General features: G+C 34.9%; 3 protein-coding genes across 4 annotated transcripts; 2 read left to right on the top strand and 1 right to left on the bottom strand.

Annotated features, from left to right (window-relative positions):
* Positions 1-19,232: 19,232 nt before the first annotated feature.
* Positions 19,233-33,889, top strand: LOC132553655 (cysteine-rich motor neuron 1 protein-like). The gene is made up of 4 exons (XM_060217915.1): positions 19,233-19,533; positions 31,693-31,884; positions 32,725-32,886; positions 33,269-33,889. The coding sequence occupies exons 1-4, from the start codon at positions 19,233-19,235 to the stop codon at positions 33,460-33,462; spliced, it is 849 nt and encodes a 282-aa protein (XP_060073898.1). The 3' UTR covers positions 33,463-33,889.
* Positions 33,890-38,959: 5,070 nt separating this feature from the next.
* LOC132553715 (toll-like receptor 7) lies at positions 38,960-46,976 on the top strand. 2 transcript variants are annotated; one of them, XM_060217988.1, is made up of 3 exons: positions 38,960-38,970; positions 41,113-41,197; positions 42,684-46,976. In XM_060217988.1, exon 3 carries the CDS (start codon positions 42,717-42,719, stop codon positions 46,353-46,355), a length of 3,639 nt encoding a protein of 1,212 aa, XP_060073971.1. In that variant the 5' UTR covers positions 38,960-38,970; positions 41,113-41,197; positions 42,684-42,716; the 3' UTR covers positions 46,356-46,976. The 2 variants fall into 2 exon arrangements, with proteins under 2 accessions (XP_060073971.1, XP_060073972.1); XM_060217989.1 differs by lacking the exon at positions 38,960-38,970 and having other exon boundaries at positions 41,095-41,197.
* Positions 46,977-51,318: 4,342 nt separating this feature from the next.
* On the bottom strand, positions 51,319-240,125 carry LOC132553716 (neogenin-like). Its single transcript, XM_060217990.1, has 27 exons — positions 239,974-240,125; positions 93,090-93,255; positions 82,342-82,496; positions 81,846-82,136; positions 81,234-81,399; positions 79,666-79,808; positions 78,860-79,144; positions 74,092-74,314; positions 73,151-73,296; positions 72,369-72,709; positions 71,979-72,149; positions 71,427-71,511; positions 70,476-70,673; positions 70,279-70,374; positions 69,754-70,071; positions 68,901-69,008; positions 67,320-67,514; positions 65,224-65,304; positions 63,465-63,636; positions 62,719-62,942; positions 61,890-62,051; positions 61,267-61,422; positions 60,054-60,080; positions 58,730-58,813; positions 56,632-56,943; positions 55,199-55,350; positions 51,319-54,838 (listed from the first exon to the last, which is right to left on the bottom strand). The coding sequence occupies exons 1-27, from the start codon at positions 240,059-240,061 to the stop codon at positions 54,740-54,742; spliced, it is 4,644 nt and encodes a 1,547-aa protein (XP_060073973.1). The 5' UTR covers positions 240,062-240,125; the 3' UTR covers positions 51,319-54,739.
* Positions 240,126-271,183: the final 31,058 nt, after the last annotated feature.

Below are 271,183 nucleotides of genomic sequence, written 5' to 3'. Positions count from 1 at the left end.
TTTTTTACAACTATTTAATCGATACACAAAGCATCTTTAAGTTACATACATATATATATATAATCATGAAAGGCCAACAAGGCATTTATATTAGACATATATATTAATTATTACATTACCTATACTGTGAAACTAATTATATATTAACATACTTTCATTTTGCTACTTTTCAATCATATGAACAAACATTATGAACAAAATTATATATTCATTTGATGACTGAGACGTCTGTTTGTTATCTGGTATACCAGATTTATAACCTTAGATATGTTTGTTTCTTCCACGCAATGGATGATCCTGACAACAGAACGTATGCATTTTGTTAGCATTGTCTTAATGGTGTGAATCATCTGATTGTCTAATTCATGATACTGCTCTTGTCTCTCGAATCAAGTAAAATATTGTTGTAACACAATTCCTTTTCCTCGATGAGATGAGGTTGTCTCACTTTTACACATGGGCCACATCTAAATCACACACGGGTATATTATACGAAGTTAAGTCATGCATGTCTGACATATTAAATTGTACCATGATTTTTACGTGTAATGCAGGAATGAAAATCTTATACGGTAACAGTGCTGCTCATATTCCATACAAGACCATATGTTTTCATGCAATTCGTATAACTGTGTATATTTCCTTTTGCGAGTTTCCTTTTCTAAATTGCTAATATATGAGCCAAAAAGCAAAACAAAACAATCAAATGCCGATATGCCAATTAAATGCGGATCAGAATCTGGATACACAACAATACCAAGAAGGATGAGGCTACCACAAAAGCCGTTCCTATTCCTGCTGTATTTCCATTGATGTGTGCAGCCGTGTCCGGGTCATCTAAAACCGAAAATAATGACATATCTTATAAACAAATTTTATAAAAGGGCGTTATGTTATAAATTACTACATTTTTTACACATCTAATACTGAATATTTTAAACACGACCATCAGTTTGAATGTAAATTCAATCTTCTTATTATCTATATCCGGCTACATCACTGTAATGGATGTATTACATTATATAATATATTATATTATCGATGTATTACAAAATATTGTCAGTTCTTACCATCTTGCTGAAGTCTGATATAGATGTACTTGGACACCTTTTTTTGACACAGAGGATTACTCCAACCACTAAAGGTCTGTACTCGAGTAACGATGAAGATAGCAGGGGCAGGATACAAACATTCAGCTTCCGTAGGAAATTCAGAATGTGTGTCAATATTTCGTGGTGCCCACGCTGTACCTTGGCTATTATCAATTATAAACAATACATCGGAAGCGAATTCACATGCTTCGCTTACCAAGCGGCTTGAAGATGTGAAAGCAGTCCAAGTAAATATTGTATCAACTGTGTATTTATCTGTATCAAATTCACGGTAACCGCGATAGGTTGTGGTTTTGCACGCGCTCAAAGATGTCCACTGCGTCAATACGACGTTCAACATCAACGCGTAAGAACCGTATGAGGAATATGACTGCTCTTTGTAATTTCTTAGTACATTATTAAGAGTACGATAAAACCCCATTTCGTATGTGTAAACTTCTATAATTCTGTGATAAAATTCTTCAAATGTGTCAGCGCCCTTAATCGTCTTGGTAATACCCGTCTCTTCGGCATTGCGTAAATCATTGTATATGGCGTCTTTCTGCTGTGTCCATGCCTCTACACTGTGACTGTTAATGGCTTCCAATGTTTTCAAGAAATTCTTTCCATCTTGCGTTTGGTCAAGGAATACGCCTTCGTGTCGTTTCATAGCGTTTATCATAACGGTATTTCCATTTTCTTGTTGGTCAACACCAAAAGCTTCCAGTTCGAAGGTAGGTTTACTCTCTGTAGATCTCTTCATAATGTTCCTGGCTATAGGGATATCCCGAACATCTCGTACTTACTTCTGTCTATCATGTTGTTTGTAAATACTGGCTCCAAATGTCACAAAGACGTTACACAGAAGAAATACTGCTAGGGAGATTGATGCCATTTCTGTGATCTACCTAGACGAGGTTTAAATGTCCGTTAATAAAATGATCATCGAGAGCCGATGCCTTTATGTACAAGGATAGAACGCATGCGCATTAAAACAGATTATATACAACAAATATCCGCGAAATGTAATTTCGGTTCCAGGTGTATGGTTTTGGTCAACACTTACGTACAACAATATCGTAAAAATAAATCAAGTGAAGTGCTTTATTCAAGCTAATGAATATTCAATGACACTAGTATTTTCACATAGATCGCTTGCAAAACAACGAAAGGCACCAAAATAGTAGGACAGGTAGGGCAACGTGTTCAATATAGACAATCAATCTACACTTATTTTAACATAAAGAACTATGTACAGTCACCCAAGCGTGTAATTCACGTACTCGCCTAGCCACCCAGCCAACCTTACCTGTTGAACTGTTACAATCAAGCAGTGGTATGCGTGTGTGTCGCTATAAATAGTAACGTGCTCGTGGTTTGTTTACATCTTGAGTAATCAAAAATATATTCATGACAGCGGCCAACTACAGTGCATTTGAAACCGGTCTCAAACGATCTCGTTGCGATCTTTCCTCGTCGTCGTTATCGTCTGCTTCTCCGTCCTTTTCGAGGGACATTAAAAAGAATAAATTGTGCACAAACTTATATAGTCCTTACACATCTACACCAAAGTCGTTGAGTAATTACATCCGACCTCCCTATGCCTCAGCAGTCACCCAGCCTGGTGCCCCACCTAGCCATGTTCAGCATCCACACGATCAGCATCCCCAACCCCAGCCAGCATCCCAACTGCCCTCGTACAGTCCTACTCATTATGATCAGCCTGGAAATATCAGTGATGCTGATATCCAACGTATCGCCAACGCAGTGAAGGTCAGTTTGCTGACGGACTTAAGTGCTGCTGTCCATGATGCTGTGGCTCCTCTCATGGAACGCGTTTCTGTTCTGGAAGCCGAGAACCGGGACCTCCGTCGTCAATTGGACGACTTGGAACAGTATGGTAGGAGGTCTCTGGTTCGTTTTTCGGGATTTCCTGAAGTTCCAGGACAGAACACCACCGCCATAGTTCTCAAAGCTGTTCAGTCTTGTGGTGTGGACCTATCAGCTGAAGACATTGAATGTTCCCATCGGGTTGGGAAACCAGTAAAGGACAAGCGTCGCCAGATAATCATGAGGCTCAAGTCTACTGAGGCCAAATTTAAGCTTTTGAAATCTGGCAAAGGCTTTCGGAACAATCCGGAGTATTCGACTATCTCTGTTAATGAGGACCTGACCAGGTTCAGAGACAACTTGTGTTGTCATGCGCGCCAGTTGGTCAGGAATAAACACATTCTCCAGACATGGACAACCAACGGCAAAATCATGGTAAAGGACCTGAAGTCCCACGTGTCATCGATCCGTGACGAAAGTGACCTCATACCATTTAGCCACGTAATCAACCAACGTCGGCCATAATTACAAGTACATTTAGACATCCCTGACATGCAGTGTAACTCAATGGAATTGCAATACTTGATACTAAGTACTTGCATGGCAACTAAAATTATATTATATACTTATATACTGCATTGTCCATGTGTTTGTGTACTTGACAATCATATGTACTCTACCTTACATTTAACCGTATACGGTTAACTTCTCGCATAGAGAAATTATGCATTACACAGTAACGTCACTGATCATGTAATACTCAGTGTATTTCACTGTTTACTTAAAATGTATTACCATAATGTGTGCTTCATTGCCTATGATTTCAGTATCCTCTACTTTTTTTTAAATGTATTAAGTGAACATATACATGTATATTTATCCACATGTTCTTAGAGATTCACTGAAATTGAAAATTTACTCATCGAGGAGTGAAGAGACACCATTTATATATATATATATCGCACATTGCACTTCACTGTTATTGAAAATTTGTTATTCCTAGAGTAAAATTCATGTTTTATGTGAATATCTATTAACCACAGTGTACTTCACTTCTATTGAAAATGTGTTTCTCCAAGAGTAAACTTCACGTTTTATGTAAATATCTATTTAACACACAGTGTACTTCATTGCTATTGAAAATTTATTTGTCCTGGAGTAAACTTCACACTCTATGCGAATATTTCTATTTACCACAGTGTATTACACTGTTAATGTGATTTATCATTTTTTTTGGAGTTCACCTTTTATGTAAATATCTATTTACAAATAGTTATATCCATGGAAATGGAAATTTACTTATCGTAAACGTCGGCGTTTCTGGAACAAATATGTATCACAATGCATGATTCACTGCTATGAAATTTTATTTATTGAAGAATGAACTTCACCCTTGACGTAAATATCTATTTAACACAGCTTTTTCACTGGAATTGAAAATTTATTTGTCTAAGAGTAAACTTTGCCCTTTATGGAATATATATCCACCAAACAGTGTATCTAATCACTATTGCTAGAAATTACGTATTGTAGAGTGAACTTCAATCTGATGGAATATCATTTTACCAAATACATTTGCAGTTCTACATTCATTCTTATGTGTCTATATCTATATTTATTCATTCATTATGTGTATCCCTGCAACGTCCCACCCAGATTCCTTTTTCCCTCGGAATCCAATGATTCTCCTGCCTAATTTAGAAACCCCAACCCTATTCCCTTTTCTTCTCTTTCCTTGCTTACTAACCATTCCTAGATTTCTTCAAAGATTCTCACCCCTGTCTACTAATCCAGTCTCTTCCAATACTTTTTACCTATTTGATCCTGTAGTAGTTCGTATGTCCGCTATTCCTACCGATCGTGCACCAATACATGCTTCATTACGAATCACATAAGATGCCAGTTAATATCGAATTATACCGTGCACGCATCGGATCCTACTACGTACGCGCCGTTCTTTCTATACGAAAATGTCTATCTCTGCTAGATATTGTATGTATCAACTTGTTTTTATTTTCAACTATGATTATGTATATATTACTGCATATTGCTGGTGATGTAGCTGAAAATCCAGGTCCCTTTTCCACTACTACATCAAATGGATCTACAATATCTGAAAATATATCACTAGATGATTCTAAATACTCCTTTGTACACCTGAATATCCAAAGTCTTAAGCCTAAGTTAGATGTACTGTATACCGAACTCTTCAACTGTAGCATTTTATCCTTTACCGAGACTTGGCTAAGGCCAGATGAAATATGCGATGATATTTGTTTCACCGGATTCACACCCCCGTTTTGCTTCTGTAGGAATAATAAAATCGGCGGAGGTATAGCAGTCTATGTTAAAGACAACATCTTCTCGAAACGTAGACCAGATATTGAACTACCTACCATTGAGTGTGTTTGGCTTGAATTATCTTTAAATAATAAATCGATACTATATGGTACATTCTATAGGCCACCCAACTCTCCAGTTAGTACTTGGCAACACATTGCCCATTCTATCGAAAAGGCTTTTAATACAGGTATTGGAAATATTATTATTACCGGTGATTTTAATTCTAATGCACTTGAGAATTCCTTCTTGACTTCTCATTTAAATGCCCTATTGCTGGACTTTAATCTACAACAAAAAATAAATGAACCGACTTTCTACACCGAAAGTAGCTCGTCTTTACTAGATTTAATTTGTATAAGTAACCCAGATATTCTATCCAACTGTTTCGTTGGCGAGAGTTTCCTGGATCAACCGTTCCGCTATCATTGTCCAATTTTCGGCATATTTAACATAACTAAACCTACTAGGTCAACGTTCAAGAGACATATATGGCTTTTCAATCACGGGAATTATGCAAAATATCGTGAATTACTTTCTAATGTTGATTGGGAAACAGTCGTTCATCCTGAGGACCTAAACACTAGTATTGAAAATTTCAATGCTACTTTGTTAGAAGCAGCACGTGAATGTATCCCCAACAAAACTGTTCATATCCGAAAAAATGATCCGCCCTGGATGTCCCATGCTATTCGTAAACTGATACGTGATCGCAAAAAGCTTCATCGTAAAGCAAAATCAACTAATTTACAAAACAACTGGTTGAAATTCAAACAAGCCCGAAATAAGTGCGTTAACTTTATAAGGAAGGCAAAAATAGAATATTTTAACAAACTTTGTCAAAATCTGCATAGTCAGAGTCCTCTTAAACCTAAGGCTTGGTGGAAAACTGTAAACTTCTTAATGTCCAATTCAGGTAAAACCTCACGTGTCCCCCCTTACTAGTCAATAATACATTATATAATGATGATATAGATAAAGCTACTATACTCAACGATTACTTTTGTTCACAGTCAAACTTGGACGATTCTAATGTCGAAACTCCAACTCTAGCTAACACTCACAGGTGTAGCTTATCTGAAATAATAATTACATCTGAAGATATCAAAGGGATTATCCTTACATTAGACTGTTCTAAGGCAATAGGTCCTGACCTGATAAACCCTCGCTTGTTAAAAGAAGCAGTTGATATACTTTGTATTCCTCTTTGTATGATTTTCAATATCTCTCTTTCTAAATCAATTTTCCCCTGTGAATGGAAAAAAGCTTGTGTTTCCCCTATCTATAAAAAAGGTGACCCCTCTTTGCCTTGCAACTACCGTCCAATATCTCTTTTATCCGTCGTCTCTAAACTTTTCGAAAGATGTGTCTATAAGTATATTCATAACTATTTCCTAGACCATTCACTTCTGTCCTCTCATCAATCAGGCTTTCGGTCTGGCGACTCCACTGTGAATCAGCTCCTTAAAATAACTCATGATGTTGACCAAGCTCTTGATTCCGGTAAAGAAATTAGAATGGTCTTTTGCGACATAAGCAAGGCCTTTGACAGAGTATGGCACCGCGGCCTACTATTCAAACTATCCAGTTTCGGTATAAGCGGGAAACTCTTATCCTGGTTCAAAAGTTATCTTGAAAATCGTAAACAGCGAGTCTCCTTAAACGGCAAATCATCTGACTGGGCGTACGTTAAAGCAGGTGTACCACAAGGATCTATACTAGGGCCTCTCCTTTTTCTTGTTTTTATTAATGATATAGTCGTAAATATTAATGCAACAATAAAACTATTCGCCGACGATACTTCTTTATACGTTAAAGTCGACCTTCCTGCTCATGCTGCTAACATACTGAATAACGATCTTGAACAGATTCATATGTGGTCAAAAAACTGGCTGGTAAAATTTAATCCCATTAAAACCGAAACAATTACAATTAGTCGAAAAATCCGTAAACCACAACACCCTTCTTTAACAACGGATAACACAACTTTAAACGAAGTAACCACTCATAAACATTTGGGTGTATTTTTTTCCAGTAATGGTGACTGGACTGCCCATATAGAGAATATAATAAGTAAATCCACTAGAAAACTTAATCTATTGCGTGCCTTTAAATTTAAAATTGATCGTTCATCCCTCCAACAAGTGTATTTTTCTTTCATCCGTCCAATTTTGGAATATGGAGACGTTATTTGGGACAATATGTCTATTGCCCAAGAACAAGTCATTGAAAACATCCAATTAGAAGCAGCACGCATTGTGACGGGTGCAACCAAACTTACCAGCATTTTAAAACTTTACAAAGAGACAGGATGGGATCCACTTAAAACTAGAAGAAACTATCATAAAATTATCCAGCTCCATAAAATGGTCCATAGCAAAACACCGCCATATTTACAAGATATACTTCCTCAGAGACACTCCAATATACACGGTCACAATACTAGAGAAGCCAATAACTTTCTTCCAATTCGCTGCAGAACAAATACATATAAAAAGTCCTTCTTACCTTCAACAATCCACCTTTGGAATGATCTCCCTGCTGCTATTAAAAATAATCCCTCTCTTTCAAAATTAAAATTGTATTTAAGTGCCAATGCTACTTCACTGCCAACATATTATTTTGCTGGAACTAGACTTGGTCAAATCTACCATGCTAGATTGCGTATGGAATGTAGTTCCCTAAATGACCATTTATTTAAGAAAAAAATTGTTGAATCTCCGTTGTGTAGTTGTAGGTTATCAAATGAAACTGTCGAATATTATCTTTTATATTGTACCAAATATAGTAACATTAGACAAGACTGTTTTGCTACTTTACCTTTACAAATAACCTTGGATACTTTAGTTTATGGAAACACTAACTTACCGAGAAATACCAACGAAATAGTATTTCAAAGTGTTCAAAATTACATTTTACGCACTAAAAGATTTGAATGATTGTTACATTATTTTTGTATGATAATTAAATATTTATATACATATAGTATCAGTATCGGCGCGTCACCAGCTGGTTGAATATCAATCCGACATACGTCTACTTACTAACTCCTTTCCTTGATCCCCTACTCTCTCTACCCCTCTACTCTGAACTGATAACATGATTTCTCTTGTTTTTCGATATCCATATGACGTTATTTCTTTAAACATTAATAAATGCTTACAGCGCTGTTAAGTAGAATCACATCAAGGAGACAGATTTATATAAGTGTTCATCACTTGTTTCTGAATCCTTTTCTTTTGTATACCTTGGTACTCTGTAATATGTTATGTAATAAGAAAGAAATAAAGTTTAAACTAAATATAGACACACACACATGTATAATGCGGAAGTACATGTTCATGTGTGAATTAAGTTTTATCATTGTATTTTTGTGCAGCACAATCTTACACGCAGAGGTAAAGTATACTTTCAGACAGTTGGGTATATCGGGTCTAATACGGGTGACTAAGTACTGAAGTCGGTAGAGTAAAATACACAAGGTGCATATCGTATTGTGCACGAAGGGTGTGTAAGATTAGCTGAATAGATTGTGTAAAGGACTTCAAATTCCCGTACAGTGACTGGCCCCTTACGACATCGCCTGAGATATGCGTATATCGTGTGGAACGTTCTCGTAGTCATGGTCAAATCTGGAAGAATAGTTGATTTATCTTAATCGTGAATCTTGATTTGTCTTAATCGTGAATCTTGATTTGTCTTAATTGTGAACATCTAAGATTGTAAATATCACATGTCAATTGCTGTTTGTTATTTGTTATTTAATCTGTAAAAATAATCAAGTGAAACAGACACAAATTAGATGTACAAATATCCATCGCATTGAAGGATTTTTTCGGTATTAGTGTCAGGAAAGCGTATCAAATATTTACATTGCGTGTTATAATGTAATAAAAACTGTAACACATTGAATATCAAATTACCACATAGAAGGAGCACCAGATTTCAAGTTAGATAGTCCACATGCATGCTAATTTCTCATGATCTAATGTTATGTCTCTAATTAGAGGTTAATATAATTGTTATTCATCATATGATATATATACTAAGACATAATAATAAATGTATGAAGATGGCCGTTAGGCCTGAAAACGTTAGCGGAACACATTTGTCGTGTTGATTTGATTTTTTACAACTATTTAATCGATACACAAAGCATCTTTAAGTTACATACATATATATATATAATCATGAATGGCCAACAAGGCATTTATATTAGACATATATATTAATTATTACATTACCTATACTGTGAAACTAATTATATATTAACATACTTTCATTTTGCTACTTTTCAATCATATGAACAAACATTATGAACAAAATTATATATTCATTTGATGACTGAGACGTCTGTTTGTTATCTGGTATACCAGATTTATAACCTTAGATATGTTTGTTTCTTCCACGCAATTGATGATCCTGACAACAGAACGTATGCATTTTGTTAGCATTGTCTTAATGGTGTGAATCATCTGATTGTCTTATTCATGGTACTGCTCTTGTCTCTCGAATCAAGTAAAATATTGTTGTAACACAATTCCTTTTCCTCGATGAGATGAAGTTGTCTCACGTTTACACATGGGCCACATCTAAATCACACACGGGTATATTATACGAAGTTACGTCATGCATGTCTGACATATTAAATTGTACCATGATTTTTACGTGTAATGCAGGAATGACAATCTTATACGGTAACAGTGCTGCTCATATTCCATACAAGACCATATGTTTTCATGTAATTCGTATAACTGTGTATATTTCCTTTTGCGAGTTTCCTTTTCTAAATTGCTAATATATGAGCCAAAAAGCAAAACAAAACAATCAAATGCCGATATGCCAATTAAATGCGGATCAGAATCTGGATACACAACAATACCAAGAAGGATGAGGCTACCACAAAAGCCGTTCCTCTTCCTGCAGTATTTCCATTGATGTGTGCAGCCGTGCGAAGGTCATCTAAAACCGAAAATAATGACATATTTTATAAACAAATTTTATAAAAGGGCGTTATGTTATAAATTACTACATTGTTTACACATCTAATACTGAATATTTTAAACACGACCATCAGTTTGAATGTAAATTCAATCTTCTTATTATCTATATCCGGCTACATCACTGTAATGTATGTATTACATTATATAATATATTATATTATCGATGTATTACATTATATAATATATTATATTATCGATGTATTACAAAATATTGTCAGTTCTTACCATCTTTCTGTGAACCTTGCTGAAGTCTGATATAGATGTACTTGGACACCTTTTTTTGACACAGAGGATCAATCCGACCACTAAAGGTCTGTACTCGAGTAACGATGAAGATAGCAGGGGCAGGATACAAACATTCAGCTTCCGTAGAAAATTCAGAATGTGCGTCAATATTTCGTGGTGCCCACGCTGTACCTTGGCTATTATCAATTATAAACAATACATCGGAAGCGAATTCACATGCTTCGCTTTCCAAGCGGCTTGAAGATGTGAAAGCAGTCCAAGTAAATATTGTATCAACCGTGTATTTATCTGTATCAAATTCACGGTGACCGCGATAGGTTGTGGTTTTGCACGCGCTCAAAGATGTCCACTGCGTCAATACGACGTTCAACATCAACGCGTAAGAACCGTATGGGGAATATGACTGATCTTTGTAATTTCTTAGTACATTATTAAGAGTACGATAAAACCCCATTTCGTATGTGTAAACTTCTATAATTCTGTGATAAAATTCTTCAAATGTGTCAGCGTCCTTAATCGTCTTGGTAATACGCGTCTCTTCGACATTGCGTAAATCATTGTATATGGCGTCTTTCTGCTGTGTCCATGCCTCTACACTGTGACTGTTAATGGCTTCCAATGTTTTCAAGAAATTCTTTCCATCTTGCGTTTGGTCAAGGAATACGCCTTCGTGTCGTTTCATAGCGTTTATCATAACGGTATTCCCATTTTCTTGTTGGTCAACACCAAAAGCTTCCGGTTCGAAGGTAGGTTTACTCTCTGTAGATCTCTTCATAATGTTCCTGGCTATAGGGATATCCCGAACATCTCGTACTTTCTTCTGTCTATCATGCTGTTTGTTAATACTGGCTCCAAATGTCACAAAGACGTTACACAGAAGAAATACTGCTAGGGAGATTGATGCCATTTCTGTGATCTACCTAGACGAGGTTTAAATGTCCGTTAATAAAATGATCATCGAGAGCCGATGCCTTTATGTACAAGGATAGAACGCATGCGCATTAAAACATAGATTATATACAACAAATATCCGCGAAATGTAATTTTGGTTCCAGGAAAATGAGTCAAACAAAATCCCAGAATTACACACCAAGTACATGGAAATGGGTTTAATCCGGTGTATGGTTTTGGTCAACACTTACGTACAACAATATCGTAAAAATTAATCAAGTGAAGTGCTTTATTCAAGCTAATGAATATTCAATGACACTAGTATTTTCCCATAGATCGCTTGCAAAACAACGAAAGGCACCAAAATAGTAGGACAGGTAGGGCAACGTGTTAAATATAGACACACACACATGTATAATGCGGAAATACATGTTCATGTGTGAATTAAGTTTTATCATTGTATTTTTGTGCAGCACAATCTTACACGCAGAGGTGAAGTATACTTTCAGACAGTTTGGTATATCGGGTCTAATACGGGTGACTAAGTACTGAAGTCGGTAGAGTAAAATACACAAGGTGCATATCGTATTGTGCACGAAGGGTGTGTAAGATTAGCTGAATAGATTGACTTTAAATTCCCGTACAGTGACTGGCCCCTTACGACATCGCCTGAGATATGCGTATATCGTGTGGAACGTTCTCGTAGTCATGGTCAAATCTGGAAGAATAGTTGATTTATCTTAATCGTGAATCTTGATTTGTCTTAATCGTGAATCTTGATTTGTCTTAATTGTGAACATCTAAGATTGTAAATATCACATGTCAATTGCTGTTTGTTATTTGTTATTTAATCTGTAAAAATAATCAAGTGAAATGCTTTATTCCTGCTAAGAACATTCAATGACATTTTTATATATTTTCTTTTATTGCAAACGCTGTCAATCTAGTATTGATTTGGCAAGCAGAGTGTGCTGCTATCTAGAAACAACAAAAACATGCACATAATATTGTAAGAAATAAAATATTTCTGGGTGTATTTGTATATATACTGAAAGGATAAAGAAACGCCGGGTAATATTTATTCCGATATTTTGAAAACGCGTTCTTCAAATAAAGTGAAACTTTGGATTGAGTAATTAGGTCATATTACACCTTGTCATGTATCGAAAATTTAAGAATGGCACGACTCACAGAAGTTCAGAGGGGTCAGGCCATTCAGATGCTGATGCAAGGACAGCTGCAAAATCAGGTTGCTAGGCACTTTAGTGTTAATGTTTCCACCATAGAACGTCTTCTGGAAACTGGGCGATTGGCCGATCGACCTAGGTCAGGACGTCCGCGCGTAACGTCACGACGTCAGGATCGCTATACCGTCGTCTCTCATGTGCGTAATCGGCGCCTTACTGCCGTTGAGAGTGAACTTAATGTTCGTGGAAATCATGGGCGTCCTATAAGTTCAAAAACTGTAAGGAATCGATTACGAGAAGTTGGTGTAAGAGCACGTCGCCCCTACGTAGGTCCACACCTTACCCCTGCTCGACGTCAGCGTCGTATGGCCTGGGTCGCTGCACATGCTCCACGACGGTTTCCACTGAGGCAGTGGAGACAAGTTTCCTTCACGGACGAGTCTCGATTCTGTCTTTATCGATCTGACGGCCGTCAGCGTGTCTACCGACGTCGTGGCGAACGTTTAACGGACGCTTGCGTTGTAGAGAGGGATAGGTTTGGGGGCGGTTCAGTAATGGTGTGGGGAGGAATCTCACACGGGTTAAAATCACAAATGGTTGTTATTGATGGCAATTTAACAGCAGCTAAGTATAGAGATGATATCCTCCGACCCCATGTTATCCCTTTCTTACAGCAGCATAATCTAACCCTCCAGCAGGATAATGCTAGGCCCCACGTAGCAAGGATTTACCCAGTCTTTCTGGTCAACAACAACATTCAACCACTAGATTGGCCGCCATATAGCCCTGTTTTGTCCCCGATCGAGCATCTTTGGGACCAGTTGGATAGACAGGTTCGAAAGCGCCAGCCACCCCCTGCTACTCGAGAGCAGTTGATCAGAGCTCTGATTGAAGATTGGGACAACATCCCCTTAAGACGGATTAACGTTCTCATGAACTCTATGACCAGAAAAATAAGGGCCGTGACCGTGTTCTAAAACCATTTTATTTTGTTGCGTGTTGTGTGTTTAAGTTCAAAATCAATGTCTGCATTTTTTTTTTAAAAAATAAACAATGGTTTTGGCTACCTGTGACTGGTAGGTAAAATAGATCATGACGTAGTGTACAAGTAAACATCGGTATACAACCGGCTATATATAGAACAGATAATGAGATATAAATAGGTGTTCCTGTGTATTAAATAACAATGTACCTGTAGTACAGATCTGTCTCTTACAAAACAGGAACTGTGTGAGGGACTTCCACAATAGTGTATAACATGTTCACGTTAATTCTGTACGTGTCCAGAAAACGAAGCAGAATAAACAAGAAACATGCTTATTCTTCAGCATTTTCTCATTTTAGTCCTCGAGGTTCGTAACCTGCATGTCATTTTTTATTCATTGCAACCGTGGCACGCTTCAAGATATATAATGTTTCCAGAGATATATCGCATCCATTCATCGAGATTTTGAAACTCCTTTCCGTCACCTTTAATTTTTCCTGACACAAGTGAATATCACCTTTCAATACAAATTGACAATGTTAAACATAAAAGCTAAATAATAAAGAAAACTGCCTGATGCTGCTAATGAGTTCCTCTTGGACTCTTTAGCTCGATCGTTTGAGCATCAGATCAGGTCCCGGGTTCGATTCCTAGCGGAGGCATTGGAATTTATAATGACCTCTGTTACATTGGCGCCCATGTAGGGACATGGGAATAATATATACTTTCACAAGCATCGTTGTAACCCCTTGGTTTCATCAGTGAAGTATATATTGTACAAATGTCTGAATATAATACTATATACAAGTCAAACAAAGCCATGCACATAAGAAATAGTTTTAGCTGCTGAAAAGATGCACGGAAGCAACAATAGGGTGATCACACATAATTAAAATATGGGTATTGCAAGGAGAAATTAAACTGAAGTCTCCGCCGTCACCAAGCCAAGTTGAATTGTTCCCACCTTTGATAAGCCACAATCACATAAAGACAAACATGAATAGAGGGATGGAATGTTCTATATTACTGGCGGTGAGTTATCCTGATCTAGAGAAAATACTTTTTGCCTTACAAGTGATCAGCCTTTTACTGAACCATAGATTACGATCGACTTCGTAGCGACTCGACAGCTTCTATGAAAATGTATCTATCAATCGATTACTATGTTGATTATATTCGATATTTTACTTGCTTTAGATTTTCACAGATTTGTTTGGCCTTACGAAAGAGGGGAATACCTAATGTTAACATTATCACATTATGATATTTCCTGTATGCTAAAACCAGCCGGGCGTTCTTCATAACGAAGGAAAACCTTACCTATACATTATGCAATATTTCAAAAGACGAAATACTGGCTAAACAAGCTTCGTTATTAGTTTCACTTAGTTTGCCTATCAATGATAAAGATGCAGACCTTCTCTGTTTAGATTGGATAAATTAACTTCACAAGAATCAATATAAACAAACGATTCTTGCTGGCTTGTCTAGCTTTTCAAACAAACCTTTTCAAATTTACTAACTGTCATTCTACCTTGTTTAGAATCTGATTACCGTCGTAATGTGATACTGTTTACTCAAGAGGTGGAATTCAGAGTATGTTTATTTCGACGAAATTCAAAGAGCTTTTGACCAATTTTCAGCTACGCTCTCTTTTAAAAAAATATTCTATAGGAACATTTGATGGTTCCACCATGAGGCCCATTCTAAACGGAGAGAATGCATTCGTTCTCTTTTTATGAGAGCTAAGAGGGTTAAACAGATGTATAAATATGTGAATTCATACTACACTGTAGCGTATTTCGTAAACCCCCCCAAAAAATAATAATACAAGTCTAATCAAAGAGGAAATATACGGAGGACGAAATCATAAAAATCATACAGTTATTAGTTGACAACATCTTCATCCGGTTTGGTGGTAGATCTTCCTACAAACTATTGGCAAATATATGGGAACTAACTGCATCCCTTTGTTGGCTGGCCTTTGTTTTCATACGAAACTAAATTCATGGAAGGGCTTATCAAAACAGGTCACACAGACCTTGCATTTCATTTCACTTTCAGATATATCGATGACGACTTGCCTTTATTTACCAAAACAAAAATTATTGACCACGTGTTTACATGTTGAAGTATATTCGATATCCAAGGGACTGTACGCATTATCATGATTTTCGTGCATGAAGTCATCAACTGACGGACAAACTCGTAACACAAGGTTTCAAACGATGCAGGTTGGTTTAAAGTATGGGAACTTCTACAGTCGTAATAGTGCTATCGTTGAGAAATATTCTATTTCTTTGTGTGATATAAAGCTGGACGTGTTTGATGCCCGTTAATATGCCTAATGGTTCCGTTGTTGTATACTTTGTTATTACTTGCGAACGTGACATTACCTACTTGAATTGATCAATGTTTACATGGTAGGTGTCGCCGATGAAGCAGAAGACGCTTACTCTTCCGGGTATCGAAAACTTCAACCTAATATGGTTTGATTTGATTTAAACACATGTATTGCCCCAAAATTGAGCAGAGGATTAGGCAGAAGTTATTTCAACTTATGACCGCCTTTTCCTCTAATACAATACATGATAATATTTACATGATAACATTAACAAGGCATACATAATATATTCAACAGTTAGTACATTTTACTTAAAATCTGTTGCTGGATTTGATAAAAATTTGCACGTGTCTGAATACTTCTGTATTGGTTGTTAGGGACAGATTTTCATTTCCAGGTAAAAATAGATGTGAATTCACTTGATCTATATTCAACATGTTTATACTTTGAAAAAAAAAACGTTATTCTTACTCTGTTATAAAGCTTACATTCTAGGAAAAAATGACCAACATCCTCACAGTAATGTCCACAAGCACACGATGGGTTATCAACAATCGTATGGGTAAATATGCTACCAATACAACGAATCGCAGAGATAAAGATGTCCGCTTGGTTACTCAACCACAAACGGTTGTCTTTTGTCATGCATGCGATTAATCATTCACATGGAGATAATCTATAATTGGTCATATCTGTGATTCCTTTTACAACGTACAAGCTATAAAATGTCTAATTTCTGCAGTTTCCCTGTTGCTCATTTTCGATTTTATTACTTGCCAAAGACCATTACCAAAAGTTATCGGTATTTTCATGTAGTTCTTTAGAGATGTATTTCGTTCCTGAGAAAATGAGAAATTTACTTCTTGAAATTAAATTTTGATAAAACCTACAACCTCCTACCGAAAAATCTACGGACGAGAGACTTGATGAAATTTCTATGATTCTCAGGACACTTATTACTGAGGATATTCTAGACGCAAAACTCGAGAAACTAAAGATTGAGATACAGAGAGAGCACGCGGAGAGAATCGAGCTACTGGAGAACAGAGTCTCAGATCTTGAGGATGAGAATACGGATCTCAGACTCACAGTGTCGAAATTGGAGGAACAGTGTGAAAAAGTCAAGGAAAAGCATAGTGAAATGATTGGCAAATACAATGGCCTTGAGCAACAGGGACGAAAGAATTCTTTGAGGATTGTTGGGATCCAAGATGAAAACACGAAAGAAACTGTAGAGGACTGTGTTCGCTCGGTTGTTACATTTGTCCGTGATACTTTGAAGGTTCCTGTGCAGGAGAGAGATATTGACATCGCCCATAGGCTGGGTAAATTTAGTGCCTCCAAATCACGGAACATTATTGTAAAGTTTACACATAGATGGAAAAAACAGGAAATTCTTCGTGCCCGCAAGAAGCTGAAAGGAACTAACTTTGTGGTGTTTGAGGATCTTACGCGACTAAATCAGCAGATACTCAAGGACGCATACAGAATGAACTGTGTAAAGAACTCCTACAGTTCTGACGGAAAACTGTTCGTGGTTCTTACTAATGGGAAAAGACGAAGACTCATGTTTGACACGCCACTGGAGGAATCATTCCTATTAAACGATGACAACTTCAGGATCTAACTGTGCCATAATAGAGATCGGTAAGGACTTTACACACCAGTCATGTGAACTGGTGCCGATCTCTCAGACAAGCTAGTGTCTCAAAGACCGACGTTGTCTGGGTTTTTTTTTCTCGTATATATAATATAATGGTTGTGGCATACATGTATGTGCGATGTGAGTGTATAGAATTCATGGGATGTAATGGATTAAGGACTTCCTATTGCTTATAGGGTGAGTTGCTTTCGTTTGCTTATGGTGATCTAAATTTTCTTCTTTTTCCTCATGTACTTATATTATGATCTATTTATTTATCTATTACCTTATATATATCCCATTCATTATTATTTGATTTAGTATTTTTACAGATATATATATATATATATATATTCTCTATTTGAATGATGCCATAATAGCCGTATTCATTTTCCTTGTAATACCATATATTTCCGGAAAATTTGATCCGGTCCGGTTTTTACCCTTATGTTTAGTCTGTACATTTGACTTCCGGCTATCCGTGATAACAACAAGCAGACCTGCTCTCAGCTGGATTTTGTAAGTGCTCGGTGGTGGTCCAGTGTGTCTTGGCCACTCAAAAATGCTTTTACTTACACCTCTTTCATTTCTTCTCTGCAGAACTTTAATGCTCCTTTTTCTTCTACCTCATCTGGATCTAGAGATGGTTCTCTCGACTACTAGCTTTCTCTCTGCCGCTTTCCTGTTTCTCGCAAGTTTTTTTATGGTGAAGCTTTTTCCTACTGGTGATCACATATATCACTTCGATTATGGATGAATTAAATATTCTATCGGCTAACTGTCAGGGACTGGGGGATCATATCAAACGAAAAGATGTGTTTTCTTATTTAAGACAGAAACATTATAATATCTATTGTATACAAGATACCCATTTCATCAGGGAAAAGGAAGGCATGATTCGTAGTGAGTGGGGATATGAATGCTATTTTAATTCTTTTAAATCGAATTCTAGGGGTGTTGCTATTCTATTTAATAATAATTTTGAATTTAAAGTAACTAAGGAAAAGAAGGATATGACTGGGAATTTTCTGGCAGTTGAAGTTCAACTGAAAGATATGTGTATTACGCTTATTAACTTGTATGGGCCCAACTTAGATGATCCATTTTTTTACAATACATTGTCTGACACAATTGATAGTTTTGGAAATGATAAGGTAATGATATGTGGAGATTTTAATCTTGTTCTAGATCCAAATAAAGATTACGATAATAGTTACACCACTGTGAATAACCCAAAAGCTAGAGATAAAGTTTTAGATATTATTAAAAATTATAATCTAGTTGATATTTTTAGAGAGTATTACCCTGATTACCAAAGGTATACTTGGAGGAAAAAAAATCCATTGAAACAGTCAAGATTAGATTTCTTTTTAATTTCAGAAAATTTATTAGGTAGTGTGAAAGGGCCATCTATAGAGGCAGGTTATCGTTCTGATCACTCTTTTCCGAAACTTACAGTTAAACTTCAGGAATTTAAAAAAGGTAAAGGATTATGGAAATTTAATAACTCTCTTTTATATGATACAGAATATATAGACGTTGTTAAAAATGTAATTAATGAAACAAAAGTGCAATACTGTCTTCCTGTTTACAATTTGGAAAATCTTGATCTTATTGCGGATGATGAATTACAATTGAAAATCAATGATCAGTTATTTCTTGAAACTTTGTTGATGAATATTAGAGGTAAAACTATATCGTATGCTGCTTACAAAAAGAAATTACAAAATATACAGGAAAATGAGCTTAATAAGTCTATTGAGGCATTGGAAAAAGAAGAGATTATTGATGTAGCAGAAATAGATAGAAAGAAGAGGGAACTGGAGGAAATTAGAGTTAAAAAAATTAAGGGAAGTATAGTGAGATCAAGAGCTAAATGGGAAGAGGAAGGAGAAAAGCCAACTAGTTACTTTTTTAATCTAGAAAATAGAAATTTCACTTCTAAAATTATCCCTAAAGTACAGCTTAGTAATGGTAGTTTTGTAACAAAACAAGAAGATATTTTGAATGAAATAAGGTATTTTTATGAAAAACTTTATGACTCAAATAATAATTTAGATGATATAACTCTCGAAACTTTTCTTGATTTTGAAAACATTCCAAAACTTAATGAAGCTGAGTCTAGAAATTTAGAAGGATTAGTAACTATTAAAGAAGCATATAATATTCTAAAAAATATGAAAAATAACAAAAGTCCTGGTTCAGATGGTTATACGGCTGAATTTTTCAAGTTTTTCTGGAAACAACTTGGTCTTTTTATTGTTAGGTCTTTAAACTATGGATACATTACAGGGGAATTATCAATCACACAACGTTATGGGATTATTACTTGCATTCCAAAGAAAGGTAAGCCACGCCATTTTATTAAAAACTGGAGACCAATAACTCTATTGAACATTGTATATAAAATAGCTTCAGGGGTAATTGCAAAAAGGATAAAATCCGTACTTGATAAACTCATAAATAAGGATCAGACGGGGTTTTTAGCGGGTCGATACATTGGTGAAAACACTAGGCTACTATATGATGTTATGAAATTCACAGAAGATAATGACATTCCTGGTATGATTCTTATGGTAGATTTTGAAAAGGCATTTGACTCAGTGTCCTGGAAATTCATAGAAAAGGTATTGATTTATTTTGGCTTTGGAAATAGTATACGTAACTGGATAAAACTTTTTCATAGAAATGTAGGGGCTTCAGTAAATCAAGGGGGTAATCTGTCATCATTCTTTTCTATTAAAAGAGGCTGTCGTCAGGGCGATCCGGTAGCACCATACATCTTTATTCTCTGTGCAGAAATTCTTGCAATTAGATTCAGAAACAATAAAAATATACATGGCATCCAAGTTGATGATACAGACATTCTAGTTTCTCAGTATGCAGATGATACTTATTTGACTTTAGATGGTACGGAACACTCCCTAAGAGAATCAATAAGTGAATTACAAACATTTGCAGATATCTCAGGCTTAAAAATGAATACCGATAAAACAGAAGTCATTTGGATCGGTAGCAAGAAACACAGTCAAGATAAATTTTTACCAGAATTAGACTTACAATGGGGAAAAGAAACATTTTGTTTATTGGGTATTGATTTCAGTGTTAATCTCCATGAAATGGTCAGAATGAACTTTGATAAGAAAATAGTAAAACTAAAAAGCCTTATAAATACTTGGAGTAGACGCAATTTAACTCCCATAGGAAAAATCCACTTAATTAAATCTTTGATGATTTCACAGTTTAATCATTTATTTATTTCCCTGCCCAATCCAGATGGTAAAACAATCCAGACAATTAACTCTATATTATTTGAATTTCTATGGCACAGTAAAGTTGATAAAGTTAAAAGAGAAACTATAGTTCAGGATTATACAGTTGGTGGGTTAAAAATGCTGCATGTTGCTAATTTTATCGATTCATTGAAATTGAGTTGGATCAAACGGTTATATCAGTCTTCTGGAAAATGGAAATGTATTCTGATAAAATCCGTAAACATTAATAGGCTTTTAGATATTGGAGGCACTTTTATTCAGGTAAGTACAGATATATGTGATAATTTGTTTTGGAAAGATGTATTAAAAGCTTGGGGGAGATTAGAAAATTCAGAAAATATGAAAACAATCAAAGGGAAATCACTCTTGCTAACACCTGTATGGTATAATTGTAATATTACCATTGGAGGTAAAACAATCTTCTACCCACACTGGTATGAAAAAGGTGTTTATCTAATTGGTGATTTTGTTAAGGATTTTAGTAATAACACTTTGTTTTCATATGAGGAATTTATTCAGAAATTTAACATAAACACTGATTTTTTGAAATATTATGCAATAATTTCAGCAATAAGGAAAAGCTTGCAGAATTATAATATTGTTGAGTATAAATTTATACGTCCTACTCTACCAGTCCACATATCTATTTTTTTTAGATATCAATAAAGGTTCAAAGAGATTTTATGGAATACTTAACAATATTAAATCACTTGTGTCCAAGGGAAGGGAAAAGTGGGGGGAACATTTTGATTTCACAAATGATGACTGGCTAGCTATATATACATTACCTTTTCAAGTCACTAAAAGTTCCAAATTTCAATGGCTACAGTTTAGAATTTCCCACAACATCTTAACTACAAACTCATTTCTTTTTAAAGTAAGGATATTAGATAGTCCTTTATGTACTCTCTGTAATGCTGAGACAGAAACAATTGTACACCTGTTTTGGGAATGTGATGAAGTCCAGAATCTTTTGCAAAGTCTAGATAGATTACTAGATGCTTTATATATTCCTTTTACTGTTAACAAACAAACAATACTTTTTGGCAAGATAGATAATGGGACCAACCTAATATATAGTGTTGATAACCAAATTATTTTACTCATAAAACAATATATTTACAGAACTAGATGTTTACATAAGTCCCTCAGCATTAATGCTCTAACCTGTGCCATCCATGATTATTATAAGGTTCAAAAATATATCACGTATACTAAAGGGGAAAGGGTTAAAGACAAATTTGCACTAGGGTGGAAAAAATGGGAGAAATTTATAAAAATCATGAACGACTAATATTACTACCACTCTGGTACTATATCGATATATGATTTTTTTACTCAAACATAATTAAGATACTCAATACTTAATTTTGAATATGAATCAATAAACCTGATATGGTTACCAGTCCCTGACAATGGCCATCATCTGTACCAACAAATTTTCAGTTTGGTAAATTATTTAAAATCACCATCTGCTTTATATAGTTTTATTTAAGTCTTGAATTCCTTCCTGTTTCCTTCCCTATCTGCTTTCTTTCTCTCTTCCTCTCTCTAGCCATCTGCCTTCTTTCTCTCCTCTATCTAACCATTTTCTATCATAATCTGTCTCTTCTCTCCTTTTTTCTTATATGTATGTATGTATGTAGGTATGTAAGGGCGTGTGTGTGTGAACTTCTTTGTGTACATAAAATGAAAAAATGCAAAAAATAAAATAAATATAAAAAAAGTTGATTATTTATGCTGTACATTAGATATATGATGAACACTCACAATTTGACAAATCCGTAGATGATGATGATGATGATGATGCATGTTAGTGATGATGTGTATGATGATGCATGCTAATGATGATATATATGTGTATTAGGATGATGTGTATGATAATACATGTAAGTGATGATGTGTATGATAATACATGTTTAATGATGATGTGTATGATATGTGTGTATGATATGTGTATACTTATGATGTGTATAATAATACTGTTAATGATATGTATGATGATACATGTTAATGGTGATGTGTATGGTGATGATGTGTATAATAATACATGCATGTTTAATGATGATGTGTATGATAATACATGTTTAATGATGATGTGTATGAGGATGATGTGTATGATGATACATGTTAATGGTGATGTGTTGTATGATGATGATATGTATGATGATACACGTTAATTGTGATGTGTATGGTGATGATGTGTATGATAATACATGTTTAATGATGATGTGTATGACGATACATGTTAATGATGATGTGTATGATGATGATGTGTATGAGAATATATGTTTAATGATGATGTGTGTGATGGTACATGTTTAATTATGATGTGTATGATGATGATGTGTATGAGAATATATGTTTAATGATGATGTGTGTGATGGTACATGTTTAATTATGATGTGTATGATGATACATGTTTAATGATGTGTATGTGTGTGATGATAATGTGTATGTGTGTGACGTTTATACATGTTAATGATGATGATGTATGATGATGATGTGTATGTGTATGATACATGTTAATGATGATGTGTGTGATGATGTTTATGATGTGTATGATGATACATGTTTAATGATGATGTGTGTGATGATAATGTGTATGATGATACATGTTGGATGATATGTGTGTGATGTAATGTATGTATACATGTTGCGTGTGTGTGTGTGTGTGTGAACTTCTTTGTGTACATACAATGAAAAAATGAAAAAATAAAATAAATATAAAAAAAAAAAAAACCTACAACCAAACAGAATCATATTTCGAAAGTTTTACTGTTATTTTCTATAAAGGACCCTGCAACCATTCAGATATAATTTTTGCATGAAAATTCACACTTAAGTAACAGAAAATGTGTTATCTTATTTATATATTTATTTGTTTATATTTTGTGAATGTACTCTTATTTATGTAAAATTTAGGTCGTTTAATGGTTTATTTGCAGTTATCACTACTTATCTTGTTACATATTCTATATTATCAATTCAATACACTTGGCTATCATATTTTAACCAAAGAGAAACTGAAAACATTGATTTTCATTTTTATTGAAGGGAGATAACTCAAACCAAAATTTTAAATAAGTAGTTCTCTAATCAATTTGATATCAGTAATGTACAATATATATTGTGTGTATAGAAAGAATGTCAAATGAAAATTTTAAATAAGTAGTTCTCTAATCAATTTGTTTTTATATCATGACAATTAGTAATGTACAATATATATTGGCGTCAAGTATAGAAAGAATACGTCAGGGTAGAAGGAAGAATACGTCAGGGTAGAAGGAAGAATAGAAGGAAGAATACGTCAGGGTAGAAGGAAGAATACGTCAGGGTAGAAGGAAGAATAGAAGGAAGAATACGTCAGGGTAGAAGGAAGAATACGTCAGGGTAGGAGGAAGAATACGTCAGGGTAGGAGGAAGAATACGTCAGGGTAGGAGGAAGAATACGTCAGGGTAGAAGGAAGAATACGTCAGGGTAGAAGGAAGAATACGTCAGGTTAGAAGGAAGAATACGTCAGGGTAGAAGGAAGAATACGTCAGGTTAGAAGGAAGAACCCGTCAGGTTAGAAGGAAGAATACGTCAGGGTAGAAGGAAGAATACGTCAGGGTAGAAGGAAGAATACGTCAGGGTAGAAGGAAGAATAGAAGGAAGAATACGTCAGGGTAGAAGGAAGAATACGTCAGAATACCAACAGCTTTCGGTTCGAAGGAAGATGTCTTCTCTGCAGATCTCTTCAACATACTGCTGGTTTCATAGATATTCCTAACACCTCTGAGTTGCTTCTGTCTATCATGCTGCTGATAACTACTGGCTCCAAATGTCACAAAGACGCTACACAGAAGAAATACTGCTAGGAATATTGATGTCATTTCTATAATTTAACAACTGCAGTGACGCTGATGTAACAAAAAATATTCTGAAACTCATATAATTTGAAATACGAAAGTGACGCTAGCAATATATACTAACGCTAAAACACTAACGATACACACCCTTGACTCCTATTATATGACTGCTGAATGATAACGACTAGACGGTGTAGACCAGTTGGTTGATTATATGTTAATAATTTTGAAGGTATGCAACATCGTGCAAATGCTATCATAGGTTATCTGCAACTGCACAAGCTTGCATGCGTTATCAGTATAGAAATCATTATCAACAGCCGCTGCTTATATATACCCAGAAAAACGCATGCGCACACATATAAAAAGATAGTGGAGTTCAAAAAGCAAACACGAAGTTCAGTCACAGAAAAAATAGCCAAATTTGAAAGCGATCTACCCATATATGGAGACCGCTTATACTGTGTAGTACATGATTAGGAGTTCAACAGGTTATATCTAGTAAACATTTTACGTAATCTGCTAAAAAACAGGGCAGCATAGATTAAATTGTACCTGTATATGTACTGTGGAAGAATATGTTGATAGTAGAATGTTGTTGTATCAGGATGATGTATTTGTTTTAATGTGTAACTGAAGTGAAGTAGAAGCTTAACGCATTTTTCCTTGAACAACACCCATTTGGGTTACTTCCCCATGCATTACATATTATTTAGTACCAGTCGTTTACAAGAGGCCCGTTGGGCCTGTAACATTCCCTCACTTGACTTTGTTTTATCCAAACAAATGGAAAAGGAATTCCTAACGTTTATGTCTATTTCTCAATTGGCCCTCACCTTTCTGTCAGTCCTACAGATGAATGATTTAAAAGAATTGACTATATTTATTATATTCTGCCCCCATCTCCCCGGCCCCATGAGACCCCGAGACCCACTGTTTACCCTTCACGAAGGAAGTGATTCCCCTCGTGCAAGGATGAATTACACATATTGTAACTAAATAAATGCATTTCTACAAATGAAGTATTTTAAGCATTTGCTCTATTTTTCTTATATGTTAAAACAATATTGATTTCTCTTCGCCAAAAGATGCTTCAAACCAAATTGGAACAGACTACCGACATTCCACAAGAAAAATGGTCTTATATATCTAAGAAGATTTATTCTCCTTCATGATGAATGCTTTTGACCAAATTTGGTCAAAATGTAAACAGTCGTTCATGACAAGTAGTGATTTCAAAGAAATAGTTGGCGGTCGAAGGACGATCGCCATGGAATGGCATAAGCTAGACCAAGTGAGCTAAAAATAGAATTACTATTGCTTGCTTAACTTTCAATATTATGGTAGAACAACGCCTTGTTTGCAACACTATCACAAGGAGGCTTACATGAACATCCAACGTTCAGTTTTTGGAGGTGTATTGTTCGGCTAAACTAATTCACACTGTATGTTAATGTAGTTTTGATAAAGGATTTATTTAACATAAACTTCTGTCCATTTCTTTTCATCTGATCCGAAAATTTTCATTTATGAAACCAAACTGCATGAGAATTCGGTTGATTCGAAATAGAAATTTGCAATTCTAATCTCATGCGTGTCTAATATTTCAGTATCTTTCACGAGTGCGCTGCACTCGTAAATGATACAAAAATATTAGACACACTAGTGTGTCACCAGTGAAAAGTTTAAAAAAAAGTGTTGTTTTTCATCTATGAAAAGTAGCGCTTTTATCAATGAGATATTTCTTAAAGAATTAATTGAAGAAATAAAGAAATGTGTTTGAAACATTCTGCATCCAGCTTTCTAAAATATTTTAATCTGTCTTCTATATGTTAGGATCAGTTGTAATATGTTGTTTGTCTGTGTGGCAACATTGTGGATTCCTCGTTGTTTACAGGACACGTGATCATTATCTAAACCTGATGTGTTCGAGGGGCTAGACAGTCTCCATCAGCGACCAATCATAACAGAACTCTCTTGTGTCATTGCTTAAAGATTAATCGTATTTAAACTCCCACTAGAGTCAGGCAAGGTTCTCCAATAATGGTAGAACTCTCTTGTGTCATTGCTTAAAGATTAATCTATTTAAACTCCCACTAGAGTCAGGCAAGGTTCTCCAATAATGGTAGAACTCTCTTGTGTCATTGCTTAAAGATTAATCTATTTAAACACCCACTCCAATAATGATAATGGTAGAACTCTCTTGTGTCATTGCTTAAAGATTAATCTATTTAAACTCCCACTAGACTCAGGCAAGGTTCTCCAATAATGGTAGAACTCTCTTGTGTCATTGCTTAAAGATTAATCTATTTAAACTCCCACTAGAGTCAGGCAAGGTTCTCCAATAATGGTAGAACTCTCTTGTGTCATTGCTTAAAGATTAATCTATTTAAACTCCCACTAGACTCAGGCAAGGTTCTCCAATAATGGTAGAACTCTCTTGTGTCATTGCTTTAGGATTAATCTATTTAAACTCCCACTAGACTCAGGCAAGGTTCTCCAATAATGGTAGAACTCTCTTGTGTCATTGCTTAAAGATTAATCTATTTAAACTCCCACTAGACTCAGGCAAGGTTCTCCAATAATGGTAGAACTCTCTTGTGTCATTGCTTAAAGATTAATCTATTTAAACTCCCACTAGACTCAGGCAAGGTTCTCCAATAATGGTAGAACTCTCTTGTGTCATTGCTTAAAGATTAATCTATTTAAACACCCACTAGACTCAGGCAAGGTTCTCCAATAATGGTAGAACTCTCTTGTGTCATTGCTTAAAGATTAATCTATTTAAACACCCACTAGACTCAGGCAAGGTTCTCCAATAATGGTAGAACTCTCTCTTGCTTAAAGATCTATTGCTTCTCTTGTGTCATTGCTTAAAGATTAATCTATTTAAACTCCTTGTGTCACTTAAAGATTAATCTATTTAAACACTAGGCAAGGTTCTCTTGTGTCATTGCTTAAAGATTAATCTATTTAAACTAATGGCAAGGTTCTCCAGAACTCTCTTGTGTCATTGCTTAAAGATTAATCTATTTAAACCTCAGGCAAGGTTCTCCAATAATGGTAGAACTCATTGCTTAAAGATTAATCTATTTAAACACCCACTAGACTCAGGCAAGGTTCTCCAATAATGGTAGAACTCTCTTGTGTCATTGCTTAAAGATTAATCTATTTAAACTTCTCCAATAATGGTAGAACTCTCTTGTGTCATTGCTTAAAGATTAATCTATTTAAACACTAGACTCAGGCAAGGTTCTCCAATAATGGTAGAACTCTCTTGTGTCATTGCTTAAAGATTAATCTATTTAAACTCCCACTAGACTCAGGCAAGGTTCTCCAATAATGGTAGAACTCTCTTGTGTCATTGCTTAAAGATTAATCTATTTAAACTCCCACTAGACTCAGGCAAGGTTCTCCAATAATGGTAGAACTCTCTTGTGTCATTGCTTAAAGATTAATCTATTTAAACTCCCACTAGACTCAGGCAAGGTTCTCCAATAATGGTAGAACTCTCTTGTGTCATTGCTTAAAGATTAATCTATTTAAACACCCACTAGACTCAGGCAAGGTTCTCCAATAATGGTAGAACTCTCTTGTGTCATTGCTTAAAGATTAATCTATTTAAACTCCCACTAGACTCAGGCAAGGTTCTCCAATAATGGTAGAACTCTCTTGTGTCATTGCTTAAAGATTAATCTATTTAAACTCCCACTAGACTCAGGCAAGGTTCTCCAATAATGGTAGAACATATTTTGTGAAGGGTTTTATGCATGTTCTGTCAGTTAATAGCCGTAACACTAAAAACTTGGATTCATCATCACCATATCAGGCCTGAATTGTAGAGTTACATACCAAAACAGTGTTCTGTGGACACGAAATTATTACAAAATGACGAGTAACACTCGAAGCTCTCGACCATGAAATGGCAGGGCGTGAAAAATGGGTAAAACGAATACATGTAGATGTGACTGTAATGTTGTCAGCCTCCAATTCAATGCAGAGTTTGAGTTCTGGTAGGGTCACCGGAAAATCCAGGCATATCATATCAAATACACTCGAAACACTGTAGGACTCCGGACATGGTCATCTCATGTCCAGGTGCAGATAACATATGATAGCATCTGCACGATGTTGCACACCTGTCATAATTATCAATATATAATCAACCAACTGGTCTACACAGTCTAGTCGTTATCATTCAGCAATCATATAACAGAAGTCAAGGGTGTGTATCATTAGTGTTTTAGAACCAGTATATATTGCTAGCGTCACTTTCGTATTTCAAATTATATGAGTTTCAGAATATTTTTTGTTACATCAGCGTCACTGCGTCTTATTTCGACATGAAGCAGACGATAGTTTTTGTGTTGGTTTTTCTCCAAGGTAAAGTTGGGTTAACTAATCTAGTGTCGGATGAAAAATTAAACGTTTCATCTGCTGTCTCTTAGCGCTTACTTTCACGGAAGTCCGAATTTTGTAAAAGGCGTAAATCATATGGAGTAATTCTTAAATTTGTTGAGTTCATTCTATAAAATGTGTATTGAATGTAGTAACCATGAAAAAGAGGTTTCAAAACTCATACAGAAGTGTAGAGAATATCTACAAACATTTAAAACATTTAACAGAGAAAATGATATATCATACTGATTCTAACTTGAGTAATAAACTAGATGAAATAGAGACATGAATGTCCCCGTCAGTAAACCAGGATACGTTTGGAACGTTTTAGTGATGTTGTCTTTGTTAAGAGGTGAACTCGAGACTCTACTCCAGCAATGTCATTTCTTTGTGCGATATGAAGCTGGACGTGTTTGTTGCTCGTTAGTTTGCCTGTTGGTTCCGTTTTTGTATACTTTGTTTTCATCTACGAACGCGACATTACTTATTTGGATTAATCAAGGTTAACAGGTCGTCGATGAAGCAGAGGCCGCTCAGTCTTCCGGAACATCTGGTTTTCTTATCATTTTCTTGCCTTATCTAACACTGGAAAGGAAACTTGTGCAAAACGTCTCGTAACATTAACTTTCCATATGCATTTACCCTATGATGGCTGTAATTGTTTTCAAATGTCGAATTTGGAAAATATTTGGCAAGTTTACTGCTATTAAATATTTAGCAGTGTCGTCTTAAAAACTCTTTTGGAAACTCCATCTTAAAATTTTCTATAATATGCGGCAGCATTATGAAACGATCTACGTCACCAGGCATAAGCTAATAAAACATTAGATCAGAAAGTGACTGCCCGGTTAATACAAAAATGGAAAAAAGGCGGAAAGCTACTTTCTGTGTCAAACAGAGTTTGATTTTAACAGCGGCATGTAGATTTGACCACTAAACAAAAGAAAACGGCACATTTTAATAAAAATTTGTGTGATGGAGTAAACATATCTTAATGTTTGAAAAAGGATTCTAATTTCAACCCTCGTGATTACAAGAAATTATTCATTTAGATAAATTTACAAGAATAAAAATCAAGATGCAATGCATAGCTATATGGAGAATACTTTGAACTTACGTGTATGAGGGAAATACTAATGTTTATATTTGTCTTGTATACAGTGTGATTAGATAACATTATTTGGAATACTTCATTAACATAATTTATCAAAAAATGGAAAAGAAACGAAAACCAAATATTCGTGTTTTTGTATAAATGGAATTACGTAATTGTGTGAGAAGTGTCAGTCATGTTAATATGAATGTTATTTTTTTTTCTTACACGAAATATATTAACCTACATATTTAACATTAGTATATGTGAGGAGACTGAAAGGTGTTAACACCTGTAGCAGGTATTGTTTTGTTTTTCTTTCACTATTATGGTGTTAGTGCACCTCGCCATTCAGATTTTTACTTTTCCTTCGATGGCTTTGGATTTTTTAATTCAGTCGCCTTCTAGGCTGCACAATGGGAGCCTTTAACATCACTGACGAGTCCTGGAAGGACGAAAAGCTGTATGGTGTAGCATCAGTGACGAGTCCTAGAAGGACGAAAAGCTGTATGGTGTAGCATCAGTGACGAGTCCTAGAAGGACGACAAAGCTGTATGATGTAACATCACTGACGAGTCCTGGAAGGACGAAACAGCTGTATGATGTACAATCACTGACGAGTCCTGGAAGGACGAAAAAGCTGTATGATGTAACATCACTGACGAGTCCTGGAAGGACGAAACAGCTGTATGATGTACAATCATTGACGAGTCTGTATGATGTATATCACTGACGAAAAAGCTGTATGATGTAACATCACTGACGAGTCCTGGAAGGACGAAACAGCTGTATATTGTATCATTACTGACAAGTCCTAGAAGGACGAAACAGCTGTATGATGTAACATCACTGACGGGTCCTGGAAGGGCGCAAAATCTGTATGATGTATATCACTGACGAGTCCTGGAAGGACGAAAAAGCTGTATGGTGTAGCATCACTGGCGAGTCCTGGAAGGACGCAAAAGCTGTATGATGTAGCATCACTGACGAGTCCTAGAAGGACGAAACAGCTGTATATTGTATCATTACTGACAAGTCCTAGAAGGACGAAACATGTGTATAATGCAGTTTAATTCATTGTTCGGCTGTAATGTACCCAACTTTAAATATATATCAAAGGTGCTATTCGCCTGTGTGTCGTTTGTGCAATCAACGAGGTCTACTGTTCTGTATAGATGTTTGTGTTAGAAACGTGTACAGTAGCCCAATAAGGTGATGACGTCATACACTTTTTCATTTTGCGCTTCATGAAATGCTGTGCCCAGAAAGACTCCTGACAATCTCTTTATTTCCATTGCAACCAGAATCAAACCCGAATCTCTGTCGTGATAACCAACGGCTCCACCAACTCCGTCCTAGAAGCACCTTGTCACTCCGTGACAGAAGCCATATTTAACATTATACATGAGACACGTTGTCCTGCTCCATTTAAAGAGTCTTAAATCCGTAGGTGTCAATTTATTTTCTGATGTTTTCGTAAATTGAACTTTTATCTAATGCTTCTGTTTAATACAGTTGCGGAGGGTTTCTTCATGGACGGGTTTCAAGGAGGCCAATTTGGACCAGGAGGTTTCCATTCGGATTCCTCGGGATGTGTCAGTCTTCATCACTACTGTCCTATCTCCCCTATTTTATGTCCAAATGGATTCGCCAAGGACACTCATGGATGTCTACTATGTCATTGTGCTGAATCGTCAACGGCTACAGGTAAGTTCATTATAACACGGGGAAAACACACATTTTTCATCATTTTCCTCGCATTTTAATCTTTCTCATTTTGTCGAAACAGGGCATACGAAATAACAGTTTGGCAGAACTGAATAAATTGATGAAAGAGGCGAGAAATATGCAAATTTGTAGCAAATTTCGCTATCAATGGCACAAGATGATAGGAGGAACCTTAAAAAGGAACAATATAATATAAAAACTGATAAGAGACGACATGGTTCTAGGGAAACAGAATAGCTCCGAAACATGTACAGAAGTAATAGATATTTCACAACTAGTTTTATCTATTATGTATGGTGCTTATTGAGATCTTTTTTCAGACGTTACAAAACCGCGAGCATTGGTCGATCATTTTTTATGTAGTATTGGAAAATTACAAACGAGAATGAAAGAAATACCACGAGTTCGTGTGACCTGTTATATAAAAATTTAGAAAAAAGTCTATTGCGAAGATAAATTGACTTGTGACGTCATTTGGTGCGTAATGATATTACCTGTAGTGAAATATCGCTAATTAATATGCAAAACTGACAATTTCAGGAATATGTAAAAATCATAGCATTCATTACGTATCACAACAGGTACTAAATTTTGTCTTCATAGCACTTTGTGGAAATCTGTAGGAAAATAAAATGATTTCGAAAGCAATGTTGTGAACTACTTATCGCGCGTTTTAATTGCTGCGAGTGACTTCCCAGTCAAAGTTCAACTTCCTGACCAAAAGACCGGTATTGCTGATCTATATGTATCCGAACGATTAACTTTTAGAGAAAAATCAAGTATTATTTTATGATGGCATTCAAGGTGTGATATTTTTAGATCCTGCCCAACAGACAATACACCATTATATACACAATCCGTGTATACCAACCCAGGCACATTGCACACTGCCATGTGACGTATACTTGAAAGGCGGAACCGGATGCGAGTTCTGTATGTGTGACCACGCCCATCAAACGAAAAGTCCTACAACCATCGAAGGTATTTAAACCAAATTGAAATCTACAAACAACGGATGTAACATTGACAACATCAATCTCTTAATCACATTTATTAAATGTTTCCTATTTTTTCAAACTATTTTTATATCAAATAAACGAAGAGATTTGTGACAGGGTATGGTATTGTGCGGTTTGTTCCTTTTTTTCTTGGACATATGTTTTAGGCCATTGCACAACCTCATGTGACATGGAACTTATGTCAGTGATAGTTGTGTATGTCAAGGAGGGGGCGGGGCGAAGGGTTCTAGACCGTGTCAACGTGTTTAATGGTCAATTCTAAGTTTAGTGCATTATAACAAAATATCTGTGAATTGTAATATACAAGTTCGCCATTTTCTTATCATATCTTGTAATGATTTCAGCCAATTCAACGACTTCTCAAGTACCGACTACAACACTTTCAACAACACAGCCGCCAACTTCCGCCGAAAACACCACAACTGCGTCTCGCGACTGCGCATTAGCTACCCACATATGTAATGCCCAGTGCGATGGGAAATATCTAGTGGATCCCAACGACTGTACATTCTGTGTGTGTAAGGGTGACCTTGGCTAAGGTGAGATACAGGTGCACTGACCACATGTCAAGGTCATCGATTATCCTATTTCTGTCTTACATTAAGGCTGTCGCGTGCCAAGGTCATTTGTCTTACATGAAAGTCATGTCAAATCTCTCGCAGCGCTAACTTTGAGAACCTCGCATTGCTAATGTCAAAATCATAGATATATTATTATTTTTTATTAAATATTTTAACGTCAATGTTTGGTTTAAAGTATTATCGGTTGTTTTCAATGCTGCTCTCAAATTTATCCAATAATTGTGTTATTATTCTGGTACTGACAAGTTATATACTCAATGTGAATCAATCATAATTCGTTTTATTTTAGGTCAACGTCTTTCAGAGATGTAGCGTATAATGATATCGCCAGAATTCAGGTATTATTTGTGTATTTTGTAAATATCAATAAATTCTTCATCATTTTATCTTTTTTTAATTATTTAAAAAAAATCATATTGTAAGAGTTTTATTTTTTACATTATTAGTTTAACGTGGAAATAATTGAACTGAATACAACATAAAAGGGTACATATTTCCACTCCAATGCTAGCGTGAGCTGTATTACCTCTCTCGGATTTTGTTCGAATTGTTCTGTATGGGAAGACCAAAACCCATCCTACTAAGCCGCTGAGGAAGGCGTGAAGTTCGGCAGTTTTTATAGCTGCTGTAAAAGACGTGACCGGCCATCGTCGGTGAAGTTCGGCAGTTTTTATAGCTGCTGAAAAAGGCGTGACCATCCATCGTCGGTGAAGTTCGGCAGTTTTGATAGCTGCAGAAAAAGGCGTGACCGGCCATCGTCGGTGAGGTTCTGCAGTTTCACAGCCGATGAGAAGGGCGTGACCTGACTGGCCAATGCCGGCGAAATTCGTCATTTCTAGAGCTGATGAGAAGGCGCGACCGTCCATTGCAGATGACATTTGGCAGTTCTAGAGCTGTTGGGAGGGACGTAGCCGGAAATGCCGGTGTCAGTGTATGGATAATATAATGTTTCATCAAGTATGGGGTAAGGGGGACCGAGGTGGAAGATTATTAAGTTCTCAAACAAGACGCTTGGTAGCTTAATAAACTTCCCCCGAGATGTAGCCTTGAAATATTTTTTAAGAAAAGGGCTTCCTAATACTGTTACCTAAATCATTCCAAAGTCCCACTGTAGAAGGAGAGCATGAAGTTTGCGAAAGTTGGATAGAGAAGCGAGATTACACGGGATGTCCTTAATATACATTAGGAAAAAACGCCCGAGAACAGAGCCTTGAGGAACACCTGCGTTTAAAGCTATAAATCAAGATACGGCGTACCTAATAAAACTGCATGTTTTCCGTAAGACAAATAACTAGTTATTCACTGAAGACCTTTATGCCAAGCCTTAGAAAAAACAACAAAATATCAAAAGAGAATACTCAAAATCTTCTTCTTCTGAAGAAGTAAGTATTGAGTGATGTAATTCAATAAGCTGATGCGTTGTTTAGTGGTTTGGTAAAAATCCTTATTGATATTTGTAAGTGAAATCGTTTCCAATGAAGAAGTTGTAAATGTTTTTTTATATATCACACGCTCAAACAGTTTGTCTACACAGTCTAACAGCGATATTGGTCTATAGCGGGGTGTAAAATTGGATCATTATTAGGCATCACCTGAGCGTTTTTCCATGTTACGGGTACACACAGGAAGATAGGGAATAACTGAGATAGTGGAACAAAAACTTCGAGTGGAGGCTAGTGTGAATATTGTGTGGTTAATATCGTCAGGGTCTGATTTCAATATATACAAAGTACACGTACATATATATAATATCTACTATACTACAATGATATATTTCTCTTCCTGATTAAAAAAAACCTAATTGGTAGGACTGTCAACAAATTGGTAAATCCTTATCCAAGTCATTTTCTGATTGGTGAGATACAAAGCTAATAGGGAGTTCAATAATTCTCGTTTTCTATCATTATCATGTACTATTTCCTATGAAGTATGGTCTAATAAAGTGGATATATTTGTACTTTCGGTAGACAAAGATATTGTCAAAACAATGTTTTATATGTGTCAAAGAAGTCAGCAATCAAACGTCCTCTAGATCAATTTTCATAAGAAAATGTTACATGTGATCGTGTCCATTACGCCAAATATGGCTGGGTGTTGTTGATTTTAAAACTGTTTGTGTATAAATTTTGTGTATCAGTATACGTGACACACTAACCCAGTAATCCTAGATAAACGATTCTCCTACACTAAAATATCTGCACGCCTGAAAGATTGTTCTTATGTATGTGAATACGGTAACATGAATAAGTATTGCGAACAATAAAAATCACGTGAATTATTAAATGTTTATTTCGGACTATGTAAAGGTTACAAGTACATACGATAACGTATTTGCAGTGTCCCTGGTATTTGTCAGCAGCGATACTCCTATCAAACAAGAAATATGCTGTAACATTGCTTTGGGTTTGCAAAATTCGATTTTCATATTTGTATTTCATCAATGAAGGATCCATATATCATTCGCCTACTTTAACTCCAAGTTGCTTTCCGTAAGAAGACTTCCAGTGTGATGAAACAGCTTCCGATCTTTAACTTCACAATAATTTCGGGAAAATTTGACTTTTCTATGTAACCCCCCCAAAATAATCATTTGGTATTACACAGCATCACTTCTGTATTGAAAAATGTGCTAATCACAAGGACACAGGGACACGGGGACACAGGGACACTGGAACATGGGGACATAGGGACATGGGGACACAGGGACACGGAATACTGGGACATAGGGACATGGAATACAGGGACACTGGGACATAGGGACATGGAGACACAGGGACACGGAATACTGGGACACAGGGACACGGAACACAGGGACATGGGGACACAGGGACACGGAGACACAGGGACACGGAATACAGGGAAACAGGGACACCGAGACACAGGGACATGGGGACACGGAACACAGGACAAGGGACACAAGGACACTGGACACAGGGACATAGGACACAGAGACACAGGGACACAGGGCACGGGACACAGGACACGGGACACGGGGCACGGGGACGCAGTACACTGGACACGGGGCACAGGGACACAGGGACACGGGACATAGGGGCACGGAACACAGGGACACAGGGACACGAGGCACGGGACACAGGGACAAAGTACACATGACATGGGGCACAGGGACATAGGACACAGGGACACGGGGCACAAGGCACGGGACATAGGGACACGGAACACAGGGACATAGGGACACAGGACACAGGGATATAGGACACAGGAACGTGGGACACGGGACACAGGGAGTTTAATACGCTTTGACTATTTCCCCAACAAAATATATGTTTATTGAGATACAATATTTAATAGCACAATCATTCTGATATCACAACAGATAATAATTCATTTGTATATATTTAGTACAATCCTTTTTATAAATTCAGTCGAGTCTTACGTGCAGTCTACATTCTTTAAAGCTCTCTCTTTAACCTACCTGTCCGTAATTTACCTGCCGTTTCCTTACCTGTCTGAGTATGTGTGACAGGTAAGGCATTGTTAACTCACCTGTGTAAAAATCAGGTGAATTTTGAAGGAGACACCGAAACATCTCAAAGTCAAACGCTTCGCCGACCACGGTGTGGACACGGTTCGTTGATTTTGCTATTTCATTTACTGTTAAAGATACTTAAGGCGATGGTCAGACCAAATGCCCTTTGGCCAGTCTAGCCGCCTCGTGGCAAGTATTTACACCTGGTCAAGGTCAAATGCAGGAAGGCGATATTACAACGTGGAACTAACTTTACAGGTAAGTGGTCAAATTTGCACCTTATCAGCTTTAATTAACAGGGACGAAACTTATATATAAACATACTGTAGTCTGGTATGGTCATCTCTTACCTGTTATCGACATACAGGTGAGTTTATGTGTGATATTTATAGTATGTGCGTACCTTGTGTGACGTGACCAGTACGTTTATGTATCTACTGTATATGTGTGATACCTAGACTAGACATAAAGGTGTAGAGGTAAGTCTCCGTCTTTGATTTGACACTGTAGAAACTTTAATTATATTCGGGATGAATATGTAAACGATGTATAGTCTTCTTCACAATGTTTCAAATTAAACAGTTGTACACTGTAAATTTACGTCACAGAGATATAAACACGTGCATCGTTTATATACATGGACATCAAGTATGTATATAACAGACATTTATTTACATATACACATCTGATGAATTCGAGAGATAAACATGTCTTTATTGATAAGATATAACACGAGTTCGTAAGTTGTGAAATATTAGAAGACTACAACCCCGATATCAATTATAACAGAGATCACAGACATACACACTAATATACTCCGTCTACACCTGTATACAACAGAAAAAATATCTCCTTATTTGTCACCGATACAAATAATTTCTCCGGAAATATTGTTTAATGTTTTGTTTGTTGATACGACTGAATCCTTTGTGACAGAGACGTACAAACCATTGTGTTACATACGTCTGTGGTTGTGATGAATTCATACTTCGTACGCTGGACGTAAAAACTTTTTGTTGTTGACTTCGATAAATTGTTTCAAAGCCAATTTGATTGACAAGCATAACGCTGAAATCAACATAATAGATATGCATATATATGATAAATAGCTGTTTATCTATGTACAGCTACTCATCAGCTAGTTGTTTGATGATGATATTGCTGGTACGAGTACAGATAGGTTGTCATCGTAAGTTGAAATATATTTCATATCAATCTTATCAAAAACATGATACAGTCAACAGTTTAGCTGAAACAATATCTTATTCATTATCAAACATTGACATATTACTAAAACAATTAAGAGTATTCAGAGCATTTCATAACAATATTTTAACTGATGTAAAACCATCTCTAATTAGTTATCATCATAGGTGTATTAGCAGAGTGGTGTTGTTTGACGCGGGACACGGAATTCTGGTGTCAACAATGATCTAACTGTGCGAGTACTGACCCGTGTTAAACAACTGGTATACATTTACCAGTAGAAACAGGAAGATGGTTAGGTGTTCCTCTTCAACAGCAAACCTATACATTATGTAGCTCCGACATTGCCGACTATTTAATTACCAATATAAGTCAGAAAAATGAAAGAGACAGAAATTATAACAAAATATTATTTCACTTATCGAAATAAATATATAATGCAAAGTATTGGTATATATTCTAAAACGTATATATCTTTGTATATAAGTAACAGAGACCACTGTTAATATAGCCTACACGTACAAGAGGTAGGATGTAACTATGTGAGTCAGGAGGACGCGTATAAACATCGGCAGCGCCCCGTGCCACAGGCCTGATGTATACGCTAGCACATCTGTAAGCTGAAGACATAACTTACACGAGTCTGAGACCCACACATGGTTTATTGTAAGTTCTCTAGCCACGGAACATATGTAATGACGTGGGCGATGACATCACGTGTATGTTTTCTTTTTCCAACTTACCAGACCTTGTACTGGTGGATCTGCTGGTAGGCATTATACACATAGGTTTCACGTAATCTACATGACTTGTCTAATGGTTGCACTTTTGAAAGTCTACACATGAATTTGACGTTCTTTAGCAAAATCATTTGAAATTATGTGATTGGGACTATTTAATTAGCAAACTTTTGGGATAGGGAAGATTGTGCAACACACATTCGGTACATTTCGGGAATTTACTGCGAAATATATTTTAATATTGTAAAAGTCCGAGGTGTCCCGGTCGCTACTCAACGTAGAGCTTGCCTGGCCCACCAACCTAACACTTCTACAACTTGAAAATTCCATGCATAAAACCATTGAAAATAATGCATTCGCCAATCAATATCCCAGGACATGCGTTGAGCTCGTCACTCAATATGCCACTAAAACTGCATTGTGTAGCCTTCAAGAGGAAGTGATTAAAGATAAGCATAATTACATGTAGATAAAAGACAACGATCAAGGATTAATCCACGTAACAGACAAACTAATTTAACTAAAGCGTATTCGTGACCCAGACAAGTGCAGATATTACATAACATTACAGAGTTGTTAGATATAACAGCATGAACTTCATCTGATTAGTTTTTTTGCCTTTATAAATCAACACACAAAATCTATTTTATCAAAACCCTATCAATATAGATGACAATCTCATATTTTTTTTATCTGTTTTAAGTTTTTTTTCATACTAGTAGGATGTGATTGCTTAGTGATGATTGACTTGTTCAATTATCAAATGACAACATTGTAAGGGAATTAAATAAAATGGATAAATTTGTACGTTTGGCTTAAAAAATGATAAAATAAATTTAAAAAAAATGAAAAAAGAACTTATAATTTATTGTAAGCTTGCACCCTCTAATCACATTCTATCCGTAGAAATCATAAATGAATATAATTAACTTGTGGTGATCACTCTCCATGTCTGTATGTTCATGTTTGTGTGTGTATAGATATGTGTCCTGTGGTATGGGCCGTAAGCCCTGTGTAATAATAGGAACCTGAACGTGATCGGTAGTTGTGTTACCGGTAAAACCTGATGTGACATCACGACACTCCTGACACAATGATGATTGATACTCAGTAAAGCTTAAGGATATTTAAATCCCACTAACAAACTCTTTTCTATGAGAAAACCACTTCAGGTAGTTGGTAATATTTTTTTATTTGAAAGAGCCATTATTGCGAGCTTGAAGGCGGATCGCGATAGGAAATATCGCTACACCTCAAACCTAACAAGCAAGATGTGGTTATTAATTCAATACTATCCCTGTGAAAAGTTCTTCAAAACATGGACGACCCACCTGGAAATTAAGAAAATATTGTTTCACATGCTTGAGGTTGCAAAATATTTTCACGACAAACGATATGGTATGTATTACCTATCTATATTGATATGATTACTGAGCAAAACAAATGTTAAACTTTTGAACATGAATCTCAATACATATGGTAATGTATTCATATCCTTAACCACAAAATTCTCACCTGTTAAGTTATCGTAACGTTTTATTTGGTTTTAATTATTCGTCCTTATCAATATTTTACTATTTCTATAACCAAGACTGACTTGGTGATTGAAACATAAATATGTCTTTCAATGAAGGCGATACATAGATCGCAAAGATATTTGTTTTGTTGAGGTTATCGCCTCATGAACAACCAGCGTCATATCAGGCGGACTGTCATTGTACTAGCAAGTAACTTCCTCATTGAACAACATACTGGAGGTCCGTCGCATGTCACCAAAAGCAATTATGGTAAAGTGTCTTGGTCAATAGCATAGCCACGTTGGCACAGACCGATCTGTTCCTCAGTTTCCCGAGAAACACGAACCACCAGGGAAAGGAGCGTGGAACCACGTACCTTGGATTTTCACCTGAGGTTACGTAGTCCGGGGCTTTTCCTCTCCCCCCCCTTTCCTTGTCCGACTCATAAGGCCCGGGGGGTTGGGTAGCATAGTCCAAGGCTCTAGCCGATTGTGTTATCGGGTCCCATGAGAAAAGTGGTATAGAATTAATACTATGAATATTTTAAATCTCGATAAATATGAATTAGAGTAACAGATATATCTGAGATTGATAAAAAGATTTCGACATTCCAACATCTACAAGGCAATAAGTTTTTGTTTTGTTTATTTACAGGAATAAATCAAACAAGACTTTTTTGTGACAGGGGTTCAAGGCGACGAGTCCTGAAACCATCATAGGGACTCTTTATTGTCAAAAGGTAAGAAAATTCTCCAATATATTCTGTTAGATATCTTGTCAAATAATAAGTGATGTTGTATGTGTTCTCCATAAAATGACACTAGTGTAACATCACAAAATATCATTCCAAATGTCTTAAATCATATATATACACAAGTCAATTTATTTTAGTAAACAATTCCTGATTTAGAGTGGCAACGAGCTATACAGATAAGCCCCCTTTCTCGGAGTGTAACAAACATTTTCTGTGCGATCACACACAGCGTACAGACATATATACATTTGTCTTTGTGATTTTTTATACTTGAATCACCATTGAAACAACAGCTTAAGACCGTTTTTGGCTGCCTATAACAGCCCTTAGGCGTCCATTGCCGACGGGATTATCAAGACACGTAATCTGACAAGACCGTTCTCAATCATAGATTGTATTTGTTTTATGTTCTATGTATGTGATGTAAATCATGTAATATTTTGTGTCTTGATAAAGGGCAGGTTGCCTAAAAAATTCACAATATACCTGTCCGTACTGTCATTATAACTTCATTGATCAAATACAAATCAATTACATATATATATATATATACACAAAATTATTGAAATAGGATATAGTTGAAATTAAACAGAACTTTATTTTTATTTATTTATCTATTTTTTTCTATCGGTTTTTTTTAAATAGACACAGCAGTCTGTAAAACTCTTAATCCGGACAATACTTTTTGGCCGAGAACAAATCATTGCAGGTCCATTGAATACTACTTTCTTCTTTACAAAACAACATTAGACATTTAAATGTTCTATTTTCATTTGAAGTCGTATCCAGTTTAATGAGACAGAAAGTTTATTTTCTGAAGTTTAATTTAAATTATGAGTATGATACGATGTTTTGTACACTGACAACTGAATCTGTTATTATTAGGGCTATTTATCAACACACAACAAATGATCGTGATTTCAGGGAAAACTAAAACGCATTATTTTAACAATTCGATCACGTGAAACAAAAAATGTAAAAAAAAAAAAAAAAAAAATGATATCTTTTCTGAAATGTATTTCTCAGATACTAATACGTCTAGATATCGTCATTTTAACACCAACGACTATATGAATTATATAAGATGGTAATCATGTACTTCATACTGTGTATATTACTGATTACGAGTGCCTGGATTCGAACTGTAAGGTTCAAGGAATGTTCCCTTCATCCCTACACGTCACACTTTCCTGACTTCCTGTATAAAGAATCTACATACTTACTTTTATATTGTATGGTGTCATTTCGATGTTTTCCTTGCTCTTTTCGACCGAAATCACGAACGATACACCGTAGAATTACTCCAAAATACATCCTAGTTTCAAACTTCTGGAAAAGGCGTCAATCGTCAAAATTGAAAAAAAAATGGTAACTGTGATTTCCATAAAATATCGTTGACATATTAAAATTGAATAGATAAATAACTGGTAAACAGATCAACGAGAATTAACTTTTTTCTCTATATTTTCAGGCCTCCATAACATGACGTCATAACACCATCGCCATGGAAACATTCCATACTCTTGCGGTGCTAACCATAGCGTTCTGTGGTGTTGTAATTCTTGGAGCTACGAAAGAGTTTGAGGTCACGTGGTATGACGGCAGAGAACATGTTTATCGTTACAATTGGACAAATTATGGAGACTGTTTGTTCACGTCCAGCCCGGATATACTTAAGTGTATGGGGAGTTACACATACAAATCAATCAGCGCCATCTGGAAATATGACCCGGATGTAATTCACTATGTCTCCGTTAGGTGTCAGCAGCAGGAATATTTTGCAGATCATCGCCACGTGTGTATCTGTAAGAACGGCACAAGCGCCGCCAATCCAACGTCATCAAGACAACATGATAAGTTTTACTTTTGCCAAGTGACAAAACTTTCCGCCAACACGTTTAGAGATCTGACTTACTTGGAGACACTTGATTTGTCCGATAATTCAATAACAAAGATCGAAGGTGAATCCCTTAAGGGAGTTACCGGCCTCAGATATCTGGACATGGGACGGAACCCTGTGGAGTCACTTCCGGACGGATTGTTATGTGACGTCCCAGCTCTGGAAGTGCTGTCTTTGGAGAACACCCGTTTGACGTCATTTCCGGCGTACATATTTGATTGTGGGCAGACTTTCCCAAATCTCACGTATATTGATTTGAGTGAAGGTGTGATTGTATCTATTGCAACTGACTCTTTAAAAAATCTACAAAATCTGAAATCACTGAATCTAAGTTGCAATTTATTGTCTCATATTCCACCTCGAACATTTGTGACATCTAAAAGTCTAGAATACCTCGATCTGTCGCGCAACGAATTTGTTTCCTTCCCAAAAGGAATTTGTGAATTTGCCAACTCTTTGAAACATTTAAGACTTTACGAGAATCATTTCAAAATTCTAAACATGACAAATTTTCAGGAATGTACGAATGTTACATATCTGGACTTCTCATCCAATCAGATCCGGAAAATCATTGGAGCTGTCAACAAAGTGATGTCGACAGAACATCTAAACTTATCTCTAAATTTTATTCAATCTATCGATGACGACGTTTTCGGAAATTTTTTTAAACTTTCAGATTTGAATTTGGCTAAAAATGAAATCGCCATGATTTCCCAGCATGCATTTCAGGGACCGTCTTCTTTACAAATATTGAATCTATCCGGAAATAAGCTTTTCAACACCTCCGCTCTGACATTAGTTTTCCGTCATTTGGAAAATCTCACCGAGCTGTCGTTACTGGGGAACTCTTTGCAAAGTCTACCAAATGGAATGTTTGAAACCATGGCAAAACTTAAAACACTTGATCTATCCCAGAATTCCATGAAATCTCTTACGAGCCAGGCGTTTAGAGGGCTTGTGTCTTTGACATGTCTTCGGCTTAATTCTAACCTCATAATGGACCTTCCAGCAGACGTTTTCCAGAATCTTCGATTGTTGAAATATCTAGATTTATCCGATAACCACCTCATGCACTTTGACGACATGTTGCTTCCCGAGATGACATTGACCTTTAACCTCAGTGACAACAAGCTTTTGAACTTTCCAAATTCGTTCGGCCATATAAACGTTTCGATGCTTGATCTTCGAGCCAATAACATAGTAACTTTGACCAGCATGTCTACGATGTTTTTAGAATCTTTGACCTACCTCGACCTGAGCCTAAACCAAATCTCGGTGATCGATGATGGGACCTTTGAAGGACTTAGCAATTTGGAAGTGTTGAATTTAAAGCGCAACCAACTCCTTTTGAATTTGAGTTTGGATGTTTTTCGAGGAGCACAGAATCTGATTGACCTTGACCTTTCTTATAATAACTTGACCAGTGTTGACTTCATGTTTTCATTCAATACTTTGGATACGGTCAAAACACTGCGACTGGACCATAACCCTATCGATACAGTGACTGACATGACAAATAAGGCTTCCAATAGGTCGAGTCCGACGCTTCAAACACTCGTACTGTCGTCTTGTAATATCAGAAACATTTCTAAATATGCTTTTAAAGGTCTCAGGAACCTCGGAAGCATCGACCTGTCCAACAATCTTGTTCAAGAGATCGAGCCGTTGGAAACGAAAGTCGGAACTCAATTCAACCTTCTTGGAAACCCACTAATCTGCACGTGCGTTATGAATTGGTTGGCTAACCCGTACGTCACGGTTGAAGGAAACACGCTTCACACACATGACTACAATGTTGACACTTGTGAAGTGTTTCCAAAAGGCTACAATGTCTCCCTCCGGAAAGTTTCAAAGGAAGACTACCTGTGTAGGGTGGAAACCGGATGTGATACAAACTGTGAGTGTTTTTCTCGCGAGAGATACGGGCCGATAGTGACTATGCAATGTTCGGGTTTAGATCAACCCCCGGCAACCATACCGCTGTCGACTGTCGATCTTTTCATGGACGGAAATAAATTTAATATCCTCAGCGCCACGTTTGGTGGAACGAATTCATTGCTGGTGGAGACCTTCTATCTAAATATCAGCGGAGTGAGCGAGATAACCACAGATGTATTTGTAAATTTGAAATTGTTGAAAATTTTAGACTTGTCTAACAATAGAATTGCCGATCTTTTGCCATTAACATTTCAATATCAGAGTGAGTTACGATATTTAAACTTATCAAATAATTTTCTTACAACTTTAGTTCACGACACTTTTAAAGGTTTGAGCGAATTGCGTAGTCTTGATTTGACAAACAACGAGTTCCAAACGATGGACGCTCTGTCTACTACAGAACTATCAAGATTTCAAAACGCTTTCTATGTTTTACTCGGTAAAAACCCGTATTCCTGCGATTGTTCAAATACAAACTTCCGGCAATGGCTGACTGCGTATTCCAACCGTGTCCATGACAAGAAAGATATTCGATGTGACGGCGATGGACGCGAGATGAAGTTAGTTTCTCAAGAACAGTTTAAATGTTTGGGTTTGGAGAGCACTTCCGGTGGGGGAAGATCATCTGTAATTATTGCTGCCATAGTAACAGTAGTTATATTAGTGGTGTTGGGAGCCGCCATGTTTTATTACAAACGAGATTTGTTAGCAGTGTTATATACGAAGCTGCACTTCGGGTGCTTGAGACCGGAAGCTGACGACTCCAAACAAAGCGATGCCTTCATCGTCTACAATACAAACGATTCTAAATGTAATGAGTGGGTGAGACTCATGTTCATGCAAAAGCTTGGAAGGAAGCGGAACTACAAGTTTGTTTTCCCTGACCGCGTGCAGCTACTTCAAAGCGTGCACGTGGCGGACAATGATAGCCAACAACCATATGATTGCAAGTGTGCGGTGTTTGTGGTCAGTTACAGCTTCATGAACAGTAACTGGGCAGCAGATTGCTTCCGAAAGGCATGGAGTTATTCTAAGGAGAATAAAAAGTTCCGAGTGATCCTTGTAATATTTGGAGACATCGATAACGGTTCACTTCTACCGGAAATGAACCAGATGCTCCGGAAAGGAGAATACATCACAGCTAGGTCAAGAGCTGTTTGGGATAGACTTATTTACGAACTTCCGGATCCGCAAGGCGGAAGTAGAGTCAACCACGAGGACGACGTTTCTGAGTCTGACGTCATATTATACAACGCACAAAAGTATCAGACACTTGACGACACAGACATAGTAATCGGGACTTGATATATTTTTAGAATTTATCAAGAATTTTACACGTTTACGCACATGGAACATCCAAAATCAACTTGATACTGTGTTTTGCTCGCTTTTAGTCAGTTTCGACTTAAAATCGTTAGTTGGCATTCGGCTACCCTGTGCTGAATTCGATACACTTGATTGGTGTCGCAACAACTCGAGGAATATCCAACAATCCTCAATCATGGATTCAGTAGATTATTAAAATGTTTCAATGAGATGTTTTGAATTTTTTCACCGACAGTTACCGAATCAGCTAAGATGTGCCGGATACAACAAATTTAGCCATTGTAAAATACAACCCAGTCGTGACAACGGAGAATCAAGGCAACTCTGTCATAAAATCTATGTACTAATAAGCATTGTGAATATGTGAATAGATTGAATGTATAAATTTACATGTGAACCTTATGGAAATATCCATCATTTATGAGAAATTCAGAGACAACATTTACTGAAGAAATATGTTTACTCCTTGTGAAGCTGAGAACGGTAAATATTGCTTGTCTGACGTCATACCACGTGAGCTTTCTTGTTACTAACATTCATTCCTAATTAAGCTTTTTCCCTTCAATTGAATCGAATGACGATAAAGATATTAGATATCGATTTCTGCGTTACTGGTTCATTATGATGTCATGATGACGTCATTGTATGATTGTGTCAATATTGTTTTAAAGTTTTGTCGCATGATTCAAAATAGATCACAGTAGGTTTATGACAATCACCCTGGCTACAAACTGTATTCCTTTTTTTCAAACATCTTTTTAGTTCAATCTAAGATGCTTCTGTTTAAGAAGTTATTTTGGGGGGATTGCGGGTTAGGGTAATCACTTTCGCTCAAAATATAAAAAAAAATACGGAAACAGTTGGGTATACATTTTTTATATGACGAACTGTTTGAAGGACTGCCGTATTGATGTGATAAGCCCAGGCTTAATAATACGCCCACCCACGTATTTTAGTGTTTAAGAAACTTACAAGCAATTGTTATTCAGATATCCTGTAATAAGCCCATCCCATGATATAGAGAAAGAGTGAACAACATTGTATTGGTAAGTCTGCTTGCGGAAGCGTTAGTTTGTGGAGGGAAATATGTTATTTTTAGAAATGATTTTTCGGAACACATTCCCTTCATTGTGTCTTTCCGTAATAAAGAATAATCTGCTCTTGTGAGCAGGAACTAAATTTTACGTAATTTGTTTGTGTGAGAGTAACGTCATGAGAAAACGACGTAATTTTTTCACGCAAACTAATGACGTAACAATCAATACTTGCTCCCATGAGTAGATAACTCTGCATTACGAAAAGACGGAATCCTACACATTTCAGTTAGATAACCTCACACCAGTACTTCTGAAATATCTCGTCATTTCTATAGTCGAGATTTGTCAGAAAATATTTAAATACCCAAAACGACGATTGAAGTACGAGATAGATTAAAGGTAAAAAGTCAAGAAAAGTACGTGCATGATTTACCTGTATCTCTTATGTGATCTGATTGGGCTCGTGCACTCACCTTTTCAACTTCTGTCTTTTCATTTCCTTCAATCATTGAAGAGTTCCAAATTAACGTATCATAATCAGAAGAGGTCAATATACATACATACGCACGCACCCGCACATGCACGCACGCACGATTGGGAACACATAAGAAAATAATACATTGAACACAGAAATGTTCAGGTAAACGACAAAAAAGAAACCTTTTTATATTGTTGCGTAATTTCACGTTGAGTACATTTAGCACTACCTGAGAAAGGGTACAGTTACACGCAAACAGGTCCTGTTTACGTCAATATAAAGCTCGTGTTATTGCTATAGAATTAAAAGTAAGGAGGTAATTAAAACCCACAACACAGGTACTGTGTACAACCTATGTCTTTGATTTGGAAATTTCCGACGAGGCCCATGGATCATTAAAAAATATTGAAACAGTGTTAAGTTGTAAGTTTAAAAAATTTGCGGTAGCATCAAAACTTTTAATATTTTTTTTCTTTATTCAACCAAGTGTTTTTATTTTTCAAAATTTTGTTATTGTTTCATAATAGTGAAATAACAAAAGCGTTTTACGCCACTTTTGGTTGACTATGTAAACTGAACAGAGGTGATACAGTTAAATAGAATTCATTACGTTGACGAATAAACCACCAATGGAAATCACTGTAACAAAGAAAGATGTTTGCTTGTTACTGTTTGATTGGCTGATGAAAGGAAGTTATCTTCGTGTAAATGAAGAGAAGTGAGAAAGCAAAATGTACACATGGACTAGCAATTGACATCCTCGTTCCCGATCGGCTGTCCAGCGGTACTGAAAGAGTGAAATAAAGGGAAGTAACTCTGGGATATCAGAATGTTAAATTATTGCATTTACAAAGTTACACACTAATTAGCATTCCAGCCAGTGAAATACTTATGGAAAAAGTAAGATCTGTTGAGCAAACTGATATATTTCTAGCGTTTCTGTAGTTCCGCAAATTTGTTTCAATTTCAGTTTGTGAATTGGAGTTAAAATTATCAGTCAGTACAATCAGCAAAGACCGGTCCGTTTTTCAGCAACTTGAGAAAAGCAAACTGCCATGCGTAGGAAACTTCGAACCATACATCTCAAAACTTCATCTGAAAGCTTTACCGAATTAACGATCACGGTTCCATTCCACAAACCAATCCGTATGTCACACTAAATCTAGAGTGAGAAAGAGTATTTTCATACACATTATTTGTACAAGCAACTTAAAAAAAGGAATTCCTTTTACGAACAAACATTTGTTATACACATTTGTACAAATGACCTTTGCCCACACGTGTATACCAGTGAACTTTATAGTCAGGTATTTGTTATATACCGAGGACCTTTTATAAAAAGCGTTTGCTATGCAGAGGTGACAACTATGGTCTGATAATCGTTGTTGGTCTTTATATACAGGTATTGTTTTATAACATTGTTTTCACAAACATATTATTGTATATACAGGTGACCATTATAGACAGATAATTGTATATACAAGTGACCTTTATAGACATATAATTGTATATACAGGTGACCTTTATAGACATATAATTGTATATACAGGTGACCTTTATAGACAGATAATTGTATATACAGGTGACCTTTATAGACAGATAATTGTATATACAAGTGACCTTTATAGACAGATAATTGTATATACAGGTGACCTTTATAGACATATAATTGTATATACAGGTGACCTTTATAGACATATAATTGTATATACAGGTGACCTTTATAGACAGATAATTGTATATACAGGTGACCTTTATAGACAGATAATTGTATATACAGGTGACCTTTATAGACATATAATTGTATATACAGGTGACCTTTATAGACAGATAATTGTATATACAGGTGATTGTATATACAGGTGACCATTATAGACAGATAATTGTATATACAGGTGACCTTTATAGACAGATAATTGTATATACAAGTGACCTTTATAGACATAGTATAACTGTGTATTACAATAATAATTGTATATACAGGTGAAACAATATACTACTTATAGACATATAATTGTATATACAGGTGACCTTTATAACAGATAATTGTATCATAGTAAGTCAGTAATACTACACAGGGTCAGCCAGGCTACTCAAATCTCCTTAATGACTGCAAAATAATCCCTATCTTCTTAGTCAAACTAAAGCTGATATATCAAATTCTAAACAAAGGAAATTCTAGAAATATTATATTTAACATCTGAAACAAGTAATTGTTGTTTGTTTTTAGTTTCAAATTTGAAGTTTGAATGTTGATCATTAATGGTAATGTTTCATTCTGTTATCATGGTGTTGTAGAATTTTGTAATAAAAAAACTTAATAACTGAGCACGAAATACCCTAACAATTAGTCTACAATTACACTCTGACCTCCTGACCTCTTTATTTAGGCTGATTTTTAATACTCAGACTGTAACCCTGTATAGCATTAAAAACAAACTATAAAAAAACAAAGGAAAAATGCTTGAAATACAAGTTATTAAATATAAAGATGGACATATCTCATGTTGAGAGAGATTAAAAAACCTTCATAATTCAATACTGAAGCAGAATTTAAGGAAATTAAAAAAAAAAGCAATGTTTTAACAGCGAAACATATCATAATTGTAATCTCAGCAAGTTTTTTTAATTTCTGATAAAGTTTTGATCTGAGATATATTTGATATGAAATGTTTATGTAAAGATACACTGCACACAGAGAGGTAAAAGGTGTGATTCACATCACAACAAATCCATACAGCATTTTGATCTTGCAAATTTTCTAAATTTCAACTTTTTGTAATGGTCAAAATAGAAATGCTCTCACTTTTGCATTTTATCTTAATAAAATGATCATCAAAAATGGAATGCAAATTTATTTTTGAAAATTTATGCTATGATTTCTAAAATGAAGGATGATTGTTAACAAAATGTATTTTGATGTTTCATCACCTCCACTGAGAACATGAGATATGTCAATCTTTATCAATGAATATGGCAGACATCTTATAACAAAAACCAAGCAGAATTTACATTCAATATTGTGTAAATTGTCAGGTAAAATGTTCACCTGAACATGCATAATTAAGGAAGCATTACCATGGCTATGGTTGAGTGGTCACCTTAGCTACATGTTTGAAACACAACATATGACCTGATATGACCAGATGACAAAAAATGCCATGAAAATTCAATATTTTTCTTCAAATTTAAAAACTGGCCCATTCCACCCCATTTAAAATAAAACAATTACGGTTTTTTTGGTACATATAATATAAGACCTTAACATCCACACAGCTTTTTCATCGGTAAATCAGCCTTTCTCTAATGTTTGTGTGCATCAGTTAGCTGAGTGAATATCACTTAATATTTAATTCACATTAAGAAACAGGGATTAAAATTTTTTCCTTTCCTTTCTTTTCCAAAATTCTTCATTTAATTTTTTCAGCAACTTAATGCCAATATGAAATCTGTTTTCCAGGGAATTATACGAAATGTTTTTTTCTTCTCATTATTAATGGGTTTTGTGATTGCTTTTGTACTATGAAATTTGAGCACCAAACAAAAAAAATTTACAGTAAAATCCAGACGAATAAGATTGTTTTTGAATCTTTAGAACATCATGATGTTGTAGAAAACTCCCTGTCCCCCTCAGCCAGAGTCCATAACTGTTTACAAGTGAAAACTTCAGAATGAAATAATTCACCTTAGTTTCTCACAAGTTTATTTCAACCTTGCATTTATTTACAAATAAATATTCACCTCCACTTCACCACAGTCCTGGGTTGGTAAAAATCTATTTACAAAAAAAAAAAAAAAAAAAAACAAAAAAAAAAAGAAAAGAAAAAAATAAAATTTACAATATTGACACAAAAACTATGCTAAAGATATTTATTTTGTTTTATATTTTTTTCAACCATCAAAAATTAAAACATAATACAAGCTTTCAACCTAAACATTCATCTGACTATGAATGCGATGTGACATCACATTAAGTTGCCAGCAGGTTGAACTGGTTCGGTTTAGGTACATCATCAACTCTACAATACTAGTACATCCTTCTTTCTCTTGCGAATATCATTTTATTTATTTCTAATTTAATTTACATCAAAACTGAATATTTTATTTAATCATTAAAATGTTACTACCTTATTCCGATTTAAAAAAAAAAAAAAAAAAAAACAGAAATCCAAAAATTCTCAATGATTTTGTGATCCTGTTATTTTTTCTTCTCATCATTCATCTTTTAATTTCTATTTTTCATGGTCTTGATAATTTTTTTGTCTCAACATTTATTAATTTCATTCAAATATTTTACAAGAAGGATGTAGAAGTAAAATTCATATAAGGACCTGTTTAGCAAATCACCATAAAGCAGTATTTTTTAAAAATTATTTTAGAATATTTACCTCGATGTCAATCTCAATTCCGAGCAGAATTTTGTTTTCTCATGTTTTCCTCTCCTGTTCCTTAAATTCAAAATTTGATGAAATGACATTTATTAACTGTATGATCCCAAATCTGATTCAATAAGAAATTAAATAAAATGATGCTAAAAAATATTATCTGCTCTATGGTGAATTCAAAAAGCACCAAGCAATACTTGTACCTAAGATCAGTGTCACATAAAAACATGGTATTTTTGTCACATATTTACGATAAAATGATACATTATAAAAATATTCAATTTGATACAAGTTTATCTATAATAGGCAGACATACATCACACGTGTAAACTTGTCAACTCCAGCAACCTGCACAGCTCTCTCGTAAACTTTCACAACCATCCATACAAGTAACGCATGTATTTCAACATCATAGATATGCCAGCATACATGAATGAAACAAAATTCATGTGTTTTGTTATAAATGATATGGCCTTATTTCACCGTCGACTTACAACCTATTTTTCTTTAAAATGAGTGTAATATTGATATACATGACATGAAGTCAGGGCAAAACTCATTGACAGCAGGAATACTTCTATGTAAGCAGAACACAAGTTATATATAAATTCACTTTTCTCTTAATATGAACAAAATAACACTTCACATTTAGCAGGTGATGGGAAGTAACAATCAGGTTTTCAATTCAGTTATCATGGAAGTTACCTCCCTTTGTTACAAATCTTTTATGTGTACACATTTTATACTCAAATTTTATTAAATTCGTTCGATAAAGAAACATTCAGCTGGTTATCAATTCAGTTATCATGGAAGTTACCTCCCTTTGTTATAAATCTTTTCTGTGTACACATTTTATACTCAAATTTTATTAAATTCTTTTGATGAAGAAACATTCAGATGGTTATATTTATACCTTTGAAAAATTCTTAGCCTAAAAAATGGTCATCAGCAGATGAAACTTTTGTCTAAAGTATAATATGTTTAAAAAGACCACAGTGAATGTATGGGGGAAACAAAGTCACATAAAAGTCTTTAAATCAAATCATCAAACGATAAAATCAATCAAGATTTAATTATAAATACTCTTTCTGAGTTGACATTTGGAAAATCATAACAAACAAAAACATTTGACATCTTGGAAGGTGTTCAAGCTAATACATTCAATACAACCTATTGAACTGCTAAACTACAACAACGTGTTCATTTTGGCTCACTATAAAACAAAAAATAAAAATAACTTTTTTCTATCACAACACTTTTGACATCAAGAATATTAACTAAACACAATAAGACAGATCCATCAAATACTTTTTATTTACTTTTCTCAACCAAAAACAAACGCATATCTATAGAAAAAACAGTTTATTCATAGTTGTCAAGACTCAGGGTAAAAAATCTAAAAAATTTCTGTAAATATGTTAAAATATTGTATAAATTGAATAAGATTAAAATCACTTAAAAGAAAAAATCGAGGATCAGTAACAGACAAGAAAGTCTCAATTAGATTCAATAATCAACTTTAATTACAATTAAGAACCTCTATGGATTGATGTTCAATAAATTGAAAATTAATATTTAAATTACTTGGTAAAATGGCATACTATGTCAGCATTAGGATGGTCTAGTGAAATGTGAGATCCCTGCACTCAGAGTGAATTTTATAAATGGTCATTGGTCTTATATCTAAAACAGGTCATATTGTTTTATCTATGAAATTCATGCAGCAAGTTAATACCTTGTCGTATTTCACAGACAAGTTCGCTTACATAACACACATATATGCATATTCTCGCACCCATGCAAATATTCTTTTGAGGAAGTAGTCACAGCAGGAAGTGACATCATATTGACAGGAAGTGGTAAAAAAATCACTTCTTCAGAAAGTGACATCACTTTCATTTAGACAGGAAGTAACATCACCATCACTTTGATGTGAAGTGATATCACTATCATTTAAACAGGAAGTGACATCACTGTCACTTTCACATGAAGTTTCTTCATCATCATCATGAAAACAGCGTGTGACACCATCACAACAGCGACAGGAAGTGACATCATAAACAATGCACAGTTGTCTGATCATATAATTTTTTAGTCAATCTTAGAATCAGCATACTTTAAAAAACCTGGAAATGTTGGTTTTGTACATGTTTGTTTCAATGATGCCATTTTCTTTAATGATTCGTTAGGGTTAAGCAGTGGTGACAACTCAGGACTGTATCCCTGCTGTTGATTGTAGAATGAAACATGAGGTGAAAATACCTACATTAAAATGAAACAATGACTTGACGAGTTACACTCCTTAACAAATAAAATGTCTTTTATGTAATGATATAATTATGTAGATAAGTTATCTGCCCTTGAATAGGAACTCTTTCAGGTAAATTATCCACACTTCTATGAACTCCTATGGAGAGAAGTCTGTGAGTTGTCTGCCCTTGTGATGATGTGGAATATGATGGGTTAGCACTCAAAGTCCTGCTGCGTGATGGCATTAAGATCCTTCATTAGACAATCAAGATTAGCCATCTCTGCTGTCAGTTCCTCGGTACTGACCGACTTCTGGAACAAAACCAACAATTCAATGCTTAATCACTATGCTATTGATGTTTAACCAAATCCCATCCCAGAAAGTTTTGTTCTATAAATGGTCCTCTATGAGGTTCCCTCTCACTGAAAATCATTTCAAACATTTCTGTTCTTCAAAAAACTTTCTCTGAATTTTCTGTTTTTTTTTTTTTTTAAATCATTTGTTGGTGCTCCTTTCAGAATTGTTCTATACATTACAAAAATTAACTATATTGTTTCAATGAAACTACATTTTTTTTACCCTTTGAAAATGCATATAGTTATATGTTCTATGTCTCATGACTCATATCTGCAGTCATCAAAAATAAAAGACTCATGGAATTTTCAGCCTACCTGAAGGTCTGGATCTTCTTGGCTCCCTTTAAGGACCACATCAGGTGCCTTAGGGGTGCTAATAATAGGCATCGTTGTACGTGGTTTAATAGGGACGCTGGATATAGGAGGCGTCGGCTTTTTATACGGACTTGACGTCTGTTGAGGCTTTACTGTAAACAAAAGTCAGTTCGAGATAAAGTGACACTGGCATGGTTTGGCAGATTTCATATGAAGTCATAAGAGTGTAACTCCCATGCCAACTTCTTTTTATTCTTGATACCAATAAGAAAAAGTCTATAACAGATTTTAACAAGCAAGGGAGGATTTTCATCACAAAATCAAAATCGAGATAATTGAGAAGATGACATGAGGACAGAGGAACACTACTGAGAACTTGCAGCAATTGATTCTCAATATCAACTGACTTTGATGAAGTTTGAATTAATAAGTAGCTTCAAAAATGTCATGAAATAATGGCACCGTAATTTATTGATCAATTTTCTTCATTTTTTTTCTCTCCTGTAGAATTAGAGAGTTTAAAAGATGAAAAATTAAGAAACTACTAAACTTTTGACTTACATAAAACTACAAGTTCTCATCAGTATAATATAACATATATTGGCTATATTGTACACAATATCCTAACTACCAAGACGAAATAAAACATTAAGGATGATAAATAAAACAGTAAGATGTTCTATTGATTTAGGATGTGGTTATTATAGAGCTAGCATGCATACATATTAAGGAAATAAGCTCTAGGTAATTTGAAAAGCCACATCAAAACATCAGGGAGGAGCCAGGAACGAAGTATTACAAATACAAAGTATTAGTTTGGGTATGAGCCATTTGGACACAATCTCTCTACTGGGTTATCTCCCTTCCTTAAGGTAAAAATGCTAAGTATTCTCTCTTGCCTGTCTTTGAATCAATATGTAAGCCCCATTGACTATTGATGAATAAGGTTATTTCCTGTGACTAGAGTTGTAATTTCAGGTAACCTCCTTTCTGATGGTATAAACAGATCGACAGTGGAAGAATAATAAGTTTATCTCCCTTGCCTATGGTTTTGAAGAAAGAATGATAAGATTGTCTACCTTTTCTATGTATCTCCATTTGTGATATTCATTCTCCCATTTTTCTGCCACACTAATCAAATTATCTACCTTCTATACGTCTGATTACAGTATGTCTCTGTTCCCTCTGGTAACAAATAAGGTATTCTCTCTCTCATCTGCAGTACAATATTGAGTTATGTCCCTTACCTGTTGTTTTCTTTAGTTTTATTTAACAAGCTCATAGTATATCATCCTCGTGAAACCAGGTTTATGATCAGATTATCTCCCTTTGCTGATTCTTTTGAAATGATCTCTACCCTCTAACAAAAGATCAGATTGAGGCTCCTGTCCTCTATTTATGTGACACAGACCCTGGACAGGACATGTACATACCTATTTGGTGTTTTGGGGCGTGTTGGACACTGGACAGGGGGTTACTGCCTGGGGGCGGGGGACTGGGCACGGAAAAGCTCCGCAGCGGATGTCGGTGGAGGGATCGGGGTAAACTTTTATGTTCCTCGCTCTCGCCAGGCAGCTGTTGGTCGGGCGAGATAATGGCAGTCGGCTGACCCTTGTGGGGGGTATGGGGAATCAACCCCTGAGGGTGGGGATGAGACCCTGACCCCATATTAGGGTTAATCCCGTGCCCAGCCAGGTGGGGAAGACTATGGCTCTGCTTGGGGCAGATATCGGGCGACTTAAGGCCTGGAAGGAAATTAGTACACAGCACATTAGCTTGGCTGGCCAAAAAGTTAAATCCAACGCATAATCCTTTGTCCTGTGATTTCCACCATTCCACTTACTGATAGATTACCATGTTACATGTTCTTCTCTCAAAAGCAGTAATAGCACTACATTTCTATTAATTTGTTAAGATGTTTTACAGATTTTTCTTTTCTTTTTGCTTCTACGTCAACATCGAAACATAGGTAATAACTTCACATCTTTAAAACATTGATTCTTTCTTAAAATTTTTAACTGCAATTTCCTTTTCAAAATCAAGTAAAAATATAAAATCTCTGATACCATTTTTTCAACATCAGCTTAAAACCAACTTTTCAATTTTAACACCTTTGAAGTTTTTTGTGGATTTAACTGGACAAAAAGAGAATCAACTTGTCATTAAAATAAGCATGATTCCTGAAGATACAATGCATGCCCAATGCGGTAAAGTTAAGGACAGCAGTGTCCAGGTGTTGCATTTCCATGCAATGCCACTGATGCCTGTATCCTAAAGGGAGGTAACTGCTATTGAAAGGGAGATAACTGAATTAAATACCTATTGTAATCATTTTAAATGACAATTAGTGTTGGATTCAGATTAAATAATTCTAGATTGAACAGACCCTGTCAACCCTATACTCTCAAAATGATTAAATTAAACAGTATTGTGGAAACCGCTATTTCCATAATCAGTCAAAATTTAAATTGATAGGTGTATCGTGTTATGTCCCTTTATCATAAAAGACAGAGTTAAACCAGCTTCTCATATCATTCTTTCACCTGATCCCAGTTACATAAGACCAGTCTCGTATCCATGTATTTTATGATTAAAAGGCAAAAATGTCATACATGGATGGACTCAACACTTATCTTCCCTAATTTCCACTCAGGCCATTTATCACAGTGCACACATGCAATGCCAGCAGACACTCAAACAATGTTTCCATACTCCTTATGATTTATGTTCTCTTTTTCCCCAAAATTTTATTAAAGTTATAATTTAATTACTTCTTTGATATGATAAAAACAAAACTAAGAGGGGAAAATTCTTGGATAAAAGAAAAAAGAAAAAAAAAGCAAAGTTTTCTAGGTAGCATAGTGTCTTTGCTAATAAATCATCTTATTGGATAAAAATTTTTAAAGGTCAAAATATAAGCATAATTTTGGTACTTAATTGAATTTTATCTGATTTGTGTATTCAATCTGTTTAATGTTGTACACACATGCATAGTGCTCAGGGAGACACTAAAGACAAATGTTTTCAGCAAATTGGTTTTAGTTGAAGCTGATCTTTATAATTAAGTAAGCTGTGATGAAAAAAATTTGCAAAATAATTAGTGTTCATTCAGACTTATTTAAAATGTTAAAACATGCAATCAGGCTACTTAATGGATATCTAACATTTAAAAACATTTAATTATGCAATGCATGTCTCACATTTAAATACGAAGAAACTTTTTTTTGTAATCAAAGAGGTTCAAAGCTTTTATCATAATTTTTACACACTTTTTGTTATCACACTTAATTGATGAGATGAAAAATTCATTCTCAATAATGGCATCCAGTACATATGGGTAAATATTAGACTGTGGCAGGAGTATGTACAATTGTAACAGGCAAATGAATTTAATCTTTACTCATATCTTAAAACAGTTTTTGGTCTGAACACTACATATGTGGAATTTATTGTATTATAATGGTTGAATAAAGGTGAGAATTTCTAGACCCAGGAATTTATGACTATTAACAGCTGGTAAGGGATACATGCCATATCCAACTCGAGCGTTGTAAGGTTCGTCCAAGAGTGGATCGTTGACACTCGACTCATCGTCATCCAGGGCAGACACAAGATCTGTCATAGCAAGAAACAACGGAGAACAAGATGCAGTGCATGCTGGGAAAAGTTTGGGAACACAATATCAAAAAAATACATCAAAAGTAAATAAAAAATGCTTGCTTCACTTGTATTTTGTAAAGTTTTCAGTTTTATTTTTCAATAATTTATTAAATGATTCAAATCATTTTATCATGAGTAGATATAAACCAGTAAAATGTTGAACTCCGATAAAAACAGAAAACTTTTACATTCACGATTCTGACGGGTTTCAAATATATAAATAGTTGTTACATACAAAATATGTTAAAATTCAAATTAAATGATTTCTATTTCAAATGTTTGGTTTTACCTTTATTTCATTCATGACAATTTGAAACCAGTCAGAATCCTGGAAGCTTTCAAAGCGAACAGAATCAAACATGAAGTTGTACACATGTGAAAATACAGTAATCTTAAGAATACAGCCATGCAATGACAAGGAATCACAATGTGTTACATTATACACAACACACAATAAAAACAGCAGAAATATCACACTGTCTAAAACCTTAAACAAAACTTCACTCCATTTAAAATGTAAAGAATTAGATAAAGTGTGAAATTTCTGTTAATTAAAATTTTGCATTGTTTCCAAAGAATCAGAACAATAAATTGGACTCAAACAGTCAAAAATATCAGAAAGATGAAAATGTTATTCAAAGGCTGAGAAAAATAAAATAAAGAAAAATACTGCCTTATGAGGTAATTAAAGTTAATGTTATTATGTATACTAACAAACAAACGTTAATGTTCTTTTAAAAAGTCATTAAAGTTCCATGAATTCTCAAACCATTATAGACAAGCATAAGGTCTCCGAGAAACAAACAATAACATTCAGTGTTAAAATATTCTTTGCACAAAATTAAAATATCTCGTCAAGAAATAGTGCTTTTTTAAATTTCAATTACTTTCTCAGTTACATCTCTTTTTGTTTGTTGTTTAAACACATTTTTCCTTTGATTTAAATTTCGTCTAAAAGAATTATTCCAATCATACATTTTTCTAAAACAAAGAGTCACCTATCACACTGCCAATGGTGAATTTCATTGGTTCAATAACGTTCCAAATTTTCGTGGACAAAACTTAAGACATTTCTGAGATAATTTTAATTTTATAAAATGTTGCTGAAACCAAAGACATCATGGCAGTGTGCAGTAATAGAAGAGAAAAGGATTTGAAGATTTAACAGGAAGAGATGAAATATTACTTGACTTACAATTATGGTCCATTGGCATCCCATGCACTGTAAATAAAGTGATAAGTACAGGTGAGTTAACGATTAAAATACAGGTGAGTTGATAATCTAAATACAGGTGAGTTGTATATGATACATACAGGTAATTTCTAGTGAAACATTAAAGTATAAATATACAGGTAAAATTTCCATGATAAAAATTATCACTGAAAATACAGGTAACTACAAAATACAGGTGATTTAAATAAGTTACAGGTATTTTAAATTCTCTTTTTTCATTAGATGTAATTCAACTGACATATGTACAGGACAGCAATCTATATCTCCTTTCACACAGTTGGTAAAAATTCATTAAACATTCTGTTAAGAAGTTTATGCTTTGATGATGTACAGGTAAATGAAACTGATGACACTGTAGTGTCACGTACAAATTTTTGGCAGGTGTAAAACTGTTTCAATAAACAAACAAACTAAAGTTAAGGAAAATCACTGTTCTTATGGGAAAAACAAAGCACATTACAAATTTTGATCTTCAAACAATTTCTATCTGAAACAAGTCAGTTTGGTGCAACAGAAATTTAACTTCTGGGTTTAGACGTTCGAAAAAATGTGTCGACTGACAAATGGCCCATGATATTAAGTGGTTTTCATTAAAAGAGGTCGAATATTTTCTACAAGAGGTTTTGTTCCTTCTACAATTCCGTTCCTTCTACCAATAACTGTATTTCATTTCCTACAACATATAATCCTGAGAGAGTGATATGCATTTGAGGCCATTAAAAATTCTGCCAACTGTTGTCCATTTTAACAATCATGCATATTTTTGCCTCTATTCACTAGAGAGTTACAAGATGCTTGGCAATCTAGTCCATTATACACAACACACAATAAAAATACCAGAAACAGAAATCACAGTGACTAAAATTTCCAAAATTTCCAAAATAAGTATATTGAACACAATGTTTGTCCGAAACCATTGATGTTAAGTAATTCATTTTCAACACTTATTAAGTTCAGTTTTTGTATTAAATCTTTGCATCATTGTAGCAATCATTTCTTTCTAAAAATATCTACTTTTTTTCATATTTACCCAAAAAATGTGTGGTTTTTTTTTCTATTCCTATATTTTTCTTAGTTTGTCTTTTCTTTCTAAATTTCCTTGGGAAAACTGAGAGAGAAAAAACAGTTATATAAAAACATCCCATTGCCCCTTGGAAATGACATTCAGACTTACTATTATGAGAATGGTCTTGATTGACGCGTGGTGACGTCGTGTACGGCATGTTGTACTGAGTGCGCGGGAAGCCTGGTCGCGAGTGAGACATCATACCGTGAGGTGAATCCATCTGACCCATCTGACTACTTTGTAAAGCTGTCACCATGGCAATGGCTGAAACATGATAAAGGAAGTTGTACTTTACTTACTTCACTTACATGTTATTTCTGAATTCAGTTTTCACAGTTCTGACCTTAAGCGTAATACATATTTTAATAACACCGTATATATTTTAGCACTGATTAATTTTTAGGGAATATTTCGGTGACAAGATCTGATTGATCATATCTTTAGGTTCATGTTGTGAAATATGAAACATGACTTTTCCCAGAGTCTTCATATGAATGCAAATTCATAATATGACAAAATTCCCAAAACATACTGTTTAATCCTAATTCTACCTAATTGGTCATTTTCCCCCCGAATTGGGTTAAGGCGGTGTATTTTCAGATGATTGGAAGAAGTCAAGTTGTATAATAACATATTCAAAGAAATTCCCAAAAGCATCTCTATATCAGATGTTTTCTGACTTAAATAGTTAGGAATTGTATTGGAGAAAAGCCGGTCTTCTGAATACTTACGTTCACGATGAGAGGGCTGTGAATCTACGCCGATCATCATCGGAGGTTTTGTAGCTTTGGGTCGAATCAGCCCTGACGGTGGGTGCTGTATCGGTTGCTGCCTCATAGGCGTGTAGCGATCCTCATGGTTACCATGGGGATGGTAAGTTATTTCTGGATATTCTGAATGGAAAGATTTTAAACCAATGTATTTATCTAACAATGTTAACCCAGAGGGCCAACATACAAACTATCACTCAAAATCAAGGGTGGGCTTATTATAGATATATGAAATAGTATTTATTTATAATTCTGTAATAAAATAGATACATATAAGGTAGCTTACACCCTTAAGTAGAAGGAATTTCTTGCACAAAATTAGTTAAAGTGATGATCAGAATGTTAATATCACTACAATTCAAAATTTTGTTGACAACATGGAACTCTTTATAAGAAAAGGTACAATGCTATATAGGGTAGATATAACCTTAAGTTTTAAGGTTTTTTTTCTGAAATAGGTTGAGCTGATGATCAAGGCAAAAATCTAATACTACAAACATTGATAATTGTCAATAAAATGGAACTCTTTTTGAGAAACATTACAAGGAAAGACTAAAGTATAATATGTAGCATACACCCTTAAAGCTTTGTTAAAGAAACTGAATGAGATGAAGATTAAGGTAAAACACTATATAAACACTACCAATTGTCCAGAATATGAAAATCTTTATGAGAGATTACAAACAAAGTGTATGGTAGTATACACTCTGAAGATTTTAGTTTTGTATCAGAATACATTAAAGTGGCCTGGATTGTAGAAATATAGGTCCAGGTTAAGAATGATACCAACCTTTGTCAATGTCGGGATGATATGGAGGCAAATCGTCTATCGATTTATTTCCGTCTACAGAGTTTCGTCGTAATGTACTCATCGTCAACATCGATTCACTCCTTTCTGGTTTATCAACATTTTTTAATTCAAACTGTTGTTGATGGTCTATCCATAGATCAGGTTTCTTTAAGTCCCGCTGTGCCATCTTGCCTTTACTAGGGGACTGTTGCTGGGCGGCTTGACTGGGGGTAAAACAAAAAGAAATCTTAAATAATATATACCTATAATTTCTGGTTATAAGACATTAAGAACCAAACAAACACCTCAGCATCTTATTACACTCAGGTAAAACAAAAATTCAATAACAAACCTATTATCAATAGAAAACTATAACTGTTATTATTGGTTGTAATTAATTTCTTTGACACCTAAATGCAATAAGACAAAAATATCTGAGGAGATTTTGAAGATGTAAAGTACTTGGTATTAAGGAATTCTAATTTTCAATATTTTTGAGGATTGTATAAAGTTACAAGATACAAAAACATTGATAAAATGTCTAAAGAGACTTTAAATGATATCCAGAAGACTTCTTTTGCTATTAAATTTTGCTTAAACTGCAGAACTTCAAACCATCAGAAAGTAACAACCTCTAAAGAATAAAAACAGATCCTAAAGTTTACACCCGAGAAAAAGTTACACTAGAAGATAAATATTTCGAATCTAGCTTGGTATATCTGTGATAATCATTAAAATGAACATACGGCCGTTTATTGCGTTCTCCATTGTCTCGTTTTTGACACAATACAATGGCAACGACGATGATCACGATACAGAAAGAGGCACCCACTACACATGTCACAATGATGATGACAACATTGGTGGAAAGGCCGCCAGCATCGTTTTGTTTATCATCGTCCTCCTGGGGTTGTTCATCTGACAGAAGTAAAACATACACATCAATTAGATGACAAAGTTAGAAGGAAAATAAAAACACTTATTCTATCTGCTTGCAAAATCTAAATAAATAGTTGCAAGAGAATTTTAAGTTTATGTAAAAAGGCACTTAACTAAATATTATCAGATTGAAAACAGCGATCATAATTTTTTTTCTGAGAAAACAATACCAGAAAATGAGTACCATTTTTAACACAAGAGAGAATATTTATCTTAATTCAGAAAAAGAAAATCATAAAAGTTCAAAGAAACACAACAAGTTATTGTGCAAGTTGTAGCTAAGTTTTCAAGAAAAACATTTCATTCTTAAACTGTCTCCACAATTTATCTGATATGATCACAGGATTCATTTGATTTCAAAATATTGGAGCAGTCAAAATAAAACGTATAAATAGTTGTACCGTAAACACACAATATATTAAGAAATGAACAAAGATGAATGAGCTCTGCAAGGAAAACATCAACAATGTCGGAAAATTAAATTCCTCTTTTTAAAATATTGATAGGTGTACATAATTTGTATTCCTCTCCCACATAAACATGCATGTTTGGATGAAGCGTTCACATTGATGCCCCAAATATGAATATTAGTACTCCAGTGTTAGAATAGAAATTAGTACAGGACCATTTCCAGCAGTAATATATACAGCGAGATGGCTATTCATAGTGTAAAGACCAGTACCTTTAGACTTTTCAGCACAACATTCAGTAACCTTTCCAGAAAGATGATTTTATTACTATTTCCAAGATCTAAATTTGTGACAAAATATAAGCTGTCATATCAAGTGAAAGTGTATCTTGGAGGGTGACATTCTAAAATGATATCATAAATGATCCCATGTAATTCCCCTATAGTTAACAGTACACAACACTTTGGCAACATGCCAGGTTTTTGTTCATTAATCCCTGAATGATTAGCTAGTGCTTTCAAGGAATTTTCCATAGATTCCAGAACTCTGTTGTATCTATTTCACTGACAATCTGAGTGAAACATATGCTTTAAAAATGAAATATTTACAATAAAATAAATATTGAACACCTGTTCCTTAAATGAACAGAAAAAAAATTATTTCTGATTCAATATTTCTGAGAAAACATCAGAGAGATACATAGGTACCTAGATACTGATCCAAAATGGTGTTTGTAAATTTCTATTGTAAGAAACTGATGTTTTACATTTCAGTGAAATCCTGATAGATAATACAACCTTGTCACCTTGGGATATACCTCATGGTCCTATCTACTGGGGATATAGTAAAGTTAGTGCTGTCTTTACCAGGGGAGATGACTAAGTGCAGTCTGACATCGGGGAGATAACTCAGTGTAGTCTGTTCTAGTAAGGATATAATAAAGTTCAGTCTTACCTAGGGGAGATAACTCGGTGCAATCTTACCTAGGGGAGATAACTCAATGCAGTCTTACCTAGTAGCGATAACTCAGTGTAGTCCTACCTCGGGAAGATGCCGCAATGTACTCTTAACTGGAGGAAATATTTCAGTGCAGTCTTACCTAGAGAGATAACTCTTTACAGTCTTACCCAAGGGAGATAATTCATTGCAATCTTACCTACATCGTTCACGTTGGGGTTGTAATTAATCTCTGGAGCAATAAAGTTTGGGTTGATCTTTCCTCCACCTGTACCATCTTCTACAAAGCACAAAACAACAACATATTTCCAAGCTGACATGACATTCAGCGTGTCAGTGCAGGATACAATGATGTGGATATGTTGGTGCTTGGATACGTCATACGCGTCCTTTAAAATATTGTCACATCAATTCTGAGTCAAAAGTGGGCCTATCTCAGGACACATGATTACCATTCATTTTTTATTGTCAAAATTCTGGGCACACTATCAGAGTTATAAGGTAGATTACCCTGTTAATTTGTCATCTGATTTATGATATGTGTATTTGCCACTCAAACTTTTTTACTTTATGTTAGAGAACTTGCAAAATATAATGAAGCAATTAATTTGTTTTTTTTTGCATAACAAATAAAAAAAAGAAGATTCAAATACTAGTTTTATACATGAAACCCCTTTAAATCATTTCCCAGTGAGTGACTTTAGATTGTTTTACTTAGTGATACTGAACAAGTGTTGGTCTGACTGGGTGGGTATATTCTAATTATTGATCTTTACAACATCAACTTCATATTGGTTTCTTTACAAAAGAGGGGTTTCTTGAGATATTTCGGGAAAAGAAGATGCCTCTCGGCCTTGAAGGTCACCTGAGATATATTGAATATATATAACGTTAAAGGATAGTGTCATGAAACGGAAATTGTGACATTGAATATGTACAGTGTCAATATATGCATTCTTTAAAAACTGTTATTCTATACTGATAATTCTTAGTAAGTTATTTTCATTTGGAAATAACCAATGTTATGTTCAAAAATACATTTTTTCTATAAAAATTACAGTAAAGTCTAAAAAAATATTCTTCCCCAGGACGAAATGTGAGACTCATTTTGGTAATTAAAGCATCTTCAGATGCTTTCTTCATAAAGAGCATTTGATTTTACCATATATGGGTCCTGAGAAGAAGATTTTTAAAATTGAAGTTAATTTGACCCCTTCTGGCACCACACATTAGCCCCTGGGGATCAGTCAGGATCAAAATGGTCATACCATCAAGCCGTCATCCTTTACTCATAATTTGAAGTTTCAAATATGTCCAATGGAAATTAAACAAATTTTGCTCAAACATCCAATTTTTTTTTGTATATAAACTATAGTAAACTTTACCACCTCCACTAAGGGATATGTGACTTTGTCTCAGGTGACCTAAAAACTCAAAAATCTAAAATCTTTCTAACTTCTTCCTCAAAGATTTATTCTAAACCGTGACTGCAAGACAACTCCTTCAGGAAAGTTACTTGGCACTTATTCAGCCAATCAGAGATGGATCAGCTTAACCGAGTTTATTTCTTACTTCACTATGTCTAAGGTACTTACCAAAATAAGTTTTTCGCATAAAAAGACTTCCGATCATGGACATCATTTTCACGAAAAAGAATGTGTCCAAAATGCATGTTTTTCCCCCCAGATGTATACTATAGACAGGTGTTAGTAAACCAAACTCCATTGTAAAAAAACCTAGGTCTCAAAAATGTTTGTTTTATGACCTTTTATGGCTGTCTTGTCAATAAGAGTAGCCTCCCCTTGCCCATGCAATGATACCATGCTCCTCACACCAAATGCATCCCTTATCTTGTTCTACACTACACATTCAAATTATTTTAACTTATACTTTGAAAAGTCATATTGGTTAGATCTTAATCACTTTAAATAATTTCTTATTAATTTTCTTTACATCACTTCCAAAAGCACTTGTTTTATAAATAAAAAATGACTGACATACTTGTTAGAAAGACAATTTAAAGATTAAATAATGATAGCATTATGAATTAGGAACATACAATATCCTGTATTACACATCACTTTAAAAACAGATTCTAAAAATAATTTGAGAAATTTTCATTTAACTGTAAGAATTAATTTGACATTTACAAATTTCAACTGATGGCTTTCAACTTGCGATAAAAACATAAACATAAATGAATATTTTCAAGGTATCTTTTTCGTAAGACTGCTGGATAATTACAAAATGAAGCTTTGAATGGCCTAAACCCTCCACCTTGATTGTGACACTTACTTGCTGGAGTTTTGTAGATGATCGTGCTGGACATAGGACCATAACCTTTACTATTCCTAGCCTGTATCTTGAAGTAGTAAGTGGTGTCTGGTGTGAGACCCTTGACAGTGGTGGACAGCTTCTCTCCTAACACTCCTTCAACCACCCAGTCGCGGTCACTTTGGCTCTGGTCAGTTGTGTAGAGCAATAGATACCCTGGAGAAAAATTAATCAACAAAGGTGATTTACTTGTCAACAAAGGTCATCAACAGGTCAACATAGGTCATGCACAGGATAACAGAGGTCTGAACAAGATAAAGTAGGTCATCTTAAGATCCACAAAGGTTATCTACAGGTCAATAAAGGTCATATGTTGGACAACAAAGTAAAAATAGGTGAACAGAGTTCAACTACACAGCATTTATTTTCTTTTTTTAGTTTGGAAAAATACATGCACCAGTCACAAGGAAGAAAGACCTCTGATCCCTCCCCATGACATCATGTTTATCTCCTCATGACATCATGTTTATCTCCCCATGGCATCATGTTTATCTCCCCTTGATATCATGCTGATCTCCCCATGACATCATGTTTATCTCCCCTTGATATCATGCTGATCTCCCCATGACATTATGTTTATCTCCCCTTGACATCATGCTGATCTCCCCATGACATCAAGCTGATCTCCCCAATGACATCATGTTTATCTCCCCATGGCATCATGTTTATCTCCCTTTGACATCATGCTGATCTCCCCATGACATCATGTTTATCTCCCTTGACATCATGCTCATCTCCCATGACATCATGTTTATTTCCCCTTGACATCATGCTGATCTCCCCATGACATTATGTTTATCTCCCCTTGACATCATGCTGATCTCCCCATGACATCATTTTTATCTCCCCATGGCATCATGTTTATCTCCCCATGACACCATGTTTATCTCCCCTTGACATCATGCTGATCTCCCATGACATCATGTTTATATCCCCTTGACATCATGCTGATCTCCCCATGTCATCATGTTTATCTCCCATGACATCATGTTTATCTCCCCTTGACATCATGCTGATCTCCCCATGACATCATGTTTATCTCCCCTTGACATCATGCTGATCTCCCCATTACATCATGTTTATCTCCCCATGACATCATGTTTATCTCCCATGACATCATGTTTATCTCCCCTTGACATCATGCTGATCTCCCATGACATCATGTTTATATCCCTTGACATCATGCTGATCTCCCCATGTCATCATGTTTATCTCCCATGACATCATGTTTATCTCCCCTTGACATCATGCTGATCTCCCCATGACATCATGTTTATCTCCACTTGACATCATGCTGATCTCCCCATTACATCATGTTTATCTCCCCATGACATCATGTTTATCTCCCATGACATCATATTTATCTCCCCTTGACATCATGCTGATCTCCCCATGACATCATGTTTATCTCCCCTTGACATCATGCTGATCTCCCCATGACATCATGTTTATCTCCCCTTGACATCATGCTGATCTCCCCATGACATCATGTTTATCTCCCCTTGACTCTTGAGTATTCTGTCACATGATAACAAAACATACCTGTGATCTGCCCATTAGGTTTCTGGGGAGGTTGCCAATTCATTGTAACAGCTGTGGGGTTGTCTTCCTTTGGAACAGGGGTCAGGTCTCTTGGTACTGTAGATGGTGCTGTAAAGCAATGAAACTGTCAGAGTAGATAGACAAAAACTGTAATACCTTATTTATTCAATAGTAATTTCTGAGCCAACTAATAGGCCACCTTTAAAAAAATAAATAAAAAAACCTCTTCATTGTCCTCTAATAATCCAACCAAAACTTTTAATCTAAGGTGATGAGTTGGGAACCAGGCTTTCATTAATTCAGGATAAATGATAATGTAATATTTCCTTTAAAATTTGAACATATTCTCAGCAAGACATGTTCTGGTATCAAATCATCAGCCATTGGGTTAAAGCATAATTCAAACTTAGGAAGTAGCAAAATTGACATGACTCAAGATTGCATAAGAATTTGTCTCTAAGTTAGTTAAATCCAAGCTCCTATATACAACCAGAATATGATGGTATGGAGAAAACAGGGGAAACAAATCTGTTAAGAGTTTTTTTTAAGATATAGCATTGATTCTGAATGAATGGGGCGGTCAGGGACATGGGTAACACCTATTGTGTAATCTTTTATTTTTTGGGGCTAAAATTTTGTGGTTTTCCAAAAATATACACATCTTTTGGTTTCTTTGATTTCATGGGTAAATCTTGCTCATGAAATCAACTTTATCTGTTTTTTTTTTCGACATAAAAATTCATGGATTTAGAGTATGTACAAATAAATGAAAACAAATATCTACAAAAATGATTTTACAACATATTAAGATATTCCATAGAATTGCAGTGGCAAAAATTATGGATTTCTGTACCTGATTCTTGTGTGACATTAATTTCACTCATACTCCACGTGCTTTGACGGCGACCTTTGATGACCTTGACTGAGAACTCGTAGCGTGTGTTGGGCTTGAGGTTGTCAATGTGGGCATTGAGGTCCGTTGAGTTGATAGTTTTGTAACGTTTATTGTTATTGGGCAGCGATGTGTAACGTACTGTATAGTAACGGCTATCTGTAACGGTTTGTGACTTCCCTAAAGATGTGTCTGCCCAAGTCAGTACAACTGTTGACGATGACAACACAATCGTCTTTAAGCCAACAGGAGGCATCATTGGAGTCACTTGTTCTGTGACTGAAAAAAAAATCAATACATTTTTCAAGGTGAAAAGAAATGGTAAATTACATTTGTTTTCTTGTTTAAATTGCTTTTTATCAATAACGAAAAACATGTATGAGAATTTTCACTGTGAATTCAAGACATGGCACCGGTGCGACTAATTGTTTTGTTATAACAATGTGAAGTAGCTGGAGTGCTCTCCCCCGATTAGGTTAAACCTACCTGTCTCTTCACTGGTGACCGCAGTCTGGTACTTGGGTTCCCCGTCTCCAATATTATTGAAAGCTAACACAGTGATAACATACTGTGATGCTGGTTCTGTGAACACAAATACAAATGTAAAATCATTTACAGAAAATTTCGGCATTTAAAAAAAAAATTTAATGTTTCAAAAATCAAAATACCATAGCAGTACTTACGAAGATTATCTATTGTATAAACATGATTGTCAGCGTCCAATGTAAGGCGGTACGAGTCAGGTACTCCCTTGCCATACCCCAGTATGTAACCTCGTACCAAAATCTTAGACTCGGGATCTGGGGCTGACCATGATACTCGTATGGACGTGTCATATGGCACAACACGGATCAACCTTGGAGGTGGGGGAACTCTTGTCTCTGTAAAACACAAAAGTCTTATTAACGACCAAATTTCGGTGAGACGAAACCTAGAAATTGAAGGAAATTGATGTAACCAGCAGACATATAATTGAAACTCAAGGACAATATTTGTAAAAGCTTAAAATTTTACATAAATATCCAGGATATTTAAAATAGCAGCATTCGAGTGAAAACAAACAAATCAGATATTGGAAAATATTTATAGATAACGCTTTCTTCATTGCCTCCAATTTTCAATTTTCACTGAGGCAAAAAACTTGTTTCCCCTCAGAAATCATTAAACAGACTATAAATTTCTGTATTACATCATATTTTCAAGTTGAATTTTTTTTTTAATGGTAAGTGAAGATTTGAAAGGAAGTCAAAGCTATTTACAGACATTGATAATTTCCTCTTAAGAAACCCTTGTTATATAGACTGAATTATGATTTTCTGATTGTCGCTTTACTATAGTGGTTTCAGAATAATTTTCCATTGATTAAGGATGGCCTTAACAAAAAGCAAATAGAAATGTTCCTTCAAATCCAAGAACCAGAGATAATTTTTTGGTAAATGTCACAAAACATACTCCTAGGCATCTAGAACTAAATAAACATTATGAAATTAAATCTTACTTTAATTCTTGGAAATCAATAATTTTATAAATCAATTCAGCTTCAAAATTTTATCAGGGATCACAACTTCAATTATAGGTACACACATCCCTTTCTGACCAATTCAAAATATTTAATTGAGTTATCACATACATACCGTCAAGATCATCGCGATAGGTGGTAGCTCTGTGCCAGCGAACGTACGGTCCACTTCCATTGACAGTAAGTGCTGAGATTCTCACCTTAAAAAATAAGAAAAATAAATGTAGATATATACATTATTCTAGGTAAAAAAAAATACTTAGATTGTTAATCAATGGCCTACTTTAATTTGTGGCCAGGTCTCCTTGTCACTACAAAGCTTGTGATTATCTCATTGAATAACTGAACAGTCCCATGCTAGCCGGAGCAAGTGAGGTAAAGGGTCTTGCCCAAAATCAGAACTATAATGAAATGAAATCTGATTTTTTATTTGGGAAATCAATATTTTTGTAAACCAATCCAGCTTCAAAATTTTACCAATACCAAAACTTCAATTTTCATTATTTTGAAAAATTGTTATTTCAACAGCTTTCTGATAAACACAAACCAACAAAGGAAAGTTTGAACTTTAGATAATTAATTATGAGTTTCCCGGTTAAAACAACAGTTGGAAGGTATATGCCTGTTGTGATTGTGTAGTCCTAACGTCCATATCATCACCCCTTACCTGGTATTCCGTATCTTTTGTTAGATCTGTAAGTGCGTACAGACGTCTGTTTCCATCTGTTGTCACGGTTTCAGCACGACTGTCACCTCGTTTCTTGAACTTAATTTTATAACCTGTGATGACGCCATTTTGGGCGTCGGCTGGTGGAGGTTCCCATCTGACAATGATACTCTGTGAGAAAATAGAGAATAGAGTAAAATCACAGGTAGATGCTCACCTGTTTCTGTTACATAACTCTAGACAATGGATCAAATATTACACAAAATTTTGACAAATTATCACAATATTTACAAAACTGGTACAAGGTAATTTAAGTTTGAAAGACCATAAATTACAAACATTTGGATGATTTTGAACCTGGCACAGTATGGAAGCATAATAAATACAAACCTCTGAGCTGGAAGTTTCCACAGAGAAATTTTTTGGCGTGTCACTCGGTTTAGCAGAGAATGTTCTACAAGTGTATTCCTTAGAACTTGTTCCATCTCCGATCTCGTTACTAGCAAAAACACGGAAGCTGTACTCCCGGAAGCTTTTTAGGTTCTCCAATGTATACTCAGTAGCTAAGACTTCCTCTCGGTTCTCCCCACTGTCCTTGCCAACTTCGTACGATATGACAACATACTTGCTAATTATCCCTTTGGCATTGACTGGAGGTTCCCACTCAATGTGAATTGCCCTCGAGGAGAGTGCAGTCACTCGGACGTTTGTAGGAGGGCTTGGTACATCAACTATAAAGCAAAGATTCCAATTGACACAGAGTTTAGTATAATCAACCCATTGAAGAAAATGTACATTAAATTTTCAATTATGCAGAAAAATATTTTGAAGAACAGTTTTAAAAGATAATAATTTACTGTGGAGTTGATTCTGAATATTTCTGATAGTATATTTCAATCATATTTTTTGTCGTTTTCAAAAGAAAATACCTCACTACTGCAGACACAAGATAACTGTTTCTCATGCAGAATTAAATAACAATCAGGGGAGATAACTTTATCTTGTATAGAAACAATCAATGGAATTTCCTATTAAAGTAACACAATCTAAAAATGATGGAACGTCTTTCAGATAAATCATCAGAAATTGCCTAAATGATTATATCTCCCCCAAAATAAGCATTTTTATGGCAACCATGAAAACAAAATGTTCTGAAAGCACGAAACTCTCACCATCCTTCTCTGTTGTGATTGAAATCCTAGCAAAGTTTGGGCTTGGTCCATATCCATTGTACGAGCGAAGACGGAACTTGTATGCAGTGTTGGGTTTCAGATGCTGTATATTAGCCCCTAGTTGTGTAATGTTCATCACTCTCTCCCTATTGTAACAAATTACAAGTAAGCAAGGAAACCTGTAAGTAAGCTGCTATCAAGAACAGTCAGATGTACAACATAATTTCATACAGTAAAATTATTAATTTTTGAGGAAGATTTTTTTTAATTTGTGGGTAGTTTCAATCCACAAATTTCAATGTCCACAAAATAATAAAGAGATAAATGTTGACACAGATTTGATAACGAGTGGATTTTATAGTGAGATCTATTCAGGAAGTGCCATCAAAAATGTATGTGATTTTACAGTATTTGAAAAAAAAATTGAAAAAGATTTGATAAATTTCAAATTGATCAAATGTTAAATAGCCCAGGACTTTCTCTAATGTTCTATTTAACCCATACTGAAATAGTTTTGCAACTTACATCATATTGAATTTGTCTATTTCAAGTGTGCTAATGTTTCATTTTCCTAGAATTAAATCTGTCTGAATCTGTCTTATATCTAAATTGTTAAGTGTAGCATTGCTCCAATGTTTAATTTTCTGTAATGATTTGGTCCTTTTTATATCTAACTTTCATTGCATTTGTCAATGTCCTCACATTTTTAACTAGTTTTTTGAATAGTAGGATTGCCATAATTAATGAATTTGTTAAAAATCAATCTGGTATTGATATATTGCACAAAATTTGTTTGCTAAGGTACGAAAAGAAATGACGAAATAAAAAACAGAACATTTTTCTTTGACCATAAAAATGATGCAAAATGTTCACACATTTTTAATAGGTATTAATTAATGTCTTGAAATGGGCCATCATTTTTATCAGGGGTCAAACTTTACCTTTCAGATCCCATCTCCTTCCAATAAACAGAGTAAGTCAGTTGGGTTGTCTCCCCTTCACCGATTGACCTGGGTCGGTTCCATGACAAGGTGACAAACCTCCGTGAAACGATGGCTGCTCTCAAATCTCTTGGCTCAGAGGGAAGGCGTGTCAGGTCACCGTAGATGCCGCCTAAATGATGTATAGGCCGTGTGAAGGAAGAGGGGGTGGGAGGGGAGACCTCTGTAGCAGGGGAAAGGGAGGTAATCGTAAAAACAAGGGAGGTAATAAACAAAGCCAACAAACAACACTAAGAAAGGTTACATCAATAAATAAATCAAAGCAGTTTAAATTGTAGTTTGGTAAGCAAGTATATTAAAGGTCCATCTATGTGTAGCAGAAAACATGAAAGAACAGAAACACTACAATCAAATAATTTTCATATCAGGTTTTAATTCTTTTATTCTGAAAAAACAAAATAAATCTTTTTTCCATTTCTTAACACATCCTACCAGAATTTTGAAAATGATTTGTTTAAGTTACTTTTTTCAATTCTTTTACCTTAAAAAAAAAAAACAAATGTTTTGAAATTTTCCCCACTTTTAGCACATTATATGATAATTTTGAAAATTATGTGAAGCTACTTTTTGGGAAAATGTAAAATTTGTGCTTATGTCATGTTCTTTCATGCTCTTGTTTAGCTTTACAAATACTGTGTGCAAGGGTTTGCACAGACAGTATATATTATAATGATATGAACTACATATGATGTAAGAATGAAGAGAAAATATTGCAAATATTGATAAAACAGATGGATATTATTCAGATGAAGTACTACTGCAGGATTGTACATCAAAATGGACGCGGTTTTCTTTGGCACTCATTTTCTACAACAGCTCTTGATTATTATGCTGTGTTTTATTGAGGGACATTCAACTGTATTAAATGCTTATTTATAACAATATCAAAGTACTTTGTATCTAAGAAAATCAGAGAACTTTTCCTCTTTGACAACAAGAAGTAATTTGAATAAGGGTTATATTGAAATGAACAATAGTTTAAAGTTCAAAGGTCATGACCTGAGGAGTTGTTTTGATGATCATGAAAATATGATAAAACAAGAAAGCAAATGATAAATAAATAATAAATAAATATACAGGTTAAATAAAACAGGTGATTAACATAAGATAAATGTATATACTGCCAAACAGAATGAAATCTGCTGTAACCAGGGGCAAATGATGTAACTATGAAACAAAGTCAGAGATAGCTAGAGCTGAATCAGCCATCTTTACTCTGGGTAACTATAGCAACCAAAACTCCCATTCAAAGTTCATCTAGTGGATAAGTCAGTCTTTAATTAACCCTGTTCATCTTTTTCACTGTAGTGTGACAGAGATAAATAAATGATGTGAGGAGACATTTAATTTTTTTCATTTGAGGGGGAGGGGAGAAGGGGAGAGATGTTCCAAGTTTAATGTTGGATAAAAGCTATTATCAATATTCTGATGTTGTATTACCAATTCAAGGGTCAATTTTTATTATTATAGATTTCAGAAATCTAACCCCAGAATGAAGTGGGCAGCATGTGTCTTCCTACTGCTAGAATATTCTTCTATACTCCATTCCCTGTCATCATTTCTCCTACAAGCAATATGACTCATTCCTCTATCAAATGTCAACACTCCAAAATAAGCCCTACTCATTTGTTCACTTAATTAAAGGATAGAACCAAATCAAAGAATGATTCAAACATCCTTCACGCCCAGGGAAGACCATCATGACTGGGATTATTTTTATAAGTTTGGCAATATACACAAATCAAACATACTATAGAAAACCACACTATGCTTCATGCTATATATAGGATACAATACATAACAGCAAAGTTTATTTCCTAAAAATCCCAATACAAAAAGAAACAAAAAATCTTAAAATTTTTCCAATTCCATTTCCTAAAAAAAATTCTATAATAAATCCGAATTTCAATCATTTTTTTTTTATTATTTCCAGTTCAGCAAAAAATCATGTTCCTCCAAAGTTAAGACCTTAAATTTACACCACAAAGTCAGTAAAAGATTTTTTATGTTAATCTTTAAAAGGTGGAAATTAATTACTTATGAACAATATCATGATTAATCATGAATGCTTTTATTCTATATCAGAAGAAAAAAACATGAATATGTTTAACTGTTTTATCAGTTAGAGGTGTCAGTATTAGTTTTAAACCATGATTAAGTTGCAAAATTAGAATGAAAGGCTAGAAAACCATTACTTTCTGTGATATCATTCTTTTTTTCTTAAAATTTAATTGTACATTCCACATGTATGCATTTTTCGGGTCTGTATTCTGTTTACCTATAGTCACTATGCATGATTAGGAAATACAGAATGTAAGATATCAGGTTTGATTAGGTACACCATGCAAAGGTTACAATACAACAACGACAGCACACTACAGATACAGCATCTGGTTGGATCAGTCACACCATGGATTATCTCCCTTCATTCCCATGTCAACTAACTACAGGAGTTTGGATAATCTACCCCACCACATTTTCCTTCACATTAATTAGCCCCAAAACCCCCATATATACATAATGGAATGGTCCATCATATTTATGTGGGGGTAACAGGATAAAAAAATCAATACGTGTAAAAGTACATGTGATCTGAATATGTAAATGATATGTGAATAAATATTGATCGATTAAAATATGAAATAAAAAAATTCAAATGAATTCAAATTTATAACTAATAACGAACCTTGATCAGAACTCAATTTTTCTATTTGCATAAATATCAAAATTATATGAAGAAGCTTGTAAGCAATATGGTAAAACAAATCACTTTAAACAGAATACAAGAAGCAACAGAATTTTTCATTAGCCAAATACTAGAAAACATTTCATTGGTCAATTACTAGAAAACATTTATTTCATTGGTCAATAACTGAAGGATATTTCTTTTGTCAAATAAAAGCCAACATTTCATTGGTCAGTATACCTTTTTCTTCATGGAAATTCATGAATTTTTAAATTGCTGCTCCAATCACTTGCCACATAGTCTGAAGTAATTCCAAATTCTATTCATTCAAAAATGAATGATCATTTTGACCACTTTAACCACCTTAACAGTTTTGTCCTAGTTCTCCATGTTAGTTGAGTATATATCACAAAGAGGGTATAAAAATTGATCTATATATAGTTTTCATCAACAATCACAGCATTCGTGCACCATATGTTCAGTACTACTACCATTAATGAGAAATTTATCATTTCATTTTATCTAATTCAATTTTCTATTGTTTTTAAAATTAATTTCCATGATTTTCAACAATTTTACATAGAACAAAATAATCTTTTAAGGTTATTATAAATTCTGATTTTAAAATTATTTTTTAACTTTTTAAAACAAGACAAGGAATTTGAAGAACATTAGATCAAACTTTGAATATGATTTTCAATATTTAAGTTGCAAGTGAGTCTAAAATGCATGTTATAAACTCATTGAACATATCTGAGGCTTGTAAGTTTGCAGAATAAAAAGATTGATTTATTATCAAATAATTGCTATACAACAAATTTGTTTTTCATATAAATTTACATTTGAAGCTCACCAATTTGAATTTATTACAGAAGAATCACAAATATGTATTTTGCTGAATTTTGTTCAACTCTAATCCTCACTATTTGCCACTAAATTTTAATCTTTTAAAATTTTTCCTTGAAACCAAAAAACAAAAACATTTTGTATATTCATTTATTTACATGCTCTTATGAAATCACATAAAAAAGTTTTTAAATTTTGAATTTCAAACACTTACTGTTATACGATTCTTTTTTAAATTGGTTTAAAAAAATATTCCTGAAATTTTCAAATTATTATAATGTCTAAATCTACTATTGTTTTGTAAATCAAAATGTTTTCCAAAACCAAACTTTGCAAACATGTTTTATATACTTTTTTCCCTTCCAAATTTCCTTCTTCCATTTCATTTTAATGATGAAAAGAAATAATAAGTATTTGGATATACAAGCCTCGGATGTATGTAATGGTAAACCTTGGTAAACATACATATTCTGAAATCAATATATCAATTTGGTGATTATATATATATATATACACAACACTGCAAATATATCCCTTATTCATAGATAAGAATTATGCATGAAGGAAAAAAACGAAGGCACATAGTGGGGAAAAATGGTTGTTTGGTCAATATATATCTACAAATATTAATCTGTTAATTTGTTCAATATATTTTTTTTTCTTTGATGAATAAAAAAAAAAAAAAAAATGAAAAAAAATCAAACCACGTCTTCCAAAAAAATCATTACATTCTGAATGTGTACTCCTGAATAAGAGCTTTATTTGCAGTGTAGTTGGGATATTGAGATTTCAGATTTTTTTCTGCAGGGAAGGGTCACAGATATTTATATATAATCCATGTACAAAGGGTTTCATTGGATCATGCTGTACAAGGGGAGGTAAGTATTATTACACGGGAAGTTACTAAAGAGTACTTGTAGTTTTGCTTGATGTTGAAATTTTGACTTAATCATCAAAGGATAATTACGATCCTTGGATAAGATACGAAAACAACTTAACTAAAATTCCTTTAAAATAAAGAAATTCCAGGAATTGAGTTTCGGCAAAGAATGTTGGGGATGAAAATTAGGCAAAATCTTTCGATTAAACTAAAGAGAACTCCTGCAGGTATTTTACCTTAAAAAAAAGTGTTCATTATCTTCTCTAAACTAATTTTCCGTAGGAAACATAACTCACTTGGATCAACAACTATCAGTTGAGCACTTCGCTGGACGCTGCCTAGTGAGTTTTCTCCGAAACATTGATAAATCCCTTCATCTTTCTTCAGCAATCCCAGAATCCTCAGATGTTTGTTGTCTACGATTTGAAAGTAATCTGATTCATTGAGATCTTTCACTCGTTGGCCATTTTTGAACCATTGTGTCTCTGGCACTGGTACACCGTAAATGTCGCAAAGGAACAGAACATCAGTGTTTACCTGAGCTACGTGATTAGCTGGCTGTTCACGGAATAATGGAGGAACTAAAATAATAAAGAAATAGGAAGTCATTCTGTGTTTTACATCGAATTTTGAATTCAATAGAAATGAAAACACATCTAAATAATTTTTTGTTTCATTTAAAATTTATTCAAATCCTTTCCAACAACATGCCATCAAATGATCTTTAGCAGAGATCCTCGTTTGTAAGTTAGTTATCTTTGACTTGGTAACACAGATCTAAGAAATATCGAAGAATCTACTAAGAGTTACCTCCCCTCCATTATACTATTGTTGATTTGGTATTGATAAATGTTTTAAACTTTTATCACGCGTAAACCTTTTTAATTTTTTAGAACTTTAAAACTCAAATTTAATCCATTAGAAATACAGCTTGAATTATGGTGTATGTTATGTTCTATTAAGATGAGTTTATTAACTGTGGCACACAGTCTGCCGTGGGGAAAATTAAGGATTCGCTTCCATGATTTTAGGCATTTTGAGAAAAATGCATTGGGATTGAAAACTACATGACTTGAGCTGTCTACTAGACTGTCATCCATACCTTGCACTGTGAGGGTTGCGTCTGCATCCTCTGAGTCGATAGGATTTTCAGCTCGACATGTAAAGGTGCCAGAGTCTTCCTCACGTACTTGATATATCTGCAAACTCCCCGCCCCTACAACAGTTAGTCTGCCTTGTGTCTGCCTGTAAAGAAAGAAATCAAATTATTATTGCTGTCAGACAAAGAAAAAAGTAAAATACATTCATATTAGCAGTTTCAAATCTACATACTTTTTGAAGAATAAAAAAAGGAGACAAACTTCAAAAGTATAAGATTTCATAACTGCAATTATCCAGATAAAATTTGAATCACCTACAGCATTCAGACTAGGACAAGACAAAAAATTAATCAGGGTACAAAATAATTATTACAATTCAGGTGTAAATCCAAAAAATCAAAAAAAAAAAAAAAAAAGAAAAAAATTATGTCTTTGAATCCATAAATTGAACAATCAACCCGATCAAGATTAAAGGCTTTTTTGTTTGTTTGTTTCATTCTTATATATAATATTATTCACGTTGTTACTCCGTCAATTTACAAATTCTTCAGCTGTACAGTAAACAGTTGGATGTAAACAGCCATTTGTAATGTTCTTTTCTCTGTAACCCACACTACAAGTAACATCGTTTAATAACCCATAGATTTAATTTACTCCTAAAATATTCTTATTTCAGAACTCAAATTTCCATTTCTGAATCTACAAATTTAATTTATTGCAATTTGAACTTTCAATTTTACATTTAGTAAATGATGCCCGAATAGGGAATCTGTTTCCCACCAACAAGGACATTAAGTGACTCCATGTTAAAGTAACGAAAATCAATATCTATACACAGAAAAATCAATCCTTCAATAATCTACACTTACAGAAAATTGAAAAATTAACAATTTCTAAATTTAAAACTTTCAATTTTTAGAAACAGAAAATGAATTCTTCCATTCCCTGAACAATTTTAAACATATGTAGCTAAATCTACAAAATTATTTCCACAAACTGATTTCATAAATATTCATCCTGACACAAAACATTATGTTCATATAACTGACAAACAGTGGTGGTGAGATATTGTTTATGATAAAAATTTTGAAAAACAATAATTCCAAAAACATGAGGGTCTTCCTGTCATTAGAAACTACACTTCCCTTGATTAAATGTCATTTTGTGTTTCAATATCTTGTTAAAAATAACATTTTCCCATCAATTTCTATTTTACTGATGGAGACATCTACACATTGAAAAGACACATTGTCACAATGGAATTGACAATAAAATCTAAAATGGCTGGAGATGACACATTAGATTTACTTACTTATTGATTTGCTACAGATTGCAGTGCTGTTTTTTTTTTCCTAATATCATACTTTAAAACATATAAGGTTACTCCATACCATCCAAACATCATCAACCTCCCAAACATCCTCAAACCATCCAAACATCCTCAAACCTCCCAAGCGTACTCCAACCACCAAAATGTCCCTCTAACCTGCCAAACATCTGCCAACCATCCAAACATCCACAAACCATTAGACAGTACCCCTTGCTAACGTAACTCCTTTTTCAAACTTACGTAAAATCTATGGTGATACCGTTCTTCAGCCATGATATAGTGGGTTGTCTCCCCTCTTTTGCTTGGCCATTTGCACCACAAAAGAGGACAACAGTAGTTCCAACTTCAGCCCAAGTGTTTTGTGGCCGCATCACAAATGACGGCTCAATTCCCTTATTTATTTTATCTACAAAGAAAAAATTGGAATAAAATAATTTTTTGAGGGGGTTGGGAGGGTGTTATATTCCTTCAAGTAATCTTTAATAAAAAATATATTGTATTTGAAATGATAAACAAAAGATATTAACTTTGCATTTGACTAGCGAGACAAATGACCTCGTTTCAGTTATGAAACTCTATACATAATCTGGAAAAGAATGATATAATGAAACATAACAAAGGGCAACAACTCTATATTTAAAACTTTAAAATATATACAGTTATTGTATAGGGAAATTGCAATTTGCAGATTGCCCTAAATTGTGCGACTGTAAATTTTAAGTCCCATCCCAACCTAAATTCCCAAGTACAGAAACATCAGTTAAGAACTAAAAATTTGAATATTTGACTTGAAAATAAAGACGGATTAAAGAAACAATTTCAAAAACATGAAAAATAAAGGTGTTGTCTTACCTATATCAGCAATCTGTCGTAATCTTGCTGTTTCACTTGACCTTGCTTTCACTTTATCTAAACTTTCAGCGAAACAATGATATGATCCAAAATCTCCAAATTCTACAGGATTAATCTCTAAAACACCATCATTAAATATTCTAATGTTATTTCTATCTTGAAGTGGATTTCCATCCTTATACCACGTAATATTAGGGGGCGGCGCCCCATCTATTTCACATCGGAACATTGCTACATCCCGTAAATATAAAGTCATATCATGGGGTTGAATGTCGAATGTTTTTGATAAATCTGAAAAAAAAGAGCAACCAATATTAGAAGGCAGTAAATAATTTTAGATATTAACACAAAATTTTGATAATGTTATAAATATTCAAATATCATGTAAATTTTTTATTGAAAAATCCATACAAATTTCAAGGACAATATGCAACACACTAAAATTTTCCTTGAACAAGAGAGCATTTTTGTCTCAAAACGAAGAAAAATAACTCACGTGCAATATCTAGTTGTGCTTTACGACTGACAATTTGACCAACATTGTCCACGGATGCCACACACTGGTAAATCCCCTTGTCTGAGACCCGTGGGGCTGTACGTGAATGTTGTACACCCGTGATCAGTAGGGAGCCATTGGCAATAATGGTATACCTAAAAAATACAGTAAAACATTGATCAATCAAAAATGGGAAGAGAAACACAGATATTGTAAAATTTATAATGATTAGGTGACCTTTGACCTTTATATATAAATTTTATTATTATGATTGTATGTCATCAGGACCAAAACCAGAACCGTAATAGACAGGGAACATTTATAAAGTAGTTGATTTAGTGAATTGTATAAATGACCTTTATAGACAGGTAGCCTTTATAAACAGGCCGGCTTTATATACAGGTGGTCTTTTTACAAAGGTGGTCTTCATACACAGGTGGCTTTTAATACAGGTTTGACTATAAAAACACTTGTATATTCTTGAAGGACAATTATCAAGAAACAAGTTTTAGTGTTTTTAATGTCTCCATGACAACAAGATAATAATTAGATACCATTCCACTGGGTATTAAGGATAATGACTTCCTCAATAAGATTTCCTTATAATTAGTTCAATTAAAAGTGGGTGTTTAGATAATCTCAGGTCTTAAATTAAATGAAATAAGAATAAGTGTAAAATTATGACTTTAATTATGTTTCTGAAAATAAATGGATTTCTAAGTAATTATTATTTACAGGAGTTGTGTTAAAGCTAAAAGTAAGAGCGACCATTTTGAGTGTTTTATTTTAAGAGATATATCACTCACTCACATGAGAATAAATGCTAGAACAGCAGTGACAAACTCCCACTGAAGTGTTACAGGTGTGTGGAGAACCTAACACGAACAGTACACAGGTAACAACACTAATGAGTATGTGTCAGAAGTAACTTGTTTTAATACCAGGAACTTGTGATATTCTCTGAAGATCAAAGTGATAAAACACTTTCTGTATAAGAATGTTTTAAAGCTCTGTCAGGTTTGGAAAAATTAAAAAAAAAATATTCCAAAGTTCTGTAATCAAATCAAATCTGGAAAAATCTTATATTGCATTTAAAAAATTATATCTAAAATCAACTTTACCAGAATATATGGTGAGAAAATGTCATCCAGTTTTTGTTTCATTTTAACCTAATATTACTAACACAACAGTTAAACAATCTATCATTTACAACCTGATAATACTCAGCACACAACATTCTACAAATCTATCATTTACAACCTGATATTACTCAGCACACAACATGCACCTTATTATTTGATCAGTTAATGACGAGTGGATTATCAGAGAATATTTCCGATGTTCTTTCAAGCTCTATCTACTGATATTATACTATTTATTGATAATTCAATAATTTCAATTTTTTGAAATTTTGACTTTCCCCCTTGTGTTCCATGTGATACATACATGTCTGGCAAATATCTAGAGATAACAAACGTAATTATAACTTTTTGAAATGAAACAGAGACAGATTCTGCACGGAAACATCACATCGTTTACAACATTGTCGGATGTCGCAGCTGATTGCCGACAAGGGCGATGTCACTGTTACTCGTTGTTACAATCAATATTTCACTACAGGACATGGCAGGTATCATTACCTGACATGATATATATCATTATGATAATAATAATAAAAAACAATATTTTGTGGTTTTAATGAAATGGAATCTATGTGAAATATAATGATATCTGACAAGGAAATATATGAACAAAATTTGTCACTTGGCAGGATTTTTTAAAAGGAAATATCAAAATTATTGATCTCTGGAGCAAAAACTTTTTTTCATCATCAGGAAGTATGTAAGTTATCAACATCAATGAACAAATATTGAATGAAGATATATGTCTCAAAGGCAAATCAGCTGAATTTCAAAAGAAAATTAAAAAAAAAAAAAAAATTCACCTTTATAGCCAAAAAATGTTTTATTAATCAATATTATGAGATTTCTGCAAGATTTTTCAAAGGTAAATCAACATCATATTCATTTTTTAATAAGATAAGGGGAGATAACAACCTAATAATGACAAGGACTGATCTTACTACAGGACAATGAAATAGCATAACATTTGTAATTCTACTGAACAGCAACATATATAGGCTGGCTTATTACCAGGCATGGTCTTATCATTAATACATAAACACATGGTTTTGGCATTTTTCAATTCAAATGTGAGAATACTAATGATTTGGAAACAAAAACACACATAGAATGGAAAAAGTATCAAAAGTTTCGATAAACAGAAATACCTTTCTGAGATTTTTCATTAAAATGAAAATACCATTTCAGAGTAAAAAACTGTCCCTATAGAATTTCTGGCAGAATTCAATCTTGAAACCATTAAACAACCTAGTGAAGAGAATAGATGGCCTTATGGAAGTATAATGATTTCTAGACCATACTAAATGGCTGTTAGATGAAACATTATCTCATTACCTTGTTAATGAAGCATTCTGCTTGTGGCTAAATCAACTTAATGTACTGTTAGCTTTTTCTTCTGGTTTTTTTTCTCTCTAAACTTCAAAAATATTTCTTTGAAAATCTTCTTAAAACATTTTTTAATAAATAGGTAGTCTATAAACAGATATTTTGGTTACCTGTTTAATCTAATATCAATAATACTGTGAGATTTAGAATCCGGACATATTTCCAGCCAGATCTATCAAGAAGCTGTTGATGCAGGGTTTTCATCCATTTATTTAAGATTTCCATATATGGTAATACATATTAATCATCAGGCTAAAATCACAAGGACAAAGGGAGACAACTGAATCTGATTGAGTTAATATGGGCCCACAAGGGGTTATTAACAAACAAATTTGATTAATGTTAACAGAAATGTTTCTGAAATATAAAACTGATTTTTATATAGAACCTGTTTCTATTTTTTCTGCAAATAATAGAATATTTGAAGGCCATAATTTCTAAAACAAATGAAAAAATAGATTAATAAATAAAAAAATTCATCTAAATGTACAGACATTTTAACAATAAAACAAAATTGACAATTATTTGTCAATAAATTATCTCTTCATGTTGATAAACATTGGCTGTGCTACCTTTAGCCATCATACATATGTCCTGAGTTAAGTCTCATACCCATTCAGACATTTGTTTCTGTCCAAGAACTTAACACAATGCCAAACATTTAGCCTGCACCTATAAGACATTTGTTTCGGTCTGTAGTACCAAGCTAACTATCCAATTATGACAGGATTTAGATCTCAAGGCCAGCATGAGATGACCAGCTGCCCCATGTCAATTGCAATTTGACACACAGACTCCCTGGAGAACCAAAAGTTGGACAAGGACAGCTGGTTGCATTATGTCAGGAAAAATGTATCAACACTGAGACATTCTTAGAATATTGTTTGTTTGTTTGTTTTTTTTTTTTTTGATATATTGTATTCTCCAAACTTTCTTTAGTGCTCGATTGATAAAATCCCATAAATCCTATCTTAGTTACCCAAAAATAAAACCATAAAATTTTATCTCCAAAAAATTTCTGCCATTGAGATGTGAAATATAACCTTCAGCAAACCCTTTTACAGAACCATACATAACCTGTTTTTTTTTTGTACATGAATTTTTTGAAATAGTGCAACATAAAATTTACTTTTTAACAGTTGTATCTGTGACTTTCTACTTAAGTGCTAAAGTTCTTCCTGTTTGACTTATCTCCCTTCTCTATGCTTTTTTCCTTGACATTTTCCATTTAACTTTTTTTTTCACAAGATGTTTATAATCTAATAAGGAGAGATTTAAAAGCAAATAGAAACAAACAAATCAGAAATGAATAGCAGATCAAGACTTATAATCTGAAACAATGCAGCTTACAAATATACGCTGCAAACAAAATTGATGGCAAAAACATAGGTCAACGATCAGTCACAATTACTGACACTTAAAACTAAACCACAAGGATTTCAAGAAGTCATTTCAACCTCTGAACTAAATGCAACTTTTTTGTACATTCTTACTGCCTCTCAGAACTAGTTATTTATAGACATATAATATTACGTAACTTTCAAAACCATTCATATTGCAATTTTTCTTCATAAAAATATCCCCGATTGTAAATTTGTTTTTCAAATCTAACAGAGCTGTATGTCAGTTGCCGATGGAGTGCAGGGCATTTTGAACCATAAAAATGTCATAATGTAAAATAAACACAACTGAAAATGCCAAACGAATGCACAGGAAATAATATATCATTACTAAAGTCAAGTACACTTGATCTCAATCTGCTCTGGTGTCATGTGATTCAACACAGATCTGCAATTCTGTTTAGTACTTCCGATTATCTCCTTCTGATTCACTCAGAGCAAGCTGTTTCAAGTACCAAGCAACGTGCAGTTTTATCATGCTAAGCTCCCACTAAGTGACCAATGCCCAGTTTCTCATCCTGGGTTACTCTGAAAGAGTGCCTAGTCTCAAGTTTTCTTTAATCAACTTAAATCCAAATGAATGACCAGTGCCTAGTTTTCTTTTCTCATCCTAGTTCTGAAAAAGTGACTGTGACTGTCCAGTTTTCTTTTTATCAACCTAGTTTTTAATAAGTGTCCCCTTTTCTTTATCCCACAGTAAGCATCATGTCTAGCTAGAGTACAAGCTCCTGACCAGTGCCTAGTTTTCTTTATCCCTGAGGAAATAGCATGTCTAGCTAGAGTACAAGCTCCTGACCAGTGTCCAGTGGCCCTAAATCAGGTATATAATCTACCAATTATGCTGCCATGATGGACATTGTTGATTTACATATTTTGCCCATTTTTACCAAATTTCCCTTCAATCAGAGACATGATTAGGACAGGGCTGTTAGTGATACTCACAGCATGGCAATCATACCAACAGGCAGGAGGGGGGTAGTTATAGGTTAATTTTGAACAACAAGAATTCTCAACCATGAATTCTATATCGACACCGTATCACAACTAAAGGCTTTTTAGTCATCTTATCCTCTCTCGTATCCTTCGCTTGTTCCACCTGACTTTCCTTCAAATCACAATTTGTAGCGCCATCAGACTCCCTCCCCTCCCTATCTATGATTTTGGTTTTAACCCCAACCTACCCATGCCCTCCCTTTCCCACCCTACGCTCAATACCCTATTTATGGATAAGTCATTCTAACATACATCCCTCTTGCCGCTCCAAAATAATGATTTACCTGCAGATCCAGGAAACACATCCATAATGACTCATGAAGTACTGAATGTTAGGTGACAGGTTTTACTCAAAACATACAATAAAATTCAATAAAATCAACATCAATCATAATTGTTCTACATTAATAACTGTTCTACTTTCTCCTTCGTGAAATCAGATGCTTCCAGGTTACAACAGGATCCATTCATTCTAACACAGATATATTGACAAGAACTGATAACATTCAAATAAATAGATGGTTGATTGATGGAAAAATGTCTAAATTTAAGACAGAAGATTTTCTCTATCATCTCTGAAGTAATTCGTTAAACTTTTATAAATATTTAATCGTTCGGTTTCCCAGGAGTTCGTACACAGGATAAATGATCTGTGTTAGATTAACGAATGTTTCTCCTACTGGGATACCAACTTGTAAATAATTCACATCAGATTTTTCTACCTCTACAATGTAACCATTCTCTCCTCAACTGATTTATGTAAAATATTCAGGGTTTTTTTTGTATCAACTGAAAGTAAATGACAAATCAACAAGTTTACACGAACCTTCAAATCCCAACATAATTCAGCGCTCAACCGACATTTATCAAATAGTGACAAACTATTGATTTTATAAAACAACAAAAAATTCAACTACCTTTCAGAAATTTCTTCCATAAAATTATATTCAAAAGAAAGTTTATAATTGGAAATTTTAATTTTTCAGAAATATTTTTGTTTTATGTAGATTTACACAGCAGCTGTCATTTCTGATGAAAATAATGTCACTTAATTTTGCTATGTAATCTATGGCATTGTCACCATAATTTTTTTTATTTGTGTTGGGAGTTATCTCCCTTAAAAATCCTTCATTTATAATAACGCTGAATATTTCATGACAGATGATTACTGCATATGCAACAAAATTTCTTTGATTTCAATTCTTTATGCTTTCAATTTATACAAGAAAATACACAATTTCATAAAATATCATAAAATCTTATTATTATTGCATTCTTAACCGCCCATCAACACATAAAAGGTCATTAGGGCCATCAAACGATAAAACACACAGCGATCCAAAAAATAACATCAAACAAAATAAAACGTAAAAGATAAATGCTAAAAACTTAAATGATTATATTATCACAAAAGATAAAAATGGTAAGTCATATTCTATAATACAGACCAACATCTTTCAGATAACTCATAATAAAATATCACAAGATCTGTTCCAAATTTTCATTGGATGATGCTAATCTATCACTTAAAGAGGTCTTTATGGGCATGTAGTTAGAACTAATGATTAATGTTAATTTGTAAACATATATCACAAAGAACCTGGTTTGTGTGGTAAACACCAGCAGGCCAGGTCATCCTCAACCTGTACTGTCCCCAGGTTTTAATTACAGAACTGTTAATTAAAGTGTCAGACTCCCTGCCCTTTCATATTAATCTGAACTTGTAAACAAATCTCACAATGGCTGCTTCACATGAACCCAGAACTATGTAATTATATACAATAGTCCTGCACCAACGATCAATCAGCTTAACACCCTCTGAAATACATCTATTACCCCAATATATCTTCGCGTTCTTTCATTATATTGTCAACATTATTGTATCATAAGAATATGTTCATTGTCACACACGCCTCACATAATTAGAATTCTGTTTCCAGTATCCATAAATCATTCTACAATTATGTCAATCTGATTTTTCTTTTTGTATTTCTTACTTATAAAGCTAACAAGACTTCATGCAGTATACACCATCTTGAAATTCTTTCTGCCACTTTGCCTTAAACACATGCGTGTCCTATTGAATTTCGCTTCTGTTATTTGACCCAGAACGTCTTCTTCCTAACAAATCACTCGAATGTCATCAATACATTTCAGAGGAAATTGATCTTCAATATTTCATTGCCATTTATTGCAACTATATCGGTGGGCTGTCAAACATCTCTATGACTTTGAATCATTTTCTCCTTGGTTGAAACATTGCGAAATGGGAAGCTGTCAAACGTTTTTGAAACCACTGCTATGTTTTGTACATTAGCAAATTTGTGGCAGTGATTCTTTGGTTTTATTTTATATTTTAAAACTGAAATACAAGTTAAGTGTTTGCATGACTATGATCAACTTCCTATCATCAATCAGCATAAAAGAATGAAATATTTATTTCTTTTTGATCTCATCTAAGATTATCAATCATTTATCTCCAAAAATCATATTTACTGCCTCCATGTTTGTTTTCAAAACATCTCAAATACTTTTGAATTAATGTCTTCCTAAATGTCTTTGTACAGAATAACAGAATTTAGAATATTTCGATTTTTCTTTTATTTCGATCATGGTGATACCGTCCCCATTTCAAAATTTTATTGAAATATTGTAAACTTTTTAAAAGTGAGCTTGTGATTCTACAGTAATCCATGGGAAAAGTGATTAAGATTTTACAAATTCTTAAAACCGAAAAGCAATGAATTATTTTCCTTCCGGTACACATCCTACCAATGTCGATAGGTTGTTTTTAAATGATAGATCAATTTTTTACCAGCAAAGTTAAAAAAAAAGTTTGCTTATGTAAATACGATATTTAAACTATAGCTACAAAGAAATCTAATGTGTATGCTTAAAGTGAATATCGAAATAGCAAATAAAGATTTTTTTAATTCGTATCAAGAACCTCACACAGTAATCTGTTGTCTATGAAAGCTTCTGTACAAACACTATCAATCTAATGATACCTAAATGTGACACAGTTATTATTCTTATTGAATTTGTTTCATTACAAAACATGGACAAATCTTTTATTTTCTCAGTTCCATTCTCCTTTTCCGCTTCATTCCTTTTCCCCAAATTCCCCTTGTCTTTGATTCTTCCAACCAACCACGCAATAAACCTGAGCCAGTGTTAGCCACTACCCTTGGGGAGACAACAGTACAAAGCGAGCCTCTTGACAAATCATCAAATCAAATGACATAAAACTTTATTACATGGAGAGAATTCATCGCTGGAGGCCCAAACGCGTACATCTGTCCAATCATTTTTTAGGTTTCATTTTTGGGGGGGTTTTCCCAGGAGACGGACACTACTATTACTGTGATATGTTATAACTTTTTATGTCATTTTGTAGCTCATTACCAAACAATCTCACAAACATATCGGAGAAGCAGTTTTCATGAATTTATGTCGATCGTATCCCGATTTAATTTGCCGCACTCCATCCAGCTATATACATGATTTATTGGTGAGTTTTTGCTGACTATAAGAATTGCCACCAGTCATGATTACCTATAGTAGTTTATCACATTATCTAAGTATCTCCGTTTATTTATCCCCTAAAATTCTGTTAAATAAACTCTTGATTGCAAAAAAACCAAATATAGACTATTCTAAAGACTCTAAACATTCAATATGATGTCCATGTTCAGGGCCTGATATGACTGCTCTTACGACTGTTGAAAATATATCGTCTTTATTTAAGGCCTGAACTTACTCTAATCAATGTTAGCATTCAAAGCATCAGAATGTTCATGTTCAGGGCCTGATATGTCTACTCTAATGACTTGACAACTTAATGTCCATATTCAGGGCCTAAAACTGTATCTTTAACTGCAAGTTCCGGAATGCCCCAAATTGTTTGCCTGGCGAATCAAATCCAAAAGAGTGTAGCAGTCCTACAATTATCTTGTGAAGGTGATGCTTCATCAAGCTGTATAAAGTTTGCTTTACATTACTGATCAACAAATACAATCAACAGCCTTCTTAATTCTAATGCTCTACCTGCATCTTTTCGCGTCCAAATTGTTCCCAAAATGCCAAAAGTAATTGAGGATCATATACACCGAATATCTGTCAAGGTCTCTTCATGGTTTCAAGGTCAGTTAATTCGTATATGAATGTCCTATGTTTTATTTCAAATGAATTATAATGCTAAGTATATACTTCCTTATAATTAGGTTTCTCTCTCGTCTAAACTATTGTCATACGCTTTTAATCTTTTCGGAATTATTTTTGTCAATAATCAGATTTCCATTACGAGGCCTCATTTCTCATCTTCACGGCTTCCTTTGTAACCAAATTAACATAATGACACCTAATTCTTGCTAATTCTGGATAAATAACTTCACTACAATATCTAAGACTGGGAATAAAAAATCGTTAAAATCTCAAATTTCCAATAAAACATTCACAATATCTTTTTTTCCATTATTTATTTTAATTGGAACAAAATTAAATTTGTGCATTTGTACCTCGTTTCTACGTAGCCCTAGGATCCAATCAAACAGACTTCCAAAAACAAATAATTAAGTTTTATATGACTTGGAAAACAGTTATTATCTTGGCACCACATGGTCTTATTGTATGAGAAGATTGGCCCGATCCCCAGGAGTCAAATCTATATCCTTGTCCACAGGCATTATTTTATTTATTGTCGTAACAAAGTAATAAAACGGTGACTATCAAATTAAACAAAATACAAAATCTGGCAATAAACAACTGGTAAACAATAGCACACATGTTCACTGTCCAGCGATGTTGGTGAATATTTACCGTACTATTCAACCAATAAACCCATGTCTGGTAATAACCCCACCTAATCATTTTGTATATATTTTCCTGTAGTGATCACATATGTTCACAGTTCAACAAGATTTGTAGATATTTACCGTAATTATTTATCAATATGCTTATGTCTGGTAATAAGCCCATGCAGTCATTTTGCTGTTACGTAAATTTAGAAACAAACACATACATTTTCCTGTCACAATTTTGAATCTTCACTGTCCAGCGAGATTAGCGAATATTTACCATAATTATTAACCAATATGCTCATGTCTGGTAATAAGCCCACACAAGTATTTTCCTATTCCGTAAATTTAGAAATAAACACATACATTTTTCTGTCATAATCTCACATGTTCACTGTCCTGTGAGATTGGCAAATATTTACCATAATTATTAACCAATATGCTCATGTCTGGTAATAAGCCCACACAATTATTTTTTTCTGTTCTGGAGATTTAAATTTTGGAAAAATGTAAACCATTTCCAGAAATAATACATAATGTTTACAGTCCAGCTAGATCAGGGATGGTTGGTTTACCATTGATTTATTTTCTATTAACAGCCAGGGTCATTTAAGGACGTGCCAGATTTGGATGGTGGAGAAAAGCTACAACGAATATCTAGTTAGTGTTCCGTTTTGGCCTCGAACCTGTGACTTAAAGGTGGATGTCTAGTGATAGCCAAAGATATATGCCTCAACTATGTGGCCACAGTGGCACCAGGGAGAGGAATAATTTAGGCATTTATCTATCAATAAGCCGATGTCTGGTAATAAGTCTATAAACGTGGCTAAATAGAATAGTTGCGATAAATGTATTATTATTGTAATGGTCTCTCACAATCCCAGTCCATCTATAAAAAAATCAGTGAGAATTATTAACTGTATTTGTCTACCAATATGTAATTAGTACACCTCAACAAGGACTTAGAGTATTAGGAAATTATCATGGATTATTGTATGTGATGATAAGACAGTTCAAACATTGCCACTCACCTCCCACTGTCCAGGTTGATTGGTTTACCGTCCTTCAGCCACGACACAGCCGGCGTCGTCGTGCTGCACTGGACACCACAGTTAAAGATGGCCGCCTCACCCCGGTTGACGATGACATCGCTCGGCTCTGTTGTGAAACGGACATCACTGAACACTGACGAGTCGCCTGCAAATACACAAATTGTACTGATAAATAATTCTGATTTCTTTTTATCAACCATTTTTTAAAGGCAAGTTTATAACTTTAAAAAATCAACCTGAAATACTGGTAGAAGTCTGAATTTTCACAGAACTGAAATAGACAGAAACTGATTTATTATCAAGACTTACTGCTTGGAAACATAGCAATCAATCAATAAGAGTCGAAATTTCAGTCATACTCTTTCAAGGCAACATGTATGACAAAAATCGGTAACAACTACATAACATCTATTGGGCACAATATCCATGTCTGGTAACAGGTAAACCTGAAGATCTCTCATACAATACTTTATTATACAACCTTAGTTTTTACCTGCAAGCTGATTGGTCAGAACACCTATCACATGTCTTAATATATTGTGATGTTACACCAAAACAAAATAATTCCTGTATGTGTGGTGCATATAACGGCCAAAGACTCTGTCAGGCATCTCACAGGTGAATAAGACAATCCAGTAACCAGGGTTGCAATTTTTGACCAATCAGATGCGTAGAATGGCACAATATTATAAAACAATTATTGACACAATTTCAGGTGAATACAAGGATTTATTAACCCAAGAAGATGATATTTCGTTAAGCTGGAAAACAAGTCAATAACTGCATAACACCATTGTCCCACGTAAGTCTAGCCCTCATTGTTGCACGTAATGGTTTTACACCCAGAACGTACTGAATAATAAATACGGTATAACTCCACTATAAAGAGTCAAAGGTTTAAAAAATTCAATCTATCGAGCATCTTAGAATAGATGTATATTATTTACTTTACTGTATAGACTGATTAGCATATCCAACTCAAATGATGTAATTTTTATTGATTTTTGTTGTGTTATTTCATTTTTTTGGTTTTTCACTGTATATGACTTTTTCATTCAAGATCAATACTACATTTGATTACACACTTTGTTTCTTAAACAATCAAGTTGAAATCAGGATTTCACGCAAAAATAATATTTATGTCTTGCAGAAATGAAATTTCGTCACTTCAGTCGTAAATCTAATACCAACATGGCCTTGATTTGAATCATTTACACCATTGCTTTGGTGTTTAGTTTGCTGTTTACGATTGTAAGCACCTTTGAAATGTAAACATCTTTCTCCATTAGAAATATCACAACGTTTCCTGTGTTAGCGAAAAAAATGTGAGAACAAACAATTTTTTCACCATCAATTTTAACAATATCTCAGCATGCCATGGCTCCACAACGTCGTCACTCACTTGCCTGTTGCTTTCTCTACACAATGTGTTTTTCCCCTAGCTATGGTTCTACCTAGTAATTAACCTGGTCCAATGAAACAGCTGTACAATGTGGACTTAGCGCAACCCTGACAGGGAGGTGGGGGGAGATTTTTGTCCTGGTTACAACCTATATGTCCTTACTTAAGGATAACAGCCCATATCACAATGGAAATGTGGTATCACAATGAAGATGTCCTGCCCTCTATTACCTATGATTTTGGGTAAACACAAAAAATGCTTATGACATCAGTCAGAACTAGAAATATACAAACTTTTCTTATTCAATCAATCATGACTACTTTTGTAAAGGTAGAATTAATTTATCAACAGAGGTCAAGTAAAAAAAAATTACATGAAATAATTTCTTCTTTCTAATTTTAATCTAAATATTTTGTCCTTTACAATTTCAATACTTACCTGAAAACATACAAAACAATTATAGTTGAAACTGTGCTGACAGCTATATATAGTAACTTTAGGTTTATCTTGTTTTCATATATTTAAATATTCAAATACTCAAACTTGACTTTGAATATTATTTTTTAAAAAAATCATTGAAAAATTATTTTAATAATTACTCTTTGTTTAGGATGGACAGTCATTTTTTCGTCTAGAATTAAGCAGACAGACTGCGAAGTATTCTGATTCCTTCAGCCTGTCAATATTAATATTGTACTATTCACGATTTTTATTGCTATTGTACTCTCCGCATTTCTCCTGTGGTTAGTCACCACCATCACAATAATCAATCCAATCTGTTGGTCAGATAAAGCCTCTTTTTTAAAATTGTGTGTAATTATGCAAATTGTTGAGTGCTTTTTAATACCTCAATCTGATTATTTTTACGCCTGATTGAACACGAAATAGTGTACACACAAAAATAGACATGGTATTGTTCCTTTGAAGTCCCATCTTTTGTTTTGTAAACTGAGAAAATGTCAACAAAATTAAATTATTATTGCATTTTTATTTACATGATCACAAAGACCTAATGCCCTTTAGGGTTAAACGGTCAATTATAACCTGCCATCCCTACTGAACAAAATAGAATAACCCAGATCAAACAACAAAATAATCCAACGAGATTGTTTTGGGTGATATAGAACAAAGATCCCACTGGCATGGTTACAATGTCGTGTAGGACAGATGTGTATGTGTGATCCACTCAGAACGATGAATCTGTCACAACACAGAAACATTTCCATGATAATACAAACAATTTCGCCCTGACATTACATTTTTGGTGTCTTCTTCATCTTCAGCATCATTCAGTACGTGTCCTGTATTGGGTCAAATTCCAAGCAGTTGTTCCAAGTTTTTATATCATTAATTTGAGCTAATAAAATTTTATCTAACATAAAGTATTGAGTTTTTAGAGTCTTTAAATATTATGTTTTTAAGCCTAACAACAGTGTTAATCACTACTGTGGGATAATGTTCGAATCGAAATATCTTGCACATACTAATCTCAGTTATCTGCCCTTGTCAGTTGTAACTCTGTTATTCTCCTCACCTCGTAGTAGAAACTCTGCCAGTTAATCACCAAGTTAAATTGTCTGCATTGTAAGATAGCATTCAAGTGATGAATGATTGTAAATTCTTACAGAAGGCTTAGGTTAAAATGTAAATCCATTAACACCCTCATCAGTTACGTCCCCTTGCATGAAGAAAAAAATTAGTTATCTCCCCTTTTAAAATAAGTTGCATTAGATATCTGCATTCAAGAATAAAACTCCTATCAATCTTCTGTTATTCAAAGTAACTTATTTATACTGCTTCAATAGACATTTACAATTTTTCGTCATCAGCGTCATTCTGTTCATACAAAGATTTGTTATATTTTCCATCCATTCTTCATAATCTTTCCAATTAGGGCTCCACCAAAAATATGCCAGGTTTCTATCAATTTTCCGCCATTCAGTAGCCATGTCAGCAACATTGCTTGGTTCTAAGTACTACAGGGATAAGGGTATTGATTTCTAGCCTAATGTGAAAGCCTCTCAAAAACTCTTTTTTATAATCCACCAAAAGGTTGGGCTTTTTTTAGTTTCATCAATTCTGTGTAAACATGGGATGGTACTAAATTAAAAGCGAATACAATAGATAAGTACCAAGTAAAAACACCAAATGTACAGAAAATTCAAAGCTATATATCAAACTAGGATTTATCTCTCATAATCTGATGTTGTAAAACTATCTGTTTCCAAACAGAAACTTTCACTAAGTTTAATATTTTTATTCATTTTATTAAAACATGGTTAACAAATCTGTAAAATTCTGACTAATGTGTAGTTGATATAATTTTCAAATTTTACGAAACGTATTTTTGGAAGCAAAATAAAAAACACAATTTCAATATTGTGTAAAAAGTTACTGAAGACCTACGACTTGTTAACAAATGTCACCAAAATTTATAGCCTTTGAAATTTCCGACAATAAGATCCATATAACAGATAGGAGATTTAGGGGACTGCTACCTAGAAACCAAGCAATATATTTAAAGCTTAAAAGATTTCCATTTTAAAAGTTCAATGCTATTCTTAATGTTGTTTTTCAGAGAAATGATAATTCTGTCAACAACCTGATCGTGATTATTTTGAATACATATGATACACAACCTTTTGATTAATATTTCTTTCTTTCATACCGAATAATACTTGATACGACTTGATTTAGCTGTTTCTAGGAGACAGTGTATATGAGATTGTCAGACATTGTGTATGGTTACAGTCGCCTCATAGAACATAGCCCAGCTACTCTGTCGACTCCAAGTCTCCAATGCTTCGCCACATTTTCCAGACAGACGTCCAATACAGCCATCCCATCATAAACATTGGCTTACACTCTGATTAAAAACCAAACTTAAAACTCCAGTTTACATATCAACAAAGAGATAATGAAACATGAAACATGGAAAGCCAAGTTTATTTGGTTTTCATCACAAAACATTGTTTTCCTCAATCAATTCAAGCACTTAAATAACCCAGACATTGTTTAATCATAGTCTATAGTATGCTTTACCTCCCAAGCTGGCAAGAAATGGGAATGACTGTTTTTAAACATAATATGTTGGCTTATTTATTTTGAAATTACTGACAGATTAAAATGCATCCCTGCAGGGGGCTGGCAATCAATTCTACACCTGTCTCCTACCTGATAACACATATACTTCTTGGGTTAGAGGTCAGAGGTGAGAGATCACTGCTATTGTTGGCATCTTAATTTGTCTTTTATACAAAATAAATTGATAAAAAGATATACATGGCATGTGAGAACATGTACCTTTGACACTCTAGACAAAGAGTACTTTTTAGAAATATTTACGATGATATTTTCTAATGTATCTACATTCTGACATAACAGAAAACTGCAAAATGGGCATGTTATCAAATCACGCTTCAGAATTCCCTTCAGTACAATAAAAATGTGGAACTTAACCATTAACAAAGCAAGCTACAATTTATGACTTGTACACTGGGTTCTGTCAGAAAACTTAAACTCTACTTTTTGAATAATCTTAAGAATTTAACTTTATCAAACAATATTGACTTTTGTATAATCTTAAGCATTAATTTTTTCCAGCAACATTGCAGCTCCATCATCATATTTTAAAATTTAAAGTTTTTAAAGTTCTTGAACTTCTAGAAATCTCACTGATAATCCAATTAACATTCAGCACAAACTGTACATGTACTAGACAGTACATTATATCATCCTGTTATTCAGAGATTAAATTCTGGATATCTCTATAGACTTACACAAATAATTAGAATGGCTAATCCTGGGATATCCAAGCACTTTTTTGCAGAGTTACACCAACCAATAGGCTTGATTCACATGTGATCATATTATTCATCAAAACAAATTGTAAGGGACTCTATTTGAATTTTTGAATTGATCATGCAATGCATCAAGAGGCCAAGCAAACAACAAATATATGACTAAAGGGTGGGCTTATTACAGAACAACTTGGGTTTTTTTAATGAAACAAATGAAATGTAGATCAATTTGATTATTACAAGGCACTGGAAAAGAACTGCTTCTCTTCTAATGTCTACTAAATTATAACAGCTTTAATATCTTAGATGTTGTATGGATTGGATTACAGATTATGTTTTCTTGTTTTAACAAGGCTAGTAGTTTTACTGAACTCATGGATATGAACAAATTTTATATTGATAAACCAATAACAGTGCAAGACTAAAAACATTGACAGACTAAGGATACTGTAAGACTAAGGACACTGACAGACTAAGGACACTGACAGACTCAGGACACTGACAGACTAAGGACACTGACAGACTCAGGACACTGACAGACTAAGGACACTGACAGACTAAGGACACTGACAGACTAGGACACTGCCAGACTAGGAACACTGACAGACTAAGGACACTGACAGACTAGGACACTGCCAGACTAGGGACACTGACAGACTAGGGACACTGACAGACTAAGGACACTGCCAGACTAAGGACACTGACAGACTAAGTACACTGACAGACTAGGGACACTGCCAGACTAAGGACACTGACAGACTAAGGACACTGACAGACTAGGACACTGCTAGACTAAGGACACTGCCAGACTAAGGACACTGATAGATTATGAACACTGCCAGACTGAGGACACTGACAACGAACCTTGCCCATCTAAGAATATTGAATGAAAAATAATGTTAATTGTCGCAACCATTCCACTAGTCGCAACATCACATCTGGTCTGATCAGATCAGTGCCTGTTACATAACTCGTCAAGTTTTTTCTCCACATCTTTCATCTGTTTTGCAGCCTCCTGAGTGTCTGGTGTGAAAATAACCTCTGTATTGTATGTGACATGGCTCAAATTATATATCTTCCAAGTAAAAATCTTCATGACCAACCCTTTTTCCTGTCACATCCTCGACTGATTGCTTTGCTGGAAACAAGGTTTTGTTGCTACTGGGAACTGCTAATGGTCATGAACGTCTACGATTCTTTCAGAATTTATGGACAACAATTTTAGCAACTGAATAAGAAGGACTTTAATGGTTTTCCTTCACTTCCTATATATACTTGATTCCCTTGCCCCTCTAGCCCTAAGGGGTCAGACCAGTTATCAACAAAATAGACTTCCTTTCACCTAAAGATGCATCTGACTTAATTTGGTACAAATACCTTTATCCTAAAGTGAAGGATTTTTTCTAAGTTTAATTCCTCCATTTTTCTTACTTGGAATTAAAGAAAAAGTTTCAGGAAAATGCTATATTTATCTGGCAAAAAGCTGACGTCTGGCAATAAGCCCACCAACATTTACTGTAGTATGAAAAATAAATGTCAACAATCTCACAGACCGAGTTTATGTGTAAATTTGCACTCTGGGTTTACATTAATGAATTTCCAAAGCAAAATTCAAAAGCTAAAGAATAATATGCAATGGCAGTTGTGCATTACAATGAACACAACGTTTCACAGAACAAAGTATCTAGCACTTTTAGAGGGATAATTAAATACTGAAAACAACACTAAGTAAAGCAAGTCAACTTTGATTAAGTTTTAACTGAAAAGTTCCTTCTATCTTATTAGTTTTGATCTCCTATTACTACTGTAGAACTCATAACCAATGACATTCTTTCAGCAGCTTCATTTACAACTTAAACCTTAATTAAAACTCATTATCTATGAAATCTGACGATACATCTATGCTAGTCTTCATAATCAGTAGCAGTAAGGGCTGTCTATTTTTTACCTGTCTTAATTTTTCTTTTGTACAGCTGTTAAAGCAAATAAATGTAAACAGACTTTTCTTTCTTTTCAAAATATCTTACATACACAGAAACAGTTTTGATAAATTAAAAAAAGACAGTAAAACACTTGTAATATAAACAGTTTTGAAGGGATAAAAACTCGGAGGCTGTTTTTCAGCTCAAGTCAAACGGTTTTAACATAACACATGACGCGATGAAAGTAAAATAACAAAAATTCATTAATCATACCACGTCTTTGTGTGGCCAAAAACAACCATTTTCGTGGCTTGCAACTCTAACGTAACCTCAACACAAATCTCTTCAAATTTTGACAAGCTGAGATAGAGATTTTTTAAGCAGGACATGGCTTTCTTGCGTTGAATGGTTTCTGTTGATGCATTCAGTTACATTTGTACAAGGTACACAAATCACACAGACTATTGGAGTTACAGGTTCAGTTCCACAGAGTGCACCTCTTCTCCGACAGACGTTTGGTGCAGATAATTGATATTGCAGATACACGGAGTTACTCATCGTGCCGTAAATTGTGAAAAAGTTGGAACAAATATAGGAAGAAGATGAGAATAATTAACATAATTGCAGCAGTATACTTTGGACACTCCCTAAAATACTTAGTGGTAGAGAATTGGTATATACGTCTATGTACATTTGGTGCTCACAGCATGTATTACACCTCATGTGTAACCAAGGAATTTGGGCAAAGAAATAAAGCTCTTAAGATTTTTTTTGAGAAAGGACATTCATATTCCATAGTGTCACAGATTCCAAACCTCAACCAAACTTTTATTTACTTATCTATACAAACATTATTTCATTCATTTGATTATCACTACAGCATCATATAAAGATGAAAACTAGAAGATGTCTGATAGACATTTGCTGGTAATTTGCTACTTGTGACCTCATCAGAAGACCTGATGGCTTTTAAAGTGGCATCCTAGCCACTATAGTTTTCATTATGATGTACTCTAATGGGGATTTTCCTCTTAAAAGATATGGAATGCATCACAAATTTGTATGTTATGAATGCCCCCACTTCCATGCATAGAAGTAAACATCATTGTGTAATATATCGACAGAAATTGTAAACTTTGAACTCTGAACTCTGACCCTTTTATCTTAAAACAGAGTACCAACAAAATAAGAACATGATGTTATGATACTGTGGGATAAAATATGAACCAAATTCTCAAGATAAGACTTTGAATGGAAAACAATTGGACATGAGTACATGACAGGATTAACAGACATGAGAAGTACTTTCAATGTTTTAGTTTGCTGTATAATGCTGAAACACTGTGGACCTTTTCCAGCCATGTCTTAAAGACCTGTGCAGAGTATAATAACAGATGGTAATGAGATACTTTGTCTAAACATCACTAACTTCTCTTGAATTTAGCATCAAATCATCAGATTAGACATGCAGAAAATTGGCTTGCTTCTTTTTAATGCTGATAAACAACAAAATTTACTTGGACAAGATGAGCATCAATTTAATGGATTTCATGAACTTGTCTTAATCCTGGCATGCATGGTAAATAGTATGTTCAGTTGCTCTGTAAAGAATGATATACGAGTCTGGAAGTAATGTAATGGATGAACAACCTCGAAATAATGTCTACAGTATGCAGACAAATTTCTATTGAAACACAAGTAAATGTGCACTGCAGACATTCTGATAGTTACAAATGCATTCATATTGTAAGATAATGTTAATTGGAAGCTTTTAAAGGGAAGAAAGTCTATATCATATAGCACTAGTAATGTTTATAGGGAATTAACCCTACATCAAATCAAGGGAGTAATGTTGAAGGGAGACAACTCTGTGTCAAATCAAACTATAGGTTAATATGTTGGTACAGCCAGAAATTCTATTTAACTCTAAGAGTCATATCAAATCAAAATAAATTTCTTGATAGAAAATATAAACACCAGCTTTGTTTTAATGGAAGGAGGTAAATTAGGTTGCTATCTTGCATCAATTCTAATTCTTTTAATTGAAATTATCTCCCTTTAAAGGTTAAAGGTAGATTGTATGGTTTTTAAAAAAAATATCCCCTGATTTCAGATTTTTTCAGTGGTCCCTGTAGAAATCTTTCAATTCCTTCATGTTTCATCAACTCAGATTCTGCTGACATGTTGGTGGCCGAGTGCTATTTGGAGGCAAATGACCATCTATATCACTAGCCCTCTGCATCTTGGTCAAGAGTTTGAGGCCTATATTAGCAGTTTCCAGGTACTTGTTACATTTCAGCTTAATTCCACCACCACCAAATACTGGTACATTCTTAAATGACCCTGGCTGTTAATATGATGTAAAGCAACATTAAATCTAAACTTAACCTTTCCTGCTTTTTATATCTATCTTACCCCTATTCTCATATTATGGCTGTTGTGAGGATGTTAAACCCATAAACAAAATATTCATTTCATACTAGTTCTGAGAATATCCTCTTGATTAATTTATAATATTGATCCCATTTTGAATGTAATTATGAAAAATGAGCATCCCGTTTCTCCATAAACTAGGTTTATAAATATTAACTTGCTATCAGTTTTGTACAAGTTCTAAAAAGAATTGTCATATATGCAGGGTATAAATCTGACAATCCCTGGTTTGTTTTATTAACTAACTTAGTTAAAATGCTGTTGGATATTTTCATCACCATAAAACTATCAGAACTTTTTTATCACTGGCAGTTGTGAACATTTTTTTTTTATCGCCAATCTTTTACTAACTAGTAGAAACATCTGTCGCTGACGTTGTTTATCTGTCATTTATAGTTGGCTAACAGCTATTCCTCTATCACAGAGGGGGAGGGGATGGGGAGCTTTGGGGGTGGGGGGAGGAGGACATACCATCCCTTCCACACCACACACACAGAGGTCCTGCTTGTTCGAACAAATTGCTGAAACAACTACTGTAAACTCACAAAGACACTTTGGCAAATGCCTTGCTTTGTTATCAGTTGAAGTTTGTCACCGACTCAGACTCTTGTAAGAGAAATGACACTTCCGCCTGGAAAACAACTGTTCTACCAGCTGCAACTTAGTATTCTGTTTTAATCCAGTCTTCCATAGAGAAACGTATAACTGCAGGGGTTCTGTCTGACAACCTCAACTACCTCTGTGTGATATTAGCCTTATTGTTTACTTAAGTTTATTTGTTCAATACTTGGGGTAGTGGACCATGTGACTGATCAACATGGTGTCATCTTGTCAGGCCCATAACCTCTACAGGCTATACAAAGGAACAGCAGAAAGTGCTCTCTGCAGGCAGGTGTGGCCTTTCCATATAACTATGAATTGTCTTACACTGCTAACCAAAACCACTAACCAGTATAGGCAGGTATTCGTTAACCAGTATAGGCAGGTATTCGCTAACCAGTATAGGCAGGTATTCGTTAACCAGTATAGGCAGGTATTCGTTAACCAGTATAGGCAGGTATTCGTTATACTGAGTTGGTTTTTAAAGATAGGTATTTATTGTTATACAGGTGACCTTTATAGACAGGTATTTGCTTTCTATAGAAATGACCTCTACAGACAGATTTTGCTGTATATAAAAACACCTTTCATATCCAGTTACTTGTTATACAAAGAACTGACCTTTATAGACAGGTATTTCTTTTATATAGATATGGTCTTTATTGGCAGGTTATTTCTTTTATATAGAATTTTTTTTTTGGACATTTATTCGTCAACAGAGCATGTTCACTACCCTATATTCACACTGGTGACAGTTCCCTGTCCCTTAACCCCGCCCTTTGTCCCTTCACCCCGCCTCCACCCCGCCCTTTGTCCCTTCACCCCGCCCTGGTCCTTACAGTGATAATTGCCTACAAACTACCAGACCCTCAGCCTGTATGGAACCCCAGTCCTTTGTGACATTGAATGCTTTATTTCTAAACCCATCTTCTGTGAAGATTTCTTTAGCGGTTGTCAAATATCAATTCATTTGTTAAACTAAAGACTTTTAAATAGAAAGACCTTTCACTTAACATTTTGAAATTTGGATCCCAGTAAATTCATTTTCAAATATTTAACAGGTTACTAACTTCAATCTAGATTGAGAATATTTTGTGTTAAAACAAAATGTTCAATTAAGTGAATTAAAACGCATCACTTATTACAGTTTCATTAAAAGACTTTTAGTAGATTGTTTCTTTCCTTTATTGTAATACTTAAAGTGTCTTTAAAGCTAAAAATATGTAAGAATTTTTATAAAGAATGGATTTGTTTCATTCCATTTACCAATTCCAATTCTGAATCTGTGACCCAAGTTGGTCCCCTCAGTAAAACGTCGTGTACTGTACTACTTGTAAACTAATCCACATTTAAAATCTTTTCTTTCTTTTCTCTCTTTTTAACCTAAAAAGTTGTTAATATAAATCTCGATATCAAATTCCTTTACGGAAAAGGCCCCCCTCCTCTTTCTAAATCATACCACCCTCTCCTTTCTCCATCTTCCCAACCAGCCCTCCCCAAATCATGTCAGATCCGGAAATGTTTAGAAAAAAGAGTGGGGTTCCCAAATTGTCAATTAGGTAAAATTTAAAAACTAATTTCATGTTGATGGACTACAGTGGGGACAAGATGGATAAAACAGGCAGGATGGTAATATGGAGACAGATAAGGGGCCACATATGGGGGATTTCATATAAACATCAAATTATTTCTATATTTCATGAATGGTAATGAAAGGCCAATGTTACAATATCATGTTCATTAACATAAATTGTCAATTTTTTTTAAAAATTCTGTTTGAGGAAATTTGCAATATACAAAAAAAAAAGATAAAGTAACCAACATTTTCCTGCACATTTATGAAGGAATAAGCGGGGCTCCAGAAGGGGTACTTGTCAACAAATAATCATAATAAAAACTGACAGACCAAATTAGATTAATATTGTCTGAAGCATCTACAGGGGCACCACGCAGGGTTCATAATTAATGAAAAGTAGACCACTCACCAAGTACATCACTTCTTATTGGGAGAAAATGAAAGATTGACTTTGATAAGAGAAACAAATTATGATAAGTGAACTGAGTCAGATTATTTCTTGACAAATGGCTTGTGTTTTTTTTTAACGCTTCTTTTTATCGTGAAAATCATGGTATATAGCAATGAAATGTATTGTAATATCAATATTTTTAGAAATAACATCTACTATAATAGAATTTGAAGAAACATATGGTACAATGTATCTGCTCACCTTCCTAATACTTTATCTCATCCAATGTTTAACTAGAACTGTCCCCTGGCTACCTAATCAACAATAGTTTTGGAGGGCTTGCCCCAAACACATTTCTCCAAGAGGTCTTTATTAGGACATGGATCATAAGGATGTGGCATGCCAAGTTTGAGAAATATTATAATATTGCTTCAGTACACTTGACACAATATTCCAAACAAATTATCTATAAAAAGAGGCATAACTTTAACAAATGTTGAAATTTAACAATTAGTGAAAGGGCACAACTTCATATGATAAGAATGTAGTAGGTTTGAGAAATTGTGCTTCAGCACTTTTTCCGATACACTTGATACAATATTGTGGACAGATAGACGTCTTGACGGTCAGGCAGTGTGATTCCAATATACTTCCCCGAATTTCATTGCAAGAGGGTATAAAAAAGTATCAAACCTTGATACCATTGTAATTTGGTTTGATTCGGTGCCAATTTTATATAATTCATTATAACAATAAAAACTGAAGGATTCAATTTTCTACCCAGCCTTACTGACATAATTCTGACCTTTAAACCAAGGAAACAATCCAGACTGTCCTATCATATTGTCTAGTTGTGTTGCTGAAAATGTCATTTAATAAAAGTTCAAAACAGTACAGCACCTATCAGAGTGTCCCTGTTTCTTCAGTCAGAGAGATTAGCTACATAAAAATGAATCTTTCTGTGAATGCCACCATTTCTGGTGCTATACCACTGAAGTATAACATTTTCTCGTTAAGTTATGACATGATATCTGAGCCCCCATGTTATAGTATACACAAGAGAATTTTTTTATCTAATTTGTTTTCTCATTAGTGTACATGCCAGCACATGACAACAAATGAAAGGGCCAATAACTTGTTCTGAGTCGACCAATTATCACTTGTTACACAACTCCATACCAACCCAGTCCAATAAACCACTCACAGTGGGCACGACCATATTAACTCAAATTATCTCCCTTGTTTAGAACTCATCCCAGAACCAAGACAACCAGTTAAGCACATGGCCAAATTAACTCAAATTACCTCCCCTTTTTGTAACTCTTTTGAGACCTAGGGACAACAAAAGCAGTTGAGTCATGCCCTAATAGCCAACAGCTAACATGATTTGCAGTTTTTACAGCCCTTCAAAGGAAATTCATGTGAAAACACAAATTATCTTTTCTTGAAGGGAGCTCTCCTGTCGCTCTTTCAGTTGTTAGTAGTACGAGCCCCCTTAATGGGTTCTGACAGGATTGTAGTGTTTTTTATCACAATGGACAGTGACTAATGGCGACAATCATGGTTTTCATTTCTAGAGAGCTTCCTGCCAAGACACGCGTTGCTCTCCATCAATAACCTTCACCGATTGTTGAATGATGGTGAAATCGGAGCACTATCAAAATGCTTCCTCATGGTCGTTATTCAATTAAGCGAGAGAAAAAATAGTTTTGGTTGTAAAAATAATAACCATTTCTTCTCGCATGATGTTGCCTGAACACTTTCAATATGTTTGATTATTCATAACGGGTTCTCTAGCTGACAATACATGTCCACCTTCTCAGTAACCACACCACAAACATTCCTACATGTTTAAATTGATGTCAGAATCTCCAAAATTGGTTTTTAATAAGTCTCAAATCCCTCCATATGATAATATCTGACGAGATAGAAAAAATTTCGAGGCAGAAAGGCTTAAAAAATACTCAGTACATTGCATATAATCTAATATTTGGGAAGACGCTACTAATATCTGGAATAATTTCAGCATAATCTCAATAGAATATCATGAGTATATTCTGCTGTGTATTAAATACGTCATGGTGTATGCACAAATACATTTTACAATTTCTTTTTTATCATTTATAAAATACATTGGATACTTTCCATTACATATGGTGACCATGAACTGGCAAACATTAACATGAAGATTTCAAAGTTTTTCTAAAATTAAAATCTACTGGTTAATGTGAACTTACAGTAGACATAGCAAAACAATAAATAAATTCTTAAGAGTTTACATAAACAGGCATAAGTCAGAGGAAACAGTTCCAGAGGTGAATTGAATGATTAGTTAACAGAACAAGAGATTTGCCTAAACCTTGATAAAATAGCTAGTAAAGAGGTTGACAAAGACAACTATTCATGTTGTTAATACGTGCAAATTTACTTTCCAGTTATCAAAAAATTTTCACTTCATCAATTACAGAATATGAACTAAATGTAAAATTGATTTTTTGTCAAAATAAAAGAAACTTCCAATTTCTTTTTTAAACAAAAAGATAATCAAATAACAGAAACATGATCTCCAAAAATACATAAAGATCTGGAAATTAATCTGTACAAAAAATAAAACAGAAATAGTGTTTGATCAAGATCAACTTGGACCAGTTCTAATGTTCTCTGTGTAAACTGTCTATGCTGTTATATTGTTGTCAAGACATGTTCTGTCACACTTAAGCCTAATCACGGTCTCCCACACCATCTTTAAGTCAATGGCGGACATTGTTATTTTACAATTCGTCATACTTTAAACAAACGTTAGACATCATGTTGGATTCTTTACTCCGAGGAACAAAGACAATGGTCATTATCTGATGAAGTCTTCACGTACAGTAACACCAATCATTTTTGGAAATATGAAAATTTTGAGTTGACTTTTCAACTTTTGAATTTTTCCATACAATTTCTTTTAAATTGCCTTTCCCTATTCCAGCAATAAAACAAAAAAAAAAAAAGATTTTTTACTCAAATTCAGACGGGGGGCAATTTCTACTGACAATAAAATAGTGTTGATTTTTAAGTTTCAGGTCATATTTAATTTTTTCAATATTCTAACATTTGTCAACTTCTTTCCATTCATTTCTGATGTCTACACAATGGGCAGATAACTCTGCTTGCTTAATTGCTTGATTAATTGAGCGATTGTTGGATTGATTGACTGATTGATTGATTCCTTTTTGTTCAATTTTAGACCACTGAAACCATTTTGCCACAGGATTTATATCATCTGTCGGTAACAAACCCAGAGGCAGACTGCTGTATCTAAATCTGATGTTTAAGCCAGTGGAATGTGTTGGCATGTACAGAACTCATGTTTCTGACAATTCTTCTCACACAATGTCTATAGACTCTACAGTAAAGGAATCATGCTGTCTGTTTCTAACACAAGTTTGTTGTGTCCCAGACAAAACTCTAACAAATCTCTCTCCTTTTCTAACACTCCATTTAATTCTACCAGCACTTGTTATGAGAATCAAAATGGCTGCCAAACCCACACACCTGTCCACAGAATCAAAATGGCTGCCAGTCTGTCACATCTTACGAACCAGAGCCTCTGTTAAACCAAAAGAAAATGTTCCGACATCATGTGAAACAATTCCCTCTGTCATACATGATTAATACATTCATCATTTTTGTATTCTGGTTTTGGCAGAAAAAACCCTCTGTTTCCTTTGTAGTATTGGCAGTACCAACTGTTGAAGTCGCATTGGGAATATTGTATTAAATAATTCATTTTTGTGAATGCCTCTATGACCTTAAAAATCTTAAAATAACTTTCTGAACTATGTATATAACAAAATGAAGGTCCAAAGCAAGCTAATCAAGTGGATTAGTGGGTGTTTGTGGACAGCTTCTTCCTCTCTCACTGTAGAAACAATATCAAGGGGTTAGAATGAAGAAATCAATTCCAACATTTCTTACAGGTATATTGGCTATATCACCAGCTTTTACGAAGAATGTCATTCACAAAGTCCTTGTTAACAAAACTGATATATAAATATACAATATAGTGGGGTATCATTTTTGTGACATGCAATTTTTGTGAAAATGAAAAATATATCAAAAAAATATATATGTATTTAAATTTGAAGGAAATAGGAAGCATATCAGTTACAATCTGAACTGCTTCACCTTGAGTGCTTGATTTCCGATACTGTCCACTGTACTATCAGAACCATATCTTACAGCCCACACTGTGATATGCAGGTGTGCGATTGTTGCATGTCTCAACAGTTTTAAAGGTTACCAAGTATAAACAACATGTCTGCTAGACGACTCGTACATCATCCTCTCCTCGGGGACCAGATAAAACACCTGACCCTGTACACAGGGTGACATTACTAGTCTTAATGCACCACGATTGATTTCCTCCAGCCTTCCATGTTAGACAAGAGGTCAATATTAACATTTATATCATCCCATTGCGATACCCACAGCTTATCACGAACACCTCCCAACAAACCTTGTAATATCGTCTAAACAATATTTTTTTGTCTACGGATGGCACATATTCTGAAGGCCCTCCGCTGCACTCTCAGTAAAATCTTTTTCTTTCATAACCTTGTTCCGACAGACTAGAAAATACATAAGACACGAGAACTCCAAGTTCTTTACAGATCAGAATGTGTAGAATGTTATGATGCAATGACGTATTCTCAAGATATGACACTGATGTGACAGAACACACCATGGCTGGATGTGATGCAACTAACAAGAGAACATGCATGGGTAACAATAAATGATCCCTACCTCCCTGAAAGAAAGGGAGAATAAATCAAATTCTTTGTTGTACCACCACACACATAATACCATCAACTGGTCTTTATACATTTCTATACTACCTGTGATCTCTTTATACTCTAAAAAAAAGAAACTATGCCAGCACAATGATAAAAACTGACCCTCTTTGATTAAAGTATATAACTTCTATATAATGTATAAGGGTTTGGTGTCCTAGCAACTGATCAGGATGTTATGTTTCAAACCAATCATACGGCTGATGATTTTGTCCTGAAAACATCAATATACAGATAAGATATAAATAATGAAAGCCTTGGATTTTAGATACAGAGATAAAAGTAGACTTTGTAGAAGTATTATCTGCCTTAAATGTATATATCTATTATCTAACTGTCTGAACCATGTTAGTATGAAACTCTGCCAAAGTTTGATCAGATGGTGAGATGAATGTCTCCAAAAATTCCCACGATCCAATTTTTGAGGTACACATTATGGTGGGCTTATCAAAAGAAAATAACAGTTGTGGTTTGAATTCTGCACAGTAATATAAATAAGTGGACTGGGTTATAATGCAGCATTACATAGTCCTCAACTCACTGAACTTTGACCTCAATGTCAGCAATACCAAGACATTTGTAAAGATGGAGGACATTGACCTTGACCTTGACATCAACATAACAAGGACATAAAGAATACTTCAATCTGCTATAAGCACAGGTCACCATTACACTGTGACCTTGACCTAAGCTTTAGCTGACCTTGACATCAATATAAACAGGACACAATGAGTGCAGGTTGTGGTTTCCACCTCCCTTTATCTTCCTTGCTATAGGCTGTATTTACAGGTTACTAGCAACAATAATTATGATTTGACCTTGACTTATTAACTTAATCTACCCTTGACCTAAGTAGTTCTAAAAGACAACAAAGGATTTGATTAAAAGGTTACATAAGCTATTGATATTGGCTAGACAGGAATTTACATCTGGAGATAGAGATACAGGCCATGTACCCTGTGATAACAGTGTTCACGCAGACAGATGACAAAACTATGAGAAACATGACAGTCCTGCATTCACTCAGCCTGCTAAATCTTTTCAAACTTAAGGGAGAAGAAAAGGAAGAAATGAAAGTAAATCTTGTCCTATGATAAAATTACATTGTGACATTTGCTTGTTGATAACATTCATCATTATTGAACAATAAGTTGTATCATCTTTGCTAATGTTATCGATCAGACTGAAATGTCACCAAGCGGGAGACAACCTTTACAGTTGTCAACAAAGTAGGTTGAAATACCACAAACATTTATAGAACATACGTCCCTCCTCCTGGCTTTATAGAATTCCGGAGTTCAGCTTAATATAAAAACAATATATGATATGAGTAAACAATATGGAGCTTAATGCAGAAAATCCACAGATAGAATAGCCATATCTATATGTTCTCTCCTTTAGGCTCAGGATGTCAGGTACATTACCAAGGACTCAATGTCAGGGTATACTCATCACAGGATGATTGGTGGTTGGGTGGTAAATCGTGGCATCCTTGGATTGATTCCCAAAATAGATTTGGTATGAATCACCTGCCTAACACCTATGAGTTTCCCCGGGTACTCCAACACAAGACACTTAGCACATTTCCATCCAGGCCATCAGAAGTGATTAATGTAAATTGGATAATTTGTTTTGGAATTGTTGTAAAATAAATAAAAGTTTGATTTGATTTTTAAAACAGGAGAATGAATAACGATTCCCTGATTCTAATTATTTTCAAAATGATGTCTTTTAAGGTCCAGCAATATTTTGTTACACTGTATACCATAGTGTAAGAAAAGCCTAAAATCACTGCCGGTCTTAAACAAAATAACAATACTGTAAAAACACTGCATGTTCATTGTCATCGCTTCACCTAATGATGACCTAAGATCATTAACAAGAGCCGCTCCCAAAAGTGTGACATTTCAACAGAGAACGGCAAAAAACCAATTACAATGTTAAGAAAGATGACAATATTGTAACAAAGGTGTAAACACTCCCAAAGACAAAAACATTAAAAATTCCCTTTCGACAAGATCAGACAACCTTCAATTAACATTGTCACTCAGACAAACACATTTTGCAGCATGTCAACACAACTATTGGCCTTCCATTTTTTCAACACTTCAAAAACAAAAGCTACTGCACTCTTGAGACAATTTTCTCTAAATTTGTTTCTTTTTTCACATAAAAAACGGCATAGTTAGACTCCGGAGATGTCTTGGTATTTCTGAAGATAACAACATTTCACACTTGAGGGAGATTGTCGACCGATTATAAAGAGGCCATCCCAAATTGTTACACACTATGCCACCTGGTGATCGACAATTAAAACAATGCAGACCGTTTTCTGCATATCTGTAAACCAATCCCCTTAAATATTTAAAAATTCTACTTTCTCTATCAAACTTAGCCTTGTGATATTTAAAAATTCAAGAACTAGTGAACTTCGAACTTGATAAGAAAATGTGAAATTTGTTACATTTTTCCCTAATTTTTCTAATTTTCCAAATTCATTACAATTTTTTCCTAATTTTTCTAACTTTCCAAAATTTATGATAAAGTTTTCAAATTTTCTTAAATCTGTTTATAGTGATAGACAATTGTGTCCAGAACACAAACTAAATGGTCTATGAAGGAATGCTTGGACAAACTCATGAACAGGGTTGCTAATTATTAAGGGACAGAAAGCATGTATGAGAATGATAGAGGTAGACGATCTACAAGGAACGACAGAAGATGTGTGTTTATTGTAACTGGCAAACGATCACACTATGTTCTATTTAACTTAGACATTAACGTGAAAAAATAATCCAATTAGTGCAATCTCATCTTACTATTATTTCACAAGAACCATAAAAACCTCTCCTAACAAATTGTTTGTCTTTTTATGACCTACCATGACAGCACCATCTAGTGGGGGAATGGATTTATGGGCTATCCCATCATGCCCTGTACTAATCCTGTCCCAGGAACATGGAGCGACAATGGATGTTGAATGGACAAGCATGACAAGAGTTAGTCACCCAGCTATTCCTGACAATGATCCTGATTTATAAACACGATGAATTCTTAAGGATGCAATTACTGAAGCAGATCAGTAACTACAATGAGTAGCCGAATATGCTCTAAAAGATACCATAACTGTTGAAATCATAAAAATGCTGAATTTATCCCGAGTGAAAAAAAAATAATAAAAATGGACTTAGGAAGGAGGATACTACAGCCATCTGTTCACAGTAAACAAGTCAACATTTAAGGCTTCTTGTTATATAAACTAAATCCTTCATTATATCTAAGTCCAAATCAAAACTGACAAAGTGATGAATCGCAGTCAAAGAATTCATAATACTTCACACCATGATTTTAAATATCTTGGCCAATTTTCAGGGGTTTCCTATGACAAATCATTCAATTATCTAAATTGTCTTTACATTAGAACGTCTTACATCTGTGTCAATCTTAACAGTTACATGTACTTTAGAGGAACAACAAGCACCTGTTTTCATTCTAACAGGACACAATTTCATTTTGTCACAGTTGTCATACATACAGTTGTGTAACCATAGCAACTTCAAGATCAGTCTTCTCAATCAGCAACTAACGGACACTTACCTGGAAAAACAAGAAACAAAATATTACTATGACAACATAACAAAACCACAAAATCATGTAAATCACCTAACATTACAATTGGTATGTAGACTGATATATATTACAGGAACATAAAAAATTATGTCCCTGTTTTACTTCTTGGACAGACCATTTTTGTGTTAAAACCACATCATACACCTTGATGATAAAGAATTTTCTAAATAAGAAAATAAATGAACACCATGTGTAAAGTAAAGGGAATGAGTAAGGTTATGTAATTAGATCAGAGAGGCAAGCTGAGAGATACATTTTTTTCAATTAGGTTTTCTACAAAATGGAGAAGTCTTAATAAGCTTTGTCTCTTTCCCCAGAGACTGACTTAGGTAACCCTGCACTACATTTACCATAAACTTTGCTTGTGCCTTTAAAAATATTTCAAGGCATTGAAGCCGGTGTGTAATGAATTATTATCAATATCTGAGACAGATTAATTGCATTCTACATAATAATGATTGTAATATACACAATTCCCACAAGCAATTTTCTATCAATTTTAAATTGTGGTAAGAAGTGATCAAAATATTGTCTTTAATCTGTGACAATAAATTTTTTAAAGTTTGGATATTAAGAGTTATTCTCGATAATGTTTGCTTCATACAAAGGTCTTATAGTGCCCTAAAGCAGGCAGATGCAAATGGATCCAAATAACAAATACCTAATTGCATTCATGGTCTTGTGAACTAGCAGTGGAAATGAAATCTTCCATGTCCAAATCACAAATACCTCATTGCATTCATGGTCTTGTGAACTAGCAGTTGAAATGAAATCTTCCATGTCCAAATCACAAATACCTCATTGCATTCATGGTCTTGTGAACTAGCAGTTGAAATGAAATCTTCCATGTCCAAATCACAAATACCTCATTGCATTCATGGTCTTGTGAACTAGCAGTGGAAATGAAATTTTCCATGTCCAAATAACAAGTATCTAACTGCGTTCATGGTGTTATGAAATTGCAGTGGAAATGTAAAACTTCTAAGTCTAAATAACAAATAACTCTGCATTGCATTCAAAGTTTTCTAAACCTGCAGTGTAAATGTATAACCTCAGAGACCACATTACAAAGGTATGACTACATTCATAGTCTTATGAACTTGCAGTGGAGAGACCCCATTACAAAGGTATGACTACATTCATAGTCTTATGAACTTGCAGTGGAGAGACCACATTACAAAGGCATGACTACATTCATGGACTTATGAACACGTAAAAGAAATGTAAAACTTTGAAGCAGTATATTTTCTGTAACTGGCTGACTTCAAATCGTTATAAATGACAGATCTGTGTTGATTCTATCAGGACTTCAATGAATGTAACATGCAAGATGAATGTAAAATCCTTTGATGAGCCAAGTACTGGTCAGTGTATGGTCAAGCTGACCTCTGCATCAGATGTCTAATGAGTTGTTAATTTCATGGTCAGTGCTAACACAGTGATACTGGACAGTTGTGGATTATGTAGTATCTCAGAGTTTCTGTGAGAGAGTAAATCAGGCAATCCTAATGACATGTTGTGTTATTCCACCAAACTTAATGTTCATAGTGTATTGGTTTATAGCTGCTTTTTGTCCTATAAACAGTCAGACATTTAAGAATTGTGGCAGGTTTGGGTGTTACAGGAGAAATAAACCTAGTGACCAACCTGCGGCCATCCATAATCTCAGGAGGCAACTGCCCCACGTAGGGTTTGACACACAAGCAACCCTGAGGTGGAGGGGTGGTGATAAATAATGTGGTAGAAACATCATGTTAAGATAACATGGGGTAAATATGAACCAGATCTGTTTATGTCAATTCAAAACAACAAGTGACTTGATGTGACAAGACAGGACAGATGCAATTACATGGTAATCCTGCATGTTCTATTTGCCTCCACGAGGTATCAAATTTTACATCATCTAAAAATTAAAAAAAGATATACTTATTAATACGGTCCCAGGAGTAAGGAAATCTCTTGAAGGTTTTTTTCATTTCAAGGATCCAATTTTCACATAACCAATAAATTATATTACAATGCTTATGTAACCTGCTGATAAAACAAACATCTGGGTAACCTGGAATGATGATGAAGAGCTCAACTTGTGTGTTTTTTGTTTGAATTTTTTACAACCTAATGGCATCCATGACAGATCTATACCTATCAGACACAACACGCTAGCTGATCAAGCCACACGGCTGAAAGACCTGTCATTGTACATGCTGAACAAATTGTGCAGACATCAAATAAATGTGTAGGACGCATTGAATTTCTTCAGAGGAAGTAAATCAATATTGAATATTGGTACCGAAAACAACCCCATGTAGGGCAACAATGAATGTTTTTCTTTGTTGTATATTTCAGAGAATTTTTGGCTTCTGTGATTAATAATTTGATACAATCATAATCATACCTTATATTTCACTTGAGAAATCACAAAGTCATATATTTCCCTCACAAAGTCATATTTCCTTTCATAATTGCACCTGCCTTGGAGTTAACAAGAAATTATCTCCCTTTCCTTTATAAATTACCTCCCCTTACCTGGTAAAAAATAATCAAGGGGGCCATGATATCTAAGTTAGTATAATGTCAGATTTTGCCACCTCATGTGAACACTTGACTTGTTCTCCATGCCAGAAAAATTGTGTTTCTCTCATGGTTTTCACTTATAGCTTGAAAGCAAGCAGTGGACCTCTAGCATGGTGTTCAGTGACAATGCCACCAGAAACTAGATAGAGCACCTGCCTCACCATAATCCTTAAGTCATTCACAGGGCAATAAACCCAATAAACAAACAATATCTTTTAATTATCTCCCCTTCCCTCATAAACTTTCCTATAATCCCGGTAATGAATAATCATCTGTCCTACCCTACTGTTATAAATTACAGTACAGTACATGAGGCTAGGGCATAAACATAAACTAAAACCAAATGGAATTTTAACAAGACACTTTAATTTCTCAACCCAAATATTTTCAGAGTTTCATACTGGCCGATTTTCCAGATTCTCTCCTCAGTAGATAGAACACTGATAGACACAGCGATTTATGTTCTTTATTTCTTTCCTTTCCTTAATTACATTCTCATTCACATTTTCTTTTAATCAAATTGAGACTGTATCCAGTTCTGAATGTGCTGTTGTTGTCTTCAGACTTTTGTTATGTTGAAAGCTATCCCAATCTCTAATAGAATATAAAAATGTTACTGATGGAATGTTTAAACTATCAATACTGACAAACAAGGATAGGACGAGTTGTAAATTCCAGTAACAACAGAAAAGCCTGGTCTTATACAGGACTGTAGTTCTAATGTTCGACTCACATTGATACTATTCCTTGTAACAGAATACTTTTCAGCAACATCTTTTAATTTCTCTTCCTGAGTTTTAAATTTTTTTCCAAGCTCTATTCATTTATCAATCTCAAGCTCCAAATTTTCCCAGCTATGTTTGACATTAAGTTTATCTATTACTGTAACCTCTGAAATTTTCGCGTGGGATTAATTTCCTGATTTCTATGGGTAAACTATATACGTGATCAATTTTCATTATTTTTCTTCTATAAAATTTAAGCACATCACAATATATTGCGCAGAGGAAATTATCTCGGTGTAACAACCTTTGCCTGATTAGCGTAAATTTCCCCAAGTAAATTTCCATGTTTACAGTATTTGAATCTTACAATCAAACACATATCAGAGAGATCACGAAGTCCCTCCCCTACACCTATTTGCTGTGACATACATATCAGTGTTCCTAACAGATCTATTTCAGTAAATTAAACCTTTACCACTATCTCAACGCTACAACCAACTCGACGGCACTTTTGTAGTAATTAACATTTTGTCAATGGATGGAGTCTTCCAAGTAAAATTGCATCAGAACTTTCCACTGAATTCTGATAGTCTTTTTTATGAAAATCGATCTGTCCCAGCCTTTCTTCAATTTACAAACATAGGGACTTTTAAATCCAAGTCATTTTAAGACTTTACCCCAATCCAAGCACTTTCAGCTTCCACTGCCATTACCAATAGTAAATTTAAGTCTTATTCAAGCTCTGTAGTGAAAACGGAACTCTACATTGTGTCGGTGATTAATTCTACGCCTTAGAGAAGAGTGCATAAAGGCATTCCTGGACTAGGATGAGATATTGGCTGGACGCAGTCGGACAAATCACCAAACTAGATTAGCACTGATCATGTTAACCGTGTCAAAAATAAAGGAAACTATTGTTAGTAAAGACAGCCTACACTTGTGGTGTTTGGAAAATATCAGGCAACAGGATTACACAGCCGGACAAAGCTTCCCATAGACAACTAGGAAATTGAACCTTTCCTAAGGAAGCTGTAGATAAACTCTCCAAGACAAACATCAGAAATTACATTCCCTACAAACAGCCGACAGCAATCAGACTATTACAGATCTCAATTTGTAGTAAATATGTTTAGCAGCAGAGGACTCTAACAATATGAAACCTCGAAGTTATATGAGAAACCCTAATGAAGATATGGGCATGTGTCACTAGAGTACAGTCCAGTTAACTTCTATATATTGATACTTGGCACCACGTTGTTAAAATGCTCCTCAGAAATTTCTACACAGACTCAATCCTATTTCAAGTATTTAAATGAGAATCCCATGAACATAAGAGCTGAAACAAACCATTGAAAATGCTATAAATAGTCGAAAGAAGTAATATAAAATTCAACAACCAGCTTACAAAGAAATCCTGTACCACTCATTTCTTATTCATTAAACTGCCCAAGACAGAAGATATGAAGTTTTACAAGTCAGGAATGCCCATGTCCATCCAAACCTGGCCACCTCTGATAAATTTTGCAGGAGATAGAAGTCCATTGTGAGATACTAGGACATTGTGAAGTTCCAAGTGATAAAGATATCCTTCCGCTAACGAGATTAATAATAGGAATGACTGTTTTGAGTGACATCTACTTCCAGATATTTAAACATTTTTTGGAGAGTTTCCAATATTTTGTCTAAGTCGGGAAGACTTGATGGTGTACAGCTCTGGAATATTTGTAAAAAATCTTCTTTTATTCCTATGTTCTATAATAAACCAATCTCTTGACTTTGAGCAAGAATTACTGAATGTTTTGTTGATTGACATGTCATCTCACTAAGATACACACCATCGCACTAAGATACACACTATCTAACTAAGATACACACTATCTAACTAAGATACACGCCATCTCACTAAGATACACACCATCTCACTAAGATACACACCATCTCACTAAGATACACACCATCTCACTAAGATACACACTATCTCACTAATATACACACCATCTCACTAAGATACACACCATCTCACTAAGATACACACCATCTCACTAAGATACACACCATCTCACGAAGATACACACTATCTAACTAAGATACACACTATCTAACTAAGATACACACTATCTCACTAAGATACACACCATCTCACTAAGATACACACCATCTCACTAAAATACACACCATCTCACTAAAATACACACTATCTCTCTAAGATACACACCATCTCTCTAAGATACACGCCATCTCACTAAGATACACACCATCTCACTAAGATACACACCATCTCTCTAAGATACACACTATCTCACTAAGATACACACCATCTCACTAAGATACACACCATCTCACTAAAATACACACCATCTCACTAAGATACACACTATCTCACTAAGATACACACTATCTCGCTAAGATACACGCTATCTCACTAAGATACACACCATCTCACTAAGATACACACCATCTCACTAAGATACACACTATCTCACTAAGATACACGCCATCTCACTAATATACACACTATCTCACTAAGATACACACCATCTCACTAAGATACACACCATCTCACTAAGATACACACTATCTCACTAAGATACACACCATCTCACTAAGATACACACTATCTCACTAAGATACACACTATCTAACTAAGAGACACACCATCTCACTAAAATACACACTATCTCACTAAAATACACACCATCTCACTAAGATTGTTGCAGAGTACACCACACCATTTCACTAAGTTTGTTGCAGAGTACACCCACCATCTCACTAAGATTGTTGCAGAGTACAAAGATCCATTATCAAGCAGTGTAGGAGAATGAGCTAGTACAAAAAAGTGAAAGGAAAAAAGGACACAACAAAGAATTATAGTTACACCCCATCACCTGGCCCCTTGGGTCCTGTTCGGGGGACAGAGTAAAATTCCATTATTTGCTTTTATTTTCAATCCGATAGCCAATCAAATGTCAAACCCTGATACTGAACTTCAGATTTAAAAAAAACAACATTGAAAAGCTATTTACTTTAACAGCAGCCATAAACAGCCAACACTCTTGATTCGTCTTCTTTGGGTTAGTTTACAGTACAGGTTGATCTAGTGCTTCCAAGAGTATCAGATCCCATTATACCCCTAGGTTTAATCATTCAAAGTGATTACAACAGTTGTTCCACACCTTAACCACTCTCCTTTTCCAAACAGTTACCGGTGATTATTTTTTTCCCTCACGTAAAATCTTACTGGAGTTTTCACATACCTTACCCATTTCTCAATAGTACCACAACTCCATACAAATTACCAGGCTTTCAATCTGAAAGAAATAGTCTTTCCAAATGTTCAAGTGATTGCCGCGGAGAGTGTAAGTTAAATGAGTTGTTTTGTAATTTCCCTCAGCTGCGGTGAAAGGTACCTTTCTAAGTTCATACACTCATATTTCAGTACCCTACCGAGTTCATACACCTTTATTTCAAGGAAATGTATCACTGCTTTAGGAAGTGCTAGCATTTTAAGGAACTTTGAGAATGAAAGGTATCTCTAGCTTGACTGGAACAAGCAAATATATATCTTAACCAAAAACTGATTTTTAGGAACTTTTAGAACAAAGACAACTTATTAAAGTTCAAATGACTCTAAAAAGAGTTGTAGAATGTTCAATATTTTCAGTCGTTTTGGAATGAAAAGCAAATTACAAAAGACCCTACAACTTTTGATGATTTATTGACAAGAGTTTTAACAGAGATTATATTACTTTTTGTTGATTTTAGTAACATTTTCTAAGATAAATTATTGATCATGGACTGTATTTAGGTAACATACCATTTTACAGGCTTTCAGGAATTCCTTCAGGGAGACTAACATTGCAGTCCTGAGTCAAGGAATAATTCTGTGAAAAACTTTACTAGAATGACCAGAGAGACCGTTTCAGTCCTTAGTGATGTGGTGATCTCAGGGGATAATTCTGTGAAAAACTTTACTAGAATGACCAGAGAGACCGTTACAGTCCTTAGTGATGTGGTGATCTCGGGGGATAATTCTGTGAAAAACTTTACTAGAATGACCAGAGAGACCGTTTCAGTCCTTAGTGATGTGGTGATCTCGGGGGATAATTCTGTGAAAAACTTTACTAGAATGACCAGAGAGACCGTTTCAGTCCTTAGTGATGTGGTGATCTCGGGGGATAATTCTGTGAAAAACTTTACTAGAATGACCAGAGAGACCGTTTCAGTCCTTAGTGATGTGGTGATCTCGGGGGAATACCTCTCCACAAACAACTCTTAGAACGACCAAACTGTGTTGTGCTATGATTTAGGAATGACTGAATCACAGTAGAGACAGTGTGTCTGCAGTCAGCCAATTCCAGAGTATTAATTGGTGGATGCCTGAAGAGAAGGTCACCATTAAATGAAGAGGTCAAGCCATTTTAGTGGCTGTAGATCAAATTATGATATTTAGTTATTCACACAGGCAATAGATAGGACGAGCAATGTAATTTATAATAGTCTTATCTAGTGCATCATCATATCTAGTCAATGTCTCACTCAGCTGAAGTGTGTACTGGTGATGTACACTATACTGATATCTAGGCCAGGTCTGATGTCTACAGTCTATAGTGTGTTCTGGTGATGTACACTAATATTATACTGATATCTAGGCCAGGTCTGATGACTACAGTCTGTAGTGTGTACTGGTGATGTACACTATACTGATATCTAGGCCAGGTCTGATGTCTACAGTCTGTAGTGTGTACTGGTGATGTACACTATACTGATATCTAGGCCAGGTCTGATGACTACAGTCTGTAGTGTGTACTGGTGATGTACACTAATACTATACTGATATCTAGGCCAGGTCTAATGACTAAAGTCTGTAGTGTGTACTGGTGATGTACACTATACTGATATCTAGGCCAGGTCTGATGACTACAGTCTGTAGTGTGTACTGGTGATGTACACTATACTGATATCTAGGCCAGGTCTGATGTCTACAGTCTGTAGTGTGTACTGGTGATGTACACTATACTGATATCTAGGCCAGGTCTGATGACTACAGTCTGTAGTGTGTACTGGTGATGTACACTATACTGATATCTAGGGCTATAGGCTATACTACTATCTATAACAATCTGGTTCAGTGCTGATACTATACTGAATCTGATCCTGAAACAGCAAGCCTGGTTAATATAATATTGTCTGTGTGCTTTCTCTGTCACCACACTTCCAAGTATCAAGGTTCTTTCATAAAGTGTATTCCAGATTTCCCATTTCCAAAATATACTAAGAAATTCTTTTGATGAGAACCTTACTGTGCTATGTGTAAATTAACAGAAATCCATCTGACATTAAAAGTCAATCAAGTTCTGACCTTGTGACCTTATTGACCTCCCCATGGTAAGACCTTTCTGACCTCACATCCACTGACCCCCACATGGCATGACCGTTGCACCTTCACATCCAAATCAAACAGTTCTTGTTCAAAACATTCTGGATGTAAATTGATGACTTTGTTTATTATGGTAACTTCTGAGAGAATGACACAGTTGAAATATTCCTGAGATTGAAAGTTTGTTGTATAGAACCTGCTGCAAAAGGATAGGAAAAGTCAAAGGTCAAAGATCAAGACATGATGAAAGAGATAGTTTTGAAAGTTTTCCATTTTATCCACTATAGGTCTGATAAATGGTTAGAAAAGAAGCAGGTCAGATCCACGACATGGTGGGAAAAAGTATACGCCTGATTTAGAAAGGTAGGGCCACACTTACTCTCTGATTCCAACTACTTCAGCCATATTTTGGACTAAAAAATCCCACTTTCTCTTTCCTAAATCAATCTCATAAATTACCAATATTAACCAATTGCACATTGATGGGAACACAATCCCTATTCCAAGTCCTTATTGTTCCGATTGAAACAGACACAACAATCCCTATTCCAAGTCCTTATTGTTCCGATTGAAACAGACACAACAATCCCTATTACAAGTCTTTATTGTTCCGATTGAAACAGACACAACAATCCCTATTCCAAGTCCTTATTGTTCCGATTAAAACAGACAAAACAATCCCTATTCCAAGTCCTTATTGTTCCGATTGAAACAGACACAACAATCCCTATTACAAGTCCTTATTGTTCCGATTGAAACAGACACAACAATCCCTATTACAAGTCCTTATTGTTCCGATTGAAACAGACACAACAATCCCTATTACAAGTCCTTATTGTTCCGACTGAAACACACACAACAATCCCTATTACAAGTCCTTATTGTTCCGATTGAAACAGATACATATCAATCAAATCAACAAAATTTAGATATCTAGAACTTTCTGAACCAAAGGAGAGACAACTAGAAAATATGCAGCTACAATATTTTTTTCAAAAAAGAATTGTAGACGCTGATCTCCTAAATTTACAACTGACATATAGAATGTCTTTTCTTTGATGTCTACAATATACTGACAGTGTGATTCCTTTATGATGATGTACTTTTATATAGATTCAGCCGTCTAAATCATTACATCATTAACAATATATTTCCTTCCCTCCTATCTTAATATCATTTCCTCTTCCATATCAATTTCCTTCACACAAATTTACCCGATTTTGCCAAAATGACCTTCCTATCTAAATACCATTTTCTCGTCAATATTAATTTCCTTCACATCAATTCACCTTGTTTTTCCAAAATGGCCCTATTTCTAAGAGTATACGATAGTCACATGTAGTGATTACAGACTCTACCATCTTTAAGTATCAAACAAAATCATTTTGTAGTGTAATATGTTCTAGACACAATAATTACCAAGAGTATAAAGTACTGCATGTGAAATAATTACGGAGCCAATCAGAGCTTTTAATCCACATAATACAGATATCATCAGGCGAAAGTCTATAACCAGGCTAATGAATGTGACAATGACATGACTAACTGGGATGAAAACGAGGCTCTAATATCATTTCGTTTAAAAGTGCATTTTTTTTAAATCCACTTCAAAAACATTTAAGTGCACCAATTAAATTTCCGCAGTTCCTTTAAATTCATAATGATGAAATGAATAATCATGATATTTCTTTTCTGTCAACTGAAGGACAGAAATTAAATATCAAATTTGATATCACTTTAACAGTAAGCAATAGAAGACATAGGCAGGGTTTTAGTAACAGTTTTGTCCCCTGCAAACCTTGTGTAGTAACAGTAACCAAGTCACTGAGTATACAAGATGTTTGCCGACAGAACACCTTCATAAGGAGCCATCCATATTTTTATTTCTTTTTTATTTGATTTCCAGTCAGTAATTTGAGAGAATAACGTTATTATGTTTGCAGAAACTCAAACTCGAGGATACAAATCAAGTTTTTCACAAATGCTGGTGCTATCAAGGAGAAACAACTAACTTAAAGCTATAGGAAAAAACATTGTTTCATTACAGAGTCCAAAGTCTTCGAAACATTTAATCAAATCATTTCCTTTTCCCAGTCTTCCTATACATATTTATATTCATATTATGATTCATGTTTTATAAATCCATTTTACTTGGCCAGTGTTTCTAATTTTCAAAATCAGTAAATTACGTTTTGTAATATCATATAAAATCTGACCAACTTTTTTTATAATGTCAAAGAAGATTGAAGTAAATGTCTTGATAAAAAACCGGCATCAGTCCAATTTTTATACTTAATTTTCTTCCAAAAACAGATCTGTATCGCACCCTTGGTCATTTCCATACAGGGCTATTTATTCTATATGTAAACAACAATTCATTCTTCTGTCGATACATATACCAACTAGTACCACTCACAGGACGTTGGTTCTGTCGATACATCTACCGATTAGTACCACTCACAGGACGTTGGTTCTGTCGATACATCTACCGACTAGTACCACTCACAGGACCTTGGTTCTGTCGATACATCTACCGACTAGTACCACTCACAGGACGTTGGTTCTACCGATACATCTACCAACTAGTACCACTCACAGGACGTTGGTTCTACCGATACATCCACCAACTAGTACCACTCACAGGACGTTGGTTCTACTGATACATCTACCGACTAGTACCACTCACAGGACGATGGTTCTACCGATACATCTACCGACTATTACCACTCACAGGACATTGGTTCTACCGATACATCCACCGACTAGTACAACTCACAGGACGTTGGACTCCTCCACCTCTTTTTATTTTCCAACAATTCGTTATGATCACTATATAATTCATGGAGAGGTATACAGACAGACTAGCTGTAATACTCAATATTTATATGAAAATAACCATCTGGATTATTTTTTTTTTACAGATAAGCATGAATGTTATTTCTAGTGTATTGAACAACCTTGTAAACAAACCAACCATCCCCTTGAATAATTACACTGTATAAAAAGCTTCTAAACAAACACTGTAAGTCAATTTCGTGATATTTACTATAACACTTTTGCCTGATAGCTCATCGTAATCAACAATTCTGAACAATGATCTAATGCTATATTCTATAGGTTTATACAGCGACCTATATTTTATCAGTCAATTTCTTAATGAAATCTATTTTTATTCTGAATGTAAATGTGGGAGTTCTGTTGTGTTCGGATCAATGCTGCAGAAAACTTTTAACTGAAAATGTCAATATCAATATCATTTGTGGATCTATCAAATATAAAGTCTGTTAAAGTATGTCTGGATAATGTGAGAGAATAATTTATCAATCATTTCAGTGTGACATACTGCTGTAGTCTGCTAATGAGTATGCTTCATCCTCATAACACCTCCCCAGCATTGAGTGTGTTCTATTCTCTCCTATAGCTTCCTGACCAGTGTGTTTTACTCTCTTGTTCAGCCTCCCTAGATCCAAGTGTTCTACTCTCTCTCTCTCTTAAATCCTCCCTAGCACTGTGAGTGTTCTATTCTCTCCTATGGCTTCCCTAGCTGTGGGTGTTCTACTCTCTCTTATAGCCTCTTTAGCATTAAGTGTAGGGTGTTCTATTCCCTCCTACAGCCTCCCCATCAGTGAGTGTTCTATTCCCTCACACAGCCTCCCCATCAGTGAGTGTTCTATTCCCTCATATAGCCTCCCCATCAGTGAGTGTTCTTTTCCCTCATACAGCCTCCCCATCAGTGAGTGTTCTATTCCCTCATACAGACTCCCAATCAGTGAGTGTTCTATTCCCTCATATAGCCTCCCCATCAGTGAGTGTTCTTTTCCCTCATACAGCCTCCCCATCAGTGAGTGTTCTATTCCCTCATACAGACTCCCAATCAGTGAGTGTTCTATTCCCTCATACAGCCTCCCCATCAGTGAGTGTTCTATTCCCTCACACAGCCTCCCCATCAGTGAGTGTTCTATTCCCTCATACAACCTCCCCATCAGTGAGTGTTCTATTCCCTCATACAACCTCCCCATCAGTGAGTGTTCTATTCCCTCATACAGCTTCCCCATCAGTGAGTGTTCTTTTCCCTCATACAGCCTCCCCATCAGTGAGTGTTCTATTCCCTCATACAGCCTCCCCATCAGTGAGTGTTCTATTCCCTCATACGACCTCCCCATCAGTGAGTGTTCTATTCCCTCATACGACCTCCCCTTCAGTGAGTGTTCGTTCTATTCCCTCATACAGCCTCCCCATCAGTGAGTGTTCTATTCCCTCATACGACCTCCCCTTCAGTGAGTGTTCGTTCTATTCCCTCATACAGCCTCCCCATCAGTGAGTGTTATCACAGCTGAATGTTTACCCAACATTGCTCTGTCCAGTCTAAACACTAGCCTGTCATGCCATCTTACATCCAGATGCCAACCAAGATATCACACTACACATAGAGGCCCTATACATGACTGGTTCCTACACACAAACCCTGTAAATCTATTGACATGTATTGTCTATGTAGGGCATAACACCACTTAGAAATCATTCCAAGACTTGCACATGCCCGCAACAGGGCAAGAAAACAACAGCTACCAGTTTTCAAGCAATATTTAAACATCAGTGTTTTTCTGAAAGTGATTACAGTGTAAATAATTGAAAGTGTCCTACTGACGAATCCCAAGAAACCTGCTACGGTTTAATGGAAGATTTCCCCATAGCTGACAACATTTTGGGCAATACTGATTTGGTATCTGGTTATATTATATGAAAAATCTCATCTTATACATGGGAGTAAATGCAGTAATGGGAACAGCAGTTGCACTTATGGTCTAGCTGTCTAGTACAGTTGCAATGGGACAAATCCAAATAGATCACAACTAAGAATGATAGATAATGATAGCCTTACTTTGGCCAGCAATGGCTCAGGAATACCACAAAGGAATGGCAGGTTTAGCCTTGGGCTGCAAACTAGGTACAGATAACGGTACAGAAATCTCTCATTAGTGACTTAAGGATCCAAATGAATGACTTTGCTCCAGTTTCAAGGTCACTACAAATACCAACTGATGAAGATTCAAGACTAGATTTCAGTATCATTAGCAGCAATAGTGGAATGTTTCTAAATGAAAAACTCCAGTGTTATCACAACGTTTGAGATAGTTGTTAATGGTTATCGTATCCTTGGAAACGACCCTCCATACACTGGCCTGAGGTGTAAGTATACCAGGCAAAGATAGTCAATAAAATTTTACAATTTATCATAATTGACATATTAAACAGGCCAAAGTAGCAAACCAACCAATTGTTTATCACAATAAAGCAGACAATACAAAGGCAAGATTTCTCAAAAACCTTCAGAAATATATGTAAACAAATAATGTTTCAGAATATATCCAGAAACTTTTCTAATGTATATATTTCCGATTTTTTTTTTTTAATAAGTAACACACGAAAATGGTTAAAATCAAATTATTGTTAATCAAAACCAGTATGTGATAATGTTTTTCTTAGATATTTAGAAAAAGTATGATAGTCATTTAGAATAAATTCTGTTATCCAGATGCTATGTCTGCAGCTGTCCTTTTTCCATAAGAAATTGTATCTACCTCATTTCAATGTTTGTGAACCGATAAACACTTTTGATTGCTCAAAATGCTAAAAAAATATCACACTCAACCTAATGGGTTAATTTTATGACAGACCAGATTTTAAACAATTTTAATTAAAAAAATTTTCAAGCAGTTTTTAATGCATACTTATCGGTTGTTTATAACTTGTGTCATAACACTGCCATATCTAAGTAATCAAATGGTGCACAGCTGACACATAAATCGGTATAGTGTAAGCTCTCTATACTGATTATACCTGTCACCAAGTGTAGCTAGTACTTCCAGCGTTTTCTAACAGCTTCTGATTAGGCAATATTGACCACACTATCATAGTTGTTATCTTTAAAGTGATCAGAACGACTTACACACCAGCCTCATCCAAATCTACTGTAAAATTGTATAATTTTGTGGGGCACAATTTTCAGGGTTTTTCAAAATTTCTTTTTTGTGAGACATTTGATTTCATGGATAAATATTGCTCAATAAATCTATATATATTTCTCAGTTTGTGGATTTTAAATATATGTGGATTAAGAGTACCCAAGAAATTGAAAAATGAATCCCCCACAAAAAATCATAATTTTACAGTATGTCTGAAACATTATAACCCCAAATAAACTCTACAGATCTGAGTGTGTTTGAACTATTAACTATCTCCTATCTACATAACTACCACCATCTCTACAAGTGTTTAAATGACCTTGAATTTGAAAAAGTCTTTAAAACAAGTACTTCAGATATACATATTTTGGCAAAATTAAATCTGATCAGATAAAGGCAATGATGAATTTTGCTTATCACAATAATTGCTACACATATTTGTGTGGTCATATTTTATAGCAAAACATCTTGAGTGTGAAAAACACTAAAATGATTTGATCTAGTGTTATAAAAATATATGTTTACAGTGTTTCACCATCAATTTGTAAAGTGACAAAGTTACAAACACAAAGATTATAAAAAATGGCTTAAAATGAAAATGAAATACACTAGTTCATGTAGATTCATAAAAATTACCCTGTTTAATAGATTACAATTGATAATAGGTCAGACATAAGACTCGCTCATCGTAACCGTCTTCCTAATCTTTTCAAAAGATTCTTTCTCTGTTTATTTATATCTTTAAGTCACAATATAGGCAAATTTAGCATCTCTAACCCAGCAGTTGCTGAAAATCCAGGTTAGTTTTTACTACAATCCTCCTACTGGGTTCTACATGGTGGTGCTTACAAGGTCGTCTGTTATATATAATCTGCCTCCTACATTCATCAATGAGACCTGGTGAGCTTTACCTCACACAGAAGCTGACAGGATTTTATTCCAGTCAGTACATTAACACCAAATGGATAGGAAATGCATTTAAAAAACATGGTCTATTTACATCCGCGGTGTCAGAGAACCTGCACATCTAGCACTCATGAACAACACAGCCTGTTATGTATTAAGTGTTTTTTTTTGTGATTCAGAAAATCAAGGCCTACAATTATTGAGATTCCTAGTAAACACTACTGGCATGATACAATGATGTATCACAGTGGCCAAGTGATGTTTCAATATCTCAGGATACGACTGACTTAATGCTGTCGCCCTTCGCCTTTTCGTCTATAAGCTTTCCTGTATGCAATTCAAAACTTTTCCTATATTACTAATACACACTGAGGTAGGGTGGTTCATATGTCAATATATCACACTGATTCTTCTAGAAATATACCAAATCTATACAGCTAATTATTCAGTGTCCTCAAGCTATTTGATCTAATACACTCTGGCTGTGAAATCAGGCTGGATCACTAGAAGAATATTCAAAGATTACCAAACAATGTCCTGATCTAAACCTATCACCTCAAGTTGACCTACTTTTGAACAAAAACTAACATAAAACTGTGTTATAGTCAGCTGTAGTAGGAAACTAAATCAACCTGACATAATTAAGTCAGTACTTTACCAGCCCACTTTTCAAACTAAATTTTACTTATGTCCAATTTCTCAATAACACATTCCAATGTCTGTTAATATGGATGATTAATTATGGTAACAACAATCACCAAAGTCTGGAAACTCTGATGAATTCTTATCACTACAATATTTGATTTTAATTCTAATTAATCTTGATTAAAAGTATTATAATCCATTAGAAAATATGTTTACTTTTTTTATCCATTAGGGGAAAAAATCCATTTTTTATCAATTGCAAAAAAAAAATTTGTGTTTTTTTCTTTCATTAATATGAATTTCAAGATAAGTATGAAATAAATATCATAAACCACACTAGAAACCACATAATATGTTGATTTATTTAACACCGAGATAATCCCATGTCACTTGCCTAAAATCGTACACACACTGAAATTTGTAGTATAACTGTTCCCGGATGTGCTACAGTCCTAACCAACAAAGAGAACATGATACGTTCCACACTAGCTTCACTACAATATCTCAGCAAAGTCATTTGGTAACAATGATACACAATGAACTGCCCTGTTGTGTTTTCAAATTCGTACAATTACCTAACATAGCATTAAACAGCTGATCTAAACCTATGTGATCTTATACACTAACCAGAATTACTCTGAAGTTGACCTACTTTTGAACAAAAACTGACCTAACATAAAATCGGCTGTACAAGTAAACTAAAGCTACCTGACATAATTAAGGTCAAGTCAGTACGTTACTATTCTACCTCTCAAATAATTTTTGCTTTATATCCGAAATTTTTTAGATCATTAAAGAAAATGTCTGATGTATGTTACATTTATATGTATTGTAGATCATTATCAATGGTGTCCTCAAATATGTTCTGTTAGTGACTTAGTAATTAATAATGCTTAACCTCTTTGTCTTTCTACTAACCTGTACATTTATAATCTTTCTCTCTGATGGACGTTTGACCTGCCAGAACAACTAGCGACTGACCATTAGAAATATCCTGCAATATATCTACAACTCTGGCACGGATAGAACAACTAATGGAGGGACTTGCCTACTATGGTGCACATGAAGATGTTTCCAGTATGATTCCCCCAAAGTGTTGACAATCTAACACCCACCAGTAGTAGAATTGATACATATTTCATACTGGCTGCACTCAGTACCTAAATACAAGAGACACACTAACATGATCTGCACTGAGAAACACCCAATGTACAAGTCCCCAGATGTGTATACAACCATAACCCGCGGTAAAACATCTATATATTTTCACAAGAATATTCCCAGTATAACTGTCACTCGATATGTTAACACTGCACAACACGACATTATCCAATATTCTATTCTTACCATTTCCAGCAAACATAAAATGTTATTGGACTTTCTTGTTCTACTGACACATAGCCACAGATCTAGCATGTCGTAAAATACACTCTGAAATCTCATAGTAGCTTGGTCCCAATGCTCACACAAGTAAGATGGTGCCCAACATAGTACTGTTATACTGAAGATAACCTAATGAAAAAGCCTCTTTCTATTCTTGCACATACGGCCTCAAATGTTGTCAAAATATCCCCGATACAAAATCTGCCTGAACAGGGAGAAGCCGCTTTCTAATCCTGCATCGTATGATGGTATCCTAAACCAATACACTACAGCTAAAATGATGCACACAAAGAAATTTCTGATAAAATTCTCCCTATATTTACAACATCCCAGACTGAAATACACCAGGATGTGCCTTAATTACATTTAAGACTGTTACTGGCCTTTCTAATATCAATACTACAGATACAATGAGATATGCCTCCTGATAGAATGACCGTTCAAACATTCTCAAAACCCCTAACATAACACCAGCAACAACAGCGATGACTACTGCAGCATACTAGCCTGACTCGTCACAGTTAGGAGTCTCTTGCTTATATGATATACACCTAAATTCCCTGTAGAACTATTCCAATGTGTTCTAAGCATGCTCACAACACGTACTATCTCTGGTGAGCCTAATACCACAGAGGTACCTAGGCCTCAATAATATAATATTAAAATTATTTCTAAAACTTACTGTCTTTAATATATCTACATGACCTTATTAACACCATTCAGAGGTTGTCCTAATATAACTGTCACTGACATACATAGTTCTCCTATTAATTGTGACAAACTTTGAAATTCCCTGAACAAAAGTCCTGATTTTCAAAATAAACCTCAAGCCTACACAGCAGTGAGACCTAACCCTGACACAGTGTTTGCCCCAACACACTAGGCTTACCTTCGCAGTGTACTAACACCAGAATCCCCAGGACCCCAAAGATCACCAGATGTGTATTCAAACAGCCATTAAATCCCATTATTTGAGGAAGATTAAAATTCCAAGGTCATACATATCCATCAATGCACATTTTTTCAACATTTCTCCTTCAAATTTTTTTTCACAACATCATGGAGACACAGGTCCTATTGACTCCGTTATGGTGGACTGTAAGAGCCGTCTGCTCTCTCTCTTACACAGTCAGCTGCTGACTGGTATCAGGGACTGCAGATCACTTACCTACAACATAGCAAAGCAAACAGTTAGCATGCAGTATCTGTTACAGAACATACAGTATCTCCTTAACCCAGAAAGGGTTCCAACAGTGAATTTAGATATAGGGTTTGTAGAGGGCAACCAACAGTCAGTGTAGATATAGGGTTTGTAGAGGGCAACCAACAGTCAGTGTAGATATAGGGTTTGTAGAGGGCAACCAACAGTCAGTGTAGATATAGGGTTTGTAGAGGGCAACCAATAGTCAGTGTAGATATAGGGTTTGTAGAGGGCAACCAATAGTCAGTGTAGATATAGGGTTTGTAGAGGGCAACCAACAGAGAATATAGATATAGGGTTTGTTGAGGGCAACCAACAGTGAGTATAGATATATGGTTTGTAGAGGGCAACCAAGAGTCAGTACAGATATAGGGTTTGTAGAGGGCAACCAACAGTGAGTATAGATATAGGGTTTGTAGAGGGCAACCAACAATGAGTATAGATATAGGGTTTGTAGAGGGCAACTAACAGTCAGCATAGATATAGGGTTTGTAGAGGGCAACTAACAGTCAGTGTAGATATAGGGTTTGTAGAGGGCAACCAACAGTCAGTGTAGATATAGGGTTTGTAGAGGGCAACAAACAGTCAGTGTAGATATAGGGTTTGTAGAGGGCAACCAACAGAGAATATAGATACAGGGTTTGTTGAGGGCAACCAACAGTGAGTATAGATATATGGTTTGTAGAGGGCAACCAAGAGTCAGTACAGATATAGGGTTTGTAGAGGGCAACCAACAGTGAGTATAGATATAGGGTTTGTAGAGGGCAATCAACAATGAGTATAGATATAGGGTTTGTAGAGGGCAACTAACAGTCAGTATAGATATAGGGTTTGTAGAGGGCAACTAACAGTCAGTGTAGATATAGGGTTTGTAGAGGGCAACCAACAGTCAGTATAGATGTAGGGTTTGTAGAAGGCAACTAACAGTCAGTACAGATATAGGGTTTGTAGAGGGCAAACAATAATCTGTATAGATATAGGGTTTGTAGAAGGCAACCAACAGTGAGTATAGATATAGGGTTTGTAGAGGGAGGGCAACCAAAATTAGTATATATATAGGGTTTGTAGAGGGTAACCAAGAATCTGTATAGATATAGGATTTGTAGAGGGCAACCAACAGTGAGTATAGATATAGGGTTTGTAGAGGGCAACCAAGAATCAGTATAGATACAGGGTTATTAGCGTGCAACCAAGTCAATTTAGATATAGGGTTATTAGAGGGCAACCAACAGTATGAATGGACCTTGTATATACAAGTTGACAGTATATATCTATATACTCTTTTGTCACACCCACAGCAAATGAGCAATAAATAACCTGACAAAAAATTGCATTTCTATTTAAAACTTTCTCAAGATAGTCATACACCTGACGTTATAGGGACATAAATTATCTAGATAATCACTGAATGTTTAATTCAGCATCAGTATTATAATCTATATTTAACCATCAATAACGTAAACAATTTTTTTTCTAAAAGTGCATATTTTAAAGCTTTTTAAGAACCCTGATCAAAATCACATGATTTCTTTTATGGCGTCTTTAAAAGCACATGATTATGTCTGTCTGTGCCAAATGAATGAATATCATTGATAGACAGTCAGCTTAATTCCTCACATGAAACAGAAATATGAACCATAGTTTTTAGTTAAATACCAAAATATATTGTCATAATTGTTATTTTTAAATATAGAATTTGTTTTGGCAGTCTGAATTACAAAAATTAAGCCTTATTACTTAAATTTGTAGTAACTGGGCAATATGTCAAAAGAAAACACACATTTATCTGGAAGTTGATCAAGTTCATCACAATTTCTGATAGGACTGAAATAACATGCATTAAAATCTGCTCCACAATGCTAATCTAAATCTGCAATAACTTCATCTTAAAGTAAAAGAAGTGCATGACAACTTACAGCAATACAGGATAAAATCTTGAATATTTTCATGTAAGTTTTTCACTTAAAAAAAAAAAGAAAAAAAAAAACTAGAGTCTTATACAACCATGGTTTTTAACAGAGGAGAAAATTTTAATTTAGCAAAAAAAATCAATGAAAAATTGAAGTTTGACATATTAAACATGAGTTATAATGCTTTCATTTAGTTTGAGATTTAATCAACATTTAGCATCTAAAGATTTGTCATCACTTGCTAATCATTCTAAATTGAGAACATAAAGTTCTGTTTACAGTTTATTTACAGTTCTAAAATATACAAAAGATATACATGTACGTATACACACATACATAGAAGACAAAATCTTGACAGATTCAAAATTTATCTTCCAATTTTAACTTTATAATGCTTAACGATTCCTGTGCCTGGAGTTTATTCTTTCATATATTATGAAAAGTATCTAAATAGCCATTAAAGTAGACACCTAAATGGTCCATTAGGTACATCTCCTTCAACACTGACCAATGGTCAAGATCAGATGACTGCTGACCAGGTATCAAATGACCACTGGTCAAGATAGGTTAGCCATGATAAGGCACAGAGATTTCTCCTTCATCATGAGACTGGCAGCCAGACCCCTTATCTATGTTTATATACTGACAGTAGACAGGGATACAGCAGGAAGGCATAGGGGAGATAGGTCCACTTCCTTTCATCATTTCTGATGGCCAACAAGATATACATGTTTTCTATATTGATCCTCCGTAATTATTGACTCTTATGTCATGCCTCAGACACATACAACATCCTAGCCTGCTAAAACAACTGCAGGAAATTTCAGTTAATTCAAATTATGAGAGTTTTACTGTAAAAATTATGAAATTGATAATCTTTGTCTCTACCAAATCCATTTTCAATGTATATACAGTAGAACCTGTGGCCACTCAATGGAGCAGAAAAGCACCCCTTATAGACAGGTGGCCTTTGAATACAGGAGGCCTTTATAAACAGGTAGCCTTTGTGTAACGGTGGCCTTAATAGATAGGTGGCATTTGTGTGCAGGTGGCCTTTGAATACAGGTGATCTTTATAAACAGGTGATCTTTATAAACAGGTGGCCTTTGTGTAAAGGTGGCCTTTATTGACAGGTGGCATTTGTGAACAGTTTGCCTTTATAGGCAGGTTGCATTCATTCACAGGTGGCCTTTATAGACAGGTTTCTTTTGTATATGGTTGGCCTTTATAGACAGATTAAACTGCATATATTTTCTTCATATTTCCTTGAAAATAACAATGAATAGATACAATTGAAAATATATCTTTCACAGTATATGACTATTTGAAAGCCTCCACACGGAAATTTCAGTGTTTATTAAAGTATTACATTGAGAGATATTGAAAATATATAGCTATGATTCTGAAACATTGGGCGTGTTTTATAAACAGCCCAGGTCTATGGAATCAGGAACAGTACAGCAGAAACAAGATAAGACCAAGTTTTGATATGTCTGACACTAGATTAAAATTAACGAGAGATAAGCTATAAGGAAGCAGATTTACAATTCTTCATAAAATTTTTAATTTATTAACAGATATAATGTCTATATGTGCCCTACCACATTGTCAACACCAATCATTGGGAAACTTCTAAAGCTGCAGCTCACTTTGATCTAGTGTTCATTCCTCTCCTGGTTCAGAGAAATCAATTCGCTAAATTTTGTCAAAAGTTGGGTAAGTAAAAATACCAACTGATAAGAAAACCTTAGTTTGTAGAAATCTGAAGCAGATTAAGATTATTAAATCATTTACAGAAGTAATCACGATCTCACCTTTCTTTTCAAACAACATTATAATGTGTCAGATCTGTAATATCAATAAGTTTATCAAAATTTGATGTCACAGAAATATTTTTAACTTTCTGACACCAATAGTGAATGTGTTTGTATGTACATAACTGATACTGAGAAACACATCTCTGGAATGAAAATATAGAATGCAGACGATTTTCTTTTAAGCATTTATATTCAGTCTCCTTTCGCTCTTTATCAATTCATATCCATTTTTATAAGAAATTTTACAGAATATTTCTAAAGAAAATTTTTTTAATCGTTTCAATAATAAACACAAAAATGCCTTATCCAACTTGGCTGGAACCATAAAATTCATGGACATTCATGTCATATTTTAATTTTTTTCAATTAAAGAAAAATTTTAACAAATTTCAATTTTTGACCCTCACCTATTTCATCTCCATGCCAAAGCCAAATCTTGATGAAAGCAAAAGTTTGTGAAAAGTTTTCAGTAATGAGCATCAGATCTACACTCAGATTATGTTAATAAGTTCCACATGTAATTAATCTAATTAGTAGACTGTATTATTTAACAAGAGGAAAGATCACACAAGAGTTTAGAACACCAAGTAAATAAAGGACTGTAACGATTCCAATAAAACTCCTTAAATGTTGCTCAGTAAAACACGCTCAGCAAGAAAAACCCTACAGAACCAGCTAAATAGACAGTCTTCAAAGAGAATATAAGACTCAGATCAGGGTTGCAAGGTCACCTAAACTCTTAAATCTCCTGTAGTAAAAGATTTGTTATTGATACACCTAGATTTATTATGCTGCCTCAGGCAATAGTTCCTAGATTTTTATAAAATTTGAAACTGATCCTAGTCTTTTAGATGTTTGCGATGAAAGCCACCTAATACAGGGTTTCATTATACAAAAACATGTGAAGCTAAGCACTTCCCTGATGAAGACTGGCATTGATTAGGGATCTTTACAAGCTTTGTATTTAAATTACAACAGCACTTTGTTTTTCAAAATAATTTACATTTTATACTTTGTTATAAATACATTTACACAACAGATAAAAGTAGTAGAGATGTCACATGTTTTTGAGAAGGGTTATCATGAAGTAATTCAGTTACGATGGAACGCTGCCTGAAAGCCGAACCATTTTGTGTTTTTTACAGATATGGCTGCAATTGTTGAACGCAATCATTAAATCACGCATCATATTTCCAAATGTACTGAAGGACTTTTTGTTATGTTGTAATATCAAAAGCCTGATTTATTTGCTTTTTGCTGTTTTTTTTAAATCGCTATTTGGATGAAATATTTATCTCATTGACACATCAAAACAAATCTGACATCAAATGTATGGCTACTAATTATATTTTTCTGCTTGATTATGAAATCTAGGATTAAAACAAACAAACTTTGATTTACTTGGTGATGTTGTCGATGAATCAGAAGACACTTACCCTTGTGGAACATCTGGTTTTATTATCGAAATGCTTCTTCAGGAATGTCTGCATAAATATTTCTTTTCATATTTTCCCTTGACCTTAGATTCATTGAGTCATTGTAAAAATTAAGATTCTGCTGACAAACTGGTTTTATTATCGAAATGCTTCTTCAGGAATGTCTGCATAAATATTTCTTTTCATATTTTCCCTTGACCTTAGATTTATTGAGTCATTGTAAAAATGAAGATTCTGATGACAAACTGGTAAACTGTTTGCTGTTACTGACAAGAGCACCTACTGGATTGGAGTTTAATCTCCCCTAATTGACTTTCTTCCATTAAGCCTTTGAAAATAACAAGAATTGACCACACTCATAACAGAAACATTAGCTCACAGAATCTGGAGATAAGAATTGGTAAAGGTGAAAAACTTCATGCTATAGCCCCTCCCAAAAAAAGAAAAAAATATACTTGGGATGATGTGTCAAATATCCTCCCTGACTTTTGACTGACAGGGAAAGTGATGAAATAAGATGGCGACAACACAGAGCGCACACCATTTTTTGTGCTTTTGGTGGTTTTTTTTCTTCTCCTTATCATCATCACATTTTAACATTTGTCGTGTTATCCCTGTGTAAGATAACATGGTTTTGATGGAGAAAGATCATTAAATCCTGCTGTGGAGATACTTTGTATCTGTCAATTCGTCTTTACTTTGCCTTTTTTACAACTATCTATCAATCTCACTAAGAATTTTTTATAGAGGAGGTAACAACTTTAACTAAAGAGTCATGCTGGTGATGTATAAATAACACTTTTTGTTGTTTTTTTTTCCTTCGTTTTGGTTAAGTTAGAAAAAATGATTGAGTCATAAATATCTTGGCTCCATGAAAGCAATCGTCAGTGTAGAGTCTTTCTGTCTTCATCCAAATACCTTACTTAACCAACTATAGGCCCTGTGTACAAGTCTGTCTTCATCCAAATACCTTACATAACTAACTATAGGCCCTGTGTACAAGTCTTTCTGTCTTCATCAAGATACCTTACTTAACTAACTATAGGCCCAGTGTACAAGTCTTTCTGTCTTCATCAAGATACCTTACTTAACTAACTATAGGCCCAGTGTACAAGTCTGTCTTCATCCAAATACCTTACATAACCAACTATAGGCCCTGTGTACAAGTCTTTCTGTCTTCATCAAGATACCTTACTTAACTAACTATAGGCCCAGTGTACAAGTCTGTCTTCATCCAAATACCTTACATAACTAACTATAGGCCCTGTGTACAAGTCTGTCTTCATCCAAATACCTTACTTAACCAACTATAGGCCCTGTGTACAAGTCTTTCTGTCTTCATCCAAATACCTTACTTAACTAACTATAGGCCCTGTGTACAAGTCTGTCTTCATCCAAATACCTTACATAACTAACTATAGGCCCTGTGTACAAGTCTTTCTGTCTTCATCAAGATACCTTACTTAACTAACTATAGGCCCAGTGTACAAGTCTGTCTTCATCCAAATACCTTACTTAACCAACTATAGGCCCAGTGTACAAGTCTTTCTGTCTTCATCCAAATACCTTACTTAACTAACTATAGGCCCTGTGTACAAGTCTGTCTTCATCAAGATACATTACTTAACTAACTATAGGCCCAGTGTACAAGTCTGTCTTCATCCAAATACCTTACATAACTAACTATAGGCCCTGTGTACAAGTCTGTCTTCATCCAAATACCTTACATAACTAACTATAGGCCCTGTGTACAAGTCTGTCTTCATCCAAATACCTTACATAACCAACTATAGGCCCAGTGTACAAGTCTGCCCTCATCCAAATACCTTACATAACCAACTATAGGCCCAGTGTACAAGTCTGTCTTCATCCAAATACCTTACTTAACTAACTATAGGCCCAGTGTACAAGTCTTTCTGTCTTCATCAAGATACCTTACTTAACTAACTATAGGCCCAGTGTACAAGTCTGTCTTCATCCAAATACCTTACATAACCAACTATAGGCCCTGTGTACAAGTCTGTCTTCATCCAAATACCTTACATAACTAACTATAGGCCCTGTGTACAAGTCTGTCTTCATCCAAATACCTTACTTAACTAACTATAGGCCCAGTGTACAAGTCTGTCTTCATCCAAATACCTTACTTAACCAACTATAGGCCCAGTGTACAAGTCTTTCTGTCTTCATCAAGATACCTTACTTAACTAACTATAGGCCCAGTGTACAAGTCTATAGGCCCTGTGTACAAGTCTGTCTTCATCCAAATACCTTACATAACTAACTATAGGCCCTGTGTACAAGTCTGTCTTCATCCAAATACCTTACATAACCAACTATAGGCCCTATAGTGTACAAGTCTGTCTTCATCCAAATACCTTACAAACCAACTATAGGCCCTGTGTACAAGTCTTCATCCAAATACCTCATCCAAATAGGCCCTGTGTACATCTTTCTGTCTTCATCAAGATACTACTTAACTAACTATAGGCCCAGTGTACAAGTCTTTCTGTCTTCATCAAGATACCTTACTTAACTAACTATAGGCCCAGTGTACAAGTCTTTCTGTCTTCATCCAAATACCTTACTTATACAACTTATAGGCCCTGTGTACAAGTCTTTCTGTCTTCATCAAGATACCTTACTTAACTAACTATAGGCCCAGTGTACAAGTCTTTCTGTCTTCATCCAAATACCTTACATAACTAACTATAGGCCCAGTGTACAAGTCTTTCTGTCTTCATCAAGATACCTTACTTAACCAACTATAGGCCCTGTGTACAAGTCTGTCTTCATCAAGATACCTTACTTAACTAACTATAGGCCCTGTGTACAAGTCTGTCTTCATCAAGATACCTTACTTAACCAACTATAGGCCCTGTGTACAAGTCTGTCTTCATCAAGATACCTTACTTAACCAACTATAGGCCCTGTGTACAAGTCTGTCTTCATCCAAATACCTTACTTAACTAACTATAGGCCCAGTGTACAAGTCTGTCTTCATCAAGATACCTTACTTAACTAACTATAGGCCCTGTGTACAAGTCTGTCTTCATCCAAATACCTTACTTAACCAACTATAGGCCCTGTGTACAAGTCTTTCTGTCTTCATCAAGATACCTTACTTAACTAACTATAGGCCCAGTGTACAAGTCTGTCTTCATCAAGATACCTTACTTAACTAACTATAGGCCCAGTGTACAAGTCTTTCTGTCTTCATCAAGATACCTTACTTAACCAACTATAGGCCCTGTGTACAAGTCTTTCTGTCTTCATCAAGATACCTTACTTAACTAACTATAGGCCCAGTGTACAAGTCTTTCTGTCTTCATCAAGATACCTTACTTAACCAACTATAGGCCCTGTGTACAAGTCTTTCTGTCTTCATCAAGATACCTTACTTAACTAACTATAGGCCCAGTGTACAAGTCTTTCTGTCTTCATCAAGATACCTTACTTAACTAACTATAGGCCCAGTGTACAAGTCTTTCTGTCTTCATCAAGATACCTTACTGAACTAACTATAGGCCCAGTGTACAAGTCTTTCTGTCTTCATCAAGATACCTTACTTAAATAACTATAGGCCCAGTGTACAAGTCTTTCTGTCTTCATCAAGATACCTTACTTAACCAACTATAGGCCCATGCCTGTTTATATTTCCAATGTGTAGCCTTATAATTTTTTTGTTTCTTGATGAATATGGATAACAAACAGATTGATTAGTGTGAGTGTGTGATGTGTGCTAGTTTGGGGGAAGGGGATGAATTAACAGGTACAATGATATGTTATTCTCTTCCATGACTCCTCTGAAATCTAACTTAACAGCCATCGCCCACAAAAACATATTGTATCACTTTATATCACTCTGACAGGGACGTCCATCTCACTCTTTATATCTACAATTAGGGTGGTCAGACACATACCAGACATAGCTTCTGTGATCTTCACACTGGAGAGTTCCACTTGACTGTAACCCTAGTGACCTCCACACTGGAGAGCTCCGATAAGTTCCAATAAAGTCAAGCAGACTGATACAAGTGGCCTGAGCTAATATGTGGTATGGCTGTGGCTAATCAAACACATCTTAACCAAACCATGTAATTCTGATCTGGTCACCTGTCACAACCTTGTAAATATTATCTATAAATGGGGTTAATTTCAAGATAAATTTTGAGATAAACAGAATTTTCACAATATCAGATTTACAAAGCACTTGATTTGCAAAGTTGTGACTAATAAATCAAGAATTAGGACAAAAGCTTGAAATTTTGTAAAAAAATAAACATTCACTCCCACATTACTGAGACACTTTAGGAATCTGTGTATCCGTGACAGAAATATAGACAACAACTGCAATTTTCTTTATGTTCTAACTTGTATCTACTATTTTCCTCTTGAATAGTGTCTGAAGATTTTATAATTTCAAGATCAATTTAGACTTGTGAATTCAGATATTCAGTTCAGACATTTGACATGCCAAAAGATAAAGATTTCCCTTCCCTCTCCCCTACCCACGGCAAACAATATTATGACCATATCGAAGAAATTTTTTTCAGAGGTGTGGTGTTTTTTCTTCCCAACACCATATAGTTATTTTTTTCAAAGTTTTGTCAAGAGCTTGATAGAAAAAAAAGAGATGAATTATTGTATAAGTCATGAAATGAATTAATGATTTCTATATCAATCTTAATTTCAATGTATCAAATTTTCACAATTTTAGTCGATCCCCGAAAAAGCCAAAATGTAGCCAATTAAGAGCGATTTGATAGCATGATAGCAACTACTAAAAGTCTCAATCAAATGTTCCTTGACTCTGTCCAAACTCTGGTACACCAAAACCTAGACATGCCGCAGCTCTGGGATCTTTAATTCATGAAGAAGACATGAGTGTGCTGATCTCTCAAAAATTTTAAGACAACAGAATTTAGAATTAAGGGGAGATAATCTAGAAGACGATAATCTAGAAGACCTTTCGAGACATTTTCTTCAGTTTGGTAACACCAATAGAACAGAATTTATTATTATTACACAACCAGTGAAAAATTCCATCTTCTATCTTCAAGAAGAACTTCTATTCAATCTACAAGATAATCATCTGCTTGTTACTTTTATGTGGCCACTGTTGGTTAGCCTATTTTGACTAATATATATATATAATATATATATATATATATAAGGTGAACAGCATTAGAAAATCTTCCGGGCATTTAGTCAGATTTAAAAAAAGCCAATGAACAGTGGGTAAAATGATTTCCACCTAAGGCTAAGTTTGATTACTTGGTTTACATTCCCTGAAAAGCAAGTGTCTTTTTCACTTTAGTATCCTTGTAATAGCTGGTATCTGCCTCAGTGAATATCATACAGAAGGACCTAGCAATTAGTGTCAAGCATCTTGTCCAACCCAAGGACATACTTACAATGTGTCAGTCTGTGATATCTCAATTAAACAGAGTATTTGAGAATAAAATATACTGTACAATGAACAAAGGATGTTTGTAAATCAAAACTTGTATCTAGTATAACAATTTTATAAAATATGGTTTATCAACCCAATATTAATCTCACCTTTTGGTTCAAACGAGTCAATTTAGGGGTCATAATATGAAACAAAATCAGTTAAATTTACAAAAACATCCAATGTTGATAAGGCAATCAATGCCATACTTCTTCATATCTGATCAGAGAATCCTGGTCACTACGATAAGATAATTGAAATATACACTGTACCACACGATAAAACCGTTTGTGACAACATCCTGTTATTGTTTTACAAATAAAAAAACAAACTCTAGTCCACTTTCTCCATCTCCATTACCCCACAATTCATGCTAACATTGCTAGCATTCTTTGACTGGAAATGTTTTTTTTTTTTTTTGGAGAGTTTGTATCTTGTCTTTAGTAACTGTTAGCCAATCAGCCATCTGTCAGTACAGAGTAGAAAAAGGTTTTCCACATTTACCATTACAACTGGTCTCTTATGTAACTGGTCCCACAAACGCATCACATCTGGAGAATATTCCCCTTAAGTGATTACAGACAGGATACAGTATCAAACCCCTCCGTAATATGAGTCAATTGTTCCCCGTCGTGTCATGACGCACCACCACCACCTAAAGGAGCCAAATAGTGCAACAAGATGTTACCCAGCTAAACAATACATCCTGTACCCCGCCTCTCAAATGTTACGTTTTAGGAGAACTTTGGTCACAAGACTATATCAACACTGGAGACACACACTAGAGACACACACTGGAGACACACACATTGGAGACACATACTGTAGACACACACACTGGAGACACACACACATTGGAGACACACTGGAGACACATGAGAGGCACACACTGGATACACACTCACTGGGGACAAACACTGGAGACACTGGAGACACACACTTGAGACACACATTGGATACACACTCACTGGAGACACACACTGGAGAGACACACTTGAGACAACCTAGAGACACACTGAAGACATACACACTGGAGACACACACTGGAGACACACACTGAAGACATACACACTGGAGACACACACACACTGAAGACACATCCTGGATACACACTGGAGACACACACTGGAGACACACACACTGGAGACACAAACACTGGAGACACACACTGGAGGCACACTGGAGACATACACACTGGAGACACACACACTGGAGACACACACACTGGAGACACACCCTGGAGACACACTGGAGACACACTGGAGACACACACACTGGAGACACACACACATTGGAGACACACCCTGGATACACACTGGAAACACCCTGGAGACACACACTGGAGACATACACACTGGAGACACACTGGAGGCACACACTGGAGACACAAACACTGGAGACACACACTGGAGACATACACATTGGAGACACACCCTGGATACACACTGGAGACACACTGAAGACACACACTGGAGATACACACTGGAGACACACACACTGGAGACACACCCTGGATACACACTGGAGACACACTGGAGACATACACACTGGAGACACACACTGGAGGCACACACTGGAGACACAAACACTGGAGATATACACACTGGAGACACACACACTGGAGACACACACAAGAGGCACACTCACTGGAGACACACTGGAGACACACACTGGAGACACACACACTGGAGACACACACTGGAGACACACACTGGAGACACACACTGGAGACACACACTGGAGACACACACTGGAGGCACACACTGGACCAGACTGATACCATATTAACGTACAAAATATGAATGAACAGAGAAAAACATTTTTACTCTGTACCAGATCAAACTAAGCCAGGTCTCCAAATGTGATATTTCAAATACTGGGCCACAATAGCCTGATGAAGTGAAGGTCACATACCAGACTAAAACTAGGCAAACATTTACTTTCGAAAAACATAATAATAACACACTGTACTTAATCCATGATGACACAAGATGGCACCTTGTGGGCATTTTTTTAACAATTCTAAGATAAAAAGAGTACAAATAGGAACCTAAAATAAAAAATGCCACTTGTGCAATTTTTGAAATATCATTTACCAACAGAAGGACAAGCGAAAATATTTTACTATAAAATCCAAGATGGCTTCCTGTCGGCCATCTTTTTTTTCCCTAAAGTCAGTCTCAAAATCAAACGGCCACAACTAGGAATGCATGGGACTACATATAAAATGTCAGAAATCAGTGAATGTTAAAGAAAGAAATGCTAGATCATAAAGGGTAATCTACACAACATCTCATGATAGTTGGCTGGAAATAGACATTTAAATAAATATCCCATTGCAAAGTAACAGACGTCTGCTTCTGTGTTCGCAAAGAAAATTTGCCTGAAGATTATAGCCATTGGAATAGATAGTGACCTATGAAAATTTAATGAAAATGTAGCCTAGAGACACAGCACAGACAAAACAATTCTATTACGATGAAAGTTGATGTGAAATCATGAATGGTGCAAAAAATTGGTAGATACAGCATCCCTTATGATTTACTACAAAATTACGAGTGACTTAAAAATAAGAAACAACGTACATCAAAGTTTGTATGAATTATGAATCGTAGAAATGTACAAGAAGAATAAATGGTATGGCTGTAAAACCTCCCCACATTATTGGTGTAAACTCGCGAGTTAACAGTGTAGCCATTATACAGAGAGCATACAAACATGGAATCTATTATCAATATGTCGTAAAACTCATTCTATTATGGCTACACATATCCTTGACAAGGGCCTGCCATTATATCCTTAACAACAACAGTTTTATCACACAATTTGGACAAGGGTCTAAAATATCAATGGACCCTTGAGAATTGTACATAGAAGTATATCATAAAACTTTTGTCAATGTAGCAAGTCCATCACTGATGTATAGGAGCATGTCAACTATACCAACATGACAACATACAACCAGCCACTGTCCAACCCAACTCCCTTTTGAGTGAAATTACAACAATCCACCCACTGACCAACTCAACTCCCTTTGATTGAAATCACAAATTAACACCATAAAAGCAATGGGTGACCAAAGAAGAGTCAAATAGGAAACAATGGGCTACCATAACATACTATGGTTACAAATGCCATGGCAACGGTCTACCATATCTTAATGGCCTACCATAACAAAGCTACCATGGCAACAATGTCCTACCATAATAATGGCCTACCATAACACTATTACAGTGACAACATTTGCCTACCATAGTAATGTTACCCTGGCAACACCCGTCTACCACAGTATTGTTACCACCGCCAACATTTACCATAACAAAGTTTTTCAGACAACATTTCCCCTTTATGATATTACTTTGGCAACAATTGCCCACCATGACAATGTTACCATGGAAACGATGGTTGTTTCAATGATGCCAAAATTTAAAACAATGATCTACTATGAGTCACTGTTAACAAGAAACTGTTGATAAGAGACAAACTGTGACAGTCTTTAGGCAGGTTAAAAGCACTTTAACAAAATTTATCAAAATATTGCCCACCGTCTGTCAGTGTCTATTACCTACAAAACTACAAAACGGTTACCAAGGAAATATCCCAAAGTGATGTCTCCCTGGCCATCTCAACCAATCAGTCTGTCAGTTTTGGTAAATTTTATCTCAAATGACACAATTATCCATCTCATAATGTTAACATTACTGTCAAATATGTCTCCATGGTAACTCTAACTACTGACACTCACAGGAGACCATTTATAGAAAGCGTAATTAACCATCCAGCAACAGTTTCAAACGATAACTCACGCATATTGAGAAAAGCATATATGAATTGCAGATTCTCTTCACCGTAGTTCTACTGACCCAAAACTCCTACGGCAGCTCATTTACTTTCAACAAAATAGATAACTTAATAATTAGACTCGCTTCACAAAATTAAGTCATCTGTAAATTGCGGAGTTCAAGTTAAAGTCATAAAACAAAGAAGTTTTAATAACATATGTTTTTATGTAATATTATAATTCAAAAGTCATTGTAAGCATCTGCTAGCCTTAAAAAAAGTTAACCTGAATATCAACATCATATTAGCTTTCCATTTCACATTCTTTTCTATGGTTTTTACTTATAACAATTGATTGGGGATATTTTTTTCTTGATCACAGAAGCTTGAAATAAACTCAACACTGATAGAGAAAACAGTGAAATGACACATGGATCTCCAGTGAACAAATTTGAATGAATGACCTATTGAAAATCTTCCGAACATACAAAGAGCAACAGCAGAAATAGCCCGGTAATCAAAGATCACAGCTCTTTTATTCCAGAGTCCATACACACAATTAATGTGTTTGTATGTTGATCTATCAAACAGAAAATTGCTCAAGAGGAATATTTCCTTCAAAGTTCATCTCTCTATAATGTATTACAACAGAAATCATAATATCTTTAACATTAGCTTACAATTACAGGTCACAACAGAGGTCACTGATGGTTCAAGGTCACTCCAGGGTTAAGGTCACCAAAGTAAAGGTGAACACATCACCATGACATCACCACAAACAACCACAATAGCTTTAGTTTGAAGACTTACCTGAAAAGACAAAAATAAACAAAAACATTTAGTTCAGAAGTAAAAGCTAACACATATATTTCTACAGTAATCATCAATATGCCAAAACGATCAGATTTGAAAGGATTGAAAAAATTCTAAATAAATATCTGACATTAGCTTTATTCACAATATAACTAACCAACCTTATGCTTGTCAAAACAAAAACCACAAGATTCATCTTCAGGAAATAACATATTCTAACATTGAAACCACTAAAAATTCTGCAACACATATTCAACTTCTTTTTTTCAGCACCCCTTGTGGTGATTTAGTAGAACAGACTCCTTATTATATAAACTTTGGTATATTTTTCAGCGAGGCGCAAAATGTTATTGAATTGTTTCTTTTGTACTATATTAAATAGAACTCAACAAAATTTTCCATTTTTATGATCAATAAATAAAATAGATTACATCCGAAATCCAAATGTGTAAAAAATGTCCAGGCACTATGGAAAGTATTCTTTCACTGAGAAAATGCTTCATGCCTAGTCATATTGCCATGAAGCTTAATTTGATTTTACTGCTGTGTGAAATAAATTTGCACTTATAGAAGAAAAACATCCCATTGGATCAGTCACGCATGTTGTGTTAGCAGAGAGGAAAAAAATGCCAAACTTTTTTTCATGCTGATGAGTTTTATCGTCTAAACTTTGTATTCCGATTTGTTAGCAATTAAGGAAAAACCAAAATGTGGCTCCCAAACACCAGACAGAACTGCAAAGTCACGTGTTAGTAACAATGTCCCCCATAACTTTGTATGTCCCAAGGGCGTCCTTCAGCGCTTTGCATGGCTCAAATTTATTTTGGCTTCTCAAACTTTCGATCAATAGCAATGAGCCTCACTTCCATACCAGGGCAGTTAACAGATATTAGAGCCCCAGTTGTGGTCAGAAACGCCCTTGTCATGAGCCCCAAGGTGACCGTTACAATGAAGCATGATGGGTATCACTGCAGTCCCCATGGCGACCATCAGAGAAGGGCATGATGGGTATCAATATACAATGAGTACTATCAGACGCTGTGGGACCAAGACTTTGCTAATTTGTAGATTTTTCAACCTTGTGATATAAACATTCCTGACATGGACGTTTCACTGAAGACAATTTGAACTTTTCACCCCACCACAGTACAAATTGATAATTCAATAGTAAATACTGGAATAAATTCAGGACAAATGTTGAAAACTCTTTTTCATCGTCCCAAAAAATTTGATTTTATTAAGGACAAATGTTGAAAACTCTTTTTCATCATCCCAAAAAATTTGATTTTTTAAAAAATTCCAATTTCCATCTTGAAATTACTATTTGATTTGGATCATACATACATAATATTTAGTACACTACAGAATTGGTCAAATACTGTCTCCAGAAAACAGGACTACCATTGAACAGATGGCCTTATCAAAGCTAGCACATGAAAGTGACAAACCTTATGTACAAAGCATGAAGCTGTATATAGAATTTGAAAGGGAATAATGCTGGAAGCCTGCCAGTGTCGCCAAATTGCTGAGTAAGCAACTCATAGGGAAAACCCCAACATAGAGTTCAAAGGTCATTGGTTATCAATTTATTTTGGCCCCATAACACTTTTTATCAGCATCTCACATCCCTACCTCCCTTTCCCTGATGCCCCCAACCCTACTCACATTCCTCCCTCCCTTTCCCTGATGCCCCTACCCCCTCCCTTTCCCTGATGCCCCACCCCTACTCACATTCCTACCTCCCTTTCCCTGATGCCCCACCCCTACTCACATCCCTACCTCCCTTTCCCTGATGCCCCACCCCTTCCTCCCTCTCCCTGATGCTCCACCCCTACTCACATCCCTACCTCCCTTTCCCTGATGCCCCACCCCTTCCTCCCTTTACCTGATGCCCCATCCCTTCTCCCCAGTCTTTATGATCTAGATATAGGTCCCAGTAATTCTCTTATATACTCTCCATCTATTAATCCTGTTATCCAAACTCAATATCACTAATCCCTTCCCTACACCTATATAATCTGCTGCTACCCAACCCCCCTTCAATTACCCCTTGTTCCCCAACAATACCCCATATCTCTAATCTATTATTTCCAATTTCTATCCCCCATAACTTTCACTATCTGATAACTCCCTGTCCTTATCTGCCACATAAATTTCCACTTTCTCTGATCTTACAATTATTAAAATAATTCCAGAAACACAAGGATTCCCTCTTTTCTTCGATTCTACCTCCAGTACAAGCCTCCTTGTTTAACATATCCCTCCATTTTCAGTAACAAATCTGTCACTTTGGTACAAGTTTTCAACTTTGTCCCCTCATTTTCTGGTACAAATTTGTCTTTGAGGCACCAAGTGTCCAACTTTGACCAGTTCCTTCATTTTCCGATACAAATTTGTGTCTATGGCACAAAGTGTCCCACTTTAACCTGTCCCTTCATTTTCTAGTACCAATTGTCTCTGTGACACCAATTGTCCCACTTTGATCTGTCCCTTCTTTTTCTGGTACAAATTTGTGTCTATGGCACAAAGTGTCCCACTTTAACCTGTTCCTTCATTTTCTAGTACCTATTGTCTCTGTGGCACCAAATGTCCCACTTTAACCTGTCCTTTCATTTTCTGGTACAAATTTGTGTCTATGGCACAAATTGTCCCATTTTAACCTGTCCCTTCATTTTCTAGTACCTATTGTCTCTGTGGCACCAAATGTCCCACTTTAACCTGTCCTTTCATTTTCCGATACAAATTTGTGTCTATGGCACAAAGTGTCCCATTTTAACCTGTCCCTTCATTTTCTAGTACCTATTGTCTCTGTGGCACCAAATGTCCCACTTTAACCTGTACCTTCTTTTTCTGGTACAAATCTGTCTCTGTGGCACAAAGTGTCCCACTTTAATGGATACCTTCTTATCAGGTACACTCCTATCTCTATCAAGGCCTGTCTCCTTGACATCAACATACACAATAAGTTGCTGTTTATGTGTTAGGTGTTGCTATGGTAACATACTTTTCTAACATCCCTATGGTAACATAACCTGAGTTGATACTGTTAAAATCTTCTTGGAAAGTATCTGACATAAGAACACTACCTCGATCACATTGTAGTACAACTCCTGGTGGAAAAGTCCTCACACAGACAACCTAACACCTGGCAATATATTCCTAAGTTTGGTCCTATTAGTAATACTAACTGGAACGCAATGATAAAGTTTATCATTCTTACATTACACAGATCATACCTTGGACCCAGTCTTTCATCACTCAAACTGCGCCAACAATTTTTTTTGTAGGTAAATGTAGTCGGTGTTGCTTCATTCAATGTCTGTAGTCCCATAGCGAGTTTTTTTTTTTTTATTTCACTTTTAGACATTCATTTTGGCACACAGCAGGTAACAAGTTTTTCCTTTTTCAATCTTTTTTTTACTCTCACCTTTCACTTTCCATTTTGGCATATATGTGGCGGGGATTTTCTATTTTTATCTATTTTTCTTGTTTCACTTTCATTTCAGTAAAATATTGCAGGGTTTCTTTACTGATGCTTATATGAACCCTTCTTTTATAGAGGACTGAATTTCAAGGAGTTTTTTATTCAAATACAGAAAATGCACAAAAGGTAAATTTCCTAGCCCACATTTGTATATCTAAAGATCTGGTTTATGAACCCAGAGTCCTTTTAACCATGAAACACTATGAAGTTTTGTAATGGAAGAAAACCTTATTTATTATTTTGGTTTCAACACTACAGTAAGGATATAAACCTATTCAAATAACAAATCAACATTTTTTAAACAGAGATAAGAAGAAAAACCATCTAACTTTCTTTTTTGAATCTGAAAAACTTGTTTGATTACAAACTTGAGATGCTTGATCTTTTTGATATAATAAAAAAAAATTAACTTTCATCCTGGGAACATGTTTTTCTTTTCTTTTTCAATTTTTTGTAAAAAAAATATATAAATAAATAAAGAATAAATTCACTTTAATCTAAGAAACATGATCTCATGTAACTTTTAAAGATATGCGTCACATTTTATTTTGTGTAATTTGACCTAGTAAAGCATACTGTCTTTGTCACACAAGACCTTTAAGAGTTGACTTCATCCTTTCAGTAAAACATACACTACAAGAATTTTCTTGCTCCAGAATTCTTGACACACCAGTATCAAATGTCTCAGTTTCCAATGTCACTGAGTATTTATACAGAATATCACAGATTAATTACTGGTGATTCTTTCAATCGCATGACTATCGGCAGTTACACCCACCCTTCGTGCAATGAAGAACTGTGACGGTTCAATATGTGGCGTTCTAGATCAGCTGATCACCCAAGAATTATGACAAAGATTGCATGCCGGTAGTCAGTTTGTGATAACACTCCTGGCCATTACCATCACATCTGCTGCTGGGTCTGAGAGTCCAAGCTTTCTTTGGACACAGTTACCAGCCCTCTATTCCAAATGAAGACTTAGTTTTTCAGGTTACAGGATCACAATGTTACACAATCAGTATTAAATTGACACAAGTGCCTTCACTTTGCTCTTGCTTAAATCTTCAAATTAAAATCCATCGCAAAACTACGCAAGGTAGCTCCGGCCTGCTTTGTGCTTTAATTACGTCAAATCCACTTCATTAGTGATAGAATAGTTCACATTTGAAAATTTGACAATCGCGAGAAAACAAATCATCTCCACCTATGATTTCTTTTTCCCTCACATTCGTCAGCTAAGATCTTTATTCTTAAAACGATCTTATTTAGATTCAGATCAATTTTACATGAAAGCAATTATTAGATTAGTTTTTCAAGATTAGCCAACAAATTCACAGCACATGTATTCTGACTACTTCTAATATCACAGGAATGAACTGTCACAAGTCCTTTCAGCACCATGAACATGTCCAACACACAACAATACAATAATTCATTTCATGTACAATTAAATTTACACTTCAGGTTTTGGAATAAAGAATATTATCATTACCAATGAAATTTGACACTTTTTTGTGTATTTTTCTCAAATTTACCGTTAATTTTCCCTTTATTCTATATATTTGCAATAATACATTTTTTATTAACTAATTTTCAAAGTTGATCTTGAATTTCTAAAGTATTCCAGTTCATCCTTAAACTTGCTCCATTTCCTATCTCACTGTGGAGTAGACGATGTTACAGAGATTGTGACAAGAGTTGTGAAATGCGAGAATGAATGACCTAACAGGATCTCGGCGGACAGAAAGAAGTCCCCAGAACACCATCCAGGTCGACTCCTCACATTTATTTTCAATTTTTTGCCGTGTTTAAGGAATCTGTTTATGTAATTTGGCACTGGCGATCAGCCTAAGTGAGAACTGATGAGGAACTCTTATCTCTGACATGTCAAACAGCCAGTCGAGAGGTCGGACACAGCAATGTGCTAAATGGCAATCACACCTCTGTAAAACTTTGAAAAATTATGTACTCTTGGCAGACATCTGTGCATATATTCCAAAGTCCAATCAGTAAACATTCTGTGTTGTGGGCATAGTCAAGATTATTAATTTGTGTATATATGCACGGTTTTTGTAACTGAGAACAAGCCATTTCTCACAACCGAAATATAATTATTCTCACAAAATGAAGACAAAATTAAGAATGGTTCCTGTTTTTAAGATAAGAACTGTTTTTTCCCCCCTTAAATTCATTACGACTAATACTCCATAAACTTTGACAACATCAAAACTGTGAAAGGTGAAACTTTTATAAACACCCCAAACATGTTTTAATACATTTACCAACATATAACATTTGGTATATCCCATGTCAGCATAATATGGACATTCATCGGTTACCAACCAACAAACCAACCTACCAACCAACCAACCTACCCATCTACCGACCAACCTACCTACCCATCTACCAACCAACCAACCTACCCATCTACCAACCAACCTACCAACCAACCAGCCAGCCAGCCAGCCAATCAAACTACCTACCAACCAACCAACCAACCTACCCATCTACCAACCAACCAACCAGCCAGCCAGCCAACCAAACTACCTACCATCCAACCAACCAACCGACCAACCTACCAAACAGCCTACCAAACAGCCAACCAAACTACCTACCAGCCAACCAACCAAACTACCCATCTACCAACCAACCAACCAGCCAGCCAGCCAACCAAACTACCTACCAGCCAACCAACCAAACTACAAACCAACCAACCAACCTACCAAACAGCCTACCAAACAGCCAACCAAACTACCAACCAGTCAACCAACCTACCAAACAGCCAACCAACCAACCAACCTACCAAACAGCCAACCAAACTACCAACCTACCAAACAGCCAACTAAACTACCAACCAAACTACCAACCTACCAAACAGCCAACCAAACTACCAACTAACCTACCAACCTACCAAACAGCCAACCAAACAACCAACCAGCCAACCTAGTTTACCTTTACCTTCCTATAAGTCCAGATTAAGATATCATTTTATTTCATTTTTTCTTTATTCTATCACAGAATGAACAAGAATCTAATGCAGATTAACCAAATGGCTGATGACAAAGAAACTACTATATAAACAGGAAGATCAGGAAATAATTATGCAAACAAAAACAGTTATCAATTATCACCAACATTTAAATTAAGAATAATTATCAATGAAAATCACCTGAGAATTCGTAATTATTCACCGATGAACATCAAAGCCGATAGACATCAATATCCACGATTACATTGTAAATATTGTTCAATGAACATCAACGTTATTTTTGGCAATACACAGATGGTCGCTACGTTGAATACAACATTGTCTTTCAGATTTAATGACTTGTGTGACACTTATATGTAGCAGCGTTCAGTCAGATCCTTCGTTTACTAATTCAATAACATACATCATTCCCCTGAAGACCATTTATGATAATGGGTTGGTGTGTTTGATGAGTTCTGACAGACGTAAAATTACACTGTGTTATAGCATTAGTCTTTTTAAGCTTTTCATCTTTCTTTCCGACCATTACAAAAAAATAAAATAAAATCTTTTCACACTTACAGGCAAAATACAGATAATCCGTGATCTTTAATCTATAACCCTGTTCTTCCTCTTAAATGTTAAATGATTAATCAAAAAAGACTTGATATTCAGAAGAGACCGCCTCCATCTTATTTCCTTCAGGACAGCTTTATAATTAATTTGTAGCAGAATTATTACCTCTGTGCACGAGTTACAACCGTTTCATGTGAATATGTTGTATCTAATTATATTGATAGAGAAACAGATATCTACAAATAACCTAGGTGCCAATGAAGACAGACTCCTAACTCTATAAATACCACATACAGAAAGAATATGTACATCATGTTTCCATTTATAAATATAACAAGCAAAATGTCGGCAAGACATGAATTCCCTGCTCTCCCACAGATATAAGTATCGGCTCTCCCACAGATATAAGTATCGATGTTTGACTTTTCCTCAAATAGTGATGAAATGCCTTTTCCAGAAACACTTCATACACTGTGTGTCTATTTGGTATAAATATATATAGAAAATGCCCGTAACTGTGATTGGTCCACACTTTCATTAATATTAATAGTAAAATGATGACCTAAGACATTAATTTTATATATATCCTCAAGTCTACATACAGTTAAACTTGTGTTTTTAAGGCTACCTGTCTAGAAAAGCCGCTTGTTTTGGTCCAAATTTATCTCTTGTTCATTGTCATTGAATCTCTAAATAAAGTCTACCTGTCTATATATACCAATTGTTTTGGTCCTAATGTGATGAAATTGATAGCAGTTGAACATCCAGGTATGAAGGGCACCTGTCTATAAAGGTTATTTGCTCCCTCGAGTGGCCTTTACAAACCGGTTTGACAGTATGTTTTATGCAGATTGATATCAATTCTGACATGGTGAACAGGATAGCAGTACTCTATTTAATTTTTTAATCAATGGTTTACGTTTCCAACCTTAGAGGTAAAATATGACTTTGTTCATGCTATGCCAGCATATTCAGTTTTCAGGATGAAATAATACCATTTGTTAGCTTGTGTGGTATTTCCTTATCTAATAAATAAAACAAAACTAAAATGGCTGTTACTTATTGATGCAATGATTTTACTCACCACTGCTTCAGTGTTGAAAGTAAGAGAAGTTTTAAGACCCACAAGGGTTTACTATTAGCCGTGATCTGGTGCTTACGGGTCTAGTGCGAAAAATAATTGTTATAAAACGTTATAGTAACTATGACTGTGAAAGTGAGAAAGGGTGTTCAGTAAAGACTGGATCATGTACACCATTATTCAACATTGATGGGTGAAAATGTGAGTGCTTTATGGGCACACTTTAATTTCATTATCAACATGTATTCCATGAATTATGGGAGTAAAATATACTGATACGCAGCTTATCTGGGGCACTGCAGACATTTTTAAGTGAAAGTGAGATCTTCAAAACAATGAGAGGAAAGTGCTGATAACAATTAAACATTTTGAAGTTAGTGATATAATCTATGGACATTTTGATAAGACAGCAGAAAAGGACAATAAAGACACCTGAAGGTGAGGTTCAGTGATTGTAAACCCAGAATAAATACCTTCAAGTGTTATAAATATCTAATATTTATGATCCCCATCGAGTTTTGTAAACACAAAGTGACATTAAAGTGATACAGTATCTCCATAAATTACAACAGGACAAACATGCATCTATATCATAGCATCATTATTAATCAGTTCACAAATTTTTTCAACTAAGTTTGATTTTCTTCGGTTGCTGCCTAGATTTCAACAATTTAGACCCTAAGCATCACTGACGAGGCCTAGAAGGATGAAACAGCTGTATGATGTACAATCACTGACGAGTCCTAGAAGGACGAAATAGCTGTATGATGTAGTATCACTGACGAGGCCTAGAAGGATGAAACAGCTGTATGATGTAGTATCACTGACGAGGCCTAGAAGGATGAAACAGCTGTATGATGTAGCATCACTGACGAGTCCTAGTAGGACGAAATAGTTGTATGATGTAGTATCACTGACGAGGCCTAGAAGGATGAAACAGCTGTATGATGTAGTATCACTGACGAGTCCTAGAAGGATGAAACAGCTGTATGATGTAGTATCACTGACGAGGCCTAGAAGGATGAAACAGCTGTATGATGTAGTATCACTGACGAGGCCTAGAAGGATGAAACAGCTGTATGATGTAGTATCACTGACGAGGCCTAGAAGGATGAAACAGCTGTATGATGTAGCATCACTGACGAGGCCTAGAAGGATGAAATAGCTGTATGATGTACAATCACTGACTAGTCCTAGAAGGACGAAATAGCTGTATGATGTAGCATCACTGACGAGTCCTAGAAGGACAAAACAGCTGTATGATGTACAATCACTGACTAGTCCTAGAAGGACGAAATAGCTGTATGATGTACAATCACTGACCAGGCCTAGAAGGACGAAACAGCTGTATGATGTACAATCACTGACGAGTCCTAGAAGGACGAAACAGCTGTATGATGTAGCATCACTGACGAGTCCTAGAAGGACGAAACAGCTGTATGATGTACAATCACTGACTTGTCCTAGAAGGACGAAATAGCTGTATGATGTACAATCACTGACCAGGCCTAGAAGGACATAACAGCTGTATGATGTACAATCACTGACTAGTCCTAGAAGGACGAAACAGCCGTATGATGTACAATCACTGACCAGGCCTAGAAGGACGAAACAGCTGTATGATGTACAATCACTGACTAGTCCTAGAAGGACGAAACAGCCGTATGATGTACAATCACTGACCAGGCCTAGAAGGACGAAACAGCTGTATGATGTACAATCACTGACTAGTCCTAGAAGGATGAAACAGCTGTATGATGTAGCATCATTGATGAGTCCTAGAAGGACGAAATCGCTGTATGATGTAGTATCACTGACCAGGCCTAGAAGGACGAAACAGCTGTATGATGTAGCATGACTGACGAGTCCTAGATGGACGAAAGAGCTGTATGATGTAGTATCACTGACGAGTCCTAGAAGGATGTAACAGCTATACCATGCAGTTTAATTCATTGTCTGGCTCTATTTAGTTCTAAATTAGAAAGCCGCTATTGACTTTTTTGTCTTTTGTACAATCTTTGAGATTACATGTGGTAGACACTGCTGATAAATTTTCTACACTGTTAATGTTTTGGTGGATAGTACTTTATATACAGGTGAAAATTTGAGAGAAATCTTCAGAGTACCGCTGACCCAGTACAACGCACTGAACTCTAAACTGTCTGGGTCAGCAATTTAATCTTCAATCACTTTGACTCTCAAAACCTGATTCTATGTACAGGTGAGCTGAAATCAAAGTTGGCTACTTGTTGTAAGGAATTTCTGTTGGGGCCATTGCCAGGCTTGTGTGGCATCACATAGTCCCAGGGTCAGCAATTAACTGTAATGCATGGAAAGGGGCAAAAGGAAGTGTAGATAACAGAGATGAAAAACCAATCTTTATAGGTTAGATGGAAGTAGGATTTGGTAGAAGAATAAGACAATGAAAGAAACATGGAGAAAATCTACTTAAAAGATATCACTAATTGTTATCTCCCTTTGATCAAAGGGGAATCACTCTGACCAACCTCTTTCCCTTTGACCTGGCTCTGCCATCTGATTCTGCATAATGTTTACACCTAAATATTGGCAGAGAAAATTTATAGTTCAAATGTTTTTAAACATTTTATGCCAAGTGACACTGGTATTGTCAGAGAACCAGTTAGTAAGATAGAGGATGGGATGATCTTAAGTGATTTGTGTAGCAGTCTTCTTAAGCTGTGATATATGAGGTAGCCTATACATCACACTAGTCTTCGGTTCACCATGGAACACTCAGCTCACCTGCCAACCACTAATTAATGGGGCAAATGTAACAGCCCAGGAGTCAATTAGGGAGGCCATCGGAATAGCCAAAGTACCTATTAATGAGATATAGTACATTTACCTAGAGGTGTGCTAGTATGTCCTACCTACATCCTTTGTACTTTAAGTACAACAATGTCTTTTGTTCTTTAACTTTGTTCAACACCTCTGTAATTCTATAAACAAAATAAACACAACGATGTACTTCAACAAAGTCATCCCGTCCATGTTTAAGTAAATGATGTATTGGGTAGGAGGAATACAACTCTGCACCATTGTACCCTTAAATATTCGTTCCTCATCCTACAAACACAAAGAGAACACAGACTATATATCATCTTCAAGAAATAAAAAAGTTTTACTGTGAAGTTGTGTTGACCAAAAACAAGCAAGTTTATTGTTGTATCACAATACCTTCAAACTTTCTGCACCAAAACCAGTAGCAATCTTCATTTCCTCCAAGCTATTTCCAATAATATCTATGCACCCTCCTCCTATGATTATTAATTAAATACTTTGTATCTCATTACAATCTGTAAACCTTTCATAACATTCATCATAACCATCCCTTGTAAATATGTCAAGGAATATATTCTCCCAACTCTACCTTCAGTCTATATATTCTCTCAACCCTACCATCAGTCTATATTCTCCCAACACTACCTTCTGACTATATTCTCCAAACCCTACCTTCTGACTATATTCTCCCAACCCTACCTTCAGTCTATATTCTCCCAACCCTACCTTCAGTCTATATTTTCCAAACCCCATCTTCAGTCACTATATTATCCCAACACTACCTTAAACTTATATTCTCCAAACCCTACCTTTAGTCTATATATTCTCCAAACCCTACCTTCAGACTATATATTCTCCAAACCCTACCTTCAGTCTATATATTCTCCCAACCCTACCTTCTGACTATATTCTCCAAACCCTACCTTCAGTCTATATTCTCCCAACCCTACCTTCAGTCTATATTCTTCAAACCCTAACTTCAGTCTATATTCTCCAAACCCCATCTTCAGTCTGTATTCTCCAAACCCTAACTTCAGTCTATATATTCTCCAAACCCTAACTTCAGTCTATATATTCTCCAAACCCTACCTTCAGTCTATATTCTCCCAACCCTACCTTCAGTCTATATTCCCCCACTCTTACCTTCAGTCTCAATAATAATTCTCAACCTCCTGAAAGATTCTGGTATCTTTTGCATCCCAAACCACCAAATTTTCAATCTTAATTACCTATCCTCAAAACTCACTGCCCCACCCTTACTGCCCCACCCTTAAACCTCACTGCCCCATCCTTCTACCTCACTGCCCCACCCTTAAAAATCACTGCCCCACCCTCAAAACTCAGTGCCCCACTCTTAAAACCCACTGCCCGACCCTTAAACCTCCTTGCCCGACCCTTAAACCTCCTTGCCCCACCCTCCAACCTGATCCCCTCACCATCAAACCTCAATGTGTATAATGAACTACCACAGACATGGGCACTTGGTCATTCCATCCCCACCTCTCAGTCATATTTGATTTCTCCTGATACTTTTATTGTCTATACATGATGAGATAGTTAACTTGTCCAATCTGATTATATCACAAGGTAGACATTTGATATAGCAAGGCGTATAAACCTTCAAGTGAATGTTTCAGACCGTGAAGGGTGGTTCAATGTAGGACTTCAGGATTAGGACAGACCTTACAAATGTCCCTTTAACAGGCATCTTTAGGATGTCAGAAAGGTGTTCTCTATACGGTTTTCATTATCTGTAACTCTGCTGGGTTTCCAAACATCAAGGAAAGATAACTCCCTTGAAAAAGAACCACCAGTAGTTATGGGAGTGTCAGGTTTTTGAGGAGAAGAAAGTTCTCCTTGTGATCCCTATCTGTAACAGATTACGTGCAACATTCTATACTCCCACACACAGCCACCAACTCCCTCAAAGAAAATCTACACCAACCGGAGTTAATGATCATTTTTCAAAAATAGATAAGTTTAACAGTTTCATATCACCCAATGCTACAAATGTACTTTTGTTTATCACCCCATGTACAGCCAAAGTCCTATTCAGGCAGTGTCTTCTGGTAGTAGTTTGTAGCTACCCAACTGCACATCATGCAGGAGGCCCACATCATGTTATCTAGAGTAATTGGGACAACCATCACAGCTCAGAACAGTCTGTGATGTCAACTTCCCGCAGAACAAAAACTGCCCTAGATGTAACTGTAACATTACAATGACAATTGACAAGTTCCACAGCCTTGATTCCCCAATTGAAAATTTCATCTCTTACATAAATATACTCTCTTTTTTTAATAGAAACCTCAAGCTTTCAATTCCTCGAATAGATTTAATCCCCAGTTGGCCATCACGGTAGGTAGATGGCAAAGAACGAGTGTCCAAGACATAAAAATCCAGCTAGGAAATAAATGGTAATGAACACTGAATGTGTCCTGTCAAATTACCATCCCTGGCATAATTAACCTTGTAGGTAAAAAGGCTTACATATCCCTTTCAAAAGGAAGTTCCCTGTGTGCCTTGTCAAATTAGCACCCCCATAAATTGTATCCTAGTAAGTCTTGTTATCTATCACACCAGACTTGATATATTTATCAGGACAGATAACTCTGCCAGCCCACTGTGGGCAGTCTATATACAGAGCAATCAGGAAACTATAGACTAGACTCATAGCCATGAAACAATAATTTAGCATTTTGAAAACGACACCTACAAAATGACAATGACAGGACATTATTATTGTCATAAGAAGTAGAAAAGAAAAAATACTTAGGGTCCATTAATCATAATATAGAGCTGGTCATTATGATGACAAAAGCCAAAAGAATCTGTTTTGGTGAAACTATTAAACTTCAAAAATTATCAGATTTAAATTACGATATAAGTACGGAAATTTATGTGTATCAGGGTAAAGTTTTAGTTTTAGCACCTTGAATTTGATGTGTACACCGATTGAAATGAATAGGGGACTTAGGAATTAGAAGCTCAGGATCCAGGGACAAAAATAGCACAATTCCAGTCGATGTCAAATAATTGGCTTGATTCTGGGATGGCATGAATTCAACTGTTATCTTATTTACATAAACACAGCTATACACCTAGCATTAAAAAAATCCCGCCATAACAAAAATGCTTCTGTTTGAATTGTTTCTTGTGCGGGGTTCGACTCCTGGAATGGACGTGAAAAGGTAAGGGTCACCTGCCTGACCATTTGAGTTTTCCCCGTGTACTCTGATTTCCTCCCACAATATCATCCCTCATGCACTTACATCCAGGCCAACAAGAGTGATTAGTATAAGTTGAAATAACTTGTTTTGCAACTGTTGTAAAATAAATAATGTTTACAGTAACTGCCAGGATTCTTTCAGGAAGATCTCCTGTCTATAAGGTCCAGTCCATGTTTTAGTGCTGGCCCATGGGGTCCTGACAGAGATAAAGTTGATCAGAAAATTAAGACCATGCTGATACCTCAGGAAACAAATCAAACAGGGGCTAATTAGAGGAAAGTGGCCCACCAACAATACTAGGACAAAACCCGAACACCAAGCACCTGTAGTTATACAATTAATATCTACCTGGTTTTCAATGAGATTATAACTTTATTTATACAACTTTGACCAATTACAGAAGGAAAATGTCATCTGGAAAATAATTTAAAATGATAAAATCATTTAGCATACTACAAAAAATACTTAACCCCGATACTTTAGGGACCTACTTCTGTTATGTAGGTTAGTTCTAGCATCCCCCGATATATATTTCATTTTTCCATTAAATAATTCCAGAAAAGACAGTATTTATCACTATCAGTACCAAGAGTTTGATTGCTTCCAGAGCAAAATCACCATGAATACAAATGTGCTCACCTACTCATTGCCTGATTATCAATATTTTTTTGTGTTGGAGAAAAAACTAAATCCTTGCCATTTTTATTTTGTTTTTTTTAGAAAAGTTAACAAAACCTTATAAGCAGTTCATATTTTTATTCATTTACCAGGTTTTTGATCTGCTGTTTTAAACTTTAGGCCATTCAGGAGACCAACCGAAATATCCAATGATTTCATCACCAAGGGAAGTAACTCTTGATCATTATCTGCCAGGTGTTTAAGTTAATTGGGAATGAGTTGCCCACCTGTACATCAATAATGGAACAAAGTAATTTTCGCCTGTATAAGATATTTTTTTATCCAATCCTAGTCCAGTTAACATTCCACTTTGACATGTAACACCTTCGAATTAACCAAAACCTTCAATACTTAATGTTTGCTATTCACACCTGTAACCCCTGAAAACACATCACTTCTAATTTATATGTTAAAATTGGAAAAGTAAATCTCCCAACCAATTAGATTTGCTAACATTAATTACAGATTGTTGTACAGAAGTGATACATTTTCAACCTGACATGAACCATTTGTAAGGCATAATCAATTCTTGTTGAAATTTGAAACAAAATCATTACATCAGAAAATTTATGACCTTAACAAAGCCTTCTACAAGACCCAATATTGCTTCAGCTTCTCTGTAAAGAGTGGTGAAGAATCCTGCTGCAGTGGTAGAATGTTTAAAATGCCATAAGACTTGGCACGGTAATTGTTTATGTACATTTTCAAACAACTTCTGTATACAGGAAATATTTTATATATCATGACACTAACTAAGAAATGTAAATTTTTTGCTTCAAGATTTTATAAAATTGAACCATCTTAAAAAACAACATGAATAGAACATTAATATCTTTTTCGCTCTTTTTCTAACTGATTAAAGAAACATCTTCAGCATGAAGTCAGGAGTATCACAGATATTGTCAATATACACAACAAATGAATTTAAATGTAGGCCTTAATTCCGATATATTTTCTCATATATATCCATTTTATAGAGTAATTTATAACCTACTAAAAAGAAGATTGAACACCTACTGGTAATCAATACCTGGCTAGCTACCACACTGAATCAATGGCTATTAAAACCAACAGTATAAAGATTATCCATCACCTGGAATCTTTTATGACATCTATAAAATGTTTGAATCCTTTGAAGACTTTCCTGTACAGAGAACCGTAATAAAAGTTTACTTCCAAGTAAGTGTGATGTCTTCATCGACTAATCACTTCAGGTCCTCGTAAACACTGACACCAGAAAGACAATCAGGGTCAACAGAAGGCTTCATCTTATGAAGATCAATTACATGCTTGGATCAGCAGGAGGCTGATCTGATCAGGAATGGCATGCTTTATTTGTTTTTTGTCATGTCATGATTTCAACAAATGTGTAACTATAATCCTTATTTACAATAACTTGTCATGAAAAAAATTGCAAAATGTTACAGGCCGTATTCTCACATAACACATGATTCACAAAACATACCATCTACATAACACAGGATTACTGCAATAAAACCTGAGTGAAGAAATATACAAAAAGCTGTTGCATGAAACTGTGCCAAATGATTATCGATCATAAACATTACCTAAATGATGGGTATGCTTCACTCTAAACTTGCTGAAACCTGCAACCTCATCAACATTTTTATGGGAACAAACTGCTGTAAGTCAAAGAAATGGCTGTTCCATATACATCAGACTTATGCTACACATAGAATACCTTTTCAGAAAATGACTGCTCCCTTGCATTACTACATCATGCACAATTACTGATTAATAATCCCAGCTGGGGACCAACAGAAATGAGGGATGGGCTTATAACAGAACAATCAAAAAAGCATTTGATACATGGGTGGGCGTATTAACAGAAAGGTACTAATACTATTAAAACATAAAACCCTTTAACCTATTTGTACAAAATAAAAACTCTTTTGCTACAACAGTTCAAAATCTATAAACAAATTGAATAAAATGGCAGTTCATATCCTTCACTGTAAAAACTGACTTCTCCCTTGTTTCATTGTCGCTAACTGTTAACATGGATATGCCAATCTCATCTTTCCACAGTAGGCAGAGCAGAAATATTTATTAAAGTGAACAAGAATCAACAGCTACTGTTTGAGAACAAGTTAAATTGTATCCTTAATATCCAGTTTCATGCTACTGGAAGCTACACATCTGTCAAAAGTTCTGCTGTATCTTTAAAACCGAGTTTCTTGCTATTCGAAGCTACACATTTATCAGCTTTGTTGGAAAGTGGCCATATTTTATTACACAATGCAGAATGATTCTGATAGAGACATGTGTTGTTTATAATGATATTTATTTGTATAATTGATAAACATTAGATAAAATACGCCAAAGTTCTTACCTCTACAAGATACTGAAGATACATGAATCATGGTTTAACTAAATCTGTTTTTATATCCTGGGGTCATATTCTTTAAATAAACAGTACAGATATATTTACATGTTTGACTCCGATAAAAAGAGTTTTATAATCAAAACCAATGCTGCTTGAGTTGCTATCAGTAACTACTGGCTCAAAGTCACATTGTGGTCTTGTTACAGTAAATTAAGTTGTAAAGAATTTTTTTGCTGAGGGTCCAAATTTTTTGTTTTAACAAAATCTTGAAGAAAAAAAGGGAAGCATTTTTTCATAGTCATAAAATAAAATACAGCTTTTCTTTCAAATTTATTTTTATGGTATCTAAATTTCACATATTTGGTTCCATCCCTCGAATATGACAACTTTTACAGGATAAGTAATTAAATGTACTGAACACTAAAACACTGGGTGGGCATATCAGTAGGTATGGGCTTAGTACTGGCTAAATACAATTAAAAGAAGAATTACTTGGATACCACACCTCATGGCATAATGTCATGATAATCAGGTCATACAAGGTCATGACATCATAGGTCAAGGGTCAGAGTTAACATCCCAGGAAATACTTGAAATCTAGGAGTTGTTTTATCATGAAGCAGACCCACCTGTTTAGCAGTAAATATATTCATCAAGTTCATGACAAACACATCCTTCACAGATTTTAAGGAGGAACTGGAGAAGGACGAATGAGATATATGTTGTATTTTCTCTGGTCTCGAAGTGGAACAGCCCTGATAAGGGTGACAGACGACTGCCTGTATAAGGTCCACCCCACTACAGTGTGTCAGCTGGTGAGATTGAGAAGGAGTTTACAGAGTGACAATCTTTATCAGAAATTTGGCATTTAGAGTATAATTCTTTAAAACAAATAGTATCACATTGCCTATAAATAAGTGATTTTCAAACTTGTGTTTCAAAATGACTTAATCACAGTACAAGACATTGCCAAATCCTAATTCTTTTCTACTGGCTCGGCAATATAAAATGGACTTTAGTGCTCCGTAAAACGGAGAATGAGAATACATAAGACATTTCTTTCATTGTCAATTGGATTAATCTCCTTTCTATCTAAACAGGTGCATAATGACCCCATCTTTCTCTAAAATCCATTCCACTTTGTAACAAGACATTCCGTATGTCAGCCACACTGTTTCCCTCCCGTTGCTGACATTCATTACATTGGCTTCTAACACTTTTATTTTCATTCCAATGTGAGTTTCAGATAGAACTGTACTTTAAGATATAATTTACACATAAAAATTTAATGACATTATTAAATTTCAAACAACGAGGCAAGGTTTTGACGTAAGATTTGTATATTGGGTTTATTTTTGCACTGTTAATTGGAATTCTGCTTTCTCTATAGTCATTCTACCGGAAATGTTGATGGACATTCATGTCCAAACTGGCGGATGTACACACACTCTGTGGAAACATATCCCTATGGCTTACGGAATCCAGGCCAACTTGACGATTGGGTGGTAGATAATAGAACTCAGTGTAACGTTTCGTTAGAAGATACACCAATTCTCGTTAATGATATAGGATTTATCTTCAGACATGACGTTTGTTGTTATGTTACATCACTACATCACAAATCCGAAACTATCAGAGAACACTGTTTAACAGCTATAGACTGGCTGGTGTCTCTAGAACCTACAATTTTGGAAGGCAAAATAAGATTAAAACTTTTGATCTCTGTCTGATTCTAAGGCTTAAAACTAAGGGAAGATAAGCCAGTGTAAAAATATAACTTCAGCAAAATTCTTGATAGAATTTCGTGGCTGTTATCCTGTCTGATGAAATCTTGGTGTATTTGGAGTTGAAAACAATTAGGTTCAGCCATGGATGTTGGTTGGTCTATCTCCAGGCACAGGCTCATTACTTACTGTACAAGGTTGCTTTTTTTCTATCATGAGTTTGAATATTCTGTCTTTTTGTGATGTAGAGTTATCTGCTCTTGTTAACAGGTATTGACCTTTACATCTTCGGCTTGTATGAGAAAATTATGTCGTTTTATCACAAATTTATATAATTACACACAAAAAAAATGTTACAACGAATACCTGCGCAAAAGAGCAGATAACTCTGTTTTATCAAAAGGTAAAATTTCTGAAACTGTGTCCAAGCATTTTGAAATTCTTTTGCTAGCTGGTTTAAGTTGACACAAGCTTTATCACTTCAGACTGGTCTATCTGTATATCTGTTTAGGGAAGATGGATTTGTTGATAGAAATAAAGGAATATGATTGACCATGTGTTTCAATGAGTTTTGGCCTGCAGACACAGATAAGACTATCCGATAAGACTGTTCAGACATATTGACCACGACAAAAACATTTTTAGATCATCGTGATAATCTTGAAGCAAAACTCGAGACGTCTCTGAATCAAGCACTTAGACAGAAATATTCCAACGGATCTATTCAAGGCCAGGAGCAAACATCAGTCTCCCCAAAGACAAATCATTAACGGCACAGTTATGATCGTCCCAAATCAACAGACAATATAAGTGACACAAGAGTGGGAAGGCAGTTCCTCTTAAATGCTGATTAAGTGACTTTCAAATACAGATTTAGTGACTTTCAAATACAGATTTAGTGATTTTCTAAATGTAGATTTCGTGATTTTCAAAAAGTTTTTGTGACTTTTAAATATAGATTAGTGTCTTTCAAATGCAAATCTAGTGTCTATCAAAAGCAGATTTAGTGACTTCCAATTGCTGATTTAATGATTTTTAAATACAGATTTAGTGACATTTAAATACAAATATAGTTAATTATCTTCACCATACACCAAATAAAGAACAAAAAGGCATCTTTTTATAACAGAAATTTCAGCAATTTAAATCTTTAATAAGGAGATCAATATTACTTTCTTTGCCTGAATGAAATTCACAAATATTATCAATCACCATTAGACATCCTTAAAACAGTCAAGGTTGTATGTGTGCTCAGGAAAAAATTAATGATAAACAAATTCATCACAATTTTCAAGCTTTCGGTCCCAAATATGCATCATGACGATAGCACTCTATTGAATCCAAAATGGAAGTTAAAGAAATGATTGCTTCGCTAAATAGTTAAATGTATAAAGACAAAGTATCTATCTAAATTTCATGTGAGCTAATTCAGCGATTGACAAAACTCGGCTGATATCACTGAACTTACCAAAAGTTCAGTTCAGCCCTCATATAACACAACAAATGGAATAAAATTTTTAAACTAGATTATCATCACACACTAAGGACATGTGACCAAAGCTGTATTCATGCCGAATCTAATTAAAGGTCAAGCTGAAAAAAAAAGTTAAGAATTCAATATTTCGCTTAAATATATTTCAAATTTCTACTAAGTTGGACTCGGATTAAAACTATAATGCTTAGTCAATTTCATTTATCAATGAATCTGACCAGAGTACTATCGATCTGTAATTTTGAATTCACATTTTTGTAAGGGGAGATAACCCTCACACAGTTTTAATAAAAATTGTCGAATAAAAGTATCGTAATTGCACCCTGTCAGGATATATACCAAGTTAAGGACACCGTGCCAAATTCACTTCATTATCCTTTTTTTCTAAATTTGATTACACAGAGAAAAAAAAATTACTGGAATTTAGAATTATCACCAGCAGACATTGAAAAAAGAAAAAAATCCAAGATTTATATTTCTAAACATATTAAAACTCATGGAAAAACTCTGGAGTTCAATCATTTCACACTCTAGATTGGAAAGTGTTTGCCAAAGTTTCTTGAAACCTTCAGACTTACTAACAAAGAATGGCTGATACTGTTGTTCAAGATGTTTCATCAGTTAGACTTTCTTACTTTACACACAAATCAAATGTTTTTTCATTCCTTTAATGAAATTAAAAAAAATAAAAGATGTGTCTTTCTGAATTCCACAAAATTCAAAAGAAATTCCAGAAAATCCTTTTTTCCCCTTTTTTTAGGGGTTGGGGGGGAGGAGTGGGGAGTGAGCAATCAGGAAAGCATGATGAATTTTGGAAATGTTCCTGGTTACACAAGTATTGTTTGATAAGATATGTATGTGCACATTTACCTAGAGTCAGACAAGTAAATGAAAATGCTGAAAACAATTTCAAAAGATATTTGCTACATTAATCTTCAAAAAGCATTTTAATATCAAACTTGGGCATATCTCCTGTTTTATTTACTTTATTGAAGTATTTTACCTAAAATTTGTAACTAAAATGCAGGTGTTTATCATGTAATTTAATGAATGTATGAATATATTCTATTTTTATACATAGATTCTCAAATAGAGAAAAAATCGTAACCCCTCTAAAATAACTTTTACAGTACAAATCAACAAAAGTAAAAATAAACAGGTCTTAAAAATGGAAAGGAAAATGTAATATTTGCCTGTAGAATGTTTAATAGTCTATAACCCCCCCAACCTTCTGGCTGAACACCACAACAAGTCCACTACAAGCCCTCTAGTACACCTTGTGTACACACTTTACTGCAGTGATTTGTAGTGTAAATGGAATCTGGATCTGTAATGCTAACCAGAAAACTACAGTAATAGACCTTTATTGACTTACAAGCATCAAATCCACCATGTTTATGTACCTGCTAGGTTAATGGCTTCAGTTCATGCTTTTAACTGACCAAGATTTATTCACAACCTTCAACCACATGTCCTTAATGCTGATTTATCGGACACTAGGATGACCTTGATTTCAACGAAATTCCACCTATTGGCATTAGAAGTTTTGTGTTTTTAGGCATCTGGCTTATAGCACAACAATCAAGCTAGCTTAACCAAACTCTATCACTGGTCTTTTGGGAACAGACTGCACTTGTATTCAGAAGGACATTTCTTTAATTTAATTTCCTCCCAGTAAACAAACATTATTTCTAAACCTTGATTTGATTAAAACTAGGCGCGGGTCAATCAGACATCCATCCCACAATTCACTTTTCAAGAGATATAACTAGTTATAACTGCTATCACACTAATCCAAATATCTTCCCACCCTCTCAATCACTATGTTGTGTAGTTTATATATATTTTCTTTATAAGTGATTGAGAGATTTACAAACATTCAGAGCCTAATTATCTTAACTTTTCATTGGAAAAAAAATCAATTATAATTTAATACTGAATTTGATATGGAAAGGGAATAAAAACTATTATTTTTAACGTTTGAAAAGTTTGAGGGAGGGGGGAGTTGTTATTCACTAACATGTTAAGTTGACAAATCATTGAGATATTAATGATGAGATTTTATTTCTATACTTACGACTAACACCGTAACACTCTAAAAGAAATATATAACAAAGCTGACTAAACATAGAATACTTTTCCTAGACACCCATTGGTTATTTCATTAAAATGCTCTTTGATCTGAATAACCTGCAGAACAGGTTTAAAAAGATTCAACATAACATTTACATCAAAGAAAATATTGTTTTGAAAGATTTTTTTAAATGAAGCAGTGAACCCTGTCTTACATCCATGACTCGGTACATTAACTATGCCATCTTACAGACCCTAGGGACCTTTTTTGACTTTTTTAAATGAAATTTCATGGGTTTTCCCTCGATGTGCTATAAATAACACCCGTTTAAGTTTAAATTGGTTCATGGGAAAAAAATCTATTATTTCTTAAAAAAAAATATAGGTCCTTGAAACAATCAACAAGGAAAACACTACATCAGTCTCACATAAAGAATATGTAAAAGTCAAAACAGATCTAGAAATCTTCCGTGTTCCCATTAGACCTAAACACCTGTGAAGAAACGGTCTAAAGAAGTTTTATTATCTGACAGTCAGTTCATCATCTCCTCAACCCTGGTATAATTATTACACACATTAATCAATCTGACTAATGGACTGGCTCCCCAGAACAAGGTTCTATGCTACTAATTTTGTTCTTTTTGGTGTGAAAATCTAAACCAGACATTTTTCCCTTTTTTTCTATCCTCTGTGTGTAATGTTATAAATAATGATAAAATTCTGATAGCTCCCACAGCCATTTTACATTAAAAAATTTAAGCATAATTTTTCTCCTACAGGATTAAACTGAGTATAAGATTGTTTCCAGAATCAATTAGTCGAATTCAACATCAATAATGTAACGCTGTTGGTCATGCTTTCAACCTCTAGGTTTAATAACCCATTTATACTTGTATGCATTTTTTTATGCTACAAAGCTTACATATTGAAATTTCCACTTTTGTTCATAGAAAGTACAAAAAATGTGTGAGTTACCTCCCCTGTTTATTAACTTATCCCTTCCCAATTTTTACTATATGACAAAGTACACAAAGATTGACAATATAAAAGAGTTAGTCTAAACAACCTCAATCTGATGTATTAACACATGAGTTATCTCCCATTGCTATTTGTGCTGCACCTCCCATTGCTACAGTAAGTGTATCAGGATGAGATGAATTGAAAACAAAAAACACCCTCTGTACAACAGAGCCTCAGGAAAACATGACCATCTTCATGTATCACACCATCTTCATGTGTCACATGACTAGCTACAGGTACCACATGACCAGCTTCGATGTATCACATGACTTTCTGCAGGTACCACATGACCATCTATGTGTATCACATGACTCGCTTCAGGTATCACATGATTTACGTCAGGTTTCAGATGACAAGCTCTGTGTATCACATGATTATAGCTTCCAGTATCACATGTTCAACTTCAGGTATCACATGACCAGAGATACAGGTACCAACTTCTAGAACACATCACCACTTACCTGGAATGACAAGAAAAGAAAGTTATTATTATCTAATAGCTTGTAGAGTGTTCTATATTACCAATATATGTTTGTGTAAAGAGATTATTGTTTACTGAAAGATCTAAGCTTAATTTTGGCAAAAGGTTTTCATGTATCGGAATTCATCAACACATTATTGAAAGCAAAAATGTCTAAAGAAGAAAGGATAAGATGAGGAACCTCATTTTGTATGATACTGATACTACTACACAAAATATCCACATTAACTTGGTCTGTGACCAATGTACAAATTTTTTTCCTCATTACCAAAGAAATGGACACTCCGAATTCTCCTGGCATGTTAACCCACAATATCTACATCATTAGAGAACAGTAGATATTCGTTATTCCTCGATGTCGTTTGGAACCCCTTGGGGCCATTTCCTTATATTCATTATAGGGTCCAATCTTCGCTTTATTATCAAGCATTGCAACATTCGATTTATGCGACCTTGCAAAAAATCGTGCCAATTTGGTCATATAATGCCTTTGGCACTGCATACCAGGAACGGTTATACTGTAAATATTCCAGAGGCCTGTCTCCTGTGTCTATAGCTAACTTACAAAGGAAATTGATGAAAACAGTTCATTTCTGTATCATCATGATTCTTAATAAGGTTTGGTATATTGTGAACCTAACAGTGATATGGAACGACATACACTCGTTATAAAAGTTCTCTTCCTATGTCTGAACAAAGATATCAGCTTCATTCATACACAACACCAACAGAATCTTGAAATTGAACTCTTATAAACCAAAATGCAACTTATCAGCAAAGAATTTGTTATACAAGCAGTTCATTTCATTTTTAAAATTGTCATTACAAGAACACAAATCCTACTGGATATATATACACTGTAACTTAAGTCTTCAGACATTTCAGGCCTTGTACAGTGTAACTAGTCTCTCCCTAATTCAGTTGACATTTCAGGCCTTGTAAAGTGTAACTAGTCTCTCCCTAATTCAGTTGACATTTCAGGCCTTGTACAGTGTAACTAGTCTCTCCCTAATTCAGTTGACATTTCAGGCCTTGTACAGTGTAACTAGTCTCTCCCTAATTCAGTTGACATTTCAGGCCTTGTACAGTGTAACTAGTCTCTCCCTAATTCAGTTGACGTTTCAGGCCTTGTACAGTGTAACTAGTCTCTCCCTAATTCAGTTGACGTTTCAGGACTTGTTCAGGGCGTAATTATCACTTGATAAGTGAATATAATTTCAGAAAGATATATACTCCAATACCTTGAGATTTGTGAAATATCTATTTCATGGTATCCTATCAAGGCTTCATCCAAATTTCCTTTACAGAAATTCACAAAATTCAATCCAAAATATGCTAATTATACATTTCCATTGAGTGATTCCAAGGTCACATATTAATCAATTGACATCTACAGCTGATCCTAAAGGTCAAATATATACTTTTAAGGTCAAAGGTTATGCATCCCCAGACTTTTGCACTAATGTACCAGTAGTATGTCTAGGCAGTAATAGTCAGATGATGACGGTACTAAGCCCACCTATATCTTGCTAAACTCTAGTACAGATAGACGCATCACATTCAACAAATGCATCTTCATCTAACAGAGCAACAAAACACAACAGTATCAAATCAATAGCATGACAATTTTCTTTTCCAATTCAAAAAGCAATTTTTTTAGCTACCGTTCAGCAACACAAGAATGTTATTTTAAAAAAAATGATCTTGAAAGAAAATACAGAATAAGATGTTGTTTAGATGGAATATTTGATAGAACACATTTTCTACCAATTGCAATATGTTACATCACTTAATTAAAACACAGATTTCACTGGAGTCCTACAATCAAGGAAACAATCAAACGATTCACACAACACGAAAAAAATTAAACCGTAACTTCATCAACTAATGCCTGTAACAACCAGGAAGACTTTTATATACTGATTTTTTTCTTCTAATGTCGTCCACACTTTAGAATATTAAACACCAGGGACTTATTCATTCAATAGTTTGATCAAGTGACCATGAAAACACCCATCACCATTTCTCTGAGATGACCTATCAAACCCAGATTCCTTGTAAATTGATTTATAAGGTTACACTATCTACTGACATTTGAAAACAAAAACTTGTTAAACCACTGGGAAATGCTGAAATGAAATTCTGACATTCATTTGATCAAACTGATGACAAAATCAGAATAAGAAAATGCTCATTTTGTCAAACTAATCAAGTCAGTAGACTGTGTGGAATTATATAATAAGATTTTCATCAGGAAGCCAAAGTTATAGCTAGTCTCGTTATATTGTAACCTTGTCCAGAATTTATAATATGAACATTCATGACAACATTTCGCCTAATAAGTCCAGTCAAAAAACGCTTAAAAAAGGGTGCACTACATCAAAATATCAACTGCTTGCTGTCATGGTGATATTTCCAAATCCCAATTGGCTGTAATTGTCATGGTAACAGTGTCATTAACAGCAGGTTGTCATGGTGATATGAACAACCACAACCAAGCAATCAGTTAGTTCAACAAGCAATAGTTTTAACCAATTACAGCTAGTTGTCATGGCAACAGTGTCAACCAATCACAGCTGGTTGTCATGTTGATTGTCAGTTACAACCAATCACAGTAGGCCATGACAACATGGTCTACCAATCATATTGCTGGTGTATATAATCAGGATGGTTCTTGATATGGTCTGTACCGAATCAACAGTTTATCATAAAAATCTGTGACCAGTACTTCATTAGGAGGCAGTAGATCACCCTCACCCAGTCATTGCCCTCAGGCCTGCTGATTCTTCATCACAAAGGCATCAAAATAATAACACCAAGCCGACATAATTATTTGAATTTTCATAAAACATTTTTTTCGCTGATGTATCAAAACTGTTAGTCTTCACTGCATGTGCCCTTTGCTTTGGGATGGAAATGTGTTGAGCAAACAAACCAGAGTCCATAGCCAATCATTGCTTAATTTAATTGCTACATTAATCAAATTGGAAAACCTGATCTCTCTGTGCGTGTAAATTTACAGTGGGGAGTTCACAGTTTATAAGTTGTTTTCTGTTCCACCTACATACAGAAGGGGCTAAAAGTACAGTGTACCCGAGTCAAGAAAGTCAGACGTACTAAAGTACAATGATTTCAATAATCACATTCAATCATGTTAAAGGTTCTTCTTGTATCACTTATTTTTTTCAAATGCCAGTACAGATTTTATTCTTTCGTGTTCTTTTACTGTATATTGGAAAACCTTTCTCCATAGTTTTAACTTTTATCCATTTTACCAATTAATAACAACAAAAGCTGTGAATGTTGAATGTCTGAAATATACTGAGGATCTTAATCCCGTGTCAATGTTATTTTATTGGGAATTTATTAAACAATTTCAATAACTTGATGTTACCAACTTTAATGCGATTTTTATAATTATTTAACAAGTTTCATAAATTCCATATCACATAGAGAAAAGTGTAAGATTCTATTTATCATATTACCTAAATTTCTGAAAAATAAGCAAAATATCTTAAATCAATTTCCCTATAGGATATACTTGATTAAATGCTCAGCATATGTTTTTTAAAGTGATGTCATTTTGACATTATATGACATCACAATGTTGTTATTACATGTGTGTTTTTTTATATTTATGTTTGTATGACGTACAGAACACCGAACAGTTTCATACAAGAGTGAAAATAAAGTCAGGTGAATGTTTGTATTCAGTATTGATAGTGTACACAATGACTTAACATCAAGTATTAAGAGTTTCTTTGCATGTACATATTTTCAAGGTTATCTTATTTCTGAAATTTTCACACTGAAAATATTGCCCACAAATATTACGGTGTTAACCAGGAGTTTTGAATTAATGTAGATACATTAACTTATCATGTTTTTAATTTGCCGAAAGTGATAATGCACTAAATTTTGATTGCCAGGAACTGAGTCTATCTTTTTATCAGAAATAATCTTAAAGCACCTAGCAACTATTGGATTTATGAAGTTTGCTCTCACTTTACCTGGCATGCAGAATATACACTGACATTTAAAATGTTACAAAATCCAGGTACAACTGCGAGTCCCTAGTGATTTTCCATCAATATTGTTTTACTGTTGACAATGATATTTGATAGATATTACAATTGAAGGGTCAAAATACAATATCCAGTAAGTAAACTATCAGAACAGTTTAAAGGAAAGAAAACTGTAACCTTAGTAACCATTTAATATCAATTCCTACTTCACATGCTAAATCTTCTGTAGAGACACAATATTGATATCAATTTTTCCAACAATTTATTCAAATTCTGATAGAATAGATACATTTATGGGACATACCCCGATGGATTTGCTATTAAAATGAATTGTAAAAGAATCCATACAAGTATCGGCCAAGTCTATGAGAGGCTTGGGACCTACAAATTCAATTCCTGCGTATTTACCCAAGTCAGCATTTGTTTACAAAGTCTATCATTTACTGGGCACCAGCAACAGTTTGGACAGCAGTATCAAATTGATGGAAGGTCAGCTTTGTACAGACCAGGAACAGAATCATAGCCAAAATCAGGAATCATTGATTCCAGTAGTAATTTATCACACAAACTTTATCAAGTTACCACCAAAGCTAGGTCAAGAGCTGTTAAATAATTGCAATAATTAGCCTCTATACATAGGTATATATATATTTTTGACAATGTAACACAATAAAGAAGGACAATTTTTGACTCATGACCTGTCCAGGCCTCGAGCTCACAATCTACCAAATCACACAGCCAAAGAAATTCCAAACGGTCTAATTGTTACACCATCGTGACATCCCTGTTGTATAACGGTTAGGTAGTCTGTTGGCTAGGCGATTTGATGTCGCAGATTGTGAGCTCGAGGCCTGGACAGGGCACAGGTCAAAAGTTGTTTTTCTTTGTTAATTGTGTTACATTGTCCAAAATATCAATAGATTAACACATTGCATCATATACAGTAATGTTGTTGATTCAAAGTTCCAGATTTGTATCTGAGCTTGCTATATATATGTGAACATCAGAAATAACCAAAGTGAAAATGCTTAACCTACAGTCAATCATAGATAAGACTGAAGTTGTTGACAAGAGTTTTTAACCTGTGACAGTTATAAGACCATGAACAAAGGATAAGGCAAGGTGAAAGTTAATGACTATAAGCCTGGAACACACACAGTAGTCATGGTAGAGAGTGTACTTGACAGTTACTGCTAGTCCATGAACTAAATAAGGTGAAGGTGAGTTTTGTTATCGCAGTACCAACTACCAACTCATTAAACAGTTATATAATATAATATAATGTTTGCTCTACTGCAATTTTCTATACATAATACAAATGAAATGGCGTTACCCATTGAACAAAATCATTGTTGTTCAAATCTGTTAAAAGTGGAAAAACCAATTCACATTAAAAAGATTCATTTATCGTTCTGCGAAAATTTTTTTATATGATTGAAAATTTTAAATGTCATTCTTGATCAATTTTGTTTCGTTAAATACCATCTGATATCTGTCAATATTTCATGCGTAATTTGACCTAGTTTTTATCGTTACTCATTAAATTTTATTGAGTTTTAACTCTGTATTTAATTCAAATTCCACTTTTCATTTTAGATATTTGTTATCAAAATATTGTACTTCACATTTCCTCAATCATTTTGCCACAATTGTTAAAAAAAACATCATGCAGCTACCGACCAGTTCCAGCCTACAAAGCCTTGTTAGTCTAGAATTCATATACTTTTCAAAATTCTTCTTTTTAAATGAAATATCAATATTTTTTATCTATTTTCGATGAATCTTTGAGTTGGATTGAATTACGAAAAACGTTTTTTTTTTCAAAATTTAATTTTTTTAATTTTAAAAGCAACCTTTACAGAAAAGTAAGTGTAAAATTGTACTTTACTTTGCCGCTAACACTTCTTAAATTCACATTCTCACTCATCATGAACACATACACACATGTACACAGCATCAATGCTCCAGTTTGTATGCAATATATTTCCTTTACAATATAACATTAAATTTAATTTTCTGAAGTGCTTTTAATATGTACTTCCTCTCCCTAACTGATTGAGTGCTTGAAGCATTTCCAAAACCATAATGAGACACATTTACAGAAATCCTTAGAACTATCTTGTCAAATTCAAATTGTTCAAGTTTAGAAAACTCATTCACAACTCTGAAATTGGTTTTGTAATAGTTTTATAGAAATTTCAACTTTCTGGCATGAAAATTTATCAGTAATTACAAGGTTGCGTATATGTTTACCTCCCTCTGGTCGCCTATTTACATACAAAACTATAATTGTGCACTATAAACATGTAACACTCAATCAGCACCACAACTTACCATTCAGAAGGCAAGGCTGATTTCCATGATAAAAAATTGGAATGGAAATAACCCATGCAGTAAAAATCATTTAACTTAAAAAAAAACTATGCCTCACCAATCCCAATGCTTTTTTGAAATCTTAAATTTGTCTTCTCTTATTTAGATTTCAACAGTTTTTTCATGTAAGCAACGACCATGATTTGGATATCATCAATGCTGTGGGTTCAGTGATTCTGAAACTTAACATGTTGTATTGCAAAAAAAAAAAACTGAAGTTCAGTTATTGACATTTGTTCATCAAATCATTTTTCTCTTTTTCTTTTCTTTATGAAATATCATTGGAGACTAGCTCTCAAGTTTTGGGTCACCAGTTTGAGGCCTATTTGGTGGAGTCACCAGGTACTGTTCTAAGGTCAGTGTTTTCCTCCACCACCAAAACCTGCCACATCCTTAAATGACCCTGGCTGTTAATAGGACATAAAGTAACAATAAACCAAATGTGATATTGGTTTCCTAAGTGTTCCAAAGATATTTCTTCATCCACTACAGAAAATCATCAAACATACCCTTAATCAGACAACTCTATACAAGATTATCACAAGGTTTACATTTTGTTTCTGTATAAAGTGTTTTTAGGGTTTATGTAGTGCTTTTAGTTAATAACTTGTATCATAAGGTCAATTTATAATATCACATTAAGGAACCTTTTAGCACCAACCACCTGTCAGAAAAGATCAGTGTTAACGTACCTACAGAAATAGTGGTCGCCTCAACTGCACATTGATTTGTCTGTAACTCTCACAGAAATAATAAAATCGGACTACAGAGGAACATGTTGAAGCTGTGTTCTATTAGATTCTCAGGTCCAACGGGACACAGATTTCTAAAAGGAAAACTGCATTTTTCTCCAAGAATGATTCACAGCTATTTTCTTAAGATTCTTAAGATTAAAAGAAAAAGTAGGAAAGAGATAGAGACAGAAATTTAATTTCAAAGATTAAAGAAAAAACTTGGTAGAACTGTTGCAGATTATCCCAACATGTTTGGTAAAGAAGTTAAAAGGATACATTTGATTATAGTAACACAGAAGGTTGATAGAACTAACACACCACTCAAGTGGAACAAGTGCCATGAAATTAAAGATGAAATGACAAAAAAAATGTTGCTATAATTAAACTTGTTTTCATGGCAACAAGGGCAGATTACTCTGTAACTTGGTACACATTCCATCTGATTATGACGAAGACCGAACTATCTCTTTAATGATTATCCGACACATCAAACTAATTATCCTTGATGTCATGAATTTCGTCCTAGGACGAGGTTGCTTACGAGATTGCTTGTGCTGCCACATCCCACAGAACAATCTGGCTTCGTCTCCTGTGCCAACTTTCACATTATACAAATATTTACATACAGTCTTCAAGTACAAGATGGTTTGAAGTTCAAGAGATCCTTTTGATTTCATCTGAGTCACCTTAATACAATCATTTTTTCCATCAAAAGAACAAATTGCTCTTTAAGATTCTCTTTCCGGGAAGTGTTAATGCTGTTTCAGCCTTGATCTAATCACCGCCCCGATCAACACATCCTTTGAATTCTGCCTGAAGTTTATTAGATAATTCCACCTATTTTAGTTTAAATGCGGAAGTCACAATGTTTAAATGAATTCTACTTATCTCCTCTGTAGTAACATTGGATTGGTCCAGATCAGTAATGGAAGAGTCTAATGAAGAATTATAGGTAACACAGGAACATTACACACCTGGGTTTACGATAAATTGTAAAAGTTTCTGCTGCAGTGAAGAAGATGTTTCAGAGTCTATTTACTAAGATTCCAAAGTGATCATGTGTTAGACATCAAATTGTAAAGCATGTAGACTCGAGTCTGAAGAATTTCACAAACATTGAGTGGACCAGTTAAACAGTCAACACAAAAATCATTGATCAATAACCTACCTTGCTGCACATGAAGAGTATTGACAGGCCTGCAGTCTTCTAATTGAACTGACAACATATATCTAACACACAAACACAACTTATAAACAAAACTTAGAATTTCTTATACTCTTTTCGGTTGATATCTGAGGTTCTAATCTACATAGAAGACCGTTGTTCTAGAGGTCAAGGTCAGAATGATATTTGTGGCATGTTAAATATTACATGAATTCTTTTACATTACATTAATAGCGAAAAATCAAGGTTACCAAGATATTTGTGACAAGTGAAGGTTACATACATTAATTCTTCTGCACTCTGAACACAGAAAATCATTTGCTAGTGATGAAGGTCATATACAGGTATCCATGATGGAAGAAATCTTAGCTACTAGGCCACTGATAATTGTCCAAACACAGACTGGAATACAGCAATCTGTAACTGACATTTCAACATTACCAAACCTGGACATATTCAGTCTAAACTCTATACCACAAGCATGAAATCTTAATCAGGGTCAATATTCCCCATGAGAACCTCTGACCTGAATAATTCCCCATGGGGACCCTCCATGCTATGATAAAGACTTGAAGCATGCTAGCAAGACAAGGAATAATGAAACAAGCCTAATGATAAAAGCCCCACAGACATCTTCTACTGTCATAACCATTTTGATTGTCCTGTTCTGAAAACTTCTACAGGTTCAATCTCCTTGGCGGACAGTGGTTTGGAATTTTAAAAAATATCAAAACACTTCAGATTTTTTTAAAAGCATTGTCCTACATTTATCAGATTCGCTTCAGTTACATGCAATTTAAATATGTAAAATCTGAACACTCAAAGGTCAAACTATTTCCCCATGCATGTGAGCTTTGTATAGATAAACCTTCATGGGGCTGTAAGCTCCTTAACATATCCCCTATGGGGAGGCCTCATTCTTCAAGACAAATTACAAAACCATCTCTACCCTGACTAGAAAGTCAACAGACCGATGTCTCCACAGTGACGCTTAAGACTAAATGGCGCCAGAATCCGATGACCAATCCATTGCTAGTATATTTCTTATCAATTATTCAAAGATTGAATCAAAATCTCGAGGCCATTTTTTCACAATTTTTCTAGGCACTTTGGCAAGCTTGAGTATGAGTTATGAGGATGGACAGGGGTTGATGAGAGTTACAGGTCTTTGAATGGAGCTCTTTAATGAAGCGCAGCGCTCCGAGTCAGCCAGCCTGCATCGCTATTTACTTTCCTATCTCAAACTGTCGCATTACGAGCAAGAATCTAATGCACTTGTACTTTTCAGACTGAGGCTGTCATTGATAACACAGATATCATTTATCATGATACAGAAACAGACAATGACCAGTATTGATACTTCTCTTTTTTTCTCAGAAATCAGTGTTTTACATAATCCTGATAGCTGATTACCTTTCATGAGAAGATATTTTACCCTATCATTCAAATTTACAGTCATTCACAAAAATATCTAAAAATAACAATTTTTTGTTTATTTGTTTGTTTATTTTTACAGGGTCTTCTTGGCCAAGTGGTTAAGGCATCTAACTGTCTATCACTACCCCTCCACCTCTGGGTCATGGGTTCGATATCTACGTAGGGCAGTCACCAGGTACTGGCTGCAGGTAGATTTTTTTTCAGAAACTCCAGCTTTCCTCTGCCACCCAAACATGGCCTATTCTCAAATAACACTGGCTGTTAATAGGATGTAGCACAATAATTAACTAAACCAATTTATTTATATATTTTTGTTCTATTTTTAGTCAGGTAAGGACGGGAAATCCTCCGAAATACATATGTATGATATATATCAATGTTATCAATATGTTTGTCAGTTCATCAAACTCAAATACAATTCTAATTTGTAATCAAAATCTGAAACCTTCAGACCAACATACAGCATTGTATATCATTGTGATTTATTTAGACATTGTAACATGGCCAACGAAGGGAGACAATTTCAACTCATAACCCGTCCAATCCTTGAACTCATAATCCAGTACAGCACCAAATGGACAAGCTTAGAATCTGCCTCACCATTAGGCAAGATATCCCGATAAAAGGACATTTAGAAAATATAGTGATAACGTACTAGAGATTCTATTTATGATGATAGCTGCAAATTGTTTATCATATGACTTTGTCAGCTGATATCTCCCAATACTAACAAAAACTCAGTTCATTTAGGTTTTCATTTCAAAATCTGAGGCATGTTATCTCCAAACATTGGTAACTTCAGAGACAGGATAATTTAACATATATCATCAATCTTCATTTTTAGAAATGATTCTTACTTGTTTGTGATTAATGATTCAAAATGATTTTCTGTCTCAAGTATTTGTATTCTGAAAGCGAACGAGAGAGGTAAGGATATGGCTTAATGCCAGAGTCCACATCTCATATCTCAGCATATATAAGTATATCTCCTGTGTGTTTCTAATATCTTCTTAAGTGTTTAATTCTTTGAAAGGGTTTATATAAATATCCCATTAGCATTATTGTGTTAAATTATTGAGCCATTAACTAAAAGTTTCAAAAATTTGAAATCAGAATGTTCCATTTCAGATTTACCTTTTTACTAAAGATAAGAAAACAAGAGAATAAAACTGCAATAATTGACTAGCGGGAGATATTTTAATTTTACAATATTACAAGTCATATGAAGACGAGGCCAAACTTATCGCGATAATGTGAAGACGAGATTTATATCGTACACAGACGCCACGACATGAAATTTCCATAAAAACTGTAATCCATTTTTTTCCGTCATCAACCTATCGTTATTGACAAAAGTAATCTAGTGCAAATATGATTTCTAAAAAATAAACTTAATTTTAACGAAAAGTTTCACAAAGCAGAAATCTATCCCTAACAGGCTAGCCTATCCTTTCTGTTGAATGCATGGCCAAGTATTATACAACATTAACGGAGTGTGAAACACCATTACCGTTCATAGGATTTACAAATTCAATTTTGAATTGAAAAGCTTGCCTAAATAACAATCTGGACGAAACCTCCTCCCCAGTCACATAAGACTAAATAAAAGTATGTTTGATTCTGACACCATGTACAATGTATTCATATATTTACGACTTCAATGGTCTTTTTCCTTCATAGAAATTCCACTCAAACACTAACAGACTTCATTTTATAAATAACATAAAGATATCAACTATATAGCTATCCTGATCTATTATATTTTCTTTTTAAAATGTCAGTGAATGCTCAAATTACTTAAAAAAACATACAACAACCAGTTAATTTGATATCTTATCTCTGAACACTTATGTATGATTTACTATTTGATTACAATGTGCAAATGTTCACTGCAAAAATCTTCACCAGTAACCGAACCATAAATATTTGAACCTGCGAAATTTGAGCCTACATATTTGACAAACTAATTACAGGTATTTTCTGATCAATATAACTTCATATGATGGGAATTTTAATAATAGACATATATCAATTTATAAATAAGATAATATGGTTTCTAATGAAATGCCAGTGGAAAAAAAGCAGAAAAATAGATAAACTTTTAAATGTCTATACGAATTGTTTAATTAAAATGTCTACAATTTTGTAAAGTGGGCAGACTGACTGTAGTAAATACCCTCAAATCAGGAGAGATCATAACTGATTGAACAAATCATAGTGAAGAGAAATCTCCAAACAAAAAAGGAGAAATTACCATATATACACAATATTCTCTAATTTCACTAACAACCAATAAACAAAGACATCACATGATAAAATCCATAATTTTGTTTGGACAAGCAACATGAGGTAGTTTATAATATCAACCCTTAAAGTTTGGCATCTATCATATTATCAAGAACACATGTCATAAAATGGCCTACACCTTCAGACTATATTACAATATATTTAAGTTGACAAATTTTACTCTTTTTTTTTTGGCCCTTTTTTTTCTTAAATAGTTGTAAAACTTCTAAATTGCTACAATGAAGATAAATTACTGATAATACATACATCAAAATCCAGTTCAGTACACACATATCAAAGTGTGATAACTACAATATTGTAATATACCTGTTATTTACATTAAATTCAGTGTTCAAATGTTTCAGAACTCTACCGTACCTGTTATCTACATTAAATTCAGTGTTCAGATGTTTCAGAACTCTACGGTACCTGTTATCTAGGTGTCTCCACATAACTAAATATTGACACACTTGAAACTTCTATGATTGTATTTCACATTTCTTTGCCAATCTGAGATTAAGTGATGTTATTGTCAACACTATGTATACTAGACACAAAGTGTACACAAGCTTATCTCACAGACAACCAACAAGTCATCATTCACTATTTGTATATCATCCAATATTCTAAACAAAACTAAATACAGATTAGGTTGATTTAAAAAAGATAGAAATCATCATAATATCACCGTAATAATATATGAACTTCCTATATAACTACCATCTCTTAATACAAATACATCATTTTAACCATCATTGATCACCTAAATTTCTTTAAATTTTTTTTAAGATGAAAAATGAAAAAAAAAACTTTTCTGTGAACATCTACATAAACAATATTAATAATACAATAACAAACTCTTTTCAAGTTGACCATCCATTTCTGAAACATTTTTACAGATGTTGTGAAAACTGTTTTCGTTGGACTCAAACCTCACTCTCCAAAGTCAATGACCCTTTTGTTCAAAAGTCAACAACCCTTTTTTAGCATTATCTCCCTTGAATCTTTCGGCTGTCACTGGCCTCACAATCAACAGAGGACAGCTCAGTTGGAAGGTAATTTTTTGTTAGAGATTTAAGGAAACATGATACCATACACTTTATTACCTCTTTGTGTGAAGAGTTATCTCTAGTCAACAACTATTAATAAACATTATCTGGTTCCTCCGAACATACTGAATGTTATCAATCTGTTTTCTTTTGTCAGGACAAAGTCAAAATTACAAGGCATCTATAGAGAAATCTTTTTTTTTTTTACTGTAGATACATTTTTGACCATGATAGGGCACAACGGTATGTGTAAGGCATGAACTGTTGTTGGGTTTTAATTTTCACTGATTTCATCGGTATGCTTAATCCAGGAATATACATGTACATGAAATTATAAACCTACACATGTTGAAATAATTCTTATTACAACAGGATCGACTAGGTAAAATCAATTAATTAAGGTAGCAACTAAAATGCATTTTTACATTTTTTTTCTAAAACCTCAAGACTTTAGATAAATAAAAATATATGCTTTCACAGTAACAAAGCATTTTGCAATACAACCACAGGATTGACATTTCAACCCTGGTTCAGAGTCAGAGGTAGGTTTTTACAGTATAATAACCTTAAGTAGTGGTTATTTTAACAAACAGAAACTTAAATAGAGTGGGCCTATTAGGAGACATGGACTGCCTGGTAGCCACATCCTTTTAAAGTAAAGTGCATAAAATCTGTCAATCAGCAGACCATTATGTATTCATATTCTTTCGAAATTTCAAGATCTTCTTGTGAGTTTCAGATATGTTTAACCCATTTATAATAAATATTATCTACAAGTCTGAACTAGATAAACTGACATATCAAACCATTAATCTGTTGCATTCAATATTATTCCTTTCATTTCAAATTTTCTCTTTTCTATTTTTTTTAATTTCATTTGTAAATTTTGATATAGCTGCGACTTTCCTCTGAAGCTATAAAATCTGACCAATCCCACTCTTATTACTTATGAGAATACAACTATATCTAAGGTCTCTATGTTGGCATAATAATTATAAACATAAACTTATCATCAAAAATCTAATATCATATTAATTCACTTTCCTTGCCACAAAATTGAATTTATCTTTAATAAACAAAATACCTGATTCTTTGATGGTTTCTCAAGAGACACAGAAGTTTGAGAAGAACTTTTGATTATCTATGTGTAACCTTTAAATGTTGTCAGAATAACAAGGACTTATCAAATTACAGTTAGTTCCAAGACAAGTTCAGAGACAAATGGCTGAACAGCGCCCTCTAGAGGTTGTTTTATATATGTACTGAGTGAAGGAAATCCTATTTTTCATTTTCTTTCTTCTTTTTAATCTGCTTTCCTTAGGAGTCTTTCCTGATCTACACAGAAACATAAAGCAAACTAGACAACCAAATTAAAATTGGCATCATGATTCTTTTTCTTGGGGTCTTCAGCAATTAATATGTCACGGCAAAATCTATCTTAAAATAAGGCGAAGATGTAAGTCAACAGAAAAAACTCTGGCTGAAATAGAGAGCCAGCATATTGAGGTGGAAGTCAACAGAAAAACTATGGCTAAAATAGAGAGCCAGCATATTGAGGTGGAAGTCAAAAGAAAAACTCTGGCTAAAATAGAGAGCCAGCATATTGAGGTGGAAGTCAACATAAAAACTCTGGCTAAAATAGAGCCAGCTCTTTGAGTTGTAAGTCACAAGAAAAGGAAGAGCTGTCAGGAACCTGATTTTAAATAGATAGTCTATTGATAGAGGATGAACATATTAATTTTAGCTTGATTAATACATACTCTGGGGCTCTTAATCACATACACACCTATTTTTGCCTGCCATTTAGATACTGTATCCACTAACAGCTGACTCTTACCATCTCATTGTCACATCATATTTCCCTCATTTCAAACCAAAAGTTCACCAACAAATGTCAACTTACCTGAAACAATAAAAACAAATTATAAATGACATTATAGCACATGTAGATATTTCTAAGTAAGACATCTAACCATTAATGGGCAATTTCAATAAAGTGCTGGTGCCCTTTATGTCATCATTATGTCTTATATGTAGATGGGATTTTCTCCCTTTACCGAAATTTCCAAGATTCCTTTTTAAGTTACAGTTTTTACTGTACCCAGAATGTTTCCATTTTTCTTTGATGTTTTTGCACAGATTTTTTAATTGAAACATTTTTTTTTATAACAGATTGTATCTTTTTCCTCTTTGGAAATATTTCGCTTCTCTTGTGAGTTACTTCCCTTGTTACTACTGCTGTATGTTCAGTGTTAAGGGATGGCCCCTAATGGTGTAACTTAACATTGACTTCTTGTAGTCTTATTTCTCCCTTTATTTCAGAAATGAGAGTTATCTCCCTTGATAAGCTTGGAGTTACATCCCTTTATTTCTATGACTATGACTTGCGCCCATTTATTAAAGTTATACCACTTCATATCTATTTCTTTCTTTTTTATGGCTTTGTCATTTTACATTAGAACAGGACCTATTCCTTTACTTTAGAATTTAGAGTTATGTCCCTTTATGTCTGCGCTATGAGTGATTAAGTGTATTTTCCTTATCTTTAGGAGTGATCTATCCATTTTCTCCCATTCTTATCAAATCTCTTTACAACGATTTTTTGATCCATGCACACAAAAAACACCACTTAACCTCCTGTTTTTTAAAGTCAATAATTTCACAGATACGTGGTACATTAAGTCCTTTCCATCAAATTGCCTGCACCATATTAAGATTGGCTCAGGTTTGTCCCTCTAGGGCTTAGACTGTATGTATAATCTTATTCATATATCAACAATCCCTAAAACAAATGATAATATCTTGTCAGATAGCTTATCGATATGTTCCTAAAACTCTGTTGACACTGATATTGACAGCACAGATAAGTCGTCTTCAGCCATCTTAGCTGGGATCTAACAGTTTCGCAGACAGAGAAATTGTGAAACCATTTAATGCATAAACCTGGACATTGCCGTAAGACAGGATAAACCCTCACCTCCAGCATTGAGTTTGATGCTTGCTTGATTTTTTTGTCAGGTAAGAACTAATTTTTTGTCCATGGACTTGCTGTCCTATCATAAGCCCTGCGCCAGATTTTTTAGTAATTTGTTTGCCTCCTGGGGTTTTTGTCCTGTAATAAGCCCACCCCTTGACTTTCAGTACAAAGTAATTTATTTGCCCCGAGGGTTTTTCACAGGATAAAAACAACAATTTGAAAAGAAGATTCTGAATTCTGTACTTATTAGACTCTGGAAATGTATTTCAGATATGAAAAAAAAAGAAAAACATGATAAAACAACACATATAATGATGAATTTGTTTGTTTGTAAATTAAGAAAATCGCCTCAAAAAACAGGCACCGCCAAACAAATTGTTTATGTTTGGAAAATTTCCACAAATAATTTTTATCCTCTAAGGCAATGCTTCAATCCAAGAAACCGTTAACGACCAATTATTTTCGATTTCTATGGCGGCAAGATGAAATATTTACTGCGATTCCGCCACTCATACAAGTTCTTAAATGAGAAATGACATGAAATGTATATATATACTAAAGAAATGAATATTGAGATGTCTGGGAGGGATCGTTGTATCGCATGACGTTAACTGTGTATAGACACAAAGAGCTATTGGCAAGAAGCAACACTACTGCGCTAGTCCCATTAATATTACTACATCTAAGATTCTACTTTACTATAATTAAAATGGAATATTTCTTTAAATCCTGTGTTAATTCATTTAAATGTAATTTGCAATACAAAACTATATAACTTCATACTTGAGATGATAATTACTCTATTTTCATGATTTAGTAGAAAACAGATGTGTTCTAAGTGAACAGATTAGGCCATAGTCAGTGCTCCGTTCGTTTTCCTGGCTCCTGGAATCCTCAATATTCCAGTTACAGCATCATTACATTAATACAAGGCTATTTGAATTTACAAGGCAACTAGACTCATTCTCATCCTTTGCAATAGAGTCTTATTCTGATGTTTGTTTCCAACAGATCTAGATCACAATTCGGGGGCCATGGTGAATAGATCTGAAGTATATCTGGCTCCAGATTTAGACACAGCAGAATAAAGCCAATAGAACAGAGTCGATATTTCAAAGACAAGATCAGACTTTTCTCATTTACATAAAAAACAGTACAACAGCATGAAGATTTCATGATATATTGCTAATGCATTTAAATCTAACTCTCAAAAGATGCAATTTTCCATCAATCAACATTAATAAGATGAAACAATCATTTCAAAACCTCCATATTATTTTCAAACACTTAATATCCAAAAAATTTCCAAATTTCTATGTATGAAAGATTATCAATCTTAACTTGTTTTTAAAAACTTGAGTATTAATGTGGGAAAGCTGTGTTTGCTTTTACAACCTGAATCGATCATTCTCAAACAAATGGATGGAAACATTGGAACATATATAGAACACCAGAAACGGGCATCAATCACTATTTCATGAGCTTCCTGTCAAACAAACCCTGTACAAGTACAACCCAGTAAAGTCTCAAAACTTTAGATACTGTACTGCAGACAAAAGTATCACTTGGTTTTTTATTATTATCATTATTCATTTGATTCTTTATTAGGTTTATTACCCCGTGAACTGCAATGGTCAATTTTAGGTGGGGTCCCATTTCATAGGTAGTGGCGACTAGATCACTAACAACATACAGGAGGCCTACTACATGCTTCTGAAAGAAAGAAATTATTGTATACTAGGGCATTTTTTCCCCTCTTTTAACATTTTACCGTTTTTGTCCATGAACAAGGCAGCAAATTTAAGAATGGGCAAACAATTGGTTTCGCTTATGTATCCCTTTTTATATAATCCTCACAGGGCAAAATGATCATTTGGCAAATTTTTGTATAATGGGACAAGGGCAAAAATAACCTGGGGCAAAAATATGTTGATATACAGTAAATGGCTTGCACATGGAGACCACCAGAGAGCAGAAAAAGGTCCATGACCTCACCTTCATGAGAAATGCAAATCTGTCCTGGATAGGTACCATGGCTTACATGCTAGGTGTTTTCCTAAAGTTGAAAAGTCTCATGCTCTCTCTCAGTAGAACATACCAATATCAGCCCTTTCATTGAGCTCTACTACAAACAAAGTATTCACATCTATTACCGTTCACTGTTACTCAAAAACAACCAATGTGTAAATTTAAAATCTGCCTTCCCAACTTTTTCTCCATGCAGATAATTGTAATTTGTAATTATTAATCGGAAGAAATAATTTACACGTTCATAACTGACTGTCCATGTTAACAGCACTTGTACTCTTCACTCCCTTCAAGTACGGAAAGTACTCATCAACAATATGTCAATTTCTCCAATCTATCGCCGCCTGCAGAGTTTCAGCACTTGTGAGGCGAGAGCTGAACGACTTCCTCTCGTCCTTCATAGAAGTGGAACACAAGTGTGCAGATATTGAAATGCATTGTGAATAATCAGTGGCTCTATATGTAGTGATGCACAGACATTATCTGAGCAGACAGTTATGATAAAATAGAAACATTGTCCCAAACTGTAAGTACAATGTGTAAATGTTTCATACATCTTCAACATAATTACCGATAATTTTAGCCAGCTGTATAAATAAACACCAGCATTTTGAGGAAAAAATTGAAGAAATCTTTTAATTAAGTAACTTCAATGAAGAGTTTTCATTATGAGTCATAAATAAGCCTGTCATTTGGTATAAACAAAATACTGTATTTATTCCTTCATCAGCCAAGAATTTAAGACGTAAAATGTGACTCACTGTGGCGGAAAAACTTACTGAAGGACAATGAAATAGCCTATTGGCTTTTTATTTAAGTATAATAAACATGAAAGGACTGATTATCAAGTGTATATCATTACTCAATCAATAGGGTAACTACCCATTCAATGACATAACTCCTAAATTCATGAACAAATTTGTGACTGCAAAATGCCTTGCAGAAAAGTTCAAGGCCTTGACCTTGACTTTAATTGGCATTCATCATGACAAGCAAATGTTGCTTCTTTGACCTTTAATCTACAGGATATAATTCATCCCAATATTGCACAAACGTTTGCCATTAAGGCTTGTAAAGAACAACTTCTAGCCCAAACAGTTATAAATCACAGTCAGTATCTCAACAGTTTAACTGGCCTGGGCCTCTTTATCGCTAGACAGAGATTTAAGATATTCTATAAATAACCATCAATTTGTACATGATATGTTTCTGTCGTATGATCCTTAAAGTTACGTCATTTAATTTTATTTAAATAACAAGTTTATTAAAATCCGACCCCCATCCTCATAGATCAAAAGAGTGATTTAAAGTTTTATTAGTTTATCAAAGCATGTCTATGTACTAACACATTCAAAAAAGGACTCGTAACTGTCAATTATTTTTAACATTTACTTTTTTATCATGAAACAATTACAAAAACTGCTAAAAATCAGGTAAATCACACACTCATTTAATGAATGTCACCTCCTAAAACGTGATAAAGGTAAAAATTTCCATTATAACAAACCCATTCAAATTCATGTCTTCTTAGATTTTAAAGCTAACAAGTCTTTGAACATCTTTGCTATTACTTTGAATTGTCATATATTTCAGTAGTTAAAATCTTAATCTTGCAATATAAATTATTCAAATTTCAAAAAAAAAAGATATTGCCCAGATAGGTTCCTGTTTGTGTTTTAACTTACCAGACGTTTGACAGTTGTAATAATACATTGCCAGTTGTAAGACAGAAAAGCAGCAAGAGCAATTTAAGGCTCAATATTTCAATTTCAATGGCATTATACAGGAAGGTCAGACACTAAATGACATTATCAGAGTTCTTCAAGAATCCTTCCAACCTTGCAGGATAATCACAAATCTATTGCTTTAGCCTAGATACAGTGTAGACTCATTCCACAGATAAAAGGATTTAACCCAGGGAGGGCAATATTTAAAATGTCAGTCAAATATTTTGATGCATTAAATTCAGTTTAAACACTGAAATAATTTCCTGATGGACTTCAAGAACAAGTTTATGGTAGTATCTGCGATTACAGATAAATGGGACACAGAGTAGACTAATGCTCTAGCACAAGACAGAGTTGTCTCCCCTTACAAGTTGTCAAATTGTTCAGTGCATAAGATGACTTATCATCCCATTACATGGGTTTTTAATTAGAACATGGGCGATACAACTAATGGTGGAAAAGGTGAAATTTTTTTGCCAATTTTGAGAAATGGAGAAATCCCAGCCAGCAACACGTTTTGGTCAAAATTCAAAAGAGATGACATAATTATATGACATACATAAGATTATAAATGAAATATGACAATGCTGAGGTGAGACTGACATTTATCTATCATGATTCTATCATTCCCCAACTCTACCATTCCCCAACTCCAGCACTCCGAAACGTATGTTTTTGTTTTGTGTTGGGTTTTTTTTCATCTGGTATATATCAGTCTGGTGCAGAAGACTTCTTCCTAAGGGGAGGTAATTTATCTACTACTGCAATGCCTCCCTAGGATACTCAGAAATAATTATTTCTTTTAAAAATCTTAATTACTAGAAAGTATCAGCACTTATAAAAATTCATGTTTTGAAAAAATAATGAATTTTTGTCAATCAATACTTTTGTTAATATTTGTATTATGTTCTCATACTTTCTTAACAGTCCCAAACACATCTAAAAGGAGGTTCTATGTTTTTGTATTTTAATCCCTACATTTCATATAGAATTACAGCGTCAAACAATTTGCCTCCTGGAGTATAACTCCAAACAGAGACCGATAATCATGACACAAATTTTTTTCCTGTTCAAGTACATTTAACATTTCTCATATACACCACAGGAAATTTTTGACTTTCAAAGCTGCAGAATCAGATACAAAGTTATGTTTTATTGTGTAAAGAAATTCCCAGCTCAGCAACATGAGTTTATTGTGATTTTAGCCAGAGGGAGTACCTCTGACACAGTGAAACAGGGATCCTGCATTAATGAACAGTGGGAGTATTCAACCAGCAAGAAACCACTAACACTAACTCCATGACTATCCAACTCCTTCTGCATAACATTCTCATTTTTTTCTCTTTCAGACCATAGTTTACATCTTTTAAAAATCATAAAGATATGTTTTAACTTTGACTCAGATCTTTTGAAATCAAAATAAGGATTAAATCAAGACCAAAAAAACAATATTCTTCAAGTGAAATAACAGTGATTTTGGGGAATGAAGCTAACAAAACGGTGTTGGTTTGTGATCAGCATTCGTTTGTAATTAGTAGCTCTAATCTATATCGCTGGTAACAATCTCTATTCCTTTTCCACCTCTAATCAAAAACTGTCAATTTTACTCGCGCCAAGATAAAGAGATCTTAAAAGTTTAATTTGAAAAGTGGTTTCCCTTTAGGCAGCTCGGCAATTTCTAAGTTATCATTGCGAGTGTGAATGAATTTTATTTTTAATGTGATGTTTCCCTTTCAGAGATTTCTAAGAACTAAGCTATGAAGATTGGAGATACAGAGCTGTTAAGTACTGTGAAACATGTAACTTATCTACATACGCTCAGTATCTCAAACAACTTCAAAATCCATGTGGTTTTTATAAAAGCCACGTCAGCTAGCTTCATCAACGACAAATCTACAAGACAGCAATTAGCAGATTACTTTTGTACACTGATGAAATAAATTACATATTGACACTTGTGACAAATATTCTCTATCTCTCTATTCTTCTCTAACTCTCTCTCTACTCCTTTCTCTCTATTTCTCCCCTCCCCTCTCTCTCTCTCACTCTCCCTCTCTCACTATTCCTCTCTCTCTATTCCTTTCTTGCACTCTCTCTCTCTCTCTCTCTCACTATTCCTCTCTCTCTCTCTCACTATTCCTTTCTTGCACTCTCTCTCTCTCTCTCTCTCTCTCCTACTCTCTCTCTCCTACTCTCTCTCTCTCACTATTCCTTTCTTTATTCCTTTCTTGCACTCTCTCTCTCTCTCTTTTGGTCTCTCTTTCACTATTCCTCTCTCTCTATTCCTTTCTTGCACTCTCTCTCTCTCTTTCTTGCACTCTCTCTCTCTCTCTCTCCCTCCCCCCCCCCCCCCCACTCTCTCTCTCTCTCTCTCTCTCTCTCTCTCTCTCTCTCTCTCTCTCTCTCTCTCTCTCTCTCTCTGTCTCTCTCTCTCTCTCTCTCTCTCTCTCTCTCTCCCTCTCTCTCTCTGTCTCTCTCCCTCTCTCTGTCTCTCTCTCTCTCTCTCTCTGTCTCTCTCTGTCTCTCTCTCTCCTCTGTTACTGAAGAGGGAATTATTGTAAATGTCCTATACAGCTGAAAGGGTAGTTGTTGTAGATTGTCCTCTGTAACTGAAGAGGGAATTATTGTAAATGTCCTATACAGCTGAAAGGGTAGTTGTTGTGATTGTCCTCTGTAACTGAAGAGGTCATTATTGTAAATGTCCTATACAGCTGAAAGGGTAGTTGTTGTGATTGTCCTCTGTAACTGAAGTGGTCATTATTGTTACTATAAAAGGTCCTATACAGCTGAAGAGGTCATTGTTGTAAATGTCATATACTGCTGAAAGGGTAGTTGTAAAAGTCCTTTACAACTGAAATGGATTAATGAAAATAAATTGTAGATTGATAACTTTAAACATGTTGCATGTAGTTGTAACAAATCTATATCTGTTATAAAATAGAAACAGATGTAATTATATTGATTTATGTACCTTATACAAATCTATTGTCCAGTTTCCATCTTAGAGGTCAAGTAATCCTGAGTAAAACTTTACCAAGAGATAATCTTGAATAACTCTAGAGCACTACCAGATGTCATGACATCCGGACCAGACATATTAGCCTTGGTCCTCCTAAATCATTTTGTAAATCATTTCCGGTCAGTCTGGTCCAGACTGATGTGTGTGGTCATTTCCTTTCATATGATTTTAATTGATTAGTAGGCAACAAAATGTTCATGTTCACACATTAGAAAGGGTTGGTTGCCATAACCTTATAATACAATGTATCAGACGTTCCCCTTGTTCATGCTACTAGGAACTTGCGACATTTTTAACCATGGTATACACAGCATAACTGTGGCTACATCTTTACTGTCATGGCTGATTTCTCTACAGTTCAAACTTTCATGATTATAAAAAAAATCAGTCATCACAACTTCAGTATCGTTTTCACAAAAGACATTAAAGTGTGCATCACCACTTTATCTAATTATACTTTGAGATATTTTTTTCTTGTGAATTTGTTCCTTCCTCGAAAAACTGACAATTGAAAAAAAAAAATATATCAACCTGCTGGGAGGGACTGTTTTGTGTTCATCAGTTTTTGTTTTGAAACAAATCTTTAATCATTTTACGATCTATTTCTCATGAAACGTGTAAGATAGCATTATCTCCTACAACATCAATATACCATCAGAGTCCTAGACGTTCTGTGTCACAATCTACATGTCATGAATTGTGACATAATTCAGAATATAAACATATATTTTGACTTAAATATTGAAACTTAAGAAGTTTATTGAATGAGGGAGCTAGTGCATCTCCAGATCAAGATTTTCACATTTCTTTCCATCAATTTTGGTTTTTCCCAGCAATGGCTCCTGTACTTTAACTGCTAGGATGACAGATAAGTCCAAGAAGGACGAAACAGCTGTATGATACAGTTTAATTCATTACTTGGCTCTACTTTATCTAATTCTAGATCTGTATTGTAATGGTTGTAATAACTTGTGTGTCTTTTAAACAACATTAAACATTGGAAGCTATGCTTGGACACTGTATGTTCAGTATTGACCGTTTCCTGTGGGACACTGGCAGTGTCAACAGCCCATCTGTCTCCAAATTCTTGGCGATCACGATTACTCGTCCTCCGCCATGATTCATTTGCGGCAATGTTTATCATCCATCACCACGGTTACACCATGGTTACTAACAATGGACACGTCTTTCAAGGTTCAAAATTGGATTGACTCTGTCTGGGTTTCCAAAAAGCTTGACATTGGCCATCTCTTCTCTGTCAGATTTAAGATGAAGTCAAGCAGGGAGTAACATTGCTGACCACCCCTAAATTAAACATTGGATCAGTCATAATCAAATAAATGGTCTTTTCATTACATTACAAGAGGGAAGGAAACCCAATGATATCATTCTCAAGAATGTGACAGATTCCCTGTAGGATAAGCTGTAATGAAGGAAAATGTGAGCATTCAATTACAGTGGTATTATTATAAGCTGGACAAGAGCTGTAAGGAACCTGATCAAACAACATCGCATCAGCTCAGATTTAAAAACTGTCATCTCTACCCTTATCCAAAATCGTCAAATTCTTCAACAATTACATTTAAAGGATAACGAAATTTAACTTTGTATAATTCTCAAACTAAAGGGAGAAAACTGGCAAGACAGACTGATTACTATACCTGTTGTAGGTATTAAGAATCAGGTCAGGTGCATGAATTAATGTAGGTGGGAAGACAGTTGTAATTTCTTTGGTTATAAAGCATGATTATCCTCCAGTTGGCCTTGGCAGTCAAACACTTATGTGTGACACAGGTGGTCTAGACAATTAGCTAGTCAACTTGACCTTTCTTTTCTAAAACATAATTCCACACCCGCTCAAAAGGTCATGGACAACAATACAGGTGCTTATAATGTGACACTGTCTCCTTAAAATTTCTATTTTTGACTCTAGCTGAGAAACGTTTCATGGCATAAAGACTAATAGAACATACATCCCAAAGTTCCCTACTAAAAAAGCTATTTTTTTCTAACTAGAGAGCTTGAAGTTGTAAATCATATCCCAAATTTTGAACTGATAACTTTCTTATGTAAGACAAACTAAACATTTCTCTGTTGCTCTCTTATAGCCTTACTGACAAGACAGATTGACCGTTTCCGTAGGAACACACTGACCGATCAAGGTTGTGACCACCAGTCTCCTTAAATGTCATCAACATGCTGATACCCATGGGATATTTATCAGGAACAGAATCAGTCATCATCTCCAAAGAAGAACAATCCATTGAACAAGTTAAATAGGACATTATATGTTTAATTAAAATCTTACTGTCCTGCTGACATCTGAAGCTGTCCCCCTGGCTCCAGGGACTTCCTCCGTAATTAAACTGTACTGGCCACCGTCAATAATGGTAGTGGCGTCATCGTAACGGTGTCACCGTCTGAGCGACAATCAACAGTAATGGACACCGGGACAATTCCAGCTGAATGCAGCTCAGGGTGATATATAATTTATTACACTTTCCGTTGTCAATTTTATTGACTCTGAAAGTACCAGCCTATCAAGACCCTTTAGTGAGGAGTATAATTGACAAAAAGGTAATAGGAGTCATTGAGTGTTTGAAGACCAGTAAACTGAAGATAAGATTCTTTCTGACAACTTAATTCCGAGCACAGCTAATAGCAGAACAAAAATATTGTTTAAAACACCAAATTGTGCGACCATATATGGGTAGTAATTAGTAATTTTTGCACCACTTTGCTAATTACAGCCAATCTTTTTGTCAAGTAATCCTGGCACAATTCAAGATCTTATTTTTTGGTCCCTCTTGATGTGAAGTTAAAAATAGTTTTCAGCAGAATATTTGTATTATACCCAATCCTACTTAAAGGTCAATTTTTAAAGAAAATATTTAGCTCTATTAGAGTGTAAAAAACACATTTTATTACTTTAGAGTTAGATACAGTAGAGCCAAACAATGAATTAAACAGTACCATACAGCTATTCATCCTTCTAGGACTCATAAGTGATTCTAAGGACCTAAATGTGGAAACCTTGGACGTGAATGAAGAGATCAAAAGTGATTTTTAAAAAAACGTCAATGTAAATGCACTAGCCGCATCATTCGACCAATCAAAATTATCTTTTGTTTCTTTCACTAGTGTTATCAGTCCATCACCTTGAGTTGTGGTACCAGTCTCCTTACAGCAGCCGGTTGCTGCCTCATTGAACAACATAAAAAAGGCCCACCAAATACCATCCAGTGCAGTGATAAATAGTCTTGCCCAAGGACACAACCACGATAGCACAGGATGGTCTGATTAACCTTATTATCAAGGATAAATATGAATCAAACAAGAATATCTTTAACACAAAGAACTCGCACGAAAGCAATAAAGAAATTTTTGCTGAATAAAGTTTTAAGATGACTAGTAGAAGCATTCTTTCATCCTTCAAAACCTTGGTTGTCCCTGTAGCAATCCATTCCTATCATTCCCAATTTACACAAGTACATGGAACATATTTACAAGTCCTGACAGTATGATAGACTCTGCGCGAGGTCTACCAGGAATTTCTGGTAGATCTGTATGTTCCTGTGGAGAATGTGTTTGATGTAGAAATAGTAACGTTTGTTGTAATTATTTGGTAATGCCTACTTTGTGCTACACAATAGCCAACCATCGATTGGATAACGAGACTGGAATGGCTACAGCTGTGTATTCATTCCCTGATAATTATACAGGTGTTACACGACCGATTCTCTTATAAAACACAAATTACTATCACATATATAATCACTTGTCCAGATGCGTAGCAAAGGATGAGACAACTCATGGCTTCTGTTTCTACAGCCGGTGCTGTCAACAAGACACAGAATTCAAAGGATGATGTACTTAGTATCCGACAGAAACAAAGAAATAAAATATATTCATGATAATCTGCGAATGGTGTAAGTAAACATCACAGGACGTCTTGTGGTTTCTGACACTTAAGCTCTTGATGTCAAAGAAACGACAAAAGACCTCAAATATACATGAAGAAACAGAAAATACACTGATCAAGAAATCTGTAAGACCAAATCCATGTTCTGTTGTTGAACTTTGTGATACAGATTCCAGTATTACAAGACAATAATGGTCAAAATATACATGTCCAAGCGAAAATATTACACCTAAACAAAAAATACTATTTCAAAATAAATTGAGATAAGCTACAAAAATAATGTTAGATAGTTTACATTAAACACACCCTTCTCAATCTAAGGGGAGACAACCAAAAAGTATGGAGCTAGATGGATATTTTTTTCATGTTAGATCCATGTAAGCAATAATAAATATAATACATATGTTTGAAATGGATACTCTGAGGGTTGTATCAACACCAAACCTGTTGGTTGGTAAAAACATGTTCCTTACATGTACAGATCAGAGGCGATGCAGCCAAAAGAAAAAGGTCAAGGTTTTGACCATGAAGGTCAGTTTCATTGAGATTTCATATCCTAAAGTAACATGGTATGGCTTTACATACCACAGTATCATGCACCGTGTATCAAAAAGCACTAGAATGGGAAACAGGCTGGAAGAGAAGCAGGCTGCACAGTATGCATATTCTTGTGAATCCATGTGACTCATGTAGAGTCTGTCAACTCAATCGTTAGTCCTATCACAACAAAGAAATCAGCAGTGTATTACAGAGAAGTCTACAGCGAGATCAACACTTCCAATTAAAACTAGATTTATTTCAATTGATTTTTCTGTATTTGTTATATAGATATAAACTAGACACATCAACTCTGACTAAATCTGATCAGAAAATACGAACAGATATCACTTGTCCAATATCAATACCAAAATAAATAAAATATTCCTTAATTAAAAAACGTTCTCCTTGCAAATTTAGTGCTATATATGCAATAACTGAAAGGGTTTCTTTGTGAATGCTCAAACTTTCATAGATTAACAAAAATTATTTGAATAAAAAAATGTCACATTTTACAACAGATTATATTCATTTTCTAATCATTGCAATTTCATGTTATCTTATATTTCATGGAATTGATTTGTAGGAAATGAACCCAAGCTTTACAGAACATACTTGTAATCTGTGCATCTAGTACTGGGTTAATATATTGACCCCATCTACCTGTGTGTCTCTCACCTGCATTCATCAAATTAAAGTGGTCAAGCTGAGAAAAAGGCTTACTTTTTCATCTTACAATATCTGATATTATTCTGCCAATCACATCGGTCAATATCTCAATATCTAGGTTAATCAATATGTGTATCAACCTCTGACAATGACCATAATAGTGAGATACAGTTATTTCCTAAAATAAACCAGACTTTACCAAAATAATGAACCGTGACATATGTCCATCAAACTGGTGATCACCTTCAACCATGAAGTAATGATGGACAGAACGACCACTATATATTTAGGTGTCAGTCATATTCATAAAAGGAACCCTATTTTATGCTAAACCGGCCATTTTGTAATAAGTACTTTTACATTACTGTCAAGTCTATATAGTATCTACATGTTGTGTGCACTCTTTGCTGTTGGTCTCTGAGTCTCTATCATCTCTTCATCTGCATTGTCAAGTGGTCAAGTTGATCTCTTTGCATGAAAAAAATATTCGTTTCTGTCTGTTACATTCACTTGTAATTATATATCAAGACTGTTACCGTATATAGCCGTTTACAAGCCTATCGCCTTCTCATATGATTATCCAGATATTTTTATTTCTGTTCCACAATACACAGAATGTTCATTGGTACTATACATCCTATTAATAGAGTCATTTAAGCCCATGCTAGGTTTGGGTGGTGGAGGAAAGATCCCAAAGAAAAATCACCGCCTTCAACCTGTGGCCAACACCTGGCAACACACCCACATGTGCCTTGAACTTGCGACCCAGAAAGTGGAGTGCTAGTGAACAGACAGATGCCTTAACTACTCTGCCACTGTGGCCCTTCCACAGAATTGGAACCCTCAACCTCCAAAAATTTATCCAAGGTTTGATGTACCTCCATGGAAAATCTATAAACAGGCAATATATGATATGAGCAAGGGCACTTATTAGGTTACATATAGCATATACATACTTATTTTGGATAGGCTGTCTATATTGTAAGATAAATGGACAGAGGTCACCACATACCAGACATGACACCAGATTTCCATCACTAAGCCTTCCTGTCTGACAGATAAACTACAAGCCATCATGATCCCCCTTTTACAGTGTAATAAAGGGCACCTGTTCATACATAGGTAGATATGTACATATACTTTAATTGACTAGAAGACACCCTGTATATACACTCATCCATATGTATAATGCCATAAACTTGTCGGAGGAGGAAGGATGTTCCAGTACCTATACTGATCAAGTCTTGTCAATATATTATGCCAGAGGACAATAAATGACCAAAAACCAAAAATCCCATAAATCTACCTACATACAATGCTTTAGAGGCTCAAAAAATTCCAGAATCCCCATGAACCCAAATCCATACATATCGTCTACAATGCCTCATGAACTCGGAGAATTTCTAATAAATCTTTCCAATTTATGACACCCAGACATGTAAATTGTCTCAAATGCAAAAAGGCTGAAAGTTTCGATACCAACGATGAACTTTTATATAATTCTACAGTTCTTAAAAGGCTGAGATTGACTAAAAGAGAAAAAGAAATAAATGTCCCTCTTCCCAAACCATTCACTGTATGACCTGGCTATCTGTTGTCCTACCCAAACCATTCACTGTATGACCTGGCTATCTGTTGTCCCTCTACCCAAACCATTCACTGTATGACCTGGCTATCTGTTGTCCCTCTACCCAAACCATTCACTGTATGACCTGGCTATCTGTTGTCCTTCTACCCAAACCATCCACTGTATGACCTGGCTATCTGTTGTCCTTCTACCCAAACCATTCACTGTATGACCTGGCTATCTGTTGTCCCTCTACCCAAACCATTCACTGTATGACCTGGCTATCTGTTGTCCCTCTACCCAAACCATTCACTGTATGACCTGGCTATCTGTTGTCCTACCCAAACCATTCACTGTATGACCTGGCTATCTGTTGTCCCTCTACCCAAACCATTCACTGTATGACCTGGCGCTCTGTTGTCCCTCTACCCAAACCATCCACTGTATGACCTGGCTATCTGTTGTCCTACCCAAACCATTCACTGTATGACCTGGCTATCTGTTGTCCCTCTACCCAAACCATTCACTGTATGACCTGGCTATCTGTTGACCTGGCTATCTGTTGTCCTTCTACCCAAACCATTCACTGTATGACCTGGCTATCTGTTGTCCTTCTACCCAAACCATTCACTGTATGACCTGGCGCCTGGCGATCTGTTGTCCTACCCAAACCATTCACTGTATGACCTGGCTATCTGTTGTCCCTCTACCCAAACCATTCACTGTATGACCTGGCTATCTGTTGTCCCTCTACCCAAACCATTCACTGTATGACCTGGCTATCTGTTGTCCCTCTACCCAAACCATCCACTGTATGACCTGGCTATCTGTTGTCCTACCCAAACCATTCACTGTATGACATGGCTATCTGTTGTCCCTCTACCCAAACCATTCACTGTATGACCTGGCTATCTGTTGTCCTACCCAAACCATTCACTGTATGACCTGGCTATCTGTTGTCCTACCCAAACCATTCACTGTATGACCTGGCTATCTGTTGTCCTACCCAAACCATTCACTGTATGACCTGGCTATCTGTTGTCCTACCCAAACCATTCACTGTATGATCAAATTATGTGTTGTCCCCCTAGTCAAACCATTCACTGTATGACCCAGCTGTGTGTTGTCTCCCTAGTCACACCATTCACTGTGTGACCCAGCTGTGTGTCGTCCCCCTAGTCTAACCATTCACTGTATGACCCAGCTATGTGTCGTCCCCCTAGTCAAACCATTCACTGTGTGAACTAGCTGTGTGTTGTCCCCCTAGTCAAACCATTCACTGTATGACCCAGCTGTGTGTTGTCCCCCTAGTCAAACCATTCACTGTATGACCCAGCTGTGTGTTGTCCCCCTAGTCAAACCATTCACTGTATGACCCTATCTGGTAGGATAACTTATGCAAATTTACAAAGCCTTAATTTTCTTCAAACACAAATTTTGTGCAGCTCCCACACGTAAGAAACACTAAAAAATCTGACAGCCTTTCAGAAAAAATCTATGCCATCTCCATGGCAACCAAATAATCAATTGCAACACTCTTTCTTGGGCTTAAAAATTGGATTTGCGATCTCTACAATTTGCCATACATTTGTAAAATGAATTGTCAATTCCTTGACATTTTCAACCATTCTGAGATCCTGTCTCAATGAGATTCTGTTTAAGCCAATCAGCATTGCACTGACAACACTGACCTCTCACCCGTCAGTGGTACTGAAATAGAAAATTCAGTATTGATTGTCTAAATGTTAGATCTGACTTTTGACCCACTAAATTAATCTTCCACGTGGTTCTTTTCTTCTGTAACAATTTTGAGTAACACAAAATTCTTCAGAGAATAAATAAAGAAACAGACTAATAAAAAATCAATGACATGGTATTTTTTTTTTTTTTTTTGTGCTGTAGCGAGGATTTTGACCCAACATGAAATATCATCAGAATTGCATTGCTATTGATCACAAAATTTCAATTGGCACCCTGACCTTTGACCCTGATCATTGTCGTGGTTCGTGTTGAGGATTGCCATTGATTTGTTCCGTAATTCGCAACAGGTTAAATGACTTTCACTTCCTTTGCGTTACAACAGCATATCAATCACAGTTATCGTCACCACAGCGATAGATCTGGGAATCTGCAGCAACTAGTAGCCACACATCTCCTGGCAAATCGCTCTCTGTTCCATCATGAGAAAGCAGCTTGAAAGGTAAACATCTCATCGTATATCAAGATGTGTTACCATTAAGTAGGACATCACACCACAGCACACAATACCTAAACATGATACATGCTTTTTAATATCGGAAAAACACAATATGTGCTAAAACCTTTCAATGCTTTGTCAGTAAAAGAACAGGATAAGACTGACAAGTAGGAAATGAAAAAATATGGGGCGTTTTACTTTCAAGGAATTTCTGCCATCAACATAAACATAACTTTTATCACATAAATCATTGCATAAAAGCATCTAGTCAGACCTCCATAAACTAACCACTATTTTTAATATCAATATTTCAAAACATTTGTTTTGTAACTTTGTAATAAAAGCTCGAGATTTAATACCAGTCCACTAACAGACTGATTTTTTTTCATTTTTTTTTTTTATCAGAAAATGCGCATGAAACTGATGAAGATAATGTTTTAAAAAGCCAGGTCTTTATGATAATTATTTGTCTATAAATAATTCCATTTTATTTTGAACATTAAATAAAACAAAACAAGTTTTGTATTATTGAACACATTAAAGTTATCTCCTTTTAAAATTAATCTTTAATATTACGCAAAACGTTTGAAGGAAACTAAATTGATAGATTTCATTATCTTTTTCAAGCGTTTGATTTTGGGCAAGCATTGTGATTCTTTAAATTAGACTATACTTGAAACAAGATGTGTTTATGAAACACCAAGCCCCTGCTGGCAGCAAAATTCTGAAGTGCTGCATTAAAACTGTTCTGTGTAAGGCATGTGCTAATTGCATGCACACTTTGTGACAAACTTATGTCTTTGCTGTGGTAACAACTTTTTTACTTTCAAATGTAGGTCAAAGGTCAAGGTCACATGGTCAAAAATTTGTATACCATCAGAAAGGTCTTATCACAAGGAACACACATTCTAAATATGATAATCCCGTCTCTTACAGTTCAATAGTTATGGGCAAGGTTAAAGTTGACAACAGACAGCACAAAAATAATATGTCCCTCATCTTTTGATCCTGGAACATAATTATAGCACTTTTTAAGAAAAAATGATAACGATTATCAGCTTCCAATTAACACTGATCAATACTCATTGTTGTTTCTACTGCAAGTCACTGTTTTAACCCAAGATAACCTAGGTTATCACGTGACCTTTTGGAAGCTTGTTTGAACCCTCCGCTTTCTAATGATTTATACACTCCAAACAATAACCAGAAGAATCAACATTGGATTCAGCCTATTTTATTGTGATATTTATGTGTTTCTTAACAAATTGTTTAAGCCAACATTTTAATATTTTAATGAACAGAAAGGTCACAACTTTTAACAGATATTAGATGTTAAAATGCTTTTTTATCAGTTACGAAATGAAAGTCCCAATGAATGAAAAAATTCACTAAACACCACAAAAGAGATCCCCCCCTCGCAATCGCTTAAACTTAATACTGCATAAATTTTCAATATTACTTAAAAAAATTAATTAATTCTACTTGAAAAAATTTCTGAATTTTGGCTAATTTGAGGCCAAGTATGCAAGCCAGACTCAATGTCGTCATGCCAATCAATCTATTGCCGCCAGTGACATGAAAAAATATTGTGTGGCAAATAGGTCCCCGTCCAATCTTCCCCATCAATGAACACATTTCCACTTCTATGACGAGAGATTTTTTTCTCCCTCAGTCGATTTTCAGGTATGTGATGCATGAATTCATGTAGAAAAGAGCAAGCCATGACAGGAATATTGTAACCATTAATGAATGCATCGTTATACACATGTCACAGCTATCCTGTGTTCTTATGAAACCAGAAAACATTGACCTCATATCATGAGGAATTTTTTTCTGAATAATGCCTACAAATGTGTATGCTATATCATGCAGATCTGTAACAAAACCTACGCTTACTAGTCCTAGTAAGACTTTTTAGAGCTGAAAAGTTTTCAGAATGTAATTTTTTTTTCAATTATGATAAAGCATATACATGTACACCTAAGAATTATTGATAAAAGCTATAATAAAGATTGTTTACAGTTCATTATTTAGATGAATAGAAAAAGATTATTGATAAATGTGAACCAAATACCACCTCTAGATAATCACCCCTCTATATAAATACCACCTCATTACAAAGACCATCTCTGTATAAAGACAAGTGGTATATACAGACTACGTCTACATACATACAACTTCTATTTATAGACCATCTCTGTATAAAGACAAGTGGTATATATAGACTACTTCTCCATACATACAACTTCTATTTATAGACCATCTCTGTATAAAGACAAGTGGTATATATAGACTACGTCTACATACATACAACTTCTATTTATAGACCATCTCTGTATAAAGACAAGACTACTTCTACATACATACAACTTCTATTTATAGACCATCTCTGTATAAAGACAAGACTACTTCTACATACATACAACTTCTATTTATAGACCATCTCTGTATAAAGACAAGACTACTTCTACATACATACAACTTCTATTTATAGACCATCTCTGTATAAAGACAACACTACTTCTACATACATACAACTTCTATTTATAGACCATCTCTGTATAAAGACAAGACTACTTCTACATACATACAACTTCTATTTATAGACCATCTCTGTATAAAGACAGAACTACTTCTACATAAATACAACTTCTATTTATAGACCATCTCTGTATAAAGACAGAACTACTTCTACATAAATACAACTTCTATTTATAGACCATATCTGTATAAAGACCATCTCTTTATAATGACCACCTCCATATAACGACTATCTATATAAATCCAACCACTATATAATAATTATTTCTATCTAAAGACAACCCCTATGTCAGGATCACCTCTGTATGAATATAACCTCTATAATAAGACCATCTCTTTATAAACATAACCTCTATAAAAGACCAACTCTTAATGAATATAACCTCTATAACAAGACCATCCCTTTAATAACATTACCTCTATAAAAAGACCACATCTTTATGAATATAAACTCTATAAAAGACTACCTATTTATAAAAACGATTTTATATAAAGATTTATATAACAGATCTCTATATACAGGACACATTCACATACTGACTACCTGTCTATAAAGACCACTGGTTTTTGGTCCTGTATTTAATTTGCTGTATAGAAAGTCATTTCCTCATTAAGATTTTTTCCTAGATTTCAAAAAAAGATCAAATAACTTTTTATTTTTCTCTGAAAATCAAAATAATTTTGAAGTCCAGATAACATGTAAACAACATGTTGACTTTGTGCAAACTTTTAAAGCACTTACTACACTGTTAATAATTATCAGACCATCGCACTGGCAAATTAGATATACAGATCCAAAAGAAACCAGCAAAAATTATTTTTCTTTTTTTTTTCGGAGGATTTTCATTTTAAATGTGGCCTAATGTGAGGAAGTTTTCTGAGAAAATTGATCCTGAAACCCTTTTGTCATACACAGCACTAAAATTTTGTACATGTTGAAATTGCCTTGACAATTACCCCAATATTAATTTGATTGGCAAGTACATGTTCAAGTTCATTTTCTAAACTTCCCATCTCAATTCTATTTGAGTTAGAAATAAATCATGGTAACACCAAAAATGAACTGTAAAGCAAATCAACAGCTATCATCCCCAACCAAAAGTAAGATTCACATCAATGAATGCACTTCATAAACTCTGTTTCCACAGGCAGATGAAATTATTGGAAAAGTAAAAATTCATTATGGAAGATTTGACAGTGGCAATAATGGTGTACTGGGATGTCAGGAATGCCAACAGCTGGAGTATTCAGTGTAAAACTATGGATTGAGATCCTGATACATAATGCAGATATATTAATACTATGAATGTCACAATTGCAAAACATTGGGGTTATTCTCTTGTTTTATCAAAGCATGAATTAAGTCAGGGTCATTTTCAGATGAGGTCTCCTTGTAGTACCTGGTGGCTGTATCACTGAACATCATACCAAAGGCCCGTCATATGATCTTCACACTAAATGGATAAGCGTTGGATGCTATTATGAGTAATAAGTAAAATTTCTCACCACGGGACACACCCACTCCATTGCAGATCCCTAATCTCAACTTCTTGATAAATAACTTCAGATAGGAATTGCATATGTTTGCACCAGTGTTTTTTAACCTCTGGAAATGTTGAAACTTTTCACAGCTGTATACTGTATTTAAACCAATCTTGCATCTTCAATACCAAGCTTACCAAACTACGTCCGGTTAGCATCTAACGTAAAATGTGAAGAACTCTTTGTTATTTTCTGTGGTAACCATGCAGGAATCAATACCTTTCATCTGTATTCCACTGTAACATTCACTTACCTGAAAAAAAACAGAAAATAAAAAAAACATCTTTAATTTTTTCAAAAAAAAAATCATTAGTATTAAACTTTCAGAAATCATTTGTACATCAAACAAGACGATTTTCATTTCTGACAATCCTTTATTTCTAAATGTTGTTAAATATCTACCACTATATAACATCTATAGCAAGTTTGATATACATTAATCACTGTTTCCTCTAAATTTTAAGAATCACCAGTTTCAATTTCCAGGGTTAATTCTAAATCTTAATTTGGTTTCACCAAAACCAAACCAGTGCCCCTATATCTAGGTAGGGAGGACTTGCTTTGATAAGCTATATAGTCACTGAAAAAGCAACATCTGCGTGTTGTATGATTTTTCTTTTTTTACTTTCGTCATCACATTTTTAAAAGCTTTTTAAATTTCTCCTATGGAGATGATGGAAACCAACATCACAAGCACTTTGTTAGTTTCAAGAATGTTTAAGAAAAAACAAAATGTCTAGGTACACTTCCATGCAATTTACGATATCCTTTTTTTCTTCACAGTAATCCTGACCTTAACCTTGGAAACCTAAATCCATATAAGGTAGTCTTATTATATAATTCGTTCAAAATGCAGTAAGTCAGGAAGTCACTTGTGTGATGTCACTGTAATGATTTTTTAATAAGTGGCCTTGGCCTAGGTCTTCGACCCCTGAAACTTCAGTTCATAGTCTATAAATTATACATTTTGAGCACGATGATATGTAGTATTGAACCCTGTCTGGTAAGCCGAATGAACATCATCCAAGGCCCATTATATCATCTATAACAATCTCACTTTAACTTTTTTTCCATGGTAAAAAATGGCAGCTAAAGTACACCAATAAATTCTGTTTTATTGAAATGTATATTTTGAGGCCATAAAAAATCTGCATTGCACGTAAATCATTAGAATTATATTTAGTGTTGGCCACTGAACCTATCAGTTGGTAGATTAAAACTATTTATGACTAAAGAGCCCATTACAGAAATATTTCATCTGCCACAAATATAAATATTTGATGGTCTTTCCATTATACATGATGTTTTGAGTTTATTATTTACAATATGAAGAGTTTTGAATGCCAAGCAGTAGTTACTTCACAAAGGTGAAAGTCTTTTCATTTCCTGGTGGAGATTTATGAATATTTCATTATTGAAGATACATATACAGACCTCGTGCCCGAGGCGTCTAGTGTTATCACTCATTACTATACTCTTTTCTACAAATATACAACAGAAGCAGACATTTTGAATCTCAAACTCTTATGTCTGATAACAGATTCATCCTAGTAGTGATTCATGTACATATTTAAAACAGCGCAAAATTACATTACTGCAAGTTTTATCCAGATTCAGGAGAGCAGAATATTTCATTGATGTACAAAGTTTTGTAAGGAAAAACTTTTGAAGATTTTGATGAAGTGGTCTCATTTATGATAAGAGTGACGTGACCTTTGACCTACAGACATGAAAAACAATACTAAGTCACCACCATCAGAGGAGAAGCCCTGAATAAAGACAGAGTGAAAACTACACAACAGAATTCAATAAACTGTATTAGCAACCGATATCTATTTATAGTATCAGTGGCCTTGCCCTTTCACCTTTGCACATGAGTGATCAGGAAACACTGATGTTTGAGAGGAAAGCAGCCAAATAGAACTCTGGATACAAAGTAGAATTGGGTGGACTTATAAAAAGGCCCCAATGTGATCCCAATATATATACAACATCTTAAATGAGTTTTCATCTCAAATGAGAATTTATGAAACAAGTCGTCAGGTTTTTCATTTTGGTAAGTCTTAAAAAGCAAAAATTGAAAATTCAAGACAGGTTTCATAAAATCACATATGAAATAAAACAAATCTAAGACACTTTTTATCACATTATCAAAGTTGCATTTTGATAGGTTTTAAAGTCCAAATGTGGAGGACAAAATCAAACGAAGGCAACCATTTTGTTGCACCATTTTCAATATATGATGTAACACCATTTTCTATATGGCATTAATTTATGACTTAAGTAGCCAATGAAAGATGATTCAGGGTATATCAAACCAGTGATATATACATAAAACCATCACATTGTCATATGAAATAATATTCATATTTCAAACCTTTAAATATAAGATCAGGATTATCACAAATACGACTCCTATGGAAGAAGGATGAATCAAAATTTAAGTTAAATTTGTGTAAAACACATATCAAACATACACAGCAGATGGTGGAATAGGTCCTTATTCCTCGAAAAATACAAGTAAAACAGAGAAATCAATATCCTAAACCCACTACAAATCACATGTATAATATATAAGACAGTATGAAGTACATGTGACCTACAGTTAACAAAGGTAGGATACCCCCTTAACTGCACCACAAAGTACATGTATAATATATAAGACAGTATTAAGTACATGTGACCTACAGCTAACAAAGGTAGGATACCCCCTTAACTGCACCACAAAGTACATGTATAATATATAAGGCAGTATCAGATAGGTATCTGTCACCTACAGTTAACAAAGGTAGGATACCCCCTTAACTGCACCGCAAAGTACATGTATAATATATAAGACAGTATTAAGTACAAGTGACCTAAAGCTAACAAAGGTAGGATACCCTCTTAACTGCACCACAAAGTACATGTATAATATATAAGGCAGTATCAGATAGGTATCTGTCACCTACAGTTAACAAAGGTAGGATACCCCCTTAACTGCACCACAAAGTACATGTATAATATATAAGGCAGTATCAGATAGGTATCTGTCACCTACAGTTAACAAAGGTAGTACATGTATAATATATAAGACAGTATTAAGTACATGTGACCTAAAGCTAACAAAGGTAGGATACCCCCTTAACTGCACCACAAAGTACATGTATAATATATAAGGCAGTATCAGATAGGTATCTGTCACCTACAGTTAACAAAGGTAGGATACCCCCTTAACTGCACCACAAAGTACATGTATAATATATAAGACAGTATTAAGTACATGTGACCTACAGCTAACAAAGGTAGGATACCCCCTTAACTGCACCACAAAGTACATGTATAATATATAAGGCAGTATCAGATAGGTACCTGTCACCTACAGTTGGTACAGGTAGGATTCCCCCTTAACTCTTCTATAATTACATATATAATATATAAGGCAGTATTAAGTACATGTGACCTACAGTAAACCTGGGATACATTCCTTTCATCGTCCTGATTTACATACACTACAGTGTGCATCACCATAATATCTTATCATAATGCACTTACATAGTTAAGAAGAACTGTAGGCCCATTATATGTATAAGTGGATTTATAAGCATTCCTAGCTTTTACACTTCTGGTGTTAAGTGCTCTATTGCTAATCAGCTTAGGCCACTTCAAACATCCTAGATTCTATTTCTCCTAATCTTTCTTAAGAGTCAAGTATACTCTATGTTAAGTCTTCAATAGGATTAACACAATACTTGATCCATACATATTCCATTTTTATACCTTTAAGTAAACTTCACTGTGTTTTTATATTTCTAATTAACAAGAAATCATTATAACACATCAGATTAATCCACCAAAACTTCCCAACTTATCTAAATTGTCCTGTTAAAATTAGAAAATTTTAACATGCTATATAGGGAATGTCCTGATATTTGCATTTTTTTATTTAAAATATCCTGACATTTTAAAATGTAGATAAATCACTGTTTAATTAAATAACAAATGTGGAATTAGTGGTTATCACTCTGAGCTTGTATTCACATATACCTGGTGACCTGTCAGCATAATAGCCAGTGAGTTCCTGCTCTAGCTGTTTCACAGTCGAACAAAATGCTGATTCCCTAAGCCAAAATTTAGATTATTTTCCCAAAAATAAGTAAAATCCAAGAATATTTTACAAAACTGACAGAAAATCTCATTATATTTCCCAAGTTCTGGAGGCAAAGGATGCTGGTAATCAAAGGAGAAAAAACAGCGCTAATAATATTGTCACATAATTAGGTATAGAGTCTGCATCCCTACATTCTGTACTATATGAAGTTGAACAACCCCAAAAACGATTTTCATTATAAAACTATATATGAAACAACTGCAAACATTTTTTTGTAATAAACTGGACTTACAGCTTATCTATCAAGCAATAGATTGTATAAAAAAAACAAACATGTGAATCTTCCTCAAAACCATATCCTCCGAGGTTAGTAATCAGTCATCGACAGGCAAGATTTGAATCAAATCTTTTCATTACATCGATCTTCAACAACTCAGACCCTAAATTCATCTCTCAAAGATTAAGACATAGTCTAGTGTCTGACAGCATGTTAGTCACATGCTGAATGGCCGACTGTTCCCTCAACTACACTAAAAAGACAGCAATAATTCCATTATCAATTCATTACGTAATCAAAGTGTGTGGAGCAATGCAAATTTGATAATACTATCAAGTACATGCATTGACCCAAGCCCTACACTTCCCCGTTGACCCGGACCTGAAAATCTTGACTTTCCTTTCTGGGTCTCTGCCGAGAATTCTAAACTAATCAAATGCTCTAAAACAAAGAACTGTGTTGACCCGCCCCTATGACACAAGTTCCCTCCCCTTCCTTTAAATTGACCATTGTACCCTATTTCAATCCTGATTCCCTAACGTCCAAACATGCATCACCATAGTTACATCCCTACATAAACAGTACCAGCAGAATTTTTTTCTATTAACCTGCCTTGATAACCAGAGTAATTAAACCCGTCTAAAGGTAGGTTACAGGGTTATTTTTTATTCTCCAGGGCAATTAAACATCAGTTATTCCAAACCCTCCACACATAAGCCAAACCTAATCTCTATTGTTCAAGTGGAAAGTACACAATTTTATCTCTTTTTTATCAACTTCAGGTTTTTGAAACGCTAAAAGTGGAGATAATTCTTTTGTTTCATTTTCAAAACCTTTAGCTTTTGACCTCATGCAATCCAAATGAAATCTATGACCATTTTTAAATCTGCATTTACCAATGCTTAGTCTCTTCAATACTGATTAGCCCCGGATGCTGTCAGTGACCTCTTGACTTTCAACAGATATCCAGTTTTCTACAGGGAAATAAAGATAGAGAGAGTATTTGAAACTACCGAAGTTTATGTCCAATTTGTCTGAACTGACCAAGACAGAGGTGTTAGAGAGGCAACAGAGATCATACCAAGGTGGTGGTGAAGGCATACTATGGTAGACAACAGAGATCATACCAAGGTGGTGAAGACATACTATGGAAGACAATAGAGGTCATACCAATGTGGTTGAGAGGGCATACTATGGAAGACAACAGAGATCATACCAAGGTGGTGGAGAAGGCATACTATGGAAGACAACAGAGATCATACCAAGGTCATGAAGGCATACTATGGTAGACAACAGAGATCATACCAAGGTGGAGAAGGCATACTATGGTAGTCAACATAGATCATACCAAGGTGGTGGAGAAGGCATACTATGGAAGACAACAGAGGTCATACCAAGGTGGTTGAGAAGACTAATTGGTATCATACTGTGCTGTGTTATATTACAGCATTGTAGGTACTGCCAGTAATTGAAACATTTACCAATTAGACACCCTCATACCCGGATTCAACACTTACTGAAAATATATAATCGCCTTCTTTCCCCGTTCACACTGTCAACTCTGGTTCTTCCAGTAAATTAGATTTAATCAATAAGGGCATGACACCAGGGTGACGATATATTGCCACAATATCATCAACTAGAAAATGCTTTTCTACCATAACTCATATTTAGTTTAAACCTAGCGATTCCTTTTCCATAAAGGTTTTAAGTGACCTGGTTGACAATCACTCCATCTATACTGCTATACCCTTGGGGCCATCTTAAATCTCTAACCTCTAGTTTGGGGGCGTGGCTTATTTCAGAGTATGGTATTACTGGTGATATTTGCAGGGATAATCTTTCCACAATATCATGCTATGATCATGCTATCATGCATGACTGCAAAAACTTAATCAACGAAATTATGAGGCATGTACATATTAGATTTTATTTTACAAACATATTGCAAAATTTCAAATTTCATTCAAAAATCATTTTTCTCATTTTAAAAGATGCGAAAATTTTGACCTTTGGAAATTACTGACTTTATGGTAATGATAAATATATATATATTGTAATTGTTGGCATTTCTGCTGAATCTGCAATTGATTTCAATATAGTTTTTTCACAAATGTGTTTACTGCTAGATACTATGCTAGCACTTAATATTAATGAGGAATTGGTTTGTTATCACACTCAATATCTTGGGTTTTCAAAAGCAGCCAGAATCTGCAACACAAATACAATTATACTCAATGAAATGTTTTCTTAAAATAAAGGAGATTTATAAATTGAGCTTGAATTGTGTTTGATTCTTTATAGAGCTCAACTCCATGATTCTATAAGGTTTGGATCAAGAGCTCACCTGAATCAGAACTACACTGTAGTCTGGAATTACACAAATGTATGTTACCCTCACATGACTGACGTTTATTATTGCCCCAGGTGTAACACCTGGAGAGGTACTGATAACAGGTAGAGAAAGATCTGCCTCAATTTATATTTAATTGACTGCTCTCTGCGTGATTCAAAGATATTCAGACATGGCACGAAGTACAGTCAACAGAGATATTGTGTAATGTTTCAACAATTATTTATTTTGTGAAAAAAATGCCTTTATCAGATCTGGATTTGACATGTCAGTCAAAAAAGAAAGAGTTTTACAAATTTAAAGAAAAATACTCTGGAGAAGTTGCATTGCTAGATATGATCATCAGTGGAGATAAAATGGACATGCAAAGAAAGTATGAATATTTTATTTTTTTGTAACACTGAGTTATCTGCTCTTGTTAGCAGTTACTTATTGTTATATCAATAGTTTGTACAAGAAAATTACATCTTCTCACAAATATATGACAAATTATCCGCATAAAAAACAGACTTTATAATCAATACCTGCTCAAAAGTGCAGATAACTCTTAATTACAAAAACAAAAAAAAGAGATTTTTTTTGCATCTGGTGATAGCTCATATTTCATTGAAAATAAGCAGGTGTGCTGCTTGTAACAGTACACTTGACACATGCAGTAGGTTCCATGTCACAGATAACCTCTAAGCTCAATTTTAAAACTGCCAGAAAAAAAAGCAAAAAGGAAAGTTTATCATCTCCCTCCCAGATGAGTTTCCAATGCCTAGCAACAGAAAAGTCATAATTATCTCCCTTTAATTCTTCCTTACCCTGAACAAGAGTTATGTCCCCTCCCACAAAACAAGATGAGATTCTGATGTCTATACCATTGTACAGCTATTGAAACAGTCATATATCCACAGATATAATCTGTTAATTAGGATGTAAGGAAGTCACTCCCTATAGTCAAACTTCCAGAGGCAAACATAATTTATATTTCATCCATGTTTAATGTACAAAGATATGGTAAACACCCAACTTAATACCCAAGCCAGGTTTTGAAAATGACTAAATTATCCGCCCACTGAATTAGCACTTCTAGTTATCAAAATGTCTACAGGTTTTCCGGTACATCAGACAGCTTTATAAAGTTTTTAAAAAATAAAAATTTATCATACACAGTCAAACTACACATTCTAAATGATGACTGGACTATGATGAAAAAAGTTTTTTTTGGTAACTCTTTACTGAATAGAGGTCAATACAGGTGGGCTTATTACCAGACGTAGGCTTAATGGGACATAAATGCAGTAATTTATATTCCAACTCTCTAGCACTGCAGCTATCCAAGGATTACAAATTGTGAAATGAATATCTTGACAAAGAAATAGATTTCAATCAGAAAACATATTTGTTGCTTTAATCGGTATATAGAGATGAGATAACATGTACAAAAGGCATAGAAACAGGTGTTAATTGATCGTTTTTAAGATTGCTATAACATTTAATGGTCTGATTATGTTTTTATCATAATTCAGCATATTCAAATATAGAGTTTATTTCTCTGTGAGAAATTGTAAATTTGTAAGATACAAAACAGAAGGTATGAAAACTATCTCACACAAAACAGAAGGACTGAAAACTATCTCACACAAAACAGACTGAAAACTGTCTAACACAAAACAGGACTGAAAACTGTCTAACACAAAACAGAAGGACTGAAAAATATCTCACACAAAACAGAAGGTATGAGAACTATCTCACACAAAACAGAAGGACTGAAAACTGTCTAACACAAAACAGAAGGACTGAAAACTGTCTAACACAAAACAGAAGGACTGAAAACTGTCAAACACAAAACAGAAGGACTGAAAACTGTCTAACACAAAACAGAAGGTATGAAAACTGTCTCACACAAAACAGAAGGACTGAAAACTATCTCACACAAAACAGAAGGACTGAAAACTATCTCACACAAAACAGAAGGAATGAAAACTGTCTAACACAAAACAGAAGGTATGAAAACTATCTCACATAAAACAGAAGGTATGAGAACTATCTCACACAAAACAGAAGGACTGAAAACTGTCTAACACAAAACAGAAGGACTGAAAACTGTCTAATATGAAAGACAAGATTTCATAAGAGACTAATATGAAAGAAAAGGTATGACAAGAGTTCCTCAGAACTGTATGTGTCGCCTTCATAAAGTGTCACGGTCACCCAGAAACTGAACTGGATGTGTCGCCTTCATAAAGTGTCACGGTCACCCAGAAATTGAACTGTATGTGTCGCCTTCATAAAGTGTCACGGTCACCCAGAAATTGAACTGTATGTGTCGCCTTCATAAAGTGTCACGGTCACCCAGAAATTGAACTGTATGTGCAACAATCAACCATAAAGTTGTAATACCAAATTTCATTTCTATAACTTGAAGCATACAGGGAAAACTGCGCGAAGCAATATTCCTGAGAAATTTTCAAAGTTCAAAGGGGCATAACTCAGCCAAGAAGGGTCACAGACAGTCAGGAATCAAACTTAATCTGTATTCTTGTAACAAAAAGCCATATACAAATTTCATTTTGATAACTCAAAGCATGATCGAAAAAAGTCCCGAAAACTTTCGTATGGAAGACGTTGATGCCGCCGAGACGACACGTGAAGACGGACAAAGTGATTCCTAAGTGTCTGCCAGCTCTGCAGGCGACACAAAAACAGAAGGTATGAAAACTATCTCATATGAATGACAAGATTTGATAAGCGACTAATATGCAAGAAAATGTATGAAAACTGTTTACTAAAAAATACAAAATAGAAGAAATGAAAACTGTCTAATCTGCTGGAAATCACTAAATCTTTAGCGTCCTAAAGGCAGCAAAACACGAGGTGTAAGTAAACAAGCCTAAAAAACATCTGCCTTCAGTTGTGACATTTAAAGTGCAGTCTCTTCTATGGATCGTTATATATCTTCAGGTTTATCGTGTGTATATCTCAAAGTTCCAACATGTCTACCACTAGACCTCAACAGATATATTCACTCATCAACAGCAGAGTTTGTGTAGTAGACACCAACATCATAGTTCAATGGACCTGTGAAGACTGATATATGATGGCAGTTTCTGGGAGTTAAGCCATGATTTTTCAAAGCAGCATATAAATGGGAGGGAAGCGTAACAGCCAAATCAAATTCAAAAATGAGAAGGGGGGGGGGAAAGACAAAACAGCCCCATTTACTTTAGTGAAGGCGACAAATACAACAGCCCAATCATGAATACAGAGGAAGAAAACATCAAAAGTCATAGGACAAGATAACAATGAAATCCAATTTTAAACTACTTTTGTTTTGTAAGTAAATTAAATATGAATAGGGAATCAAACTCATGATCAGGTGATTGTGAAACCCAGACTAGTATGCGTATAAATACAACCAGACACCATTCGTAATTGTGCAGCCAAATTCAACCTGATACATGAAACATATTCAAAGAATGCAAAATTGGTTTTCAAGGAAAAATAATAAAGACTTAAATTCCCCATGAAGAACAACGTCTGTTCCACAATCACAACATTTTCTGTTTATTAGACAATCAAAGAATTGAATTATATATCAACTTTGTTTTTAATTAAGCCTTAATTCTCTTGAATTATTAGTCATCTGCTAGTGTGAAATCCCTGGCTGCTGATCCTCAATGATCACTCCCTTTGTTGGCATTTCTGAATCTCATTCCCCCTCCACTTGGTTCCCTACCCTTACCATCTCACTCAACTTGGTTCCCTACCCTTACCATCCCCCTCTACTTGGTTCCCTACCCTTACCATCTCCCTCCACTTGGTTCCCTACCCTTACCATCCCCCTCCACTTGGTTCCCTACCCTTACCATCCCCCTCTACTTGGTTCCCTACACCTACCATCCCCCTCTACTTGGTTCCCTACCCTAACCATCCCCCTCCACTTGGTTCCCAACCCTTACCATCCCCCTCCACTTGGTTCCCTACCCTTACCATCCCACTCTACTCGGTTCCCTACCCTTACCATCCTCCTCTACTTGGTTCCCTAACCTTACCATCCCCCTCTACTTGGTTCCCTACCCTTACCATCCCCCTCCACTTGGTTCCCTACCCTTACCATCCCCCTCCACTTGGTTCCCTACCCTTACCATCCCCCTCTACTTGGTTCTTTACCCTTACCATCCCCCTCCACTTGGTTCCCTACCCTTACCATCTCCCTCAACTTGGTTCCTCACCCTTTCCATACCCCTTTACTTGGTTCCCTACCCTTACCATCCCCCTCCACTTGGTTCCCTACCCTTACCATCCCCCTCCACTTGGTTCCCTACCCTTATCATCTCCCTCCACTTGGTTCCTTACCCTTTCCATACCCCTTTACTTGGTGACCTACCCTTACCATCCTCCTCTACTTGGTTCCCTACCCTTACCATCCCCTCTACTTGGTTTCCTACCCTTACCATCCTCCTCCCTTATCAAATCATACAGGCTTTTATTAAGCTTCACAAAATGATACAAACAGGCCCACTGAGAGATTCAATCTGTATTAGAATACAGACGACAATGATTGGATTTGTACAAAAAACCAATTCTGGTTTGACATTTGATCAAAGTTATGGACAAAGACAAAATTAAAGTTCAGGCAACCTTGATTCCTGACCAATAAAATTGTGTTATTTTATCACTAAAAGATATATTAATTTCTGAGACAGTTTATTATTTCTTGATGTTTTTTTTCTGTTTTTTCATAATTTAAAACTTCACCACCTAATACTGTGGTACATGGTAAATTTGACTTCTGATCCCATTTAACTGGAATATATTATAAATGCTTCACTCTTAAAATGTTTTATTTAAACATCCAACTGTTACAACTTCATACAAGGAAACCCTCCATCTGATAGATCTTTTTTTTTTAATCAAACAGAAATTACAATAATTTGAAGAAACTTTCTGATGTCTTTTCCGAACACTTAATGAATTTGTGATGGACCTGTGACGCTGTAACAAAGAAGAGGAAGATGAGTGCCACATCTGATCTCGGGAGCCTGACGCATCTTTCCATCACTTTCAGAATTCATCCATCGGTTTAATTCTTGCAAATTGTGTTTTAATTTCTAAGAAGCCATAATTAAATTAATTCTACATTTATTTGACAAATCTGTTTTTAGTGCCCGAGTTCAATATGTGAAATCTGACTTAAATACATCTCATTATCCTGGTCTCTAATTATCACAAACAATCAATAAACACAAAGACAATTTTTATTAACTTTTCACCCAGCAAAATCAATGCTTAGGTTTTTTTTTTTCAAAATCTGCATTTAAACTAACAATGCGAAAAGTTACACAATTACTCCATGATTATAAAAAGGATTAATAGCAAAATTGATTCATCTACCAAAATTGATTCATCTACCAAAATTGATTCATCTACCAAAATTGCTTTACTCTATGAAATGATTTTTTAATGAGTTTTAAAGTTGCAAGCTCTGAACAACACACGCATTACTGTATATTAATCTACAGAATATATTGACTGAGAGTTAGGCTATGGAGTGATTTTCTTTTTCCATATTTCAAATTTTCCAATTATAAGTGAAACATTATTGTATATATATATATTCATTATACATCCCAGTACCAAAGTCAACTAGGGCTCCATTGGTTAAGTGTTGGTAAACTCCCCCTACATACACAAGTCTGAGGTTCCTGTTGTAACAGTGGCAGTTTGTGTATCTTAAGAAGCAGAGAAAATAGACCAGTCTGTGCTGTTGTAGTTTTGTACATGGACAAGACACCAATTGCTCTAGATATCATGTGACAGGCCTCCCATAAGTTGTTCGTCAGCTACATTCTCAAATTATATATACCGTATATAAACTGCATTTATTTTACAACAAGTGACGTTGATCATTATTTCAACTTATATCAATCACTCTTGTTAGCTCGGATATAACCGCTGGGGGTCTGATTATGGGAGGAAACATTTTCACATTCATTCCTGGAATCGAACCCCGGACAGCGAGGTGAAAAGCGAGTGTATTACCACTGTGCCACCAAATCACCCTCAAATTAATTAATTAATTAATTCCTGTCTATACATGGGGCATTAAATCAAACCAAGGGAAACAAACTAAACTATCCCAGTACCATTCTGATCTAGCTAGGTTGCTCTGTCACACAAAATCTTGCAGACTATTCAAACCTAGGTTGCTCTGTCACACAAAATCTTGCAGACTATTCAAACCTGAAATCTAGTTTCAGTAGAAGCATCTTATTGGTCTAATTACTTCCATGAATAATTTAACAAAAGCATTTTTTTTTTCAATCAGTGCATTAATGTATCAATAATCTTCATGTGAAATAGTGGATATCATTATTTCCCATCTGCAGAGCAATAAATCGTTAAATCATTAAACTTGTAATTAACATACAAATGGATTTCACATGAAACTTTTTTTCACACCTGGAGAAAGAATTTTTTTACAACTGTGTGGGAATTGATATATGTAGGTCAATGATGAAGTGAGGTGAGACACTACATGGGATATAGACAGTACAGGTCGGGAACACCTGGCCAGGTGGGTTAACATACCTGTACAATACATCTACCTGTCAAAGCTGCTGACAGGTAAATCTGTATATCTTGTTAAGTCTAGATCCTAATGATAAACATCTCTGTACACAAGGGTTGTCTAGAGTACATTGAGGTATGGCATGCTACAGGCTGTATCTAAACTCCTACTATAATATATATTGACAGAGTCCATCTGCCACCCAGAAATTAGCTTCCATGAAAATGGAACAGAAACTCAGAAGATATCACATACCTATTAAAACCTGGCTAAATTATTGTTTAAATATTCACCATAATATTTCAAGTAAACATTATAGAAAATGAAGTTTAGGAATCCATTTTAACGTGAAATCCACTTCTAAGCTCATTTAGATTAATACATACAAGTACACCTTACAAAAATTCAAGTTTTGAAATCACACAGATCATGGATTATTGGCTCACACAGATCATGGATTATTGGCTCACAGAGATCAAGGGTTATTGGTTCACACAGATCATGGGTTATTGGCTCAAACAGATCATGGGTCATTGGCTCACACAGATCAAGGGTTATTGGTTCACAGCTCGCACAGATCATGGATTATTGGCTCCGCAGATCATGGGTTATTGGCTCAAACAGATCATGGGTTATTGGCTCACACAGATCAAGGGTTATTGGATCAAACAGATCATGGGTTATTAGCTCAAACAGATCAAGGGTTATTGGCTCACACAGATCAAGGGTTATTGGATCAAACAGATCATGGGTTATTAGCTCAAACAGATCAAGGGTTATTGGCTCACACAGATCATGGGTTATTGGCTCAAACAGATCATGGGTTATTGGTTCACACAGATCATGGGTTATTGGCTCACAGAGATCAAGGGTTATTGGTTCACACAGATCATGGATTATTGGCTAACACAGATCATGGGTTATTGGCTCAAACAGATCATGGGTCATTGGCTCACACAGATCAAGGGTTATTGGTTCACACAGATCATGGGTTATTGAACTTATTACCAGACATGGACTTATTACCAGACATGAACTTATTACCAGATCTGTACTTATTACCAGACATGGACTTATTACCAGACATCAGCTTATTACTAGTTAAATACAGTATAAGTGAAGGCACAGTCACTAAATGAAACTTCCTGGATATCATTAATCCCTTCAAAGACTGCTGGGAAGTTTTATCTGATCAACTCTATAAGCTACTTAAGAAGTCACAGAGATTTTAATCCTATAATTATGCCAAAGATGATGAAATCATGTCACTTCCTCTCCATACAAAGTCAGGTAGATCACTTTATCTATAAATAACTCATTATAAATTGGGTGTTATGATCTGATTAACTCAGTAAAGTACACCTACTGTACAAACCAGAAGAATTATAACAACATGCTATCACCACCAAGAATTATAATTTCAATTACTTAGATGTATATAGCCCAGTAGATTAACTTAATTCTCGTGTCTACTATTTAATTGGAATTAGAGACAAAGGTGGTCTTAATAAAATATTTCTGTTACCATAGATACAAACCAATTAACAATAGTGAGTATATACTACCATTGTGATAAGGACAATTATTGTCCATTTTATAATGATTTAGAAATTTTCAAAATCGGATTCAAATTCTAAGTTATGTATTAACAATATTCAAAACAGTTTAAGAAGTTAATTTTGAAGTGCTTATAGGATTAGAAAATATTTTGAATTCAATCTACAGGCCCTTCAAACTTTGTCAAAGATCAAATCAAACGTCAGCTTAGTTTGGTTAAATTCTTGGAATTACCAGTTTCTCATCTGGTAAATAATACAATGAATTATTTGCCTTCCAACTAATATTACTGGCCTCGGTTCATCACAGATGAAATATATTGAGTTCTGTATTCAAATATCGGTGATAATGAAATTTGTAGGATGTAGACTATTATCATAATAAAACAATTAACAAATATGCACTTCAAAATAATCTCACATTGTCTTCATAAAAAAATTTTGCTTTGAAATATTTTACGAAGGACTAGAGACAACATGTTAATTTCTTCATATCATATTTCTGTCAAAACGTGCAAGGCTACCTAGAATCTCCTGATTATGAAGTTACTTAGAATCAGACGACTGCAGCCAAACATATTTTAACTAATGAGTTTGGTACCTCATTTAATCAGTTCGCCGTGTACAAGACCTCAGATCAGTTTTCCAATTTCAGTAAAAACATCAAAATACCATAATCTTGTAGAGTTATGAAGTAATATCCTTGTCTCCATGGTAATAACACTGGGTCCATACTTTCTATTGGGTAATTTGATTTTGTGTCAATTTTAGTTTTTTTGATGAAACAAGAAATCAACTTTCAGTCAAATTGCTTAAGAATTAAGAAACAGCAGCACTACAGTGAATTAACTCTTACGTCTCTTTACCTTACAGAAATATTACAGTGAAGTGTACTTTCAACTGACTCTGAAAATCATTTGTAAACCATATGTAGCTACAAGTAGGTCATCCAGTCCAATACATACAGAGTAATCACATTCTACAAATATCTATTTATATTAAATATTTTACAACAAAGTTAAGACAGAATCTTACCCATCAAGTGGTACGAGAATCTCAAGATTTAGTTATGTAAGCTGAAGTTATTACCCCAGGAACAGCCGGGGTCAAAGAATTGGAATTTTTTGGGATTACTTAATGTTAAGACAAGGTAATCCCCCTACACTCCATTAGCAAAATTCATCAACCACTTTTCATTTCCACTACAAACATTTTTTTCTTATTAGAAAATATCATAAATACCGGTAATAAGCAGTGTTTGTAGCTTCAGCCTAAAATCCTGTGTTTCAGATTTCATTCCTTGGGGACAAGAGGAAATATTTCTGTTATAACTAACCTAATCATAGGTACAGTAATGTCAGGGGTCATTACGTTAAGATTAAGGGATATTTATCAGTGGTTTTAATAAACATCTCATGAAAAAATTTCAGAATATGTTCTTTCTCTAAAACTCTGAAATTTTCCCATAACATCAATGACCAAAATTTATCCCTGTAATGTAAAATCTGCATGTTTTACATTTTCAAGTCTCCTTGCATTTACCTTTCAACAAGCCCATGATGCCAATATAAATATTTTTGACTCAAATTTCAGGGGTGGGCTTATTACAGGACGACAAAATAGCATTTGTCTGTAATTCCACTAAGCAAAGGGCCAAAATAAGTATTTTGACTCAAATTCAGGGGTGGGCTTATTTCAAGACGATGAAGTATTTTATTCCACAGGAAAGCAATAAACAATAAGGGGCTAACAATCTTTGTGACTCAATTTGAGGGGAAGGGGGCAGGCTTATTACAGATCAATGAAATACTATAATTTCATTAGAAAGAAAGAAATATAGATAGACATTGTCTTAAAGTTATTTGATTCTGCGATGTAAGTAAAATGTTACATAACAATATTTACTAATTATATCCCTTCTGAAGAGTGAAGTTTCAAATACTTTTTACCTGGAATTTCTTTTATTGTATTTACAAAGAACAAAAATGGTATTACAAGACAGTGTTACAAGCCTGTGATGTAATAAATACATAGTAACAATATTTACTAATAATATACATTCTGAAGAGTAAAAAGTTTCAAATTAGTAGCTTTTTTACGGTAATTTCTTTTACTGTATATATAAAGAGCAAAAATGGTTTCACAAGACAGTGTTACAAGCTTTTATTTCTAATGAATAACAAAATTCTGTCTGCTAATTACAGCAAAATACCAGCAGTGTTATGTTATGGAGGAACCATTTCCTTCAAGCTGATTACCTAACATGTAGGGCACCTTTATCAGGAGTTTTCTGCTAATCTGCCTTCCTCCTGGCTAAGATAAAGTACCCACTGTGTAAGCTCCCAGTGGTGATATAACTCAACTGATGGCAGAACCTAACACAGATTTTTACACACAGGCCATATCAGATCTGTTGTGCTTCACTGCTTGTCCTGTGACATGGATTCCTGATTAAGTACATACTGGCCTATTGAATTGGTCAAGCATTACGTTTCTTTCTAGATAGGAAATTGAAAAAATCAGCATTTTTTAATTTTCAGTGACAAGCATGCCAAGTTCAAGCAGTCAATAACTACTCTTTTACTGTAAAATCATTTATTTCTATGGGAGATTTATTTTCATTGCATTTATGGGTACTCTTAGCCACAAATTCAAAAGTACACAAAACAACAAATATATAAGCCTATCTCTGGATCGTAAAGTCAGCTTATGACCCCACTGTTGCTCCTAAAGGCTTAATGCAGGATATAGAATTAAATTATCTCCCTTGTAGATATCAATGTATATTTTTTTATATTGCACAAGAAGATTATTTTTGCCCACAAGAGAATGTAAACATCCCCTCCTCCCCTCCCCCCATCCCCAATAGGATGGAGAATGATTTGGCAGGACCAGCTGATAACTCACTATTGATAAGCACACATTGCAGTACTGATAAACTTTCTACTCTCAAGTGTTAGATAGCGGTACTTCTATCAGAGTAATTCCTTTTCCTCTGAATCAACATTCATCCTGACTGACCTTCTGAGCCTCAGTCACAACTAGAACTAAATTATCAACTTTCCGTTATATGCATATTAATAATATATGAATATTATAATCATGAGGGTGATTTTAACCCTCCATATATCCTAACAAACCCTATCCTTTCCAAATACACTTTTAACCTCCTGTGCCATCCGTAAATTCCTCTGGAACCCAATAAAATCACCAGCTCCACTCAACATTCCTGTTCCTAACCTCCAACTCCCTAAGGACTCCCTTCCTTCAGTTCTCCTAAACTTGCCTATCTTTAAATCATGTACTGTAAAGTTGGTAGTACTTGTAGGGGGTGGTGGTTTTAATCTATTATTTTAACATTTTTGCAGTAAATGATAAATATAAGAAAATTGATGTTATACCTATATACATGGACACAGACACAATTCAATAGACAAATATAAGACTTTAAATACCTGTGAAGTATCCTAAACAGGACTACCATGAAATATATGTTCTGAGATATTAAACAACTATACAGCATTCCTCCTTTCCTACAGTTGTCTCCCCTTCTGCTAACGTACTACCACCGTACTACCACCGTTACTTTCCTCTGTGTATAGCTAGTTACCCCTACCTTTCCTTCCTCCCCAATCATCCCCTTGTTTGGCTTCTCACTTCTTGTACAGCTGAAGTTAACGCCCCCAGCCTCTAACATATTTCTTCCCCATAACATCCCTTAAGGCTCCTCAACATCACTTTCCTCCTGTTAAACCCCTCCCATGAGGGTACATCAACAGATATGAAATCTGCACGTTTCTTCAATTAAATGTTGATCTTGTCAGAAGTCTATGGCCTCCAACCCTCTCACACCTGATAAAATCCAAAATGGTTAATACACACTTTCACAATATTTAAGCTGATAACATCTTTTTTTTCTAATGATATAGTCACTGGCTTCATAGTCATCATCAAAATTTCACACTTACAACCCTGATCCATTAAACATTATATATATTTGTTGGTCAGGGTGGAACTGTGGTAATCGCCTGTGCATTTCACCTTATTATAGTCAGGCTGTTCCACCAAACACTGTTACATAAGCCAACAAAACACCAACCAATCACAGCCATGCTTCCAAATGATGGCATCAACCACTTACTATAGTTAGGCTGTTTTACCAAACTCTGTTACATAAGCCAACAAAACACCAACCAATCACAGCCATGCTTCCAAATGATGGCATCAACCACTTACTATAGTTAGGCTGTTTTACCAAACTCTGTTACATAAGCCAACAAACACAAACCAATCACAGCCATGCTTCCAAATGATGGCATCAACCACTTACTATAGTTAGGCTGTTTTACCAAACTCTGTTACATAAGCCAACAAAACACCAACCAATCACAGCCATGCTTCCAAATGATGGCATCAACCACTTACTATAGTTAGGCTGTTTTACCAAACTCTGTTACATAAGCCAACAAAACACCAACCAATCACAGCCATGCTTCCAAAGGATGGCATCAACCATTTACTATAGTAAGGCTGTGCTTCAAATGATGGCAAACCACTTACTATAGTTAGGCTGTTTTACCAAACTCTGTTACATAAGCCAACAAAACACCACCACACAGCCATGCTTCCAAATGATGGCACTTGCAAATGATATGCATACACAAACAACATTCTAGTTGCTCTGGTCTGACATAAGTGAAATAACAGTTGAGCTATACCTTTCACTATACATGTGCATTACAAGCTAGTAAAGTTCTGATGTACTACAGAAATTAACAAAGGTTACGTTACAATCATAATTATCCCAAATCAACATCGCTGGCTTCCAGTAATTTTGTGTTTGTGCAGTAAATGCACCCTTTCCTATTTGTTCTTTGCTTTTTTAAATCCTACACCAAATAAATCATAAGAAAAATTAGTCGTGTTTAGTGTTTAAATCTGCATTAGGTAACTAGCCAGCAGACTTATTTTCCCTCCCACACAAAGGTCTCCATACATTTTGGACATCATGAAAATAATATTATTGAATATAACACTAATACACCTTATTACATAGTTATTGTGAAATTAATTAAGTCTTGTTAAATTTAAACTGATCAAAGTTCAACTTTCAATCATCACTGCTGTTATAGATTTATCAAGAAAAAATTATGAAAAAATCTATAAGTTGAGATGGGGCGGGGTTATTCAGCTAGACCCTGAGGAGAAATCTTTAAAACAAGAAAAGGGAATTTGATTTCATAACAAGTTACATAATATGAAAGAATTTCCTTCATCAGTTCGCAAATGAAATATCTGATATAGATAACAATAAACACACTAGAATTGTGTAGTTATTTATCTTTCGTTCTTCATAATGACGTTACCTATGTTTCTTTCTAATGCAATCTTCTTGTTCTGACGTTCTATATTAGTTTTCATTACTCCAGCTGATTTGATAAAAATATTCACGCATTCATGCATACACATTAAAAACATTTACGAGACACATGCCATGTATAAAATGTATACATACATCAGATATTTGTAAGAAAATTTCATTAAGATTAATTCAAGATAAAAACTACTTTCAGTATGGAATTTTTTTTTTTCCTCTTTAATTCTTAGAGATTACAAAAAAATCTGTATTGGGGCAGCTCTAAAACACCTTGATCCCTGAGCTTATAAATATGTTTACACAATGTAGTGTGTGTACAATCAATCTCCTTCTTAAAGTCATACAACACCAAGGTAAGACACTATTACCTCTTAATTCGTAACATATTTTTTTGCAGAATAACATCAGGATTTTGTTGCTGGGTACTATTTTTTTTTTTTTTTTTGTAATTTCGAAAAAAAATTGCCTCAGTAGTGGATCTTAAATACAATTGTAAGCTAACAAATTTTAGATGTCAAAAGTCTGCTTGAATTATCAAATAAACAGAAAACTTTTTTAATCGTAACTTCATAAAAAAAATTCAAATAAAAACAGTCAATGAAAATAGAAAACTGTCACCTTGAGTTCAGTTGTCACTTCTCTGAAATTCCGCAAACACAAGGCCTTTTTTTAACAAATGCCACTTAAATGTAGTTTGAGGATTCTGTCAATACTACAAGCATTTCTTTAGCATGCAGCAACTATAGCTAAACATATTTAGCATGTCAAATATGGACACTGGATCAAAGGTGATCCTGTAAAACCTGTGTGATATATGTAACCTTCAAAATGACACCCCAAAAATTATAAATGTCAACTTTAATTTCTCATCTTGAGTCCAGAATGGTTTTGGTTGATGTTACTTATGACAGCTGAATGCTTTTGACCTTCTTGTGCCAGAAAACCTTCAAATTCCAAAGGGACCTTAATAATTCAGTCTGCTGTACAACACCATCCCCACTCAAACACATGTCATATATCAGACATACACCACTTTTGACATATTCAAGGTCAAATATACTGAAGTATTCCCCATGACCATAAGGAGTTGCCGTGAAAAGTTGCCGTGAAAACGCAAACACTGTATCAGATCAAAAAAATGATAAAAAACAAACATTTTCACAATAATACACTGTCCTCCACTTAAAGTCACTGTTTACCAAAATCTGTAAAAGCACACACAAGAATATAGACTCCAGAAAAAAACTGCGCACTAGCAACCGTTTTATAAGAAAGACAATATTACATTTCAACAAAGTCTAAATGGTGTAAATGTGCCACAGAGACACAAACTTGGAGCTGACATCATAACATTAGGTTATGTCTGGTGTTTTTGTTGCAGTTACTCAATATTTTACATGGTTCTCATTTAAGAACATGACATTAATGATGAGAATCAGTTGCAATTTCATGATCAACTATCACATCATCTGAACCAATCACCACGATCAACCATCACATCGTCTGAACCAATCAATTACTGAAAGAATATCCACCACCATTTTTACAATGATCAACTGATAACAGGACATCCTACATAAATAAAGAAGAATTTAAAAGTAACATATGTTAGGTACTTCACACTTCCTATCTGAAAGGTCATGAAGAATGGACTCCGCCATTTTGATTAGATTCATTCTGAATGCATTGAAAAATACTATTCATTAAAACGCTTGAGTGGCGATGTTGACTTCTTGTTCAACCAGATGCTTGACCACTTCATAATGTTTTCTGACAGGATCAAGGTTTGAGCATTTTTGTAACCTCCCATATGTTGTTTAGTGAGGTTGCCACACTAAAAGGAGATTAAAATGTCCCTGACTGAGAGATAAACCTAGCAAACAAACTTTAACAGGATATAATATGAGGCACACAAACATATATATATATATATATTTGTTGTATTTGTATGGGAATTTCTAACAGATACAACGCACACTTCCTGTCACCCAATCTATTATAATTTGAAATTGGAAAGGCAGAAACTGATTAAAAGTAAATTACTTCTCTATCTTACATGAATACATTACAGCTGAATAGACACAGAAACAAGTGTAGACTAGCTTCACAGTGAGATAAGAAACCAGAGGGACTTGAGTAAGACTACTGACATGGAAAAGCGAAAGTTGTATGTGGTAGTGAAATATTTACCCAGATTATGCTATCTATGTACAGGAATCTTCATTCACTTTCTAATATTTTTAGATGAAGTTTGCTATTTTTTCATTGAAAACAATACTTAAATGAATACCCAGTAAAATTAGAAAAGTTGACATATTTAGGCATAAAGAGTTATTTAACAGTCCAGCTGGTGAGACACATTATTGTCACATTCTTACACTCTAGTTACTTCTATGTACATCAGATAAATAAAGAGATCATATTATATACTGAAGAATAAATGAAAATTCCTGGTAAATTTCAACATGACAGATCACCTCTGGTTTAACGCACAATGCTTTGTTTAACTACATGTAAATATGATCATCACAGGTGAAAGGTCACAGGTAAACAACAGCTGTGTACTTTTCTATCAAATATCAAATTAATATACAAACAAGTCAACCGAAGGTGTGACAGAGTCTGACAGGTATGGTAACGAACCCTTAGGTAGACAAACTATTGTGTGTACAGGTTGAAAATATACCCCGTAGTTACTGAACTTGTACCCCTGGGGGACAAAGTTACTGAACTTGTACCCCTGGGGGACAAATGCAGTTTACACCAAGAGATATCATCTTAATTAAAACACCACAAAGAAGCAATGGTACATGTCTAGAGGACATTTTGGCTGAATCTGGAAGCTTAGATGTGGCTGTGGTCATCGTTTGGCTGACCATCTGTTCATCTTTGTACATCATTGTGGTCTAATTATTGACCACTACAGTCTGTAAATAAACACTATTAAACCTGCTTAATATGTTCAATATAAATATCACCATACAGAATATTCTAATGTCACAAATAGCTAGGATTGGTAGTACTATCTCCTGCCAGGGGCTGTGACAATATGCTGAAACTGTAAACTGCATTAAATTCGGCCTAAAAATACAAGTTAAAGTGCTTTAAGCAACAGCGATGAATTGATATGTTATAAGAAATAAAATAGGTTTACAAAAAGCTATTGCAAAAACAAAGCAGGATATGTATGTACTGTAACTGACATTACTTCAATTAAATCAGTTAAAAATTTTAAATCAGTGCCTCAAAAATTTAACACCAAATATGGTTGGGTATTAATGGATACATGTTTTAATGTTATAACTGTGTGTATGGGTATGTTACATGTACATACTTTTTGCAACTTCATATCAAAGAAGTATTTTTTGAGAAAATAAGTAAGTTTGTAACTTGTAAAGTAAACTTTTGAAGTCATATTTTCTATTAACTATTGTTTCATTACTAACGACATTCTGCATACAATGACTCATTATTTATTCAATAATTCCACATGACACCAGTAGAAGTGTAAACATATCTATGACATGATGTCAAAATTCATAATTATATGCATATATAATCATGAATATTCATGATCTAATGAGGGGAAGGGGGGTGCCACGCCTTGAGGACATTCAGACACAAACTGCAAAAATCAACTCAAATTAGCATATTTTCTTTGTTCTACAATATTCAAATTCACCAAGATTTCTATCTATTATGAATTAAACATTTTACAAAAACTTTCAAATTCATGAAATATAACATAAGGACCACACATCTGAAATGCCAGAAGACAAAACAAAAAGATAATTTGAATTTTTCTTGCTCTTTGAAAGTGAAATTTAAAATCAAGCAATATGATCAACTGTTATATCTAAACAGACAACTTCAACAGACAGACTGAAGCAAGAAAACCTTTCGCATTACATTTTCACATTTAATTGTGTTCATCAATTTTGATCACCTCCCAACATCTTTCATCAATGACTTGTTCAAGTTAACATAAACAGCTGTACAGTGCAATTTCCCTCATTATCTGGCTTGGTGCAAGCCCATCACTATTAAAAAGGGGTCCACAATACGGCATACTATACACATACTTAACCTCAAGATAAAGCTTTGACATTCTCTACGTTCAACAGTGACTGTGAGAAAAAGACCAGTCTGATTGACAGGGTGGATGTAACCTTTGGGAAGGTTCCTCCCGTAATTTCTCTGTAGTGCATGCAATGGGCCTCCTGTATGTTATTCAGTGAAGAAGCTACCAGCTTCTACAAGGAGTCACCCTGTCAAAAAATAACCCTGGCTATTCATAGGGCAATAACCCAGCAAATGAACCAACAACGAATACTTTAATAATCAAATCTCTGGGACACTAGATTGGTTTCACCTGACATGTTTCCCTATCATAGACCACACACAGGTATATGATTAAGCCATCGTACCTAAATTATTGATGTTTCACTTGAGGAATAACAGGAAGATGATTGGTCAGATCCTAGCAATGACATCAACTATTGATGACTACTTAAATCATTATATGATACAGGTGTGTGTTGGTCAGGGAGGCTGTCCCTATTGATCAGTAATTAGCTGATATAATGGCTTTTATTCCTGTTTGTACAGGTAAACATCCATTAACAGTGATCGGATACAGCCAAGAATTGAGATCATCCAAAAAAAATCGTATTTATTCCAATATAAACCCCATGTGGCCAACTTGATCTTTTGCATGGTTGCATGTTCCTCATTTCAATGAATAATGATCCTATATGGCTAGGTGTTGAACGTCAGTGTCAGTGGTAAGATTTACGTCTATATCATAACATCTTACTCAAAGTTAGGAGGTGGGCTTGTTACAGGGAATAAATATCTTAGGTCTGTACATTATACAATACATACAGTACACTTAGAGAGGTGAATGTATTACAGGGAATGAGCAGTGATAGCCAAGATTTCTCAGGAAATTAACATAGGTAGTTTTAATGCCAGGCATTATACCGTAATATAATTCTATTATTCATGACTAATGTTTAAAGTCAGTCAAGATATATTACCAGGCATGGACTAAGATCAAATAAATACGGTAAAATAATTCTACTATTCAACGATAATGTTTACAGTAAGACATTACCAGACATGGGCTTAAGTTCAATAAATACGGTAAGATAATTCTACTATTCAACGATAATGTTTACAGTCAGACATTACCAGACATGGGCTTAAGTTCAATAAATACGGTAAGATAATTCTATTATTCATGACTGATGATGTTTACAGTCAGTTAACGAAATGTCAGGTGTGTCATTTTGACTCGAGTCGAACATTCCGTGAGAACATGATGACAGATCATAATGACACACATATAATAATAATCATGAACGCCTTGTTACCTTTAATTATGCGAGGTGGACCAAGTTCTCATTCACTTAGTATCCACAATCTAACAATAATATCAATCTATACTAATTACCTAATTATAGGCCGGGAGAGGAGAACAAAAGATGGAAATGTCTGTTAAACTATTGGTGGAAAATGTGCGACAATAATGTTTATTGTCTAGATTTTCACATTTATTCTTTGATCGGCAAAAGGGGGGAGTGGAGGGGGGGGGGGGGGGGGGGCAGTGGGAAATTGTGATGGAGTGATCATGGTCTCCCTTCATACCAGGTTAGTGTGGTCACACTGCACCATCACAGCACCCGTGAAATTAAACATCTAAATATTAGAAAATCGAAGAGATATTATATATGTAGTTTTATTTATTTACATAAATAGCATTGCGTCTGTGTTAGATCTGTCACCATACATAACACCATTAATCTGAAGACAGGCAGTGATATAAAACCAGAGTACCTGACACATCAATCATTTCAGTTAATACCATCATTAACTATGTATGTATTGAACCGTATTTATGTATATTGTGTAACAGAACTTTAACCAGACAACCATGATGATGATTAAAGGCAGGATAGAGTAGAAAGTCCATTCATTTAATGCAAAAGATAGTATTTCTATTACACACACACTGAAGGTTTGATAATACAATAGTTTTTATAGCTAATGATTTTCACAAGTCAAAATTTTCACAACTTTCTTTTTAAATGATCAAATTATATCTAAATGAATAAAAAACTTACAATTTTGATATACGACATCTATTCACAAATTCCATTATTTCACAGATTTTATTTTTCAAGTTAACGTATTGCGAAATAGCAAAAATATCCTCCTCTAAAATTAACCGGCTATTTGTTCTATGTAAGCCTGTATATGTATTTCCCTGAATGGCCCTGACAGTGCAACATCACATTTAAATATTGATAGTGAAACTGTCAGGCTCTTTAGATGGTGTCATCATTGACAATATGTCTAACGGGGCATATGGACCTTTCCCAACTCTCTAAATATTCATGGTTATGGATCAAAAGTGAGGACTTCTGGTTATCTGTCGCTGTGGTAACGACCCTAGTGACCATCAGCTGGTCAATGAGGCAGTCTGGTCAATTATGTCATATTCACTAATATGTCTGCTGGCAGTATGGTGTACTGTGTAATAGGCAATATTATGTTCCAAGGTCACACCTCAGTTCTCTACTGTCCTATTCCAGATGATCGTGGTGGAGTGCTGATTAATTGAAATAAACAATGATTTGTGGTAAATGCTATTAAGATCAATTAGTTCAGTCTACTATCGCTTTACATCCTATTAACAACAAGGGTCATTTAAGAATGTGACAAGTGAAGGAAAACCAGAGTTCTTAGAAAAACCACAGACCTGCAGCCAGTACCTGGTGACTGCCCCATGTTGGCCTCGAATCTGCAACCCAGGGGTGGAGGGCTAGTACAAAAAGGCTGTAAAAACTTCTAAATTACTCAGCTACCATGGCCACTAATGTCAATCAATCCATAGTATTTTCACCTATTGTCTGACAATCAATTTCCTTTTATGTAAGAGATCATTATTTATTTCAATGCCACTACTATGATGATTCGAACCCATGACCTCTGGCTTACTAGTCCAACACTAAGTAGATCTAGCTGATGAAAAGTTCTCTCTAGCTAAGCTGTATGTTACCAAGGTTATATACACTATATAGGATTTCTTCTACTGTTGTTTTAGACAGGAAATCTGACCACTATCTGTACCACTTACACAGATGTGTTTTCCACTTGTTTTTTTTAATTTCCTATTTTGTCATTAAAATTTTTAATATGAAGCTTAAGCTGAATTTGTAACTGGCAAAAATGGTTCAATATTAAGAGATTTGTCATCTAGAGCTGTGGATTATTCAGGTCATGTTGTATCATTCACATGAAGCCAATCACATGACAGGCAGAAGGAGCTCAATGCTTTTATTTATAGAAAACAAAATAATCAATTATAATCAATATATAAATTGGTTTCTGAGAATCAATTATCGACAGTAAACTGGACTCTAATTCACAACAGTAATGGATCCATCCTTACATAACATTCTGACACATTCTGGGGATTTTGGGGGACGATTCCAAATTTAAATGATGTAATGTTTATTCAAACTATTTGCAATTTACTCATAAGAATATCAAAAGCTTCCCAAATCAATTTCCTTCCAAAAATAATAAGTAAAGTCTTCTAACCCAACTTTAGGAATTCCAACAGTAGGCCTTAGAATTTATAGCTGTAACGCTCGATGATAACAATGGTGTATGACCATCACATGTAAGTCAACACTTGCGAAATTGTACAACGACAAACAGGTAAATAAACCATTTGATACAACTTCAGAATAATATACAGTTGTGTAAGATAATGAATACATCATACAACTGTTTTGTCCTTATTTTGATTGAACTATCATACATTGATACCACTTCCTAATCGACTGGGTTATTTTCCATGTGTCATTTTCAGTTGAAATAATTCAGTTTTTTATAGGACACCCTTAAAAATGCACTGGCCATTCATTTAATACCTAATATGTATACTTCTTCAGTAATTTTTAAATGATTTTGAGGTTTTTTCAAGTAAAACCAATATTCATGATGTAATGCATACTTTTTTCTTTTATGTATGCATTTGCATATTACTGTAAAGAAATTACAAATTCCAACTCTGGCTTATAGGTCCATGACCCTTGGTTCAGGACTAAAAGTTTTACTGCCACAAATTTAACACTTGGCTAACCATATGATGTACTGTATGACAACAAACATGTGATAATTATCAGTTAACTGTAGAATGTGATGATAAAAATCAATGGAATATTTAATTTAATGATTCATACCATTCTACCTGCATTTCTATTTGTGATTTATTGCGAAAGTAAAACTACCTGTGTTACAACAACATTTTTACACCTGCTGAAGATTACATCATAATGATAAAAACCTGTGGTCTAATTAAGGATGTATGAGGCCTCTACAAACATCAAATACAGCATAAATGTGTTCGTCAGAGAGCATCAGTATATCCATACTGAGGTTTTTGTCTCCCAGGACCATTCATAATTGATGTCTGTAATTGATTCCCAGGTGCTTTTACATGTAAAACCCATCATAGACCTGACCTTAATATAAACAGGTGATGTTAATCATACCTGTTGACATAGTATCTTATTAGCATAGGTAAAACTGTTTGACCTCTTTAAGTTGTGATTTCATTTAATTTTTTGTATGGATGATTATCATTATATATGTCCAATTCTGTAACTTTAAATGATGTGAAAAATACTATCTATTCTTTTTTTTAACAATTGAAATATATATTATGTACCATGTAAGAGGATGATAAAGCTAGGAATTGCTGTTAAATACATGAGTGATCTCCCTTTGATAGTGTTTCATGTGTCTTTCACCTTTTTAAATGAAAATTATTTTGATTTCATCCTTTGATATTAAACCATTCCTGCACCTATAGACATTTATTTCAGGGTATGTTGCAATTCTCCATACAGAAACTGCTAGCTTTCTTATATCAATCATATGTTAACTACTACATATTGCCCTTACTGTGAACAGTTTGGGTCATTTGAGGAAAGGTGTCCTTGTATTCAGCTGGTAGCTACCAAAGTGAACAACATAGTGGAGACCGCCACATGCCATAAAGAGCAACAAGGATTAAAGTGTAACATCCCCAAGGACACAACAATGACAGCACTGACTGGTTCATCCTTCAAAAATGCAAATCATCACAGACTGGGATCATGGAGCTGCAAACATTGGATCTTCACCTTAGGTTACATAGAACAATGCTATCACCATAGGTAAACCATTAATGTGTCATAGTATTACGACAGTCTGCAATTATCTCAGTCAGTGTAAATGTACACCAATCTCTATTATTGGAAATCCCTTTTTATGTAAAAAAATCAAATTATTCACCAACCCTACAAATCCATCTAGTATTTGCTTTAAAATCTCCCTCAAAACTGAGATTTAAAATACCTCCATATAAAGTCTTTAATGTTCAAAATCAATATTTTCAAATACACGCACAAGTGAATGTACAAGCTAGCACTTCTCCTACAGAAGTTTCATGCATTTGTCTGATATATGCAACAGACCCCACACAGGCTTTGAGTACAAATTTAAACAGAAAATCTTTTTATGTTGTCTATTTAAAATTCCAATGGCTGCAGATTTCCGTCGAATGGTGCTGATTCCTCCACTGTCGTGTGGTGTAGACAGTCTACATAATACAGCACACATCTGTGATTGTAGACGTTTGTACCGATTTCCTGACTCCAGTTAGACTGGGTATCCATACACCAAGAAAGTGTAATAAAATCCTGATATTTACCATTACATTCATCTTGTCATGAACATTTGAAATATGTTGTTCAATCTGTACATGTATACAAGTATATACCACAGAGATAGTATCAAGGGTGAAGTCCCCAGAAACAGACATCTAAGCTAAACATATTTAGGTCATCAAGCAAAACATTTTCTCAAATTCAGGACCTTTAAGAATTTGATACATAAAATATACATGTGGACCTACAGCAAGTTAGAATCTTAATACAGAAAAATATTTTTATTACAAAAAAAAATCTAAATATTCAGGAATTTTCAAATGTTGAATTGATATAGTTTGTTTAAACTGTTACAGGGATTTCATACTACCAGTCTAGTCTACATGGATAAACTGTTATGAAACCTAGATGCAGAACAGTGATTTCTGGGACTCTTGAGTCTTGATCTCATGCTATTAGTGTGGGACTCACTCAAATATTGAGAAACCCATTGTATCCCTTTGTTATATTACTGATGCTCTCACAAGGAAACCATGTACAAAAATTAGTGTCAGAGTTATTTCAATTAAATATTTACAATCTCTGCTTGCATCAATTCAATTCTTTTGTCTTTTCTTTTGAAAACCTGAAGATATCTAAGATTTCCCTTCATTTTGGGAGATTATCACACTTTTAAGGGAAGGAAAATATTGGTTCTAAGCTGTGAAATTGGGCCAACATTTTGTGTTATAACAATTTAGAAGATACCATGTGTAAGTACATACAGCAAAACTTCCATACTTTCTGTTTTGATGAAAATGTCCTGTAATTTACTGACTTCGTTCACATTTATCTGCCCCTACATGTTTAAAAACTTCTAAATTTATTACATTAAAAATGAGAAACACTTTGTATATCATATATATCAGTAACAAAAACGTTACCATGACAAATGAAGTTCAAAATTATCAATGTTTTCAGTCTTTGCAGTCATCTCAGGGCTCTCACACCCTATTTTGGGACTGGGGCCCCGAGGCCCTTAGAATTGGGGAAAATAGTGGCGTTTGCCTTAGAATTGGGAAAACTTGGGGTCTAAATTGGGAAAAAAAAGATACTATTTTGCATTGGGAATGGGGCTGAATATCTGAATCTTCAGAAAATTGCCTTTAACCAATAGCTTGAATTTCAAATTTTGTTAAACAATGTTGAAAGATGACTGAAAAATGTTAACACTTCAAATCTTATAGGTAGGTATCATAGTAACAAATAGCTGCATTATGACGTAATGCTTCTGTCAAATAGTTAACAATCTGGAACCTGGAACTCAATTAATGTTTTGTATTTATATATCTACAATATACTTCAATTTTTGCAGATCTTATGGAATGTACAGGGTACCATTTCCAAACATTTTGATGAGTCCAATTAGAGAGATATTGTGGGTTCTCAAAATTTGAGCGAGCCCCTCAAAAAAATCAAGTTTGACCTAAAAATCACTGCATGTATGTGTGCTATTACCTCTATTGAATAATAGTGTGTATTCAAAATACCTACCCATCATCCATTTGTCATAAACCAATCTCAATTAATTTCAGTCTTACCATACTGTCCCATTGAAAAAGAAGTCACAACTTTTACAAACGAATATTTCAGTGTAGCTAAACTTTAATATCATGTAACATGAATGTCATACTTGTTTAATTAGAACAATAAAGTAATATCACTATATTAAACCGAAATTTGCTTGAATTTCAATTTTTTTTTTTTTTGTTTTTCCAAGATTTTACAAAGGTATGCAACACACGATATATACTAGACTCACATACACATACACACCCTGGCACACATCACACTACACCCATGTACACTCACTCAAAACATGCACTCATTATTTCCTACTCTTTCCTCTTTGCTGACATGACATACAATGTACTACTGTGTTTCATTCACAAGTCCCAATAATAATACAAACTCAATGACTGCTGTCATCATCATCATCGTCATCATCATCAAATAGTTATCATCATTATCATCACTATCATATCATCATCAGCAGTAACACATATTCAGCATTGAATTTCAAATCTTGTTAAACAATGGTGAAAGATGACTGAAAAATGTTACCGCTTAAAATCTTAATGATAACAGTTAATTAAGAAATAAGTCGGTTCTGAAATATGTCCGTCGTACAAGGTTGACTGAATTCGTGGTATGGTTGAAAAGATGTCAACTGAAATAGATAACTCGCGAGTTTCAACACATGCTGTAAGTTTTCTTCTTCTAGAGAAATACACCCTCTCTCTATCTATATAGCGTTGTAAGTCATGTGTCGGGTACATGTTCCTTGGGATTGAACACAGTAATCGGGGCGAAAACCTAGATAACGGCATAGTTTACACTCAAAAATTGAAAGCGTGTCTCTTCGCTGTGTATTCTGTAATTTTTTGTGTATTCTATGCGTGTTCTTTCGGCGCTTTCGATTGTTATCGCTTGAATATGACTATGACATAAGTATTAAACATGTAAATAACAGTTAATGGACACTGAACACCTGCCAAATCTTGTAATTTCACGACGTAAAAAGTTTTAAAAAGTTCTAACCCCATATCAACTTACCTTTCACTGAAGTTACTACGAGTAAACACAGCAGACTCGCAAAACCTTGTAACATCTCCGGCCGGCTTTCCCTCGACCCAGGGGCCATGGCTGGCCCTATAATCCTAATACACAAATAAAAGCTGTTCTCAGGGATCTCACATTATATATAAATCCATCCTAATGTCGAGAAATCGTTTTAAAACACTCGAACTGTAGCATAGGATCCCTAACCGAGCGCCATGATTCTCTCTAACGTACAATGGAGTCTACTGACTCCAAGACGAGGTCACCCAAATATGGATTCCGCTCATTTGCATAATAAACACCCGATAGGTGGCGCTTCTTACCGGAAATGCAAGTCTGTTAAGAGATCAAAGGAAAATACAGGTATATTTTGTTAGGAAAGGAAAGTAAGCAGAACGTATGAGGAACGCTTTTCGTTGCAGACGATTTGTACTGTTGTCACGCCAAGTTGAGCATGAATAGAAACAGTAATAAACTCTAAAACCGCCTTACCGTTCTCTGTTTTGATGTTATTATGTTAAAGTACATTAAACGTTGAGATAAAAGTAATAAATATCACCGTTTATATGTTATTACAACTTCTAACTCAATTAATGTTTGATGTTCATATTATACTGCCGTTTCTGCTCTAGTTATAACTACGCTATCCTAGCTTTAAATCTATATTTAATTTTTGTATGTTATTTTTAAAATTCTTGACATTTGCAGTACAGTTCAATCGTGGATTTGGCTGTGCCCTGGCCTAGGCGTAAGTTCTTTTTGCTATAGGAAAAATGATGTCAGTATTTCTGCTAGTATTTTTAATAATTTATTAAACTCATTAGGATATCCTGTGTTTTTCAATCTTAACAAGATATTTTGGACTAAATTTCGGGAAAATTATTTCACTTTGACTTTTGATAAGCATGCTCACAGACGTGGAATGTGACTAAAGTGCGATTGACCTTCGACCTTTATCAGCCCCATGGTAACCCTTCAGAAGTGACATTTTCTCTTTGCCCTTCTTTCTATTCTTTTGTTTTCATTATGTATAACTTGGTAAACTTGCTTAATACTGTGTCAGTAAGATATGCATTACATTAAGGTTACGTGGCTTTGCAGAGAAATACATCACGTTATATCTGGACACCATCTTCATAAGAAGATCCAGGTTATCAAACGGTCGTAAAACGATACAAAGCAAACAAAAGCAAATTTTGACGAACTGTGATATGGTTATAGCATTTCTGTATGATGGTACTGAAAATAACTACCCAATTATTTGTGGTTGTCGTCTTTCATTTATTTTTCGCGTTGGAGTGAATTTGTAACAAAAATAACATACCTATGTTAAAAGTGTACATATAATTTTGTCAATTTTAAATACGTGTTTCCGATTAATAACACTCGGCAATATGTACGTATCTGTAATTATTGAGGTAAAATTCAGTATGTTAAGATATCACTTCAAAGTAATTGAAGTTTTAGTAGATCAGACAGCCACGCCTCTAAGGTCGTCTCTGCTTAATTACCGATTCATATCATAAAAATCAAATTACAGCCGAATCTCGTTATTTTTAAGTCGTTGGGACCGCGGAAAAAATAAGTAAGTTTGAATGTTTAGTGTGACGTTTGGTCAGGACAGACGAAATACTGCGAATTATGCAGGACAAAAACAAAAAAAGGATACAACATTACCCGGTGATTTTTACAGGGTTTAACATCTTTGCAACAGCTATTAAGACAATAACGGAACAAGATAGGAAAGAGACGAAAAGATCAAGATCCCAAGTGTCGCTATGGCGACAGCAGATCTATTTTGGTGTCTTCGGTATCCCCATAGGAATCATAGAAAAAAAATCCGATGTGGCAGGGAAGCTTCTTTAAGTCACTTCCTTTGATCACGCAGTGGAAATTGTGGAAAATACATCATCCCCATTCTAGGCGCTACGACGTTCCCTGCACAGAAGACGTACTTGATGATTAGAAGCCGGGACTGTCTGTGTTAAAAATTGTTTATAATGATATACATAAATGTACAAATACTCGCGGAAGGAATTGAAAATTTATCAATTAAGCTTGTTTTCAATTTAATTAAATGAATAATTGAATAACGATATTCTAATTAATGATAAATCTTTTACATTCATATTCTAATTCCTATGCGAATCGATAGATTTTATCGACTTTATATTGAGTTTTAATGAGGTGTATATTTCATGTCAATTTATATTGAATTACAAATAATTAGTTTTTTTTTAAACATGAACTGAACCAATTAACAGCGCGTGTTTTTTCTATATATTCTAATCACTATGCCGCCTTCACGTGCTATCTTGTGTTTTAAAACTATTTTATTAAGTGTGATGTTCATGTCAATTACCTTCATTTGCATATGATACCGTGACGGTTTTCACGTGCTGTGAGCGTGCTGATCAGTAAAATAGTGTATGGATTTCTTAGCGATCAGCCTCCGTAAATCCCAATGTTACTTAGACCTTACAAAAAAAATCGACTTGTTTGTTTCGCCAGGCGTGTTACCTCGTGACAGCCGGAGTGATTGTCGGTCGTTGGGCGTGGTATCTGAGTAGAAGGCTGGTGAATAGAACATTGAACATCATGCGGGAGGCAAATTTCATATCATCCAGACCGACTGGATAAAGATTACTGTCAAAGGACATAAAAACGATATTTAATGGTTTAATTCAGGTACTATGAGATAACATTTCGGGAAAGAGGTTCAAACAGGTATCACCATAGCCGGTCAAATCGCTCATACTTCTTATTAGTATGAGTGTAACGACAACCAACATTTTCAGAGTTACATCCTAATAGAGCGTTACAAGTAATTAGAAATTGACTCAAAATTTTATCACATTTTTATTGAAGTCTACAAACATTTTTCAATATTTGTGCATCAGACAGTCAAACAATCCCTGCATTTTTATATGTCTTATAGAGCAAAGCGCGTGATTAGAAATTGACTCAAAACTTGTTCACATTTTTCTTGAAATCTACAAACATTTTTCAATATTTGTGCACCAGACAGTCAAACAAACCCTGCATTTCTATATGACTTGTATAAGTTAATTAGTTATAAATTTCTCCCTTTTATAATTTAAATAAACCATGAAATCCGTCGAAGAAGAAAACAGACATGGCGATACTCTACCGAAATTCCGCCAAACGTTAGACATTTCACGGACAGATATCTAGTGTGTGGAGCCACATCGCACTACTGGACGAAAAATATCATTTTCAGTCAACGTTTAGTGACATAACACAACGAGTGGAAGATTAGAGTGTGATGTTTCGATGACTACACGGTCACCTTCATCTTATAACACAACCAGTAGAAGATTAGAGTGTGATGTCACGATGACAACACGGTCACCTTCATCTTATAACACAACCAGTAGAAGATTAGAGTGTGATGTCACGATGACAACACGGTCACCTTCATCTTATAACACAACCAGTAGAAGATTAGAGTGTGATGTTTCGATGGCTACACGGTCACCTTCATCAGACAAATGACCGGTGTGGAGCTTCTAGCACTGACGTACGTAGTGTGCGAGATCTACACGGTCACCTTCATCAGATAAATGACCGGTGTGGAGCTTTTAGCACTGACGCACGTAGTGTATGAGATTGTAAGGAATCGATCAATGTTTTCAGCTGTACTATAATACTAAGTACACTAAGGTCAAAAATAGTGTGACGAAATGGTAAACAGAATTTAGACGAAAAATATCCATCAGATGGTAACAATGTGCTGCTCATGACACTTACTTTACTAAGACAGATCAAAGAGTTATACTGATTTGCAGAAATTTGCTTATTTTGTCCCAAATTAATATTCTATCTATATTGTCAGTACAGGAATTCAAACTTTCAAAATTATACATAAAATTAATGACCTTGCTGAAATCCATGTACGTGATACCCGGTTTTTAATGAGATTTATGATAAAACCCTGTCTTACTTATTTATTTATCCTATCCATGAGTCCTACGACAAGCTAAAATGAAGCTCGAATTTCCTAATCCTCCAAGTCGTAGGAAAAAACGGAGTGTAGATTAGTATAGAGTGAAGGGAGACTACTCTGATTTTTTTTTAATTCCTTGATTTCAATGACCGATATCTTCAACCTTTGTTGGTTTTCATTCACGTTCACAGAAATGTTTTTTAATAAGTAAGGTTTCCATTGTTTATGTGCAATACTTCACAAAAAAAGATTCTATAACATTTCCAGATTCTAAATCTTTGCATAAAAATTAACAGTTATGGATTTTCCAAAGAAAAAAAATTGAAAAATAAAAAGAAAAGCTTCATGCTTGTAATTAGAGACGTAATATAAAAACACCTATCATCATGGAGTCAAGGTAAATACATAGAACCCTTTGATTTGATAGAAAACATGCCTTTTATCGCAAAGAAATCGCGTGACAGTAGTGACTGCTTACCCGTCAGTGAATCTTACCAGTACTGTATTGTCATCATAGTATGAAACAGCCATGTTGTACCCCGTTCGTATTAATCAACACCCAAATGACTCACCGACTGAAGGCGGAAACAGATAGGATACCAAGGGATATTGTCTTTGTCGTCATCAGTATCGCTCGATATTCAAAGAATCTTGATTTTCTCTCAGTGGAATATTTAAGTGATCTTTTACAAAACTGTTAAAAAACAACAAAGAAAATACCGACATGTCAACATAACTTCAATTCTAATTCAAACTCGACCAAACTATGAACAAAATAAAGACCCACTGGGAAGTAAAACATGTGTTCTGGAAGGGAAAGCATATCCAGCTTCGTCGACACCCGAAATGTAACTCTTGATCAATCAAAGTAATGTCATGCTCCCAAAATGAGAACAAGGTTAGCAACAATGGAACCACTATTGAGCATCAAACACGTGGAATTTGCCAAGGAGATAACCGTGAGGACTATTACCTACAGATACAGCGTATAATTAGCTACTGGGCCTTTACTTTACGTTTTAATGTCTTCTTCGCGCTTACTATCATGCTTGTCCATGTTCTATTCAAACTTGTATACAATTTTAATGATGGCCCGTCAAAAAATACGAAAAGATAAAATCCACGGAACGGTTAGTCATTGTATTTACGTACGGGTGACAGAACAAACACAGGGGACGTTTTATGAACCCGGCCACGTGTCCAAAGTAGACAACATTGGAGGATACATATGTGGACTGTGTCGAGTCATCCCCGAGAGAGTCATCAGATAAACTATCTGAATAATTAAAATGTTTAGGGTTGACCCGTTGACCTCTGGCATTTTCTCGCGTGCGTAACACTGGCTACGGCACGCGCAGACCATTCAGTTAATGGTACATATCGGATCAAAGATCTTTAAAAGACACGAAACGAAATTGATTAAAAGCAGTCATAGAATAGTAAGTCCTATTGTTTAAGGAATTGTCAGCTTTCAACAAAGAACCAGACATGTTATCTAACTCCCTTTAAAAACTATTGTTATCCGGTAACGTGAATCACCAATGATAGCACCATGACATTCAATGAAAACAAAATGCTTTCAATGTATTTTTTATGAGTTAAAGCTGGTTATGCTTTCTGTCATGTAAAGATAAAACTAGCGATACGGCTGTTAGCAATGTCACGAGGAAAATGTATGTGATTTCATGACAAAGAACAGCAAGCAATAACCGCGTGTTTCTGTAAAGATAAAGCAAAGACGGAAACCGGTAAAAAAGCAATCCGGACTCGGTTCTAATTTTATGCTACTTAACTTCCGTAACTAGAGCCACGCGCGGCTGCTTAGAAACCTCCCAAGATATACGGGGTTGTAACAAGGGTAAACTCGCGAGCGATGTCGGAATTGGTTGTAATAGAAGGCATTGTAACGCTTCAGGAAATATTTTACCAAATTATATAATAAAAGACAGGAAGATACATAGATTTGTGTATGTTATTCGCATGCGTGCGTTTAATTACTAATTAAACGCTAAAAGAAAGAAAAAATAAATATTAAAGAAATATTACGTATTTTGGGTCATATGTTAGCAAGGATAAGGACGATTTATAACCACAATTTTTCGTCCGTCCTTGTGCGCCGTCTGCCTGTGTGAACTTTTCAAATCTCGAGTGAATATTCCAGAAAAATATCAACTTGCCTGTAATGAGTCTGAGTTATTTTTCGGGTTATCCCAAAATCGAAGATGTCTGCCATTTAATTTACATTGGTAACCTTGAGCTGTAACCTGGTAAAGATGTTAAAGTTAGTATGTCGAAAAAGTGTTATTTTTCCAACTTTGTTGGACATTGCGGTCACAGAAGCCATTTTCAACATAAATGAACGAGCATGGTTGCCTCAACAACATGCATGTTAAATTCTTAAGTTCCATCAGTGAGGTTGAGTTGAAGCTGGCCATGAACAATCCTGTGATAGTCTGGACCAAATGCTATCTTTTCTTTGGGGGGGGGGGCAGTCCGATGTGGGTTTTCCAAGGGGACTCCGGATTCCTTCCTTGTGCGCCCATATTCGTGCCAATTGGTGTCCTCACCAAATACTTCCGAACTGTAGCTGGACGCTCTCAAACGAAGTGACTGAGGTCCAGACTCGAGATCTTTGACCACAGAATTAAGCTTCCAACCCACACATTTGCTATGTTCAGCACACGAGACATCTGAACTCGTGACTAAATCACTTGCCAACGGACGAAATGGCGGTATAATACAGCTTATATTACATTATTTAGCTATGCTGTATCTAGCATTTTATGTATCTTATGTGCAATCATGTTCAATACAGGTTCAAAACAAACTGCTTTAGCACTCCTGATTAAATGTTTCATTAAGCTGTTTATTTACTAATTGAACCACAAACCGTTGTTATTCTTTTGTACAAACAACTTCTAATTTTAAAACAAAATATTGCACAAGGCAGTTAATGTAATCTAAAAATGATTAAATTTTATTAAGGATCGGAAAATTTTAATCACTATTAAAATCACGTGATACATTCCTTTCCTCATGTACATATAGCTGTAAAAGCACGTTCTCTCTACACCTGGTTTTTTTTTCCGGATTCATTGCTATCTATCCTGTTTCGTACATTACTCATTCCCAAATCCGCATAGAGGGACAGCGCCACAAGGCATTGAGCAGAACATCAAACAAAACCCATAAATTGTGAAAAATAATCCATTTTTGTCAGAATTTTTTATCGTTTTGGTAGTGAATGTCGGTCATTAAATCTGTCAAACATTTCATCGTTTGTATCGACTGATTCTATATCATTCAGCGGCGGTTAACAGAACTGGAATGATTAACGTCCTTCGCCTCCAGAAGTCAAATGCACTGTAATTTCAATGCTAAAAAGTTTCTGCTTGAATTTATTTTCAAAACTTTGATCCTATATATTAACACAAATATGTTGCTTTGTCGGTCGAAAAAAGAGAAAAAAATCACAAAGTTAAGGGCTTATGGTACATCTGAACATTTCTTTATTGAAGCTACGAGTTAAACACTAATCGTCTTGTAAATGTCATCCTCTTTATTTTCGTATTGAAAAAAAAGAAAAGAAAATAAATGGAAGAAAACTAGATAAAGGATCATTACCTCTTTTCCCAAAATGCCATGGCGAAAAGGTCATGGGTAGACACCAAAACTGTTGTCTATGAAATGTCTATAAAATCGTCCTTTTGTCCGCCTGTCAGCCATATTGAATCAGCAGTAATGGCCGTTAGTATAGTGTGACCGGGTGGAATGCCCTGATATCGTGTTAAGGTTATAACATTTCAGTGAAATGACGCTATAAAAGTGTCTTTGTTAAAGCATTTGTGGAAACTGCTATCGTATCACCCCAGATATTTCCAGGATGTAAAACTCTAAATTAATGATGGGCAATTCGATATTCAAGCGTTCCACGCTCTCTCCAGATTAAGATTTGTTTTTCGCAATAGAAACAAGCTCAGCTGTGCAAGCGTGGTTATGCCATTGGGAAAAGCGCTTCACTTTAATTGTTCTGCGTAACTTGCGCCAGGCCTCCCGTATGTTGTTCAGTGTGGTGGACACTAGCTTTGAAAATGAGACTCTGACTCACAATGACCCAGATTGTTCGTGGGTCGATTTTCCGAAGATATATATCGAGGAATATTAAGGAAAATTCCTCATATCACGGAAGCATATAGATACATCCTTTTCTTTATACTGGCCCCTGTCTCAAGAATATTAAGATTATAGATAAAATCTTGATAATTTGAGAAGGTAACAGTTTTCACTTCAGACGGGCTATCATGACGGGTGACGTCAATGAAGTATGGAAGTGTTGTACCAAAATTTCTTGTCTTACTCTCAAATAAAAAACGGAAGAAATGCTTTTGGTTTGTATACTTTCCAACATTTATATTGTTTCTGTCCAGTATTTAATAAACAATAGGCATTCTCTTTTGGGGGTCTTACGTTAGTCAAATCAACTCTCATAAAATTGATAATCTCAGATATTTAATAACGAATTTCATACATTATTGAGTTAGAAATACGGTTTTGTTAATATGACGATAGTTTAAAATTATTTTGACGTTGAATAAAACTTTACAAACTACGACGAAAAATAACAATTCATTAAAACTGCGAGTAACATCTCTTATAATTTGTTGATGGTTTCTTCAGCTGTATGTTTATGTTGACGTTCTTCTATCTGCTAATCGAAAACACATGCATAACACACAAAGTGGATTAAAAAGCACAGGAAATATGCTAAAAGATGTTTTATCATGCTCACCAGTTCTATCTCGCATTAATTTTTAATTAATGCATACGTCTCCATTTAAATCTCAGAGTCATTACTCCGTTTCATCAATGGCGGGATGCATGATAACGTCGGAGTTATTTAGGTTGTATCATGCCGGTAATTACATTATACGGAATTTTAACAGAACCTCATAACGGTATTTCGCTCACGCCCCTAACAGACACTGTGGCGCCTATTTGAAGAGGATAGGGACGCTTGCATCACCATTGCATTTGCTCGAGGGATGATGAGGTCAGAAGGTGCAATATTCGATTTAATAACAACAGCAAATTCCGGAAAATCACGAAAGTGCCCGAGGGGTTTTAGATTGCTTATTTTGTGCTTCTTTGGTCTGGCAGTAAAATGCTTCATCGAGACTATTTTTTATACACGTAGAAAAAGGCCAGTGAAAATGAGAAGAAATTCTTAAAATTTCTTTAAAATGCTAAACGATTATGTGAAATATTGTACAATCCTTGTACAATCACTCAATTTCCTCTACCTTCAAGAAAATATTTCTTTAAAATTAAATAAAAAAAAAACCATGCACAGATATAAACTTTATTTTTTATTTATTAAATTTACAACAATTGTTTCCAAGTTATTTAATGTACTCTTGTTGGCCCGAATAGAAGAGCGCGAGGGTCTTACCGTGGGAGGAGTACTCATCATCGGTAAACCCGTGTTTACAGACGGTGACCGACGTGACACTCACATCCAATCAGGGAATCGAATGCATGCCATCAAAGTGAAATGTTAGACTAACCACTACGCCACCCAAATCACCACTGCTCCACCCGACCAAATAAAAATAACACTTTCGCCCAGTTTACAATTCATGAATTTCCTCTAAAACTTTATTTACCCTGATAAAGATAACGGCAAATTATTTTGAAACGAAATATCGGTAGATTGTTGTGTCATCCAACTTATCAAGGATAAAAAGAACAAAACTTTATATTTGTAAACCAGCATATTTCGTTTCGTAAATATTGTTACTTCCAAAAATGGAGAATATAACAAGTCAGTAACGATCTCCACAGACTGGTAAACGCTTTATAACGTGGTCACTTTTATTAAATGAGTTGTAATTTAGTTTATAGTCGGATTTGTAGCAACCTTCCAACATCCTCGTTATTGACCTAGGCCTTAATTTTGTTTGTTCATGTTTATAAACACCATCAGCCGTTCCAATATCACATATTGGCGAGGCGTTCGTGATATAAAAGATGTATAAAGTTTTCAACTTTACACTTCTTTTGATGTGACAAGATATATATGGACTTTATATAGTTCCCAGTCACCGGAAGTTCGGTTTTCAATGTTTACCGGAAGTACATTCCAATCATGGTAGTGTTTAGTCCCCAGATATATTGATCCGTTACTAAAGTATGAACTTTACGTGAGTGAAATTGCATGTCATGGCGTGATAACTCGGGTGAATGTTCTTTCAGTCTGATGTATGTTCATTCAAGCGTGTTGGTGCACAGGATGCCGTTCTGTTAATCAAGCATGTGAGTGATGAAGACAAACTATAAATCAAGTGTGTTTCTGACCAGAACAAAAAACGACCATAAAATAAATAACGTTTTCTTGCAATAGTTCTCAAATCAATCAATGATCCATCATGATCAAATGAAAGTTAACGACCAGGATTTCTCCGTTTCAATCGGATTTTTCAAAGTTAATTATGGAATTCCGAAAGAATATTCCATAAATTTCTTTAAGCCGAATCAAAACATTTGCTGTGTCGACATATTGTTTTACCATTTTGCACATCTAAGACAATTTTGTTTTTTTTTTCCATGACCAATTTGCAGGAAATTTGACGGCATCCAGTTTTCGGAGAAACACCAGGAAATCAACCCCTAATTGCCAAGCCTCGGACCTTGACCGAATCAACAGATATGTATTGGCTGCAGCTATTAAAACTTGTATGTAATCATTGTTACATTAAATTGTAAAAGCTTTGACTGACAGTGCCAAGTTCTGTAACTAATTTAATAAATCAACTTCCGTTCAGTAATTGAAATAGACATTACTTTGGAATTAAAACGTGGTATGATTTTGCCATATTTTATGGTTACGGGTTGACATTAATAAATTAATTAATTTATAACTTTTTTCTCGATTTCGAAGAGTAAATCAAATAACTTTCAACTAAGGTTGAATGTCGCTTTGTTTATTTTTCCTGCATATATCGAATTGCAAGTGATATACAACCGCTTTCACTTGTTTTTTATGAGGATATGAATGCCAACGGAATGAGGACAAATCAAATCATTTTTAATGTTCATTTTCATTTAAGGACAGACAATCTCAATTTTATCTGTTCCTACTACGGTGGCGCAGTGGTAACGCACTCGCCTTTCGTCCAGCCGTACGGGGTTCCACGTCCCAAACGGACATGTAAAGGTGAATGGTCAACTGTCCGACCACGTAGGTTTCTTCCGGGTACTGTGGTTTCCTCCCTCAGTCAGACTCTTCGCACACTTACATCCGGGCAAACAAGTGATTTTGATATAAGTTAAAATAACTTGTTTAGCAATTATTGTGAAATAGATAAAGTCGATGATGATGTATGTTCCTACTATTCTCAGTTCATGAACTGATGATACACGCCTGAATTTGACAGGGTTAGAATACACCAATATTATACAATTGTAAATATTATATGGTATGAGTATGCTATATATGCCAAGTTAGGTCTTGTTAAATCACACACGCTTCAAAATTACATAAAATCATAGTTCCATACACATTTTTAAAGAAATATAAATAGCAGAGGTTATAAAAATACCTCACTTGTGATGTAGGCAAAAACCCAGATTAACACTACCTATATATTTTATGATATAAAGATGAATAAACTACGGGGCCGACTCCACATAATCATTATTTACAAATTGATACTAGAAGATATTTTAATTAAGGATATATCGTGCCTTACTGTTGTATTCATCTCCTTCTCAAGATATATCGTGCCTTACTGTTGTATTCATCTCCTTCTCAGAAGAGTTGAGTCCTTTAAAATCTATCTCTATTGCTGTTGTACAGTTGAACATTGTTGGAGAAGTCAGCTATAAATTGGCAAGAATTTCTGACAAACCCTTTCGTGGTTTTATATGCCGATAAAATATGTTTAGAACTGGACTATAGTCAACGATGATTTTGAATATCTAAAAGATTAGAGGGATTTCATTCTAAAAGAATTTACTGGAATTGAAGTGCCACACATCTTTAAAACTGTACAGACGTATCCGCCCAATTAAGAGCACAAAGGATTTTTGAGTTTACCTGTATATCTAGTGTGTAAAGAGATGTGGCGACAGCCCGTGTACTTCCAACCTGCCTACACTTGTCCATTACTAGTAGTTTAAAATATCGACAAACATTTCTCACTGTATGATGAATTGCAGGACTACTTAACACATCACGGAATTCATCGCTCATATACTTTATAGATCAAAATCGTGGTTAATTTGAAGCAGTCGTGCCTCTTCCCTCAGATACACATCAGTTACTAATCCCGTACTCTCATAAAGATATTGATGGGATTTGAAATTGACCTATCTTTATTCAATCAACCATATATATAACAAATATCCAAGAATTATTGAGGATTTCTTGATATATATGATGAAATATTTAATAAAACCTTCGCTTCAATTAGAGTTGTCTTCCCATTATACCTCGGTTGGATGGTAATAACGATAGTTTGAGAAATGGCTCGGGGTTCAAGAATAGAACGGAATGGCGTATTTTGATAGATAACTTCTTTTCAATACATGTATTCAGAAAGTATATGGCTGTGATAAATGCTCTGTTAATTCATGGCCGTTTACATTGTCCCATCCGCGAAGAAACAAGGGACCGCAAGCCGCGAAGAAACAAAGGGCTGCAAGCCACGAAGAAACAAATAGGTCGCATGCTGCGAAGGAACAATGGATCACAAGTGACGAATAAACCAGGGATTACAAGTCGCGAAGAAACAAATAGGTCGCATGCTGCGAAGAAACAAGGGATCACAAGTGACGAATAAACCAGGGATCGCAAGTGACGAATAAACCAGGGATTGCAAGCCGCGAAGAAACAAGGGACCGCAAGTCGTGAAGAAACAAGGGATCACAAGCCGCGAAGAAACAAATAGATCGCATGCTGCAAAGAAACAAGGGATCACAAGTGACGAAGAAACCAGGAATTGCAAGCCGCGAAGAAACAAGGGACCGCAAGTCGTGAAGAAAGAAGGGACCGCAGGCCACGAAGAAACCAAGGATCGAAAGCCACGGAGACAGAAGGGATCACAAGCCGCTAAGAAACAAAGGACTGCGATGACTCAGTCATTTGCACCTTTAACCTTTTTAACATCAGGTGAAGGTCTGAGGTGTGAGGTTTGACGTTTATTTCCCGTGGTGGTTTGTGTCTCTTAGGAAGCTGAGAAACGGACTAGTCTGTAGTGACGTGGTTGAGCAAGACAGTTTATCTTTATTTACCTGGGGGATGGCCGCCCTTATGTTGTTCAGCGAGGTAACGACCGAGAAAAAAAACATTCCTGAATACTACACATCTACACACAATCATACAATCTTACATCGTATTTCATTTTCGTGGTTTCTTCATTTTCTTGGTTTTGCATATTATTGTGGTTTGTTAATTTTCGTTGTTTGTCCATTTTTGTTTGTTTTTGGTTTGTAAATATTCACGAAAAGTAATGTTTCTCCATAATGATAATCTATACAAACAGAAAAAATAAATAAAAATACGCGTAGTTCTGCTGTTTTTGAATCCTTTATCTCACAATTCAATAGGACATTTACAACACCTTCACATTTTAAGACAGGAAATGATATCAGAACTGTCTAATTGTGTAGAGTTTTGTTGCCACAGCTTGTTGTTAACTTTCAAAATCCATCGACCATACGAGAAAGACTCGTAATCATGCTTTAGATCTGTGTTCAGACCGACATTCTTTAATCTCGAAAGAAAAAAATCTTTAAATGAAATGAAAACATGAACATTAAAATGATATTTCATTTTAAGTCTGTCTGCAATTCCTTCAAGTCATCAAAAAAGAAAATATAAACTCAAATATCAAGATCACTAAAAGTATTTGAGTCTGGTAACGACATGTGTATTTGAGCATGAGTGAGGTTTTTGTAAATACGATTCCTTGTCATTTCGTTTGTTCCCTATCAAACTATAAACAGGCGACTTTCTCTTTTGACATTGGAAACCTTTTTGTTATCGATATAAAAATTCAGTGCAAGAATACAACTCCCGCTGAGCTATCCCGTATCGTATTTGTGTGCATTATTGACAAATGACTTTTAAACGATTTGCGTCCCGCAATGTATAACTGACCAGTCGGTTAACTTTATGGATAATTTGACTGCCCATTAGGATCCATGTTTTACGCTGGTCAGTAGTTTTTTCCCATTCATGTCCAGAATGCCATAAAGGTCAAACTTCGGACATATCGTATGTGTCCCCTCTCATATAATTAATTAGAAATAAAACTCGACTGTAATGAGAAACAGGCTTGTTTAATGGACAGATGGTCGTAATGGAGAAATATGATAGGCATTGATCAGCCGTCTCATTTACTGAAATTTCTGTGTGTTTTTACCATCTGTATGATGTTAATGAATTGTAACTGCCCAACGATGACTTTAAAAAAACAGTCATGTGACACAATGATGTATTCGAAAACAGAAAATATAAAGGTTGTTGTTCAATGTCATACACGAGTGCACACTATGTACGTTCGAGCGAGAAACACACGCATTAGCAAAAACTCCCGAAAATACAGAATGTTAACAATGTCATTCAATACATCTATTTCTGTAAACTTTAGGGCTTGTTTGCAGCACACAACAACAACAACCACAAGCGATGACGCTCACAAACATCACCAAAGCTCCAGTATAGAGACGGATTTCTTATCTTAAATGAACTAAATGGTTAAATTTCGTTATTTATCCCCATGCGTTCGATTTTGGGCAAGCATTGTAATACTTAAAATTATACTCTTCACAAAATTATAACACAGATAGAAATTGGTAACGATTATCAGCTTCAAACTAACACTAGTCGACACTCGCTGTTGTACCTACCAACCATCGCTGTTTTGACCGGAGATAACCGAGTTCATCACTTTACCGTTCGGACCTCGTTTAAACAGTATTCATTCGTATAGAAATTTTCCTGGTTTTCTAATTGTTATTCAATATATTAACTGAACATAGAGTTAACTTTGAATAAAGAATTACACGGAAGTCCTTCAGAACAGAATAATAAAACCTGGGCCCGTATTCATGAAGCCGTTCTCATGCTCAAGCATGAATTTTGTGCATGTTCATGAATACGGGCCAAGGTGTTCCTGAAGAGAAAACAACTTCTGCCTCAACGACGAAATACGTTATATCAATCCCATTCGATCAAAAATATACCATGGCGTGAAAAAGACAAAACAACCCAAACCAGTGAAACAAAAACACACACAAAAAGAAGGGTCATGCGGGACGGTGTATATTGCTTTCGCCTTTAAAAAAAGACAACCGTACTTTGATTCCGCCATCAACTGTGAAAATGGTTTAGCAGATCAGGCTGTAAATTCAGTCTAAGGAGTTCACTTTCCCAGACACTACAGTATTCCGCTATAACCTACAAATAAACAAAAAATAAACAATAACAAACAACAAAACAACAACGAAAGTGACAACAATAACGAAATATTGAATACAAATAAAATCCGCCGCATGAACACACATCTTTTCAGAATCAGTATTGATAATTTGATTGAATGTTTTTATACAACGGAGAAGGTACTCCCCGCCATAGACATATGCTCAATATTTCATATTAATTACATTTCAATTATTTGATATCAGATCAGGCAGGTTGTCGAAGTTGATAAAAACATGTCAATTAAAACGAACCGGTTGTTTATTTGACGTCTGCTGAATAATTGATGTAAGAAAATGATATTTTACTGATAACAAGCGTTATTTGTGGTGAAGGGAGGGGTTGAAGGAGGCTCTTGAGGTGAAGGCTGGTATCAAAGCTATTTTAGCATAATATTCTTGGCAGTGAAAAGAGAGAATCGAATGCCATATCCAGCTTTTCTCGGACTCGGTAAGCGTGTAACTAGCTGAGAAATCCCATGTTGAGCCCCAACCCTTATGTAGCCTTACTCTACATGAACGGATTGCTATACCCCAAATTGAGCCCTACTCGTATTAGAAAACGGAAATCCCTCCGAATGAGGCCCATTATGTAGTAATTGACAGAGAAACAAACACACAAAACGGAAACCTTCTCCTTTTGTACCCCATTGAGTGGTAATTAACAGAGTAACCCCATGTGGAGCCTCACTATACTGTGAGTCTCATTACAGCATGTATCATTATCATGTGCATATTTAATTACAATGATGCATTATCAATGACAAAGCACATCAAACTCATGGTACCTAGTACAGGTAGGGCCAGTGTGGGTGATGACATAGCCTGAGTCACAGTGCAGCAGCTATGAACAAAGCGATGTTATCAGAAAATATGATTGACAAAAACCGTATTTTGAAATAATTGAATAAATCCCACGTAAATTGTTAAAGTGATTAATGTTTTCAACAATTCTGTAAAGGTAAGAAACAACCCCAAAATGTGGGTGTATAAATATGGGATGGTGCGATACAGAGGGGAACATTGCTTCTTTGTTTGACGTCCTCTTAACAGCCGGCGTCACAGAGAAAAAATACCAACCTGCGGCTTGCACGTGTCCACAACCTGACATAAGCCTCGAACCCGCTACCCAGAACAGGAGGACAAGAGATAACGACAGTCAGACGCCTTAACCATATCACAAAGGAACATGATAAAATACCATCTATATTTCTGATAGTCTCCCGACTTCTTTCCACCTTCAGGACTCCACATAACGATAATATTTGTTGATTAAGTCTGTACAGGCATTAAAAAACACCCGTATGCACGAGAAAGGGATGGAAAACGCCAGACAGTAAGAATTTATAGAGAATTACATGACAAACAAGTCATTTTTATACACCATTTCTGAATAGAAACTATCTACTTGTATGTTACACTGAAGCTATAGGAGAATTTTCCGATCGACTTCTCTCGTACTCTCCAGCACCTGTAAGGAGAAAATGGATAAAAGAAAGAAGATAAAACATGCCACGTTCTTAGGAGTTTCAATCATCTGAAATGAAATCTAATTCCATATGGTTTTGCTTTTCAAAGAATCACTACCAGAATGATATCAGGAGTGTGCAGAAATGTTTGTTACCAAGCATCGTGTGTGGACTCATCCGGGCATTAAGTTAACGTAACGCTGTGGCTGGCTTTGATCTCCTAATAACCTCCGCAGCTATTGTGTAACTCTTCATTGATCAATGAAAGAAGGAGAGAAAGTTATCCCAGAAACGCGCGGAACATAACGATCAATGCTTTTATTTTGACACTAGTTTATGTATTATATATAAGAGAGAACAAAAAAGTAGTGTTTGTGACTGGCCTTGTGTGCGATATCTAACATAACCATGTCGGAAGTAATTATACGAAATAATGTAGTTCAGCGTGTGCAATCTATTATTATATCAAATACATTTTCTGGTAAAGCAAGCGTTTCGCTTTTACACAACGAGAAAAAAAATCCTCTACCTTTACCATTTCTAACATCATCATCAAAATCGAAAACGCACTTAAAGTTATTACTGCTACAACTGAAACAGATTTCGGGTGTGTATATCACATGAATAATTTTAATTTAACCAGGGACGTATAATACAGTGTTATACGTCCCTGATTTAACACAAATGTTTTGATCTAAAACAAAATAATAAAGCTGAATTAAGAAGTATAGTATGATTCATTATATAGACGAAAATTGATTTGTTGGAGTATATTTGAGTGGATGGGGTGGGATTGAGGCTGGGGTGTATGTGCCAGGTGTAGGAATTGTAACTACGGCGTATGGAAGCCATGATTATTTACCTTTGCAAACATATCACAAAATGGACGACAGTACAATAGTTATATTTACATTTCAAATATTACGTTAAAATGTTAATTTGCCTATCTATACTTGGATACCTTAGCGAAAATCATAATCTTTTGAACGATTTACGTAAAGCTGTAGAGGGTGTCATCTGAAGCGACTTGCCAAGCGTTGACGTAACATAGATCATGCCGCTAAAATGACGCCATATTGTTGCCCCCTGTGAATACAATTCAGATTAACACGGACTTAATGGGAGACAATCATGCATAATGTAAATACATCTTATCACCGAATCGTGGCTTATTATGCATAAGCCTTGGTTTCTTCTGGCACCTACATATACCACGTGTCAGACATTTTGACGACCAGATGACCGATATGGGGGCGAATTATACGTGGTCCTTGTGACTTAAACTCTTGATTAATATGTTTGAGTATACATACTTCTGTTGATATGTTAATCATCATCGATGTCACACATACTCTTAAAAAGTAAATCTATCATTTGTCTTCGTAACTAATCAACAAAATCATCACGCATATCCGCAAAGAATATGTGAAAATATTATTTATCTAATAATTGATTTTTTTCGTCGTCTTTTCTTTTCGATATCTTATAGTAATTTTTATATCTAATCAGCTTCCACGTTTTAATCGTTTGTTACCTGTATCAGAGTATATACATACGTCTCTTCCTGTATCATTGTATAATGTCGGTAAAGGGCCAGGTAAGTCGTAAGAACTTACGCTCCATTAATTTATCCATTGTTTCATGCTTAAATGAATGCGAATTCAAATATAGACATATCATTACTATATGATAAATCAGAATTTTCATGATTTTCAATCATTTCAGATGAACGCATGAATATTCGTATATTGAGTTTTGTCCCTTGTCTTTTGGTGCATTCAAAGTTCAGCATTATTTTAAAGTGTCACTGATAGACAGAATTCAATAAACTGCATTTCCACGATATATATAGAAAATAACACTATAAACAGTAAATTATTTTTTTATCTATTGATTATTATTGAATATATATCCAAGACGCTACATTGATTTCAAAATCATCTTCCAAAAAATCTTTTTATCCCTTGAATCGATTTTCGCGGGTGATCTTAAAGCTTGAGCAATGGACTTATTTTTAACGAAAAGAAATAGAAGACGACCTAAATTTTTACGATAATCAATGTGCTTCCATTTTCGGAACTTACGCTTTCCGCGAAATGGTGAAAAATAAAATCCATCAAAATTAACAGCGTTGACAGTAATAGACTATTTTCTTATTGTTTCAGATTTAAAAAATCTTATCAGACTTCCATTTTCAGTTTTCCTTTACAAATGATATACAGGCCTAATTGTGTTCCGTCTTTAACAAAACCTGACTGGATCCCAGGGGGATGAAATTTACTTTATATTATTAAACGTTTTTATAACCAAATCGCCTGGTTTTTATTTCTTCCTTTCGATTAGGGACTGTCATGCTGACTCTGTTTATTACCATAAAACGCATCGTATAACGACTTACACGTGCAAATGCACGTCCGAAAGACAAAGAAACGTTGATCTAATGCAAATACGTCTAAATCGCGGATATCATTGGATATGGCATATGTCAAACGTGTCAAATTTAGTACCTCATTAATATTCATGAGTTAGTATAATTTCTCACCAATTTAGTGGTAAATTAATAGCAAATGCTGGTCTCTCACATATAAATTATTATATAATCAAAAGTGGGCGTGGCTTGGTGTTTTAGACCACAGCAAGACAAAGCATTCTAAAATTTTATTGCGGATGAAATGTTCCAAACTAGCCACAACTTCATCTAGAATTAGACATTGTTACTGCTTCCTCAAGGCTGTATCGTCTGGCCTAAGACCTTGTAACCATTACTGCTTAATAAGGACCCTCTTATTGAGTGCAAAACGACAGAAAAAATAAAACGAAACAAAATTCATGCTGATTAGATCTGTATTTTTTTCACGAATGTTTTGCCAGAGACTATGTTAGACCGGTTGAACTTCGAACAGTCGACAACCTTAAAAAATAAACTACTCAAAAAAAAACAAAAAAAAAATAATGATAATACAAAGCTCGATCTTTCTTACACTTTTGTCAACGAAATGTAGAATCTTATATGTTTGATAATTTTAATCTTCGTATTAAAGTCACTTTTCTAATGACAATATTTCTTATGTAGTTATTTTTATCAGTAACAGCTGGTTTTTTTAGTTCCTGAATTGAAATTCGTCGATTATTCTATTCAAACACACAAAAAAGAACCAAATGTTGAAAAAGCTGGTTTTTCAACAAATATTTTCCGTGAAAAATACATATATTCTGTCACACACATGAAATTTACATAATTTCCAGGTGTAGTTTAGCGGCAGGCCGAGTACAGCATATCAAAATATTATTTATTTTTTACATCTTGATTTGTTGATTTGTCTAACGTTGTTCTTATAAAATCACCTTCTCTTCAAATTATTTATTGATGGAATTAACAATAATTATTATTAGTTTTCACAATTAAAACTAATATGAAATATACACTTTTCTTATACAATTAGTAAATATCGATATATCACTGTATCTATGACTCTCAAGATTAAGCGGTTCAGCCGAAACTTAAAGTCGAACCCTCGGTACCACAAACATCATCCGTAAAAGTTCGGGTGTTTCAACAGAGGATTTTATTTTACCAAATATTAACTATTTTCTAAATTTAAACTCAGAATGGAGAAACTGTGGGTGACCCTCATTACTGTCCCTCACACCCTCTAAATTTTGTGATATGGCGAGGAGGGATTGTGGGTGGTGCGGGGGAACCATTTGGTATTGCTTAATCTGTTGGTTAATGCAAAATGAAAAGGAAAAGAGTGAAACGAAATATACAATTTCTTCTACATTTTCAGAAAAAAGCGATAGAATACATAAATACGTATGACGATGTTTTCTCGACTAGTGGCGCTTCCGTTTTGGAAACCAGTGTAAGGGACGCAACTCTTATATTTTATTTCGTCTTGACGCTGGCCTCTCGGGATTCCAACAGTACTATGGTTTTTGGCAACAAAGATTGTGAAAAAAAAATGGCTCTAGGAACGTCATGACTCATTACATATTTGGCCAGTACCGACCTGGACATCTGCTATGATTAATCTTATAGTGTAGAGTGTTTCATCACTGAAATAACGTTACTGACAAGGCCGCTACATCGGGTCAGTACAAACGGATATATACCTGGTAATTGTCTGCAGGACTCGAGATTCACCAAAAAGTACACGAGACTTGATGGTTAAAACCCACCACAACTCAAATAACGGCGAGAGAAGAGACATATCTTCACACTTTTATCTGCCTTCCGTCACTAAATGTTAACCTGTCATAGCAGACGAAATATGATAGTGTCACGTGATAAATGGTAGACAGTTTATGTATCCAGCGAAATAGTCGTCATCTCAGTCATATCTCTTACATGAAACACACCTAATGAAAGGAATTCTATGCAAAAAGCACAAAGTTAAAGTTCAAATACAGCAACTGGAACTATATTGCCATTTTGAATTAAAATTAAAAAAGGAAAAATGTGTTAGCCTGTCATCATATTGAATATTATACTAGTCACAACTCTCACATGAAACACACCTAATGGAGAGGAGGTCTATGAAATAAGCACAAAGCTAACTTTCTTTGAGAACAATTTTTAAATGTGTCAACTGGACTTCTGTTGCAATTTCGAATTTTAATTCAAAACGGAAAAATGTGTAAGTCTGTCATCATATTGTCCTACAAAATCTGCAGATCTCGATAAATGAGAAACTAGAAACAAAAGATATTTTAAAGATTTTATCAAATTGGCAACTAAAGAAATCCATGGACTTTGATGTTTTATGTTGTAAAGATCAAAGAAGATCTAAAGAAAATAGCGATGTAAATGGATTTGTCTAGTGTGACTTTTTACATTGTATCCAATAATTCTCCATTGCCCTTAAATTTGCATTTTTGTCTCCGTTTGAAGGTGCACGGTAGATGATCAGAGAAAGTGGCTCGGCTTCTGTTCCTGTCTGTGATATTCAGGAGGAATCTAATTTCCTGTTTATTTACATATCTTTTATATAAGTATATGTGATATTTCCCCGTTTGCCACGAAACAATACAATTTTTAAACATTTTTAATTCATGTATTTAACCTAAGTGGATTGTCTTAGTTCATTGTAATCAATACACTGTCAGACGTAAATGAAAATAAATACTGTTAGACAGTAAACTGATATTTTTATAAATTAATTATTATTTTTGATTTTTTAAAGTACATATAATATAAGAATATTTCACGATTCTAAGGTCTTGTTAAACCAGATCCTGTTAAAAGTTCCTTCCACTCAATTAGATTATAAACTGATTTTCACTGTATACCCATTTTCAATCAACAGATAAGTTACCTGTACGAATTTGATTATGCTATACTACAGGGTCAGCATCAGGGTCGAGGATAGTGTAGAATGTACATCATTCACCTCTCACACAAGGGTGCCTCTGATCCCAAATGTTATAGATTTCAAAAAAAAGAAAGATATACAAAATAAAATATATATTTATAATTTTGCTACGGAATCAGGTTTAAAGCATTCATACATTTTTCTTCTTTTCATTAGTTTTTTTTAAATACCGACTCTCGGGCGGACTGTCGCCCGACATGAATGACCGAATTGGATGAAAACGAACCTAAAATCAACATTTTTCAGGAGAATGGACCAATCATAGCTTTATTTGATATAAGTTATGGCTATATTTAAATATTGAGAGAATATCTTACTTTTATCTATATTAAATTGATTTTCAGAAATTTCGTGATTCCCGCTGTCGATTTTCGCCGAAGCTGAAATACCGAAACGGAGATAAATTAACTTAAAATCAGCATTTTTACAGGAAAATGGACCCATTTCTACATTGTCTGTTATTCATTTAGGTCATATGCAGAAAAAAAATGAGTTTTTATTACCTGGGAGCATAAAGATAAGTTTCAAACAATGCCATCATAATGTCATATTTTTCGTCGGAGATGAACCACAAAAATGGAGATAAACTTACCTGAATTTGACTTTTTATTAAGAAAATGGAAGCACTGAAATGATCTGTGACATTCAATTAGGTTTTATGTGGAAAATTTGGGTTGTACATAACTGACAAATATTTCAAATTGATATTTCGAATAACCACGATTCACGGTTTGATTTTTGCCTTCCCTTAATAGCCCTGGGTGTAAGTAAAGAAGGAATCGGAGACGGGGAATCCGGAACAGTTCTTGTACATACTATTCTTCTGAAAAATTTGCGAACAAACAAGACAGCATTATTTCATTTTTCTATTATAGGCTGTAATTATTGACCCAAAATATGCATAAACATTACATCAGTCCTGTACAAACACAATGAACATAGCTGTAAATATTTTTGCTGAAGGAAAATTATCCGGTCTAATTTCTGAAATAATCAAATTGGCCATGATAAAATCATCTCTGCGTCATTTATAATCTTGTGATTGAAATAACAGAAGCTGGCATACATCTGCATCAACTCTTTATTTGGAATTAATGAACCAGTATATTGGCATCTATCAGCAATATTAAACCCAGGGGCCATAAAACGTAGTGTGGAATGCCTCAATTCTTTCTATTATCGTGTAAACGAAAATTCCAAAAGTGATTCATACATCGCTGTAAACAAACACTCATGGATTAAAAGGTGATGTCACTGGTATTAATACCTACTGTTACAGTCACTAACTGTATTACACAAACTGTGGTACAATTGTGCGAATGAAATCGCTGTTTTATTTTGAAATCAAATTTATCAACGAATTCCCTATAAAGTTACAGGGCGATAATTCAATACGATTCTTGTAACAAAATTAGGCATCATCAATGTGATGTCTCATAATTCATCGACAGTTTCATGCATAACACAGTTGTAAAGTAAAAAAAATATCCCAAAAAGTTACTGGGTTATCAGACATGTCTTATTTAACATGGTTCCTTTGGTTATCAGACATGTCTTATTTAACATTGTTCCTTTGGTTATCAGACATGTCTTATTTAACATTGTTCCTTTGGTTATCAGACATGTCTTATTTAACATTGTTCCTTTGGTTATCAGACATGTCTTATTTAACATTGTTCCTTTGGTTATCAGACGTCTTATTTAACATGGTTCCTTTGGTTATCAGACATGTCTTATTTAACACGGTTCCTTTGGTTATCAGACATGTCTTATTTAACATAGTTCCTTTGGTTATCAGACATGTCTTATTTAACACGGTTCCTTTGGTTATCAGACATGTCTTATTTAACATGGTTCCTTTGGTTATCAGACCTGTCTTATTTAACATGGTTCCTTTGGTTATCAGACCTGTCTTATTTAACATGGTTCCTTTGGTTATCAGACATGTCTTATTTAACATGGTTCCTTTGGTTATCAGACATGTCTTATTTAACATTGTTCCTTTGGTTATCAGACATGTCTTATTTAACATGGTTCCTTTGGTTATCAGACCTGTCTTATTTAACATGGTTCCTTTGGTTATCAGACCTGTCTTATTTAACATGGTTCCTTTGCTTATGAGACCTGTCTTATTTAACTTGGTTCCTTTGGTTATCAGACATGTCTTATTTAACATAGTTCCTTTGGTTATCAGACGTCTTATTTAACACGGTTCCTTTGGTTATCAGACATGTCTTATTTAACACGGTTCCTTTGGTTATCAGACATGTCTTATTTAACATTGTTCCTTTGGTTATCAGACCTGTCTTATTTAACATGGTTCCTTTGGTTATCAGACCTGTCTTATTTAACATGGTTCCTTTGGTTATCAGACCTGTCTTATTTAACATGGTTCCTTTGGTTATCAGACCTGTCTTATTTAACATGGTTGCTTTGGTTATCAGACATGTCTTATTTAACATGGTTCCTTTGGTTATCAGACATGTCTTATTTAACATGGTTCCTTTGGTTATCAGACATGTCTTATTTAACACGGTTCCTTTGGTTATCAGACCTGTCTTATTTAACATGGTTCCTTTGGTTATCAGACCTGTCTTATCCAACATGGTTCCTTTGGTTATCAGACCTGTCTTATTTAACACGGTTCCTTTGGTTATCAGACCTGTCTTATTTAACATGGTTCCTTTGGTTATCAGACCTGTCTTATTTAACATGGTTCCTTTGGTTATCAGACCTGTCTTATTTAACATGGTTCCTTTGGTTATCAGACATGTCTTATCCAACATGGTTCCTTTGGTTATCAGACCTGTCTTATTTAACATGGTTCCTTTGGTTATCAGACATGTCTTATTTAACATTGTTCCTTTGGTTATCAGACATGTCTTATTTAACATGGTTCCTTTGGTTATCAGACATGTCTTATTTAACATGGTTCCTTTGGTTATCAGACATGTCTTATTTAACATTGTTCCTTTGGTTATCAGACATGTCTTATTTAACATGGTTCCTTTGGTTATCAGACCTGTCTTATTTAACATTGTTCCTTTGGTTATCAGACCTGTCTTATCTAACATGGTTCCTTTGGTTATCAGACCTGTCTTATTTAACATGGTTCCTTTGGTTATCAGACATGTCTTATTTAACATGGTTCCTTTGGTTATCAGACATGTCTTATTTAACATTGTTCCTTTGGTTATCAGACATGTCTTATTTAACATTGTTCCTTTGGTTATCAGACCTGTCTTATTTAACATGGTTCCTTTGGTTATCAGACCTGTCTTATTTAACATGGTTCCTTTGGTTATCAGACATGTCTTATTTAACATGGTTCCTTTGGTTATCAGACATGTCTTATTTAACATTGTTCCTTTGGTTATCAGACATGTCTTATTTAACATGGTTCCTTTGGTTATCAGACCTGTCTTATTTAACATGGTTCCTTTGGTTATCAGACCTGTCTTATTTAACATGGTTCCTTTGGTTATCAGACATGTCTTATTTAACATGGTTCCTTTGGTTATCAGACATGTCTTATTTAACATTGTTCCTTTGGTTATCAGACATGTCTTATTTAACATGGTTCCTTTGGTTATCAGACCTGTCTTATTTAACATGGTTCCTTTGGTTATCAGACATGTCTTATTTAACATGGTTCCTTTGGTTATCAGACATGTCTTATTTAACATGGTTCCTTTGGTTATCAGACCTGTCTTATTTAACATGGTTCCTTTGGTTATCAGACATGTCTTATTTAACATGGTTCCTTTGGTTATCAGACATGTCTTATTTAACATGGTTCCTTTGGTTATCAGACCTGTCTTATTTAACATTGTTCCTTTGGTTATCAGACATGTCTTATTTAACATGGTTCCTTTGGTTATCAGACATGTCTTATTTAACATGGTTCCTTTGGTTATCAGACCTGTCTTATTTAACATGGTTCATTTGGTTATCAGACCTGTCTTATTTAACATGGTTCCTTTGGTTATCAGACCTGTCTTATTTAACATGGTTCCTTTGGTTATCAGACATGTCTTATCCAACATGGTTCCTTTGGTTATCAGACCTGTCTTATTTAACATGGTTCCTTTGGTTATCAGACATGTCTTATTTAACATGGTTCCTTTGGTTATCAGACATGTCTTATTTAACATGGTTCCTTTGGTTATCAGACATGTCTTATTTAACATGGTTCCTTTGGTTATCAGACATGTCTTATCCAACATGGGTCATTTGGTTATCAGGCATGTCTTATTTAACATTGTTCCTTTGGTTATCAGACATGTCTTATTTAACATGGTTCCTTTGGTTATCAGACGTCTTATTTAACATTGTTCATTTGGTTATCAGACATGTCTTATTTAACATGGTTCCTTTGGTTATCAGACATGTCTTATTTAACATTGTTTATTGGGTTATCAGACCTGTCTTATTTAACATTGTTCATTTGGTTATCAGACCTGTCTTATCTAACATGGTTCCTTTGGTTATCAGACATGTCTTATTTAACATTGTTCATTTGGTTATCAGACCTGTCTTATTTAACATGGTTCATTTGGTTATCAGACATGTCTTATTTAACATTGTTCCTTTGGTTATCAGACATGTCTTATTTAACATTGTTCCTTTGGTTATCAGACATGTCTTATTTAACATTGTTCCTTTGGTTATCAGACATGTCTTATTTAACATTGTTCCTTTGGTTATCAGACATGTCTTATTTAACATAGTTCCTTTGGTTATCAGACGTCTTATTTAACATGGTTCATTTGGTTATCAGACATGTCTTATTTAACATGGTTCCTTTGGTTATCAGACATGTCTTATTTAACATTGTTTATTGGGTTATCAGACCTGTCTTATTTAACATTGTTCATTTGGTTATCAGACCTGTCTTATCTAACATGGTTCCTTTGGTTATCAGACATGTCTTATTTAACATTGTTCATTTGGTTATCAGACCTGTCTTATTTAACATGGTTCATTTGGTTATCAGACATGTCTTATTTAACATTGTTCCTTTGGTTATCAGACATGTCTTATTTAACATTGTTTATTGGGTTATCAGACCTGTCTTATTTAACATTGTTCCTTTGGTTATCAGACATGTCTTATTTAACATAGTTCATTTGGTTATCAGACATGTCTTATTTAACATGGTTCATTTGGTTATCAGACATGTCTTATTTAACATTGTTCCTTTGGTTATCAGACATGTCTTATTTAACATGGTTCCTTTGGTTATCAGACATGTCTTATTTAACATTGTTCCTTTGGTTATCAGACATGTCTTATCTAACATGGTTCCTTTGGTTATCAGACCTGTCTTATTTAACATGGTTCCTTTGGTTATCAGACATGTCTTATTTAACATTGTTCCTTTGGTTATCAGACATGTCTTATTTTACATTGTTTATTGGGTTATCAGACATGTCTTATTTAACATTGTTCCTTTGGTTATCAGACATGTCTTATTTAACATAGTTCCTTTGGTTATCAGACATGTCTTATTTAACATTGTTCCTTTGGTTATCAGACCTGTCTTATTTAACATGGTTCATTTGGTTATCAGACCTGTCTTATTTAACATGGTTCCTTTGGTTATCAGACCTGTCTTATTTAACATTGTTCCTTTGGTTATCAGACCTGTCTTATTTAACATTGTTCCTTTGGTTATCAGACCTGTCTTATTTAACATTGTTCATTTGGTTATCAGACCTGTCTTATTTAACATTGTTCCTTTGGTTATCAGACATGTCTTATTTAACATGGTTCCTTTGGTTATCAGACCTGTCTTATTTAACATGGTTCCTTTGGTTATCAGACCACTGCAATGACAATAAGTCAAATAATATAAAAACAAATTTTGAATCTTCGATGTTTTAAAAGACAATATATAACCAAAAAGAGGATACTACACGTATAATGAATGACTAGAAAAAGGATTTTATCACCTGCTATACTTCTGCAGAATTAATTGGAGAAATTATACTTTAGAAGAAATATTACGTATTTCATTATATAAAGTATTTATAACATAATTTATATTACATAAGTAAGTAAGCTGATATGGTCTGATGAACACTCTTTGTCATTAAAGTTTACAAATTATATCATGTTATTTTCACACAGTAAGGTGATGACATACCTTGGTACCCCCACTAAGTTGCTGTGAGATGTTCCCTGAACCCTGTAACACAAACCAGGTATACACTAATTATTGGCTAGTGTACCCAGACATTACCCGAGGCTGATATCTGTAACAGGGGAGGAGTTAGAAACAATAGGAGTATCAAGTTAATGAAGTGAAAAAGATTAAAGGAATTTCTCTTTCAATTATTTTTTACCCAGAAATGTTACGATCAGAAAGAATTCTTATTTCGAAATATATTATATAAAAGACGTTGATTGCATACTTACTCAAGGCAAAAATCTTGTTCATAATTTTAAAGTTTATTTTTGCTGGATTAAAACTGAAGGTGTCACGTGAATTTACATAATTTGAAGCAGACCTCTTTCAGGTGTAAGTTTGCTGAACAGGAAACTAAGGAACAAATGTCCACAACGTTTTTTTTTATCAATATTTCCACATGTGGTCAAAGTCCCACAGAACATGGGATTGTTTGTCTCATAGGAAAATTATTTCCAAGAGAAATAATTGCTTAGTTTTGATTTGATAAAACAGCTTAAAATTTATTATTCGACACTTTAAAAAAAATCTCATGTTGAGAAATCATACTCGCTGTTGGACTTCTCTTCCATAAATGTCTTGAATTTTATTTGATTGAAAAAGTAAATTATTTAAAGAATCATTAATCTATTCACTATAGGCGTTTCTTGTGAATTAGTATATATAGTTTACTGGGACATTTATAAATGCAATGTAATGGTATTCATACTTTAATATTTGAAAAAATATCAAACACTTAAATATAATCTTGAGCTGATATTGTGGTGTGTTATCTACAAACTCAGTCGTAACAATGTAATTATTACCGTGACGTGTTTAAATTCTCAATCTGTTGAGAACTTACCACAGACTGTACATGCACATACGAATAATTAAGGAATTAAATGCTGGCACATCTGAGAATTGCTGTTGATATTACCAATCTCTTAGTCCCTAGTAGTGCCCTTTTGATTTCTGGACTGATCAGAAAAACAAAATGTCTGCAGGTAACCATCTTGGATTTGACACTTACATATTATCATCACTTCCTAAAGAGGAACTGTTCAGTTTCACATATCTGAAAGCAAAATCTGGAGGGGGGAAAGAAGAGGAGAAATCCAATGTTAAGGAACAAATACAGATCAAACAATGGTGAGTGCCAACTTCTCTCTGGGATTTCTGTTAGAGCTGTGGAAATAGTTATTGGACCTTTGAACTGTACAATAACACTATCAAGACTATACTGAGGGGAGCAGCCTACAATGGTATAACAGAGTGGTCAGAAACAAGAGTAAAGTCACATGATCCACCCGACCTTCAGTATACATAGTAAGCTTCTAGACGATCTTGATTCTTCATTCTTGAATGTATCGTTGGTTGCGCATGACGTTATTTCTGACCTAGTTTGTCCAATTTTTTAAAATCACTTTAATGTATTTAAAAATAAGACTCTGAATGGATGTCAATATTCACATTTAAAATATTTAAAAAAATTAAAATGTATACAAACTTTCTTGATTTCTATTTTCCTAGCAGATAGCTCCTTACTAGTAACGATTTGGATTGATCTTGATATCAAGTCCTTTACAATGGTTATTTATCCTTAATTTGAATGCATTTAATACATGTTATATACTTCATACTTTCAATTGCCCTGATGTCTTTGTTTAACATTGAGGCTGAGAATCAAAGAATGCTATATTGGGTCCATTCTCTTCATAAAATATTGATTTCATGTCCAACATATATTAACTGTCAATAGGTTGATGTGATGAATCTTCTAGTACACACCTGCATATTAATATCTGATGTATATTAATATCCCATATATTATATAGATACCAAACCTCACCACATGTGGTACCACTTGTTACTCGATATCTAAAACGGATCTTAAAATTCTTAATTCCTTTTTAACACATCGTATTTAAACTTTACCTTTAATATTTCAATATACTCTTGAATTTTTATATATAAATCTAAATTGATCTTTTATATATATATATATATATTTTCTAATAAAATATATATGTTGTGGTGTGAGCGAAGGGGTCATTGAATATTCGAATCCTACCTTCTAATACCCCGTTTCGTCTGTCGATAACAGCGACGTCTGTCGGTCAATCATGTGGTTACATCATGAAGAGGCATACCGATCTTCTTATGTCAGGTCACGTGGCAATATATATGAATAGGTAAGTTGTGCTATATCACGTGTGGAAGCAGGTTGTATGCTTATATCATTCCTTAATAATCTTTCGTAACGTACCATAAACCCAAATTTTACAACTTCTGGTTACGGGCTGATATTCATATACTGGGTGGTTTGTCTTTCCCAGGAAGTTGTTATTACGGATCGTCCTGTGGTTGTTTCCGTGGGCTTATCATAGTTACATACCTCCCGCATGATGTTCGGGGAGGTAGCAAGGTTGTCCAGCCTTGTGAATGGTCTCGATGTGATAAATCCACCAGAAAAGGAAATGATTTGACCAAAATAATGAAAAAAACATATCTGTAACTTTAAACATTAGTACATGTAGTTTTAGTATCAATTCATAACTGAAGGAAAAACGCGAGAAATTTGAATGCCAACAAATAGAACTTCATGACATTTATCTTTGTCCAGTTTATATTCATAAGCCTATGAATGCCAATTGAATGAAGTTCAATTATTTAAAGACAGGGAAAAAATCTTGTTTGATTTTCTATTACGTTCAAAGAGGTAGCCACCATGTTATAACTGCTA

This window comes from Ylistrum balloti, unplaced genomic scaffold (assembly GCF_031769215.1).
Source record: "Ylistrum balloti isolate Yb309-2 unplaced genomic scaffold, AGI_CSIRO_Ybal_v1 Utg370344, whole genome shotgun sequence".
In the NCBI taxonomy this organism is placed as follows: Eukaryota; Metazoa; Mollusca; class Bivalvia; order Pectinida; family Pectinidae; genus Ylistrum; species Ylistrum balloti.
Note: the sequence above shows the minus strand (reverse complement) of the source record. Positions and strands in the feature narration are given on the sequence as shown.

What these genes read in the sequence shown, in the direction of transcription:
- LOC132553655 (XM_060217915.1), top strand. Translation starts at nt 19,233, where the DNA reads ATGAATATTAGAGGTAAAACTATATCGTATGCTGCTTACAAAAAGAAA. An exon ending in TAAAGTACAGCTTAGTAATG is followed by an intron (nt 19,534 to 31,692) that starts GTAGTTTTGTAA and finishes TGTTTAATACAG; the next exon opens with TTGCGGAGGGTTTCTTCATG. An exon ending in AAGTCCTACAACCATCGAAG is followed by an intron (nt 32,887 to 33,268) that starts GTATTTAAACCA and finishes TAATGATTTCAG; the next exon opens with CCAATTCAACGACTTCTCAA.
- LOC132553715 (XM_060217988.1), top strand. Translation starts at nt 42,717, where the DNA reads ATGGAAACATTCCATACTCTTGCGGTGCTAACCATAGCGTTCTGTGGT.
- LOC132553716 (XM_060217990.1), bottom strand. Translation starts at nt 240,061, where the DNA reads ATGGCCCCTGGGTCGAGGGAAAGCCGGCCGGAGATGTTACAAGGTTTT. An exon ending in AGCACAACTAGATATTGCAC is followed by an intron (nt 82,137 to 82,341) that starts GTGAGTTATTTT and finishes CTTTTTTTTCAG; the next exon opens with ATTTATCAAAAACATTCGAC. An exon ending in ACTGATAGTTGTTGATCCAA is followed by an intron (nt 74,315 to 78,859) that starts GTGAGTTATGTT and finishes CCCCTGCTACAG; the next exon opens with AGGTCTCCCCTCCCACCCCC.